The sequence below is a fragment of the Macaca fascicularis genome, chromosome X (assembly GCF_037993035.2).
Source record: "Macaca fascicularis isolate 582-1 chromosome X, T2T-MFA8v1.1".
In the NCBI taxonomy this organism is placed as follows: Eukaryota; Metazoa; Chordata; class Mammalia; order Primates; family Cercopithecidae; genus Macaca; species Macaca fascicularis.
The window spans coordinates 142,179,192-142,467,549 of record NC_088395.1 but is presented as its reverse complement, the minus strand read 5'-3'; the positions used below and the strand labels follow the sequence as shown (position 1 = coordinate 142,467,549).

General features: G+C 42.1%; 3 protein-coding genes, 1 non-coding gene and 1 pseudogene across 22 annotated transcripts in view; 3 read left to right on the top strand and 2 right to left on the bottom strand.

Annotated features, from left to right (window-relative positions):
* Nucleotides 1-12,467, bottom strand: part of ADGRG4 (adhesion G protein-coupled receptor G4) — a 96,363-nt gene extending 83,896 nt beyond the window's left edge. The window contains exon 1 of the mRNA XM_015444345.4: nucleotides 11,877-12,467. Within this exon, the coding sequence (XP_015299831.4) occupies nucleotides 11,877-12,372 (496 nt within the window). The 5' untranslated portion in view covers nucleotides 12,373-12,467. The remainder of the gene's footprint in view (nucleotides 1-11,876) is intronic.
* A 17,194-nt stretch (nucleotides 12,468-29,661) lies between these two features.
* Nucleotides 29,662-34,358, top strand: LOC102118469 (serine/threonine-protein kinase 24-like; annotated as a pseudogene).
* Nucleotides 34,359-78,296: 43,938 nt separating this feature from the next.
* MAP7D3 (MAP7 domain containing 3) lies at nucleotides 78,297-113,756 on the top strand. Of its 6 annotated transcripts, none has more exons than XM_074029806.1 (19): nucleotides 78,297-78,563; nucleotides 83,849-83,947; nucleotides 84,050-84,133; nucleotides 85,409-85,572; nucleotides 88,934-89,051; nucleotides 89,740-89,844; nucleotides 93,954-94,049; nucleotides 98,157-98,785; nucleotides 99,361-99,488; nucleotides 99,732-99,937; nucleotides 101,521-101,656; nucleotides 102,853-103,000; nucleotides 104,243-104,347; nucleotides 105,372-105,425; nucleotides 107,788-107,881; nucleotides 109,258-109,456; nucleotides 110,548-110,626; nucleotides 110,720-110,817; nucleotides 112,042-113,756. In XM_074029806.1, exons 1-18 carry the CDS (start codon nucleotides 78,494-78,496, stop codon nucleotides 110,783-110,785), a joined length of 2,580 nt encoding a protein of 859 aa, XP_073885907.1. In that variant the 5' UTR covers nucleotides 78,297-78,493; the 3' UTR covers nucleotides 110,786-110,817; nucleotides 112,042-113,756. The 6 variants fall into 6 exon arrangements, with proteins under 6 accessions (XP_073885907.1, XP_015299393.3, XP_005594754.3 ...); XM_015443907.4 differs by having other exon boundaries at nucleotides 99,729-99,937; XM_005594697.5 differs by having other exon boundaries at nucleotides 98,061-98,785.
* Nucleotides 113,757-119,108: 5,352 nt separating this feature from the next.
* Nucleotides 119,109-190,278, bottom strand: FHL1 (four and a half LIM domains 1). Of its 14 annotated transcripts, none has more exons than XM_065538120.1 (8): nucleotides 190,152-190,278; nucleotides 160,821-160,894; nucleotides 123,909-124,090; nucleotides 123,300-123,474; nucleotides 122,529-122,698; nucleotides 121,847-122,033; nucleotides 121,030-121,229; nucleotides 119,109-120,586 (listed from the first exon to the last, which is right to left on the bottom strand). In XM_065538120.1, exons 3-8 carry the CDS (start codon nucleotides 124,062-124,064, stop codon nucleotides 120,503-120,505), a joined length of 972 nt encoding a protein of 323 aa, XP_065394192.1. In that variant the 5' UTR covers nucleotides 124,065-124,090; nucleotides 160,821-160,894; nucleotides 190,152-190,278; the 3' UTR covers nucleotides 119,109-120,502. The 14 variants fall into 14 exon arrangements, with proteins under 14 accessions (XP_065394192.1, XP_015299384.1, XP_005594743.1 ...); XM_015443898.3 differs by lacking the exon at nucleotides 190,152-190,278 and adding an exon at nucleotides 187,885-188,074; XM_005594686.5 differs by lacking the exon at nucleotides 190,152-190,278 and adding an exon at nucleotides 187,213-187,336.
* Nucleotides 190,279-200,484: 10,206 nt separating this feature from the next.
* On the top strand, nucleotides 200,485-200,588 carry LOC123571518 (small nucleolar RNA U13). The gene has a single exon (XR_006695670.1). It is a non-coding gene; the product is annotated as a small nucleolar RNA U13 (small nucleolar RNA).
* Nucleotides 200,589-288,358: the final 87,770 nt, after the last annotated feature.

Below are 288,358 nucleotides of genomic sequence, written 5' to 3'. Positions count from 1 at the left end.
CAGCTACTTGGGAAACTGAGACAGGAGGATTGCTTGAGCCCAGGAGTTTGAGGTTGCAGTGAGCTGTGATCATGCCACTGCACTCCATTTCTCTCCAGTCTGGATGACAGAGTGAGATCCCTTCTCAAAAAAAATCTGAACAGTGAGGAAGGTCAAAGGACCAAAATGGAAGTGAGGTTTCCATACTTCACTCAAACTGGTAAAATGTTGACAACAGTAGGCTACGGTAGGTCACATTTTCATATTGTAATACCAAGACCAACCACTAGGAAAACCATACAAAGAAAAACTCAAAACCCCATAAATAAATCAAGTATGCTCAAGTAACCCATAGGTTGCTGTTTACAAAAGAATATACTTCGAATATCATCATATAGGTAGGTTGAAAGTAGAAGAATGGAAAAATTATACCATGCAAGCAGTAAGTTTAAGGAAAGTAAAAATGGCTATAATAATATTCACTAGAGTACAGAGCAAGGAAAATTACTGGACTCAAGAAAAGACACTACATAATACTAAATGCATTGCTCCACCAGGAAGACATGGTGATCCTAAATGCATACATATCAAACAACAGAGTCTCAAAATACATGATGCACAACTGATGGAGCTGAAAGGAAAAATAGTAAATCCATAATTATAGTTAGGAATTTTAATACTCCTGTCTCAACAAGTGATAAAGCTACTAAACAGAAAATCAGCAAGTATATAGAAGTTCTGAACAACACAATCAACAGACTTTAGTTGACATAGAGCACTCCAGTCAACAGTGGCAGAATATATATATTTTTGAAGCACTCATGAAATATTCACCAACATAGACCATATACAGGGCCATAAAACAAACTTCATTTAAAAGAAGTGAATTTATAAGACTGCCCTCTCTGATTATTATGAAATCAAACTAGAAACCAATTACAGAAAGACCATAGAAAAGTTCTAAACAACACACTTCTGCATAACCCATGAATCAAAGAAGACATTTTAAGAAAAAATAAATGTAATACATTGAATTAAATAAAATTATTTTAATCAAATTAAATTTAATTTAAAAAATTTGGGAGATGCAACTAAAACAGTGCTGAGAAGGAAGATTATAGCACTAAATGCATACCTTTAAAAGGAGGAAAGATCTCAAAACAATAATCTCAGCTCCCACCTCAAGAGTCTAAAAAAAAATCCCAAGATAAATCCAAAGCAGGCAGAAGAAAAAATAATCAAGACCATAAAAGAACTCAATGAAATTAAAAATAAGAAAACAATAGAGAAAAATCAATGGAACAAAGATGATTTTTTAAAGTCAATAAAATTGATAAACCTATAGCAAGACTGATAAAAGTAAAAAAAGAAAAACACAAGTCAGTCACCAATATCATAAATGAAACAGAGAATATCACTACTTATTCTGCAGCAATTAAAAAGATAATAAGAGAGTATTATGAATAACTTTATGTTCACAAATTCAACAAGTTAGAAGAAATAGACAACTCCTCAAAACCCATAAATTACCAAAGCGCCATCAAGAGGAAATAGACAATATGAATAGCCCTATAGCTATTAACGAAATTGAACTAGTAATTTAAAAGCCTTCACAAAAGAATCTCCAGGCCCAGATGATTTCAATGGAGTTTACTGCCAAGGAAGAATTAACACCAATTTTATAGAATCTCTTCCAGAAAAGAGGAACAAACGCTTTCCAACACATTTTATGAGGCCAGTGTCATCCTGATACTGAAATCAGACAGAGACAGTAAAAAAAAGAAACTACAGACCAATATCTCTCCTGAAATTAAATACAAAAATCCTCAACAATATATGAGCAAACTAAATGAAACAATGTATAAAAATAATTATATACCACGACCAAGTGGGATCTATTCCAAATATGCAAAGCTGGCTAAACCTTTGAAAATCTATCAACATAACCCACAATATCAACAAGATAAAGAAGAAAAATCATATCAACTGATCCAAAAAAAGGCATTTGACAAAAACTCATATCCCTTCACAATACAATCTCTGGGCAAGTTAAGAATAGAGGGGATTTTTAGCAACATGGTAAAGGGCATCATCAAGAAACCTACAGCTAACATCGACTGTAATGGTGAAAGATTGAATGTTTTCCAGCTAAGATCAGGAACGAGGCGAGGATGTCCACTCTCACCAGTATGATTCAACGTGGTACTGGAAGTTAGAGGCACTCCAACAAGGCAAAAAAAAAAAAAAAAAAAAAATTTTTTTTGAAGACATTGCAGATTATGCAGTAGTCCAGATACAAAATCTCAAGGAATCTTCAAGAAAAAAAATTTATCAGAACTCATAAATGAGTTCAGAATACAAAATCAACACACAAAAAGCAATCACATTTCTATGTCCTAAAAATGAACACGCAGAAACTGAAATCAAAAGCACAATGCTATTTCACAATTGCTCCAGTGAAAATGAAATACTTAGGTATACACTTAAAGCATGTGTATGCTGAAAATCACAAAATGCTAATGAAAGAAATCAAGGAAAACCTTAAAAAATGGAGAGGCACGCTGTGTTCACGGACTGGAAGATTCGATATAGTAAAGACGTCAGTTCTCTTCAAATTGATATACAGATATAATCCAATTCCTGTCAATATTCCATCAAGGTTATATGCAAACAGACAAGCTTAGTCTAAAATTTTTATGGAAATGCACAATCCCTAAAATAACTAAACCAAATTTTGAAAAGAAGAATAAGGTTAGAGGAATCACTCTACCCAATATTAAGGCTTGATGTAAAGTTACAGCAATCAAGATAGTGTGGTATTGGCAGAGGGATAGATATATAGATGATTGGAACAGATAGAAAACTCAGAAACAGACACATATAAATATGCTCAACTGATTTTTGACAAAGGTACAAAATCAACTCAATAAAGCAAGGATAACCTTTTCAACAAATAATACTGAAGCAATCGGACATCAATAGACCAAAAAAAAAAAAAAAAAAAAAAAACAGAAAGAAAGAAAATGAACCTCAACCTACACCTCACACATCTTATGCAAAAATTGACTCAGAATGGACCACAGACTTAAATGTAAAGTACAAAGCTATGGAACATTTAGAAAAAATATAGGAGAAAATATTTGGGATCTAGGGCTAAGCAAGGAGTTCTTAAACTCGAACACCAAAAGCATGACTCATTAAAAAAATTAATTAATAAACTAGACTTTAACAAAATTAAAAGCTTTTGTTCTGTGAAAGCCCATATAAATGAATTTTTAGACTGAGTATGGTGACTTATGCTGCAATTCCAGCACTTTGGGAGGCCGAGGTAGGTGGATCATTTGAGGTCAGGAGTTCAAAACCAGCCTGGCCAGCATGGTGAAACCTCATCTCTACTCAAAATACAAAAATTATCCAGGCATGGTGGCATGTACCTGTAGTCCCAGCTACTCAGGAGGCTGAGGCACATGAAACACTTGAATCCAGGAGGTGGAGGTTGCAGTGAGCTGAGATCATGCCAGTGCACTACAGCCTGGGCGATGGAGCAAGACTCCGTCTCAAATAAATAAATAAATAAATAAATAAACAAACAAACAAATAAATAAATAAATAATTTTTTAAAATCTACAGACTAGGACATATTTGCAAAAGATATACCAAACAAAAAATAGAATATAATTTTTAACTTTTAAAACTCAACAATAAAATGAACAAACAATACAGTTTTTTAAAAAGGGCAAAAGACATGAACAGACATTTCACTGATGAAGACATGAAGATGACACATAAGCACAGGAAAAAATGTTCAATGTCATGAAGCATCAGGGAAATGCAAATTGAAAGCACAATAAGATATCACTACAAATTTACAAGAATGACTAAAATGAAAAACAGTGGCAACACCAAATGCTGGCAAAGATGCTGAGAAACTGATCCCTTATGCATTGTTGGTGGAATATGAAGTGATAGAGCTACTTTGTAAAACTGTAAAACAGTTTTGTAAAACAGTCTGACAGTTTGTAAACAGTCTGACAGTTTCTTATAAAGCTAAATGTGCAAACAGTTTGGAGGTTCCTCAAAAAACTAAAAATAGAACTACCATATGATCCAGCAATCCCACTTCTGGGTATATACCCAAAAGAGAGGAAATAAGTATTTCAAAGAGATATCTGCATTCGTATATTTATTGCAGCACTGTTCACAATGGCTAAGATTTGGAAGCAACCTAAGTGTCCATCAACAGATGAACAGATAAAAAATATGTGGTACATATACACAACGGAGTACTATTCAGCCACAAAAAATGAGATTCAGTCATTTGCAACGACATGGATGGAACTTGGAGTCATTATGTTGAGTGAAATAAGCCAGGCACAGAAAAACAAACATGGCATGTTCTCATTTGTTTGTGGGCTACAAAAATCAAAACAATTGAACTCATGGATATGGAGACTAGAAGGATGGTTACCAGAGGCTGGGAAGGGTAGAGGGGCCTTGGGGGAGGGGCAGGAGGGGATTAATGTGAACAAAAAAAAGTTAGAAAGAATAAGACCAACTGTTAGACTGCACAACAGGGTGACTATAGTCAATAATAATTTAATTGTACATTTAAAAATAACTAAAAGAGTATAATTGGATTGTTTATAACACAAAGGATAAATACTTGAGGGGATGGGTACTATGATATGATTATTTCACATTCCATGCCTGTGTCAAAACTTCTCATATACCACACAAATATGTACACCTAATATGTACCCACAGAGATTTAATTATTTTTTAAATTAAGAAAAATTCTAAACATGCAACTACCATACAGCCAAGCCATGGCATTTTTCCCAGAGAAATAAAAACTTACGTTCACACACACACCAAAAAAACCTGTACACAGATATCCATAGCAGGGTTATTTTTTATAACAGCAAAAAATTGGAATCAGTCCAAATGTCTTTCAACAGGTGAATAATTGAATAAACTGTAACATATCCATACCATGGAATACTACTCAGCAATGAAAATGAGTAAACTATTGACACACTCAACAACCCGGATGGCTCTTCAGAGAATTATGCTGAGTTAAAAAAAAAAAAGGCAATGCTATAAGTTTACACACTGTGTGATTCCATTTATATAATATTGTTGAAATGACACAATTTTAGAAATGGGGAACAGATTAGTGTTGTCACGGGTTAGGTATGAAGCGGGGTAGGGGAAAAGGGTGGGAAGGAAGTGGGTATGGTTATAAAAGGTCAGCATGAGGGATCCTACTAGTATTAGAACTGTTCAGCATCAGTATGCCAGTAGATACACAAGTTTACCCAGGTGATAAAATTGTATAGAACTTAATACACAGACATAAATGAATATAAGAAAAACTAGAGAAATCTGAATAGGATTGGTGGGTTGTATCAATGTCAATGTTCTGTTTGTTATACTATAGCTTTGCAAAATGTCACCATTAGAGGAAACTAGACAAAGTGTACAAGAATTTCCAACTGCATGTGAATCTACAATTATCTCTCAATAAAAAATTCAGTTAAGAAAAAGCAGATGCCTAGCCCAGGCAACACAGCAAGATCCCATCTCTACCAAAAAAATAAAATAAAATAAAATAAATGAATAAATAAATAAAAATTAGCCAGGTATGGCGGTACATGTCTGTAGTCCTAGCTACTCGGTGGGGCGGGCGGTGGGGGGCTGAAGCAGGGGGATGGTTCGAGCCTAGGAGGTCAAGGCTGCAGTGAGCTCTGATCGCACAGCTGCATTACATCCTGGGCGGCAGAGTGAGACCTTATCTCAAAAAAAAAAAAAAAAAAAAAAAATCAAATGCAACAGCCGGTACTGTGCTTGAGCAATGGCTGAATTTCCATCTATTCACATTGAACAGAAGCCGTGAGGTCAGGCCTCCATCTTTGGAGCGCTCACAAACATGATTTGCCATATTCACTTTGTTCCTGTTTGTGAACAAGTGATCACTTGCACAAATAATTTGCATAAGCCTTGCTGTCTCTGTATTTTAAAGTGGAGATAATCCATGCTAATTCACAGGGGTCTGTGGGCTTAATTGCCATTTGGTCTTTCACTCTACACAAAATTGTATTATTGTAATCATTGGGAGCTGGAGAACAGAGGTATAGAGTAGCTGAATATTTATGAGGCATTTTGTTGCAGATGTACCTGCCAACAGAATGTTAAGTAGAACATTTTCTAAGGTACCAAATTCTGGTTGTGATTTGGGTATATCACCTCATATTAAATCTACGTGTCGTTCTAGCCCACATATCACATCTGGTTTTTCTTTCAATCAGGACCTCTATAAATATGATTCAGCATGTTGATTAGATTTGTGAGAGATAATGGTGACCAGAAAATGCCACAGACAGATCTGCCTGTTGGGTAGAAAAAATATGAAATGAGTATCTTTAAGGTGAAAAGGAAACTTTTTTTTTTTCAAAGTGGTGTCTGCATTCAGTTTCCAGACAAAAGCATGAAAAACGAATGCTGCAATAGAGAGACAGGCTAGAGCCTCTATCTCTGGGTCTATAGGAGAATGTCATCCTGTGAAGGAGAATACAAATAAGAAGGCTTTGAGTGAACTACCAACAGCTCATGCTTACCTTTCGTGATGAGAAACAAGGGTAGCACAGAGATTTGATGTACGAGGACAAGACCAAATTGCCTTTTAGCTAGTAGAGCCCATCCCCATGGAACCTTTCCTATCAGAGCTGATAATTGGATAGAGGAATTAATAGTGAGCCGAACAAAAGCCTTTATAAAGGACATAGACCATATAATCCATCTCTGCATATTTTAAGAATAGTCAATTCATAAACTAATTCAAAGAAGCTGGAGCATTAGAACAATTAACAAACCTCAGCAAATCAATGACCCCACAGATATAGGGATGCTATGCTTTGATACAGTGTAGATTTCCCAGGATTAACTCAATTCAAGTTATTTCATTCTTTTCAATAGAAGGGATTTCTTAAATGTAGAACTAAGAGGAATTTAATCTGCATGTCTTTGGAAGACTCTCTTCACACATTCACAGGTCAAAAAAATTCCTTTGTTTGATCATGTGTCTGAGTTGAGATTAGGAAATTATGCTTGCCATACGTTGAGAGGAACTTTAGCTTGTGATAATTTATTTATGGTTGCTTCAAGATATTTCTGTCACCACCCATTACTTTTAAAAGCCCTGTAGACTTTTGTCATAGCTAGAAACAAGAAACAACTTAAAAGTCCTTCAAGCAGAGCTTGTTGAATAAATTATAGCATACCCCTTTTCTTTCATACTATTCAGCAGCCTCCCCCAAAAAGAATCAGATAGCTCTGTATTTTCTGATATGAAAATGCTTCCAAAAATATTATTAAATTTTAAAAAGATGCAGAAAAGGATGCATATAATGATGAACCCAACTGTGAAAAAGAAAAAAAATATTTACATGTAAATTCAAGTTTTACATTTTTTCTGCAAGGATATATAAGAAATTGTTAACAATCATTGCTTTTGGGGAGAGACACATCGAGTAAAAGACTGAAGTGAAAGGAGACTTTAGATTTATACTTTCATGTATTTTAAAATCTTTTACTGTATATATCTAGTAATTTTACTTTAAGAGATCAATTAATTTTTAATGAATAGTTACATTAATAAAATAACTAGTAAAAATGATAAATCTATTTAAATTGTAACAGCTTATAGGCTTTTACTGAGAAATTTTACCCTTAGGAACGTGTCCTATAAAATTGCAAACCTAAATGTACCAAGAGGTATATATGAGGAAATTTACCGTAGCATTATTTGTAATTGCAAAAAATTGAAAGCAACTTAAATGGCCATCAATGATGGGTTAAATAAATTATGTTACATGTAAATTATGTTACATGGAATATATGTGGCCCTAAAAACAGCTCTAAATATACTTATGTGTCTGTCCATGACAGTATTAAGTTAAAATAAATCAATTTGCAGAACAACATGTATGTATATATTATTTTTGATTTTAAAACTGTATACACTCATGCACATACATGCACACACTTATTATAAACCCACGGAAAAAAATTTTTTAATAGACACCTCTGTGAAGAGGATAGTGAAGGGTAGGTTTTACTTGATATTTCATATGCTTTTGTATTGTTTAAATATATTTTATTCACAAACACATGTATTACATTTGTAATTTTTAAAAATAAGGAAAAGATGCTTAAAAACTACTTGAAAGCAAAATTTCTAATGACTAGAAATTTCACTGCTATTATTTATCACCATGTTGTTTAATATTCCAAGACATTTCCAACTATAGTGAATACTTGTTTATTAAACCCAGGTAGGGTTCATGTTTTTCAGGCAATGTTCCCCAAAAGCCTTGTTCTCATGAATATATAAATATATATATATAATTTATGTGTAAATAGATTTATTGAGATTTGTAACCTAGCAATGTGCTCATTAAAACTTATTTTTTAAAGGTCATAATCCTTTTATGGGCCATAAATATTAATTTATTAGGCAAAAGCTGAAGCTAGACATGTTGTAATCACTCATATTTATTCATATATTGCCCCCTTTGTCCCAGATGTCATATGGCCAAAATCGAAATAGGTGAAATTCTATGGTATTTTACAGATACTTCAGTGGTGAGGCAGGCAATGACTGCAGCTAGTAGCCTAATTTCCCCAGGTGAATTATCAGACCAGCCATTACCTCCAAAGGAAGCTTCTAAGACATAGTAATATAGCATAACATTTTGGGGGCCACAGGCTCACTTGAGATAGTCCTGTATGGTGGGAAGTGAAAAGAACATGTGCTTTGCAACCAGACCAGTCTGTTCAAACCCCAGTTATACTACTTATTTGATTGGTGACATTAGGCAATTTACTCAACCTCTCTGAGCCCCTATTTCCTCCTCCATAAAATGCCTGGCACACGGTAAGAACTTAGTAAAAGGCACCAATTACCATAATATGTTAGCATGTGATGGAAACTATAGACTGCACCCTCTGAAAAAAAAAACTGCCCTGTATTTTTAGGGTGTTGTAATTTCAGGGGCTTTGTCAACTCCTTCAAGGCCATTCTGGCCCCCAGATTAGAAACTCCTGGTCCAAGGTTTGGAAAGAACACTCAAAGAGATCTGAATAGTAGAGGAACATTTACTACCTTTTTTGTTTGTTTGAGGTGATAATTTCCTTGTTTCTTATGTTAGATTGTGCATTATGCCCACCGTGATTCAATCAGACCCAGAGGATGGTCGTCCATTAAAAAGTGTATGAAAGAGACCGGGTGCAGTGGCTCACGCCTGTAATCCCAACACTCTGGGAGGGCGAGGCAGGCAGACCACTTGAGGTCAGGAGTTCAAGACCAGCCTGGCCAATATGGTGAAACCCTGTCTCTACTAAAAACACAAAAATTAGCCAGGCATGGTTGCACGTGCCTGTAGTCCCAGCTACTCGGGAGGCTTAGGTAGGAGAATCACTTGAACCCGGGAAGCAGAAGTTGCAGTGAGATGAGATGGCACCATTGCACTCCAGCCTGGGTGTTGCAGCAAGACTCTGTCTCAAAATAATAAATAAATAAATAAAAATAAAAATTTTTAAAAAGTGTACAAAAGAGCAAAATAAAAGAGGGTTGTCTAGTACTTTAACACAGCAGTTAGATTTAGCTATCTGCTCACAAAGTGGTAGGAAAACTCATGGCCATTAACTGGCCAGATTTGGTTTTAAAAGACCACTGCTGAGCACATGGATATAAGGCCATACTTCTGGTTCCTTAGATCAAAAATAAAATTACTTTAAACTGCTTTGGGTGAGCTGTTCAGGCTTAATCTACTAGTCTGTAGCTCAGTTTTGTAATCAGAGCCAGCTAGGAATATTCTCTTTTATTTTTACGGCCTCAGAAAAGAGAAAAACCAAATACCTTTGGGTAGTAGCACAAAGGAATAGCTTTCCTGTTCCTTTGCATTGGTCTAATCTCAGAGAAACAGAAATCCCCTGGAATGTGCCTCTGCTGTTAACTCAAACAGCATCCAGACTGTTGGTGAAAACATATGCCCTTAGTCTGAGAGAGCCCTTTTAGGCATGGATCTAGCCCCTATTCCTTTCCTAACAGCTTCCTCCTGGAAAGAAAAAAAACCCATAAGAACAGCCAATAACACTCCTTCAAGAATAAGTGAATATTTCGGGAAATGCAAAAAAATCTTGTCTTGATGCTATTATCCCATGCTGAAGACTGCTGCTGCTGATAGTGGAGAGGACTAGATTTGAGAGCAGAGTGGGATTATGTAGAGAAAAGCAATCTCATCCTTCCTTCCCCAAACTCGAGAGGAGACAAATACAGGTGCAATTCCAAGAAGCCAGTTTCCTTACAAGAACTTCATTCCAAACAGTTCTCCAATATCATAATTGCTCTCAGAAGAAAAAGTAAATTGGTTTATAAATATCATTCCCCACTAAAAGGAGCAGGGATGCCTTAGTAAAATGATGGCTCCTTGGGCTGAGCAGAAAATATACAAGAAGAGCCTGGAACATCTTGTTGTGCCAGAGAGTAAGAAAATGCTCAAAGAATGATGGGGAACGTGTCAAAAGGACACAAGAACCAGATTGAAGAACTCTCACTGACCAGCCCTGGACAAATTTGAACATCAAAATAAATGATAGTAACAGATTGCAACCCATTGAATAAAATAAGAATCTGTGAGTTCATGTTCAAATAAATAAACACATAAATAAGGTTGGGTGTGGTGGCTTACATCTGTTATCCCAGCACTTTGGGAGGCTGAGGCAGGAAAACCACTTGAGCCCACCCAGAAGTTAGAGGTTACAGTGAGCTATGATCATGCCACTTCACTCTAGCCTTGGCAACAGAGTGAGACCCTTTGTCTTAAATAAATAAACACATAACTATGGAAGAAGAAAAAGCTCCTTCTTACAGTAGAATGCCAATTAATAAATGTAAAAAAATGGAATTTTAAAAATCATTATTTTGCAAACATCATAGTGATTAGTGAATCAGGCAAGAATCATGAATAGATGTAAAACCTATTGGGTGAAATTATGTTAAGAAGGGGATATTTTACATAACCTCCAAATATCTCCCCAGAAATTACTCAACAATTAAAAAGGAAAAAATAATAACTTTATGGTAGAGAAATCTGACAGAGATCACTGAAATCATGTGATCAAAGTTATTATGAATAATGAGACAAATTGTCACCATGTGTCTACTGATGTGATGCACTGAGAAGAATATAACATCATTTCTGTGGTATTCTTACCAAAAATTCAAAGCCTGAATCTAATTATAAGGAACTATTAGACAAACATAAATTGAGAGACAAAATAACTGGACTGTATGCTAAAAATTTCTAGGTCATGAAGACAAGGAAAGGCAGAGAATCTATTCCAAAGTAGTCTAAAGAGACATGACAACTAAATGTAATGTGTGATCCTGAGTTGGATCCTGGGGCAAGCAAAAAATAGTTACAAAAGAAATTACTAGGATAATGAGCTAAATATGAATGTGAAATGTGAATTAGATATTAGTATTGTATCAACATCAAATTTTCTCATTTTGATCATTATAGAGTGGTTAAGTAAGAGAATTCCTTATTCTTAGGAAATACACACTGAGATATTTAGGGGTAAAAAAGAATTTTGCCTGCAACTTACTCTCAAATGACTTAGAAATAAGTAAGTGGTGTGTGTGTGTGTGTGTGTGTGTGTGTGTGTGTTCTTCTATCCTATTCTTCCAATCTTTCTATAAGTTTGAAATCTTATCAAAATAAAGATAAAATAAAACAGTATGTGCTCCTCATTAAAAAGTGATGACAAAACTAGCAACCTGGGGCCACTGCAACACTACCCTTGCTAAGGAAAAAAGTTGATAAGTTACTCACAGCAGCGCAGTGTCCTGTCAACAGTTGGGATGATCTTGTTGACAAGCCAAACGTCTTCTTCCCAACTAACTACATTTCCATCTAAACACTTCATAAACTCTTCGTTATCCAGGATGTGGTCCCAGAGTTGAAAGTAGTACAAGCTGCCAGGAAAGCTATGCATCATGCTTTTAACCTCGCTGCTCCCATTCTTGAGAAAGTGCCCTAGGAATAGAGTCCCATGAGGTGTCAGGTTGTGTGGTTGATCCGTTACTTCCAGTATCCTTTTTTTATTCAGGAAAAGTTCTAATCTGCCCTTCACACCATCCCATATCAAGCATATTGTATGCCATTGAAATGAAGCCAGGTGGTGACGGATAGAAAAAGTCTTTCCCAATTTGTATAGTATTAGCTGCTGATGGTCTCCTGCAAGTCCAAGGTCTATGTCTTCTCTGCCCAGGAGGGCGTTATTTGTAATATAGGAGAAGGCCATCCAATACCTTGAGTTGTCATCCATGAATACCAGATCAATGCATGCTGTGAATCGGCTGAGTTCAGGAATGGTATCTATCAGGCTTACATATGTGTCACCTCTTCCAAAAAAATCCAGCTTTTTTCCTTTTAATGAAAGTGTATCTGTCCAAATTTGGGGGAGGGGAAAGAGAAAACAAATGAAATTTCTGTTAAAAATTGTTTTATTGTATTTGGCAATATGGTCAAATCTGGATTATACAATATAATTATGAGTCAATACTGATCCAAATAAACAAAAATAGTAGATGTAAAAAATCATCTCTATTTGACATTAGCATGTGATTTTTGTTTTGGCAGAAGAGTTTCTTCCTAATTATATTTTGCCTGGACTAATATGAAAAGTTAGATTAGTGTTCCCAGAGCACATACCAGCTGGACAGCTTGGAGAGGCAGTAAGAAGTGTATGGCTAGTGAAAGGGTGGGGAAGAGGCCAACGAAAAGGCAGCTTGGAATTCAAATTTGCTACGCATAATCCTCACTCATATAATCAAAAGAGAGCTATTTCCGCCCACCTAACTGCCTTATTGTATTCAGGGTGCAACAGCAATTTGTTTCTCCAATGCCTTTTCCTGAGCCAAATGATCTAATTTATTCTGTCTCTGGGGACTGCTTCTCACTGAAAGGCACTGACAAAGGCCTGAAGAATGACCAGCTGGACGATACTGAAACTCTGGGACTTGTTTGTACTCGGGAATGGAAGACATGGCACTGCCCTGAGTGCATCCTGATGGCCTCCTTCTGTCTCCTCACCAAGGGCACTGCAGTGATTTCAAGATGGCCATAGACTCCAGTTACCATTGGCTCTGGAGTCAGACAGCCTGGGTTGAAATTCATGCCCTAACACTTATCAGCTGTGGAACTTTGAGCAAGTAACGTATCCTCCTGATACCTCAATGTTTGCTTCAGTAAAATGGAGATTTGGGGCCACAGCGTTGTATGCCCATTCAACTTTAAGGGCTGCCATTCACGTTATACTCTATGCCAGATAATAGCCTCTCCCTAATGACTTTACAAGATTATTTGAAGATTAAGTGAGATGATATATGCAAAACCTTGTCAAACATTGCTGAAGGACGTGTCCATTGGGTACAGTCTTTTGGTAAGTAATTTGGCAGTATCTATGAAACTTTACATTGGACATGCCCTTTGTCTCACAAGAAGCTACAGATGAGTGATGATACTATCACCACTACAAACCTTACACCCCCAGTCTACTAGGTAAATATCTGAGGATTATCTAATTATCAACCTAATTCCAGTGCCAGTACAGCCTAAGCCAGAAGATAAAGAGCTTTGTGGCAGAATTGGAATTGTAACCAGTCCCTGAATTAGAGTTGTAACGTTGGGACCACCACTCTAAAACAGTGACAGCCATAACAGAGCACTACAGAGGCTAGCAGGAAGTAAATACTTCCCTGCTTCTGGGAGATGCCGCCAAACGAAAGCTTCCAGATATTCTCTGACCATATAGTATTCTCTCCCTCCATTCCTCTAGTGGACATTCTCCAAAAGCAAACAATAACATACATATGCCTGCCCCCATACACACTCATATACATTTCACCTGCATCACACACTCCCATGTGCAGGAACTCATACTATCCACCTGCCAGGGAGTTATTTCTGAACTATCCAGTGATGAATGAGCAAATGCTTATTTCTGTCCCTGGCTTATGTGATTATATTACTTTATCATCTTTCGTGTGACTAATAAATCAAGAGTTGATCCCACAAGACAATAAGCGATCTGAAACCCAAATCTCAATTGTTGTTGGTTAACTGCCTTTCTGTTCAGCCCTCCGAAATGACGTCAAATACATTTAAGAACTGGTTTTATGGTGAGCATAAATCTCCAGGACTTAGTTGCACCTTAAAAGAAAATGTATCATAATCTCACGTGGTCTACAAGGGCCTCTCCTTTCTGCAGTATACTAATTTAGTTTTTGATTTTTTGTTTTAAGAGGGGGTCTCAGTCTCTTGCCCAGGTTGGAATGCAGTGGCATGAACTTGGTTCACTGCAGCCTTGACCTTCCAGGCTCAAGCAATCCTCCCACCTCAGCCTTCCAATTAGCTGGAACCACAGGTGCATGCTACCACGCCTGGCAAATTTTTAAATTCTTTTTAGAGACGATGTCTCATTATGTTGCCTAGGTTGGTCTGGTCTCGAACTCCTGGGCTCAAGCAATCCTCCCACCTCGGTCTCCCAAAGTGCTGGGATTACAAGTGTGAGACACCATACCCAGCCTGCAGTATACTAATTTAAAACCAGTTGCCAAAAGATGGGAAAAAGCAATTTACAAAAGCAGAAATATAAAGGCCAATACTATAAAAAGATGCCACCTTACTATTTTTAAGCACAAATTAAAACAATAAGGAGACACCATTTTTGCCTACTTGGTTGATAGAATTTTAGAAGACAGAATATCCAGCGTTGGCAAGCCTGTGGGAAAATGAGTCACTCTACACACTGCTAGTGGGATTGCCAATTAAGTATTTTTTTTCTGAAGGGCAATTTGCCATTATCTATGGCAATCTTAATTGTATATAATTGTGTGTATCCTTTGACCCAGCAATTTCATTTCTACCAATTCATTTTAGACAAATATACAGATAGACAAAGATGAGAGTACAATGATATTTATTGCAGCATTGTTTATAATCAAGAACAATTGACAAACCTGCATGTCTATCAATAAGTGACTATTTAGGAAAATTGCTACCTCTATACAATGGAATAGTGAAACAAACAAGATAGGCCTCTATAGTCATGGAGAGTTTTTCAAGGCTTACTATTGTGTGAAATGGGAGTTACATTAAGTGCAGGTGCAGTATTATCCTATTAAAAAGTGAAAGAAAAATATGCAGGTAGTATGTCCACAGAAAAAAGTCTGGAAGAGCACATATTAAACAGTTAAGAATGCTTATTTTTAGGTGTGAAATTTAGGGAAATTTTTTACTTCTTATGTTACTTATTTCAGCATATTTGCGTGTTTTAAAAAATCATGTATTACACTTATAATCAGAAAAATAAAGATGGATGGGTGGATGAATAGATAGATGAATGGATGGAGAGAGGTATGGATGAGTGGATAGGTAGACAGATGGAAGATGATAGATAGATAGATAGATAGATAGATAGATAGATAGATAGATAGATAGAGATAGATAGATAGATAGAATCACTGTGGCCTTACTTAAGATTCTGCAGATATAGGTAAATTCTGCTTAGACATAAACAGAAGTGTGGTGTAGTGCAGTCTAAAAAGCCAAATTTGAGTCCCAGTTCTGCCTCTTGCTAGCTGTGTGAACGTAGGTAACAGATGCCTGTGAAAGCTCTCAGCACAGTGTCTGGCACATAGAGAGCACTATATAAAAGTTAAATAAATAGCTCATATCACTTCTCCGTGCCTCATTCTTCCATAGCAAGATGGGAATAATAACTGCCTACCTCACAGGGCCATGGTAAAAGGTGATGCAATCATAACTAACATTTAGATTATGTGTGTGAGAATGTTTATAAACTGTGAAACCCCATGTTAATTTCAGTCGCAATGTTTGCCTAGGTCACTATTAGAAGCCTCTTCCTTCCTCCACAACCTCTTTTGCACCCTCACACGTGGAAGCCCACCTGAGCTGAACCCCACCGCAGCCTCTGGGCCTCTAGCAGGACTCCGAGGAGGCCAGACTGTGACAAGACGGAGAAGGGCTTTGCCCTTCTGTTTGGCCAGGCAAGCAGCGTTCTCTGCCGGGCCTCTCAAGGGCCTGCTTCAAAGGCCACTTGTGTCTTTGCATATGATTTCGCTATCCATTGCAGATGTCTGCTTAGATGCTGCCATCTGTTCCCTGGCAATTTTCAAGTCCAAATTGCATGATTGCTCCCCTGAAGCGTGTTCTCTCTTGATTTGGCTCCTCTGTGTCTCTTCGCCTCTATCCACTGTTTCCTTTTATTTTAAATGACATTTATTGTCTTCCTTACTTTTTTTTTTTAGGTGTTTTTTCCATTATAAAAGTGATAGTGTATATGTTTTCTTAAAGAAAAACTGAAAAGTATTAGAAAGTAAAAAGATGAAAACAAAGCCAGCCAGAGAGTCCCACCACCCAGAGATAATCACCATTAACATTTTGGTATATTTCCTCGGTTTTTTTCTGTGCACAGACTTTGCTTGTTTTTGTGAGGCTGAGATCATATTGTAAGGAAAATTGGGTCCCCTGCTTTTCTCACTCATAGCATAAGTGTTTTCCATGTTAGGAAAAACTCATCATAAATCTCACTTAAATTACTGTTACTGCCCTAGGAGTGCCAAGCACCATTTTATTTGTACTGGGAAATTTCATATAACATAAAATTTACCATTTTAACCATTTTAAAGTCTACAATTCAGTGGTATTTAGCATATTCATAATGTTGTACAACTATCACCATTATCTAATTCCAGAACATTTTCATCGTCCAAAAAGGAAACCCTGTACCCATTAAGCACTCACTCTCAATTTGCCCCTCCCCTCCAGCCCCTGGCAACCACTAATCTGCTTTTTGTCTCTGGATTTGCCTGTTCTGGACATTTTATATAAAGAGAGTTAGACAATATGTGTCCTTTCGTGTCTGGCTTCTTTCATTTAGCATAATGTTCATCCATGTTGTACCATGTATCAGTACTTCATCCTTTTCCACGGCTTAATAAGATTCCATTATATGGATATATCACATTCTGTTTATTGATTCACATTAATAGACATTTGGATTGTTTCTATCTTTTGGTTACTATGAATAGTGCTGCTATGAACATGCATGCCATTTATTTTGTTTGAACACATGTTTTCATTTATTTGGGGTATAAATGTAAGAGTAGAATTGCTAGGCTATATAGTAACTCTATGTTTCACTTATTGAGTAACAGTCAAACTGTTTTTCACAGCAGCTGTACCATTATATATTCCTACCAGCAATGTATGAGGGCTCCAATTTCTCCACATCTTAGCCAACACTTGTTGTTTTCCACTTATTATTGTTATTGTCATCCTAGAGATTATGGAGTAGTATCTCATTGTGGTTTTGATTTGTGTTTCCCTAATGGCTGATGACATTGAGCATTTTTTTAAATATGTTTGTTGCCATTTGCATAGACTCTTTGGAGAAATACATGTTCAAGTCTTTTGCTCATTTTTAGTTGGGTGGCTTGTCTTTTTCTCCTTGAGTTGTAAGCATTCTTCGTATATTCTGAATACTAGAACCTTATCAGATATATGACCTGCAAATATTTTCTCCCATTCTGTATTGTCTTTTCACTTTCTTGATAGTGTCTTTTGATGTGTAAAAGTTTTTAATTTTAATGAAATTCAAAGTATTGAATTTTTATTTTATTGCTCGTGCTTTTGGTGTAATTTCTTCTTTTTTTTTTCTTTTTTTCTTTTCTTTTTTTTTTTTTTTTTTTTTTTTTTGAGATAGAGTCTCACTCTGTCACCCAGGCTGGGGTGCAGTGGCGCAATCTTGGCTCACTGCAACCTCCGCCTCCTGGGTTCAAGCGATTCTCCTGCCTCAGCCTCCCGAGTAGCTGGGACTACAGGCACGTGCCACCACACCCGGATAATTTTTTGTATTTTTAGTAGAGACGGGGTTTCACCGTGTTAGCCAGGATGGTCTCAATCTCCTGACCTCATGATCCACCCGCCTTGGCCTCCCAAAGTGCTGGGATTACAGGCGTGAGACACCGCGCCCGGCCGCTTTTGGTGTCATTTCTAAGAATCCATTGCCAAACCAAAGGTTGTGAAGATTCTCCCTTATGCTTTCCTCTAAGAATGTTATAGTTTCAGTTCTTACATTTAAGTCTTTCATTCATTTAGAGTTAATTTTCATGTACAGTGTGAGATGGGGAGGCCCAACTTCATTGGCACAGAGTAGGTCCTTTGTAGCTGTTTACTGAATAAATAATTGTATCCTGTATTAGGGCACTGAGTTGGAGGCTAATGGGTGGGCAAATGGAGTGCTGTCCCTTGTGCAAAGGTATCAGGGATGAAGCATCTGGCATAGAATGAGAAGTTCTGAACTGTATACTGAACTCGTGCTCTGCCCTCTGTTTTAGGGAACTATTAGCAAAAGATCAAGGGAGACTTCTCTCTGCCTGTCAGACCCTAAAAGTAATAAATACATTCATTTTAAAAGTCAGTGAGTAAGGCCAGGTGTGGTGGCTCACACCTGTAATCCCAGCACTTTGGGAGGCAGAGGCGGGCGTATCACCTGAGTTCAGGAGTTTGAGACCAGCCTGGCCAACATGGCAAAACCCCATCTCTCCTAAAAATAAAAAAGTAGCCAGGTATGGTGGCAGACACCTTTAATCCCAGCTGCTTGGGAGGCTGAGGCAGGAGAATCACTTGAACCCAGGAGGCAGTGGTTGCAGTGAGCCGAGATCTCGCCACTGTACTCCAGCCTGGACAACAAGATCAAAACTCTGTCTCAAAAATAAATAACCAAATAAAATAAAAAGTCAGAGAGAAAAGATTTAAAACTCTAAGAGACAGACAATCTGAATGGTTTTTTCCAGGAAAAATCCCTTTGTTTTCTGCTTATGACAGCATTAAGTAACATCAGACATATCCTATACAGTTTTTTCTACCCTTTCTTAGAAGGCAAAGTTTCTCCTTAAAATGTTCAAGTGTTTCAAAGTTTGGGGGACTGTGATTCCAGGTCCACTGTCCTCTACTACCTTCAGGGAAAAGGACAAATGAGGTTCTTCCATGGTTAGGTACTCTGGGCATGATCTGGTCACTGTTTCTTCCCCATGAGGTAACCTACTTTCCTCTTTTTAATTCTAACCCAATGAGCTTGCCAGAGCATCAGTGTCTGTGTCATTAGTTTGCCAGGGCTGCCCTAACAACATACCACATACTGCGTGGTTTAAACAACAGAAATGTATCATCTCACAGTTATGGAGGCTAGAAGTCCAAGGTCAAGGTGTCAGCAGGGTTGGTTCCTTCTGAGAGCTGTGAGAGAGAATCTGTTCTATGCCTCTTTCCTAGTTTCTGGTGGTTTTGTGGCAATATTTGGTGTTATTTGGCCTGTAAGCACATGACCCCGATATCTGCCTTCATCTTTACATGGTGATATCCCTGTGTGCATATCTATGTCCACACTTTTTCTTCTTATAAAGATACCAATAATATTGGATTAGGGGCCCACTCTACTGCAGTATGACTTTATCTTAACTAATTATATCTTCAATAACCCTATTTCCAAAGAAGATCACATTCTGAGGTACTGAGGGTTAGGACTTCAACATATGAATGTTGGGAAGACACAACTTGACTCAACACTGTGTAAGGCTCAGAACCCAGCTAACCACCTGGTAATACCTATGAGAGCAAGGTGAGGAGGCAGAGCAGATTTGAGAAAAAGGGCCACCAGAGGCATCAGTTGTGTTTATACTTTGAAGAATCTGGCCACTCTGAGAGTGAGCATTCTACCAAGGCTACTCCATGCCTGCCTCATCTGGGAAGTGTCACTACCCACTCATAAAAGGGCAGGTGAGCAGATACTCACTTGAGCAGGGAGTCTTCTGGCTCTTAGAATCATAAGTCCTTGGAATTCAACATTCTGCAGCACTGAAAAACTTTGTAGACCAGGCCCTCGTCTAGCAGCCCCATGGCTGTCTGAGTAGATATAATCAATAGGCACCTGACACTGGGGAGCTCCATTACCCACATCACCGTGGCCATAGTGTGAACAACCACAGAGAATCAGAGTTACTATCTGCCACCCACCGCCCACACTTTCCACTGGTCTTGTAACCAGGCTAATCCTTAGACAAACCAGGCCTACCAGATATAGAAGTGTCCAACCCTGATCCTCATTTCTACCACCAATCGCCAGCCAGAGTTGTCCAACACATCCCTTCCTCTAGTACCTAGGCTGCTGACTCCGTATGTGGTCTGCCAAGAGTTCTTGGCATAGGAGACAGAGGAATTATCCTCACATAGGTAATGTGATTGTTCCTTCAAATCTTGGATTCAAGGCCCACGTCTCACCCAAAAAAAATAGATGTCCTTACTCATAAAGCCAGAAGCTCCCTGAAGAAATTTATTTACTCAACAGTGATGGTCATTGAGCATTGACTATGTGTCAGTGTTAGAGTGCAGTAATAGAGTAGACATAACACACAAGGTCCTTGACCTCGTCAGCTTACATTCCAGGGACTGATGCAGTCAATAAACAAGTAAAGGAAAAAACACAAATTACATACAGTACTCTGAAGGAAGTTGACAGGTTGATGAGTTAGTTAATGGTAAAAGCAGAGATGAGGGGAAAGGAAATGTCTACATTATATAGGATAGTTAAGAAAGGCCTCTCTGAGAGTCATTTTAGCTCAGTCCCAAGGGATGAAAAAAGAGACAGGATACATAAATGTGGAATAAGAGTGACCCAGACATGGGTAACAGTATGTGCAAAGGCCTTTTGGTGGGACTGTGCTTGGTGTGTTTATGGAATAGTAGGAAGCCAGTGTGTCTGGAGCAGAGGGAGAAAGAGGAAGCATGGTAGTAAGTGAAGTGCAAGAGGCAGTGGGAGATCAGATCATGTAGTGCTTTTTAGGTCTCATTAAAAAGTTTGAATTATATTCTAATTTTGATAGGAACTTATTGGCAAGTTTTGAGTAAAACAGTGGTATGATCTGACTTGATATATTAAAGGATCACTCTGGCTGCTGTGTGGAGAACAGACTGTAGTAGAGCAAGAGTGAAAGCAGGGAGACCATTAGGAGGCTACTGAAGTCAGCCAACAGAAAATGATGGTGGCTCAGCCCATGGCGGAGGCAGTTAAAATGGTTTAAAAAGAGAGAGAAGAAAAGAAAAGAAAGCAGTCAGATTTGGGACGTATTTTTGAGGTGGCATGAACAAGACTCAATGGATTAGATGTGGAGGGTGAGAGAAAGGGAAGAACGAAAGATGGCACCTAAGTTTGCATAAAGCTGTGTGCAGAGGAGCCATTTCCAGAAGAGGAAAGACTGCTAATTATTACCTGGCAGTGGAATTACAGGGCCCTCTACTGAGGTCTCTATGTTGTGATGCTAACAGCTCCCATAAGCCCTACCTTGATAGACCAACTCAAAAGTACCTAGGTAACAAAAATCCAAGCCAAGGATCCTAGAAGCCCATCCACCTCTGGGCAATGAACAACATGGGGAAAACAGTATTTCAGACCTACTTTTCAGCCTATGCAATTCCCTATCAATATTTTTACTGTTGATGAAGGAAATCTGTAAAACTTGCTAGCCTGAGACAGAGTATGGTGGTCAGTCACCCTCCTACATGACATGCTCAAACTCAAACGGGCTATCATATGAGCCTTTTTCATCTGTCCTATGCTGGACAAATGTGCTATGCCTGTGCCAACTCAAGGAAATATGTATCTGAAAAAATAAAAAAGAAAGAACATATGCTTCAGAGTCCAGAAGGCATAATTTCCCAGGTGAAATGCTTTGAGTATTGTTAGACAAAATATCTGTTTTTACACATGAAAAAATGCTTAATAGTCATAGGGAAATGCACATCAAAACCACAGTGGAGTATCACTTCATTTCCAATGGGATGGCTATGATCAAAAAGACAGACAATAGCAAGTGTTGACAAGGATGTGGAGAAATCAGAACCTTCATACACTGCTAGTGGGGATGTAAAATGATGCAGCCTCTTTGGAAAATGGTCTGCAAGCTCCTCAAAATGTTAATCATAAAGTTAAATATGACTCTGCAATTCCACTCCTAGGTATATTCACAAAATAAATGAAAGCATATGTCCACACAAAACTTGCACACAAATGTTCATACAGCATTATTCATAATAGTCAAAATGTAGAAACAACTCAAATGCCCATTAACTGGTGAATGGAAAAAAATATGAGGTATATCCATACCATTGAATATTGTTCAGCAATAAAAATAAATGAACTGCTGATGCATGTTCCACATGGATGAACCTTGAAAACATTGTGTAAAGTGGAAGAAGCCAGTCACAAAAGGCTGCATATTGTATGATTCCATTTATTTGAAATGTCCAGAATAGGCAAATTCATAGAGGCAGAAAAGAGATTACTGATTGCCAAGGCCTGGAGTGCTGTGGGAGGAACGGAGAGTATGGTATTTCTTTTGGGGGTTATAAAAATGTTCTGGAATTAGATAGTAGTGATGGTTGCACCACTGTAAATATACTGAAAACCATTGAATTGTATACTTTTAATGGGTGAATTCTATGGTGTGTAAATTATATTTCAATAAACGGGTTTATTTTATTTTGTTTTGTTTTGTTTTGTGTTGGGGACAGGGTTTCACTCCCGTTGCCCAGGCTGGAGTGCAATGACGCGATCTTGACTCACTGCAACCTCCACCTCCTGGGTTCAAACAATTCTTGTGCCTCAGTCTCCTGAGTAACTGGGATTACAGGTGCATGCCACCACGCCCGGCTCATTTTTGTATTTTTAGTAGAGACGGAGTTTTGTCATATTGCCAAGGCTGTCTCAAACTCCTGAGCTCAAGTGATCCACCTGCCTTGGCTTCCCAAAATGCTGGGATTACAGGCACCACACCCAGCCCAATAAAGCTGTTTAAAACAAATGTTTTTTCTCAAATGCCAGTCTCTACAACCTTCTAGAACAGTGCTGTCTAATAAAACTTTCTGTGATACGGAAATGTTCTGTATCTGCACTGCCTAATATGGTAGCAAAAAGCCACTTGTAGCTATTGAGCACTTAAAATCTGGCTTGTGTTCCTAAGAACTGAATTTTTAATTTAACTTAATTTTAATTAATTAAAACCTAGCCACATGTTGCAAGTAATTACCATATTGGACAACTCAACTCTTGAATTCATACAGAAATTTAGAGTTTCTACTCAAAGTTTATCCTCCACTTCTCCTTTCTCTTGGAATCAGTTTCTCAAGAAAAGATAGACGAGGCAGGGTGGCACACGCCTGTAATCCCAGCACTTTGGGAGGCTGAGGTGGGAGGATCACTTGAGCTCAGGAGTTCAAGACCAGTCCGGGCAACATAGCGAGATCCTGTGTCTATTTAAAATTTAAAAAATAAAATTTTTTAAAAAAAGAAAAGATAAGGCTTTTTCTGAACCCTGGCTACACAAACACCTTTCAGAAGAACTTCTTTACCTCTACACTCCTACTGTGTCCTGACTCCCCCAACCTAGTTTGTCTCTATAGCATAAAGACTGATTTTCTGACATGGCTCTGGGGCTATCCTGTGTCAAAAGGATTCCTGGTCAGGTTGTCTCTGCATATGTGACAACTCAGGAAAGTTCATTCCGGCCCAGATTGACTAATTGACTATCCAATATAGGAGAAAAAGTTACTGACTCTAGAGGCTAGGTGCCTCAAAAACCCAGCCTCCCACCTCAAGAATGTCACAAAACCCCAGTCTCCCAACTCAAGAATGCTCCAGAACACATGTTACACTCTTTCAGCCAGCAAAGCCTGTCCTACTCCACTTGAGATGTGAGTGTGTGTGTGTGTGTGCCTATGTGTGTGTGTGTGTGTGTGTGTGTGTGTGTGTGTGTATACATGGTATGAGCAAGACCTTAGGACAACTACTATAGCCCTATGTCTTCAACCCAAACCTATCCATACCCATTACATAGCCAATAGCCAGCACCATTAAGAGGAAAATCATGTTATGGACTGAATGTTTGTTTCCCCCTCCCCTTAAATCCTATGCTGAAGCCCCAACCTCTAATGTGTTGGTATTTGGAGGTGTGGCCTTTGGAAAGTAATTAGGTTTACATGAGGGCATGAAGGTGGAGCCCCTATGATGGGATTAGTGCCATTATAGAAGAGGAAGAAAGCAGAGCTCTCTCTCTGTCTCAGCCTTGTGAGGACACAGAGAGAAGGCAGCTGTCTACAAACTAGGAAGAGGGCCCTCACCAAGAATTGAATCATCTGGCACCTTGATCTTGAACCCTCAGCTTCCAGAACCATGAGAAATAAATGCCCATGGTTTAAACCATCCAATCTATGATATTTTGTTTTGGCAACCTGAGCAGACTAAGACAGAGCACTAGGAAACTGAGTCCCTTGTACAGCCTAAGTCCTAGGCCCTCTTCTCTCATTTATGCCTTATTTTTTATCTCCTGCTCCATTCTGCAACTATTCAGCTCTTGACCTCAGTCTTCATCTCTTCTTTCTGGCTCTGCTCTCACCCCATAGACTTTAATACAGATTTGGTTTCTCCTTCTCAACCCTTGATATTCTTCTATGGAGACAGTTTTGCTCCACACTCTGGCTCCTCCCAGTTAGAGCATCTCTGAGTCACCCTCTGCTTAATCTGGCCTTAATCTCTCCCCAATAATGACCCTCACAGTTGGGAGGCTGGTGACTCATCTGGAGCCTGAAGGGAACTGAACCTTAGTTATGCTGTTGTTTCCAAGGACAGGTTTGTTTTTTTTTTTTTTCCAAGAAGAAAGTAATGAATTTCTTGGTAATCAAAGAACAATTATAATTGAGTGTTTGAGAACCTACAAAAAAAAACTTGTTTGACTCATAAATTTGAGACTTAAACAGTCTGGAAAACCTCGTGACTGCTTTAAATTGACCTCTTCAGGTTGAGGACCTGCACATCTATCATAAGTTTCGCTGACCATTGCAAAAATTAGCCGGGCATGGTGGCAGACGCCTGTAATCTCAGCTACTCAGGAGGGTGAGGCAGGAGAATTGCTTGAATCTAGGAGGCAGAAGTTGCAGTGAGCCAAGATCGTGTCACTGCATTCCAGCCTGGGCAACAAAGCGAGGCTTTGTCTCGAAGTAACAATAATAATAATAATAATTTTCATTGACCAGTGATATTCCTCACAAACCCATGCAAACTTTTCAGTACCACACACTCTTCACTTTTTATTCCATGACTGCACTAGATTCCTATATTCCACTATTCTAGATTGCTCTATACCATGCCCTGTAGCCCTTCACAAAAACCCAATGGAGTTTGTGTCATATACCCCACCACCATACAGGTGTTGAAAGTTTTCATCATTTAAAATTGCATGAATTCATTAAATCAGCACATATGAACCAAGTGCCTAAACTATGTCAAGGCCTGTGTTGGATGCTTTGGATAAAGAAATTGGGAAAATACAGTTTCTTGCCCTTGAGGAAACAGGCAGAGGAAAAATAAATCAACTTCTTAGCAGGTAGGTCAGGCCAGATGACAAAGTTGCCACTGTACCCCGTAGGCCCCATTTCAATCTCTATTATAAGAAACATGGTTCCCCATCAGGCTCTGCATGCAGCAAGAAGCCAGTGTTTGCTCTTGATGGCGATGATGATTTGGTATTTTTGCAGATTAGCTCTTACACCTGAGGACCATTCAAATTAAACCCCAGGTCAATTTCATCAGGCATTGTCACTCACTGGCATTTATGACATTTTAGCTAAGTACTTATGTGCTAAATGAGCAAAGTTATCAACCGAATTTACTTAATATGGACAAGATTTCAGTTTACCAAGACCTTCTCCTGAAGTCTCTAAATTATCAGCTACTTGAGTGAATTGTCTTAATTATCTACTGCAAAATAGAGATAAATTATATTCATTCCTGTCATAGAGTCTAGGGAAGGTCTGGGTGCTTCCAGAATATATGCCCATTGCTTTATGAATCTGTTACCAGCTGTTTGCATGCCTCAGTTTCCCCATCTGTATTCTATGATTCTTGCCATGTGCATATAATGGAGATAGAAAGCTGGTATCACAATGCTTCAGACAGCTTTAAATAAAGCATTATGGAGGAGAGGAAACAGCCCAAAAGAAAACCCAAATCTTCTGTTACGTGTGCATTAGCTGCCAAATGGCATTTCAGAGTTGCTTTAAGAAATGTCAAAGGCAGTAGTCCAAGTTACTGCCTGCTTGAGGCCAGTTCTCTACCAGTAGTACAGAATACTGAATGAATGAATTCACTTACTGACACTTCAGCTTCTTCTGTAGCCATACTGACCGAAAGGTGACCATTAAGAGGCAGCCCAGCAAATCTCCATTGGTAGTATTTTTCAAATGGTTTATTTCTATAACCTACTATACATGAGACATTGAAAGAGATAATAAGAATATGTTTTCTTACCTGAGAGAAAGATAAAACTCGACATGAGAATCAATCCATAAAGCTTCTGATATATGATGCGCTCTTTCATTGTCTAAGTCTGTGTTTAAAAAGTCAAAAATATGCCCAGCTCAGATTCAGAAAAGACAATTTCTAAGTGTATGTGACCACACTTCTCCTTTGCATTCCACCTAAGGTTTTTTCCTATTGCTTAAAGTCATGTCAGCCAACCACATGATAGGCATTTACCTGAGATACCCAGCCTGGCTGAAACCTCACTGATGGATTTATCTATATACTAGCTCAACAAATTTTATTGAATCCCTTCTGTGTGCAGGACACTGTGTTGCTCCCTGGGAATACAGTGCTGAGAAGACAAGACACAGATATCTGCCATCATAGGACAGTTAGCCCTGTGGGGAGGAGAGACATTAAATGCATAATTACAAAATGTGAGGCCAGGAGTGGTGACTCACACCTGTAATCCCAGCACTTTGGGAGGCTGAAGCGGGTGGATCACCTGAAGTCAAGAGTTTGCGACCAGCCTGGCCAACATGGTGAAACACCATTTCTACTAAAAATACAAAAAAAAAAAAACAATAATTAGCCGGGCATAGTGGCGGGCACCTGTAATCCCAGCTACTCGGGAGGCTGAGGCAGGAGAATTGCTTGGACCCGGGAGGCGGAGGTTGCAGTGAGCCAAGATTGCACCACTGCACTCCAGCCTGGGCAACAAATGCAAAACTCTGTCTCAAAAACAAACAAACAAACAAACAAAAAACCAAAGTGTGATACTTTCAACCTTAATGCACAAACTTCAATTCAACTACTTGTAGTTGTAATGATCCTAAATTTCTTGAAGGACTGTTATGCAAGAAGACCTTGTTGACAAAAGTAACTCATCAAATCATTTGTATTTTTAAAGCAGATCCGTTTAGAGAAATCTAATCACCATTTCATTACACATTTACCCAGCTTCTCTCATTAATTAATTGTAACTATAGTGTCTTATGTGGAAAATGCACTGAAAACCCCCTTTTCTCCAAACAAAACGGTGTTAAAACTGCAAATCCTACTGAAACATGTTACAGAAAATTGGCGGTAGGGTGCTGATGGGCATTTCTGATTTTAAATAAAATACGCTTCTGAATGATTTACTACTGATTTGAACACTTCCTTTTCTATAGGATAATGCAACATATTGTATTTCTTTCTACCTCCAAGTGGGATTTAGAGTGAATAGACCCACTTTACATTTAATGTAACAGAAGCCAATTAGGAAGTCAAATGAATCTTGGGCTTGCTATGAACACCAGCCATTAATCAGGCTCTTCATATTTACCAAGGATTCTACTGCCATTCTCATTATAATAATAACGGAATTTGTATGAGTCGGATGGGTTTTCTAAACTATGAACTTAGAAGTAAGGGGGTGTCTAAATCTTTTATGACTTGCAAAATGAAATGCAGCTTAAATTTATAGTGCTATAAGAGGACTAGGCTGAGATTCAGTAACTGGCTGTGAGGCCATACATATTTCTCTTCCTTAATTTCCCTGGGCCTCAGTTTCCTTATCTGTAAAAATGGAGATAATAATCTGCCTATTTCCCAGAGCTGCTCTCGAAGAGGATCAAATGAGACGATGCTTCGAAGGCAATTTTCAAAGCATAAAGTGCTATAGAAATGGATATGATTGCTATCTATAAAATGGAATTTTCAGCAGCAAATAATCCAATTTATATTTTTCTTACATTTCCTCTAAACTTTTATAACAACTTCAAGGTATGTTTCAGAAACTTACCTGGTGCCCAATAAATAAATCATGGGACATTTACACAACAGAATACTATGCAACCATTAAAAGGAATAAAGGCCGGGCATGGTGGCTCATGCCTGTAACCACAGCACTTTCAAAGGCCCAGGCGGCCGGGTCACTTGAGACCAGGAGTTCGAAACCAGCCTGGGCAACATGGTGAAACCCTGTCTCTACTAAAAATACAAAATTAGTCGGGCATGGTGGCACATGCCTATAATTCTAGCTACTTGAGAGGCTGAGGTACGAGAATCACTTGAACCTGGGAGACAGACGATGCATTGAGCCGTGTTCACGCCACTGCACTCCAGCCGGGGTGACAGAGCGAGACTGTCTCCAAAAAAAAAGGAATAAGGTAAGTCTATATATAAGGCATGAAAATGTGGGTTGAAGAAAGGGGGTGGGGCTTGATAATTTTTCCATACTGTTCTGTACTGTTTGGTTATTTTACAAAGATTATAAATTAGTTACATAATTTTAAAAATCAAAGGACAGGAGAAAGGAAGAAAGCAAGAGAGAGGAAGGTAAGGAAGATAGGAAGGGTAGGAAAGAGACAGGAAGGAAAAATGGGAATTAAATGTTTCCTTTATACTTCCTATGATTGTGTACTGTTTGTTTTTACAATGAGCATACGTTACTTTCATAATTTTGAAAAAACATAAAAGGAAGGAAGGAGGAAAAGTAAAGAAAGAGGAAAAGAGAAAGAAAGGGTGAGGATTAAAGACCTGAATTTTATACCTCACACAATTTCAAGCAATTTGGTTATTTTATGATGCATATTTCTTAATTTTGTGGTTCAGAAAAATTTAAGGGAAAGAAGTGGGGGGAAGAGAGAAAGAAGGAAGGAAAGGAAAGAGGGAGGGAAGGAGGAAGGGAGCGAGAGAGACACTTACCTGAGAACTGGACTCTTTTAAGTTCCCAACCCCAAATGACCAGATCTTGCCTCTAAATTCCTAGGTTTGATGTGAAATGAAAGAAGCACAAAACAGGAGACTCATTTTCTGCTGTCCATGCCTCAGTCACCTTCTTTTCTGCATCAAACCAGCCTCTCTGCTCTTAGCTTTATGGGGCTTATTGATCCGGGTAGATCCTCTTTTTGTGGCTTGTAGCACGTCATGGGGCTGCTCTCCTGAGCATAAAATCAGCATGGGCAAAGTTCTCAGGTTATTACAACCCTGCAATAACCCATTAATTTGAGGGCTCTGACCCAGTTTTCACTAAAGATTATCTTCAGTTCCTAGTTGATTATTGCTTTAATTAAATTGGATATATTAAAAGGGTACTTGCTTACTTGACTAAGGCTCATTTCACTTTATTGAGAAAGTGGGGAGGAGGAGGGGTAGTGTTCAGAACTATGAGCAGAAAGCAGAGGCCAAGGAGGCATGAACTTGTTCACATCTTACTCCATCAGTAAGGTGAAGCCAGCTATTTACCCGCACTGGACATTCATTCTTCAAGTCACCTCGAAAGTAAATAGATTTACTGAACTGGCTTTATGTTCATCTCAAGAAGGGGATGTGGTTTTTGTCCCAGAAGGTGTCATTACAGCCCCTTAGGGGTGACAGAAATACCATCAAATCCCATGGAGGATTCAGAGATGATCCCTGTCAGCCTCTGAACTTCACAGGTGAGGCCCCTGAGGTTCCAAGGGTAGAATGACTCGTCCAAAGTCATAGAGCTTGTGAAAGGTAAAGCAGGAGCTAGAACCAAGGTGTTTTGACTACCAAACCAGTGCATTTTCCTCTTCATCTCATATCTTCAATGGAAAATTCAGTCTCATAGGAGGCTGAGTCGACCCAGCTTAAGGCCAGGATTCTTCACAGGGGAACAGAGAAGGAGGAGGTGTATTGGAATCATCCATGATTCACCCCAAAACCCACAAACTGTGATCAGTGTAGTGAATAAGAACCCAGGCTTTGTGGAAAGACAGGCTTGAGTTTGAGTCCCACCTGTGTGACTTGTAGCCAGTTCCCTAACATCTCTGGAGCCCCCAGTGTCTTCATTTGTAAAATACTGATCATGGAACTCACTTCATACTGCTGTGAATATTACATAACACACCGTATGTAAAGTGCTTGGGCCAGTGCCTAGCACCAGGTTCCAGCACCACGGCTCCTATCTAGGACTCTACTTCTTCTCCTTTCCAGTAGGCACAAGGCTTAGGTTTTGTGACCCATCCCCAACGTGGGGTCACACAGCCTACAAGAAGATGTAGAGCCATTACCAAGAAACATATTGACACTTCCCTGGCATGTGTTCATATTTCACACCATGCCTGCTCATTGATCTGTCTCCATCACAACACTAAGCTCTGGTAGGGCAAGAACTCCATGTTCTCCAGTGGTTCGCATGCTGTCTGGCACATAGAGGGTGCTCAATCAATACTTCATAAACTATACCTTTCTCCCCTACTAAAGTGTAAACTTCCTGAGGACAGGGAAACACATCTTGTTCTTTCTGTCCCCTGACCCAGGAGTTAGTACGGTGCCTGACACATAGTAGGTGCTTAATTAATGTTTGCTGAAATGAAGAAAATAATTTAGGGGAGAGTTATTCACATATACTTAGAGATGTCATCAAATATCTCTGGAAAAGGATCCTGGTAAGACTAGCTGCTTCTAGAGAGGGAAACTGAGGGGTTTTGGGTGGGAGGGAACCTCAGTTTTCACTGAACAGGCTTTTGTACTGTAAGAATTATAATCATCTGCATGTGTTATTTTTTTCAAAGAAAAGCACTGTATGTTTTATTAAAAATCCAACATAGCACAAATGAAATAACTGACTAGAAAATTAAATTGGGACTCTTTTGTCAGGAAAACATTTGTCACCTGGGAAGGCTTCAATGGGTATCTTTCATTCCCTGGAAGGTTATAAGGAGAATGTTGACCATCTGCTCTCCATATCTACAGAGAAGTAGGAAATTGACTGAAATCGCAGTGGGAGATGTAAGTTAGATATAAATAAGTCATTATTGACAATAGGAATTGATAAGCGCCAGAAAAGGCTATCACGGGATGTTATGAGCCATCCATGCCTGGAAACTCAAAGGCCTAGGTAGCCATATGGCTCTGCTGATTTACTTGTCCTCCCACAGAGAGGGCTGAGCTGATTGACTTGTTGCAGCTCTGTCCCTGTTTCTAACACTAAAAGACCCTTAATCTGTTGAAGGTCCAAGCTGTCTTCATTCCCTCTCCCTTTCCTGGTATGAGCATCCCACCAGGCCAATTGGTGGGGAATAGCAAGCCAGCTATTGAATTTGGAGCTTAACCGTAGAAACAGCAAAAGGGTCCAATGCTGGAGGAAAAATCATCTGTGCTGACAACTCCTTAAGAGATTTTGAAGGACAATTTTAATTATATTTGATTGCCAACTTAAAAACTACCACCCAACTATGAATGATTACCTGCTCGTTGTCATTCCCATGCATTCCTTTATACTTTCACTACATATGTGGGTATTCCTTAACAGTGTGTAGTATTATTTTGCATAGTGATACTACATGTTTTTAAACATCACATAAATTTGCCTGCCTGTCTGTCTGTCTGTCTTTCTTTCTTTCTTTCTTTCTTTCTTTCTTTCTTTCTTTCTTCTGTCTTTCCTTCGAGAAAGGGTCTGGCTGTTGCCCATGCTGGAATACATCGGCACAATCAAGGTTCACTGCAGCCTCTACCTCCCAGGCTCAAGCAATCCCCCCACCTCAGCCTCCAGAGTAGCTGGGACCATAGGCATCCACCACCACGCCTGGATAATGTTTGTATTTTTTGTAGAGATAGCATCTTACTATATTGCCCATATGGTCTCAAATTCCTGGCCTCAAGCAACCCTCTCACCTTGGCCTCCCAAAGTGCGAGAATAACAGATGTGAGCCACTGCAGCGGGCTCAGGCTTTTAAACATACTATAAAAGGGGTCATATCACAAGAGAGACAGGACACCACAGTAGCTAATAAAACAGACTCTGAAGCCAGACTACTTGGTTTTCCTAATGTCTCACTGCCTCAGTTTCCTCATCTGCAACATGGAAATGATGATGATGAGGAGGAGGAGGAGGAGTTAATGGTGGTGATGATATCCACCTCTATTATTTGTATAAAATCAATGAGATAATATATGTAAAGCACTTAAAACACTACCCGGTACATAATAAATGCTTTATTAAGTATTAGCTATTATTACCTATTCTTCTGCAACTTATATTTCAAGCATAACAGTATCCATACAGTCCGCAATCATTTGAGTGCCCACTGTGTACAGGCAACATTCTGAGATGCTAGGGATTCAGCAGCGAACAAAACAGATAACTCTATCTCCCCTCAAAAAGTTTCTGTTTTAAGGTTGGAACAGGTCAGATTAATAGATATGAGCCCAGTAGGCAGAGATTCTGCATTTAATGTTGCACCTGGGCGAGTTAGAAAAGGCTCTAGGCGGGCCCAGGCCTAGCAGCTCCAGCCCAGCAGCAGCTGCACTGGCGGCGGCAGTTTGCTCGAGGCCCTGCGCCCCCTGCAGCCCCTCCCCGGCGTGGTGCGGGGAGACGCCCGCCCACAGCTGAGCCCGGGGTGGCCTTTGACTCGAGCCGGCCCGGCCGCCCCAGGGCTGTGCGCGGCCCGCGGGCCTCGCGGCTCTCGCAGATCCGTGACCCGGCCGTCCTGTCCAGGAAGTGGTCGTCCTGAGCGCCACGGCTCACTCCCTGTGCAGTCGGGCCTGCCCGGCACACAGAAGCTAAAGGCAGATCCAGAAAGCCTTTTTGCAAAACTAGAGAACATTGGGAAAGGCTCCTTTGGCGAGGTGTTCAAAGGCATTGACAGTCGGACTCAGAAAGTGGTTGCCATAAACATCATTAATCTGAAAGAAGCTGAAGATGAGAGAGAGGACATTCAACAATAAATCACAGTGTTGAGTCAGTGTGACAGTCCATACGTAACCAAATATTATGGATACATGAAGGATGTATAAAGGATACAAAAGTATGGATAATAATGGAACATCCTGATAGAGGCTCCGCACTAGATCTGTTAGAACCTGGCCCGTTAGATGAAACCCAGATCGCTACTATATTAAGATAAATACTGAAAGGACTTGATTACCTCCATTGGGAGAAGAAAATCCATAGAGACATTAAAGCGGCCAGCGTCCTGCTGTCTGAGCACTGCGAGGTGAAGCTGGCGGACTTTGGCATGGCCGGCCAGCTGACAGACACCCAGATCAAAAGGAACACCTTCGTGGGCACCTGGTTCTAGATGGCATCCGAGGTCATCAAATAGTCGGCCTACGACTCAAAGGCAGACATCTGGTCCTTGGTCATAACAGCTATTTAACTTGCAAAAGGGGAACCACCTCATTCCAAGCTGCATCCCACGAAAGTTTTATTCCTCATTCCAAAGAACAACCTACCAATGTTGGAAGAAAACTACAGTAAACCCCTCAAGGAGTTTGTGGAGGCCTGTTTGAATAAGGAGCGGAGCTTTAGATCCACTGCTAAGGAGTTATTTAAGCACAAGTTTATACTACGCAATGCAAAGAAAACTTCCTACTTGACTGAGCTCATCGACAGGTATAAGAGATGGAAGGCAGAGCAGAGCCACGAAGACTCCAGCTCTAAGGATTCCAACTCGGAAACAGATGGCCAAGCCTCAGGGGGGCAGCGATTCTGGGGACTGGATCTTTACAATCTGAGAAAAATATCCCAAGAAGCTTGAGAATGGAGCTCTGTAGCCATCGGACGTAGACAGAAATAAGATGAAAGACATCCCAAAGAGGACTTTCTCTCAGTGTTTATCTACAATTATTTCTCCTCTGTTTGCAGAGTCGAAAGAGAAGAGCCAGGCGTGCGGAGGGAACTTGGGGTCCACTGAAAAGCTGCAAGGGGTCACCTACCTGGCGGAGGAGGCGTGTCCCGGCATCTCCGACACCATGGTGGCCCAGCTTGTGCAGCAGCTCCACAGATATTCTCTAAGTGGTGGAGAAACTTCATCCCACTGAAATTCCTTTGGCATTTGGGGTTTTGTTTTTCCTTTTTTTCTTCTTCATCCTCCTCCTTTTTAAAAGTCAACAAGAGCCTTCGCTGACTCCACTGAAGAGGTGCGCCACTGGGGGCCACACCAATGCCGGACTCCTGTCCAGGGACACACACAGTCCTCGCTGTGCCGCAGCCAGATGAAGTCTCCCACATGGGTGGGGAGGGTCAGCTCCTTCCAGCGATCATTTTATTTTATTACTTTTGTTTTTTAATTTTAACCATAGTGCACATATTCAAGGAAAGTGTCTTTAAAAACTAAAACAAACCCTGAAATGTATATTTGGGATCATGATAAGGCAACTAAAGACATGAAAACTCAAGTATCCTGCTTTAAGTTGATAACTTCCTGTGGGAGCTGGAGAATTTTCAGGAGGATGGGTGTACAGATTTGTATATAATGTCATTTTTGCAGAGACCATTTCAGTGTGCATAAGGAATCACTGTGTACAAACTGGCCAATTGCTTCTGTAGATAATGACAGTGGAGTAAATATTCGACAAGCCCAAAAAAAAAAATGTAAAGTCTCTAACAGTTTTGGGGTTTTTGTTTGTTTTGTGTTTCTCTTTAGTTTTGGTTCATAAAATTAAAACTAATTAACCAATTTTTAGAAGTTATGTTCTACTGGATGTAGACAGGCAATAAACAAACAAAAAAAAAATAGATAAAGCATATAACATATTAGAAGGTGAAAAAAAGCCATAGAGGAAAGCAAAGTGGGAAAGGGGTATAGGGATTTCTGGAAGGAGGGTGGGGAATGCATTTTTATTTTTATTTTCGCTCTGTGGCCCAAGCTGGAGTGCAGCGGCATAATCTCAGCTCATTGCAACCTCTGCCTCCCGGGTTCAAGTGATTTTCCTGCCTCAGTCTCCCGAGTAGCTGGGATTACAGGCATGCACCACTACACCTGGCTAATTTTTGTATTTTTTAATAGAGACGGGGTTTCACCATGTTGGCCTGGCTGGTCTTGAACTCCTGACCTCAGATGATCTACCCGCCTCATCCTCCCAAGGTGCTGGGATTACAGGCATGAGCCACTGCATCCAGCCGGGAATGTAATTTTAAATAGGGTGATCTGTGATGTCCTCACTGAAAAGTGACGTTTGAACAAAGACCTGAAGGAAATGAGGGAATAAGCCACGGGGATAGTTGAAGAAAGAGTGTTCTGGGCAGGAGGATATAACCTGAACTCTGCAGGGTGCTTGGAGCCTTTCTAAGGGCAGTATTGAGGTCAATGTGCCAGAAGCAGAGTGAAGAGGTGAGAGAGGTGATAAAAAGCCAAATAACACAGGGGCTTGCAGGCTGTTTTAAGAACTTTGGTTTTACTCTGGAGAACAGGGAGCCATTGCAGGGTTTTTAAAAACTTATTTTGAAATAGCATCAAACTTACAGAAGTGGTGTAAGAATAGTACAAAGAATTCTCATTTATCCTTCATCCAGATTCTGCAAATTGTTAACATTTTGCCACATTTGCCTTATTTATCCTTACATATATTTTTGAAGCATTTGAGTGTAAATTGGAGACATCCTGTCCCTTCATTCCAAATACTTCAGCAGGCATTTTCCTGAGAACAAGAGTAGTTTCTTACGTAACAACTAACAAAATAAGGAAATTTACATTAATGCATTACCACTTCATATACAGTCCACATTCATATTTAGACAGCTGTCTCACTAATGTCCTTTATTGCATGTTTCCCTCTGATCCAGAATCTAATGTAGATCCTGCTTTTAGTTGTCACAGTTTTTCAGTCTCCTTTAATCTAGAAATGTTCCTAAGCCTTTCTTTGACTTAAATAACACTGACATTTTTGAAGCATACAGGCTGGCTATTTTATAGAATATCCCTCAATTTGGGTTTGTCTAAGCTTTCCTCATCACTCAGGTTATACTTTTTTGGCAGCACAGAAGTGATGTTCCATCATTCTCAGTGCATCACGTCGGCACGTGCACGATGTCACTTTGTCCCATCATTGAGGATATTAACTTTGATTACTTGGTTAAGGTAATGTTGACCACATGTCTCCACTGTAAAGTTATTTTCCCATTTGCAATTTATAAGTGATTTGTGAAGAAATGCTTTAAGCCTGTGTAAATATCCTGTTCCTCCTCAAAACTTCAACCTGCTGGGCACAGTGGCTCACACCTACAATTCCAGCACTTTGGGAGGCTAAGATGGGTGGATCACTTAAGCTCGGGAGTTTGAAACCAGCCTAAGCAACATCATGAAACCTCATTTCTAGAAAAAATTAACCAGGTGTGGTGGCACACACCTGTGGCCCAGCTACTTGGGAGGCGAGGTAGGAGGATTGCTTGACCTGGGTTGTCAAGGCTGCAGTAAGCCAGGATCACGCCACTGCACTTCAGCCTAGGTGACAGCGAGACTCTGTGTCAAAAAAAAAAAAAAAAAAAAAAAAAAAAAAAAAAAACTTCAACCAATTGTTTTAGTATTCATTGTTAATTTTTACCTCATGGTTGTCAAATGGTGGTTTTCTACTCCACCATTTTTCTACATGTATTAGTCAGCTTTCTACTGAAAGGGAGAGTTTTTTCTTCTCTCATATTTATTCATTCATTCATTTTTATCAGTATGGACTCACGTATTTCTATTTTAATTAGTGAGTTACAATCTACTACTATTATTATGTTGATGTTGAATTTGTTCCAGATTTGTTTAATGGGAGCCCTTTCAAACTGGCTTCTGTGTCCTTTTGACATATATATACCTATGATTTTCTGAGCACTTTCTTACACTCTTGCACAAGATGTTCCATGTTGAATCTTGCATTTTTCCTTGCCTCATACCTAGAATCCACCATTTATCTAAGGACTCTGGTTCCTTTTAGAAGAAAATCATGTCTAGAAACCAAGATTTGAGTAAAGCCAGAGTTCTGAGCAAAAGAATAACATGATAAGACATGTTTTAAAAAGATCACTTAGGCTTCTATGCTAAAAATTGACTCTAAGGGGACAAAGGAAAAAGCAGGAAGATGTATCTGTGTTAACAGAGTAGATTTCTTTCTCTGCAATGCAAATCTGACCATGTGGCTTTTCCGTCAAAATTATTTGACAGATGATACCACTTATAAAGTTAAAACCCTGTGGCACTGCAAGAAAAGCTCTTCTGTGATCCGGTCCCTTTTGGACTTTCACCCTTCCTTTCTTCCTTTCTTTCTTTCTTCTTTTAAGATTGAGTCTCACTCTGTCACCCAGACTGGAGTGCAGTAGCACCATCTTGGCTCACTGCAACCTCCACCTCCCAGGTTCAAGCAATTCTTTGCAAATGCTGCTCCTTTTGCTTGCCCCCCAACCCCTTGACCACCTCATCCTTCGTGACTCAACACAATACTCTTTTTCCTTTGTAAAGCCTTCCTCGAACAATTCTCTCCATTTGCATCCCATCCCAGGTATAAATTATTATTCAGGTCACTGTGTTATTACACACTTCATCATGGAAACATACTGCCTCTCCTTCAGTCACCTTTCTGGAATCCTAGGAGAGAAAAAATTACCTTCCGAGGTTCTTTTTATCCTGATATATCAAGGATGATTGGTTCTGTTGGCATGAGGCCCAAGGAAGTTCTGATTCACTACAGCCTCGCCCCATAACACAAGTGAAACCCCAAGGCTGGAGGGCTGGAGTCCTTGACACAAAACAGGAGTAGCAGGGCTTCCAGGAGGGCAGAGGCCTGCTCAGATAACCCTGGAGATATGGGTAGGCCAGACTTCAAAGGCACATGGGACAGAGGGAAGAGAGAGGCAGGCTTGTCTGACTAGAAGACATAACTCAGTTGAGTTTTGAGACTTCTATAAGAACATTCACCTTCCCTGGCTGGGCGCGGTCCCATCACTTTGGGAGGCTGAGGCAGGCGGATCACCTGAGGTCGGGAGTTCGAGACCAACCTGGCCAAAACAGTGAAACTCTGTCTCTACGAAAAATTAAAAAAAAAAAAAACAGCTGGGCATGGTAGTGGGTGCCTATATTCCCAGCTGCTTGGGAGGCTAAGGCAGGAGAATCACTTTAACCCAGAAGGCAGAGGTTGCAGTGAACCAAGGTCACGCCACTGCCTGGGCAACAGAGCGAGAGTCTGTCTCAACAAAACAAAACAAACAAACAAAAAATAACATTATCCTTCCCTTAGTGACCTCCAAATCTTATCAAACCCAACAATAGACTTCTTCCTCTTGTTATCTGCCAGTGGACTAAGGTCATCCAAGTAGGTCACACCCTTCAAGGCAGCTAGAAAACTGTAAGGTGCCTTAAGTTAGTCCTCTTGAAGAGGTCTAGCTTTCTGAAACATTTCCTTCACTGTCTTGGAGACGAATCTGATTAGCAGCCCTTGGCACCCATCAAAGTTCTCTAGTGTCATTGCCCTCCAGCCAAAGACTACCAGGAACACACCTGTAGTTGAACAAGTTGGGCTTATTACTTGTTGCAACAGGGCAAAACACACACCATGGGGCACCTCAGTAAGAGGGAGTTAGAAAAGACATATTACAGGATTTGGGCTTTGGTTGGGTGATTCAGGAGGGTTTAAAGAAGCAAGGGTTCTGGCCGGGTGCAGTGGCTCATGCCTGTAATTCCAGCACTTTGGGAGGCTGAGGCCAGCGGATCACAAGGTGAGGAGTTTGAGACCAGCCTGGCCAACAGGATGAAACCATGTCTCTACTAAAAATACAAAAATTAGCCAGACATGGTAGTGCGTGCCTGTAGTCCCAGCTACTCAGGAGGCTGAGGCAGGAGAATCACTTGAACCCAGGAGGCAGAGGTTGTGGTGAGCCGAGATTATGCCACTGCACTCCAGCCTGGGCAACAGAACGAGACTCTGCCTCGGAAAAAAAAAAAAAAAAAAAAAAAAAGCAGCAGCAGCAGCAGCAGCAAGGGTTTGCTTTAGATTTAGTGCTGTCAGAAAGTGAGGACAAGTTTATCATTGGGTATATCCGAAAGTCCTACCTCTAGGGAGGGAAAACTGAGCAAGACTGAAGCGGTAATTGGAAAGGAAGCAGCAGTCACTCGTCTTATCAAGGAGAAGGAAATGTTTGGCATTTTGTGGTCTGCACAGTGATCTTGTTTTTGTCTGTGCTTAGACATAATTATGAAATGGCCTTGTTTTGTATTACTTTATCACGATCTTAGAGTCAACTTATCTGGCACTGATATTTTGTAAGATCCTTAATGTCCAATAGGAGAATAACTTGAGTCTAGCTTTGAGTGCCAGGCCAGCTTGTACCAATGCTGAGGCCTAGCTGTGAACATCTCACTAGTTCCCAGATGTGAGGGGCTGTTTCTTTCTGCTTCTTTTGGTCAAAGGCAGACAAAGTCAGGCTGCAGGATGTTACTCCATGATACCCAGATTTTCCCCATTGCTGATCAGGAGCTGGTTTAGAGAATGTAGTCTGTACTTGGACTGAGGTTAGTCCCTCCAGCTTGCTGCAGGATGAGTTGTTGCATTCTCTGATATGAAAATGGCTGTATGGTAAAAATTCAATATAAAAGGACTCTGGGAAGATAGTATCAGCAATCTTAATTGTAATTAAGAAAAGCAGCTATCAGAAATGGATATCGTGGCCAGGCGTGGTGGCTCACACCTGTAATCCCAGCACTTTGGGAGGCCGAGACAGGTCAATCACTTGAGGTCAGGAGTTTGAGATAAGACTAACCAACATGGCAAGACCTGTCTCCACTAAACATAAAAATAATAATAATAATAATAAATTAGCCAGGCGTGGTGGTGGGCTCCTGTAATCCCAGCTATTAGAGAGACTGAGGTAGGAGAATCCCTTGAACCCGGGAAGTGAAGGTTGCAGTGAGCCGAGATGGCGCCACTGCACTCCAGTCTAGGCAAAAGAGGGAGAGTCCGCCTTAAAATAAAATAAAATAAAATAAAATAAACATATCGATAAAAGGTCTCGAAGTTACGGACCTAGATTATGAAACCCAGGCAATGAAAATATATCCCAGTTTGCAACCAGGTCTATTTGAGACAACCAGATGGCTTTTTCTTTTAGCACACTCACAAACAGTTCTGCTTTCCCTGTAGTACTTACATAGGTGAAACGAGTAATATTTGCTACAACACAAACTCCCTCTTGGCTGGAAGAGGAAAGTAAGGGCTATGTGATTGCCCATGACAACTCTAGTTAATGAATTCTGAGTAGTTTCTTGGGCTTTCAGAGCAGGAGTGTGTCATTTATGACTTTTGCTAGTGTTAGAGACAAGTTTCAGACCACCATTCTAGTTGTATTACGCCCACTATGGGATTTGCAGTTTCCAGTGCAAGCATAAAGAGGGAATCCAGGTCAGGGGCGGTGGCTCACGCCTGTAATTCCAGTCCTTTGGTAGACCGAAGTGGGTGGATCACTTGAGGTCAGAAGTTCGAGATCTGCCTGGCCAACATGGAGAAACCCTGTCTCTACTAAAAATACAAAAATTAGCCAGGTGTGGTGGCTCATGCCTGTAATCCCAGCTACCTGGGAGGCTGAGGCAGGAGAATCGCTTGAACCCAGGAGGCAGAGGTTGCAGTGAGTTGAGATCGCACCACTGCACTCCAGACCGGGTGACACAGTGAGACTCAGTCTCAAAAAAAAAAAAAAAAAAAAAGGGAATCCATTATCCCCTTGGAAATTCTCTTCAATAACCTGTGTTTGCCTCAGTTTGGAGGCTTCTGGGTGTTCTCTGGGAGACACAGTCACAGAAAGGATGGTAGTTTTAAACCTTTAATGATTACCCTGAAAACACAGGATAAGGTGGTGTGTGGCAGGAGGTATAAGGTCTTCTTATATTAAAAAGGTATATAAGGAGATATATAAGCAGTAAGACCTGAGTGGAGCACAGATTATATTTGGAGTATAACTATCATTTACTGCAATAGAAGTGAGCCAATTTGTGGCTTCTGAGATAGACAAGTCCCTTTAGTATAATTTTAGTATAATTAAACAGCTCCTGCAAAGAAGGTTGAAGAGAACAAACTGATCATTGCACCCAGATATTCCCAATGTTAGTGTCCACTCCTGATTGACTACACCTTGCTGATAGGATTATAATGACTTCAGTAGAAGCATTTTGTTGATGTGAGGTCAGATCCAATTTTTACAAAACTAAAAATTGGGATTAATACTGTGAGGGAAACGAGTACCAGAAGAGACCTGTAAAAGGGAATCTACCTCCTGAAGTTTTTAAAGGAAGAGCTATTACATTTTTGTCAGCAGGATTAGGCAGGAGTGGGGGTGACATAAGTAGCAATCAGTTAACTTCAGAGCCATAGTTAAGGGAAAAAGTTAAGTGGTGGGAGACCATAAGGAGACAAAAATAATAGGATGCAGCCTGGGCAACAAAGTGAGACCCCATCTCTACAAATAATTTTTTAAAAATTAGCTGGGTGTGATGGCACACACCTGTGGTCCCATCTATTCAGGAGGCTGAGGCGGGAGGATTGCTTGAGCCCAGGAGGTCAAGGTTGCAGTGAGCCATGATTGCATCACTGCACTTCAGCCTGGGTGACACAGCAAGATCCCATCTCAAATAATAACAATAGTAATAATAATAGGATGAATAAGGGATCATTGCATTACTGTTCTAGAAGACGTCTAAGTAGAATAATAAGCAAAGTTAGTAGAAGAGTAAAGGAACTGAAAAGGGAGATGAAGAATCATAAAATTAATCTTGTTCGGTCATATTGGGTGGGAGCTACTCACCCTCTGAAGCCAGCAATTTCTGGAGGATTTTTTTTTTACTATTGTTACAATTTTCTCTTTTTTTTTTTTTTTTTTTTGAAACAGAGTCTTGCTCTGTCACCCAAGCTGGAGTGCAGTGGTGAGATCTAGGCTCACTGCAACCTCTGCCTCCCGGGTTCAAGCAATTCCCTGCCTCCGCCTCCCGAGTAGCTGGGATTACAGGTGCCTGCCACAAAGCCTGGCTAATTTTTGTATTTTTAGTAGAGATGGGGTTTCATCATCCTGGCTAGGCTGGTCTTGAACTCCTGACCTCATGATCCACCTGCCTCGGCCTCCAAGCATGAGCCACCACACCCAGCCAATTTCTGGAAGATTTCTAAGAATCCAAAGTTTAAGGTCTCCAGATGGAATGGATGTCCAGTAATCAGGATGAGACTATGCATACCCTTTGAACTGGGAAACATGAATTCAAGCACCAACACCTTGGAGTTTTACTGCTGTGTCAATTGTTAACAGTACCTGATAAGGTCCTCGCCTTCAAGGTTCAAGAGCAGTTTTTCTCTAGTGTCTTCTCCAGAAGACTAAACCTCCAGGTTGCAGATCATACAGAGGCTTGGTAATAGAGCTGAAGTTATGGTATGGGTCACTTACGTTAATTGGTCATGTCTACTTACAATCAAACAGACTCTAAGACTGAGGATGAAATTACCAAATACATAGGGTGGCTTGTTATTAATTCATTAGATAACTTGTGTGTCTGTCCCAGATGGGGGTGATCTTGTAGACATTAAAGCTAATCTAATACTTTAGGCCAAGTTTGTTCAGCCTCTGATCTGTGGGTTACATGTGGCCCAGGACAGCTTTGAATGCAGCTAATGTGGTTTGACTGTGTCCCCACCCAGATCTCATCTTGAATTCCCACATTCAAGATGAATGTGGGAACCAGATTCATCTTGGGAGGGACCCAGGGGGAGGTAATTGAATCATGAGAGCCAGTCTGTCCCATGCTGTTCTCTTGACAGTGAATAAGTCTCACGAGATCTGATGGTTTTATAAGGGGGATTTCCCTGCACGCATGCTCTCTCTTTGCCTGCTGTCATCCATGTAAGACATGACTGCTCCTCCTTGCCTTCCCCATGATTGTGAAGCCACCCCAGTAAGGCCACTAAACCTCTTTCTTTTGCAAATTGCCCAGTCTTGGGTATGTCTTTATCAGCAGCATGAAAACGGACTAATACAGAGGTCTAACACAAATTCATAAACTTTCTTAAAATAGTATGAGATTTTTTTGTGATTTTTTTTTAACTTATCAGCTATTGTTGGTGTCAGTGTGTTTTATATGTGGCCCTAGGCAGTTCTTCTTCCAATGTGGCACAGGGAAGCCAAAAGATTGGACACCCCTGCTTTAGGCCATGGAAGTTGTAGGGTTTCTGGAGCTTTGCTAGTTTTAGTTTTAGTTTTAGAATTGCATTAGTTCTCTTCTCTTTATGAGGCCTGTAGGCAATAAGAACAGTGCTGTTTCTGGGTAAAAGACAGAACTTTACAGAGCTCCTTAATAACAGTCCCAGTAAAAATTGAGTTCCCTGTCACTAAAGAGAGAAGATGGAATTCCCCAGGTTGGAAAAATGAGATCAAGATTTCATTTTTTGCTTTGGCAATGGCCTGTTATGGGTTGAATTGCATCCTTTCAAAATTTATATGTTGAAGCCTAATCCTAGTACCTGAGAATGTGACCTTATTTAGAGTTCTGGTCTTTGTAGAGGTAATTAGTTAAAATGAGGTCATTAGGGTGGTCCCTAATTCTTATAAAAAGTGGAAATTTGGGCACAAAGACAGGCACACATAAAGGGAAATTGATGTGAAGAAATGCAGAGGACAGCCATCTACAAGCCCAGGGTAGAGGGGCCTAGAACAGAAAGGACTAACCCTGCCAACACCTTGATTTCAGACTTCCATGCTCCAGAACTGCGAGGCAATTGATCTCCGTTGTTTAAACAAGTTCTCTCGAATAATCTGTGTTTGCGTCATTTTGAACACTTCTGAGCATCCTTCTCAAGGAGACATGAGCCACTTAAAGGATGGTAGTTTTATTTTTATTTTATTTTATTTTATTTTATTTTATTTTATTTTATTTTTTGAGATGGAGTCTCACTCTGTCGCCCAGGTGGGAGTGCAGAGGCATGATCTGGGCTCACTGCAACCTCCCATCCTGAGTTCAAGCAATTCTCCTGGCTCAGCCTCTGGAGTAGCTGGGATTATAGGCGTCCACCACCACGCCTGGCCAAGGATGGTAGTTTTAAAACTTCCCCCTCCCACCCTCCAGTTTGTGATGCTAGATTCTGGCAACCCTAGCAAACAAATACAGGACCATGGTTCTCTGACAGGAAAAGTTTAAACGCATTCTGAAAATAAACAATAACCAGGCATATGTATCAGCCCTTTGAGGGGACGTTTGTATGAAGTCCATCTGGAGGTGTTCAAAGGGCCATCAAGGCTTTGGTTCCTGTCTGTGCCCCATCTTTACAAGTTATGCAGGAACATGTTGTTAGCAGATAGGACATGTTTCAGAAACACCTTTGACAATACCCCTAAAATCACCCCACCAATATCAGTTTAATATTGTGGCCAACTTATCAACTTATCTCTCCTATTTTGTATAATGCCATGAAGAATTTTTGCTGAATTCTTTTTTTTTTTTTTTGAGACGGAGTCTCACTCTGTTACCAGGCGATCTCGGCTCACTGCAATCGCTCCAGGTTCGAGCGATTCTCCTGCCTCAGCCTCCTGATTAGCTGGTACTACACGTGCGTGCCACCAGGCCTGGCTAATGAATTCCATTTTTAATAGATTTGGTGCTGCCGGTTGGCCATCTTAAGATCTTCAATATTATTTTTGTGCAATGAGCCTTCAAAGATTTTTCCAAAATCTTTGTTTTCAAAATGAGGCCAATCTCTGACAGTTAACAACAATTTCATTGAATTCCTCCGAAGAGTCTCTTTTCTGAGTGGTTACAGGGCTAATTTTCTCGGTAAAAACTGCTTATTTAGTTTAGTAGTCAGCTAAGGTTTTATCACATGCTTCTGGGTCCTTGTGCTTTGAATGATGCTCCACTTTTACTATAGCAATTAAGTTAACAGCATCTGAAAACATCCAAGACTTCTTCAATTTGTCAATTGTTATAAGTGTTTCTGTCAAGGTCAGAAAACCTCTTGGTTTCAAGGTATTTTGAAGTCAGACTAACCTAAAACCATGTACTTAGTATCAGCATAAGTATTTATTCTTTTACTTTTTGCCAGTTAGTAAGTCTATGTAATCAATTAAACCATCTAAACTGACTTAATGTCTGTGAGAACTTTTCCTTTTAAGAGTTTTTTTTTTTTTCTTTTGAGACGGAGTCTTGCTCTGTCACCTAGGCTAGAGTGCAGTGGCACGATCTCAGCTCACTGCAACCTCCGCCTCCCAGGTTCAAACAATTCTCCTGCCTCAGCCTCCCAAGTAGCTGGAACTACAGGCACAGGCCAGCACGCCCAGTTAATTTTTGTATTTTAGTAGAGACGAGGTTTCACCATGTTGGCCAGGCTGGTCTGGAACTCCTGACCTCAAGTGGTCCACCTGCCTCAGCCTCCCAAAGTGCTGGGATTACAGGTGTGGGCCACCACACCCAACCTTAAAGGAAATTTAGGAGTGTGACAGCATATCCTATTTGACAATTTTTGGTCTTACTCTTTATGTGTGAACAATTAACAAACAAAATAAAATTAGCATTACCCAAGGGAGTCTCTAGAAGGTCTGTGCACTGTATGGATCATTTTTTGTTATTGTTTTTGTTTTTAAGAGGTAAGCAATTAAAGGGTTTTCCTTTTTCACGTTGAGGAAAAAAGGCTGGGTTTATAGAGTTGCAGCAATGGGCAGTGATGTGTGAAAGAGAAAGCAACAATGCTTTGTATGTTAGGTAAGGAGGTAAAAAGTGGTGGGTGTTGGCTGGGTGCAACGACTCATGCCTGTAATCCCAGCGCTTTGACAGGCCAAGGTAGAAGGATCACTTGAGGTCAGGAGTTTGAGACCAGCCTGGGCAATATAGTGAGATGCTGTCTCTACAGAAAACTAAAAATATTAGCCATTAATGGTGGCATGTGCCTAGAGTCCTAGCTACTCTGGAGGCTGAGGCAGGAGGATCGCTCATGCCCAGAAGTTTGAGGTTGCAGTGAGCTATGCACCACTGCACTCCAGCCTGGGTGACAGAGAAAGACCCTGCCTCTAAAAAAGAAATAAAAAACAAAAGTAGTGAGTATTTAAAAAAAAAAAAACACAAGAGTTTTCACAGCATGGAGAAACATCAACTTTAGTCAGAAATTAAACTAACTGAAGTCTTCACATGTTTTTCTATTGCTGTTACACCTCTTAAATAAGAGGGATATGTGTTGGCCACTGAGCCTAATGAAAGACCGAAATAAACAATAGGCCTCTAATGATTCCATGAAACAGAGGCAGTATTCCCTAGTTCCTGTTCAGACCTTTTGTGAACAAAAGGGTAAGTGAGTTTGTGAATCTAAAATCCTGGAAAAATTTTGTGGTGAACAATTATTGTATCAGTTTTTGTGCTTATACATGAACATGCTTCTTCTACTTTGTAAAGTATTCAATGACTGAAATATATTCATATACAACCTAGCTGTGCTCCACTTAATGTTATAGTTCAGACCAGGTCATAGTTGGTCGAGTAGGACACAATATTGTAGTGCAGGCGGGACCACAGAATAAATGCAAACTCACTCCCTGGGACAGCTCAGGCACTGAAGAAGAGTCTGATGAAAACATCAGAATCCCACATCTGTAGTTAGGCTCATTCCAGAAGATTACCACCCACTGACTAGGCAAGCAGCTACATCTCATGTCAATCAAGGCCCATAAGAAGCAGCAGGAAGAGAACAAGGTGATGGGAGATGCAGTCGATGGCACACATAGGACAAGCAGCAGGGTAGAGTCACCAAGCTAAGGCTTAAGGGTAGAACTCTCCAAGAAAGATGATTTCTTTACTATTGATTGTTTTTCCTCCAAAGAGAATTGGAGACAGCTTCCAAGGATTCATCCAATCCAATCCCAGCTACTCAGGAGGCTGAGGCAGGAGAATGGCGTAAACCCAGGAGGTGGAGCTTGCAGTGAGCTGAGATCGCGCCACTGCACTCCAGCCTGGGCGACAGAGCGAGACTCCGTCTCAAAAAACAACAACAACAACAAAAAACATATTTTAAATAAAGTTTTTTTTTTTTAAAAGGCAAAGGATAAAGTTACTAAGCAAGTAACCTAGTCCAGCAGTAAGACAAAGATCCAGCTTTGCCTCAGGGTCTCAATTCAGATTACCAGCAAAAGGGATCATTTAAACTAGGGGGTGATCCTGCCTGCTCCTGTCAAGCCAGGTCTACCACTCACTGCATCCCTCTTTTCCAGCTCCGACTCTCCAGATTGCCTGGTGATCTATTTTGTTTCCTTTTGTGTTTCCTTTTCTGTTTTGTTTTGTTCCGTTTTTTGAGACAGAGTCTCGCTCTGTCACCAAGGCCAGAGTGCAGGGCTCCATCTCGGCTCACTGTAACCTCCACCTCCTGGGTTCAAGTGATTCTCCTGCCTCAGCCTCCTGAGTAGCTGGGACTATAGGTGCGTGTCACCATGCCTGTCTAATTTTTGGTATTTTTAAGTAGAGATGGGGTTTCAGCAAGTTGGTCTGGCTGGTCTCAAACTCCTGACTTCAGGTGATTTGCCTACGTTGGCCTCCCAAAATGCTGGGATTACAGGTGTGAGCCACAGAGCCCTGTCTTCTTTTTCTGTTTTGAGTGTCTTTCTTTGCAGATTTCTGTAGCCAGAAGATCTCCATTCCACTCCCAGTGGCTCCAGTGTAAATTCCCCTTCCCCCTGGGGAAATGCACTAGCTTGTTTTGGGGGGCTTAGGGGTCTTTTTTCTTTTTCAGTTTTTTGTTGTTGTTGTTTTGTTTTCTTTGCCTTTTTTTTTTTTTTTTTTTTTTTTTTTTTTTTGCTTTTATTTGGAGGGAATGGGAGAAAGTGGGAACAGGGAAGTGGGAGGTGGATTTTGTTTATTTTTTTAACTCATTTCCAGGGGGTGGGAATTTCTTTTAATACGTGTCATGAATAAAGTTGTTTTTGAAAATAAAAAAAAAAACTAGAGGGTGAAAGAAGGCTTCAAAAATGATAATGGACCCAAATTTGAAAGGTAAGTGGCATTTGTCTGGGTGGAGATGAAGGAATCAACACCTCCGGTAGGGGAAGAACTGTAGTTCCTCCACTGAGGCCTGAGTAAAGTGCCTGGAACTGAAATGATGGGGAGGAGCCATGGTAGGTGAATGAGACTGGAGGGGAACAAGTGACAAATCTTACAAGGTCCTGAATGCCTGCTAAGGAGCTGGGTTGGGCTCCTTTGCAATCACTCAGCACTTCTCACAAGTTCTGAAGAATGGAAAACTTAATCAGAGATATGCCTTAGAAAAATATGCAGGATAATAGGGTAAATGATGTGTCTCAAGGTGACTACACATGAATGTCTAAGTCTGGGAAGAGGGGCAGGGATGAGTGTTTAACAAAAGTTACCAGGTTAATGTGATGTGAGGAGTCTGTGACACCACAAGACTAGGTGGGAACAGTTGGGGATGAGAGAGAGAAAATGGGATCAAGAGAGACTTTAGGGAACTCCTGGTGAAAACAGCCTTCTGTAGGGGCACTTCTGCCCTAAGGGAAGCTGTTCAGAGGGAGGCACACATTTCCTGACATTACTACTCACATGTTATCACAATATTCTCTCTAACTGGCTGAAACTACTACTCCCTCAATGACATCTCTGTCTCCACACACTGCACCATGCCCTGGGGGAAGGTCCTGAGATGATTGCAGAAGCCATTACTTATATTACTACTATATTACTATTCACATTTCAGCTCTCTAACTGGCTGAAGGGACCTATAGGAGGGAGAAGACATGATGCCTCCCCTGTGGAGCATCTAATTAAGGTTTCTCATTGGTGAAAGGTGGCCCAATGGCTGACTTCCTTCTTAATGACATCCTCCGTAACAGCAATCAATGTGCTGGCTTATCCCCCGGCACCTCACACGATAGGGTCAAGTCTTTTTTTTTTTTTTTTTTTTTTTTTTAACGAGGTAGCCCTAAAAGTAATTCTTTCTCCGTGACACCTTGACCTACACACACACCATTGTACCCAGGAAAAGGACATCAGAGGGTTTCAGAAGTCATCACTGACATTACTAATTACTTGTCTGCACAATGTGCTCTCTGAGTGACTGAAGGGATCGTCTGTAGGGAGGAGCCATGATGCTCCCACTGTGAAGCATTGATGTCCTCTTTACTGAGGTTTCCCATTAGTGGAAGATGGCCAATAGCCATCCTCCTGTTTGACCAAGGTTTTTTTCTGACTAGCCAATGTGCTTGATTTTTACCACAGAACTCTAGGTCATAGGGCAAGACCAGTAAAGCTAGAGGAGTGGCCTTATATGCCATCTGCACCTCCACACACTGCACTCACCTAAGAAAAGTACTTGAGAGGGTTGCAAAAGTGATCACTTCTATTACTAACACAATACTATTCACATTTCAGCACAATATTGTCAATGAAAGGCTAAGGGGACCCACTGGAGGGAGGAGCCACAATGCCTCCATTGTGAGGCATTGATGTCCCCTTTATTAAGATATTATATGGGGAGCACCATATTTTAAGGCCATCTCAATACTTTTTAGCGACCTGACCCTATGACTTGGGGTTCTGGGGTGGGAATTGAGCACACTGGCTGCTGGCACAGATGCCTTGGTTAAGTGGAAGTGCAGACACTGGACAGCTCTCACTAATGGGGAAACCTTAGTAGAGAGGATACCAATGCCTCACAATGGAGGCAGCATAGTTCTTCCCTCCTAAGAGTGCCTTCAGCTACGCAGAGAGCACCTTGTGCAGATGTGTGAATTGTCATGTTAAGAATGAGTTCTGCAACCATCTGATCTCCTTCCCCTAGGGTAGAGTGCAGGGTATGAATGTGGAGGTGTCATAGGGAAATGATTGCATTCTAGGGTCACCTCTATTCGTCTTAATGGCTCTATCCTATGATTTGGGGTCCTAGGGTGGTAACACAAGCACATTGGCTGCTGACACAGAGGCTATGATGAAGCAGGAGGGTTGCCATTGGCCAGCTTCCACCAATGGGAATCCTTAGTAGAGAGAAGAACATCAATGCCTCATAATAGAGGCATCATGGCTCCTCCCTCCAAAGGGTGTCTTCAGCCACTCAAAAAGTACTTTGTGATGACTTTTGAATAGTAATATATTGGTGCTGTAGTAGTGACAGTATTAGTAATAGAAATGATAAACTCTGCAACACTCTCAAGTCCTTCCCCTAGGAAGGACTTTGCAGTGTTTTGCGATGCAGATATCATACGGAGAGTACTACTTTCTGGGGCCACCCCATACCTTTGAATGGTCCAACCCTATGATTTGGAGTTCTGGGAGGGGGAAGTCAAGCACATTGTCTGCTTATATGGTGACCTTGGAAAAGTAGGAAGGCAACAATTGGCTAGCGTTCACCAATGAGAAATCTTAGTAGAGAGGACATCAATACCTCATAATGGAGATATCATGGCTCCTCCCTCCAGGCTCCCTTCAGCCACTCAGAGAGCACCTTTTGCAGATATTCTAATAATAATGCCAAGGATGAGTTCTGTAACCTTCTGATCTCCTCCTCCTTGGTAGAGTGCAGTGTATGAATGTAGAGGTGTCATGGGGGGAGCACTACTTTATAGGGCCAGCCCTATTGTTTTTAATGACCTGACACTATGATTTGGGGTTCTGGGGTGTTAAAGAAGCACATTGGCTACTGGTACAGAGGATGTCATTAAGAAGGGCAGCCATTGGCCCACCTTTCACCAATGGGAAGCTTTAGCTAGAGGGGACATTATGCCTCACAATAGAGACATCATGGCTCCTCCCTTCCTTGGGTCCCCTCAGCCTCTGAGAGAACCTTCTGCTGAAATGTAAATAATAATGTATTAGTAATACTACTAGTAATAGAAGTGACAACTTCTGGAGCCCTCTCAAGTTCTTCTCCTAAGGACATTTCAGCACAAGTTTCTGTCAGAGGCTGAGGGGGCCCAAGGAAGGGAAAAGCTATGATGTCTCCATTGTGAGCCAGAATATCGTCTCTAGCTAAAGCTTCCCATTGGTGGAAGGTGGGCCAATTTCTGCGGTCCTTCTTAATGACATCCTCTGTAACAGCACAAAGTGATTAACACCCCAGATTCCAAAATATAGGGTTGAACCATTAAAAGAAACATGGGTGGCCCTAGAAATTAGTGTTCTCTCCCTCCCATGACTTCTCTACATCCATACACTGCCCCGTTCCTAGGGGAAGGAGGTCAGGGGGTTGCAAAACTCATCCCTGACATTACTATTTACACATCTAAAGAACCTGTTCTCTGAGTAATTGAAGGGCCCCTTGGGAGAAAGGAGTCACGATGCCTCCATCATGAGGTCCTGACGTCCTCTCTACTAAGGTTGCCCATTAGTGGAGGCAGTCCAGTGGCTGCACTCCTATTTACTCAAAGCCACTGTATGACTAGCCAATGCGTTTGACTCCTAGAACCCCAAATCATAAGGTTGAACCTTTCAAAAGTATTAGGGGTGGCCCAGAAGTTAATGCTCCCCCTATGATATCTGCACTTCCACACATAGTACCCTCCCTAAGGGAAGGACTTTAGAGCGTTGCAGAGGCCATCATTTCTATTACCAATACTATTATTAATACATTACCTATATATTACTATTCACATTTCAGTGCAAGATTCTCTCTAACCAGTTGAGGGGATTCATGAGAGGGGATTCAATAGAGGCATCGATGGCTCCTCTAAGGTTTCATATTGGTAGAAGATGACCAATGGCAGCCCTCCTACTTAATCACAGTTTCTGTGTTAGCAATCAATGTGCTTGTTCACACCCCAGGACTCCAATCAATAGGGTAGAGCCATTAAGAGGAACAGGGTTGTTCCTAGAAAGTAAAACTCCCCACATGACACCTCCACATCCATACCCTGCCCTCTACCCAAGGGAAGGAGATCAGAGGGTTGCAGAACTCATTCTTAACATTACTATTCACATGTCTGCAGGAAGTGCTATCTGAGTGGCTAAAGGGACCTTTGGGAGGGAGGAGCCATGATGCCTCCACTGTGAGGCGTTGATGTCCTTGCTACTAAAGTTTCCCACTGGTGAAACTTGGTTAATGGCTGCCCTCCTACTTAATCACAGCCTCTATATCAGCAGTCAGCATGCTTGAATTTCACCAAAGTGCCTCATGTCATAGGGCACTAGAAGCAATAAGGGTTACCCTGGAAGATCTCTGCTTCCTCATACCACTTCTACTTTAACCCAATTATCCTGCCCTAGGGAAGGAGTTCAGTAGGTTGCAGAAGTCACCCCTGACTGCACTATTCACATGTCTGACCAAAGTCCTCTCTAATGGCTGAATGGGCCCATGGGTGGGAAGAGCCATGATGCTTGTATGGTGTTGACTGACCTCTCAATCTACAGATTCTCATTGGTGGAAGCTGGGCCAATGGCTAGCCTCCGACTTAATAGTAGTCTTCTCTCTCTGCCAACCACAGATGGGGTTTGTGTCAGATCTAAAGGTAAAAAGGTCTCTCTCCCATTACCACTCTCCAGAGTATACAAAAAGCATATATGAGTTTTTATGAAGAGATTATTTAAAAGCTCATAGTCTTGAGACATTAAGTGATGAATGTCACTTGAGTTTGTGGAGTAGGATAGACTATTTTACACAAAGTGGGAAAGATATTTTAAAATCTCTCAACCTGATTATAACCTGATTATATGTAAATGTATATAATATCTGGTCTATATTATTTATATGCTACATAAATATATAATAATGATCAATTAATTAATAATGATATTGTCAGTTAGCAAAAGTATGGGCCTTTTCCTGACCCCAGTTGAATCTTTTGAAACTGATTTTAATTTGCTTTTGGGATATATATATGAATTGGGCCATGGTTGCTATGGAGATCTCAAAGATCATCCAAACTTCTCTGTGGTTATGTCTGAAATGATGTCTTTGGGGAGATTCAAATTATGAGGATGAGGACTGTGGGTGTCTGCCTCTCAAGATGCCACTTGTTATCAGCTACCATCATCTACTAAACCAGAAAGACTCATAGATTCCCTATCTTAATAGATGATTACATTTCATAGTAGATCTTTTATCCTGTCAACCATCCTGAATAACATACCAAATTAATTTGGGGGCATAAATGGATGTGCTTTTTAGGAGAATTTGGCTCTATTTTCAGCTGTGAATTATGCATTAGTAAGAATTATTTGGACAGCATTCATCATCATTTCCGAAGTTAATGAAATTCCATTACACTTCAGTACATTTTCATTTTACCCAGTGGTAAATTAATTCTCCTTCCCTCTTTCTCTCTGTCTCTATCTCTCATTCCTCGTTTGCTTCGTTTACAGTAGTTACAGAGAGGGAAACATGGAGAGGCTTCATAACTAGAATAGGTTAAATAAGGGCCAGGAAAGACAGATGTTACTGATTCTGTCTATAATAATGATGTGTTCTGTAACTCAATGCCAAGATGAGCAAGAAAGGCTGCTTGTTTTCATAACTGCCACTGCTGTTTCCACTGCTCAAGAATTAAGGGCGGATTGGCACTGGGGGGCTTAGCTGGGCTATAACTTAGAAGCCTGGTCCCTCATCTCCTTGACACACTGCTCACACTTCTGAGGTTCTAGCAGGAGCAGCAGCACATACCACCCAGCCACGCTGCAGAATAGACTACTTGACTTGGGGAGTCTCCTTCAGCAAATGAGAAAGCCAACAGCTTTGCAAAGTTCAGCTTTGCCCCATTGAGGAGAAGCAAGCCTGGAGCTCTCCTCTGTGCTAGCTGTTTCTGTTCATTGGCCTGGTCCCACCCTAGTCATAGCCCAAGCTAATCCTGCTCCCACAGGTCTCCTGCCCAATAGGTAAATAAATCTTCTCTCCAGTTCCCTAGGAACAGACCAAAGTGCATCCTGGAAGTTACTTTGGCCCTGACCCCTCACAGGTGGCTCTGTATGTTTCTAGACTCTTCTTCTAGCTAACAGTGTAGTGGTTAAAAGGGAGTTCTCACTCTGAACACAGAGAAAGCAGGGTTTGGGTGCCTTGTACTACTGTGCGAACATTGCCAAGTTCTGTACCAACTTGAGCCCTGGTTTTCACAGCATAAAATGGAGATAACATCTCTCTCACAGACATACTACGAGGAGGAAATCAGATAACGTATGGGAAAGTACTGAGCACATGGACTGAAACTTAGTGAGTGGCAGTTATTACAATTGTTTCTAGTTCATTCTAATGCTATTTACTGATTGTTTTCTGATTCCCTCCTCCTTTTCTCTTCTATTTGCAGTTATGTGCAGCCTCCTGCCCACCCTCTGCAAAGTTCAGAGGGGTCATGGTAGCCACGAAAGTGTGGCTAGCCTTAAACACTCATTCTAATACCCTGGACTTCACAGTCTCAGCCAATCTAAGCATGCTGTTTGCTTCATTTCCCATTCCTCCAGTCACATAAGCATGCTCAGACACTTGTGTTTACATTGATTATTTAGAAGTTGGCATTGTGCCTATAGAAATTTGGGAAGGGTAGGACATTTTTACTCTCTTTAACTGTTTCATTCACCTCAGCAGTGAATCCCATCGGGCACTATGTTAGGCAAAAAAAAAAAAAAAAAAAAAAAAAAAAAGGAGTACCTGCTCCATTTCAGGTAGATTTCAGGGCCCCTCATTTGAATAGGCCCCTGTAAGTGCTGGGAGTCACAGAATGTTCTAGGTGGAAAGGGATGCAGATATCAAAGTCACCCCCAAGATGATGCAGGACTTGAGAAGACGGGGAAGATCATTTTCAGAGTGTTTAGTGGTTTCATTATACAAGTAATAGGTGACATGTTATATTATAAACCTTCTGCCTTTAGGCAGATTTGTGGGTTTTTTTTTTCTTTTTTTTTTTTTTTTTTTTAGAAAACTGAACTTTTGAATCCCTTATAGAGGAAAAAGTCTTCCAAATTCCGAAATACCAAACCATACAAAACAACTCTATTTCTATGGCTGGAAAAGTCCTCAATCAATCAATTCTGTCAGAGCAATTAGAAATGACCCCAGTCAGATGGATTGTTTTCTGGTTAATGGTATTTGGCCAAACTAACCGGAATGAAATCAACCAGATGGCAATCCCATTGATTTTACAAACATGGATCATTTTAGAGTCCAAAAAAATGGCCTTCCAATGAGCACTTCAGACATGTGATAACAACACAGACTCTTGCTTATATTAATATGTAGTAGCCATCACTTTAGATTACTTTTCATGTTGATTTAATTGCCCCGTGTATACAATATATGTTTATTCAGACTACTCAATACTCTTGATTTCAATTAACTCTAGACAAATCCCTCCCAGAGCAAAAGGCAGAGAGCCTAAGTTTATTTGCCTATATTAACCAAATTGACAGGTAGTCAGGCAAACACAACCATAGCAACATCTGTGTAGTAAGCTGCCCAGAGCTCCCAAGGCTGGAGAGTGATGCAAGTCATGTGGAGATAAGAGAGTACCTTGACTGTCATTTATAGTTGTCAGGGAACTGACAGAACTGGGGAGGTGCCCTACTCTTGCTGAAAGCAGAAGTCATTAATGAGGGAGAGTAATCAGTATTGATTATGAAAGGTACAGTAAATCTTATGACCATATGTATCCCCTTATCAGGAAATATTCTCCAGGAGTCACCAATCCTGGGAAATTCAGATGGTTGTGACTAATTTGGAGCACAGCAAATTTGTACATAAACTTATTAGCTAAAAAGCAGCATGATATAGTCATTGAATTAATCTGGGCACCAGAAGGCCAGGGTGTTGTCTTCACTCCACACTGTGTAACCTTAGGCAAGACCTTCCTTTCCTCTGCCCTCACTAGGTTCACCTGCAAAAGGAAATGTGTTACACTAAATGGCCACCAAGGTGTGTGTGTCTCTCTCTCTCTCTCTCTCACACACACACACACACAGTCTCTCTCTCTCTCTCACCCTCTTATTCTACAAATTCCTCTCTACTAGGAGAGATCTAAAGAAGTAATCAATTTCTTCAAATTGGAGAAAATGGATATTCTCTTACTAGTAGAAATTGTTCCCAGAAGTATCTAATTTTAATAGAAATAATATCAAATAAACTTCTCTCTTTAGACCAGGCTTCAGGCTGAGATCATGAACTTGTCTTTCTCCAGGGTTCTTTATTTTACTCTGGAATGACTTAGTCACCACACAACACGTGGCCACTACTGTTTTTAGCTACTAGCCCTGTCAGGACTTGCTTCTATAACACTTTTTTTTTTCTTTGAGATGAAGTCTCACTCTGTTGCCCAGGCTGGAGTGCAGTGGCACAATTTCGGCTCACTGCAATCTCTACCTCCCGGGTTCAAGGGATTCTCACTTGGAGATTCTCGGGCCTCAGCCTCCTGAGTAGCTGAGTTTACAGGCACCCGTTTCCACACCCCGCTAATTTTTGTATTTTTAGTAGAGACAGGGTTTCGCCATGTTGGCTAGGCTGGTCTCGAACTCCTGACCTCAAGTGATCCACCCGCCTCAGCCTTCCAAAGCCTTCCATATCTGCTGGGATTACAGACGTGAGCCACTGCGCCCAGCATATCACTTTTTTTTTTTAACTCTTGATGAGAAAAGCTCCCTTCTAGACAAGAGACCAAATTATTACACATTTTCATCCTACTTTCCTTGAAGACTTCACTTCTCATCAGAAATAAATGAGAGGTCCAAATACCCTGCGTCTTTGCCAGCGTTTCATGTGAACAGTTTTGTCTTTGTTTTAGTTGTAGCCATCCTAATAGGTATGCAGTGGTATCTCACTGTGGTTTAATTTGCATTTCCCGAATGACTAATGATGTTGAGCATCTTTTCCTGTGCTTATTTGCCAGCACTATGCTTGGCACATAATAAATGCTCCCTTCCAAGATTTTGGGTGGTTTCTACCCACTGCTTCCCAAATATATAATTTCAACAGGGGCCATCTAGAGACAAGGATTTTAAGTTGCAGTTGCGTGTTTGGGGAGAAAGGCATGGGGGAGCTAGAGAGAAGAGAAGTTCTCCTGAAACTTCTCACACAGCACACTGTGTAGTGACCACAGACTTCTGGTGGGAACAATTGTCCTAATTCTAGCTGGGTGTAGTGGCTCATGCCTATAATCCCAGCTACTCAGGAGGCTGAGACAGGAGGATTGTTTGAGGCCAGGAGTTTGAGACCAGCCTGAACAATATAGAGAGACCCTGTCTCTGCAAAATAACTTAAAAGACTACCTGGGCGTGGTGGCACACACTTGTAGTTCCAGCTAATCTAGAGGCTGAGGCGGGAGGATCACTTGTGCCTAGGAGTTTGAGGCTGCAGTGAGCTATTATTGCACCACTGCACTCCAGCCTGGGCGACAGAGTGACACCCTGTCTCAAAGTAAATAAATAAATAAACAAATAAATAAATAAATAATTTTTTAATTGCTCTAATTCTAAAAATTATTTTTAGTACTAGCTTCTCTGAATTACATATACAAATACACACACACGCACACACGCGCACATGATCAGAGGCAGCTTTTTTTAATTAAATAATTGTTTTTGAGTGAATTGTACAGTAAAGGCAGATAGCTAGATTGTAGGGGAGCTGTAGCAAGTTGCTGAAAACCTGCCCACATGTCCTGCATTATTACAGTTATGATTCATATAAAATGAAAACATTTACTATCCTTGCAATTTTCCCTTCACACTCTAAAATGAAGTCTCCATCATTTCTCATTTCTTTTGCTATTGTTTTGTTTTGTTTTGTTTTGTTTTGCTTTTTAATCACCAGCTTGATTCTCAAAGCCTGGAACTCGATTACAAAGTTCATTTTGACTTACCAAATATTTGCTGGGTACCTAAGACATGCCAAGCACTAGGCTAGAAAACATGGGAGAATTTCATGATAAATAAGACATTCTCTCAACTCCTGGAGGGGAACTTGTGGTCTATGTGCCCCTCAGGCTTGTTTCCGGAAACAGCTGAAAATTCTGCTTCTACTCCAGACTTAGTACATGGAGTCTAGGCATGAGGTGAGTCCTCTATTTTATTTTTTAAGAGACCTTTTCTCCTTTGATGACCCTCCAAACACAAAGCTTCCTTTAGTCTCCAACTCACTTCCTCTTTTTTAACAACATTCTCAGCTTGTGTTCAACTATTTCCTGTTCACATTTTCTAACTGCCCTGTTTATTATTCTCTGCCTTAAGAAAAACCATAGAGTAAAAACATAAAATATTATACTTGATTTAGCATATATTATCTGCCTAAGGAACCAAAAAAAAAAAAAGTCAAAATAGGGTCGTGAGAGGTCTAGGCACAGTGGCTCATGCCTGTAATCCCAGCACTTTGGGAGGCCACGGTGGGTGGATTACTTGACGCCAAGAGTTCAAGACCAGCCTGGCTAACATGGTGAAACCCTGTCTCTACTAAAAATACAGAAAAAAAAAAAAAAAAAAAAGATTAGCCGGGTGTGGTGGTACATGCCTATAACCCCAGCTGTTTGGGAGGCTGAAGCAGGAGAATTGCTTGAACCCAGGAGGCAGAGTTTGCAGTGAGCCGAGATCGTGCCACTGCACTCCAGTCTGGGCAATAGAGCGAGACTCTGTATCAAAAAAAAAAAGGGGGGGGGGCAGTGAGAGCAAGAATAAAATCATTGTAGTGCATATCCTGTTCATATTACATAGATATAGAACAGATGATAGATGAATACATACATACACACATACATACATAGATTCTTGTTTAAGGAACCTCTTCATCTAAATTGGTAATTCAATGAGAGGAAGAGGGGATTGTATTTGACAAATGCTAGAAGGAAGTCCATTTATTTCAGTGAATAATTCTGTGCATGCTTGTTTATTACTGAAGAGAATTTTGTGTGTGAGAAAGGAAGGTTTGAATTACTTAACTACATAGTCAATTCTTAATTATCCATGTTAATAGAAGTGATTACTCTGATCATCTGAAACAACAGATAATCAAAAATTCTTCCCCTTAATTAGTCACCTATCCTCCTACAGTTTGTCTCCCTCTCTACAAAGAGGGAGTCTGTCTCCCACCCAGCAAACAATTTTCTGTACATTAGGGAAAATGTTTTCCAGAGGTAATCTCTCCCCCTACAGGCAACTAGCCTACCAAGCGATCCATCAGTTTCCTGAGGAGAGGCTGTAATCCTGGAATGCCTATGTGTTAATTTACAACAAAGTCTAGGGATGGTAAGGACGGAATCTCTTCCTAGAGTTAGAAATATACATGTCCACTAATTAGAGGATATACTCACCTCCTGCCTCCTGGTATTAGTGCATCTCAGAAGCCAAACCTTCAGGGAGGAAGTGGTATAGAGCAGTGATTAAGAGCCGAGATGATCAGGGAGAGCTATGTGACCTTGGGCAAACTGCTTTCTGAGCCTCAACTTACTCAGCTATAAAATAGGGGTCATAATAATTATGACTTCATTGAGCTATTGTCAGATATATGAGACAACTACTGAAAAGCCCCTAACACAATGAATGCCCTTGGTGATATCAGCTATTATTATCATCATTATTGTTTTTACTAAGGTTGTTGACAGTGCAAAGAGTCATTCCAGGCCGGGCACAGTGGCTCAAGCCTGTAATCCCAGCACTTTGGGAGGCCGAGGCAGGCAGATCACTTGAGGCCAGGAGTTTGAGACCAGCCTGGCCAATATGGTGAAAACCCATCCCTACTAAAAATGTTTTAAAAAATTAGCTGGGTATGGTGTCATGCACCTGTAATCCCAGCTACTTGGGAAGCTGAGGCATGAGCCTCTCGCTTGAACCCGGGAGGCAGAGGAGGTTGCAGTGAGCCGTAATTGTGCCACTGCACTCCAGCCTGGGCGACAGAGCCAGAATCTGTCTCAAAAAAAAAAAAAAAAAAAAAAAAAGAATCATTGCAAGAATGTGGGCCATCCAAACTAGGAGCTGTGAGTTTGCTGCAAATGATTAACAATAATAATAATAATAATGGCACAAGTATACATATGTAACAAACCTGCACGTTATGCACATGTACCCTAGAACTTAAAGTATAATAATAATAAATAAATTTTAAAAATAATAATAATAATAATGAAATATTTTGATTTTTAAAAATACATTCTAGTAGATTCAAGTTATCCTGCAATAAGCTTTGCTTCTCACCTCACTTCTGATATTCTTTCCTGATAGCAGAGGAAACCATAAGATTAGATCTGGTGCACTGGGAGCCCTGGGCACTCTCTGATGGGTGGGAATGTATTTGATGAAGATTGAGATCTGTTGACTTGGGGGCCTTTATACTCAGCCTGACCTCTATGAGTCCTGATGAGAGATTCCTTCCCTCATCCTGGTAGAGAGCATCTTCTAGTGCCTGACGCTCCCATCAGCTTCAGTTTCTCCAGGTTTCCAGCCAGACCACCCATCTCTCCCTACCAGAACGACTTGGCTTCCTTTATATGTGTTCATATCATTGATGGTATCTCCTAATCTTGCTCCAGACTGAAGGTGATTTTGCAAATATCTAATCTCATCCATTCCGGATGGATTTGATCAGACCACGTTTCAGAGTTCTGAGACTAGTCTCCTGTCAGTCTTGCCTATGTTAACTATCTTTGTGAAATGGTCAAATCCGTTTTTTTTCTGTGCTATGACCCGAGCTGCCTTAGAAATTCTCTGATGATGGTTCCTTCCTGCTCAGACTTAGGGTTCTGGGATTCCAGCTGGGAGAGGAAGAGGATCAGTAGGAAAGGACACAGAGTAAGCAGATGTTTGGAGGAAACCAAAAACTTCCTACTTAGCACTTTAAAGACCTCCTACTTAAAGACCTCCTCTTTAATAACTCCTACTTAACACTGCCCAGAGTAGCTCTTCTCCTGATCCCATTTTTCTCAAAGGAAGAGATATTGGCTTGCAGATACCGAAGCAAACGTTTCAAATTTAACGTATTAGCGAAATCTCATAAGTTATTAATATTTGGTAAACTGGATGATTTCTGGTCTTTTTCCCTGGGCCTCCACAGAAGGACCTGACCTTGCATGATAGCCATCTTCCTTTTACTCGCTAGGTGGCAGCAACACTCAGTTTTGCCAAATAGGAAAAAAAGGTCCTTATTGTCATTTCTGTGATGATCTCTGTCATCTGTATCTTTGATTTGGGAGCACCTCGATGTTTTGTATTTCTATTTTTATTTTGATGGACAACTAAAGTTTAATTCCAGTTACAAGTAATCACAAACAACTGTACAGATTTCAGAAAAAGGAATTGAATGTAAAACCAGGAAACAACCAGCACAGTAACTGATGAATGGATGATGAAATAGAACTGGAATGACTTGTCCAAAGTCATACAGGTAGTTAGTAGAAGAGTGAGAACTAGAAATCTGTCTCAACTGTCAACCCCAATCTCTTGCCCGTTTTTTTCTTTTGGAAGGTGAATACACCCAATAGTTTCATGGAGTAACTATGGACCCTGGAGCAGATTCGTTAACCTCTCTAGGCCTCGAGTTCTTTGTCTGTAATATGGGGACAATGATACTAGCTACCTCATAGGATTTTATGAGAATTAAATGAGACTATGCCTGCAAGGGGCAGGGAGGCATGTCATACTCAGGCAGGTGTGTCACACACAGGCATGGGCAGCATACACAGGGACGCCTGATGGCATTTTGGACCACAGCTTTCTTTGAGAGAGTCTCATACAACACCCCTCCGCCCACAGTTTGCCTTCTTTTTTCTACATACAGGACAGTGCGTGCATTTTTAACAAACACATTTAAGCTATATTCCAAAAATAAGAAATGAGAAAGGGGGACTGATGTCCAATGAGAGGATGTTCAAGGTCTCTTTCAATGTTAACAGTCTCTGAATGCAATGTGTCTAACTCCAGGTTTCTCTCTTAGCAGAGGAAGTGGGAGAGAAAGTGCCTCCATCAGTTGCTATCACATTGCCTCAATAGCCCACCTACAACAAAGACCTGAGGTAGAATAGTCAGCTTTCCCTGATTATTCTCTGAGTATTCTAGGACAGTCTCTGAGTACCACACCTGGTACTCTGGCTCCCTTAAAATATACACAAGACCATCATGAACAGAAACATCAATACAAGTGAGTCTCATACAAGTAATCATTGCATTTGCAAATATCATAGTGTAACCATAATCAGGGACCCACTTCTCAGAAATCTTTTCTTTTTTTTTTTTTTTTTTTTTTTTTTTTGAGACAGAGTTTCACTCTGGCACCCAGGCTGGAATACAGTGGTGCCATCTCAGCTTACTGCAAACTCCATCTCCCAGGTTGAAGTAATTATTCCACCTCAGCCTCCCAAGTAGCTGAGACTACAGGTGTGCGCCACCAGGGCAAGCTAATTTTTGTATTTTTAGTGGAGATGGGATTTTGCCATCTTGGCCAGGCTGTTCTCAGACTCCTGACCTCAAGTGATCCACGCGCCTTGGCCTCCCAAAGTGCTGAGATTACAGGTGTGAGCCACCACGCCCAGCCATCAGAAATTATTCTTAGGACCGAAGCTACTGAGTATCTCCAGAAAGCCTAGGGCTGAGCCAGGTTATGTGGCTGGTAGAGTCCTATAGAATCACTGAAGCTAAATTAAATCCAAGTGATCTCAATGCCTTGCAGTTACAAAGTGCCTACATTATTTGTGCAATGTTTTGTTCGTTTTTTACAAGGCACTTTGGGAGTATTTTTAATCTCATTTGATCCTTAAAACAGCACTAGTGTGGCAGGTTGTAAGTCACCATCTCATAAATAAGGAGACTATAACAGGCAGAACAAGATCAAGTACAAAGGCCTTCAAATCAGACAGACTTGAGTTCATATCATAGCTCTGGTACTTCCCAACTGTGTGACTCTGAGCAAGTTAAATGATCTTTCTAAGCCTCAATTTCCTCCTCTGCAAAAAGGGGCTAATAGAGTTCACTCCAGGGGTTGTTCTGAGGGTTAAATAAGATAGTGAATGGAGGCAAAGGGACTTGATATTTTTTAAATTACTTATTATTATTAAATCATTGACAATTTGTAACAGAAGTCAGGACAGGCACCCCAAATCCAGTTTGCTAAATGTTCAAATTCAAGGATATGGATTCACAGATCCAGAGTCAGACTTTTCTTGCTCAAAGAAAAAAAAAGATGGTCTTTTCTTATTAGCTGATCTTTGATACCAAAATCACCTTTTTGTCCTCAAATTTGTGAATCTCCAATGTTGGATCTGGCGAAGTACTTTTCATATTTCTACTTCCATGTGTGGCTTTTGTAAGATTTTGCCTAGTATTGATATGCAGAAACTGTCCTGTTGCGGATCAGCATGGTCATTTCTGCTCCAAGATTCTGTACAGAAAGAGGAAGTTAGAAAAAGGCCAGGAAGGCCAGGCACGGTGGCTCATGCCTGTAATCCTAACACTTTGGGAGGCCGAGGCGGGCGTATCACCTGAGGTCAGGGGTTCAAGACCAGGCTGGCCAACATGGTGAAACCCCGTGTCTACTAAAAATACAAAAATTAGCCGGGTGTGGTGGCGTGTGCCCGTAATCCCAGCTACCTGGGAGGCTGAGGCATGATCCTCTCTGCTCAACCCAGGAGGCAGAGGCTGCAGTGACCCGAGATCGCACACTGCACTTCAGCCTGGGCAACAGAGCAAGACTTCGCAAAAAAAAAAAAAAAAAAAAGACAGAAAGAAAAGGCCAGGAAAGCACCAAGCACCAACAGTGCAGAAGACAGGGTGGGGTAAGTAGGGGTGGGGAAGGAAGTTTCAGCCAAGAATTCTCAAGTTCCTTTTCTATGCCTGGAGAGAAGAGTTAAACCACGTTTTTTTCCCAATAGTGTAGTCTCGATGGGGTGCAGTGGCTCAGGCCTGTAATCCCAGAGCTTTAGGGGGCTGAATCAGGAGAATCGCTTGAGGCCAGGAGTTCAAGGCTGCAGTGAGCTATGACTGTGCCACTGCACCTCCAGCCTGGGCAGCAGAGACCCTGTCTTTTAAAAATAAAAAATAATATTGTCTCCCCATCACTGAAGACATGCAGACGCACTGAACTGGTGGTACTTCTCTGGAGAGCAATTTGGTTTGAAAGCTCTTTATACCTCTGCCCCCATTGCTGAAACCACATTCCGAAGAAAGAATCCCCAAAGGAATGAGGGGATGGAGGGTGAAAAACTGCGTAAGGTCATTGCAAGCCCAGCTATTTATAATGGTGAAAAACTGGAAACAATCCAAATGTTCAATAATGGTAGAGTGTCTAAAAAATGTAGTCTATCGACCAGGTAGAATGCTATTTAGGCATTAAAGTGGAAAGTATGCAGGCTGTGTTAAGTGAAAAAGGCAGATCACAACGTGGTATGGACATAAACATTACAACTATGTAAACCTAAGATATGTAGACATTAATATAAAGGAAAGAGGCCAGGCATGGTGGCTCATGCCTATAATCCCAGCACTTTGGGATGCTGAGGCCAGCAGATCACCTGAGGTCAGGAGTTCCAGACCAGCCTGGCCAACATGGTGAAACCTCGTCTCTACTAAAAATACAAAAATTAGCCAGGCAAGGCGGCAGGGGCCTGTAATCCCAGCTACTTGGGAGGCTGAGGCAGGAGAATCACTTGAACCCACGAGACAGGGCTTGCAGTGAGCTGAGCTTGCGCCACTACACTCCAGCCTGGGAGATAAGAACGAGACTCCGTCTCAAAAATATATATGTAAAGGAAAGAAAACATGTGTAGTGTAGGGAACAAGCTACTGTGCATGCTGCTTTATAAACATTATCTCATTTAATTCTCATAGCAACTAATCATTTTGTTCTTTTTTTTTTTTTTTTTTTGGTACAAGTTCTTGCCCTGTCACCCAGGCTGGAGTTCAGTGGCACGATCTCCGCTCACTGCAACCTCCACCTCCCAGGCTCAAGTGATTGTCCTGCCTTAGCCTTTGAGTAGCTGGGACTACCAGACATGTACCACAGCACCTGGCTAATTTTTTTTTTTTTTTTTTTTTTTTTTTTTTTGTAGAGGCTGGGTTTAACCATGTTGCCCAATCTGGTCTCGAACTCCTGAGCTCTGGTGATCCACCCACCTTGACCTCCCAAAGTGCTGGGATTACAGACGTGAGCCACCATGCCCGGCCACCATTTTGTTCATTTTTATACACACACACACACACACACACACACACACACACACACACATACACACACACACAAAGCTGCTGGGGGCCAGCCGCGGTGTCTCACGCCTGTAATCCCAGCACTTTGGAAGGCTGAGGCAGGCGGATTGCTTGACGTCTGGAGTTCGAGACCAGCCTGGCCAATATGGTGAAACCCCATCTCTACTAAAAATACAAAAACTACTCTGGCGTGCTGCTGCGCGCCTATAGTCCCAGCTACTCAGGAGGCTGAGGCAGAAGAATCACTTGAACCTGGGAGGTGGAGGTTGCAGTGGGCCGAGATCACGCTACTGCACTCCAGCTAGGGTGACAGAGTGAGATGCCATCAAAAAAAAAAAAAAAACCCGCTGGGATTATAATTTGCATTGTGAAAAATTGGACTTAAAACGGGTGGCTCTGGCTCTGGCCAGGCATGGTAGCTCATGCCTGTGATCCCAGCACTTTCGGAGTCCGAGGCGGGTGGATCACTTGACATCGGGAGTTCGAGACCAGACTGGCCAACATGGTGAAACCCTGTCTCTATTAAAAAATTAAAAATTTAGCTAGGCATGGTGGCAGGCGCCTGTAATCCCAACTACTCAGGAGGCTGAGGCAGGAGAATCACTTGAATCCGGGAGACAGAGGTTTCAATGAGCCGAGATCTCACCACTGCATTCCAGCCAGGGCGACAGAGTGAGACTCCATCTCAACAAAAATAGATACATAAAACAAAACAAAATAAAATAAAATAAAATAAAATGAGTGGCTCTGCCATTTACAAGATGTGTGACTTTGGACAAGTCACTTTCTAAATTGCTTCCTTCATAAAATGAGGAGGAAGCTAATTAAATGTTAAATCTGAGTGTCTCTGAGCTATCAAATGTGTCATAATTTTAGTTTGTATGTCTCTGATGTTCCTGAGAATCACAGTTTAAAATGCCTACCATGAAGTGAGTGTCCATTAACATGTTTTGAAAAGTGTGGTGCAAGGCCCAGTGCAATGGCTCATGCCTGTAATCCCAGCATTTTGGGAGGCTGAGGTGGGTGGATCACCTGAGGTCAGGAGTTCCAGATCAGCTTGATCAACATGGTGAAATCTCATCTCTACAAAAAATACAAAAGATTAGCCGGGAATGGTGGCGGGCACCTGGGATTAGCTACTTGAGAGGCTGAGGCACGAGAATTACTTGAACCCAGGAGGTGGAGGTTGCAGTGAGCTGAGATCGGGCCATTGCCTGCGCGACAAGAGTGAAACTCCGTCTCAAAAAAAAGAAAGAAAAGTATGGTGCAAAATGCCACCAGAGAAAAAGATAACTGACTTTCCTATCTTAAAGCAATACACAATTCAAAATATTCTATTAATGTCATTCATATTTTCATAAATTTTGGTGACTGGAATAAAAGTGCTTCCTTTCTACCATACCCAGAGAATTGGCAGAGATGGAGGTTGCAGTGGGGGGGATAACATACCCAGAAAGAATTGGAAACTATGCACAGACAGTTTAAGTGAAAAATGTGGAAATTCTGGCTTGAACCAGCATTGTTTTCAACTAGCTTTCAAATAACTTTGTCATCTAGGAGCTTTCCCGCAACCACAAGCTGTCCTTCTGAAGTGGGGGAAGGAGGAATGTGTTAAGCCACGTGATCGGGGTTAACCCCTCCTGAACCTGACGCTCTTCAAGGCCCACGTGCCTCCCTCTTTGCCATAAACTGCCATGACTCTGGTCTTCTGACTTGGATTCTCATGAGATGCTGCTTCAGTTTTTGCCTTACTTTTTGTTCAGTTTTTTTTTTTTTTTTTTTTTTTTTGAGACACAGTCTCGCTCTGTCACCCAGGCTAGAGTGCAGGGGCACCATCTTGGCTCACTGCAGCCTCCGCCTCCTGGGTTCAAGTGACTCTCCTGCCTCAGCCTCCTGAGTAACTGGGGTTACAGGCATGCGCCACCACATCTGGCTAATTTTTGTATTTTTAGTAGAGACGGGGTTTCACCATGTTGCCCAGGCTGGTCTCAAACTCCTAGCCTCAAGCAATCTGCCTGCTCGAACTCCCAAAGTGCTGGGATTACTGGCATGAGCCACCGTGCCCGGCCTGCCTTACTCTTGATAGATGTTTTCTCTTCTTGCAAGATCGCTCTTCCAGTAAGGCTGTTTCCACTTGTAAGAAATGAGAGGAGAGTTCAAGCACTGTAGTGGCTGCAGTCTGTTGAGACTATATTTGTTCCTGCCTTCTGGCTTCTCCCATCAGGAGACAAGCTTGAGGGAGGGGGAGGTGAGTCTGCAACTGGACAACATTTTACCGGCACCTCAAGGGAATAGACCCTGCCTTGTCCCCTTCTGAAACAGGCTTTCTCCCCCGCCACAGCTGAGGAAAGTAGAAGGGGCAGGGTAGGAACACAAAGGGTACTGACATTCTGTAAAGCTCCAGCATTCTGGTCTTTAAAAAGACTTCGAGTATATGAATGAGTCCTGTGTTCGTTTCTCCCCAAACAAGCATCTTTGTTGGATAGTTACACACAATTATTATTCTTTGCCTAAAAAAACTTGATCTCGTTTCTAACTGCAAATCCCCTCTGCCAGCATTTGGGTTGCAAAATGCTTTGTTTTCTTGGCCTCCTGTCTTTAGTCTCTACATCACCTGGTGAAACATTCCCAGCCCTCTGTTCACAAATGAGGACTTTTAGGGTAAATGTGAAGAGAGAAGAGAAAGAAAAGGCTTTCCGGTAACTTTTGAGTCGGGACAGGATCAGGAAGCATGGAATTATCTATTGCAGTCTGAGCTATGTGGTATGTATATTATTATCATTATTAATAGTAACAGCATTTGAGGGGATAATTCTACTGATTTCATAGCTTTTTTTTTTTTTTTTTTTTTGTGAGGCAGGGTGTCACTCTGTCCCCTAGGCTGGAGTGATGCAGTGGTACAATCATGGTTCATTGCAGCCTCGACTTCCTGGGCTCAAGCTATCCTCCTGCCTCATTTTTTGATTTTTTGTAGAGATGAAGTCTCACTATGTTGCCCAGGCTGGTCTCGAACTCCTAGGTTCAAGCCATCTGCCAGTCTTGGCCTCCCAAAGTGCTGGGATTACAGGCGTGAGCCACTGCGCCCGGCCTCATAGCATTATTGTCAGGAATAAGTGAGGCTGAGATGTAAATAAAGTGTATGACTCAGTGCCTGGCACACAGTAAATTCCTCCAAGCTATTAGCTATTATTACTACTAACAATCATTTTTTATTGAGTTTGTACTGTACATTGGGCACTGTGTCTGATCTTTTATATCAACTGATCTGAATAACAATGGGACAGTTATAAGGAATTGTCATTATGCTCATTGTACAGATGAGAAAACTGAGGCTCAAGGTCACAAAGTCCTTAAGTGGCAGAACCGGGACCCAGGCCCAGATGTGTTCAGTTCCAAAGCCCCTCACCACACTGCAGTGGATAAAGGACACTTTCAGGGGCTTCACAAGTTAGCCAGTCAGTTACTCTCCTCACCAGTCTGTTACTAAACTATGAATGCTAATATAATGACAGCATTTCTCCCTGAACCAATTTTCTTTAAATGCCATTTCCTCCTTCTCTAAAAAGACTGAACACATCCCTGACTCACATTTGAACAAAGTCATGTCATATTTCAGATTTTCCTTTCCCTGCAGTCAGCCCTATGGCAATTACACAGGCCCAGGGCCAAATTCCAGCTCAGAGTAGAGGATGGGTGAATACCATAGGCTAAGAAAATAGCATGAGACCAACTAACAGAGGTCCCCCAAGTGCTGTCTTATCCTGCTATTTCCCGGGAGGCTGTGGATTAAGATATAAATGAGACATATGGAGATGGTAAAAAGCATATGTCAGGCATGCTGTGGTCCATGTTCCTGTCAAGCACACACACTGGGTCATTTTTAATATGAAAACACCACCAAGCAGGCTACCCAAATATTTCTACAGAACCAAAATTGAAGTCAGTACTTTATTTCTCACACCTCCCTTCTTACATCAGCCTTTTCTGCAGTATCCCGGAATTAGGTGCACATACCTCTGCCCTGCCCCCAGCAAAAGGAGAGAGAAAGAAAAGAACTGGTTAGTACCAAAAACCCAAACAGTTCCTCCTGGGTATGTTTCAGTTGAATTAATTATCCCCAGGCATAACAATAAATGTCATGATCAACAACAAAATTTATCGAACACAAACCTTCTACACAGTATTGAAGAAGGGCATTGTGGTAAAATGCCGTCAGCATCCCTGCTGCACCTCCCTGTTGGTGATGTGTTCCCCACCTCCCTGTATTGTGATGCGCTTCCCTGCCTTGTCCTAAGCTCTGAGGACAACACGTAAAAGAACTCGCCATTCGAGAAATAGCCTTTTCTTCCATGAAGCCACTCAGGTACACTAGAGCTTGGCCATTTCCCCCATTCCCATCCTCACTCCCAGATTCAGATGGAAATTTAACGTGGCTGCTCATTTGGCCTTTGGCATAGGCTCCCAGGCGCCATTTTTAGTGGCCCTCTCTTCCTCTGACTCCTCCTACTGATGGAAAGCTTGTGAGCTCTGGGGTCAGATTATCCTGAATTTGAATCATGCCTTGGTGAGGTGGGGAAAGAGCAAAGATCAAAGCAGAGGCCCTTGTAGGCTCAGGAGACGTCCTGGTTTCACTGGTGCAGAAAAGAGTTCCTGGGAGAAAGTAGTGAGGAATGAGTCTGGAACAGCAGGTAAGGGCCAATTCACAGGAACCTTTACAAAGAGAACAAGTTGTTAAATAGTACATCTTTCAAAACTTTGCAACATCTCCATTTAATTCCCTCCTATCCCCTTTTCAGTTTCATTGGGAGGATATAGGCCAAATTCCAGCTGGATTACATAATGGTTCCCAGTGTTGGATCAGCAATTCTCACTTTTTTTTTCCTCCCAAAAGATTGTTTAGGCAGCCTTTCACGTGTGCGTAGAGCAAAGAACATTCATTAGATAGGGTGTCAGGAGACTTCGGTTCCAGCCACAGGAAGTTGAGTCAACACCTCTCTCTGAGCCTCAGAGGAAAGTAAAAGGACTAAAGCAGGTGGCCTTGACAGTTATTCCTAGTTCTGACATCCTTGATATGTTCTCAACAGTAACATCTGGAAACTAAAGAAAAGCAAAATCCAAGTGTATGGGTCTTTCATGAGAGCAGAGGAAAATGGTCTATTTACCCATTGGCCTCAGGGATAACCTGCACTTTTTCTCTTCTCCTCATCTACCTCAAGTCTCTTCCTGAATACTCTCCTTGTGGGCCTTGAAGTGTTGGCTGTTGGGTTAACCTGAGCCTTAGAACTTTTACTCTGTTTTTGCCGAGTCCTTCACCTGACCTGCATGCAAGGATGATGGGAATCCATTGGCAAAACTTGCTTTGGCTCTTGGCTACCCATGCGTGCATGCTGATAGACCCACATGCCCTGGAGACTGTGCACACAGGTCCTTTTATATTCTCAGGCCCTTTTTCTCCCAAAGTACACATTCTTTAAATAGGGCTGTGAGCCGGCCATGAAAAAAACAATGAGGTTTACAGTGAAGGCTTTCAGCTACACAACTGTATCAGCCCATTGACAACTGAGTTTTGCAAAGGGACATTCTCTCAAGAAGAACCAGAGCAATAACAGATTTTTAACCATTGAAAATGGCTTCAGGTTGAGTCTCAAAGTGTTTATAATCTGAGACTTTAGAACACCATGTAGCCCCAGGTAGGACTTGATGATTAATGAAGTACAATACATAAGTATGGATGAGATTCCTCCCATCCACAGAGCTTCCAGATGTCTAGATCAACACTCAAAGCAACAAACCATGTCCTCTGCCACAGAGATATCTGAGTTTGCAGCATGAAAAAGTGGGTGCTGAGTGCAGTGGATGAGGGGACATGGTCTACTCTGAATCTGACCAATTTTCCTTGGGAAACATCTCTCCCAGTTTATAGGAGAAGATTTTCTTCTGTGGCTCACTTTCTGTGTGTGATCTGGATGTTTTTACTTCTCCCTCATTCATCTAGCTAGCTCATTTTAAAATGTAGTTGGCTTTGTGTGTGTACTGTCCTTTGTGAGGAAAAGAGATAGAAAATCATGTATGCAGTGCGTTGCATCAGACTCTGTCACAGGGCACTGTGATATGAAATGCCATCAGGCATCCCTGCTGCATCTCCCTATAGGTGACATACACCACCACTCCCACCTGTCTGTATTGTGATGCGCTTCCCTGCCTTGTCATGCTTGCTGGTAACGTCATGGTGATACCTTGGCTTTCAATGTACTCCAGGGCAATGTACACAATACTAGATCTGTATTAGAATCTCTAATATTTCCCATTATCAAAGTGTAATGGTATTAAATATTCAGCTGTAATTGTCATCACAGAAGACATTATTCAGTATACTTTCTTAGGAATGGATGTCATACAAATAATACTTATAGAATCAGAAACTCTGGGAATGGGGCCCAGAAATCTATGTTAACTCCCATGTTCTTCTCATTTGTTCCTATCTGGATTTTACCAATTTTTACCTCTATTAGAAATTCCAAAACGTCTTTAAAGGGCATCCCTTGATACTTCCTGCTTTTTGGCATCCTCTGAAGCTTCCCTTATATTGCAGGCCTGTATTTGGAATGAGGAGGCACAGCCCATGTTTGCTGTACTTTATTTGAAGTCAAGAAAAAAAATGAGGACATTTTCTTGCCCTTTAATAATTTTAAGTCTAGACCTTTTCAACACTGGGGTGGCCATCCAAAATATTTTCATTTCTTCCTCCTTCAGTACCCAGGGGGCTTCTAGTACTCTCTTTCATTCATTCAATAAATATTCTTTACAGGATACACAGCATGATAAATGTGGCACATCTTCCTTTACACATGCATTTTGAAATCAGTCCCATGTACTCAGCATTTATTGACTCTTCTGAGCCTTTCTAGAAGGAAGCCTGTTTAAAAGGAGTCATATCTATCTCTGTTGCAAGATATACATTAAACACCCATTTTTTTATCTGTATAACTTTAAGGGGTACAAGTGCAGTTTTGTTTTATGGATATGTTGTGTAGTGGTGAAGTGTGTGGGCTTTTATTGTAACCATCAACTAAACACCCATTTTCAATGCTTTCTTCTTCAATAGTTTGAGTCGATTTCATTAGAGGCTTAAGAGACAGCTGTACCAACACTCAGGTTAGGAGATGTAGTTGTGGGAGACCTTACCAATTAGAAAGTGTAACTTTCAAAAGGCTCCGTAGCCAGAGTGTGAGGACTGGATCAAGGAAGAAGTGGAAGACAAGGGTGAGGAATTAATAGTGTCTGAGGGCTTGTCAACCGGAAATTGGGAGGAGCCAGGCGCAGTGACTCACACCTGTAATCCCAGCAACTTGGGAGGGCAAGGCAGGTGGATCATTTGAGGTTAGGAGTTTGAGACCAGCCTGGGCAACATGGTGAAACCCCATCTCTACGAAAAACACACACACACACACACACACAAAATTAGCTGGTTGTGGTGGCACGCCTGTAGTCCCAGCTACTCAGGAGGCTGAGGCAGGACAATCGCTTGAACTCAGGAGGTGCAGGTTGCAGTGAGCCACGATTGCACCACTGCACTCCAGTCTGGGCGACAGAGCGAGACTCCATCTCAGAAAAATAAAGGAAAAAGAAATTGGGAGGCCCAGTGGAAGGAGGATGAGCTCTGGCGTCAGATATATGTGGGCTTGAATCTTGACTCTGCAACTTCCTAGCTGCGCTAACCGTGGGCAGGTTAGTTAACCTCCCTGGGCCTGCTTCCTCATCTGTAAAATGAGGATGGGTATAGAAGCGAGCTCATAAAGTTTTGGTGAAGATTACATGAAATAATCCACGTCTACCCTTTCGCACTGGGCCTCCCATTGAGTAGGCAATCGGCAAATGATGGCTCTTACTATCAACCAGGAAGTTTCCTCGGCTTATCTACTACTCCAAGCAGATTGCCCCCACCGCCACACCTTTCCTCTCTGAGGTTTGTCTACATTCCTACTTTGGAGGGAAATGGCAGTGGGAGCCTCTCTTTCCTCTCCTCAGATGTTGACTGCCCCCTCCCTGGTGAGCTCAGGCAATGAAAATCAACCCCTCCACCCCAGGGAAGACCTAAAAGGAGATGGTACAGAGCTGCCTGCAGAAATTAGACAGCGGGGTCACCCTGGTCCTCTGTGCCACAGGAAGGAGGGGTACTGAAGTGTCAGTTGCGGGGGGCAGTGCTTCAGCGGGAATTCCAGAGCTGAGAAGGCTGCCATCAACCAAGTGAGACATGACCAGGCCCTGAGGCAAGTCTGTAACTTAGGAGGGAAGAAAGCGCAGATGTGGGAAAAGGAAGGAAAATGTGAGTCGATTTGGCAAGAGATGAGTCCAGAAGGAAACATCACTCTTTCCGGGCATCACAGTCAAACTACAACAGATGCAGGACAAGAGTAAGCGATGAGAGGAGAAAGAACACAAAACCAGAGCCTTGTCTCAACTGTGTATGTGACAAGGAATCTAACAGGTCGTTCAGGATGGAGAGAAAAAGCCATCGCATGGCTGGTAAGCTTAAAACTCATAGTACAGGGCTGCGGTGGCGGCAGTTTGCATGCAAATTTGCTAGATTGGTAAGCTCACTAAATGTTTATTATATGTAAATTCAATTTTTAAAAAAACTTCATCTTTTAATAGAAACAAATGTGGCAATTTCTAGACCTATTATGACTGGGTTTCTGAATGTTTTTCCCAAGGGTGTAAAGTTTAAGGGGAAAAAATAGCCTAGAAGGAAGAAAAAGCGAGCAGGATTCCAGTTCTCTGCTCGCTGGGGAACACATGCTTTCCAAATACGGGGAGGAGAGGAGAGGAAAGCTGCCGCCTGGGTTCTTTCCCAGTTCTGAGTCTGTTTTGGCTACAGAATACACTCCACTTTCCCCAAGCTGACAGCTTTCAGTTCCAATATTTTTTTCTCAGAAATGTACATTCTCATGGGAGCTCCTTGGTGAGCTTCTGCAGCCCCAAAGAAACATCTAAAGGGACCCTGATATAAGTCATTAGTTTAGAGTCAATGAGATTGGGGGCCCTAGAGGGCAGGATTCCTTCCGTATGTATTTGTCCCCACACTGCTAGTCACAGAATAGGTGGTTAATAAAAGATAGATTGAATAATTTACCTACTAAATGAATGCTAAATCTCACAGTAATATACCAATGATGTTAGAGAGAAAGAAGTTATATCTATAGATTAAAAGGCATATCAAATAATGCAATGTATGGACCTTGTTTGAATTTTTATGCAACGATTTTTTAAATGAGGCAATTTGGAAATTTGAACACTGCCCTGCACCATGTTTTTTCTTTTTTTTTCTTTTCTTCCTTCCTTTCTTCCTTCTTTCTTTCTTTCTCTTTTCTTTTCTTTTTTTTTTTTTTGAGACAGAGTTTTGCTCTTGTTGCCCAGGCTGGAGTGCAGTGGCACAATCTCGGCTTACCACAACCTCCGCCTCCCGGGTTCAAGTGATTCTCCTGCCTCAGCCTCCAGAGTACCTAGGATTATAGGCACGTGCCACCATGCCCAGCTAATGTTTGTATTTATTTAGTAGAGACAGGGTTTCACCATGTTGGCAAGGCTGGTCTAGGACTCCTCACCTCAGGTGATCTGCTCGCATTGGCCTTCCAAAGTGCTGGGATTACAGGTATGAGCCACCGCACTCAGCCTTTTTTTTTTTTTTCTTTTAATGTCATCATTTAAAAATAGATTTTACATTAAGATCCAGATTTCCAGTTTATTCTGAAAAATGGGAATATCTGGCCACAAATGGGCCCATCTCCCCACTCAGCGACCGTGGGCTGGAATTAAGGCGTGGTTACTTGCTTTTGGAGGTGGTTCCCACAGTCCCCATCTCAGGCCCAGAATAAGTGCTAATTCTTCCACAAAGACTTATCTGATCACTCTAAACAGGACTGATTTCTCATCCCTTTTAGCCCTTGGAACCCGTTTCAGTTACTCACCTAAATCCTACTCATGCCACCTGTATATGGTTATTTCTGGATGTCTTATCTCCCCTCTTCCTCCTACACCCTGGCTAGACTGAGGCCTTTAGAGGCTCTAAACACTGAAAAGACTAGTAGGGTGCCTCCCCATGTGTAATTCCCAATCAAATTTTATTTTTCAAAGTGACAATGTTTACAAATAAGTTGAAGACAAACTTCTAGATTGAAAAAAACTTGGCTGGGCACAGTGGCTCACGTCTGTAATCCCAGCACTCTAGGATGCCAAGGAGGGTGGATCATTTGACCTCAGGAATTGGAGACTAGACTGGGCAACATGGCAAAACCCCATCTCTACTAAAAATACAAAAATTAGCCGGGCATGGGGGTGCAGGTCTGTAATCCCTGCTACTCGGGAGGCTGAGGCAGGAGAATCGCTTGAATCTAGGCGGCAGAGGTTGCAGTGAGCCAGGATTGCACTACTGCACTCCGGTCTAGGTGACAGAGTGTGACTCCATCTCAAAAAATAAAGAAAAAATTATCTAACTTCTTATTTTGAAAAACCTCAAATCTTTACCCCTACATTCTTCAACATTTATGTCTTTTTGTGTGTGTGTGAGATGAAGTCTTGTTCTGTCTCCCAGGCTTGGAGTGCAGTAGGCAATCTCAGCTCACTGCAACCTCCGCCTCCTGGGTTCAAGCAATTCTCTTGCCTTAGCCTCCCGAGTTGCTGGAATTATAGGCATGCACCATCACATTCAGGTAATTTTTGGGTTTTTGTCTTGTGTTTTTATTTTTTTGTAGAGATGGGGTTTCGCCATGTTGGGCCAGGCTGGTCTGGAACTCCTGAGCTCAAGTGATGTGCCGGCCTCAGCCTCCCAAAGTGCTGGGATTACAGGCGTGACTATTTATTTCTTAAGAAGAAGTGCATTTTCCTAGGTGACTACAACATCATTCCCATACCCAAGAAATTTCACCTTGATACAATATCATGTACCATACAGTTCATTCAAATTTTCTAATTGTGCCAGTAATGTATGCCTTTTAAAGCTTCTTTTGAAAATTAGGGTTCTAATCAAGGATCATTCATTGCATGTGGTCTCTTTAGCCTCCTGTGATCTGGAACACTTCTCTGATTTTTGTTGTTAGTCTTTCATGACACTAATATTTTGAAGCATTGGGGCCAGTTTTGTAGACTATATCAGTCTCTACCTCTGTCTGAAGGTTTCTTCATTATTAGATATGGGTTCAACATTTTTGCAAGAAACTACAAAGCTGATGTGTTTTGCTAAATTTTCTGTTTGTGGAGTTCCAGATAAGGTCATGAAAGCTGAACTTGCATTTGTGCATGTGTGTTTTGTGGGCACCCTAATCATATGTGTGTCGTATTAATAAACATGGATGGCTACCATCCTGGATATCATGCAAAGCATTAATCTCTGTATTTACTTAGAAGCAGAGCTTCGGAAGTTATAATGCCAAACTGTTTATTTTCCCCACTAGGTTTTTTTTTTTTTTTTTTTTTTTCCCTTCAAGACAGAGTCTCCCTCTGTTGCCCAGGCTGGAGTGCAGTGGCAGCTCTCGGCTCACTGCAACCTCCACCTCCTGGGTTCAAGTGATTCTCCTGCCTCAGCCTCCCAAGTAGCTGGGGTTACAGGGGCCTGCCACAACGCCCGGCTAATTTTTGCATTTTTAGTAGAGATGGGGTTTCCCCATGTTGGCCAGGCTGATCTTGAACTCCTGACTTCAGGTGATCCACCCACCTCGGCCTCCCGAAGTGCTGAGATTACAGGTGTGAGCCACCGTGCCTGGCCCCCAACTTGTATTAACCCACATCATCGCAAACATTTATTGACCACATTTTAATTTTTGTTAAATCTGTAGGCGCAACATAACATAATGTCTTTTTTTTTTTCATCTTTTATTTTTGTTTTTCTTTTTTTTTTTTTGAGACAGAGTCTCGCTCTGTCACCCAGGCTGGAGTGCAGTGGCGCTACACGGCTCACTGCAAACTCCATCTCCCGGGTTCAAACGATTCTCCTGCCTCAAACTCCCGAGTAGCTGGAATTACAGGTGCCCGCCACCATGCCCGGCTAATTTTTGTATTTTTAGTAGAGACGGGGTTTCACCATGTTGGCCAGGCTGGTCTCGAACTCCTGACCTCAAATGATCCACCCGCCTCATTCGCCCAAAATGCTAGGATTACAGGCATGAGCCACCATGCCTGCCCCTATATTACATATTATATTACATATATTATATATTAATATATGTAACATATACTATCATTGCTAACATATGTAATATATGCTATTATTAGCTTCTTCCATTTTATAGCTCCTATGTCATCTGAAGACTCAGTGGGCTCGCCAAAGTGCCCATCTCACAAGTGGTCCTGCCCCATTTTGGGATCTCCTGCACCACACTTAATGGCCCCAACCATAAACTGGGTCCCTACAACTGTGTCACCACGCACACACTCACAACAGTGGTGACTCCACCTCATAAAGGCAAGCGCCCAGGAAGTGAGGTCTGCCCCTTAAAGGAGCCTCGGGCCAATTACGGCTTTCCTTGTGAATGGGAAAAACATTCTGCAACCTGGTAGAGTCTCTCCCAAAATCCGGAGAGATTGACGCCAATAAGTCCTCTGCCTCTCTTTAAAAACTCACAAACATCTTAAAGATATTTCACCCAACTTTGAGACCTATGTATCATGATTTATTGCGCAACAGTTTAGGGAAGTCCACTCATGATGGGGCCCCTAGCACCTCAGAGCAACCCTGCCACTCTCAACCTCTCCTTGGGCCTCTTCCCCCAACTTGGGTCTTTCTTTGTGTAGTGTTTCAAGGACTAGTAAACTCACGATACAAGTGCACCCAGGAGGCACGCCGTAAATGCTCTTTAAATGAATGAATGAATGACGAAGAAATGTTACTGCGTTGCTAGGTAAAGGTGAAGAAAGGAATGTTGGGGGCCAAGCTGGGTGCTGATTGGCTAGTCCCCACAATGCAGTAGGGGCAGAGCACGGAACGTAGGAGAGGGTTTCTTTAGACCAGGCAGTCGCTGCCCAGCCGGTCAGGACGTGGGACGCAAGGGGCAATCCTGCCTGGTTCGCAGGTCCGAGGCGGGCGCGGTGGCCCTTTGGGCCCCGCCCCGCCCCGCCTACCGGCAGCCAGGCCAAGGCCCAAGCGGAGGTCGCGCCGACGCCTGCGCAATGTATGCGGAGAGCCACCACCGCCTCCGGTCCCGACTCCGATGATGGCGGACGGCGCCGCCGCTGGCGCTGGCGGCAGCACATCTTTGAGAGAGCTGCGGGCACGGATGGGTGAGCGGGCGGGCGGCTCCCGAGGGTGGTTCGGGCCCGCGTGGGAGGTGGTGCTCCCGCAGCCCCCGGGCCGTCGGAGCGGCGCAGCGGGGGCCACAAAACTTTTCCCTGGAGTCGCCTCGTGCTATCCGGTCCTCCCCTCACCCCCGCCGGAGTGCCCTGGGACGGGACAGGGAGTAGCCTTGGGCCGGGGGTGGGGGGTTGAAATGGTCTGCCGACGCCGCGAGCCGCCTGAGTCCCGCCGCCAACGGTCGAACTGCCGCTGCCAACGGTCTAAGCCCCGCGGACGCGGCGCGAGGGAACTCACAGGCTCTGCTTCGACGGGTGGGGCGGGGGCGGCTGGAACCCGGACCCCGCGGACCGCCCCGAGCCCCGTCTGCCCTTGGGGGGCGGCGGCCGCCCGCGCAGCCGCCCCAACGAACGCGCAGCTGCCTGGGATGTGCGGGCGCCCGCGGGGACTCCGCGCGCCGGCGCCGCCTCCGTGGCCAGGCAGCCTTTCCAGGCACGGAAAATTTGAGTTATCCCCCAGCCCGGGTCGTGGCGAGTTTAGGCGCTTTTACTGTCGCAGTCCTTGCCTCTCCCAAAGGCTTACCTCCTGCACCCTCCCAGTCAAGGTTCAGGGAAGAAGCTGGGTGAGGGTGGGGATACTTAAAAGTTGATTTAAAAGTTGGGATGCAACTTGGCTCTTTGCATCTCCTGGTTTGCCTGCTGTAGCACATGACTTAGACAAGATGTCATCTTCCGTGGGACATCTTGCAGTCCCTAGGCTGAACTGAACGAGAATGAGCACTTCAGAGTGCTTTTTCCTCAACGGGTCCCATCGCCAAAAAGTTTTTCCCTCCTCGAAAACCGTTAATCTTACACAATTTGACAGCGCATTGCTTGGTCCAGGAGACGGCTCCACTACCTGAGAGAGGATTTCTTCCTTGCAGGAGGTTGCCTTTAGCCTGTTAGACTAGTTCCCTCTGCTATGAGCGCGAATAAAACGATTTTATTACTTTTAATTGAATTTGTTAGGGTTTTTTTTTTTTTTTTTTTGCATTTGCAATTAAAAAGTTAGATTGTTTACGACTGGGAAGCTGTATGTCACTTGAGAAGACTTTGAATCAGCTCTCCAAAGACTGTGTCAGAAGCATGTACTACATACACTTTCACCATTCATCAGGGAGGAAAGATTCTTCCTTCCGTGTCTAAACTTATGGTTCACCTAGAAAGAGAGTCTCCAATAAATTGTGTTGCTTATTGGTACCCGTGGCTCTCAGACACTGGTTTAGTTCAATGATTTAGATTAACCAGCATTACTCCAATATGGTGAAGAAGTTGTGAGCCGGATAAACCCCTAAAAACAATTGTGTATCAGATGTTGGAAAGTGTTTTAAAATTATATATGGGACAGATACTTGAATTCACAGCATTTCAAACCAAAAACTTAACAGCCACGTAGAAGTCTTAACCTAGAACCCTGGTTTAAATCCTTGCTGCCCACTTCATGTTAGGAATTGGAAATATCGCACGTTAGACTTTTTTCACAGAGCACCAACTTGACCAGAACTGCCCTTTAGATCTCAGCGTTTTCCTGAAAGGGTCAAGGAGAAGATGTTTTTGCTAAAATGTTGTTTTCATCTTCTGCTGGGAGCCTGTCAGCAAGAGTTAAAACTGTCTTGAATACATAACATATAAATGCACAGCACAGTCAAAATACATTTATTTTATACTTTTGTGTATGCATTCAACAGATACATGTGTATATATATATATGTGTGTTACATATAAAGTGTAAATATATATTTGTCAAGTGATGTTTTCTGTGCATAGCACTGTGCTGTTGTAACATACCGAATATTTATTTTAACAAAACACATGTTTATATTTTTATGCAGAATTGTTTTAAAATAAAAATTAATTTGAATATTTCAACCAGATGAGCGTAAGAAACTTGCCACTGACATATCACCTTTCCCTTCTTGTTTTTCTAAATTCACCAGTGTTTCTCAGTTTAGAATAACTTATTCAAAGAATAATTTCTACCAATGCAGAAAAAGTTACTGAAATTGACAGCCAGATTATCATAGAATTTTAGAGTTGGAGAAACCTTAAGATTATCTTGTCAGGCATCCAGAGTCCCAGCTGTAAAACCCTGGGGGCACTTCTACCACTTGAATGGGCACTCTCATGAGGAGCTTAATATTTTTCCAAGTAGCCATTCCATTGTAGACAGCTCTAAATTGTAGAAAATTGTCTCCAATTTTGTCTTCAAGACAGCTATCTTTGGTTTGAACTTGGAGGTCTTCTGAAAGTCTCAGCCCTATGACTTTGGCTTTTGCTATTTGAGGCAAAATTCTGTGAATCTGCCTGATTTTTATGGTTCGCTGATGGCAGATTTCTTTTCCTGTTATTTTTTCTTAATATTTCAAAATAAAGTTGCTTTGAAATTTACAGTTAAATCAAGTTCTGGCTTCACCACTTACTACTTGTGTGAATTGGGAAAGTTATGTTTAGCTTCAGTTTCCTCAACTGTTAAAAAAAAAAATTGGGGAAAATAATTATGTTCACTTTATAGGATTGTTGTAAGAATTACATGCAGTAGGCCAGGCGCAGTGGCTCACGCCTGTAATCCCAGCACTTTGGGAGGCGAGACGGGCGGATCACGAGGTCAGGAGATCGAGACCATCCTGGCTAACATGGTGAAACCCCGTCTCTACTAAAAAAAACACAAAACATTAGCCGGGTGTGGTGGCAGGCGCCTGTAGTCGCAGCTACTTGGGAGGCTGAGGCAGGAGAATGGCATGAACCCAGGAGGCGGAGCTTGCAGTGAGCCGAGATGCACCACTGCACTCTAGCCTGGGTGAAAGAGTAAGACTCTCTCAAAAAAAAAAAAAAAAAAAAAATTTACATGAAGTAATACAAATGAGCTTTGTAAATGGTGACATGATATACAATATGTGTTATGGACATTTTTAGAAAAGTTCCATAAATACAGATTAAGATTCATAATTCAGTTTTAGTAATAAACTACACATTTTCTTATTTAATCTCTGGACAAAATATAGCTTTTACTTTAATTTTGGATTTAGAATTAGTATAAGGACTACAGAAATACCTTGCTGTTACTTTTAACTGAATATTAAGTAAATTCCCTCATTCATTTAAATGCATGTTGATTAAATTCTTCCATTCAATGGAGTTGAATAAAATGTTGACTTTAATATATCCAGACATAAAGGTGTTATCCCATTTTCTGGACATTTTAAATAATTTTTAAACCCTGTCCTTTCTGTTAATGTATTTCTTACCAGTAGGAATTTGAATACAAAGGTCTAAAAATCAGATTTGATACTACTACTACATTAACCTTTATATGATTTGGTTCATTATTCTCACCACAGCTACTTCTAAGGTCATTTCTGTTTAATAAGATTTTTAATTAGCCTGGTAAAAATGTACTTTTTTTGAGACAGGGTCTCTCTCTGTCGCCCAGGCTGGAGTGCAGTGGGATGCTAAAGGCTCACTGCAGCCTCAAACTCTTGGGCTCAGCCTCCTGAGTAGCTGAGACTACAGGTGTGCACCACCACACCCAGCTAATTTTTGTATTTTTATAGAGATGGGGATTTGCCATGTTGCCCAGGCTGGTTCCAAACTCCTGACCTCAAGTGATCCACTTGCCTTGGCCTCCCAAAGTGCTGGGATTACGTGCATTAGCCACCACTCTGGGCCAAAAATGTAGATTTTGAGAGAAATTATCAGCTAAATAATGTCAAATACAGACTATCCTTAGGACTTCTAAACAGGAGAACTGAATGTGTAAAAACAATACTACAAGTACTTTATTGTTTTCTCTGTGCTCACATAAAAATGTTGCAAGTGGGTATATAGGAGTGTCTATAGACTAAGAATTTTTGTTAATATACTAGTGCTCAAATTCAGAAAATTGTGGTCCATGGAATTGCCAGTAGTTAAATTATTAAGGAAGCTGAGAAGAGTCTCGTCTTCAAATTAGGCTAGGTCATATATTATCTGGGCTGTTCAGCCCCTGGGGTTAAAAAAAAAAAAAAATGGTGATCCTTATGGCAGCAATTGTGATGTCACTTTCAAGGTTATGCTGTAAAATAACTCCCTCAGTGGCAATTAACACCTCAGAGTTCATTCATTTTATAAGTCCAAGGACAGCCCCTCTATTCCCTCAGTTACTTTAACTGCCCATCTTCAACCGTTATATTTTTCTTAATACATAGAAACCAGACTTGTATGCAGCATCACAGGGGCTTACCTCCTGTGCATTTCTACAAGGGAAGAAGAGTTAGTTTTCATACTCTTTTTGAAGATGCTCAGTATTGTGGGGCATTTTAGATATAGCCATATGTGGAATTAAAGGGTTCAGGGATTCCCCTATAATAACTCATGTGTGTCATCCTGGAATTTTAGTTTTCTTGCTTTTCCTCATACTGTGCTTTCCTAATCTTACACTTCACCCTTATCGAAGTTTATCACTTTTCTGCCTGTTTACACGTTTGTTTGCACCTTGTACAGTTTATATTTGTTTGCTTGACATCTACCTAGAATGATACCATCTCATTGGAGATTACTTTTTCTAAAAGCCTATTTATTTCTCCACCTTCAATATGCATCAGAATAGAGCTTTTAACAACTGTAGATGCCTGGGCCCCACACCAAGAGACTGGTGGTGGGGAGCGGGCAGGCAGGCATTGCTGATTTTCTAAAAGTGAGTTAGGTGATTCCAGTGTGCAATCAGGGTAGAAAGTCCCTGATTTAGGTAATTTATAAGTGTACTCCTTAACATTGGTTGGGCCTGATCTTTCACTGAGTATTTCACTGTTAACACTTTGCTTCCCGATTCAGATCCATAAATTCTTAACCTGTTATCTTCTGAATTTCCAATTTATGGTGAAGCTTAGTTTTTCCAATTCCTTGCCAGCTCAGTTTTTCTAACACTTGGTGTAATGTTTCGTTTGAGACATTTTTGAGATCTATTAATCATTGGCTCCTACTCATCCACAAGCTTATGCTGCCACCGCCACTAACAACTCAATTATCTTTATGTCTGCAAATACCCTGGCCCATCTTAGTAAACCCTTAAAATCTTTGTTAAAGTATTGTTGAAGATCATAGGTGTTCAATATATCTTTGTTGTTGACCCAGATGAAATCAGTCATGATTTATAGAAGTGATCCTATCCTTTATCATCAAATACAACTGGCCGTGATTTGCTGACTCCTGTGTTAGCTATTCGTATTCTTAACATCTAATTCCTTATCTCTGTATTTTAGTTGCTGCAGCAAACGAGATTGCTAAGGAAAGGAGGAAGCAAGGTGTGGTTAATCATGTTGCAACCCATTCCTCAAATATAAGATCAACATTTAAACCAGGTATAATTTCTCTGATGCTTTGATAGATGTCAAAGTGTCATGTCTTTAAAATTTGATATCCTATTAATATCTAACTATATTCTGTTTTTTTTTTTTTTTTAGTAATCGATGGATCCATGCTTAAAAATGACATAAAACAAAGATTAGCAAGAGAGCGCAGAGAGGAGAAAAGGAGACAGCAAGACGGTATATTTTAGACCTTTTTTCAAAAATCAAAATGAATTTTATGTTGTTATATATTGCAAAGTGTTTTTAACTTACTCCTCCTAATTTGTTTATATGATAGAGTATAATTTTTATATTACGTATTATTTTGGATTAAATCTTTTTACTAAATCAGGTAAAGAAGACCCATGAAAATTCTTTGATTAAGTTGTTTAATTTTTGGAGGAGTAGTGTATCTTAGCTTTGATTTTCTGAAAACTAAGGTCTGGAAATTTCTTCAATATTTGTAAAAACAATCAGAATGAGATTTCAGTAAAAGTGATTCTTTTTTTTTTTTTTTTTTTTTTTTTGAGACGGAGTCTCACTTTGTCACCCAGGCTGGAGTGTAGTGGCGCAATCTCGATTCACTGCAACCTCTGCCTCCCAGGTTCATGCCATTCTCCTGCCTCAGCCTCCCAAGTAGCTGGGACTACAGGCAGCTGCCACCACGCCCGGCTAATTTTTTTTATTTTTATTAGAGATGGGGTTTCACCATGTTAGCCAGGATGGTCTCGATCTCCTGACCTCGTGATCCACCTGCCTCGGCCTCCCAAAGTGCTGGGATTACAGGCGTGAGCCACCACACCTGGCCAGTAAAAGTGATTCTAAAACTGAAAATAAATTGCCAATAATCCTAATATAGATAAGATGAAAAGCATGTTACCAAGTTGTAAAAAGATTATCCTTTTAGATCCTAATTTATACAGAGTCACACTTCAGAAGCATTTAGTGAGGGAAAATTTGAATATAGAAAAAATTGTGCTCTCCTATAATGTGGTATATGGTTGAGTCCATTAATGTAAAACTGGCATGTTTAATATGGTCTGTATAGATGAGGACTTTGAAAGAAGTTTCCTAGTAGAAGGGAACAAAACATATATCCTGTCCATGTGGTTTTTAAAAATTAGTATTTTAATGTACAGCATATTAATATGGTAGGGTTTGACTTTAGCTCAAATCAGCAGAAATATCACATGAAAGAAAATATTTTTTCTTAATTTGGAATTGTAGTTTGGACAGGATAAGAGTCATTTGGCATAGACAATCCAGTTCTCCAGAGTTAAATGAATACTCAGTGAAAATGGTTCTTCAGTGGCTACCTCTGTTCACTTTTATAATAAATCTTTAGTTACTAGCACAGGTTGTGTTAAGAAAGGGAATGAGATATGTTAACTTTTTCCTTCTGTGTGTGTGATGTGGAAAACCTAAATATTTTCTTGGCTCTTACACCTTGAAAATGTATTTGGAATATTTCAGCCAATAAAGAAACACAACTACTTGAAAAAGAAAGAAAGACCAAGCTCCAATATGAAAAACAGATGGAGGAAAGACAGAGAAAGCTGAAGGAACGAAAAGAGAAAGAAGAACAACGGAGAATAGCCGCAGAAGAAAAAAGACACCAGAAGGATGAAGCACAAAAGGTACGTAATTTTACAGCCTATACATGAGAAGATAATCTGTGTTGCCTGAGTCTGGAATATTGTTTTCTCAGGCCTTCTCTGCCTTACTGGCCCTGTAGAAAGGGAACCAATCCCAGCTCTTTCTTCTTCGTTTCCCCTTCCCCTCAGCATTATATAGGCTCTTACTCATGTCCTGATAAGATCCCAGGAGCTTAGATCCACTAGCCTAGGGAATGGGGAGCGTTCCAAATCCAGGAACAAAACCCCGTCCACCTTCAGGACTTGCACATGAGGTACCTGTGGCCTGGGCTTTGTTCTGAGTGGCTCTGTTTACTACCAAAAAGCATTCACTGTTGTCTCATTGCCTGCAGAATAAGGGCAGACCCCACTGTCTGACCCTCCCTGACATGCCCTCATCTGACCGATTTCTCACAACTCCTTTAAGAGTGTGACTCCCGAGCCAAATCAGGGCACTCGCTCTCCCTTTCAGCTTCCCTGGCTCCCTGTGGTGCACACTCACACTCTCTCCCTCTCTACCCTCTGTCCCCATGTTCCTCACATTCCCTTTCCTGACAGGGCCCCTCTGGATGTGTGGTTCAGAGTCAGCATTCTTGCTTTTGTTTTGTGGCACTGCCCCTCTCGTTTCCTTGCTGGATTCTCTTTTGGTGTCCTTGGCACTCTGTTGGGATGAGTCCGTGGCTTTGTTATGCCCTCTCCTTTTCACTTCTGTACCTCTTCAGTTTGTCTTTTGTGGTACTGGGCATCTGGCTACCTGTCTCATTCTGTATGATTCTGACACCTAATTTTTCTCTTGTAGGTCATTTCACTACTTGACTTGGAGTATGCTTGACTCCTTCTGAATCTAGCGTGGTCTCTGTGACACCGTTCTCTATCTTCCTGGCATTCTCTCTTTCTCTTTATTCCAGGGATTTTTTTTTTTCTCTCTGAGACAGAGCCTCACTCTGTCGCCCAGGCTGGAGTGCAGTGACATGATCTTGGCTCACTGCAACCTCTGGCCCCCAGGTTCAAGCAGTTCTCCTGCCTCAGCCTCCCAAGTAGCTGGGATTACAGGCGCCCACCACCACGCCTGGCTAATTTTCATATTTTTAGTAGAGATGGGGTTTCACTATCTTGGCCAGGCTGGTCTTGAACTCCTGACCTCGTGATGCACCCTCCTTGACCTCCCAAAGTGCTGGGATTACAGGCGTGAGTCACCCTGCCCAGCCCATTACAGGGATTCTTAAGTGTCCCTAAATAAACCTTAGTCTATCTTTTGGTCTCTGTCTGACTCTGGCCTTTTTCTGCCTGAGGCAGCTCGCTTTTCTTTTTTCTGTCTTTGTCTTAGCTTCTGTCTGTTTTTCCCCATCTTTATATCCTCTGCCTGCCTTTCTCTCAGTGTGTTGTATTTTTATTTCCCTCTCTTATTTTCTGTCGCTCTAATATTTACGTTTTTTTTTTTCTCTCCTTTTCTCTTTGGTTCCATTTCTCCCATGAAGCTTCCTCTTGTCTTTCTCTGCGGTGCTCAGTTTCCTCCCTCATCCATACCGTTGCTCTTCTACGTGCTTCCTCTCCAGCCCTGCACCCGATCTGGAGAGCTTCCTGATTCTAGGACACTTCTTATACCACCTCTTCCCCGTCCATGGTGTACTGTGTCTCTATCTCTCTCTTTCTGAACCTTTTTCTGTGGTTGTTTATGTTCTGTTTCATGCTCTAGTATTTGGTAGACTCTCATTCAGAATTCCTGTCACTTCCCATCATCCTCTGTGAAACATCTCTTATTTTACTTATCTGTAGTGAAGAGATGAAGGCCAGAGAGAGAGAGAGAGAGAGAGAGAGAGAGAGAGAGAATGAACTAAGTAAAGATAAACCAAGAAAGAACCAAGAACTAAGTAAAGAACCAAAGAAAGTGAAATATAAACTGTGTGTAGAGTGAGTGGGAGTCCATGGAGGAGAGAGACAAGTCACAGGGACTGAGACCAAAAAATAAAGACTATCTTAGAGAAAGAGGAAGCTGCCAGAGAGAACACAGAGAAGAGAAGAGAATGCAGCAGAATGACACTACAGACAGAAAGGGAGCCACGGACATGGCAGGAGAAGGGGCAAAAGAAAACCCCAGATAGCTAGTGCAGGGGAGTCCCAGACAGAACAGGGGACATGGGACACTGGAAGCAGGCTACATATAGCAAAAGAGAGGGATTCTGGAGAGCAGAAAAAAAACCCATACTCAGTGGTGCTGAGGTGTATATGAAATGGGATAGGAACTTCCACGTGAGCCCTGGGTGGCCATAGTGTGAGAAGGGATCTGGAAGAGAGCACAGTAGGTAATGCATTTGGAAACGGTGGAATAGAATCAGAAATAGTTTAATAATACAAAGTTAATCTTTGTTTTTAGTCTATTATAGTTTCAGGGTTTCTCAGTAATTCAGAACAACTGCCTTTCTGTTAGAAAATACAGTTTTCAAATGTTGCCATTATATCAACTTTAAGAATTGCAGTTGCTCTTCTTCTCAGAAGATACGGCTCCTCTCCATTTTCCTAGTACATTTATCTTTGCCCTTGGTAGAAACAGTAGAGGCTTTGTAAGAATGGCGTTTGCTGTGAAACGGTTGTTGTTAGGGAAAAATAGAAGACCTTTGGTCCTAAAAGTTGATTTGCTTACCTGAGTTCATGCTATGGTACAGTACAAGGATGAGAAATATTTGAGAGAAGAGCTCATTTCTGGAAGTGGAGTTGTTTTGCTACAGTATGGCATTTGCTTTGTATAGCTGTTGTCTTAATCAGTTTAAGTTAAAGTTGAGGTCAAGACAAATATATTGATTGTCTTTTTTGAAACTTTATTTTTATTAGTTAACACCAGAATTTAAGCTGTTACAGATGTGAGTATAATAGATGATTCTGGTATAAATTTAACTTTCATGTGTGCTGATTTTTCCCCTGCCTCCTTCCACAAAGAATTTAAGATAACTTAAAAATACATACCACACCAGATGATAAAATAAATGGTTGGGGGAATCAAGCAGAGGGGAAAATTAAGGTAGGCAAATAAAACATAAGGTATGATTAGCATACACAAAAGTACACCAATCAGTCTTTGCACAGTTGCTAGAAAGAGGCTACACATTTGGCTCTAAGTTTCCTAATCATATAAACAAAGAGGAAAGCGTGGTCATTTTCTCAATGCAGGGTCCATAAGATAAAAAAAAAAATGAGTTATTTAGGAGAAGCACTGGTACTGATAGATAGCTGAGACATATCGCCAATTATCTTAAACTTTTACCTGAGACAGAAATTTGGTTATGGTTTATTTTATAAGCTACAGATCAAAATTATACTGACTAATATAATGAATATGTAAAAATATGTTGGCATTTATTTTAAATAGGAAAAATTTACAGCCATTCTTTATCGTACTTTGGAACGGAGGAGACTTGCTGACGATTATCAGCAAAAAAGATGGTCATGGGGAGGCTCTGCAATGGCGAATTCTGAGAGCAAAACTGGTAATTAATACACCTGTTAAATTTTAAGTTTGTTTATGTTCTTATTTAAATATTGGCTATGAGTAGAAGCTTGCATTTACAGCAAGGTTTTAGTGTTTGTATCCTAAACAAAAATACTGTACGTAGTAAACTTAAATTTGTATCATATGCCATTGCAAAGGAAACAGGTGAAATGTTATAGTAGATTTTAATTAGCTCAATATACCTAAAATCTTATTTAAACTTATAATCAGCAGAAAAATGATGACTAATGAGTAAGCTTTACGCAGCTTATCGAATGCATATTTTTAAAAATAAGTCTACCTTGTCTACTATTGATTCAGTGTAAATTTTCTTATATGCACATAATTCTACACAATTTCAGAAAACAAAAGTAAAATTTATATAGTTTAGAAGGATTGGCCAGTTGCCGTGGCTCAAGCCTGTAGTCCCAACACTTTGAGAGGCCAAGGCAGGCAGATCACTTGAGGTCAAGAGTTTGAGACGAGCCTGGCCAACATGGTGAAGCCCCGTCTCAATTAAAAAAAAAAAAAAAAAAAAAAATTGATTGACTGGCAGTGAATATTGTGAGCTTGAGTAATGTAAGTCTGTGCTCCATAGAACTACATCATGAAAACTCATTTTGTTTCAGTTAATGATGCTTTCCTCCTTGAAATATGATTACAGTAAGTATTATGTCTTTTCTCAGCCAATAAACGATCTGCATCTACTGAAAAACTTGAACAGGGAGCTTCTGCTTTAATCAGACAAATGCCTTTGTCATCTGCAAGCCTTCAAAATTCCGTTGCCAAAAGTAAGTAGTTATTTCATGTATTCTACTGAATTTCTATTTAATGAAATCAGTTATTTATATTTTTACAGTACCACCTATTTAGATTGTGGAACATTTAGGTTTATTTCAAAAGAGTCCCATGTTACTTTACAGCAGAGGGAGAGAGTTAGTTATACTTTTTTTTTTTTTTTTTTGAGACAGAGTCTCGCTCTATTGCCCAGGCTGGAGTGCAGTGGCATGATCTTGGCTCACTGCAACCTCTGCCTCATGGGTCATGGGCTCAAGCGATTCTCATGCCTCAGCCTCCCAAGTAGCTGGGATTACAGACATGCATCACCATGCCCAGCTACCTTTTGTACTTTTGGTAGAGACGGGGTTCCACCATGTTGGCCAGGCTGGTCTCAAACTCCTGACCTCAAGTGATCCACCCACCTGAGCCTCCCAAAGTGCTGGGATTACAGGCGTGAGCCACCATGCCCGGCCTTGTATTTTCATCAATATACTTGTTTCATGATGTTTGTGTTAATCATATCAGATGGGATTATTGGACCTCAGTAGCTGAAACTGAAACATATTTTGGTCAAAAGACATTGCCATTAAGTGGCATAATTATTTATTTGAAAATCAGTTCATATTCTACCAGCCTATAAGTGAAATTGTGTTTTCTACAGACTGGTTAGACTAGTTATTCAATTTCCATTAAGTATTGTGAATATTACCTCATTTTAGAAAAATAATAGCATATATATAGCAGTGGACAGGTTGATCTGCATTACATATGTCATATTTGTTATTCACAATTATCTTAGAAAATTGACAGACAAATATAATTGCCTTCCTTGTTTTATAATTAAGACTCCAAGAAATTCAGTGATTTCTACTCTAACATCCTTTTCTATGGTTTATATTTTGGTCATTTGATAGATGGATCATGATATTTAAATTGTACCTTTCATTTATAAGTCAGTGTTTTCCCCCAAAAGCAAATAAAGTGATAATGATGTTTAATGATAGACGTATTGCCAAGCTCCACTTTACTACTCTTCCTAATGGCAACACAGAGTTGTTTCAAATACAGTGAAGTTGTCTACTATGAATAATTCAAATATCTTTTTGTTTCTGGTATGTACCCTTTTAATTAGTGTTCCTTATTAAAAGAAAAATCTATATCCAAGTGTGTGTCAATAACCATGTCTGGCTTGTAGCACATGGTGCCTCTCACTGATAATTGAAATGGATTAGGCAACCGTACCCATCAATCCAAAAAAAAGGATCCCTTTTCTTTCCAGAGGAGAAAAAGGAGTGTTCTTGAGAGGAAAAAGAGAGAACAAATTCCACATCATTCCTTTAAACTTAGCCATTAAAAAAGATGAGGAAGGATGGCTTTTGTGCCTTGTGAATTGAATAAGGCGTAATTATAGTTTGAATTTTAAAATGTTTGTTTTGCATTATTAGGTGTCTCGACGATTTTTGAGCAATGCTGATTGCTGTAAAATTCCAGTACAGCAAAAGATTTTGGATACCATTTAAAGTGTAATTAATTGTAGCAGTAGTTAACCTTATGGAAAAGATTTCCATTTTTGCCTAAAACAATATAGTTTTTAATATGTTGAAAAGGATTTCGAGGGGGAAAGGATTTCTGTTCAAACTTACATTGTGTTATTTGTACTTTTAGGACTCTTAAAATTTCAATGATGAGCTTGAGAGGTCTTTTATTTTATTGTCAGTCTGAGTATATCACATTTTCTCTTGTATTGGTCTGAGAAAAGTTCATCCACTTACCACCTCCACCCTCAATGTGCTTTCCCAAAGCATTTTTATGTATAGTCTGGGTTCATTCATAGATTAATATGGGAAGATTTTCTCTGGCACCTTGCTTATAATATGGTAAAATTAATTTATTATTCACCAACTAAATCCTTTAGAAAAATTAGATAACATTAATTGCAGTGCCATGTTTATGTACTTTCATTTTAATATATCTTAATTGTTCCACAAGCATTGACTCTGTTTTACTATCTAATTGCTTTCAGGAATTAGCAAAGATTTATCTCATAGACATTTATTACATATTTAATATAATGAGCAAAAGCCTTATTAGTGAGACAGGTCAAGAGAAGGGACAGATTATGACTTCAGGATAATAATTAGTTAAATTGTACTGTGACGGAGCAATTCCAAATAAAACTTTTAAAATGATTTCTTTATTAACTTTTATTACAAGAAGGTATGTGTGGAAGACACTTTGTGAAATAACTTGCTTAAAGGTACAGTATGTTGCACACTCTGAAATAATGAATGCTATAATTAATGATTTCTAAGAAATAAAATCCATATTGGCAATGTCTTACCTTTAAATTGAAATGAAACCTGGTCAATTCAGAGAGATCAACATTTTAAACTCAAATGAAGTTAATAATGTAACCTGTAATATTTTAAATAACTATTTTAAATCTGGGTTGATTCAAGTAGTCTACTTTTTTCTACTCATTGCTGATTCATAATAACTGCTCACACCATTTTGTCATTTTTTGCAGTATGCTAATGAAAGGTACTGACTTTAATCACATGATCGAACCACCTCTGTGGTTCATGCTGCTCAATCATGTTATTAATTCAAGGAATTTTCAGATGATGCTGTGTTGTCAACATGTACTTTAGTTTACAAATCCCCGAAAAATAAATTATTATTATTATTATTTTTTTTGAGACGGAGTCTTGCTCTATCGCCCGGGCTGGAGTGCAGTGGCGGGATCTCAGCTCACTGCAAGCTCCGCCTCCCGGGTTTAGGCCATTCTCCTGCCTCAGCCTTCGGAGTAGCTGGGACTACAGGCGCCCGCCGCCTCGCCCAGCTAGTTTTTTTATTTTTAGTAGAGACGGGGTTTCACCGGGTTAGCCAGGATGGTCTCGATCTCCTGACCTCGTGATCCGCCCGTCTGGGCCTCCCAAAGTGCTGAGATTACAGGCTTGAGCCACCGCGCCCAGCCGAGAAATTATTTTTTAAACAGACATTTCAGCCGGGCGCGGTGGCTCACGCCTGTAATCCCAGCACTTTGGGAGGCCGAGACGGGTGGATCACGAGGTCAGGAGATCGAGACCATCCTGGCTAACCCGGGGAAACCCGGTCTCTACTAAAAAAGTACAAAAAATTAGCCAGGCGAGGTGGCGGCGCCTGTAGTCCCAGCTACTCGGGAGGCTGAGGCAGGAGAATGGCGTGAACCCGGGAGGCAGAGCTTGCAGTGAGCTGAGATCTGGCCACTGCACTCCAGGCTGGGCGACAGAGCCAGACTCCGTCTCAAAAACAAAAAAAAAAAAAACAAAAAAAAACAGACATTTCTCAGTATTCTGAGCTAGAATATCTCAAGTGAAATGAAAGTGTCTACACAGAAGCAGATTATTTCTCCTTGGGTTGCTTAAATCGTGGCATCTATACCAATTGTTAATATTCATTTTTATTTTAAAAATACTAGTTATAACTATTTAACTTGTAAGGTCCAGGACCCGAGCCTCTGAAAGCCATTTTTTGGCCATGATGCTACAGCTATCAATAACTTTATACCTGATATCAAAAGAATGGCTCTGTAGGGTAAAACACTGACAGTCTGTTCAAGCCTACACGTTGATACATGTGTAACTCAGATAATTCATTTTCTTTATGTTAAGAGCAAATATCTTTATTTAAATGATACCGGAGCTTCATGTTTTCTTCATTTTATTATATTGGTGTGTGCACGTGTGTGTGTGTGTACATGTGTGTATACATATATATCTTTTTAAAATATATGCATATATAACAAAAATACTAGTTATAACTGAAGTATAAATTGCTTTTAAGTATTAGGCATCATGTCTAAAGGGTTGTATGTTTGTAATTTGGGAACTTTGATGTCAGATAGTATCAGACATTTTACCTCTTAATTTTTACCATTTTCTAAATAATTTTTTTTTTTCATTTCAGATAAAGAATAAACTTGTTTTAAGTTTGGGGATATAGAATCTCTGCATAATATTTGAAATTAAATCTTATAAGCAAGGTAGAGAACATAAAAAATGTTTGAAAAAGGAGTGTCTCACTCCTGAGATAATTAGTAGTTTATGAAAACTAATATTCTTTTGTACTTGCTCTCTAGGGAAAACAGACAAGGAGAGAAGCTCATCTTTAAATAGAAGAGATAGTAACCTACATTCGTCTACTGATAAAGAACAAGCAGAAAGGAAGCCACGTGGTTAGTTGCTTCTAAATACAAATTTTAAATAGTTTTTTAAAAGAGGTATTTTATGTCAACATTGAATTGCTTGAAAAATCATTCCCAAAATTGGAAGCCAAAATACTCCTTCTTAAACTAAAAAATGTGCTTTGGTGCCATGCTTATTTGGCTAAAGCCAGAAAAATCTGTCTTTAAATGAACTATATAATTCCTGGCATCATCTGACAAGGGGTGGATAATGCAGCTGAGGAAGTAAATCACAGAATATTGGTATAGATAGGTGTGTACTGGAGGATTTGATTCACTTCCAGTATTTCATTAATTTGGATTTGGAAGTTGAAATACCTGGCCACATTTCGAACTTGAAAGCTTTGCCCTTGCTTCATAACATTACCCACATACGTCCTTTGTGCATATTTTCACTGCTGATTATTCACAAAATTTCACAGTGATTACTAAAGCATTTCTTTATATAAAGTAGTTTCTTTTCTTTCTTTCTTTTTTTTTTTTTGAAATAGAGTCTCGCTCTGTTGTCCGGGCTGGAGGGCAGTGGCACCATCTCAGCTCACTGCAACCTCCACCTCCCGGGTTCAAGCGATTCTCCTGCCTCAGCTTCCCGAGTAGCTGGGATTATAGGCGCCTGCCACCGCGCCTGGCTAATTTTTGTATTTTTAGTAGAAGTGGGGTTTTGCCATGTTGGTCAGGCTGGTCTTGAACTCCTGATCTCAGGTGATCCACCCATCTCGGCCTCCCAAAGTGCTGGGATTACAGCTGTGAGCCACCGTGACTGGCCATAAAGTTTCTTTTTAACACCTTTCCCTAGCATTTTCCTTTCACGTGTATTTGTTGCTTTTTGTTTGATACCAAACCATTCCTTTATAGAAGACTCTCCACTTAATTGATTCAGGTCAAATCCTGTTAGAACAAATGTCATTGACACAGGGATCTTTATGAACATGAAGATTTATTGGAGCAAGATATTTACAACAAAATTTACTTTTAACAAAAGTGTTTACTCACCTCCTTGGAGCCTTTGGCAGTGAACTTGAGCATTATGATTTTCAGTACTGTCTATCTGTAGGAATCCTTGTAAAAGTTGTTTTGCCGTGTGCAACTTGATTTCCTCAAGTGTGAGTTCCTCCATAAACTTCATACAGTGGGGAATGACTCTGTTTGAAATGTTACCTAGATTCTTTCCTTAGAGTTATTTTGGTATGTATGCTGTGGCCTTTCTTCTTTTATTCTGAGAATCTCTTCCTTGACAGTGCAGTCCAGTCAGATGACAGTGTTCAATCCTGGTATGTTTTGTGTTGCCGGGAAAGGTGCTGTTGAGAGCAGTTTGCATTGCTCTTTCTTGCTTTGCGTTTGTGAGACCTCCAATGGAATCCTTTGGATTTGTTTGCATTATATAGCTCGTTGCTCATATATCAGTTCTCAAGAGAATGATTTCATCAGTTGTCTGTTCAGCCCAACAAAAGCATCATTAGCCAGAAGCAGAAGTGCTGCTTCATTATCCAGTCCTGGAAAAGATGTTCCAGGTAACAGGTATATGGTGGAAAGCCAGGAGTTGTTGAGTGTTTGCATTTCAAAGCAGGCTTCATTACTGAATTTGTTGCATTTAGGCATCCAAATAGTTTGAATCAATAGTTATCATATTAGTGATTTTACCCAGCATTTGATGTTGCATATTTATTTTATGACTTCTAACATGATAGGGCAGTTATGTGGGAGACAGGTAATTTGTGGGATGAGATAGCTAACTTTGGAGGTGGTTGTTAAATTTTAAAGCTCTATGGGTTTTAAAAATATAGAAAACCTTCACTCATATCAAGGGAGAAAGTTTCCTACTCTACCTTCCTTTTTTCCCCTAAAATATGGAAGAATAGCATAGAGCCACCCTTCAGCTTTTAGTTAGAGACCTAAAGATTGTTCTTAACATGAAACATCTTCAGGGTTGTGTGGACTTTCATTTATAGTTTACATATAGTATTAGACTTGCCTTTGGATAGCTAGACCCCCCCCCCAATAATGGAAAGGGCTAATGCATTGTTCCTATGATTTTTTTCTCTTTTTTCCCCTCCACTTTTTCCTTTACAGTGTATATCCCACTCCCTTTGCTTTTTCTCTGTTAGTATTCATATGATTAGTAAAATGCATCTAAATGCTATTACAGACTTTCTTGTACTGCAGTCTTATTTCTTTTGTTCTAATTCCTGACTTTTTTGTGCCCAATTATATGTATGTCAGGTTATTTTCTGCCAGTCTCCCTTTCCCACCGAATCTATGGTAAGATATTTCTATTACCACCATCCAAAAAACCTCAATATTTTGTCTTAAAAGTTTATAGCTAATAAAAATCCAGTTATACTATATTTTCTGCAGCACAAACTGTTGGTGTAATGTGACCGTTTAGGCATACGTAGATATGTAAATAAAATGCTTTCTCCACTAAAAATGAGGGACTAAAAGATAACATTTAATTTCGCTAAAGATTTTATTCATAAGTAGTCAATCTTTGGTAATTTGGTCTATTTTAATTATTTGATAAGATTAGGTGAAAATTTGCCACCCATACTTAAAGATGAGGTGGCAGATAAATTTAACCAGGTCTTTTTTTTTTTTTTTTTAATTTAATTTACCAGGTCTTAAGCCACCTCCAAATACCTTTTGAAAAATATTTAATTAGGCCAGGCGTGGTATCTCATGCCTGTAATGCCAGCACTTTGGGAGGCTGAGGCAGGTGGATCACCTGAGGTCAAGAGTTCAAGACCAGCCTGGCAACATGGTGAAACCCCGTCTCTACTAAAAATACAAAATTTTCCGGGTGTGGTGGCACATGTCTGTAATCCCAGCTACTTGGGAGGCTGAGACAGGAGAATCGCTTGAACCTGGGAGGCGGAGGTTGCAGTGAGCCAAGATTGCGCCACTGCACTCCAGCCTGGGTGATAGAGCGAGACTCCATCTCAAAAAAAAAAAAAAAAAAATTAATCGTATAAGCAATAAATATTTCGTGTAGAAGAAGTTTTTAATCTAATCCCCCATTATCCCAGTGCTCACTGGTAACTTCATATTTTTCTTTGCATTTTCTTTTTCACAAAATGAAATAACCTGTTTTCCATCTCCTATGTCCAAAATATTGCATATTATTACTCTTAGTGACTGCCTTAATATGGCCCACATTTCCTTTGGAACATTTGGATGGTATTTTCAATTTTTTCAATATTATAAACAGTAGTAATTAGCAACCTTATACAAGCATTTTTATGTATTTATGTAATTTTTTTTTCCTAAGGGTAAACCTAGAATTAGAATTGCTCGAACAAACAGTATGTACTTTTTATGCTCCCCAGGGAAAATATACACATCTATACTCCCACCAGTGGTGATGAGGTTCTAAACATTGGTATTAATCACTTTCTTCCATCTTACCTGGCACCAAATATTACCATTTTTGTCAATTTGATAGGAAACATAAACTTAGATTGTTAAACGTGGAAGGGACCTTAGAGATCCAACCCACTCTGATTAATGTCTTATTACAGTTTTTAGTGTGGGCGAGAAAATGCTCTTTCTTACATTCTATTCTAAAACATTAAAATATGGAGTGTCTTACATAATCACCTATAATGGTAAGATCTCTAGCCCTGGTGAAGATGTTTAGATTACTTTTAGAAAGGGTTGAAGACCTTGTGCTTTTTTGTGAAAATTATTCTGAAATATAGTATGATTAAAATAGAAACAGCTTATTGCAAACATCAACTTTGGAGAAGCATCTTATTTTCATCTGTAATAGACTATTGCCTTTACAACGACTGTTGTTAATGTTGCTTCTGAAGTACTGACTTTGTGATGGTTCTGTCCTGTGTCTGTCATCCATTTCACTGAACTTCTCCTGTGTTGTGTGTAATCCCTGTGCTTTCCTAATAAACAATCTCTTTTCTCTGTTCCTGTTCTTATACTGTGTACATGGTGCATCCTTTTCTTGTCAGATTTCTAACTTAGGGAATTTCATTCTCTGTCCTCATTCAGTTACAGGTGTCACCAATTATGTAATGCGGTATGTCACTGTACCCTTGCGTAAATGTACTAGTGACGAATTGAGGGCTGTTATGTTTCCCATGTCAGCAATGAAAATACCTCCTCAAACAAAAGTAGAAGAGGCTCCCTTGGAGAAAGTAGAGACACCTCCCAAGGCAAGTGTGGATGCACCCCACCAGGTGAATGTGGAAGTATTCTGCAACACAAGCATGGAAGCATCCCCCAAGGCAAGTGTGGGCATGGCCGCTGAGGTGAGCACGGACTCATCCCCTGTGGCGAGTGTGGATGTGTCACCTGTGGTGAGCACATATGATTCTGAGATGAGCACAGACGCATCCCCCGAGTTGAGCATAGACACACCCCTGAAGGTATACCTGGAAACAATTCCCAAGGTGAGCATAGAAGCATCCCCGGAGGTGAGCCTGGAAGCACTCCCAGAGGTGAGTGTAGAGGCAGCCCCAGAGGCAAGTGTGGAATCACCCCCAGAGGCGAGCCTGGAAGCACCGTCAGAAGTGAGCATGGAAGCAGCCCTAGAGGGGAGCTTGGAAGCACCTCCCAAGGGAAGTGCAGAAGGTGCCCCCAAGGAGAGTGTGAAAGGGTCACCCAAAGAGATCATGGAGGCTTCTCCTGAGGCAATGGTGAAAGCATCCTCCAAGACATCCCTTGAAGCAAGCATGAAAGCATCTCCCAAGGCAAAAGCGAGAGACGCTCCAAAGGTTTGTCAAGTGCCTGTTATTGACAAATTTTCTATTAAAATATGTATATTTTGTTGTATAGTTCAAAATAGGTCAGATTTTACAACATAACCGGCATATTATTTACAGTATTCTGCAATATAATTAATAAAATAGGTTAACTCACTTAAGCTAGGAATTTAAAATTCTCTGATGTCCATTGTACCACTTTTCCTCCAAAGCTGAAATATTAGTGAGTTTTTATTAGAAGGGAGAAAATGTAAGTTTATATGAACTGTGTTTCTAAACTCTGAAGAAATGTTTTTTGAGAAATGTTTTAAACCCTGAATTAGGATTTGGAAATTGAGTTTGGTTTTGAAGGATAGTATTTCTTTTAAACCTGTTATTTCTGTGATCTCCTGGAATTGTGTAATGTAAATTGTTAGTCCAGAAGCAAATATCAATGTCCTGATTCTCATGCTCTAAAAGAAAATTGCAGTTTAAAGAATTCTAATTGTGTTTTATTCGGAATGTTTTTCTCTTAAAAAAAAAAAAAAAAAAGCCAGCTACAGTAAAAGAATTGTTAGTAATTTACTATCTTGTGTTTACCTGTTCAGAAATCAGACATGGAAAAACAGGCCTTAACCCTTATTGCCAAGAAGCGTCTATCATCATACACTGAGTGTTATAAATGGTCATCATCTCCTGCAAATGTCTGTGGTCTGCCATCTCCCATCAGCACTAAGTAAGCAGCTTATTTGCAACTGTTCCTGATAGGCATTTTACTAGAACAAATTCCGTGTCAATGTTTGATGAGTGAAATAGTATGCATGGTAACACAAATGTAAAGGGGAAAAAGCCTGTAAAAAGGGATTTACTGTTCAGAAAATTTCCCCGATTATAATGTCACCTCATAATATCATCTTAAATTTTACGAAATTGTACACTGAAAATTAATTAGCAAATGTGTATTACTTTTTCTCAGCAGGCAAATCCAAAAGAACCGCCCTCCATCACCATTACCACTTATTTCAAAACAGTCACCACCGACTTCTTTTCCTTATAAAATGATGCCTATTCAACACACCATGTCTGTGCAAAGTGCATCAAGTACTGTCAAAAAGAAAAAAGAAACAGTTTCTAAAACCACTAACAGATGTGAGGCTTTGAGCCAGAGGCATATGATCTATGAAGGTAAGTTCTTGCACTAAGAAGTTTATCTTTAGCAACACAGAAAATCTTACTGTATTCTGGGAAAGGTTCACTTCATTTTATTCCCCAATTGAGAGAACTTTAGGGAATTATTTTCCTTTTAGATAAAGAGAATCTAACCAATCTCTGGTACATTGGAATGTATCCTCTCTGTTTGTTTGTCCTTGCCAAAGCTTTCTTCTCACCCCTTTGTTTTGAAAAATCCATTTTTGGAACTGCTTTTAAAAGCATAAGTCTAGCCAGGCATGGTAGCTCACGCCTGTAATCCCAGCACTTTGGGAGGCTGAGGTGAGAGGATTGCTTGAGCCCAGGAGTTTGAGACCAGCCCAGGCAATATAGGAGAGAGACCCCTGTTTCTACAGGAAAAAAAAAAAAGCCTGATGTGGAAAGGGTAGGCTGTATATTCTGTTAGGGGATTGAGGATAAGAGTAAGCCATATTATACTATAACTGCCTAGCTTAAGGTGGTACACATCTGTAGTCCCAGCTAGTAGGGAGGCTGAGGTGGGAGGATTGCCTGAGACCAGGAGGTGGAGGCTGCAGTGAGCCGTGATAGTGCCTCTCCACTCCAGTCTGGATGAGAGAGCGAGATCCTGTATCAAAAAAAAGCACAGGTCGGATGAGAGGTTTGGTCTAGGTGATTCCTAAGATCTCTTCTAGTTCTGATAGTGATGGTTCTTGGAGAGAGCATATCCACTCGTGGATGAGCAGGTTTTTCCCAAGATTTACGTTCGTTTCTATATATAGGCCATAATGTGGTGTCCCTTGATTTGTGTAGTATTCCTGAAAGTGCCATATTGCTATTTTGCCCGTCACATGCATTCTTAATACCCATGGACATTACTTAATTTCAAAAACACACTGGGGAATTTTGCTTTTTTAGGGAATTCCACAGTGAATTTTTTTGGTAACAGAAAAAATCTTTTAATTATAGATTACTCATTCCTGATATGTCTTCTCATTTTCATATGTGATTTATTTAAAATAAATTAGTTATATAGACCAAAATATTATAATATGCCTCCGTGTACTCACCTTATTTTACTGATCGTCTTGGTTTTGTTATCTACAGTTAGCTACTCTATGATCAACCAAATGTACACACTATTATCAAGGTTTAGCTAAATAGTAATTATATAGTAAAAATGATGGACAAATCTCAAAATGTATGCCAGATGTATTTTTGTTTGAGTATTGAAGATACTTGTACCCTTCATTTGGACCAAGCGTAAGCTTGTCTTCCTCTATATTCAGTATTTCTTACTCTTTTCCCATGGGATTAGTTGATTCAGTTATCTCAAAACCACTAAAAGGAAAGTAGAAGTACATTATTCCATTTTGGAACAAGTAGGTGTTAAAAAGAAAATGCTACAGCTATTGTTGGGGGTGCAGTTTGAACAAAATCTGTTACATAATCACCTGTAGTTTGCTTGTGATTTATAAATTTTGGACTATGCACATATATATATATATATTTTAATGTTTTGGATTGTGTTGCACTTCTTTGTTGGAGTGAGAGATGATTAGCTCTCTAAACTAACTGTTGCACATATTTATTTAAACTAGAGTCTGGTAATAAGAGTACTGCAGGTATTATGAATGCCGAGGCGGCAACAAAAATTTTGACAGAATTACGCCGCCTTGCTCGTGAACAAAAAGAAAAAGAGGAAGAAGAAAGACAACGGGAAGAAATGCAGGGAAGGTCAGCACAAAGTCTTCCTTCCTATACTATAAATCTTGAGTAGGGCCCAAATTTTTGAAAGTCAAAATTTTACCCTCAAGTTATAAATTCTCAAGGAACAATTGACTTCAGTGAGGATCAGAAGTGCCTCATTGCCTGTATAGGAAGCATTTCAAGCCCTTGTAAATGGCTAAGCTAAGGACCCTGGTGTGTGGATAAATGGCACAGTCCTTTTTAGCCTCCATACATCACGTGCCATTAAGGTGTGCTAGGAGGATGCACAGAGACCAAACTCACATTCAGGATTTGAACTCTCAGCACCAGAGTGGTATATAAGAACCTATCTGTTTGTGTTCACTAGTGTCAGCCCTTTATTTTAAAAGACTTGTAATGTCAGGATTTTTAAACCTGAAAATTATACTTACGTTACGTTTTACTTTTCCTGTGATCTTTGTGACACCTGTATCCCATCAGGCCAGTGAGTCATTGCTAGAAGGATTTCCTTTGTAGGCAGCAAATCTCCTGTACAGTTGTGTACATTCAAATTCTAGCAAAGGTTTCTTGCTCCTCCATCTTGAGGCCTATTTTATGTCGGGCCTTGTAATGTAAACCTCTGTCCACTGGCTGCAGGGAATAACAACAGTACTGACTTTGCTTTTAAGTATTTAGTGTTATTTGAAATAATCATACATTTTCCATATGCTTACATGGGCCTGGGAAAAAGAAGGGAATATTATGAATTACAAAAAAAACTCTAACTCAAAGAATATTATTCATCGCTTCATATAAACAGAGCTGATTTAGCATTTGAAAGTGCTGAATACTAGGGAGCCACCAGACTCTGCTCTAAATTATCTCTGTAATCCCCACGAGAGATTGGGTGTGAGCAAGTGTAAATAAGGCCTTTTAGGGGATGTCGTGTCTCAAAGACAGTTAAGGAATGATTTCCTCTCACGTATGTGTGTTTTTTAATAAGCAAAGTTATCTATTACTTGATTGAAATATTTTTCTGCTCCCGAGGGCTAGTTTTTCTCTTTAAAAAGGGTGGAATTGTGTAATTGCTATATAGTAACAACACAGAAGATGTAGTGACTCTGGTGTAGATATAAATTGTATTACTATACATAGGAAGTTTCACTGTAAAAACTCACATACTACTGCAAGCTGAATATGGTAGCAATCAAGATGAACACTAACAATTATTTAAATACTCTCAGGGTCATTAAGAAATCAAAAGACGTGGCAAAGGAAGCAGTTGGAGGCCAAGCAGAAGACCTCTTGAAACTCAAAGATGGGCAGCGACCAAAGGAGACTAAAAAGAAGAAAGGATGGCTGGATCAGGAAGACCAGGAAGCACCACTGCAGGTTTGCTGGCTTGACACTTTATCAGGAGATAAGAACCAGATTATAAAGTTCAGATGGAACCCAAAGCAAAAATCTCTGTCTCTGAGAAAGAAGACATGAGCAGATTCTCTGGCTGCCTTTTTTTTTTTTTTTTGAGACGGAGTTTTACTCTTCTCAGCCAGGCTGGAGTGCAATGGCGCTGTCTTGGCTCACTGCAACCTCTGCCTCCCAGGTTTAAGCCATTCTCCTGCCTCAGCCTCCCAAGTAGCTGGGATTACAGGCGTCTGACACCACGCTCAGCTCATTTTTGTATTTTTGGTAGAGATGGGGTTTTACCATGTTGGCCAGGCTGGTCTTGAACTCCTGACCTCAGGTGATCCACCTGCCTCAGCTTCCCAAAGTGCTGGGATTACAGGTGTGAGCCACTGCGCCCAACCTCTGGCTGCATTTTTATGTTATAGTCTCTATTACCCAGTACCACTGCAAGCCATTGTCAGTCACCCTCAGAAAACCATAGAATGTTTTCCTAGTGAAATAAGCAGAAAACAGCAAATTCTGTAGTCCTTAATTTGAAATCCAAATTGCTTAAACAGATTCAACATCCTACATTGGTTTCCCCCATCTTGCATTCTGTGGTACCACATACAACTCCATCAACTGGACCTTATACCCCTGTGACAGATAAGATAAACCATAAATACTTCTACAAGTTTAAAATCATTAACTGATAAGAATGTCTCATCTATCTAAAGTCAAATTATTGGGTAAATAAATGCCCAAACTGAACTCAGATTATACTGTTTGAATTATTACCATAGCCCAATTTATATTCCCAGTTTTTAGTGTATCATTCACCAGCATTGGTCATGTTTTATATATGATTGTTTATGCTTGCATTTCTCAGGAAGGTGCCTTCAAGAATTCTCTCAGTGCTTTTGAGAAATGTCAGGCTGTTCACTCCTGTTACTGTGTTAATGGATAGCTTCACAGTCACATACTTTGAATTAGGATGGTATGATGTTCATAACGATGACCCTGTGGTCCTGAATCCTCAAGACAACATTTAGCCTAGCTTTGTGCATTCTAACTAGTGCTTTGAAAAGTGACAGTCCACAAATACCATAATATAGGACCCCTCATCCAAAAGGTTGCACTCTTTTGTTATGCTAGATAACATTTTACCATTGAAATTTTTAAACTAGAGTTCTCTGATGTCACTCAGGTATCTTGAGATTAAATGATATTTTTATACAAATTTCCTAGAAAGGGGACGCCAACATAAAAGCTCAAGAGGAAGCTGACAAACGCAAGAAAGAACACGAGAGAATTATGTTACAAAATTTACAAGAACGGTTAGAAAGGAAAAAGGTACTCACTGTCTGTTTGGGGGGACTTGATTCTGTGTTTTAAACAGTGTTGGGCACCTGATATCAGCATGTTTTTAAGAATCACAAATCTGATATATGCTAGCTCCTGGTGGCTTTTCCACTCGATTCTCTTCTTTATCCAAGGATCTGACCTCTCCTACATAGAAGGCTGTCCTCTTACTGATCATGCCTCCCACTCATGGACCCTTGGTGGCCATTACAGTGATGCCTCACTATATCAAACCTCTGGTAACAAAACTCCTCTGAGCAGAAGGACTCCAGTCATGGTAGGGGTTGGTGGAAGTTAAGACTTTCTTCTAAACTGGCTGGAAATTGCAGCAACTACATGGGAAGAAGCAGAAACTGCAAGCCTCTTTGAGAGGCCAAGGTGCAGGCTGTTTTTAAGGTAGGGCCACATGTGAGCTCATCTGGCAGCCCTGGTCCAGGCTGAGTTGCTGCAAGGCCTATCTGGTAGTAGGTTGGTCACCTTGAGGGGACCAGGGAGCTGCAACTCTCCTCACTGCAGGGAAAGAAGTGTGCACAGGAGAGAGAATTCCTGTCCTTCCCTAGAAGTATATTTCTCCTCCACCTCCCATCTTCTCTCTTCATTAACACAATAACAGTGTGGCATCATTGAGGTGTATTATTTTCATTAACATTGGCTTCAGGAATCAACTGAAGACTAAAGACTAAAATTATGTTAAAAGCTCTAATTGGTTTGCAATAATATATGCTTAGCCTAAGTAATGAATTTCTGCATATGCAAAATTAGGAGTGAGATGTTGTCATTTGGATGTTTGTGTTATAACAAATACGGCAGTCATTCAGGGCATTTTATAGCTGAAACTGGGATTGGGATAGGAAACTCAACTGCCACCATAAGCCTTTTGTTGGTAATATTTGTGGTTTTGGAGCAATCACTGCCATTGTCCACCTCTGTGAAATGGGGATAATCAACTCCTTTAGGATAACTGTTTGGTTTCTCAACTGTTTTCATGTTTGAATTTTTCTTTCCCTTTAAATAGAGAATAGAAGAAATTATGAAGCGGACGAGAAAGACAGATGTGAATGCCTCAAAGGTAGTCCCCATGCTCCTACTAGCAGTGTATAAGAATGCCTCTTGTTTCACATTATTGCCGAGTTTTTCACTTTACCCAATCTGGTGGTAATGAAATAAAGTATTACATTTGCATTTCCCTGATTATTAACAAGGTTGACCATGTTTTCATATCTTTAGTTAGCTCTCATGTTTTCTTTTGTGTGAAATGTTTTTTTTCGATCTTTTGCCCAAGACTTTTGGGTTGATTTGTCTCATTTGTAGTTCTTTAAATGTTATAGATACTGCTTCTTTTTTGGTTATGTGTTGCAGATATCTTCCCCCAGTTTACAGCTTATCTTTCTTTTTCTTTTTTTCTTTTTCTGTTTGTATACAATGTGTAATGATCAAATCACGATAATTAGCAAATCCATCACCTCAGATGCTGATCATTTTTCTCTTCTCTTTTTTTTTTTTTTTTTTTTTTTGAGACAGAGTCCCGCCCTGTCACCCAGGCTAGAGTGTAGTGGTGTGATCTCAGCTCACTGCAACCTCCACCTCCTGGGTTCAAGTGATTCTCCTGCCTTAACCTCCTGAGTAGCTGGGATTACAGGGGTGCGCCGCCATGCCTGGCTATTTTTGTATTACTAGTAGAGACAGGGTGACAGGGTTTCACCATGTTGGCCACACTGGTCTCGAACTCCTGACCTCAGGCGATCCACCCGCCTTAGCCTCCCAAAGTGCTGGGATTACAGGTGTGAGCCACCATGCCCAGCCAGCTTATCTTTTCTTAATGTTGTCCTCTTCTGGATAGAAGCTTCTGATTTTTTGTTTTTTCTTTTTTTTTTTTTTTTTTTTTTTGAAATAGTCTTACTCTGTCACCCAGGCAGGAGCACAGTGGTGCAGTCGTGGCTCACTGCAACCTGCACCTCCCAAGGTCAAGTGACCCACCCATCTCACCCTTCCAAGTAGCTGAGACTACAGGTGCACGCCACCACACCTGGCTAATTTTTTATTTTTTTTGTAGAAACAGGATTTTGCTGTTTCTAAAACTCCTGGGCTCAAGCAGTCCACCCGCTTCAGCCTCCCAAAGTGCTGGGATTTCATGCTTGAGCCACCATGCCCTGCATTCTGATTTTAATATTGTTGAATCGACCAGTATTTTCTGATGACTAATGAAGTCAAGCACCTTTTCATAAATGCTTACTGGCCTGTTGGAGATTCACTTTGGTGAAGTACCTTTTCAAGTCATTTGCCCGTTTTCCTATTTTGTCACCTGCCTTTTTCTGATTGAATTGTAGGCATTTTTATCTACACTGGTTAGGAGTCCTTTGGAGATATGTATATATATTGCAGGTATCTTCTTCCATGCCATAGTTTGCCTCACACTCTCCTAATGTCTGTTGATGAACCAGACGTAAGTTCTTCATTTTGACAAGCTTAAATTTATCATTTTTTTCCCTTATAGTGAGTGTTTTTGTGGTCTGTTTCATAATTATTTACCTACCCCAATGTCATGTCTTTTGATGGAGCACATGTAGTCAAGGCCTTTTTCCTCCAGATTCTGTGCTTTTTACATTCTGTGCTATAAGACTGATATTTTGTCTGTTTGCAATTACCCAGTTGTGGTCATTTACATTAAGTGACATGAGAATTTAGAGTAGAAATGTCATTTCCAAAAAGTGCTGGGAGTCATCATGTCAAAGTTCATTCAACTCATTAGGAGTTTTGCCTCAAGCAGCAACCTAAGGCTGGGTGCAGTGGCTCACATCTGTAATCCCAGCACTTTAGGAGGCCAAGGCAAGAGGAGCTCTTCAGCCCAGGAGCTCAAGACCAACCTGGACAACATAGTGTGAGAACTTGTCTCTATAAAAAAAAATTAAAAATTAGCCAGGTGTGGTGGCATGCGTCTGTAGTCCCAGCTGCTTGGGAGGCTGAGACAGGAGGATCACTTGAGTCCCGAAGTTTGAGGCTGCAATGAGCTATGATCGTGCCACTGCACTCCATCTTGGGCAACAGAGTGAGACTTTGTCCCCCCACCAAAAAAAAAAAAAAAACAGCAGTCAAAAACATTTTAGCTATTCACTGACTAGTCCCATCCCGCCTTAGTTAAGGTTCTGAGCAGGCAGAGAACAAATGCCAACACAAAGCTATAGTCCCTTGGCTCCTGCCCAGGGAAATCTTTCATTCTTGAGTGTCTTCCTAGCCAAAAGACACAGCTACGGGCACCTGTCCCTATCCTCTGTAGATTCTTGGGGCCAGTTAAAAGAGGTTAGATTTTTTTACCTTTTTGTTGAAATGACAAAAGTTAGCCATCAATCCAGCTTTGAAGCAGACTTCGTTGACATTCTAAACCAGGATGATTGAATATTAGTCATAATCAAGATTTCCTTTTTTAATCATAGGTCACAGAAACATCCAGCCATGACATATATGAAGAGGCTGAGGCTGACAACGAAGAAAGCGACAAGGACTCATTGAATGAAATGTTTCCATCAGGTTAGTCACAATTTAGGAGCTAGACTGCTTAGGTTCATATCCAGGGGCTCCTCTGCTTTTGAGCTGTGTGGCTTTGGGCAGGTCACTTAACCTTTCTGTGCTGAGTTTTTCCCATCTGAAAAAGGGGAAGCCAATGTCCTTTTCCTAGAGTGGATATGAGATTTCAGTGAGGTAAATCCATGTAATGCTAAAATCAGTGTCTGACACATAAACTCTCAATAAATAACAGCTGCTGCTGCTTATTATTTTAAAGATCATGCTAATAGACTGTAGACAGCAGCTCTTTCTCAGTTGAATGTGAGGATTGCCAGCATTTCAGAGCTCAACTCCTCAAGGCATCCATGATTGACCACAGGTGGAATTCCACTTTCCACTTCATTAAGAAAAATTGAATGCTTTCTCAAATGTCTGGACTCCCTTACAAGTAGGAACCACTTTGTAGTAACAGTAATTGCCATTTGAGAAAACATTATTTGTCCATATTTTTCCCGCCAGTGGATATTGAACAGGAAAGTCAGGTCCTCTACTAGGTGCTGGGAATGAAGGGGTGAAAAGACAAGGCCTGAGCTTGAAGGAGCTATAGCCAGTGGGAAGACAAACGTATGAGCAAACCATAATACTGCCACAAGATGATTGGGTTGAAAGAAGTTTGGTGAAAATACAATGAGAACATAGCAGTAAGAGCCCCTCAGTCTGCCTTAGGGCATTGAGGAAAGCCGAAGGTAGGAGGTAACATTAGAGGTAAGATGAGGCCGAGCGGTGGCTCACGCCTATAATCCCAGCACTTTGGGAGGCCAAGGTGGGCGGATCACGAGGCCAGGAGATCAAGACCATCCTGGCTAACAGGATGAAATCCCGTCTCTACTAAAAATACAAAAAATTAGCCAGGCGTGGTGGCGGGCGCCTGTAGTCCCAGCTGCTTGGGAAGCTGAGGCAGGAGAATGGTGTGAACCTGGGAGGCGGAACTTGCAGTGAGTGAAGATCGTGCCTCTGTCCCAAGAAAAAAAAAAAATTAGAGGTAAGACGAAATGCATAAACAGAATTGGCTAGGTGAGTGATCAGGGGAGGGGCGAGAATCTGGAGCAGTCTTATCTCTGGTTGTTATTCTTTCCTAGCAAAGGAAAAAGGACAGATTCCTTAATGGTAGCCTCTTGGTGCCTCGAGGGCAGGGTGAGTGTGTGTGCTGAGCAGTGGCCCGAGACATGGCTCGGGAAACTCTGTGACTGCTGGGCCTGCCTCCCGGGAGTACTGCTGCTTGACTCTTCCCGCCTTCAGGCAGGCGATACCCACTCCTCATCCCATCAGGATCACAGGCTTCACTTTTTCTTGAATTCGTTATTGAAACTCCATATTTAATTGTGTTATTTTTTTTCTAGCCATTCTAAATGGCACAGGCTCACCTCCCAAATTTAAAATACCGTTCAACAATGCCAAGAAAATGACACACAAGCTGGTATTTCTAGAAGACGGTTCCAGCCAGGTCCGTAAAGAGCCAAAAACATATTTTAATGGTGATTTGAAAAACTTCAGACAAAAAAGCATGAAAGACACTTCAACACAGGAAGTAGTTTCAAGGTGAGTCACTTAGTCAGCTTATCTAAATAAACTTGGCAGGATTATGATTGACATTCTTAGAATGCTAAATAATATGATCTCTTGTGCTCTTAGTTTTTACCAAACACCATGTCACGTATTTGACTTAACAGAAATAAACTCATCCCCACAACAGCCTTGCTAAGTAAAGATCATCATCCCCATTTATAAAGACAAGGAGACTGAGGTACAGAGAGGGTAGGGGCTTTATTTGCCCAATATCCTGCTATTAAAGGGCAGAGCCCAAATTCAATTCCAGATACATCTGGCCCCAAACTTTACTTTCGTTCACATTGGTTAATGTTATCTCATGAAGTTGGGCAAGAAGACATTTGTGGAGTGATTGCAATATACCAGGCATTTTATATTACCTATTTCAATTATCAACACAACTCTGAGTGTGACAGTAATATCCTCATTTTATTATTTTTTTATTTTATTTTATTTTTTTAAGAGATGAGGTTTCACCAGATTGGCCAGGCTGGTCTTGAACCTCTTGGGCTCAAGTGATCTGCCCACCTTGGCCTCCCAGAGTGCTGGGATTACAGGCATAAGCCACCACGCCCGGCCATAATATGCTCATTTTCAGTGTAAGGAAACAAGGTCAGAAGTTAGGTCAGGAGAGCAGGAACTGATTCATGGAAAGGAATGCTACATGGGCAATTGCCTGAGAAGACATTCACCTGCAAGGCCCACAGGAACAGGAGTCTGCTGAGAGGTGTGATGATGTGGAAGGAGCACTAGAGCTAGAGGACCCGTACCAGTTCTGTTACTACACCTCACTGGCCCATCCTTGACCAATCTAAGGGAGGGACAGGGTTTCTGGAGTCCTGCGTGCTTAGCTGCTCCTACTCCTGGTGCTTCCGTGGGACCTAGGGCTTTCTGGAATACAGTTTGAAAATCAGTGTGTCCTGTGATCTCTAGGGTTCCTTTCAGTCATCCTGTTCTATGATTCTGAAATGTTTTTTAATTCCAAGGCATTTCTTAGAAGTTAATCAAAAGACAAAGCTGCTTTTAGGCCAGAGCCTTGGTTTGGGAATAATTGGGATTCTAACCAAACTGTCTCTTTCCAGACCATCTTCCAAAAGAATGACCAGTCACACAACAAAAACCAGAAAGGCAGATGAAACCAACACCACCAGCAGATCCTCTGTTAGTATGAATTATGAGGAGCAGTGTATCTATGACAAGATCACCAACATTGTAAGTCGCAGAACTATCTTTGTCACATTTTTCTCCTGACAGGCACAAACAAAATCTGAAGGATTCCATGACATCTCGCCAAAGTCCCCAGACACCTTTAGACGATAAGAGAAGAAGCAAACCTGTTTCTCCTCATTAGGGTAAGGCCTCATCTCATCCACCTTTTTCTTGAAAGGCAGTTGACCCCAAACCCCACTCCCCTCCTTCTAGCTGTTCCAGGGCAATCTTTGCACCATATAGCTTTGGAAGGGAAGAAGACAATTGTGGGTCTGCAGGAATGATGTGAGAGTCTTCCATTAAGTTGGTTTTGAGAGAATAGAGAGTAGATGACTTGATTCTAATTTTTATGTCCCACATTTCATGCCAGATATAAAAAATAAGTTTTGGCCAGGTGCAGTGGCTTACACCTGTAATCCCAGCACTTTGGGAGGCCAAGGCAGGCAGATCACTTGAGGTCAGGAGTTTCAGACCAGACTGGCCAACATGATGAAACCCCATCTCGGCCGGGCGTGGTGGCTCAAGCCTGTAATCCCAGCACTTTGGGAGGCCAAGACGGGTGGATCACGAGGTCAGGAGATCGAGACCATCCTGGCTAACACGGTGAAACCCCATCTCTACTAAAAAATACAAAAAACTAGCCAGGCGAGGTGGCGGGCGCCTGTAGTCCCAGCTACTCGGGAGGCTGAGGCAGGAGAATGGCGTGAATCCGGGAGGCGGAGCTTGCAGTGAGCCGAGTTCTGGCCACTGCACTCCAGCCTGGGCGACAGAGTGAGACTCCGTCTCAAAAAAAAAAAAAAAAAAAAACCCCATCTCTACTAAAAATACAAAAATTAGCCGGGTGTGATAATGCATGCCTGTAATCCCGACTACTTTGGAGGCCGAGGCAGGAGAATCACTTGAACCCAGGAGGCAGAGGTTGCAGTGAGCTGAGATTGTGCCACTGCACTCTAGCACTGTAGCCTGGGTGACAGAACAAGACTCTGTCTCAAAAAAAAAAAAAAATGTTCTTTTCAAACTTGCATCCCAGACTCCTCTGAGCTCCTGGTCTGCTGGTTGCTTGGCAAGCACACAGACAGCTGATTAGGGCAGAAGATTAGGGAAGTCTTCAGAATAAGCCTCAACCTGTGTTTCCAAAACCAGAAGCCTCTTGTTTTTCTTTCCTTGAGAAGTTCTCTTTGAAATTGAGAAGCACCTTGGGCCTGGTTGGGGACTGGGGAAGTGAAGGACATCTATAGGACCAGTGTGTCAGCAACTCCAGAGGGGCTGCTGAGGGTCCTGGGCATGTACCCTGAAGGGAGGCCAGGGACAAGTTGCTGTGAGACTAGCATCTTCTCTACTAATCTTTCTTTTATTTTTCCCTCTAGTCAGATATATAAACCTTACTCAGCCTGGGAGATGAATACATCTTCCACTCTGGATAACTCAACTCCTGGGCCCATCAGTCCTCAAATTTTTCTGCTTCTGACTTGAACCTGGTAAAGGAAGTAACACCGAAAAATTGAAAGAAACTGTCAAAAGATCACCTTGATGTATATCTCAGAATATGTTAAAAATCATGTTGTTCTCTTGTGTCTAAGCAAGAGCTCTAAGTAAAGAGTTGTTTTTGTTTTCTTTGGAAAATCACCATTGTCTCTTATTCTTGTGTTGTCCTACCAATGTGTTTGCTGGAGCGAGTGCATCAAGGATGCTTTCCTGAAAGTGTAATTGTGGAGTTTCTAGAAGAATATGATTGCAGAACTAATTCTCTTTCAGTTTATATTTGAAATCTTAAAGTAATGCTTTTTCTTTTTCTTTCTCTTTTACTTTTTTTTTTTTTTTTTTTTTTTTTTTTGAGACGGAGTCCTGCCCTGTCGCCCAGGCTGCAGTGCAGTGGCACAATCTCAGCTCACTGCACCCTCCGCCTCCTGGTCTCAAGCAATTCTCCTGTCTCAGCCTCCCCAGTAGCTGGGATTACAGGCATGTGCCACCACACCTGGCTAATTTTTTGTATTTTAGTAGAGATGGGGTTTTACCATGCTCACCAGGCTGGTCTTGAACCCCTGGCCTCAAGTGATCCACCTGTCTTGGCCTCCCAAAGTGTTGGGATTACAGGTGTGAGCCACTGGGCCCAGCCAAGTAATGATTTTTCTGTGTACCAGTGACAATTTTGACAGCTAAAACCTCACAGTTGAACTTGTAGAGAACATAATAGATTATGCAAGGGCCGCAGGATCACTCACAAGAGCTGTGTCAGATTGTTTCTAATATAAAAATACCAAAGGTTGCAAAATCCAATAAATTGTATTTTACCATGATATATGTATATTTTTAACTCTACCCATTTGTGCCAGTGAGTACACAGGCACCAATAGCCTCAAATGCTGGGAGTCCTGTAAAGCCCCATCTTGGAACAGTCAGCACCTTTCATGCTCTTGTCAGTGTTTCCTTTTGAAGAACATATTGGTGTTTATCTACAGAAACATATATTATTTTCATTGTGTACATAAAGGAGTACATGGCTCTTGTCCCATGGGGTATGTTTAATTCCTCGAAATGTTTAATGTTTAAAGTATTTTTCGGCCTGTACTCTCCAGTTCTGTCGTTGAGTATATACTCAGGCTTGAGATATAACCAAATTTTGCTTGCCTTTCTCTAGCCACTGGCTGCCAGTGAGTCCGCGTGATGGGCACACAGAAATGCACACAGATGTACATACACGTATGTATGCACACACAGTATTATGATTCCATAAAATTCAAATGCAGATTAATTCTAATAATGAGTTTTCAGTGTTGAATTGCAAATAGTCCGAAGCAGGCCAGTGTTCCTTCTGGCTGCCAGTCCAGGATTAGTAAAAGGAGGTAATTCTTTCAGATTCCCTGGTTCTTTGCCACTCAGAGTATTGTACTTTTGATATAGAATAGAGAAAGTTACCTTTGGTTTAAAAACTATTTTTATAAACTAGGTCTTTCATGTATAACACAGAGACAATCATCCTAACAAAAGAGTTTGTTATTTTTCTGCACAAATATCATGTGTTGAAATACCGTTACAGTTCCATATAAATGTGTGCTATATAAAATAAACTTTGCAGATAAAACAAGGGTTTTTTCATTATAATACTCAAAAAAGTGTACTGGTGGTGGTACAAAGGCAACACCAATTGTTGGCCAAGCTACGAACACAAGCAGCCAGCAAATTCAATGAACAGGAATCGAATTCTCTGATTTCCCTCTTCATCCAGTTGGTGATTTGGCAGAGTTCCACTTCTGGAATAGAAAGACGTGAGTTTGTTTGTTTGTTTGTTTGTTTGTTTTAGAGACAAGGTCTCACTCTGTGGCCAAGGCTGGAGTGCAGTGGCACAATCATAGCTAATTGCAGCCTCAAACTCTGAGGTTCATAGTCCTCCCACCTCAGCCTCCTGAGTAGCTGGGACCACAGTCATGGCACCATACCTGGCTTCTCTCTCTCTCTCTCTCTCTCTCTCTCTCTCTCTCTCTCTCTCTCTCTCTCTGTCGTCTTCCTTTTTTTTTTTTTGAGACGGAGTCTTGCCCTGTCACCCAGGCTGATCTTGAACTCCTGGCCTCAAGTGATCTTCCTGCCTCAGCCTCCAAAAGTGCTGGGATTACAGGCATGAGCCACCACACCCAGCCTAGATGTGAGTTTTCAAGCTCTGGTTGTCTTCCTGCAATTATTTCAGTGCTTGTTACTCTTCCCTGTGATGGTTCTCTTGTGTAAGTTGAGGCTTATTACTACAGTATCTTTTGAATTTTTTTTTTTAATTTCTTGTTTTTTTCTTGCCCTGTTTTATAGGGCTGATCTTGCTTTTTTTATCCTAATAAAAATCGTATAACCTAAAAGTAACCATTTTAAAGTGGATATTCACAAGGCTGTGCAGCTATCCAATACCACTATCTAGTTCTGCAGCATTTTCATCACCCTGAAAAGAAAATCTGTACCCTTTAAGCGGTTACTCCCCTTTCCCTCCTCCCCTCGCCCCTTTAATTCTCACATTTGGTGCTCACCTTGGATGAGGAAAACCCTCTTGCTTTGAAAAGTCTGGGCGTGCATGCTCAGGTGGTTAATTGTGCTCTTTTATATACTCATCTCTTGACATCACTGTTACTGTGAATGGCAAAACAAATATTCTGATCTGCCTGTGAGTGTTTAGTTTCCAATTTTAAATCATGCTTTACTCCAGCAGTCCCCAACCTTTTTGGCACCAGGAACTGGTTTTGTGGAAGACAATTTTTCCATGAACCTTTGGTGGGGATGGTGCGGTGGTTTTAGGATGATTCAAGTGCATTTCTGTTCTTACATTGTAATATATAATAAAGTAATTATACAACTCACCATAACGTAGAATCAGTGGGAACCCTGAGCTTGTTTTCCTGCAACTAGACGGTCCCATCTGGGGATGATGGGAGACAGTGACATCATCAGACATTAGAATCTCATGAGGAGCGCACAACCTAGATCCCCCACATGCGTGGTTCACAATAGGGTTCTCACTTCTATGAGAATCTAATGCCGCTACTGCTCTGACAGGAGGCTGAGCTCAGGCGGCAATGCAAGTGATGGGGAGCCACTGTAAATACAGATGAAGATTTGCTCTCCTGCCACTCAACTCCTGCTCTGTGACCCAGTTCCTAACAGGTCACAGACCAGCACCAGTCCGTGGCCCGAAGGTTGGGGACCTCTGCTTTACTAGGTTTTGTTTTTGATAAGGCAAGGTCCTTGCTTATCCCCAGTCTTTGGGGTCTGGTGCTTATGAGAATGATGGTAGCCATTCCCCCACTGAACATGCTAGAGCATTCTATATACTTTTGAATCAGCACAAACTAGGCACATCCTATTCCTGTCAAACATATCACCTCCCTGTGTCTCATCTGAGCTGGAAACTCTTCACTGCCAAGTTTGGCGCCAGGTCCTGTTGATCCAGCCATTGAAACTGTCTACCAGGATGTTCCTGTTTACAAGGCCAAGGTGATGGACATTGACCTAGCCTTCCCCTCGCGCATTGCTGCCTTGCATTTCCCATCCTGGTGTCCTCTACCCGGAGGGACAGACCCCTGGCCTCTACCAGCAGATTCTGCAGATCAGCGCATTTTCTATGCCTGTGTCATTGTAGACACTGCATGTGGAATGAAGTTTTTTAACTGCTCCAATCCCTCAAAACCACAAGAATGCAGTGTGAAATACCATAAAGAATGCCAGACAGGCCCCTGAAGACCTGAACCCAGCTGAGAGGGCTGCTAGCTCACGTGTGACATTATGCACGTTGTTGCTCTACTCTGATCCCTGTTCCTTGTCTGTCAAATGATGGGGCTGTGCTACAATCTCTGCAGCCTTTTCAGTTTTGAGACTCCACTGTTCTCAAACACCTGTAACTCCTTGGAGCCAGAGCCAGAGGGATCAGGAGGCATAAAACAGCAGCTAGGGCCAAGAAGCCAGAGCGCGGAGGCGGACTATCATGCATGACATTTTATCATGTCGGGGCAATTCCGTCATCTTCAGTGACCCCACCCCTCCAGTGCCTGGCCAGCCTGGTTGGTCGAAACAGGCCCCAAAACAGCCTCCTTGCCTTTGGTCCCCTCACCACTCCAGTTACAGTGTTTCCAGATGGGTCCTAGGTACCCATCTGATTCTAATTTCCCCAAATGTGTTGTAATCATTGCAGTTAGGTTTACATGTGCAATATGCCAGGTACTTGATAGGCATTTTCTTTTTTGTTTGTTTGTTTTGTTTTTTTGAGACAGAGTCTCACTCTGTTTCCCAGGCTGGAATGCAGTGGCGTGATCTCGACTCACTGCAACCTCCGCCTCCCAGGTTTAAGCGATTCATCCACCTCAGCCTCCTGAGTAGCTGGGACTACAGGCACACGCCACAACACTTGGTTGATTTGTGTATTTTTAGTAGAGACAGGGTTTCACCATGTTGGCCAGGCTGGTCTCGAACTCCTGACCTCAGGTGATCTGCCCGCCTCAGCCTCCCAAAGTGCTGGGATTACAGGCGTGAGCCACTGCGCCCAGCCAGGCATTTTCAGTGCTCACAACAACTTTATGAGGTGTAGGTACTCATTTATGCCTATGAGGACACTGAAATTTGTGGAGAGCAGCATTTGTTCCAGGTCACACAGCTGGAAAGAGGCAGAGCTGATATTCAAACCCAAGTTTGTCCCTCAAGCCAACACCCCACACTGCTTTGGGAGTGAACATAGTGTCTTGAGGCTTGCAGGGTAGGTCACAGACACCAGAGCAGTGTCTTTGGTGCTGGGGATGAAATATTTGTTGGCATTTACTGGGTGCCAGTCCCCTCACTAAGCACTTGTATTATGTCCCCAACATGGGATTCTGCAAAGTAGAAATTTTAGGTCTCACAGGTGAAGGATCAAGCTCAGAGAGGTTCACTTGCCCAAGGTCTCATGACTACAAAGTGGCAGAGCAGCCAGGATTTGAACCCTGGTAGCCTGGTGCCAGAGCCCACCCTGTTAATCACAAGTAGAGAGGTTCTTGATATTCTGATCCCATTCATTATGAGGGAGAAAATGTTTCTCTGCTGACAAACTGTTAAGTGGAAATTTACCCTCATTTCTCCTGAGCCTTATGTCACTTAAAATCACGTATTCAACAAACAAATGCCTTCTAAGTACTGAGCACTGTGCATGACGGTTTTATTGTGATGTGTCTTATTTTTACGACAATTTAGTGTCATGAGTGATATGCTAGAGGTGTGTCTAGGGTGTGGCTTGTCACTTATTAGCTGTGTAACCTTAGGCAAACTTCTTAACCTCTCTGTTTTCTCATCTGGGAAATGGGAGTGATGGTGCGTGTCGGCTCTGATGTGTGTAGGTGCTTCACAAGTTGCTGAAGTGTGAAGGACAGGCAGGCATCACAAAGCAAGCAATGGCTAGAAGCTGACTCCTGATAGACCTCAGTCTCCTGGGTGAGGAAGGTGGTGGAGGTGGTCTTGGGACTTTGGGCCAAGTGGCAGAGTGGTGGGACTGGGAATTTTAGGCCAGGGTGCTTTTCCTCAGCAGAGCTCGAGCCATCCACTCAGGTCTTGCAGGCCAAGCAGGCTAGAAGGGCAAAGGGTAACAGGAGTGAGGAGGGAAATGAAATGCAGACCATAGAATCTAGGCAGATGGGGAGGGGCGTTAGGGTGGGAAGGGGCTGAGAAGGAGGGTGGACTGAGGACTGGAGGGCAAGGAACTGTCACAGTGAAGAAGAGTTCCAGAATGGGAAAGAGCACGTGGGTAGGCAGGGGAGCCTGTGTCTGGATGCTGAAGGCCCAGGGCTCAGCCGAAGTGGATCGAGAGCATAAGCCGGGGCCAAAGCCCTTCATGAAGGCAGGTGGGGTCCCCTCTCCCGGTGGGGCTCCTTTCCTTGCTGTAGCCTCAGGAACTCAGCCCACTCCTTTGGGAGCAGTGAGGGCAGCCACTTCCCATCCCGACCCAGCTTCATGTCCCTGGGGCCCCACATGACTAGACAGACTTCATTGGTTTCAAGGTTTTCAGTCAATTTCTGCAAGGAAACACACACAAGCAGATGTGCCAGATTCCTAAAAGTGCTCACAGTTTCTTGCTGACAGGTTGTTCCCTTCTCAGAAGGCAAACATTAGCACCAAACGGCTTCTGCCCTTTGCTTTTATTACCCTCAGCATGAGGCCCAGTTAAGACTAACACCTCCTCCTCCCACCCAGTTCTGCTTATAGGGGCCCTTATGGTCTGAAGCCCCTTCCACCGGGAGGAGAGTGCAGCAGACACCTGTTGCATGGGGCCTCTTGTGCTGTGCCGTAAGGGCCACGTGGGTGTAGACAGGTTGGATGACCCAAGAACACAAGAGGTGAAGAAAAGACACTAGTGTGTGGTGCTAGTCTAGAAGCAGTGGCAACTGGGGAGGCTCAATGCCGGGCCAACCCCTGCCTCTGCCCACAGCATCCCTGCATGTTCCCCCTAACTGAAGTGCATGGGTCCAAATGGGCAGCCTCCTTACTGAGCCACATCCACAAGAAGGAGCGAGGGTGTCATTCGGCTGGCAGGTGGAGGCAGCCACAGTTGAGATGGTCACGTTCAACCCGGACCCCGGGTTCCAGAGGGCACAAGGGGGAAGGCATAGCGAGGTAGCACCCAACAAACAGGGACCAAGATGGCTACTCAGTGCCATGCTTCATCGGGGATTCCTTCCCTAATTCCCTGGTCACATCAAACCAATTCATCCTTTTTCAGGGATGTGAAAATCTGGGAAATACTATTTTAGGTCAGAGTGGTTTCAGTTTTTATGTATTTGTCAATCAAATGTGGTTTTTACAGGTTTGTTTGTAATTCCTATGTTCCGTGCACCTGCACTGAACTGAGTATATCCTGGAAGGAAAATAAGTCATTTGGGTTTCTGGATTAGGAGTATCATCTTATAGCGAGTCCACCAGGCAGAATGAAAAGACAGGAGACGGGTTATTCATATGCTGCTTTATTTCTGTAAGGATACACTGAAACGTTAGATGATAATAGCTAATGACAGAATGTAGAAATGAGGCATCAGCTTCTCTAACCACTCCTACAAGAATGTTAGTATGTATTGTCATTACATGTTTACTTTTGATATTGTCTCATTATACTATGTCATATAATAATGTAGAATACAGTAAGTAGGTGATCCTGCATTTCAGGTAAGCGGTAGGTGGAAATCCAGATTTCCTCTTGAGGAAAAGTCCTAGGAATCACAAGAGAAGGGACGTTGCAGTCCTCATTAACACATGGACAAAGAGCAGACAACTACTACTTTACAAGGGATTCAACTCGTCACTGTTGTGAAATGTCATATCCATGTTGATGGCAGCCCTGGCGCCTGCTCAACTCCCCCTCTAGAGTTTTGCGGTTACTTCTGTAGGATGAATTTCAACACTGCAGGAATATCTGAGGGGGCTAAAATATTTTCATGCAAGTTTCCAAACCCATAAACTATTTTGCTATCAATTAAAAATGTTAATTAAAAACAATAAAAAGGACAGCAGGGTTAGTTTTGTTAAGCTTCCAGAAGTATTCATTGTGACAATGTTCCTCTGAAACAGGCTCGTTTTCTCAGGTCTGTCTACACTTCCCAAATCACCTGCATGTTCCATGCTTTAAAGTAGGAACGCTCAGAAAACATGCCACACAGGGAAACCAAACGTTAGTACGGGGAAAGGTCAGTTTAGAATTACAGCTAAGTTCAAATGTTAATTTTCTGGAAATTCGTGTTAGTCATTTGAAAGCACAAAAGAACAGAAGGAAGGGCAGAGTTCTGATGAGGAAGTTAAACCATGCATGTCAGTAAGTTCTTTTCCTGCTCACAGAAGAGGGTGAGCAGTGAGTTGGAGCAGCCGCTGCAACTCTTGCATGTCGTGTGTCTACACGGTGGGTCCCAGCTGAGGCACAAGAGGCACCTCAGTGGGGGCTTTATCTCCTATGCTTCTTGCTTACATCACTAAGTGGCTAAATGATTAGCACTTCTCTGCTCTATGAGAAACATGCAGAAGAGTCAATCTACCTAAGTTTTCAATTTTAAATTGCAGTCAGACAGAAATTCACTTTGCTGCAGGGTTGCTTTTTACTAAATGCTAATATGATCACTGTGTGCCCTTATTTGAGTAATACTGTAAAATGGGAGAAAAGACGGAAGGAGAACTTTAAAGAGGGGAAGGACCACTCTTCCCCTATTGATGGTATAGGGCAGAAAGTAAGGACACAAAGAACGAGATTCAAATGCCATTTTACAGGACAGGAGCCCCTGTCAGTTTACAGCTTTTTGGCACAGTCGGGGCAATACACTTGCTCCTGGTGGAAAACAAAGCGCTTGTTGGCCAGATTCACGGAGCATTTTTTGCAGTGGAAGCAGTAGTCGTGCCAGGATTGTCCTTCATAGGCCACCACACTGGAGCCTTTACCAAACCCTGGGGAAAAAAAAGAAAAAAAAAAAAAAAAGAAAGAAAGAAAACAAGAAAAACAGCTGAATGAATACAGGTGAGGAAGCCACGATTCAGAGAGATAAAATGACGACCTGCCCCACTCACAGACTGACAAGCACGCAAGAGCCAGTGTCTGCCTGGCTCCCAGACCCCCTCCTCCACTCCATCGTGCACAGTCCCCCACGCCGCCATTGTCCCCCATGCCGCCGCAACCCTGCTATGGCTCTCAAAGACCTGAGAAGATGCCGGAGCCCGGCCAAGGGCTTCCCTGATGTAACGACCCCACACGTTCCCATGCCACCGCGCTATTGCCCTGTGACGCGCACCGACCTCCCAGCATAACCAGTTTCTTTGATTTAGGTCAGGGCCATGACATCAAAGTGGCCACCAGGAGGCAAACTTGGGCTGTTCGTAGGGTGTGCACTTACCGGGCCTCGAGGAGCTGCTAAGCTTCGATTTTTTCTATAAAGAACCACCACCCACGAGGGACAAGTCCTCTCTCCACCCGGATGCCTGCCCCGGAGGTTGGCGCTGGGAAACAGGGTGAGAGGCAAGCGTTTCCCGTGGCACACTGGGGGCTTCCTAGCTTTAGAGACTGGGTGGCTCACTCTTGACACAGTCCTTTTCCCTGAGGATGGCAAAAGTCTTCTCAAATGTACATTTCAAGGCTCCCCGGGAAGATGGGAAAATTGGAGGCAAGGGAAAGGGCCCAGGGCACGTGGATCGCGGCCGCGAGATGAGGAATGAAGTGATTAGCTTTGCTGATCGCAAAAACAAATAAACAGCAAACCAAAAAACAAAACAAAAAAAAAGAAACCCTGCCAACAGGCATCTCTGAACTAGCCTTCAAATATGGGGTATGACAATCCCAGATTATCACTCTTCGGCCTCCCTTCCCCCTTTCCCTTCCCCACCTCCCCCACCCCCCTTCTTTCTACCCTCCTCCCACCCCTCCCTGCAGAATCCCCCTGCAAAGTGGCAGTGCCTGCCGGTGTTGGCCGGCAGGTGTCAGGCTTGTGAACTTCCGGCATTGTTAGTCAACAGTCAGGAAGTGTTGTGTATTGCAAAGGCTAACCTGGCCTGGGGACGAATCCAAACTCTTGGGGGGCCTTTGGGACCACAATAGCAGGGGAGAAGGGCATACTCTGGGGGCCTTTGTGGATGAAACCGACGACAGGAAAATGAGAGATGGTTACCATGCGCAAAACCTAGCCTGGCAGACTTAGCAAGGACTCTTTAGCCTACCAGTGATGGGGTTCTTGCATCCAGCACACTTCTTGGCCACAAAGTTCTTGTAGCAATCCACGCAGTAATACTGGTCCTCCACAGCGGTGAAACGCTGCCCAGCCAGCTTCTTAGAGCAGGTAACACACACAAAGCAATCGGCATGCCAGGGCTGATCCTGGTAAGTGATTCCTCCAGATGTGATGGCCTAGACCAGGGAGTGTAGCACCGGATTCAGATTCAACAACCATTTTGTTGAATGCCTACTGCGTGCCAGGCACTGTGCTGGGCGCTTTGGTATACAATATCTCATTTAATCTCCACAACGGCCATGGGAGGCAGGGGCTATTATTATCCCCACTTTACAGATGAAGACACCAAGGCTCGGAGAAAGTGAGCCCCTATGTGAGGTTACACAACCCCTTAGTGGTGGAGGCAGGCCTCTGGAGCCAGGGCTGCCCAGCTTAGCATGCCGTACGGGCTACCCACACCACCGGGCTGAGGATGCATACCGACAGCCCAAGACTTGGCTTCGGCACTGCTTCCTAATCCACGATCTCCTCATCTGTAAAACGGGAATAATAATTCCTACGTCACAGGGCTGTCATGAGGATGGAATGGGATAGTGTGTGTGGAAGTGCTCTGCAAACTGTCAAACACTTCTAGAAACAACGGTCAATGCAGAACTCCCTTGAAAGCATACCTTGTTGCACTTCACGCAATGCTTGGCAAACTTGGTCTCATGGCAAGTCACGCAGTAGAAGTCCTCCCCTTTAGGGAAGAAGCTTCCAGTCCCGATGACTTGCTTGCAGTTACTACAGGTGAAGCAGTCTTTGTGCCAGACGGTCCCCTTGTACTCCACGTTTTGATCTCCTGCAGGGGGAAGCAATTGGATAGCCCCACTGACAGGCTCTGCAGGGGGCTGCATCCACTCAGCTCCCCTCCCCAGGCCCTCCAGAGGTGAGGGGATGCAGGCCCTGCAGTTACTGGCCTCACACCTCCAACTAACCTACCTGTGTTCTACTTATGCTTGTGCCAACCCAGGATTTCTGTCATGGGTGGGGACCCCAGCATTATTGTTTTAGGATCCGGTGCCTGAATGCCCCACTCCCCCACCTCTATACCCTGCGTGCACTTAGACATTAAATCAGGGACTACATGGCCCAGAATGACACCCTGAGGAAGAAGCATGCTTTCATCACTTACTACGCCCAAATGAGAAAGCGCTACATACTGTTCACTTCATTCTCTTGCCACAGGCTGTTCTCGCCAGTGTTCTTTAGTCTCCGAGTGTGTGCGTGTGTGCGAGCATATATGTGTACGCATATATACGTGTATGTATATGTGTACATATATATGCTAATATCTCAAAGCAGCTCAGAGCAACGTTAGCCCCACCGTGTTAAGCAAGCCCACATCACGTCTGCCCTCAGGGCCTCCTCCCTGGGAACCCGGGGTGGGAAGGAGGCAGTACCTGCCACAATGGCCTTGAAGCACCCCTTGCACTTGGGGGAGTCCTCCCGAGTGGTGCACTTGTTGCACAGGATCTTGTTGTCCTTGGCCACAAAGGTCTCATTGGCCAAGGGGTGAAGGCACTTGGCACAGCGGAAGCAGGTGTCGTGCCAGAAGCGGTTCTTATAGTGCACCTCCTGGAAACCAAGCAGACAGGGTGGGCCACATGAGGGGTGCTGGGGGTGGCAGCAGGAGCCCTCCCATAAGGCTGATTTCCCTGGGACTGACCACCGAGATGACACAGTCCCTTACACCTAGGGACTGCCCCACAGTGACTGTTCTTATGAGTGATAGGAGGGACGCTGAGATGAGGATAAAAATCTCACAATTCTTGAAATATTTAGAATGCAATCAGAAGAGCTGGCAATGGCCTTGTCACCCATCCAGTCAAGCCCCACATTAAACAGCTTGGGCCACTGTGGCCTGGGGAGTGGAGGAGGCTTCCTTGAGGCCTCAAGGTGGCTGCAGTGATGCTGGGAAATCCTAACGGCCAGCTGCTGCTGCCATGATTGTGGGTAAAGGACACTCTGAAGCCCAGCCCTTCCCACTGGCACGTGGGGATGCCCATTACCTTGGAGTCCGCACCGATGGGCTTGCGGCATTCCACACAGGTGTTGGCACAGAACTTGTCAAAGCATTTCAGGCAGCAGTGGTGGCCATCCTTTTGCACATACTTCTTCCCCTGCAAGGGGTCCCTGCAGTAGTGGCAGTCAAACTTCTCCGCCATGGTGCCCACCTTATAGCTGGAGGGACCTGCGGGGGCAAGCAGGCAGGACAAATGACCACTGGAAATGCCCCAGCACCCTGAGCAGTGGCTCCCAGAGGCACCTGCGCAATGCTACCTTGGAGTTCATGGGTCTGGGGACCAGGACCCAGCTTTCCCTTCAGCCCAGCTGACGACCAGGCACCAAGACAACAGATACTTCACTGTGATTCCAGGAACAAAAGTGCCCCGCGGGGCCAGAAGGCCGATGGCTAGTGATTCCCTTGGGGAGATGATAGAAGCCCCTGCTCAGATATACCAACTGTGCTGATTCACAAAAGACACGGAGCGGGGCAAGTGGAACAGAGCCTGTGTTGGCCGAGTCACCGGATAGGGGACAGGATGCTGGGAGGTATAGGCTGAGCAGTCCTATCGTGCTATTGAGCAGTGACCCAATGGAGTGGAGGGGGTGTGATGGGGCAGGCAAGAAGCAGTTGTTTTATACAAAGGAAGAGTGTGGGGCAGAGGCTCAAAGGGGTACAGAAAAGCAGGAGCCCCGCCTGCAGGCAGCAGCTTCTCTAAGACCACCATGTGGTCATCAAGAAGCCTCTCGGCCCGCTTTCAGCTCTTCCTCCGTCACTTTTTAGGGAGGGTAGTATCCTCTGGAGGCCTCCCGTTCCTCCTATCTATAACATTCTATTCATCAGAATAGAAACTGACAGCTCATTCTATACCACACCAGGCACCTAAGCAATCCTTGTTAATTTGTTTAACGTGTTTAAATTTACTTGCAATCTAGCAGAAAAGTGTTAAATCCCTGAATAGATCCTAAAGAGTTTTGTCCAAGACAGTTTACTGACTTTTGAGGGCAGAGCAATATAGCGCAAGAGAGGACTTACATAAACGGCACTGTCAATTGGCACAGGCAAGTTTGGCAACCTTGAATTATTTGTCATAGTCACGGGTGGCTTTGTGACCAAAATCAAACCCCCGCTTGAGTCAAGCAAGTGAGAATCAATATGCTCACAGAAGTGTAACCAGTAGTACCATTTGGGATATTTGCTGTCTTAAAAATTATAATCTTAAAATAGAGTCTGGAAAAAATTATTCCAAGAATCCCTTCCACTCCCTCCGTATGAACAGCCCATTTTCCCTCCCTGGTCCCCTCCCTGGCTGTGGCCCTAGACAACACGCCTGCAATCCCAAGCATTACTGAAGCACTCTGCGGCTCCCTTTGCCAAGGCATTTCCTATAGAATCCTGCCACCAAAAAGGTACCAAATATGAGTTTCTATTAGCTTTCAACTTCTTTAAACACATGCTAATTTGTTCCTCTCCCCCTGAAAAAGAAATTTACACGGGTAAATAGATAGCAATTATTTCATTTGCACAGGAAACACGAGAATTGAGACTATTTTCTAAAACTATCCACAAACATGGTTATTGTGCTAGCAAACATCCAGTGTAATTTAGAGAGAAAGAATGAGAGAAAATAAATGAGCAGTTGCCCGGTACTCACCGCAGCTCTTCTACTAACTGAAAGCCCCAAACTCTCACTTTGGGTTCCATTCCCAGGTTTTTTTTTTTATACAAACACATGTCCAAGTTATTTGGATCCTGTTGCCATGAGCAACCAAACAGCAGAGAGTGAGCTAAGGAAACCACACCCTGGGTTTGAGAAGCCGCCTGGGCAAAGGCTGTTGAACTCTCACTCAGAACCAAGCCTCCAAACAAAGGAAATCAGGCCACTGGACAAGCCACAGGGCCTTCTGCCTCCTGCTGACACACAGACCCCCCTCATCTCCAAGGAGCTGGCGGATGAAGCAGATGAGTGACATTCTTGTGCGAGGACAGTTGCTTAGGACAGTTGTGTCACAATTAAGAGACTTAGCAAGACCAGAGAATGGTTCTTACTTGAACTTTTCTATAAAAAGCAAACTGTGATGTTCCTTTATATAATGGGTTAGAAACAAAAACTAGAAACGCAATGGACACAGGGTCTATCTCCTTGAACTATGTACTGTTTAGGTAAGGCAGCTTTTAAACTGCTTTTAGCCTCTGTGTCTATAGAGAAAAGTACCTGTCACAGTGACAGCATATGGAAAATCACTCTCCTTAATCCATTCTTGCTGGTCTTTCCAGTATCACATAGAAGCCTCGTCTTAGCTTTGCCATACTGATAATATTGTGCCGTCAACAAAGACTTGCTTTCTTGTTAAGGGCTGAGTTGAGTTGAAAAACCAAATAAATCTCCAGTAACAGCAAGTGGCAAGAAATAAATTATCAGTTGCTCCTAAATGCCACTTGGCAGGAAAACAGAATTTGTAAGATTAGATAGCACTGGCTTCCTGCATGGCTAGTAACCATTGCTGGTTTAGCCTTTCAGAGACTATCTTCTGGACCATATTTGAAAATCCCTCATTCTCTCTTACCAAGGTCTCTCTATTTAGTATACAACTTTGAACCTACTCGTTTTAGTATCACTTGCTTTTGATACCTTTATCAGCAGAAATTGATTCCAAATATTTCTACGTTAAAGTACTATATAAAGTTCCACCTAAGGTGAGTCAAACCTCTTAGTATTTGAGTCCTAGCTTTATGGCAAAAAATATAGGTTAACTAGTATCATACACAAAAGAAAAAACACTAGAAAACACAATGAATGCCATTTAGAAGTAGACGTTTTGAAGAGAAGAAAGACTGTATTATGGTTCAGAGTACCTGAGAGATCTTACCTGCCATGTTTTTCACACTTTAAAACCACACACTTTCAGAACTTTCATATTACCAGTGCAAAGTTCTTCATCGTTTAGTCTCATAGTTCTAGAACATGACTTGCTCAGAGTTCTAAGCATCCAGATGATAAAATAATCCACGACTCACCAGTGAAGACAGAAGTAACAAAGGGTGTTGAAAATGTCAGACAACGAAGTCACTGGCCACTGTATCATTCCTATAGTACATGGTCTTAAACCAAGCCAAAGGAAAATGAAATAAATCAACCCCCAGTTAACAGGATCCATAAGAAGAGTTTCATCTCTTGGTATTTTTGAATCCTAGCTTTAGGCAAGATTTTTTCACTCTGTAGTTTGAAAACTCTAGGGTCATCTTCCACCTTAGATTCCCCACCATTGTATACTTTAACCTACAGTCTGTATCCAGATGGAGAATCATTTCAAAGGGCATATTCTTTTAGAATTGATTTCTACAATTCACTTGAGTCCTTTTAATGTGTGTGGAAACAATTAGTCAAGATAAAATAGGCACTTCTAGGAATGTTGGACTTGTTGCGTAATAGGTAAACAGGCTAGAAATACTTAAAGTATGTTAACAATGTCCATGTCAAATTCATGAACTTTCGTACTTGTTTTGCAATAAATCAAATTAAGTGGAATTCTGGGCAACCCGAATTAGCTTACGTCATGTACTTCTATTATGATTATTTGTTACAAAACGATTTCAAACCCTCATGCACGCAGTGCACTCAGGATGAAGTTGGAGGAGATACTGATCACATCACAATTTTGTATAAAATAGGAATGATGTGCTGATGTGCACAAGACCAAAACCACTCTAAAAAGTCAGCTTATAAATGACAATGCTGAGACACATATGCAAAGATCCTGAGTGTGGGCCCCCTAAGAGTCTGAGCTACTGTCAAGCTTTGACTTCATGAGGAGAGAAAAGCTCGCACTTTCTTTTCTTTTTTTTTTTTTTTGAGACGGAGTCTCGCTCTGTCACCAGGCTGGAGTGCAGTGGCACAATCTCGGCTCACTGTAACCTCTGCCTCCTGGGTTCAAGTGATTCTCCTGCCTCAGCCTCCTGAGTAGCTGGAACTACAGGCAAGTGCCACCACACCCAGCTAATTTTTGTATTTTCAGTAGAGACGGCGTTTCACCATGTTGGCCAGGATGGTCTCAATCTCCTGACCTCGTGATCCACCCGCCTTGGCCTCCCAAAGTGCATTTACAGGCATGAGCCACCGCACCCGGCCCAGCATGCACTTTCTTTTTTGTTAGGAATGAGAGAATAGGGAAAAATAAAGATAACATTTTACCTCTTTGTTGTTGTTGTTGTTGTTGAGACAGGGTCTCACTCTGTCACCCAGGCTGAAGTGCAGTGGTGTAGTCTTGGCTCACTGCAACCTCCACCTCCTGGGTTTAAGCAATTCTCCTACCTTAGCTTCCTGAGTAGCTAGGACTATAGGTGAATGCCACCACACCTGGCTAATTTTTGTATTTTTAGTAGAGACAGGGTTTCGCCATGTCAGCCAGGCTGGTCTCGAACTCCTGACCTCAAGTGATCTGCCCACCTTGGCCTCCCAAACTGTTGGGATTGCAGGCGTGAGCCACTATGCCCGGCCAGCATTTTACCTCTTCTTTTGGGCTCTCTTTAACCTTACAGAATTACATGTACTTAGGCATTTATCTCTTAGGGAATAATTTTTTATCCCCTTAGCTGTTTCTAAGTACATGAAATGTGAAGGCTTTTAATCTTCGAAAACTTCTAGATACGTTTGCCTTGACCTATTGCTGTTATCTGGGAATGGGCGTGTCAGCCATCACTGAATGAAACATTTGCTACGTATCATCACAATGCTTCTTCCCTTACCACCTGTCTTTGTGGAGGGCATGTTTGGGCAGCCCTTGGGCAGCTCTTTGACTAATTTTAATGTCTCGGTGTAGCCCTCATCTGTACATAGTAGGGATGCTAGAGTAGGTATTAGATATGAGCAAGGCAAGAGAGGGCGCCCCCTGAACCAGGAATGTCAGGCAGCCATCAGGTGAAGGTCAGATGGTTGTTAAACTATCTCGCTCTAAAACAATAATTGGTTGCAGCTGGCACGAAGGAAACACGGTCCCTAACAGACAGAAACACCTGAAACTGATGATCAGCCGCGTCCCCATGAGATCTAAGGAGTTGGGTGAGTGGGCTCAAGCATGTGCACTAAGAGGCAAAATGGCGGCATTTAACTGGTGTAAGACCTACGTCTGGGAATGCTCCACTGCTAAGGGAAAAAAATCACTTAAAGTAAGCATGCACACAACTTCAGTAAACACCACGCGCATGCGGCGCTTCCCAAGTGCTGGAGGGCCACTGGGCATGCAGACAGCCCACCCCAAGGGAAGAATTAGGAGAGAAGTAATATAACACCCAAATCATGCCAACATATAAAAGCCCAGGTCAAAGGTCAAACCACGCACTTGACTCTCTCAAGTAGCCTGCTTGGTCATCTTCCAAGTGTACTTTACTTTCATTCCTGCTCTAAAACTTTTTTTTTTTTTGAGATGGAGTCTCACTCTGTCACCCAGGCTGGAGTGCAATGGTGTGATCGATCTCTGTTCACTGCGACTTCCGCCTCCCAGGTTCAAGCAATTCTCCTGCCTCAGCCTCCCAAGTAGCTGGGATTACAGGCATGCACCACTAGGCCTCGCTAATTTTTGTATTTTTAGTAGAGACATGGTTTCACAATGTTGACCAGGCTGGTCTCCAACTCCCGACCTCAAGTGATCCACCCGCCTCAGCCTCCCAAAGTGCCGGCATTACAGGCATGAGCCACCGTGCCCGGCCTCCTGCTCTAAAACTTTTTAATACTTTCACTCCTGCTCTAAAAGTTGCCTTGGCTTCTCCCTCTGCCTTGTGCTTCCTTGAGGAGGCAAGAACTGAGGTTGCTACAGACCCACACAGATTCCCCGCTGCTAACATACTTTGGTACCGAGTGACTTGGATACATTCCTTAGTGCTAACAAGTGAGGTTTCTCTATCACAAAAAGTTCTGCTCATACACTAGGGGCCCCAGTACCTAATCCAGGGCCTTGTATACAGAAATCCCTCAGTATATGCCTGCTGATTCACAGATGGAGATAAGTTACCACAACTAAGTTTCTAAAACTTCGGTATGTGGACAGTCACTGAAAGTGGCTTCTAATCCAATTATGTGAGCCTCCATTTTGTCCATACGAAGCCTGTTTCAGGACCACACTGATTTCCTTTCTGTAAGGACTTCTCTTCTTTGTTGGGCCTATTCTCCTCTGCTTTCATGAACTGAAGAACCTAATGCAATATGACATGCTATTTCCTGATTTTAAAAATCATCTTATATGACGTGTAAGGTGCTGAAGTCTAACCTACACTTTAGGGTAACATAAATATCCCCTCATTTTCTAAGACAGAAAGCATTAAATAATTTAATTTTAAAAATTAATTAAATTAAAAAGTTTTTACAAGCTTAGAATGCAGTTAGAAATGTGGCTGGGTGACAGAATTTTAGATATTTATTCCAAAAGGGTAGCCTGACTTTCTATGCCTGCTTCAAAAGACACATCATTTTTTCACTTAATAAACAAGCTTCCTTTTTCAGAAAATTCCTGAACTACATCCAACATGCTGAGAGGTGCCTAAATAAACCTCAGTATCTTAATTAAAAGTTTTGGCTTTCGATTTAATCATGTACACATACGAGTAATACAACATTACAACATTTGTTTTTTTCTTTTTTTACTATAAACCTCTCATTAAAGAAGATTTGATTTGTATTTAATAAATCTTGCTCGTGTTTTGACATGTATTTTCTCATGTATTTCTTCCTAGTGTTCATTTTCTCCCTCATGCCTGAGTTGATCAAACTATGAGTGTTTAAGGAGAACGTGAATATCATCAGTAGGTAGCATTTTTCTATGTGCTTTCTGTGAAGGGTGTAATGTACAGTGTAAACAATGAACAACAACCCAAATGGAAAAAAATCAGGTTATTTCAGATCTGTTCATCACTAAATCCAACATACCAGTACATTAGTGACTCCACACATAAACACTGGCTTCTAAAGAAAGGGTATAATGCTTTCCTCAGAACATTCAACAAATGGAGCGAAGCCTTAGCCGATGAATAGGACACTTGTGTAGCAGACATGCTAATGCACCTGGAGGTGTCGTCAGACATTTGGGAATAAAGACCTAAGGAGCTGCAATGAGACGGAGCTCATGAGTCACGGCTGAAAAGTAGTGTTTCATACAATTTCATACACAAATCAGAAAGTGTTTTTTCCCTTGAAAACAGAACGTGTACAGAATGATTCAATGTTATTAGCAACTTCACTGGTATGCTGCATTTAGAAAAAAACAAATCTTTTTTGGGTCACTGATGTATAACTAATGCCATTTTAGATTATATCAGGTGTCAGGAGGGTTCGATATAGATTATTAAAAGAAAAATTACGTGCCACTGAACTTCCTGCAGTCCAGATTCAATTCTAGTACCATTTTGTCTGTATATGAAGATTTTTCATAATGTTGCACAGATTATGTGCAACGCAGCCCCTCTTTCATATGGGAAAAAAAGCATTTCTGACCCAGCTGCAAAAGAGCATGTGTTTTTAGTTTCTCCAGCTGTGGTAAAGTAGTAGGCAGTCATTTGGTGGTCATTAAAAGTACAAAATGTTCAGTTTCACCCTCACCCAAATCTTCTGAATTTTAAGAAGCCAATCCAGTTGGATTACTCTCCTCTCATCCTACCCTCTCATTTTCCATCCCTGCCCCGAGAAAAGACTGGCGGGCTTGTGCAGCCCACTAAGTAGTGGCTGGTGAAGGGAATCGATGGCTGTGTAATATGTCAAGTGACCTGATCCCCCTCCATACCCCGATCCTGGTCTTCGACTTGAAAGGCCAAAGGCTAAAGAAATTGAATCTACATAATTTTGCAGACTGAAAGTCTTCAATGTCAAGAGTATACTTTTTTTGTCCTTGAAATGTCCTCTCAGTATATGGATAGTCACTAAAAATGAATTTGGATCCAATTATCCTAGCTTCTATTTTGCCCATACTGAGCCCGTTTCAGGGCAACACTGATTTTCTATGAGGACTTCTCTCTCTCATGGGCCGATTCTTCTCTGCTTTCATGAACCTATTAACCTAATGCAATACAAAATGCAATTTCCTGAATTCAAAAATCATCTAAAAGGTATAAATAATTGGTCTCATTTAGCCACTCTTATAGTTTCATGAGACGTCCTGAAAAAGGTAAAAATATAGTGGTAACATGTTTATTTAGTTATTATAGCCTCCAGACTTACGTACACAAGAACGACATAAGAATTTGGTGCAATTTAAAACCCAAGGTTGGGTATGCTATAAACTTTCGGTCACTACTTAAACTTTTAAACTTTCTGTCACTATTCTGTCAATTAGTAAACAAAATGAAGACTTATTCTACCAGGTAACAAGCATTTAAGGTTCATCAGGACAACTAGTACAGCTGACTAGTTTGCCTACACCCAGAGAATGTGTATCTTGGCTGATAACCACAATCTCAAGCATTTGGTACCATGTTTGTGAAACAGCTCCTGAGGGTTGGGGGGGGGAAAAAAACAGACAACTTTTGAACACTTGGGAACAGGGAAGACATTACATATTAATTCATTAAGGTAGGGAATTCCATTGCAGCATATTTACTTTAAAACCCCAAAAAGAGAAATTTCCTAAAGTATTTCCATTGTTTAAATATTGACAGGCAGCGAGTTTTAAAAAAATGATTTTTCAAGAAAAAAAAATAGATAATGACTTTGTCCCTTAATCTGAAAGCTGGGAGACAGGACGAAGTGCCTTCTTTATACCTAACTGTCTGACTTTACCAGCTCCAAGAAAGGGAACCATTACTTAGGCAGAGGGCCACAGGGCCACAGCCACCCTCCTGGCTTCAAATAACTGGACTTTTGTCCCCTCAGCCCCTAGTTCATAGATTCCTTGTCGATGGCCAAAGGGCTTCCTTAATTGTAAGGTTACAAAACCAGAAGAAAATGCTCATGGCCCAAGGAGTCCAAAATGTGCCCCTTTTTCTGCTAAAAACAATTAATAACATACTTATCATATCAAAACAAACATAGCTGTTACTTTGGGAAGATTTAAAACATTGTCAGCAAAAGGGAGAACATGTGCTAGGTCATTATGCACTTTCTTAGTTACAAATGTTCCTCCTTCCGGCTCCACATTCGATATACCTTCTCCAAACACCTTGGATGTAAAGTACTGTCAAGATGAAGAATTGTATCTTATAAAAAGGAAGCCAAAAATTCCTAACCAGAAAAACCTTTCCTCACACAATCTCTTATAGTTTCATGAGACGTCCTGAAAAAGGTAAAAACATAGTGGTAACATGTTTATTTCCTTCTTTTTAAAATAAGCCACTCAAACTGCTCGTTGTACTTGAACAATATTTTGTCTTTGAAATAGCATGAAAGGCAAAGGCAAAACAGAAACAAGCTATAATTTATTTACTATTCAGACAAGACTAAAATCATTTCATCAAAAACCATCTTTTAGCCAAATGACGGATTCACTGCCCTAACAAAACTGTGCTCAATATAAGATAAAGAGCATGAAGTTTTTACCTGAGTGTCTATGGGAAGCCATGGCTCAGAGACCAAGTTCAGGAGCAGCACCTAGACCAGTCTTCCCTCAACCCCAGCTGATAAGGCTGTGGCTCATTTGTGAACATACATTTAAGGGGAAGCGGCTAACACAAAAATAACCGAGAGCAGATGTCCCACCCCTCCCCAGAGATCACAACCTTAATCCCACTAGAAAATTCTTAACCATTTTAGGTGATCCAAGGGAGAAGAATAGGACCCAGTAAAAATACCAAACGCTACATATAAATACCTGCGGGGCTACTCAGCATCCAAATTAGCTCCAGAGCCAGAGAGGCCACATAGAAAGTCATCCCTGTACCGGAATAAAATTTGGACTCGGCTCTGGCATAGCTTAACGCTGAGCCAACCTTATTAATCCACTTTATATGCCTCAAGAGCTTGCATTTGGCCCTATAAATAATACATTTTTGTGCTGTTAATGATAAAAGTAACTCTAAGAGATAGACTTATGTTACCAGTGTAACTCAAGGAGATTAGACACTATGAATATAGAGATTAAGGGGATTATAGATGTTGTCACTCAATGTCCTCCTTGGAATGTTCCAGAGATCAGCAGATTACTGTACCGGAAAGGGGAGCGATCCTAATCTCCCCACCTCCTTAACGGCGGAGAGCACAGAACAAGATGGGGAGACTATGCCTAACCCTACCACAGACACAATGAAGACATTTTGTCTCACAAACTCAACCTCTTGCTTTTCAGCGTCAGGGACAATAAAAGGAAAAATATGAATGAAAATGAAGACATCAACCTAACATGTTATAATAGCTCAACAGACCATCAGACGGCTGGAGGCTGGTCATTAGGAGCACAGTCTAGGAAAAGAAAGCCCCTAAGTCCCTCCAGGACCTTCTTCCATATTCCTTCTCTGGCCTTACCCTCAGCCTCCTTTCCCTCACTCCCACCTCCCTGGCCTCCTCACTGTCCCTTGTGCCCAGAGTCATGGTTGTTCCTTTCCCTACTTCAAGTCTGCTGGTATTCCACTGATTTCTCTCCTTGTTGTCTGATCTCCTGCTCTGCTCCATGAAGGCAGGGATTTAGTACTGGAGCTCACTGCAGTGGCCCCAGAGCCTAGAACACTGCCCAGCTCCCAGGAGGCTCTCAGTAACTATTCCTTGAAAGAATGAACTAAATAACTGAAAAGTCCATCAAGCCTCCAAAACACAGTCCCACCTGCAATCCTGAAAGTGGTTTTGGCCACTCAACTTCAAGGAAGGCAGCTGACCTTCACGCTGGTACAGACACCTTTATAGCCACTGTCTTGTTTAACAGTGCATGCCACTGGTTTTGACCCTATTCACACATCTCCCCTACCAGGTTGAGGGCCAGGGCAGTGCTTTGCTGGTCTTCATGTTCCTAAAGCACAGAGTAGGACAGCAGTAAATGCTCCATGAAAATGAATGAATGAGTTCCCCAATTCTTATGATCTTCAAATGTTTAAGGAAAAATTATTCTAAAAGACAGCTGACATCAGTAACTCCCAGTTAGCTAGAAAATGACACAATAAAAGCCAGGTTGTTACGAGCAAATTTATTACATGTTAGAGAAAAAAAAATAAGCCTGGGAAAAGAAGAGAAGCTACACTGTGCTCTTGCTCCACGCCTTTCTAGTCTCTTTCTCATCCAGCCTGATTAAATTATGGTGCACAGATTAGCCAGTTGTAACAACACCACACCCCTAAAATAAACTGAAACTTTTCACCTAGAGGAAATTCTCTTACTTTATTAGATGATTAACCTTAATGAACCCTGAATTTTTTATTTTAGCAAGGTATATTTTTAGGAAGAGCCCATGTATGTTGAAATACCTCTCTTGCAGCGCTGTGAACAATAGGCTTGGTATGCCTAATACTTTCCTTTAGGAAGTCAATTCCTGTTTCAAGCTATGCATCAGGAAGTGTCTTCTTTTAGCAAGTATGGTAGTTCTTTAGGTTTCTTATCATTTTGAAAAGCGACAACAGAATATGGATAGATAGCTTTATGAAAGTATCAAAAAACAAATCTATTTTGCCTAAAATACAAGAGAAAATTCAAAGACAAGAGAATCACTTTTTGACCACCATGAATTAGTCAACTATGACCAGCCAGGATGGGCTGGGAGCTTGGGCCTCCAACAATAGCATTTATTCCAGTTATTTCCATTTCCATCAACCAGGTAACTCTGCCTTCCTAAAAACTTCATGAAGCATGACTACTACCTGCTCTGACATCTGGCCCTACTGCAGATGTCCTCAAGCCACAGAATTAGACCTTTCACAAAACCAAGACAGAAACGACCCTTTGCATGATGAGAAACAATTTCTTAGGAAGAATAGTTGGTAACTTTGTCCTGTCTTCGATCAGTGGCTCGGAACCCTTGCTGGTTATTTCACAGGTACCTGGAGTCATGGGTTTCATTGGCATCTGAGTCAATCTTGTTACACATTAACAGTATGATGTTTAATAATATCTTTAAGAATCACTGTACTGTTTACAAAGCACCTTTACATACTATTGATGGAGCTGGCTGGTGTTTGGGAGCAACTCTCCTTGGTGTATGATGGTTACATTTCAGGCCTTCTAAGTCTCACACTCTAGCAGTATCAGAACGACTTTTTCAGTGAGTGCTAGGTATCAAACTACCTAAGTTTCCCTTCCATGTGATCCTCTGCAAATCATTTACTTCAGGGTTTATCTACACATCCTTATGGTCCTATCTGCACATGCATTATGACCTATTGTTGGGTTAACCTGTAGATAATATCACCCCAGCCACTGCTTTATTGTATATGACAAGCACTTATTGGACAGATGCCCTACTATGTGGTGCAAGATATTTTGCTGGTCACAAAGAATAAAATAAAGTCCTTACTTTCAAGTGTAACAAGATAAATATACAAATGACTACCATGCAAGGCAGAGCCTTACAAGTATTACAAGAAAGGTATAAAGTGTTACTGAGATTTATCACAGGGAGAGATCACATCTGGTTTGGAGATCAGAAAAGACTTGATGGATGTTATGGCATTTGACCTGGTCCCTGAAGAATAATTAAGACTTTGGCATGCGGACAAGGGGGAGGGAGGATTCCAAGAAAATGGTACCATGTCACCTGAGGTATGAGAAAAACACAGGACGTGTTCAAGAAGCAGGATGCAGCTGGGGGGTTTGGGGTGTGACAGAAACACAGTATAAGGAAGTAGTGAGACCGAAAGCTAGAGAAGAGGGAAAGTCACACGCGGAGGACCTTTCTGCAACTGGTGCAAGGGAAGAATGAGATGAAGTCATCTCAGAGAGGAGAGGAGGCAGGGAGACAGCACAGGGTACTTCTATTATCCACTGAGATGCAAGGAAAGACTGAAAGAATGACAGGCAGAGGCAATGAGCATGGAAAGGAAAAACTAGATGTAAGGGACACTGTGACAGGGCTCTACAAGGACTGAAAGAAGGGGAAGGAGCCAAGGATCTCTCTGAGGTTGTGACTCCGGGTGACTGGGAAAATAATGGGGAATATGGGAGGCAGAGCTGGTGTAGGGAAGAGTGGCACTTTATTTTAGACTTCACAATGAGCTTCTTCTGAGATGTCAAAAATGAACCCCCTTCAATGGGATCCCAGTTATCAAGGAGCGAGAGAGAACAGTAAGATTACAGTAGAATCACGTTTGTGGGATTTCTCACACTGCAATCTAATCCTAGCCTCTCTACCTCAGAAACACCACTGGGAGGATCAAACTTCAAAAGTTCAAAGTGGTGCAACCGAAGAATCAAACACGGCAAATTCAGTGACCCACTTGGCCCACATTGCAGGACTTCCTCATTCACAGCTTGACTTGTGGTCACCTTTCTCCCTTTACTAGATTTTTCTTTTCCTGAAGAAATTTCCAAATTCAGACAATTACTGGCCATTAGTCATGGCCAGGGGCAAGAGGCTGACAACAAACTGTAATGGAGTCTTTGTGGATTTATCCGTGGTTTCGTGTCCATTTGTTTTTTTACATTACTCTTCTTTCCCTCATATCTACTACTAATAAATTAATAGACTGCAAGTTTTTTTTCTCAATATAATTTTGTCAGGCTACTTAATCCCTCTGCCAACAATTTCTCCTGAGTGAGTCCAACTGCAAGATTAAGGCAACTAGTCATGCACTATGATATGATGTGATTCAATGTTGAGCTCTCCGGAGTATTTCTTGTCCTATGTACTCTTGCCAGAAAAAAGCCCAGGACAGCTTCAGCCATCTCATGTTCCCGTCAATCTTTAAGGTGGGAAGAGTACTTTTTCCTACTGACAAGTCCAATTTTGCAAAGTCACTGCTTAAATGTCACAATTCATGGCATACCCGCCAGAGAGTAAAATGAAGGAGCACCCCTGGAACCCCAAGAGGGGGGATTTGGTCATGTAAGGTCCTAATGAAAACAAACCTGAAATTCGGCCTCCCCAAAGGGTCTCTGAATCTCAGAGAAAAGGAAAAGGTGAGTATGAAAGGAGAAGACCTGTAACAAATGAGGTAACATACATGAAATAAAGGACACTGTAAACAGCAAAGCACCTGGAAAATGCTAATTAACTCAATTGAAGACCTGTTCATTTCACAGTTGACCAGGGCTTCGAAGTTTCCTTATAATATTCACAGAGAGATTAAGAAGCATGAGCCACAGCCCCTGTCCTTTGATTTTTGGTAATGTCATGATCAGTAACAGTTTTAAATGTCTCTTGTCCCCAAAGTCTCTTCCCTTCCTGTGTTACTACCAGACTTTTACCAAGAGGTAGGAACTATCCCAACCACATCCTACAGATACTTTTATGGGCCTAAAACCAGAAATCACTACCAGGAAAACACCGAACAAATGACTTTCAGAGCATGCCTAGGATGATATTTTTCAAAAAAAAGAAGCAGCAAAAAAGTAAAAGAAGAAAATAGAAACCAGAAAATGTTTTAGAAAGAAATATATAACATAAATCAGAATCTCAAATCAAAGGAAAATAAATGTTTTAGGAAACTGAGAAGCTGGTAAGGATAAATCCTTGTCACATTTTAGATGTTAAAATTCTCTTCCAGTTTATTTCTACCACCTACTTGTGATATATCTGTTTTATTTCCATGTTGCCATGTACCATGACTCAAAACACCCTTTCAACCATGCTAAGTCCTGGCATTCACCAAGCCCACCTTTTATGAACATTTCAAGCCTCTGATAAATGCTTGAGGGCTAAACATTCCATGACCCTATTCTATAATTTACCCAGCTGGTTAATATCCATAACAGGAAAGAAGAGCAAATCAAATAAGCTTTCATCCATACCTTTATTCTTAATGCTGATAACTGAGATCGACTGCCTTGTTCAGGGATGTTATCATAATAATTCATGAGCTCTGCTTCCTTGTGTGAAACATCAAGGCTAGTAACATACAATCTATCTATATTTACCAAAAAATTATAATTAAAACATTACTTTATTATGCATTGGTGTCTTCAAACCCCAAATAGAAGATAGCCCTAGAATTCAGGGTAAAGGTTGAAAAGACTCATGAGTGGTTCTCTGGGGTTTGGTCAGTAGAACATCTGAACCTAACATGGTGCACAGAAGTGGAAGCGTGAACATAGCAGGAGGAAAGAGACCAAGCCGTGACCTGGATGTCACTCAGGAAGTCTATATTTTGTTAGGCAACAGCATTGTCTATTTTGATAGCAGGGGAAATCCAGATTTCCAGAGGACTGAAAGTACATAAAGTGAAAGCTCACTTGGCTCCCATCTGCCAAGTTTCCCCGAAGGCCATCATTTGACTGCCTGAGCAGTGTCTTGATTCAGATTCAATGCAGGAGTAATTACAGGTGGACAGAGGAGAGCAGTGGCCCACAGTGATTTGTATCTGAGAGAGCAAATAATAACTTTCTGTGGAAAGAGCTCTTCTGTTGTGCCAGGACAGGCACTGTTTTGTGAAAACTCAGCTGCAGAACCAGAGTGATTTTGTTGGTGTGTGGTCTGCCATTAGATTACCACCCTCCATGGCAGCTTGTCTTCCCTGTTTTTCAACCTGTGCATGGTGAGGACAGACTATAGGCTCCTCCACAAGTTGGAGAGGCTTGGCGGACCTAAAGAAAAGTGAGCCAGGTCCGAGGGTGTCTCCAGCTTCAAAAAGATCGCATGGGCCGGGCGCGGTGGCTCAAGCCTGTAATCCTAGCACTTTGGGAGGCCGAGGCGGGCGGATCACAAGGTCAGGAGATCGAGACCACAGTGAAACCCCGTCTCTACTAAAAATACAAAAAATTAGCCGGGCGCGGTGGCGGGCGCCTGTAGTCCCAGCTACTCAGGAGGCTGAGGCAGGAGAATGGCCGGAACCCGGGAGGCGGAGCTTGCAGTGAGCCGAGATCGCGCCACTGCACTCCAGCCTGGGCAACAGCGTGAGACTCCGTCTCAAAAAAAAAAAAAAAAAAAAAAAAAAAAAAAAAGATCGCATGATAGAGTTGGAAATGGTCTTAGATACCACCTAATCCAATCATCTCATTTTATAGATGGAAAAGCTGAGACCCAGAGATGGAGAGATGACCTGCTTCCCTGAGTTAACAGCTGCTCCAGGTCTAGAAGCTGAGTGTCTGGACTCCGAAGGCACTATTCCTTGTACCATATTAGCAAGGGATCTTTACACATGACAATGTAAACCTTAGGAATGCTATGTACGGTAAATGGGGCTTGTTATCCCTTGACTTTATATTCATCAACAGAGGTTAATCTGGGTCACATATCCTGAGACTAAGGGACAGTTGTGTGTGTAGGTGACACATTTTGCAGATTCTCTCACGCAAGGGTCCAGTCAAGTTATCTCCGCCACAGTTATGGTTAATGCTGGAGTCTCTTAGCCTACTCTTTGCTCAATTAAACTCTATTAGACTTAAAAAGAAAAATAAAGTTCACGGATAAACTTTGGCTAACTTGGAAGCAGTAGTTGACGCAGAGCTGAGAGAGATATGGACTAGGTTGGATGGGGAAGCAGAGGCTCCACCTAAAACAGCTGACACTTAAGGAATAAGAGTGAGTGATTTCAAAGCCTTTGAAGTCAAACAACAAGTTCACCATGCCAGGCAGCAAGTACATGAAACAGAACGACAGGAACACAAAGTCCAGAAAGGAGAACGCAAGGAGAGTCTGCAGCTAGAGGAGCAGAAGCCACCAAAGAACATGTACTTGGAAAGATCACACCCCATTCACCTCACATCCCCACCCCTCTGGCTCATTTCCAATCAGTGTGATAATTAACACGAACAAACATGGGAAGTATGTACCTGACTGGTATAAATAAGACCAGATTATCTGAGGTACAGAAAATGAAACAAGGAGTGGTTGTCCTATTGTGTTCAATGAAATCCAGGTAAAATGGTTTAGACTGGACCATAACTATTTTTGAAGGCTTCCATGAAAGAAATTTAAGGCTTAACTTTATATGAGATTGGTTGAATAATTAACATGGTTAGTTCCAAGACAAATAATAGGAAATTTGCCCTGAGATAGTATCAGTATATTTATTTTATAATGATTCAAGAGAATATAGTGCAGTGGCTAAGAGCATAGACTGAAGCCAGAATATCTAGACTTGAATCCTGCCTCTACCACTTACTGGTTGTATGACATTGGCAAGTTTCACTTAACTTCTCTGTGACTAAATTGCCCATCTATAAAATGGGGATGATAATAGTACCTATGTAAGAGGGTCATTGTGAGAAATAAAGCAGTAAATATTTGTAACATTTAGAACAGTGGCTGGCACACAGTAAGCACTATATATTATTATTAATTCAACTACACGCTAAAAATGTGGCTGATCCAAGCAGCAGATTCCTACAAATAGAATTTATCAAGTTTACTAACTCACGGGTGATATGTGGAAAAGAGATAAGAGCTCAGGATGTTGGCCAAGAGCCCAGCTGCAAGGACCATGGGCCTGAGAATGACTGGGGCAGCAGAGAGCAAACCTCAGAGACTCAGAGGAATTGGCCTCTAGCAGCTTGACAGCCCAGTGGAGACAGTCTGTGGATTCAACATGGGTCAGGAGGGTTTATGAACAGATGATGGAGACCTGGGGAGAACAAATCTCTCCTCTGTTGATCCTCTAATGAAATAAATACCCAATAGGTCTAGGTCACCTGCCCAGTCTTGAGCTGCGGAGGGTCTTCCCTACATCTTCCCTGCCAGGAAAGGGCCCAGTTAGCCCAATGGATAATTAGACCTTTTCTGGCTAGAGTCAATAAACTTTCCAACACAACAAATAAGGGTTTACTTTATGAGCACTAATTCATCAGGCAGGCCACCCTTGCTTCACATCTCTGAGCTTAAGTTGGCTATAAAGGCCAACAATGAAAAGAGGCTACCTATATGCAGCTCCAGCCAGAATGCAGATTAGGATCGTATTACATGAGTTAATTCTGAATAAATGCCAAGGACATGGATCTGAAAGACCCTGTCTCATCAAGCCACTTACAGAAAGGACTCTACAGCTCAGGAGATGAGGTTGTTCGTGCTGAGACATAGTTTGGGTGAGTACAGCAATGCCCAAGGTCCCAGGGTGGCAGAACCAAACTATGCACCATCTACCCAACTCTTGACCAAAAATATGTTGTGATCAATCCCCTGTACCCACCCCAAGACGAACTCCGGCTAAAGCATCTAGAGTTGGGATGACTGTAAGAAGACTATTATCTGACCATTGTGTAGACAGACCATTGCTGTACGTCCACAATGACTGAGCACCTCACATTCCCACCCAAAAGAAACCCCAGACCTCTTAGCTGTCACTCTCCATGCATGAACAGTGACTAGGATCTTAGAGGCTATATTTTCAGGTCCCCAGATCTCATCCCAGAGACCGGAAGCTAATCTCCTCCTATCACAATAGGGTCCCTAAACCCTGTGCCTCAGCTCACCGCAGGAGAACACGAGGAAGGGAACAGGGGCATATCAGCCTAAGGAGGCAGGGACAGCTCTGGGATGAGCTGTGAGGAGAGAAAGGGTACACTGGTCCCAAAGATTCTCTGAGGCTCCATACCTCCTCTCCTACTGGCACAGCCTGGGCAAGGCCTGCAGCTACAACATCTCAATTCCAGATAATCACACATTCTTTCTTCAGTTATTTCACCCAAAATTTTATCAATCAGGGTTTCATTTGGGTTAACAATCTTCACTTATAAAATGAAATAATCCCAGGTGAGCGTAAGTGAGGGTAGCTAAAGAACATGAAGTTCTTTGTCATTATAGAGATAATATGTAAAATATTTTAGAATAAAAACATTTCTTAGGTGAAAACTTTAGTTGTTCATTGTTTTATATGTTCACAGTGATTCTTTAAGTTTCCATGTTCATGACTTCAAGTTGTTTTGCTACATTATCTTATTTATTGAGATATAATTTACACGCCTGTGCTTTGGGAGGCCAAGGTAGAAGGATCGTTTGAGGCCAGGAGTTCAAGACTAGCCTGGGCAACATAGTGAGACGCCCTTCTCTAAGTAAAATTTAAAATAAACAATTTATATATCATAAAATTCACCTTTATAAAGTGTACAATTCAGCTGTTTTTAGTATATTCATAACGTATATCAATCATTACCACCATCCGATTCTACATTTTCATCACTCCCGAAGAAATCCTGGACCTCTTAACCATCACTCTGCATACCCCACCCCACCCCACCCCCTGGGAAACACTAACCTACTTTCTGTCTTTATGGATGTGCCACTTCTGGCAATGGAATCATACAATATATGGCCTTCTGTGGCTGATTTCTTTCACTTAGCATAATGCTTCCATAAAAATGGAATCACACAATATGCAGCTTTTTGTGGCAGATTTCTTTCCCTTAGTATAATGTTTTCAAGGTTCAACCATGCTATGGCATGCATCAGTATTTCAGTTCTCTTTATGGCTGAATAGTAGTCCATTGTATAGATACACCACATATCATTCAACCATTCATCAGGTAATGGACATTTGGGTTATTTCCACTTTTTAGCCACTATGAATAATACTGCTATGAACGTTCTTTTTTTGCATAGGTTTATTTCCAAAGATGTATTTTTGAAGAGCTATGAAAGAATACATAGTGAAAAGTCTTCCTCCCCCTACCTATCCCCAGACATCTACTTCCCCCTCTCCATTGATAACCAATGATACCAGTGTCTTCTTTATGCTTCTGGAGATACCGGGCTTATAAAAGACAGGCAGCAATATATATTTTTTGTTTTTCCTCTTTTTTTAAAAACAAACATAAATAGTGGTATACTATACATACTCTTCTGCACCTTGCTTTTTCTATTTATTCTATTGCTAGTTCCATTTATTTATATTCAGAGAATTTTCCTTGTCAGTACGTAAAGAGCTTCTACTTTTTGAACACGTACATAGTATCCAATTGTGAAGCTATACCACAATTAACTTAATCAGTCTCTTATTGACAAATATTTATCACAAGGATGTAAGAAAAAAATACATTTATTTATTTATTTATTTATTTATTTTTTAAGATGGAGTCTCACTCTGTCGCCCAGGCTGGAGTGCAATGGTGCTATCTCAGCTCATTGCAACCTCTGCCTCCCGGGGTCAAGCGATTCTCCTGCCTCAGCCTCCTGAGTAGCTGGGACTAAAGGTGCGTGCCACCATGCCTGGTTAATTTTTGTATTTTTAGTAGAGACAAGAGCTTCACCATGTTGGCCAGGCTGCTCTCGAACTCCTGATCTCAAGTGATTCACCCGCCTCAGCCTCCCAAAGTGCTGAGAGTACAGGTGTGAGCCACTGATCCCAGCCTTGAAATATATACATTTTTTTAAAGATAGGATGAACCAACTAAAAACAGCAGTTAGTTTAATCAGATTGCTTTCTTCTAACCCCCAAAAGAGATCAGTCACACTAAAGGAATGGGAGTTTTGATTTACAAGAAAGGGAGAGAGTAAAAGGAAAGAGGTGAAAAGATCTAGAGTGGATCAGGGAGCACCCACCAAAGTTTACTGAAATGGCACATTGTTTTTGTTCATGCAGAGAGGATGCCATCTGGAAATCCCACGCCAGCTATGCGAAGGTTACCCTCAGCTAATCAGCCACCCAGAGAGGAAGTGGCTTTTGATTCCAAATCCATGCTCTTTGCACCAAAACCCACGATGCCTTGCCAATGAACTAAAAAACAGTAAACTCAGCAAAATGCTGATACTGACAATGCACACAACATATCCTCACGCAGTGCCATACCATGATAGATTAGTGGCAATGGAGAGTATACTTCTCAAAATTAAAGAGGCACCTTAGTGTTCATTAAGTCTTCAGGCTGAAATGTTATAAAGTACATATAGTATTTGAGTTTCAAATGTTCATGTTGTCTTCCTTATCTATTTTAAAAAATGAAAGGTGGCTTCTCAGCTGGGGATTATAATGGAGCAAGCTGAGCTGGGCACAAGCCCTTCTGGACGATTAGACTGGCAACATGTCACTGATGCATACCACCAGGGAAGTGCACAGCTCTGAGTCATAAGTCTGACCTTAAAACTGCATGCTGGGAAAACAAAACACCATCCACGTTTGTTATATAAATCTGTCATGGATTTTTCAACTCTGTCTGCATCAGAGTTTTAAATTAACCCTGTCATTGTTTCTTCCTTAAAGTAGAAGAGTAGCTTGATGTCTGTAGCCTCAAAGGTCAGTCTTTTCTGAAATGGGCACTTGTTTTCTTAAAGGTCACATAACTAATTGAAGCCAGGTGACCCATGTTCTACAACTATTTGTCACTGATTTCCTAACTTAGATTGCACCTCCCTGTCTTTACAGATAAACAAGAAAAAGAAATGTCACCAGCACCCCCACTCCATTATCAGTGAACATTTTAAAAAACTAACTTTGGACTTCAGAAAAGGGGTTGATGTTTATAAAGCAGCTTAATAGATGCAGACCGTTTTAAAATTAAGTATACTGGCAGCTATCTTTGTTAGATGTTTAAACAGGGATCCCCAGCTACGTCATGGCAATTCAGTGTGGCAAACCAGGAGTATTATAAGAATTGCAAGACCTAATTAATCTTAATTCCCTTCAAACTGTCTACTCATTTAATACCATAAGTAAATGCTAAAGCCTATATAAATTATCATACTGGAACAGGAAATGTACAGAGAAGAGATTAATTCAGGAACTGTGAAAAAGGATACTGATTTTAAAACACTTTCAGCAAATTTAAAAATCAATTTAAAAATTAACGTCATCAAATTAACTTAACAGTATTTTTATACCGTTAAATTTTATACTGTTAAAATTTTAAATTGATTTTAAGCTTTCAATTAATGAAAATAACAGTAAATGTTTTTAACTTTATTGTGTTGTAGCCCAAGGAAAGCACACCAGACTTAGAATCAAAAATCTCAAATGCAATCTCTGATTCTGCTGAATTGCTTACAAGCCAAGTTAATTTTTCTTCCTCATCTATGAAATGGGAATATTAATATCTGTCTTGCTTTCCCTATTGAATTGTTTTAGGAACGAAATTAAATAATATATGTCCAAGTACTATACAAACTTTAATATAACATAATATGGTCATAAAAGAAATACATATAAAAATCAGGCTTTGTACCCAAGTAGGTAATGTCTTTTGATTTTTCAAGTATACTTAATTTTTCATATGATTCACTCAACTTTCACAATAAACACACACACATTTATCATATACTATAAAATCTAGTGGCAGGTCATTGTGAAAAGACAGGCAATCCCCATGATAGGAATTCCCTCTCTTTCATATCAGCCTAAACCTTCAATGATACAGAGTTTACAAAATACTAATATGGGTATTTTAGTTTTACTTAAAGTCTAGCTATTTAATCCTCTTGTATTTAGTTAATATTTAATTATTTGAAAAGGCACAAGTAGCTGGGAATAAGTGTATAATAAGCAAGCTCCATAAAATCTTGCTTCTTTGCTTTGATCTAAAAATCAAAAGCATAGTCCTCTGACTATCTGTACAGGGTATTTTTAGTTGCTTTAAGTAACTGACATGGTTTATCCTCCGCTCCTCACAAAGAAAATAACTTGGAACGCCCTCAACAAAAGAAAAGAAAAAATTAAGCCAAGGTTAGTTATAAGACTTTTATTTGGGAAAAATTAAAATGAGGAACACTTTTTATTTCTGTTGTTTAAAGGGCTGGAGATTTAGTAACAACTTGAAGAAGTGAGTTAATCCCTTTGTAACACAGCCAGGATAGGGTTTATTTTCCTACTGTTATGGTGGTAACTTAGAACACACAGGAAAACAATATCAAATATCAATTCCCTCCAGAGTTGCAACTTTCTAAATGTAGTAATCAGTAATTTGTCAAGATTATCATTCAGCATACAAATACTTTCTATATAATTTGAACTTCCATGCCACCTTTTATATCAAGTCCTCAAACGCTACCAAATACAAACCTGGTACCGTTTTCATAAAATAAGACTACAGGTGTTAAAGACGAATAAACTGAGACATTAAAGAGATTAAGTGTCTTGCTTTAAGGGGGTGGGAGGAGGCAAGGTCAAACTAAGAATAGAAGCTCAAGTACTATCACCTGTCCTAAGCATAAATCTAAAAAACTTTCCACTTTCCTACTAGCCATAAATACATAGTCCCATCAATTTTCATGTATTTTAAACATACATTTTGCAGGAAGAAAACCTTCCAAACTGATTTGTGGAAATACCATTTAATTAAGGGTGGTACTGAGTGTATGAACTACAGAATATAAAGTATTCATACATGAAACTTTTTTTCAAATTAATCTGATTTGAAAGCTTAATGTTAATGTCTAAACACTAATAATACATAAACTTGAGCTATAACGGAAACTAGATATAGTTTTAAACTTAACTATTCACTATATACAGTAAATCAGTTTTATTATGGGTGATTATGAAACAATCACAGGACAAGTCTGTCACTTTCCAAGATCAAAGAGCAAGTCAGGGGTAGAGAAATCAAAAACGTTGCAACCTAATAGTCTCTTCCAAGACCAAAGTTCATGTTATTCCATTGTGCCAAGGAGTTTTAATGGGTTTTAAAGGGTCATGTGTGTGTCTGAAAGGTTTGGCAAATTTCTTACAACTCTCCATATATAATTTCTTTTTAATTCACGTTCTACACTGACATGACGCGTTTAAATATATCTAATCACCAGGTTTCCCACCCACATCCCCCAACTAATCCCTGCCCAAAATATTTTCTGTCCTCTTTTTCTTTCTTTCTTTTTTTTTTTTTTTTTTTTTTTTGAGACAGTCTCGCTCTGTCGCCCAGGCTGGAGTGCAGTGGTACAATCTTGGCTCACTGCAATCTCTGCCTCCTGAGTTCAAGCGATTCTTCTGCCTCAGCTTCCTGAGTAGCTGGGATTACAGGCACCCACCACCACGCTCAGCTAATTTTTGTATTTTTAGTAGAGACAGGGTTTTGCCATCTTGGCTAGGTTGCTCTCGAACTTCTGACCTCAGGTGATCTACCCACCTCGGCCTCCCAAATCACACCTGGGATTACAGGCGTGAGCCACCGCGCTCAGCCTCTTTGTTCTTATACATTAAATTTTCATACACCGTCTGAAGATTGAGAACACAGCAGAAATCTGTTTCTTACCAAGCAACAGCAGCTGGAACTGAAGTGGAAAGTACAGGATTTGCCCCTATAGGGAAGTGAGAAAAACTGCTTGGAAATGATTTTAAGGGATCTCCTGCCAGCTAACTCAAGAGTGCTAGTGAAGACTTCCAGAAGGAAACATACCCAGTCAAACCCCTGGCCAAGAGAGAGTGTTTGCACACAATTCTGGGGACTGAGAATAAAGGGAACAACACAGCTTTGCAAGAATGTAGGGTGTGCTTTCCACATAAATAGGGGCAAAACTATACAGGAGAACCTTTCATCTCCATACCATTCTCTCTGTCCAAATTGTAACAAGAGTGTTTTCTTAAAAAAAAAAAAAATTATTAATTTGCACTTAACACCTTGACACCAGGGTTTGGAATCAGACCCTGCATAGATCAACTTAGTCCTCAGTTAACTGTTCCTCTGCCTTCCAAATGCAATCGATTCTATGGGCGTAACCAACATTCTATGCCTATAACACTTTTCAACATGATCTTGCCTCTCTATAAGAACAGGAAGTTACTTGGCTCCTGCCTGGGATGAAAATAAAATTTACAAGTGTATCCCCTCTTTTTTAGGGGTCAGCAATGTCTGAGTCACAAAAAAGTTCCAATTTAAAAATTAGCTAGTATTTTTTTTTTTCCAACTCCATGCCAGGATTCCAGAATACCTGTTACTTTTAAAATAAGGCTCCTAAATTTTTTCCCAGCAAAACTGGGGCATTTATTTTATACCTTCTTTCACAGCATTCTATAGCAATTTAGTCACATTTGTGTACTGTTCAAAAAGCTAGACTTCAAGTGTATAAAATATTATGAAGTTAACTGGTGAAATCTGCTACATTCACTTTGAAATGCACCCAAAAATAATACAGACTGATGGATAGAGGGATGGACAGATACGTGATAAAACAGGTAGAATAAAATGCTGTTAATGGCAGCCTCTTGATGATGGGGATAAAGGTGGCCACTGCAAAGTCATTTCAACTTTGAAGATCTTAATAAATGTTAGGGGAAAATAAAATATACATCAGCAAAACCTTTAAAAATTGACTGCAGCTATGCACAAGCAGGTACTGGCTTCCAAAATGTTTTTCAAACTATGGGCACAGAATGTGGTACAGTCTGGAATGAAAAACACCAAAGTTGAGTACCATAGCCTCCAAATGAAAGAAATCTGCCAAACCCATTTTAAGGTTTTTTTAAGGCATTATTAAAGAAGCCCTGAACATCACATCTCACAATGAAGTGCAATATTGCACACATACGTTTTCAGACTAGGTTGAGCAGTTTAGGCCAGAAGAGAGACCTTTTTGAAGGTTCCCTAATCCATTTACACAGGCCCATCTGAAGGATGACACTGTAGCCAGTCGCCTGCATCCTAACCATCTCTCTCCTTTTATGGTAGTTTCAAGTTTAAAGCAGATACTCGTCTGTTTGCAGATTCCTAAAGGTACTAGGAAAAAAAAATCTAAATATAACAGATGGATAAGTGCTCATGGTAACTGGAAACCAAAACGTAACTCCAGCTTTTGCAGGCCAATGCCTTAACACCCATGGCTTTAGTGTAATGGTCCTGCTGTGGACCTTTTGTCTTTATTCCCACATAGAAATACTACCCCGACTTTGATGGATGACAGATAAGTGTTAGTCAAAACTTTATTTTAGGTTGACATTAATAACCTTTACTTATTTTAAAGTCAATCAGGGCCAGGTGCGGTGGCTCACGCCTGTAATCCCAGCACTTTGGGAGGCCAAGGCGGGTGGATCACCTGAAGTCAGAAGTTCACAACCAGCCTGGCCAACATGGCAAAACCCCGTCTCTACTAAAAAAACAAAAATTAGCCAGGCATAGTGGTGAGCACCTGTAATTCCAGCTACTCAGGAAGCTGACGCAGGAGAATCGCTTCAACCTGAAAGGCAGAGGTTGCAGTGAGACGAGATCACACCATTACACTACAGCCTGGGCGAGAGAGCGAGACTCCGTCTCAAAAAAATAATAAAATAAAATAAAAATGTCAATCAGTATGTATTCTCCAGGATGTTAAAATTTTCTATGAAACACAGTCAAGTGTTTTTGTTAGGTTTTCTTATTAGTGTTTTTTAAAATAGTTCAATATACTTGCCAAAGTATAATTCAAATGTTAGTAAAACCTCTGAGACATTTCTATGAATTCTAGGGTTCCATGGAATATAATATGAAAACCACTAGACTGGAAGGATTCTATTTGCACTCTTAGTGTTTATTCAATCCATGACCTTTAGGTCATATAAACAGCCACCAAACCCTCTCTCGAATTCATATGTGAAAGTGGTATCATGCTGGTAACTTCCTGATCTGAATCTCTTCCCCACTCCTTATACCCAATTCTATCCTCCCTTTATAGTAGCTAACTCTAACCTTTTGCCCTACTATTCTCAACCCCAATTCTTTGAATTCATTCATATCCACAACCCCTCAACTGCATTTCCTAGGCTGCCTTTCCAAGTTTCAACAATACAAATAATGTGACCATATAATGAAGCGGGGAAGGGACAGCAATACGTATGTGTCCGTATACTTGCTGGTAGTTACAAACAAAGAGAAACTTCCAGGGTCTGAAAACTCAGCATATTGCACATTCGAGTTATTACCTCTTCTTAGCCACCACCAAAATAAACATCAGGATCTCAACAAATCTGAAAGCAGCTCTAAGAAAGTCAAAATTGAAACCACATAATGATAAAGCTGAAGTGTTTAGGGGTAAAGCATACAGATGCCTTCAGCGTACTCTGAAATACATCCAAAAATTAAGATGGATTAATGGTAGGAATAGGAGCGTTCACTGTATAATTTCAACTTTTCTGTTTGAAAAACTTGCTGATAACATGCCAGGAAAAAATAATGTCATGCTACAATGCGGGAAGAGGGACTGTTCTATTCAAGGATATCCTCCAACAATTCAGGAATACGGATATTAGAACAGGGATCCTAAGACAGTCCTGTGTAATACCACGGTAATGCTATGGTTTGTACTTTACACAATGCCTTTTATTCAATTAACTATATCTCTAGTAAGTACCTACTAAGTCTCTGGCACTAAATAATAAATGATACAAAGGACATAAGAGGAAACATCAGGCTTCTTGCTCTTCAGAAGCTTCCAGTTTCCTGGAGAAAGCAGAGTACAATTTAAGACAGTAACTCCGACCAAATCCTTTACTCTTTGTGCCTTACATTGCCCCAGTCAGGAAAATGGAAAACACCCATGAGAGGACCAAAAGTCAGGTCAAGATCCTATGTGAAGTCTATGAGAACTGACAGTTCAAAGGGCAGAGTTGGGAACATAAGGGATAGGCTAAAAATACTGGAGCACGTTGTACTGTTTTCCAGTTCAAACCTGTCCCATGAGCCCAATGCAAAGGGTGGAACTCACCCTCTCCAATTAGTTTCCATTTGAACCACTGTAGGGAGCAAAAGACACTCTGGATTATAAATCCCTTTGCCTGTGCACACTGACAATTATATACACAAACTCTCACCACTACCGATAGGAAAAGTTCTCCCGGTCCTGGGAAAGAAACATACAGCGTACCTTATCTAAATTATGAATTTTTAGCCCTAAAGACTGTGTACAGAAATGGTCCTATCAGCTGGGCACAGTGGCTCATGCTTCTAATCCCAGCACTTTGGGAGGCCGAGGCTGGTGGATCACTTGAAGTCAGGAGTTCGAGACCAGCCTGTCCAACATGGTGAAACCCTGTCTCTATTACAAATACCAAAAAATTATCCAGGCCTGGTGGCACAAGCGTATAGTCCCAGCTAATCGGGAGGCTGAGGCACAAGAACCACTTGAACTCAGGAGCAAGAGGTTGCAGTGAGGCAAGATAGCATCATTGCACTCCAGCCTGGTCAACAGAGTGAGACTATGTCTCAAAAAAGAAAAAAAAGAAAGAAAGAAAAGAAAAGAAAAGAAAGAAAGAAAAAGAAAAAGAAATGGTCCTATCACATATGGTTTAAGAGATGTCCACAGACTCACAAAGACCACAAACCATTGTTTTTCTGCTTTTCTACTTAGGTGAAGAACTGTTCTTTGGTTTGGATTTTTTTGTTTTTTTCTTGTTTTTTTGACAGAGTCTCACTCTGTCACCCAGGTTGGAGTGCAGTGGTGCAATCTCTGCACTCTGCACCCTCTTCCTCCCGGGATCAAGCGATTCTCATGCCTCAGTCTTCTGAGTAACTGGGACTACAGGCATGCGCCACTGCACCCAGCCCAAGAACTGTTAAAGAAGTTAATTACTTATCCAATAATTAGGTATCCTTCAGTGAGAGATGCTCTGCAAAGCACAAAGCTTATCTGGCTGGTAAGATAGAACAATGAGACTACTATTCTAAATACATTTTTATATATCTCCTCCTTTTTATTTTAAATTGATCCCTACAGCTGTTCAAGCAAAACTGAAATATCAATAATGAAATACATAAATTATAACAATTATTAGCACAGTTCACCACACTGGGCTTTCACCATGTGATATAAGGTTGATATAATGATGATGATGACAATGATAATGATAAAAGTGCCATTCTTTCTCAAGAATTATTAAGCACATCAGGCCTTGACATTGTGATTTCCATAAAAGCTTTGACCCCAGCTATGCTTATTGTACTGATCATAATAAAATTTGTACGATTTAGCTATGACCTTAATCTAACAAATATTCTACGTCCACGGTTATAACACAAGTGAGTCAAGGTTTCAAACTCAGAAATTAAGGAGCATCCAACATTCATCTTCCAAGCATGGTTCTCTCTTACAAGTGAGCATCTGTTGTTGGCTTCTCAAATCTTTGCCTATTAATAGAAGAGTTGATGATGGACAAAATCGTAAAACAACTTCCATATGCACTGAACTTTTATGATGTTCAAAAACCTTACTAAGTAATCACAAGTTCCTATTGGGCTTGAACTAAACTTGATGACAGATCTGAACTCTAATATCTTATACTTGGGGAGTAAGGACAGAAGAGCACTTCTGTCACTTCCCTTGCCTCAGTCTCTGTGCAATACTTGATAATTAATCATTTACTGACTCCTTTGTTTAGGGGTTTCAAAGAAAATTCACATGTGAGCTTATTCTTAGAGAAGCTGCAAAGACCTGTAAACGGATGAATAAATTAGTAAATTCTTAAAACTGGAATGTTTTTGTAAGTCTCAAAGCACCATACAGGAGAAGAGAAAAAATTTTAAAGGCCCATTTGAACCAGTTGAAGTCCAAGACTCTACCTACCTTAAAGTTTGACTCTACCTACCTTAGAGATCAGATATCTATGTCCTCATTTCACATCAGTTGTGTAGATGGAACACTAGATTTGAACTTAACTGTCCAAATCTGACTTCTTCCATGAGAATCCTGGTCAAACCCAATCTTTATTGTGGACTTCCATGGCACAATTTAATATACTTGAGCTCTAAAATATGGTTCAAACATTTATATGTGTGCAAATTTATAATCCTGTAATGGGTAAAGGAGATACTTTTACAAAATGAAAACATAATGTCCAATCAACGGTTCCATTGATTTGGTATTCTGACAAAAGGTTCTCTTTACAGGCAGTTCATTCACGTTAACTAAATAATACTTTATTTCACTAAAAAGAAAAGTATTTCCTTGAGATATTGTGTGTGTGTGTGTGTGTGTGTGTGTGTGTGTGTGTGTGTGTGTATTTCTGCATGACTTCTTAGCTTTCTTTACAACCACAGTGGGTACTCTGGTTGAAGACTGTGTAAGAATCAAAGACTAGAGATTCCACTTTTCGAGAGTCCAGTTAGGACCCCTTTTGTAAGTGAGACAGTTTCTCTCCTCAAGTGAAAATGAATTCTTTCTAAATCAGAGGCTGGGAAAAGTTAGGAGATGTTACAAGAGGTCAGAACTAAGTCCATTAAATCCCAGACCCAGATTTAGTCGCCATAGAGACAAGGGAGATAAATAAACCAGTAACCTTAACAAATGTGCTGCACCTTTGCCAGACATATCTCTAACTTACCATTATTTTTACTTAAGTATCTTTCAGTCCAAACATAACCGACTCTGAAGACTACAAAACCAAACAGAACTAGGCCCAAAAGAAATACGAACACTCACTGAAGCAAAGGGCAGGCAAAAGAGTCGAAAGCCATCCCCCACCCTTAGTAATGTGCTCTCCGTTCCCCTTGAAAAACTATTGCAACATGAAGCTCCAGAGGCAATGACATATGGGGAAAATATGTGGTGCCAAAGCCAGAAGAAACCATGTCAAAAAAGAAAAACAGACATGAAGTAACTGACCTAATTAGAAGAAAAAAGTGTACTTACAGCAGAGAAACAAGTATATCTGAAACAGGGAATACAGCTGAAGGTGAGGGGGACTGCTGTAAGGAGGCTCATGACCTTAAAGTGAATTTTTGTTGCTTATCTAAAAGAAATCAGAAGATGAAACGGGCATTGCTCTTGAGCTACAGCTCCATTAAGATGTTCGTTAAGTGAACACTGGACCTTTAAACATGACGATCCATTCCCTGCCTGGAACTGCTACACATTCATTAAAAGCTCTGAAACAAATATTTATACTTGGTGTCATGTGGTATACCAAGATGCCTCTACCAACCACCAAATATGGAAGAAAGAGAAATGGGGGCTCTGGATGATGAAACACAACAAGCGAGAAGGAACTAGAGCATTGGAACCCCATGTTTAGACTCTGGACAGGAGTCCTCATGTTTCCTGGTCACTTACTAAGCACCTACTCTGTGATAGATTAGAATATCCGGCTTGTGATACGGAGGTAAGCACATAAAAGTGGAAGATTCTCAACATCTAAGAGAGCATATACTTATAGCAAAATGTACAAACAACATCACAACATGAATATAACTCCAAATAAAGTGATACTTACATTTTTTCCTTGTGCCTTCTAGTTCTTGTCCACAGGTACATATCACTTTGCATGTTACAATCACAGCATATATACAATTTTGCATCCTGCATTTCTTAGTAAGACCGTATTATACAAATTCTTTCATATTGCTAACGTAAGCGTGAAAATTATAATTTTTAAGATCCATGAAATTCCACTGCATAGATGTATCATAATCTGTTCAATCAAAACTATTTGTTGAATATATGAACTTTTTTTTTCACATTAGACATTTAAATTCTTTTTGTCCTCACAAATAACACTGTGATGAACCACTATAACATACAGCTTTTTTTCTTTTCTTAGAATAATTTGTTTCTTAGAACACATTTGCCAAAGTATGATTATTAGATTAAAGGGTACCAATCTTTGTGCCTTTAGGCATATATTGCCAAACAATGTTCCAAAAGGCTTTGTACCAACTTACATTGCTACCAGCAGTGAATAAGCGCATATCCATTTCAAGTTAACCATATTAACATTGGGTTTTCTTTTTGTACTTCTGCTAACTTAGTAGAGGTGTGCCTTGTTGACGTTTAAATATGCTTATTTTTGCATACCAGTGAGGCTGAATGTTTTCCATGCATTTCTTTACATTGTGACATAACGTTGAGTGTCTTTTACCAATCTATCGGTTGGATAATTCATTCAGTCAACAGTTACGAAGCACCGACAGCGTGCTAGGCCTGTGCGCGCTTTTCTTACAATCTGTATGAGCTCTGTGCATGATATAGAAATTAGGTATCTTGTCATATGTGCCACAAATTTTTCCTGGTGTGCTTTTTCATTTTAATTATACTTTTTCACTATAGGACTGTATATATTTGAAACTGTTGATTTCTTTCTTTCCAACTTTTTAAAATCATTTTGTAGCTTACAAGGTTATCATATATCCAGGGATTTGATAATTATCCTGTTTTCTGTGGTCTAATTTATAAGTTTGCTAACAGCCCCATATTTTCCTAAATTTTCTAAAATTAAAAGCTCTAATCCCTACATTTCATGATTCTTGAGCATATCTAGCTTTTTTTTTTTTTTTTTAACCAGAGGCACTTAATTTAAAACAAATTTTAAAATCAGAGTTAGATTTATCTTTTCCATGTGCTATACTGTATTGAAAATAATTGATTTTTCACCTCCTCTGCTCCAACTCGAAGTAGATCCAGATTTATCTGGGAAGATTCAACCCAAAATACCCTGGTCCATATCTCTTTTTCTTTCTCAGGCCAGAGAAAAGTGAATGTTCTAAACATTAGCACCATCACTGCCTGACTCATTTTTCTTAGAACGTTGCTACTCAAGGAGAGGCAGGTCCTCAGATCAGCAGTGGTACAACCTGGCGCTTGTTGGAAATGCAGAATCTCAGGCCTTACTCTTGACCTGCTGCATCAGAATCTGCACATTAAAGTGTGAGAAGCACCAAAGTAGACTATAGGAATCCTCCAGAATAAAATAAAACACCCATACCTGTTGATGCTCCTTCTCTTAATCAGGTACCATCATCAGAAAGTATCCTTCCTCTGAAATGTTTGCCCTCAACCCTTTTAAAGCACCTCCTTAATATGACTGTCACCCTATGTCATGCCCCTGAAAATTAGCAAGCTGGTATTTTGAGAAAAAGGATGACCTTAAGTTTGCAACCTCAGTTTTATCTAGACCTGCGGTTGAAAACTCACATGTCTATAGGGGTTAAACATTCAGATAATGGCAACCAACCCTTGTCCTTAGTGTCAAGGAGACTACAGAGACTGCCGGAGACTGTGGCAAACTTCAGAGTTCATGCTTTAGCTAGATAAACTGCAGCCGGCCAGGCGCGGTGGCTCACGCCTGTAATCCTAGCACTTTGGGAGGCCGAGGCAGGCGGATCACAAGGTCAGGAGATCGAGACCATCCTGGCTAACATGGTGAAACCCCGTCTCTACTAAAAATACAAAAAATTAGCTGGGCGTGGTGGTAGGCGCCTGTAGTCCCAGCTACTTGGGAGGCTAAGGCAGGAGAATGGCATGAACCTGGGAGGCGGAGCTTGCAGTAAGTGGAGATCACGCCACTGCGCTCCATCCTGGGTGACAGAGCAAGACTCCATCTCAAAAAAAAAAAAAAAAAAAAGAAAAGAAAAGAAAACAGCAGCCATTTGGCTCCAGCCTAGTGTAGCCAAACAGGAGTGAGGGCTCAATATTGCCAGATCTTCTGATATTTCAAGAGAAGCTGAAAAATTTGGACTTCAAAAAATATGAAATCTTTCAATTTTTAAATGCTAGCAATTAAAATTTTAAAAGAACACCTCTGTGTGCCAGATCCAGTCCACCAGTTTGAGACCTTGGCTCTAAACTGATTATTTCCAAATTCTCTAAGTCTGTGTAACCCATCTGTGCTGATTTTCCTTCTTATTGCTGGTGCACCAAAAAGAGAGGCTATATCAATACAAATGGCACAAATCAAATCACTTTGACTACTGTATTTTAAAATTTTGTGTTTTGTGAATATTAAAAAACTGCCAAATCAATAATGAAAATGACCATATGTCAGTGATACAAATATCTCCTACATGTGAAATACATGTTTAATTAACAGTATTGTCACTACTACGGTACAAATACTCAAATTTAGCCCAGTTCACGTATGTGTTAAGAATTATGTGTTCAAGCTTGTGTTCCAAATAATTCTGTAAACTAAAAGGCAGCCAAATGGAATAATTCTAAGTTTCTGAATAATAAAATTTATGATAAATACTGTACTAAAAGGGGAAGCACCATCATTTAAAAGAACAAAATAGGCCGGGTGTGGTGGCTCACACCTGTAATCCCAGCACTTTGGGAGGACGAGGCGGGCGGATCCCTTGAGGTCAGGAGTTCAAGATCGGCTTGGCCAACATGGTGAAACCCCGTCTCCACTAAAAATACTAAAATTAGCTAGGCGTTGTCGCACGCATCTATAATCCCAGCTATTGGGAGGCTGAGGCTGAGGCAGGAGAATCGCTTGAACCTGGGAGGCACAGATTGCAGTGAGCCGAGATCACGCCACTGCACTCCAGCTGGGTGACAGAGTGAGACTTCATCTCAAAAATAAATAAATAAATAAATAAACAAGATATCCTCACGTGGAAACAGCAAAGCCCATTTTACTAAACTGTTCAATTATTCCAAACAAACATTTTAAAAATAGAGTGTGAAATGCAGTTTACATTTATTTTCATTTTAGGGCCTTCGGGTCCCAGGGACAGCTGCATCCATGGCAATTACTGAATACTTTATTTGCACATGCTTACATGGAAGTGGCATAAATCATAGGCTCAAAAAGCAGAGTAGAGACGGGGACTTGGAACTGTACCCCTGCATCCATACCTGTCTACTGAATACTGGGCAATGTAATCGAGAAAAGCAAAGCCATTTTCGGTTTCCTCGTCTGCAAAAGGGAAAATAATCTAGGCATGTCCCACCCTTAAAGAATATCAAACCCAAAATGTATTTTTTGTTGTTTTTGTGCTCACCACTACATTCCTGCCCTCGCCCATAGTAGGGCTGAAAGAATGAATGAATAAAAGAAAGGAAGAAAGAACACAAGATGCAATTGTGTAATCTTACATATTTCTGGTACAGGGAAACAGAATTTAACAGATTTGACTGGGCGCAGTGGCTCACGCCTGTAATCCCAGCACTTTGGGAGGCCGAGGCGGGCGGACTGCTTGAGGCCAGGAGTTTGAGACCAGCTTAGCCAACATGATGAAACCCTGTCTCTACTAAAATTACAAAAATTAGCCAGGCATGGTGGTGTAGAGACGCCTGTAATCCCAGGTATTTGGGAGGCTGACGCAGGAGAATTGCTTGAACCTGAGGGATGGAGGTTGCACTGAGCCGGATCGCACCACTGCACTACAGCCTGAGCGACAGAGCAAGACTCCAAAAAATAAAAAATAAATTAAAAAAAAAAAACAGAATTTAACAGATTCTATTCAACTGACACACCTGAGAAACTCGCTGCTCTAAAAAAAAAACCCAAGGACACCAAGTTTTGGTCAACATAAAGATGTCACTGGGGTGTGCTTGATACCATAAAACCACTTGAAATGTGTGCTTGAAAAACTTCGATTTAAATGTTCCATTTTAAGAATACAGCCCTTGTACACATGGTTTCTATCAAAGTTTTCTGCCGATAAAGCTGATCGAATTTGCAGATTGCAATGGAATTACTAGGGGCAAACAATGCATGTGAATAGCCAGGTCTCACCTAGCTGGCATTTCCAGCTGACGAGAGGATGTCTTCATATCTCCTTAAAGAATCTTTATATCTTTCTATCTCCCTTCTTTATATCTCCTTAAAGAATCTAGCCTCTTTTATGTGGGAAAATAAAAATAAGAACTGGGAAAGGGCACAGTGTTTAAATCTCTGCTCTTTCAATAGGGTTCACCCTCAGAGGAGGCTGATAAGAGAGTCACAGCCTCCTACTTGAGCCAAAGCAGATTGTTGGTTTTCTCTATTGGGGTTAGATCTGTAGATTTGTATTTTTTGAAGATGGGTTTCTATCATTTTTTTTTAAGCTTGAAAACAACCATTACAGGTAAAGGCTATGAATGAGAGCTATGGCAGGATTTAGACCCAAAAATGAAGATTCCACCTCCAGCAGCAGAGGGAAGCTGATGAAAGCTTTTATCACTGAGCCTGCTTCAAGCCCCAGGGCCTTGGAAGGACTTACAACTACCACCATAATTAATGAAATGGATAAAATTCAGGTTTAGCATTTCTAAAAGTTTGTCCTATGCTTTTTACTATTTAAGGTTTAATACATTTAGGTATTTGAAGAGATATTTTAAAACCTGGGGGGAATTCTGCAGCAAGTAGACATAACAAAGGCAATTCTTGTCACCTGGTGAGCGTGTACCCTAACTGAAATCTAGGTATCTACACTGACCATGTGGCTGCGTGCAGGGGTGGGCAGGGTGAAGGTGAAGGCAAAAACGCAGCAACCTTTTGAGGGATGAAATGGCACATCCTGACAGGTACAGTGCTGGCAAAGGTTACATCCCCTCTTTTGAGTGCACGGAGACCGGGGCACAAAAAATGAGGAACCATCCCTGTATTGTGCCTGGATGAGCCTTCTCTTAGATGCCTTCCTTTCATTATTTTCAAAGGTCAATGTCCCTCTCTCAAAGAGAAAACTGAGGAACCCTGAGTCATCACAGAGTATAAACAAGTCACTGTGGCTAAATGAAGAGGACAGAGAATGCTTATCCAATATAAGCATTGGAAGGTCTTACTCAACCTGGTTTCCCACAGGTTGTTCTGAACTTGAGGGCATATCAGAAGAAAATCTCCTGGACCCTATTAATGTCACCCAGCAGAAGCACTCTTTGGCCTTCTATCACCAGATTTTGCAGTGCCAGTCCTGTATCCTGGCTCCTTCCACCCACGGAGAAAGATTCCTAATAGCAGATCAGGTCAACCTAACCTCCTGGCTGGCAGCAGAAGTCTCCTCCATCCCATCCCAGTATTTGCTCCATGTAGCTTTCCTGCTCCCTACTGTTCATGCAGCGACATTAGCAGATCTTTATTTTCAAGCAGACCTTCAAATAGTTCTGTTGTGCCTGGCAAATTCCCTTTTCATATGCCCAGGTTGAAAGCAAATGAGATTTTCCCTTGAAAAGACATTCTCCCCGAGAGCTAATATTTAGGGTAAGCAGTGACATTGGTTGGGTCAATTAAAATGAACCTTCTGAAACCTCCTGTACAAATAAGGCCCTTTGTACAATGCTGCCCTTAATACCACAACTTGGAAGGTTGGAGATCAGTGTGAGAATTTGTGGCAATTACTAAAACTTACCTCACGCTGAATGTGTGGCAGATAGGATGTATTCAGCAAGGGCTGGATACGGTTGAGAACAACTTCCAAGGCGCCTAAGTTAGGAGAAAAAATGAGAATCAAGAGGCAAAGTTACCTTTTAGAAACAAAGTTCTGAATTCTAAAAAAATAAAAGTCAACTTTCTTTGAAATGGCTCATGGTAACACATTCTACTTTGTATTGACAACCCTTAGAGTTAAAGGAAAACTGCCAAGATGTTCTGCATATTTCTCCAAATGTCTGTTTATCATATAACATGAGCACTGGCAGTGGATCTGGCTCCCTCATTATCAAGCTGTATTAGCTCAAACACTCAGCATTGTTAGGGGAGTGAGCTCATGGCCTATTTCAGTTTTAAATTAACATTTGGCAATCACCCGGGTAATCAAAACAAATGACTCAGTCGTTTAGAATAGATTTATTAGTTGAGCCTTTTTTTTCCTCTCTCTCTCTCTCTTTTAACATCTTTAGAATATTTTGCCACAGGAGGGCTCTGATCCAGCCAGAATGTAGAGCACAAGTCACCAGAGGAATATTTAGAGGGGTTGCCATGGAGACGAGGTGCCCTGTGACCGCTGAAGTTATCTCCAATCAACAGCGGGATTAGGATGCAGACTAGCGGGCAGGCTCATCCCAGGGCCAGGGTTCTGCAGCACTAGGCAACAGGGGTGCCCTGTGCCTTTCCCATCCCTGACACAAATATGGCCCGCTACGACACGCTGCCCTCCCCAAGCTTGTGCAACCTCCCCACAGGCCCAATCACATCACTACCTTCCGCCCCCAACCCCACGATTTTTATTCAGAAAGGACTGGCTGGGGCAAAGGAGAAAGGGAGTGTGATCATTATATTATGCCAAAAGTGTGAAATCCTAGAATTCATACCAAATGCCGCTTTTAGATCAACTATGAAAATGTATATGAGCGAATGAAATCTGAGGAAAACACAGTGCCCTGGGCGGGGGACCAGGTCTGTTTTTTCACTGCTCTATCCCCACACCCAGGTCAGTGCCTGGAAGACAGGAAGCTCTCAAGAAGTATCGATGGAAACAGGGCAAAAATAAACCCAGGATTACAACCAGGTGTGTAACCACCCCTCCCACCCCACCCTCCAACCACTTCCAGGCTGATCTTCACACAGGCAGTGGTTATAGATGGAAAAATCGTTAATGTGCTGGTAAATAAACAGCTGAGACAGTTGGTTCACTAGGCTAAAGGGTTCATCTGTTTAGAGATCCTGACGATGATTGTCAGGATCAGCGTCAGGAAGACAGGGCTGAAGACAGTGCTTCCCAACTCAAAATGGATAAATCTGCTGACTATAGGGACAGAGTTCTTGTCTGTCAGGCCAAAAGCCTGGAGGAAGGCAAATGTTGTGCTCATGGTTAAGCACTAACATTTGAAAGCAAATGTTTTAAAGTGACTTAATTCAAAGGAACACTTTCTAGTTTTCCTCCCACCTGTACTTAAGTAGAGACAATATTTCCATATTCTATCATATGAATCTGGATTGTTTCATGTTAGCTTTTGTTTGTCCTGAAAAATGTTAAGTATCTTGGTGGCAGGAACAAAAATCATTATTTCATTTCTATCTCCCGGTACTTAGCATGGTATGTTTACACAAAAGGTTTTACTCCATCTCATCTCCCATCACTACACTCCACTCATATAGAACTCACTGTTTCTAGAAGATTCCACATCCTCTCATGCAGCTGCAGAAGGAATGCAGCATGGCACAGCTATTCCCAGCAGGGGCACCAGAGTCAGACTGCCTGAGCTCAAATACTGGCTCTGCCTCATATTACCTGTCCAGCCTCTATGAGCATCATAATGGCCACCTACCTCACAGAGGTACGGAGGTACATCCATGTAAAGCATTTAGCAGTGCCGCCCCCAGACAAGCTACCCATTGAATGTTAAATACATACTTATTGCTGTTATCATAGCAGGCAAAGAGTCAAACTGTAACCAAACATGGACAATGATTTCACATGCCACCACAAACGCTTGACACCAAACATACCTCTCTTTTGATTTAATCCAACTGAAGCTTCAAACCTGAATCTGTCACACACTAGCCTCATCATATTTCATCTTACTCACCCTTCTGGAATTGATTTCTCCTAGAGATGGGTACAATTCATACTGATTCTACTTGATGGAATCTGGTTCTCTTTTTCAAGAACCAGAAACATTTCCTTCCTAAGATTCCCACCTTGCCAATGCCTTCCCTGTCATCTCTCTGTCTGTTCCTCACCTCTGCACATTCCAGCTGGGAAGGGTTACAGGTGGGGAAGGGACAGGGAAAGTGTCTTCCAGTAACCAGATTGGAACCCTGGCTATTCTTTGCAGAAAACATTGTCGTATTCTGTCATATGAATCTGGATTGGTTCATGTTAGGTTTTGTTAGTCCTGTAAGATGTTAGTTAAGTATCTTGGTGGCAGGGACAAAAAAAAAAATCTCTCATTTTGGCTGGGTGTGGTGGCTCCCACCTGTAATCCCAGCACTTTGGGAGGCTGAGGTGGGTGGATCACGAGGTCAGGACATCAAGACCATCCTGGCCAACATGGTGAAACCCTGTATCTACGTAAAAAATACAAAACTTAGCCAGGCATGGAGGCGTGCACCTGTAGTCCCAGGTACTCAGGAGGCTGAGGCATAGGTTGCGGTGAGCCGAGACCACGCCACTGCACCCCAGCCTGAGTGACAGAGCAAGACTCCATCTCAAAAACAAACAAAAAGTCTCTCATTTTCACTTCTATCTCCCAGTACTTAGCATGGTATGTTTACACAAAAGGCTTTACTCCATCTCATCTCCCATCACCACACTCCACTCATATAGAACTCTCTGTTTCTAGAAGATTCCACACCCTTTTATGCAGCTGCGGAAGGAATGCAGCATGGCACAGCTGTTCACAGCAGGGGCACCAGAGTCAGACTGCCTGAGCTCAAATACTGGCTCCGCCTCATATTACCTGTCCAGCCTCTACCAGCATCATAATGGCCACCTACCTCATAGAGGTACGGAGGTACCTCCATGTAAAGCATTTAGCAGTGCCTCCCTCACACAAGGTACCCATTGAATATTAAATACATACTTATTACTGTTATCATAGCAGGCAAAGAGTCAAACTGTTATCAAACGTGGACAATGATTTCACATGCTGCCACAAACACTTGACACCAAATATACCTCTTTCGATTCAATCTAACTGAAGCTTCAAACCTGAATCTGTCACACACTAGCCTCATCATATTTCATCTTACTCACCCTTCTGGAATTGATTTCTCCTAGAGATGGGTACAATTCATACCGATTCTACTTGAGGGAATCTGGTTCTCTTTTTCAAGAACCAGAATCACTTCCTTCCTAAGATTCCCACCTTGCCAATGGCTTCCCTGCCATCTCTCTCTCTGTTCCTCACCTCTGCACATTCCAGCTGGGAAGGGTTACAGGTGGGGAAGGGACAGGGAAAGTGTCTTCTAGTAACCAGACTGGGACCCTGGCTATTCTTTCCAGAAGACATTGTCATATTCTATCATATGAATCTGGATTGGTTCATGTTAGGTTTTGTTAGTCCTGTAAGATGTTAAGTATCTTGGTGGCAGGGACAAAAAAAAAATCTCTTATTTTGGCTGGCTGTGGTGGCTCGCACCTGTAATCCCAGCACTTTGGGAGGCTGAGATGGGTGGATCACGAGGTCAGGAGATCAAGACCATCCTGGCCAACATGGTGAAACCCCTTCTCTACTGAAAAAACACAAAAATTAGCCTGGCATGGTGGTGTGCACCTGTAGTCCCAGGTACTCTGGAGGCTGAGGCAGGAGAATTGCTTGAACCTGGGAGGTAGAGGTTGCGGTGAGCCGAGATCGTGCCACTGCACTCCAGCCTGATCGACAAAGCAAGACTCCATCTCAAAAACAAACAAAAAGTATCTCATTTCATTTCTATCTCCCAGTACTTAGCATGGTACGTTTACACAAAAGACTTTACTCCATCTCATCGTCCACCACCACACTCCACTCCTATAGAACTCACTGTTTCTAGAAGATTCCACACCCTTTCATGCAGCTGTGGAAGGAATGCAGCATGGCACAGCTGTTCACAGCAGGGGCACCAGAGTCAGACTGCCTGAGCTCAAATACTGGCTCTGCCTCACATTACCTGTCCAGCCTCTATGAGCATCATAATGGTCACCTACCTCATAGAGGTAAGGAGGTACCTCCATGTAAAGCATTTAGCAGTGCCTGCCCCACACAAGGTACTCATTGAATGTTAAATACATACTTATTACTGTCATTATAGCAGGCAGAGAGTCAAACTGTTATCAAACGTGGACAATGATTTCACATGCTGCCACAAACGCTTGACAGCAAATACACCTCTCTTTCCATTCAATCCAACTGAAGCTTCAAACCTGAATCTCTCACATACTAGCCTTATCATATTTCATCTTACTCACCCTTCTGGAATTGATTTTTCCTAGAGATGGGTACAATTCATACCAATTCTACTTGAGGGAATCTGGTTCTCTTTTTCAAGAACCAGAATCACTTCCTTCCTAAGATTCCCACCTTGCCAATGGCTTCCCTGTCATCTCTCTGTGTGTTCCTCACCTCTACACGTTCCAGCTGGGAAGGGTTACAGGTGGGGAAGGGACAGGGAAAGTGTCTTCTGTAACCAGATTGGGATCCTGGCTATTCTTTGCAGAAAACATTGTCGTATTCTATCATATGAATCTGGATTGGTTCATGTTAGGTTTTCTTAGTCCTGTAAGATGTTAAGTATCGTGGTGGCAGGGACAAAAAAAAAATCTCTCATTTTGGCTGGGTGTGGTGGCTCACACCTGTAATCCCAGCACTTTGGGAGGCTGAGGTGGGTGGATCACAAGGTCAGGAGATCAAGACAATCCTGGCCAACATGGTGAAACCCCTTCTCTACTGAAAAAATACAAAAATTAGCCAGGCATGGTGGCGTGCACCTGTAGTCCCAGGTACTCAGGAGGCTGAGACAGGAGAATTCCTTGAACCTGGGAGGCAGAGGTTGCCGTAAGCCGAGATCGTGCCACTGCACACCAGCCTGAGCAACAAAGCAAGACTCCATCTCAAAAAAAAAAAAAAAAAAAGTCTCCCATTTTCACTTCTATCTCCCAGTACTTAGCACGGTACGTTTACACAAAAGGCTTTACTCCATCTCATCTCCCATCACCACACTCCACTCATAGAACTCACTGTTTCTAGAAGATTCCACACCCTTTTATGCAGCTGCGGAAGGAATGCAGCATGGCACAGCTGTTCACAGCAGGGGCACCAGAGTCAGACTGCCTGAGCTCAAATACTGGCTCCGCCTCATATTACCTGTCCAGCCTCTACCAGCATCATAATGGCCACCTACCTCATAGAGGTAAGGAGGTACGTCCATGTAAAGCATTTAGCAGTGCCTGCCCCACACAAGGTACCCATTGAATATTAAATACATACTTATTACTGTTATCATAGCAGGCAAAGAGTCAAACTGTTATCAAACATGGACAATGATTTCACATGCCACCACAAACGCTTGACACCAAATATACCTCTCTTTCCATTCAATCCAACTGAAGCTTCAAACCTGAATCTGTCACACACTAGCCTCATCATATTTCATCTTACTCACCCTTCTGGAATTGATTTCTCCTAGAGATGGGTACAATTCATACCGATTCTACTTGATGGAATTTGGTTCTCTTTTTCAAGAACCAGAATCACTTCCTTCCTAAGATTCCCACCTTGCCAATGGCTTCCCTGTCATCTCTCTGTCTGTTCCTCACCTCTGCACATTCCAGCTGGGAAGGGTTACAGGTGGGGAAGGGACAGGGAAAGTGTCTTCTAGTAACCAGACTGGGACCCTGGCTATTCTTTGCAGAAAACATTGTCGTATTCTGTCATATGAATCTGGATTGGTTCATGTTAGGTTTTGTTAGTCCTGTAAGATGTTAGTTAAGTATTTTGGTGGCAGGGACAAAAATTCTCTCATTTTGGCTGGGTGTGGTGGCTCACACCTGTAATCTCAGCACTTTGGGAGGCTGAGATAGGTGGATCACAAGGTCAGGACATCAAGACCATCCTGGCCAACATGGTGACACCCCGTCTCTACTGAAAAAATACAAAAATTAGCCGGGCACGGAGGCGTGCGCCTGTAGTCCCAGGTACTCAGGAGGCTGAGGCAGGAGAATTCCTTGAGCCTGGAAGGCGGAAGCTGTGGTGCATGGAGATTGTGCCACTGCACTCCAGCCTGAGTGACAGAGCAAGACTCCATCCCAAAAAAAAAAAAAAAAAAAAAGTATCTCATTTCATTTCTATCTCCCAGTACTTAGCATGGTATGTTTACACAAAAGGCTTTACTCCATCTCATCTCCCATCACCACACTCCACTCATAGAGAACTCACTGTTTCTAGAAGATTCCACACCTTTTCCTGCAGTTGGAGGAGGAATGCAGCATGGCACAGCTGTTCACAGCAGGGGCACCAGAGTCAGACTGCCTGAGCTCAAATACTGGCTCCGCCTCATATTACCTGTCCAGCCTCTACCAGCATCATAATGGCCACCTACCTCATAGAGGTAAGGAGGTACGTCCATGTAAAGCATTTAGCAGTGCCTCCCCCACACAAGGTACCCATTGAATATTAAATACATACTTATTACTGTTATTATAGCAGGCAAGGAGTCAAACTGCTATCAAACGTGGACAATGATTTCACATGCTGCCACAAACGCTTGACACCAAATAGACCTCTCTTTCGATTTAATCCAGCTGAAGCTTCAAACTTGAATCTGTCACACACTAGCCTTATCTATCATATTTCATCTTACTCACCCTTCTGGAATTGATTTTTCCTAGAGATGGGTACAATTCATACTGATTCTACTTGATGGAATCTGGTTCTCTTTTTCAAGAACCAGAATCACTTCCTTCCTAAGATTCCCACCTTTCCAATGGCTTCCCTGCCATCTCTCTGTCTGCTCCTCACCTCTACACGTTCCAGCTTGGAAGGGCTAGAGGTGGGGAAGGGACAGGGAAAGTGTCGTCTAGTAACCAGACCAAACCCTGGCTATCCTTTCCAGAAAGTCCTTGCATTTCATGCTCTCTGACACCCTCGAGAGGGCAGAAGAAAGAAAGGCCCAAAGGCTGAGGAGGCAAAGCTCTCACATGGGATCCAACTCAGGCCCATGCTGGAGCAGTCTTCCTTCCATAGTTCATGGTTTCACCACCCAGAATTAGTCCACAAAGAAGGAGAAATATTGGCAGTCAGATCTGAACTGCCTTTGTATCTCCATTTCACTTTATCGTCTGTACTAGCATGTCCCACTTAACATTAGGTGGGGTCGTGAGGCTGAAGACACTTGTGCTGGGTATATTTGTGTGTGCTTTTCAATCTGCAGCGTGTAACTGTGTCTCTGACCAGAACATCATGTAAATTATGTTGACAATATTGTGCAAGGTAAAGAAAAAAAACAAAACAGCACCCAAACACACTGGGTAAGATGACAGCAAAATAATCCAAAATAAAGCTCAAACACTTTAGGGTTAGTCATGCTTTCAAAGAGATCATGATAATCGTATCCCACCGTGACAGAATTAATAAGTGAAAATAGACAAACCTCTTATATTATTCCAGAAGAAGCCAAGTGTTACTTTTTAGTGACATTTAACACATACAATCACTCTCCTTCAGGTTTAGCAAAAGTATTGTGGTCATGGACACTGCGGACCCTTATCACTACTGACAACCAAGCTTCAGTGATCCCCACATCACCAATCAATTGGATGAATTACGTGGAAAAGAAAATCTAGTGACAACAGCTGTTTGAATGAACTAAAAGAAGAGTCGAATCAATCAAAAGAGACGATCCCCCACAGACTCATTGTCTCCTCTCAATTCTTTGAATGTGATTGTCATGGTAACGACTCCTTAATCACGTCCTTCAGAATATTCTCTCCTACCCAAGAAATCAAAGAACAGTGAATTCCAAACATCTTCTTAATTAGGTACACTTGTGATGGTACTGGGCGGCACAGACTTCTCATTTACCTCACTTTTATTCAAATACTTATGCTACCATAAAGGTCAGAAACAGTGGCATGTGCACCATTAAAAACACATTTTAAATGTTTGCCATAAAAGGCAATAATAAATACAACTGAGATAGCCACTGGCTCATTTTCTTTAACAAAAGAACTGGTAAACTGGCTCTCATTCGGCAAAATACTTTATTGAAAATAAGCAGTACAGATTAAATATGCCTCATTTTTAATAATTCCAACACAATCAAGATCCACAACATAATCAAATCTTTAACAGTATATTCATGTAATAAACAAGCAAAAACTAGAAGGATATTACCAGTTATAGAAATACAATAAAGTCCAGTTTTGTGTCCTTATATTTAGTATAGAGTATTATCTGGTGATATATTCTATACTCTGTCTGGAAGATCATTTGCTCTACATATTTCTATATTTATTTTATATGACATAATCATAATATTCCTCACAATTTGGAAAGACAGGAATTATCCTTATCCAGTTTGGGAAAAGATGGGTTATATTTTTAAAAGTTATCTACTAGATATAATAAAAATTTCAAGTTGTGATTAGTCCAGATTTTTCTGCAGATTTTTGCACTTCCTTCAAAAACTAAAGTGCACACATTTACCAAAGTTGGAGTAGTGAGTCATTTTTAACTCTGCATAGGAATATATGCAACCCTTTAAAATACTGAGTCTGCTTTCATAGATTTTCAAATTAGTAAATAAAAAGTGTCTTTCCTTCCAGATGTGGCATGACTAGAAACAAACAAAAGGCCCCACCATGCCCTAAATAGATATCAAGGAGCTCTTTCTGTGAGCCATTTCTGGATGCAAATTTAAATAATTTTTGGTCATAAAGGAAGAATAAGTATATTGGGGAAAAACACAAAGGGACAAATATATATATATTTTTAACTGGAATATTAAAGCCTTAAGAATACTTATGAATAAAAAGGCCATCAAAAATAGAATAGAGGCAAGCAGCAGTGGTGCATGCCTGGAATCCCAGCACTTCGGGAGGTCGAGACCAGCCTGGCCAACATGGTGAAGCCCCATCTCTAGTAAAAATACAAAAATGAGCCAGACATAGTGGTGCGCACCTGTTAATTCCAGCTACTTGGGAGGCCGAGACATGAGAATCACTTGAACCCAGGAGGCAGAGGTTGCAGTGAGCTGGGATTGCACCACTGCACTACAGCCTGGGTAACAGAGCAAGACTGGGTCTCAAAAGAAAAAAAAAAAAATAGAGGCAACTACAGTTATCAAGCACAAAGAACAAATTGGAACAAAGCAGAAACACAAGTCAAATGACAAAATCTAGCAAGAAAAATGGAGCAGCAAATATTTGCTAAAGTCAAAGTAAAACCTTGAAATTCTTGTCCTTTGCCCTAATGTTCAATGGTATTTTTGTTTTGTTTTAAAAATGTGAAGACTGATGTCCTCTCAATGACTATTACAGCAGCTCCCAAATAAAACAAATGATAAAATAAAAACTTACTTAATTGACTGATAGGCTTGAATTACTCATTGCCAAGTTGACAACTTTCCCACAACTCCAAGCATTCTTTCCTTTAAAGAAAAACAACATTTTTTCCCTCTGACATGATGACCATGAGTAGCTTTTGAGGTGACTATAATTCTGTATAGAATAACTTGCTGTGGATCACCTCCGCATTATAACTCCTAAATCAAAGCAACAAAAAACAAAGAATTGTACAGATCCATACATGACAATTTTGCCAGATGCATTTAGAGAGCACTGGCCCTCCCATAAGTCTGAGAGGAACTCCTGAACCAAAGACATTCTAACACTGCTGTCACCCCAGCGACCATCACCAAACCCTGCCCATTTTTCCTGCAAAAGAGCCTTCATACATTTTCTTCCTTATAATTTCATTTCTATGGTCCTAATTGGGCCCATTATCACTTCACACCAGACTATTTCATCAGTTTCTTAACTATTGGTATGCCCTCTTCTTCATATAGCTAGCGTCAGAATCATCTCTCAAATGTTCCACCTCGAATGTATCACTCCCATTGCCAAAAACCTTTCTCCATTGTAATCTAAAGGCCAAGTTTCTTAGAGTGAAATTCAAGCCTCTGGCTTTGGCTGACTCCCTGCATCTGAGGTTCATTGCCGCTACAGAATGACAGAAGTCTTGGCTCATGCCACTTTCCCCTACGCCAGTGATTCTCAAACTTGGCTGCACCTGGGGAGCCAAAGTAACTAGTGATGCCTGGGTGCCTGCTACGGTTTTTAATGTGTCCAAGATTCAGGTGTTGAATCTTAATGGCCAATGTGATGGTATTGACAGGTGGGGCCTTTAAGAGGTGGGGTGATTAAACTGCGAGGGCTCCTACCTCGTGGATGGGATTAAAGCTTAAAGAGAGCCTTTGACTCTCTTGCCCTTCTGCCTTCCGCCACATGAGGGCAGGGCGTTCCTCCCCTCTGGAGGCTGGAGCAGTAAAGTGTCATCTTGGAAGCAGAGAATAGCCCTTACCAATCGAACCTGTTTGCACCTTGACCTTGGACTTTCCAGTCTCCAGAACCGTGAGAAATAGATTTCTGTTCTTTATAAGGTACCCAGTCTCAGATATTCTATTATAGCAGCACAAAATCAGTGCCCCACCCCCAACAAAGTTCCCCTAGATGAATCTATTGTATGGCAGAAGCTGAGAATCACTGCCCCAAATTCCTATAGCTTGTAATTGTCAGACTTTATTGTGCCTCAAAAATCTCCTGAGAGAGGACTTTGTTAGGACACAGATGGCTGGGCCCCATCCCCAGTGTTTCTGATTCCCTAGATCTGGAGTGGGGCCCATGAAAGTTGCATTTCTTTTTTTTTTTTTTTTTTTTTTTTTTGTTGAGACGGAGTCTCACTCTGTCGCCCGGGCTGGAGTGCAGTGGCTGGATCTCAGCTCACTGCAAGCTCCGCCTCCCGGGTTTACGCCATTCTCCTGCCTCAGCCTCCCGTGTAGCTGGGACTACAGGCGCCCGCCACCTCGCCCGGCTAATTTTTTGTATTTTTAGTAGAGACGGGGTTTCACCGTGTTAGCCAGGATGGTCTCGATCTCCTGACCTCGTGATCCGCCCGTCTCGGCCTCCCAAAGTGCTAGGATTACAGGCTTGAGCCACCGCGCCCGGCGAAAGTTGCATTTCTAACAAGCTCCCAGGTGATAGCTCACTGCAGCCTCCTGGGCTCATGTGATCCTCCACCCTCAGCCTCCTGAATAACAGGGACTACAAACACACATCACCTTACCAGGCTAATTTTTTGTATTTTTTGTAGAGACAGAGTCTCACCACGTTGCCCAGGCTGGTCTGGAACTCCTGGGCTCAAGCTTCCGTTTTCCAGAATCTCTTCCACATTTATGAATCAATCCACAGAATATCTTAGAGATGATCTCGTTCATTTGCCTTTTTATAAACTGAGACCCAGAGTGGGGAGATGATTTGCCCAAGGGTTCCAATGCTTAGTGGCAGAACTTGGGCTAGGATTCAAAACTCCTGACTCCCTCTCCACACCCTACACAGTTCAAAACTCTTTCCACCACATCCTTCATGTGTCTTTAACAGTTTCTCCAATTAGAATGGGTGTTCTTTGCTTGAAGAGATCGCTAGTATTTTGAGAAAAGGTCTCTCTCTGTCGCCCAGGCTGGAGGGGAGTGGCACAATCTCAGCTAACTGCCACCTCCATCTCCTAGGTTCAAGTGATCCTCCTGCCTCAGCCTCCCAAGTAGCTGGGACCACAGGCAGATGCCACCATGCCCAGCTAATTTTTGTATTTTTAGTAGAGATGGGGTTTCACCATATTGTCCAGGCTGGTCTCAAAGTCCTGACCTCAAGTGATCCACCCGCCTCGGCCTCCCAAAGTGCTAGGATTACAGGCGTGAGCCACCACGCCCGGCCTTGAAGAGATCACTGTTGTTTTAAGGCTCCCCACAGCATCTAGCAAACCTAGCCAAGTGCCTTCTCCTTAGAGTAAGCGCTCGATAAATATTTTTTATTTCATCTTACTAAGTACTCAGCCCCATACTTTTCCTAAATTGTCATTGGCACTCCATGAACTGTTTCCTTACACCTCAGCAACTGGGCAGCTCTGCTCCCATCAACTAGCCCTGGAGCAAATCCTTCACATCAGCATGCATGCTGCCATTAACTGCTATGGGGATAATCATAAATACATAAGGAAAATTTAGGGGGGTTTTAAAGTCGCAGGAATGATAATTAAGTGTGTAAGGTGACAAAATTCAACTTTCAAATTGTATGTCAGAAAACATTTACGAAATACCCTAAGTCTCATTTAATACCGAACAAACCACTGCAGCAGTAACAATCTGGCAGTCCAAGAATTATAAAGTATGTTGCTCCGGTACTTTGAATACTTCAGCCAATTATTTTCATGCTGAGAACCTCCTGGTTCCTTAACAGAAAATTCAAAGGTAGCTGGATTAAGGGTAAAGAGAAAACAGAGGGAGGGGAAGATGAAGAGGAGCCAATAGGTGGCAAGCAGCAGGTGGGTGAGCAGCAAGGGGGCAAAAGGATGCTGTCACATGCCTGTCCCACAAGCCACTGCCACTACACCTCCTCAGTCCTTCCAGATACTTACAGTAGTTAGGGAGCATGACTATGCTAGGCCTAATGACTAACCCAGCCTGTCTATACCTGGGAAACAAACATATTATGATTGGGTTAGATGGTGACTTTTGCCATTTTTCCAATCAACAGGAATTGCAGTAAAGTCATGTCAGCTGCAGGATTTGGTATCGATTGTGAAGCTGACTGAAAGAAATCCAGTGGCAGTGCCACCATTTGGCTCACTACTGGCATCAAGTGACCAGTTAGCCTGGCCACTGAACTGGAATCCCAGCTTCCATCATGAAATGGGACTTGAGGAAGAAGTTATTTTTATCCTCTTTCTCCCCTTCCTCATCAAAATCTGCTTCTAACAGGTGGTACCGCATATATAGTCAATTCAGGCAACCAATGAAATTAAGAAAAATAAAACTTTGTCTAACAATAGATGTAACAAAGAGTATACCTGATAGATCTGTACACAAAGAATTATTTCCAATATACAAAATAAAGTTTAATAAGCTAAACAAGCCAGGAGTTTGAGACCAGCCTGAACAATATAGCGAGACCCTGCCTCTACAAAACTAAAACATTAGATAGGTGTGGTGATGCACACCTGTAGTCCCAGCTACGCAGGAGGCTGAGGCAGAGGGATTACTTGTGCCCAGGAGGTCAAGGCTGCAGTGAGCCACGATCGTCACTGTGCTCCAGCCTGTGTAACAGAGCAAGACAGAGTTTCAAAAAAAAAAAAAAAACTAAACAGAGGAACTCTATAACCAACTCTTCCCTTTATTGGTATCTTTCAGCTAATCACACGAACTATGAGATTTTTCACCCCAGGTCTTATCACAGACCTGACAGACAACCACTTCTTTAAGATACACAGTGCTTGAGTTATGGCTCCCATTTGCCTTCTAATCCTTAATGGCTTCTCAGTCCTTTTTCTTTCCCTTTGCAGTTGCAATGCCCCTCTCAGACCTGATCCTCCCCTCAGCCCCACTACCACTTACCACAGAATGTTCTGTTCTCACAGCCAACTCAGGAAAGCAATGCGTACTTGTAATTGCCCATCATAGTTACCCAGGTCCAATATAAAGAAACTATTTACATTAATGACTATAAAAACTGAATGTTTTCACACACGTTTACTGTAGAGCTGGCCATATTGAGTAAGTGCATGGAAGTTCGGGCATTGGGTCTACGCTCCTACAAGCCATGCAATAACAGCCTTTGGCCCAAAGCAATTGAACTCTGACCTGGATATTGGCTTGGAGTTGGCATAAGCTCACCAACTGTCCCTGTTGCTAATGATACCACAAATGCAAGGGTCAAAAAGGGCCCACTGGGTTGTAGGGCAGGGGATTTGCAAAATCTGGGACTCCACTGCAAAGATGGCATGATGTTTCAAGGGTGGCATGTGAAGTCCCAACCCAGTGCTCCCACTGACCTATCTACTGACTATTGTGCAACTAGACATAGCATTGGAGGTACTGGGCAGCTCTCCTGGAACCTCATACTTCCCCTTTTCAGGGGCTCATGCCACAGGTTACATCACTCAACAAGAAACACACCTCTTATTTCACTCATTCTGAAAAACAAACACTGGAATTTATTTATTTATTTATTTATTTAAAACAGGGTCTCACTCTGTCTCCCAGGCTGGAGTGCAGTGGCGCGATCTCGGTTCACTGCAACCTCTGCCTACCGGGTTTAAGTGATTCTCCCACCTCAACCACCCGAATAGCTGGGAATACAGGCACATGCCACCACACCCGGCTAATTTTTGTATTTTTAGTAGAGACGGGATTTCATCATGTTGGCCAGGCTGGTCTCAAACTCCTGGCCTTCAGTGATTCACCCACCTCGGCCTCCCAGATTGCTGGGATTACAGGCATGAGCCTTTTAATTAGTAGACTATTTTTTGAGCAGTTTTAGGTTTACAGAAAAACTAAGTAGGAAGTACTGAGTTTCTGTATGCCTCCTTAGCATCCATCTCCCAGTTTCCCCTATTATTAAAATCTTGTATTGATGTGGTACATTTGTCCCAATTGATAGGCCAACGTTAATACATTATAATGAACTAAAGTGTAGGGTTTACATTAGGGTTCATTCATTACGTTGTGCATTTTATGGGTTTTGACAAATGTTGAAGGGGTTCTTTATTATCTTTATGGCCCATTCTGAAAAACAATAAATCACCTTATCTCAGGACAATTTTAATTGCTTTACAGTTATCAAAGGAAGTTTCCTAGGAATATTATAATGTAAACTATTCACTTATTTTTAATGATTCATGGTTTCAAAGACGGTCCATAACACAGCCCAGCAAGTATATTCAACTTTGATTATCCAAAAACCATCCTTTCACAACTCTCCAATCTCCAGTACAGCTCAAAACTGGAAAGGTGTGTGAAGAAGTGTTGGATCACAGGAGAAACAGCCTCCAAGATGCTATCTGACACTTTGGAATTAGTCTGCTGCCCTCTCAGTCTGGAGATGTTTATAAAAATGGCTTTCTTGTGAGAAAGCAGAGCAGTGCAAGAGAAGTGGCATCAGGATATGGGAAAGACACGGAGGAGGAAAATCAGGGAAGGAAAAAAAAAATAGGGCAAAAACAGTAGAAATCTAGAGTGGCAAGAGGAGACTAGACGCATGCCAAAATAACAGCAACAGAACAGAGAGCCAGCGAGATAGTTTTTGACACTTGGATTTTTCTAGAAGTTGACAAACGAAGGGGCAAACTGCATCTCAATGCTGTAGCCTTTAAATTGCCCAATAATTATTAGTTCAATTAAATATATCAATGAGAATAATAACAGCATATGAAAAGCTTGCTTTTCACCTAAGTTTATAAAGATAGTACACCTTCCATGCACAAAAAATTCCCTCTGAAGCCTTCAAATATTTTGGAATCCTCAAGGGATAGGGTTATTAATACATAGTAATTTTATACAGAAACATATATACACACACTAGCTGGAGGGATGGATGGATGGATGATTAGATAGGTAGACAGAGAGACAGATAGATACATATAAAATCTTTATTCTCAGTCTTCATTTGTACTTTACATATAAGTACGAAGCAAAATTCAAATTTTATTTTTCCGGGTCTTGAGGGATTTGACATCTCACTGTAACTACTTGAGAAGAACAAACACTGCTTTTCTGTCTATTAGAATTGTTTTTCTCTTGGCTGTAATTTCTCTTCAATTCAAGCACATAGTGAAACTATTTACTAAATAGCTTATTTGCAGAGGATCAGGGAAAGATTCTAGGAAATCAATACCTAGAATTTCTCTGTAATATTATTTTAAACATAGAGAACACAATTGCATTTTGGACGTAAATATAGGCTTTTTATAGAGGAAGGTCCACAAACTTTCAAATCTGAGTTTTGGAAGTGGCTCTCACACAGAAGCATAACAGGGGATGTCTGGGAAAAGGGGCAGGGGGAAGAATGTTACTGGAAAAGCAGCAAGGGTAAACTTGTGGAGGTGATAAAAACATTCTACATCCTGATTGGGGCAGTGGTTTCATGGGTATATACATCTGTCTCAACTCATCAAATTGGAGGCTTTAATTGGACGCCGGTTTTTGTACCTAAATCATGCTCCGTAAAGTTGATATTTTAAAAGTGACTTTAACAAAGGCCATCTGCTATAAGATGCAAGTATAAACTTTCACCTCCTCCTATTAGTTTGGCTGCTTGGTTTCTTTCTTTAGTGTGATTACCTGTGCTTAGTGCATTGGAAAATTCCTTCCTTAAAGAGGCAGACCTTCTGTGGCCTAGAAGGGACTGGGTCTAGGGTTTGAAAACTTGTGTTGACCCTGGCATCTGAAGGTGTGGAATCTTTGACAAACAACTTAACGTGCCTCTTTAGCCTCTAGAAGCTATGTGGCTGAGGACTTTATCTTCTCATTGTTGTAGGTGAAATGACGATCATTTACAGGGTAGTTGCTAGAACGTGTTGAAAAACAAATTTTGTTAAGTCAAATGTCTAAATCCACTGCTCTGGCTTAGTGATATAAATATTTTTGGACCGATAATTTGCATGTCTGCCTGTGTGTGTGTGTGTGTGTGTGTGTGTGTGTGTGTGTGTGTGTGTATTCTTTAGTCTCTGAGAAACCTTGGGGGAAATCTTTTACTTCAGTCCACCTGGCCACCTGAAGGTGCAGGTGATTGATTATGTCTGTAGGCAGACTTGCAATCAGCTTCCCAAACAAGAATGATGCATAAAACTAGACCTGGCAGAGTGCACTGAAAAACCAATCCTTAATGTCTCATAAATCATACATTTCAAATCTGACAAAAATCAAACAGCCTTATCCACACTCTAAAACTAAAAGTGAGTGACAAGACTTATAAATTAATCAAGTATAGAAATTTAGTTTTGTGCCATCCTTGTCAAAACAATCTTGCCAATAAAGCCTCTGCATTCCCAGCTATCATTTCCTTAGTACTAAAAAGGAAATTTAAAACCTTGTGACTATTACAAATTCTTGTTATTAGAAAGTCTACAGAACAGCTCACGCCTGTAATCCCAGCACTTTGGGAAGCAGAGGAGGGTGGATCGCCTGACGTCAGGAGTTTGACATCAGCCTGGCCAACATGGTGAAACCCCGTCACTACCAAAAATACAAAAATTAGCTGGGCGTGGTGGTGGGTGCCTGTAGTCCCGGCTACTTGGGAGGCTGAGGCAGGAGAATCACTTGAACCCGGAGGCGGAGGTTGTAGTGAGCCATTATTGCACCATTGCACTCCAGCCTGGGCAACAAGAGTGAAACTCCGTCTCAAAAAAAAAAAAAAAAAAAAAAAAAAGTCTATGGAATATTTAATGTCTTGCAATAGGAATAACATCCAGAGAGTTTTTATGTGGGCAAATAGAAACAGTAAAATGCTGACAAGACATATTATTTTGATTGTTATTTTCTTTTTCTAGGTTTCAATGCATTTCAAAAACAGTCCACGGGTATTTTCTATCTGTGCCTTTTATATCTACAGTAGTTCAAAAATGAGGCACAAATAAATCTCAGTGGTTTAAATACACAGGAAAATCCATTTTCAGAAGAGAAATACAGTGTACTACAGGAAGCAGTGGAGAGCTGGTCACTTACTGACAATGTACATATCCATTAGCAGGCAATAATAAGGAACAGGAGCAAAAGCTACTATGTCTTGCAAGAGGAATAACATCCAGAGAGATTTTATGTGGGCAAAGAGAATATCAATTCTAGAAGCAGTAAAATGCTGACAGCAGATACTTATTATTTTGATTGTTATTTTCTTTTTCTAGGTTTCACTGCATTTCAAAAACAGTCCACAAGTATTTCCTATTGTGTGTTTTTTATCTATAGTAGTTCAAAAATGAGGCACAAGTAAATCTCAGTGGTTTAAATACAGAGGAACATCCATTTTCAGAAGAGAAATACAGTGTATTACAGGAAGCTAGGGAGAGTCGGTCACTTACTGACAATATACATATCCATTAGCAGGCAATAACAAGGAACAGGAGCAAAAAAAAAAAAAAAAAACTACTTAAACATACACCCCTAGGCAAGAGTACAATTCTCTCACTTGTTCAAATAGTAAGCCCTCGGCAATAGGTATCCATACTCATTATTTCATGTAGCCTTAGCATTTGCTGGAACCCTGGCTGTAAAGAAGGGATGATTTTGTGTTCACAAGTTTACATGTATACATAGCCTATAACTCTGTACATATTTTGTTTAATCCTATTCTGTCAATGACATTTCTGTATAGAGTGACAACTCCTCTTCTCACTCCACATCTGCCCTGGAGATCAGCTTCCCTGTCCAGCCTAAGCTGAAAAACAGCCCTGGCCCAGCCTAGGGTGGGGTAATTTAAACAATGGTAAATGGGGACAAGGGCAAGATGCAGTGGCAGATGAATGTGATAGAAGGATATGGATCCATGGAGAGCCTGGAAAAAGGTAAGTGGGTGCAGTCAGGTGGACTGAAAAAAGAGTCACCCTGAGAGTGAAACAGACACGAAGAGTGACCCTCACAGCTACAGAAAGAAATGAAATGGGGCAGGAGAAAAGGGAGAAGAAAGCGAAATAACTTATTTTTTTAAGAATGCCAGATTAAGGCTGGGCGTGGTGGCTCACACCTATAATCCCAGCACTTTGGGAGGCCGAGGTAGGTGGATCACCTGCGGTCAGGAGTTTGAGACCAGCCTAGCCAACATGGTAAAGACCCATCTCTACTAAACATACAAACATTAGCCAGGTGTGGTGGCATGTGCCTGTAATCCCAGCTACTAGGGAGGCTGAGGCAAGAGAATCACTTGAACCCGAAAGGTGGAGGTTGCAGTGAGCTGAGAGAGCGCCACTGCACTCAGCCTGGGCGACACAGCAAGACTCCATCTAAAAAAAAAAAAGAAAAAAAAAAAAAGGATGCCAGATTAAATCAACAATTTCATGTATGTGTGCGCAGTTTAATGATACCACACTGCACACATTTACTACAATTTAACTTTTGACCTTAGTTTGGAAGCAGATGCAATCTTTAAAATCTCTATCCCACAATTTCAACAGATATCTCCCTTTATAAAGGAAAAAAAAATACTTTCATGGAGCAAAAGCCCTAATTGTGATTTTCCAGGCTACCATGTCTAAAGACTCTTTTAATGTCATCTTTCATTTTTGTACCTATAGGCATACTTCATATATGCCTTGGCACTAGCCCCATAGGCTAGGGGAAATTAAACTGAGAGTTAGACCCATTCAAGAGGTTCCCCATCACTAAATATTCAATTACAATAAAGCAAATAACATGAAAAATTCCTGTACTGCCCACAACTGTTTGGAACATATTCTGAAATTAGGAAGTATTATACTCGGCCTTTTAGTATCCTTTATAGTATACTCCCACCAGAAGAGCTTGTTCTTTTGAGGGTCAGGCCATGAAAAAGTTCTTGACTGGGAGAAATCTTTAGGAAATAAAAAATTACCTACCTATGAAGACAACCTAAAAGTTCAAGCTGGAACTCTGATGTTAGCACATTAGATGCTTGACCCCTTTGAGCCTCAGTTTCCTCATCTGTAAAATAATGAGAGGTGGGTACTGACAGCCTCTTTTAGCATTGAAACTCGATCATTCAAGTTGGAAGAGGAGAAATTTAAAGGAGCTATCCTTAAGCTTCTTTAAATAGCTGTCAGGAAGATGCTATAGCATAGTTCTCCAACTGCCTGTCAGCTTTCCCTTTTCATGGGTTATGACCGTGACTTCTATCTAGAGATGTAGCAGTCATTCAGAAAATCTTCTAGTCATTTAAAAAAAAATAACACACTATATAAGTTGGAGGTTTTGCAATGGGCTTGAATCCACCATTTTTAGAAAGTACTGCATTTTTAAAGGACATACAAAATATTGTCATTAATTTATGGGTGGTGAATTATGACTGATTTTGGTTTTCTTCTTGAAGCTTTTCTGTATTTTCTGCATTTTCCTACAATAAAATGTACCATTCTTACTGACAAATTTGATTTTCAAAAGGATCATTCATTCTTGCAAGTTCCATCAGATCGCTCAAGTCTACTCTAGAATGAATCAGTGGGTGATGGGACAAATCAGATGGTATCACCATGCATGTCTATACACAGTGGTTGATTCCCCAAGTGGCTGATTGCTGTAGTAGAATCAGGACATTATTATTATAATCAGAATCTATGACTCACGGTTCTATGTGGAAATCAAAACATGCATTTTATCTAAATAACATTTTTTCCAGCATCCTGGCCCTTGAGAATCATGGTTAAAATTCCTTTCCAACTGAAGTAAATGAAATGAAACATGCAGTCCTTTTCCTGCACCCCCCCACCCCCCAAAAAATGCTTTTCAGATAAAATGATTGTGATTGGGCTATTTTTTAAATGTTTCCTCTTTTTGTGCTCTGAAACAAAACACATTAAAACTTAAAATAAATATTTAGTTGTCAAAACAAAACAACCCCATATGAAAAACACAAGAATGAATTTGATGCCATGTATTATAAAAACATCTTCCATAGCAAGCACAAATGTTTAAATTGTGTAAAAAGAAGACAAAAACCAAATGTTGTCACTCCTGTGTTCTACAGGACAGCCCTAAGAAAGGTGGAAGGTGAGCTACTGAAAGGTTAAGCACAGACTTCCATAACTTCCAGATTCATGGTTATCAAAGCACAGCTTGGAAAATTCAGGTAAGACAGAAAATGAAGTTGGACAAAATGACAATCACTGTTTCAATTTGAGTAGATCTCTAGAACAAATTCCATGTAGAATTCAATTCTCATCAGCTGAGGAAGGTACAGCAATTCACCTCTCCATTCTCTACCTGAATATAATCCAACGTCTACTACACGTTACCTCTCAAATTACTTTTTTTTTTTTTTGAGATGGAGTCTAGCTCTACAGAGCCCAGGCTGGAATGCAGTGGTGCTATCTCGGCTCACTGCAACCTCCGACTCCTGGGTTCCAGCAATTCTTCCTGCCTCAGCCTCCCGAGTAGCTGGGATTACAGGCACCCGCTACCACGCCTGGCTAATTTTTGTGTTTTAGCCGTGACGGGGTTTCACCATGTTGGCCAGGCTGGTCTTGAACTCCTGACCTCAGGTGATCTGCCCAGCTCAGCCTCCCAAAGTGCTGGGATTACAGGTGTGAGCCACCACACTCTGCCTGAAATTACTTTTTACCCAGGGCCTACCTTCCTTTCTCCAAGAGGCTCAACTTACTTCCAACTTTTAGAGTAAGCTGCAAAAAGTGGCTTGGTTGTGGGACATCATTTCAAATCCCAGCCCTGCTGCTTATTAGTTGTGCAATCTTAGACAAGTTACCTAACAAATATATCCCAATCTCATCTGTAAAATGTGCATCATAACTGCAGAGTTGCTGTGAGGATCAAATTAGACAATGGGTGTATATTTAATTTGCATGCTTCCTGAAATTTTAGTAGGTGTTCAATTAATGTTGGTTCTCTTTTCCCCTACTCCTTGTCACTTACTCCAAGTATGATCACATTTAGCATTCATGGTTTTAATTACTCTCAGGCAAGCCCAATGGTATATAGGACATATAGTAATTTTGATTTTGTTAAGATTTTGAATGATGCATGCCGAAAGAGAGATAATGCATAGTTGTGCTTAAAACCATGAACTTCAAAGGAGTAATAATCTTAATCTTGATTTCTACTTCTAACCTTGACGAGCTGTGAGGCCCCAGGCAAGTTCCCTTACCTCTCTGAGTGTGGTTCCTCATTTACAAAATGAAGAGAATATATAATGTATACAAGTCCTCTGGCACAGAGTAAGTGCCATAAATGGTAGCTGTTATTTTCTTTAATTCTTCAGGTTGGTATGCAGGAACTAGTCACTTTTATTTATTTATTTTATTTTTTTAAGACAGGGTCTTACTCTGTCACCCAGGCTGGAGTACAGTGGTGCAATCTCAGCTCACAGCAACCTCCAATTCCTGGGCTCAAGCGATTCTCTTGCCTCAGCCTCCCAAGTAGCTGGGACTACCGGCGCACACCACCACACCCGGCTAATTTTCTGTATTTTTAGTAGAGACAGGGTTTTGCCATGTTGGCCAGATTGGTCTCGAACTCCTGGACTCAAGTGATCTGCTTGCCTCAGCCTCCCAAAGTACTGGGATTACAGGCGTGAACCACAGCACCTGGCTGGAACTAGTCATTTTTGAGACTAATAAAGTGAGCTCTGCCAACTACTCAGTCACCTCAAGACGCTGTTATTGTTCTCTACTCTCCCAGAATTATGTTCTGCTACATTTTGTAGAGGAAATTACATCAACCTCAGCATTACTGACATTTCAGGCTGGATATTTGCTGCCGGGCACTGCCCTATGCGCTGTTGGATATTTAAGCAGCATCCCTGCCTCTACCAACTGAATGCCGGTAGAGTGCCCTTGAGAATGGCAAAATTTGGCAAAAATTGTTGAGTGACCCCTGGGGGGGGGGGCAAAAGCGCCCTGACTGAAAACCACCAGTGTGGCACTATCCACACAGAGGGGGTTTCTCCAGGCACTCAGGAAGTAGCCCTCTAGAAGGTCAAAGATATATTTGAGCTACTATATTTGAGCTACTATTTAGGACTATCCACTCTTCTGGGCTCCATCATGCATTATTATCCATAAGTCAAAGTTGACCCCAGAAAAATATTTTGGGGAGGCCCAATTTGCCATCAGAGATGCATTAAGTCACAGGAAGGGATGCTGGCCTTCCACTTCTCCCTACTCTATACAGTAATACAAAGCTGAATGTAAACATCAAGAAATCAGCTATGTCTTATTTACTTTATTTTTTTAAAAAAGAAAAGGCCATAGACCCTAATATGACTTATAAACAATACGATTTCCCAAAATGAAAAAATTTAAAAAAAAAACATGTCTTAGTTGAGAAAGCAAGGTACAGTTTATGCAGTGAATAAGTGACTGGAAAGAAACGCCCCCACCGTTTGCATGGTTGTATAGAAGGTTGCTATGTGTATCTCCAAAAAACTCCAGACAATTCTTGATTATTCACAACAGATTCACTATCTATTTTTCATTTTCAAAACTGCACCAGAAAGGCAGAAGCCATTTCTTATCAACCAAATATCTCCACATCTAGCATGGAGCCTCCAACAGAGGAGGGAACTCGGCAAATGTTTGTTGAATAAACGAACAGTCATATATTCTGCTTAATTAAGTACACCATTGACCAAAAAAGAACCTTTCTCTGCTCTTCTCCCACAGGAGCTAAAAGATCTTTTAAGAGAAAATAATTACAGTCTCCTCCCTTTTACCCCAAATCCAAACAACTAGATAGTTCAATTAACAAAAAAAGTTCAGTAGGCAAAAGTTGGGGAAAGCAGCCAAATAGATAAGGCCTCAAGTTCAAGCAAGCAGGAACATTTGGTTCAACTCCCATAAGGTTATAAAAGCCAACGTTGCTGGCACCGGGGGGGGGGGGGGGGGGGGGGGGGGGGGGGGGGGGGAGGCATGGGGAAGAAGGGAACTAGGAGGTGGAGAGTGGAAAAACAGGGTTCAGTCACAGGAAATTACCTTCCATGCCTTCAACAAACTTTTCTAATGCTCAGACTTTAGAGGTGAGGGTTAATTTCTTATATGAAAACTTGATTTACAAATTTTCAAATGCATTATCAGCAAAATCTTTAAGAACATCTAGCAAGAGAATCTGATCCGACTTCTGTTAATTCCTGAAATGTCTTTCATGTCCTCGGGGGCAACAGATTCTCAAAAAGCCAGGTAAAAAATATGCCATTTACACCTTTTGTCCAGAGAGAAACTTAAAGCCCACTTCCTATCAACATGCTTCTCTCTGTAAAAGATTTTTACCACTTTCTGCATTCTACTCCTCAGAGAAAAACACGTTAGGCTTAAATTTTACTATAAAAATATGCTATTTTTTCTATTGTTATTTGGGCACAGAGTGAATACCATATTAACATTATAATACAGTAGTGTAAATAAATGCATTTTTGTTGATCTTTGTAACTAAAAATCTATTTCCTCTTAAACATTTCCAGTTTGACACTTCCAGGAAAAAAAAAAAAATAATTACTTTGTTTTAGCGGTCCATTCATTTAATATATATTAAATTACCTCCAATGCACTAGTATTATACAGGAGGAATTTTGTCAATTTAAATCTTACACAATGTTTCTTAGTTTCACTCAAAAATCTAGACTTGGTTGAAAAAAATATTTTCCTTTTCTGAAAATTAAATATGGGAATGGTACCCTAGAATTTCAAAAACCATATATGGTTACAGAATCTATATGATAGTCTTAGACTATGTACTTATTGTGAGGTGGTTTGCACAAATCATGGCCTATCTGACCAATTTCCTGTTGCATAAAGATTATATTGGCCCTTAAAAATGTTAAATAAGCATTTTTAAAGACTGAAGGTAAACACTTGATTGGAACCTTATGTAACCAAAAATGGGAAAACACTATAGTCTCACCACATAAAAGGCAAATGCCTGCTCAATACGTATTCTTCTTAAGCAAATATGAACATGAGTTTGTAAACGCAAAGCTACCATCCCAGAAGCCCTTGCTTCTTCAGTGTAAGGATCCGGAGGTCCTGGTTCTTGGAGATGAGCTGGGGCGGCAAAGGCTTTACAAAATTCCAGGGGGGCCCATAATTTAAACTTGTGCTATTCTGCAAATGTTCACATTTCCAAGGAACACCGTAACATTTACATTAAAACTGTCTTAATCAAGATGACGGAAAAAATTATTCCTGCTGTTCTATAAGCTTGCCATAGATTTGATAACCCAGACAAGAATTACAAGCAATTACAAGATGATGGCTCCAATTAGGAAAACTGGATCTATTCCAAATCCAAATCAAAGGGGGCTCGGATAATCCCGAAGGGATAATTTAAATGAATACAAGGGGACTTCCAGCAAATACATACGCTTATTCTACTATTTCTACTCTTCTGAAAACCAAGCGAAATGCTACAAGGATGTTATCTCCTGCCCTTCAGGAATTCAAAATCCAAACCTGGCATACCATTAATAAGCCTCGTCCTTTTATTTTCCCAAGGGGTCTCCCTAGCATGGGGTGTTTATTGTAAAGGGCAATCAAAACAAACCTGAAAAACTCGCACATTCCCAAATGCAGAAAATAATATAGCGCTCACCACGAACGACACAACAGTGACTTAGCCTTGATGATTTTTTAACCTTTACCTAGTCCTGGACGGCTAAGAGCAGAGAGGAAAGGAAGAGAAACTTCGAAAGCAGAAATCTCTCTCCCAGAGCCTAGAACAGACGGCACCTTGTAAGGATTTCACGCTTTTTGAGACGGGAAAGGTCACGCCCTGCAGTTTTGAAAACCCACCTTCTAAGGCTCAACCCCCGTGATAGAACCTTCCTCGTGCTTCTCTAGATTCCACGCTGGAGCTGAAATACCCCCTCCCCACCCCCACTCGCCAAACCCGCGCCATCCCCCTTGGACAGAAGAACCACAGCCGGCCCTCCCCCTCCCTCCTTAGTCTGTACCCCACCCCCATCCTCCAACCACCCCGCAAGCATCCGCGTCAGGAAAACCCAGGCGGGCCCCCTCACCTCTACTCCTCATCGCCACCCCAGCCATCCTCGTTAAGCAAAGCAAAGCAGGTCTCCCACCTCCCCCCTCCACGATCCCCGCCATCCTTGATGGGAAAACCAAGGGAGTCGACCCACCGCTTCATCCTCACCCGCTCCCCACAGCCCCTGCTAGCTATCCTGGCTGAAAAAACCAAGAGGTGTCCCCACCTCGCCGCACCCCCCACTGCCCGCCATCCTTGGTGACAAAACCAGGGCCCCCCCCTTCACTCCCTTCTCGCTCCCCACCATCCCCGGCACAGGAAAACATGGAGAGCCCCCATTTCACTCCCAATACCCCACCTCCACCCCAGTGCCTCCTAGTCCCCATCGAGGCGAAAACCCAGGGGAGGCCGAGGCACACACAAGGGGGGACCTCGCAGTCCCTCGTCCCGCACCCCGCAGCCCGGGACGCCCCCGGCCCCCGGCCTCAGCGAGGCCGCCGAGGCCGCAGGTACCCAGCCCTGGAAGGCCGAGCAGCCGGGACCGCAGGGACCAGCCCAGAGCGGCGGCGGCGGCGGGGCAGGAGGGCAGCCGCTCCCCCGGGACCCAAGACGCGGGCGGGCGGGAGGCACACACGCGCGCACAAGCGGAGAGAAAGCGGGCTTACTGCGTGGGGATGCTCGCCCGCGCAGCTGTCTCGGCGGCGGCGGCCACTGCCTGCACCGAGGCCGAGGCGCGGCGGTGGCGGCGGCGGCTGCGGACTGAGCCCCCTCCGCCGGCGGCTGCGGACTGAGCCCCCTCCGCCGGCGGCTGCGGACTGAGCCCCCTCCGCCGGGCGGTGGATGTAGGGCGCGGGAGGGGCGCGAGGGGAGGGGTGCGCGCGGGGGAGGCGGGGAGGGAAGGAGGGGAGGGAGCAGGAGCGCGGGGGCGGGCGCGGCTAGCCCGGGGCGGGGCGCAGCGCGCGCCGGGCCGGGTTCTGCCCACTGCACGGAAGCTGTGTGCGGGGCGCGCGCGCGGGAGGCGGCCGGACGGGCGCGGGGAGGGGGGCGGCTCGCCACGCACTCTGCGCGCCCACGAGTCCCCGCCACTGGAGAGGCCCAGGCGCGCGGAGAGGGTGGCTGCGGGGACGCGGTGGCAGGCTCTTTCCCGAGGGCCGGCTCGGATCCGAAGGCCGGGAGGAGGGCGGGCCGGGGGCGCCTCGGGCCCCCTCCCTCGCCCAGCGGGCCTTAGAGGCCGGTGGGAGTCACGAGTCACTGCGGGCAGCCGGGGCTGGGGAGGTGGGAGCAACAAAGACAGCCAAGTGAGGGTGGTGTCTCGCCTCACTGGGGGTCTCGCTAACCTGCGCACTCCCTGAAAAGCGGCCCCGGTTCGGGGCGCACGCCGTTTCGGCCCGCGACTTCGAAACCCGGTGGCTCGGAGCGGCGCAGAAAGGCCCGACGACCCCTCCCCCTTAGTAACAAGCCGGAGGGAGCTAAAGAAGCCCCATCCATAATCCTAATGCCACCATCCAGAGCGTTTTAGCGTCACTCAGAAAGCACCGATGGCAAAGCGGCGCGTGGCGTCTCTTTCACTCAGCATTCAGTTTACTGAGCCCTCGCCATGTGCCAAGCTCAGTGCCGGGCGCTGGTGATAACAGCGTCGTCTGCAGACAGTACCCACCCTGCCCTGGGAGCTTATAATCTACTGGGGGAGACAGACAATAAAGAAGTGAGAAAATAATCAAATTTGGATAAAGCCTGTATAGGAAAAGTGCAAATAGTGTGATTAGGAAAGGAGGAGGTGACATTTAAGCTGAACCCTGAAAGCTACGAAAGAGCCAGGAAAAAGTTTTCCAGAAAGCAAGCCAGAAGGAGGGACCAAATCTTGATGCTTTGCAATCAAAAGGTAGTGATCATGATTGGCGCCAGGAGAGCTGGGGAGAGTACCAGAAAGTAAGGCTGGACAGGTTGGCAGGGACTAGATCGTGGATTGCATGCTTGTCCATGGGCAGGTGCAGTCCATGGGCAGGCCACTTCATTCCAGAATCAATGGGAGGGCATTGAATGAGTGGCTTAACCCCAAGGCGTGACGTGGTCTGACTTGCATTTCTTTTAACTGAGCTTTTGTCTTTTGGGATGATTGTAGATTCACATGCATTTGTAAGAAATAATACAGAGAGATCTGGTGTCCCCCTTGCCCTATTTCCCCCAATGCAAAACTACACTATAAGATAACTAGAATGTTGACATTAGTACAATCTACCAATCTTATTTTGATTTCTCCAGTTTTACTTCGTGTGTGTGTGTGTGTATGTGTGTGTGTATGTGCGTACGCGTCTGGTATGTGTGTGTTTAGGTCTATACAATTTTATCACGTGTGGCCTCTTTCCATTACCGTGATCAATGCATAAAACAGTTTCATCATTGCAACGACCTTACCTGTTGTACTATAATTATAAAATAGCAATAACCATCTCCTCAGTTCCCCAAGTCTTTCACCATTGGCAACCACGAATCCATCCTCCATTTCTGTAAGTTTGATATTTGGAGAATGTTTTGTAAATGAATCATACAATATTCATTTTGTATGAGAATGGTTCAGAACAGATTAAAAATTGAAATAGGGAGATTAGTTAGGAGGCTTTCTCAATAGTTTCTATCAAAGCTGATGGTGGTTTAGATTAGGGTGGTGCTAGTGGAGGGAAGTGGAGGGATTTGATGAAACAGGGTTGCAGAGGGAATTGGAGTTGAAGTAGAGACAGCATAGGGTAGACAACTGTTTTGAGACTTTCCAATGTAAAGGGGAAGAACAATGGAGCAGAACTGGAGGAGCGAGTAGGGACAAGAAAAGATTCTCTTCTCTCTTTGTGATTTGAGAGATGAGAGCCTGTTGGTCAACAGTTTAGGGATAATCAGTAGAGCGGTTGGTAAGGCAAAGGAGTATAAAGTTCCCTGCCTAGGTGAGATGGAATAAGGGCTGGATTCATGGGAAGAATTGGCCCTCGATCTGCTGAAAGTCATTCTTCACTGTACAGAAGACCATGGAGGTAGATGATGATGGCAGGAGCGGGTGTAGGGGTGGTGTGGTATACATAGATCCAGCAAATAGATCCTCATGATTCCTATTTGACCCATGTCTCACAAACTGGCTAGTGGTCTCCCTTACCAGAGAACCAGCAACGTAAGCCCTTACAAAGTCCCCTTCTCTGCCCCTGGCACCAGGGGCCTGGGCTTCCTCTTTTCCCCTTCTAAGCCCTCAGAAGCACTGAAGTTTGGTCCTTCTAGATGGCAAGAGAAGTGCCGCTACACTGCCTAGGAGAAGAGGAAGCCAATCTGCCCCCACTCCATCAGAGAAAGGCATTGAACAATTAGCTTGGCCACAGACAACTCCCCACCCCATACCAGCCCTGTGCCCAGCCCAAAAGAAACAGCCAAGAGGCACCCATGATGGAAGGCTCTGGACAGAGGACCCTCTTTCAGGGAAACTTCTGGCTATTCTTTGGCATTCAATCAGTGTTAGTTGTGATTCATTCTTCTCAAGACTCCTTCCTTTCTCCCTCTTCCTTTATTCATTCTTCCTTCTTGTTTTTCCCACTTGTCACTACCCCCATCTCTGCTCCATTCCTACCTTCTTGCTTCCTTCCTTCCTGCCTCCTCCACTTCTTTCCTCACTTCCTCGCTTGTGCAGACATTGGTGATGCTCTTACTAGATACAAGGCATGTCCTGCCTCCCACATTGCCCCAGCTTAGTCTGCACCCAAGGCCAGCCCAGTCTGCCTCTTAACACTTCACCTCCTTGAGACAGACTCAAATTATGTGGGTCATGGAAACACATCGTTCCAATGAAAGCATGTCAGGGACTGTAGTTTGTGTTGCAGAACAAGCAAAACGAATAAAAAGAAAGGGGTTGCCCAAATTGTGAACTTGTGTGCTACCTTTTGGTAATGTTTTCAGTGTTAAGAAGTAAAAAGAAATTAAATAGACTAAAAGCAGGTAGTGTGATCTCAGATCTGATCTTTTGGATTTCTATTTAGTAAGGAACAGGGTGCGAGGAAAATGGCCTTCAATTTCAATAGAATTTAAAGCACCCTTGGAAGGAAATATGGAGCATTTATCAGCACACAAAGTAATCAAGTCCTTTACATTCTCTTCAAAAAGTACCATTAGAACTAATAATTCTAAGTTATTGAAAATGTATTATGTAATGGACAGTTTGTATATATCATTTTATTTACTCTTATATGAGATACTTTACAGATGAGGAAACTGAGACTTAAGCAACTTTGGAACCAGGATTTAAAACCAAGCAGCATAGTTCCAGAGCCCACAATCCAAACCTGTATACTCTGCTTCCAAAACAATGAAAGTAAGAGTGTTCATCACTTTTATTACAGTCATCCAAAGTGGCTGCTTCTTTCAGGTAAGTGATTTTTCCCCCAAAGTGGTGCTCATCTGACTTTGTCAATGGAACCCACAGGGAAGCACTGACTCCATTTCATGATCATCCCTTGTCCTGTCAATAGTGGAGCCCAAAACAACTCTCAGAGAACACATCTACTTCTCCAGCCAACCTTACCTCCTGCCTCTCCCCAAGTAGGCTGTTAGTCTGGGATCTAGAAGGATCTCCAAAAACATCCTGTGCATTCCCCTCTTGAAACCTTAGTTACTGCAGTAACTAAGTAACCTTCTGCCTAGAAAAGTTTCAACAACTTCCTGTAGGTCCAAGGCTGAACTCTCCCCGGCCTGCCCCCACCCTGATCTATCCCCCCCCCCCCCACACACACACACACCATTACCTGTCTGGATTAATGGCACACCACCCACCCGTGGCCAAAGTAAAAGCTTCTATTACTTTTGACTCAGTCTTTTTCACATCCCATAGGTCATCAAGCCCTAGAAATTCTATTTCTGAAATAGTGAAACCTCACCGTCCCTTTCAAGCCGTTCCTGACCAACTCAGGCAGAATCCAGTTCTCCTGTGGCATTTGGTTCATGCTGATAGCACAGCAGGTAATCATGACATACCTGGTCATTTCATGTGTCTATTTTCCCCGGCAGATCATAAGCTCCTTGAGGGCACACAATGTATTTTCCTTGTTTATACTTCCAGTTTCTTGGAACATGGTAAGCATTAAATTATAGTAGTGTTGTTTTGTTGTTGTTGTTGTTGTTGTTGTTGTTTTGAGATGGAGTTTCACTCTTTTGCCCAGGCTGGAGTGAAGTGGTGTGATCCCTGCTCACTGCAAGCTCCGCCCGCCGGGTTTAAGTGATTCTTCTGCCTCAGCCTCCTGAGTAGCTGAGATTACAGGAGCCCACCACTACGCCTGGCTAATTTTTTGTATTTTTAGTAGAGATGGGGTTTCGCCATTTTGAAAACTCATTATGGTAAAATATAAACATATACATAATAGAGAAAATAATGTAATGAACTTCTATGCACCCAACACCCAACTTCAGAAATTATCAACACATGATCTATTTTGTTTTAATTGTAGTTATCCTACCAATTCCCTCCAATACACATACACTGGATTGTTTTAAATCAACTGCAAAACATCGTATCATTCCATCCAGAAATACTTCAGTGTATGTGGCTAAAAGATAAAGATGCTTTTCTCCTTTTTATAACATAAGAACAATATCATCATCACACCCAGGAACAGTTACTGAAAATTTCTTAATACCAAAAAATACCCAGTCAGGATTCTGAATTCTCCAGATGTCTCCCAAACGTTGTTTTTACAGTTCATTTATTTCAAGCAGGATATTTTTTGTGACATATAAAATTCATATGAAATTCACATTTCAGTGTCAATAAATAAAGTGTTATTGGAACACAAGTACATTCATTTGTTTACATATTATCTGTGGTTACTTCCTCAGTACAATAGTACAACAGAGTAGTTGTGACAGAGATCATATGGCCCACGAAGTCGAAAATACTGGTTTTTCTTCTGTGAAGAACCAGTATTGTTGACCCTGATATAAACAATTTCTATTTTGGCGACCTGGTAATCTCTTTAATGATAAGCATCTTTCCATGTCAAGAAATAATCTTTTTTTTAACTATTATTTTTAATTGACACATAATCATTGTGCATCTTTATGGGGTACAGTGTGATATTTCAATATATGTATACAATGTGTAATGATCAAATCAGGATAATTAGCATGCCCATCACTTCAAACGCTGATCTCTGTGTGTGTGTGTGTGTGTGTGTGTGTGTGTGTGTGTGTGTGTGTGTGTGTTTGAGACGGAGTGCCCAGGCTGGAGTGCAGTGGCGCAATCTCAGCTCACTGCAACCTCTGCCTCCTGGATTCAAGCGATTCTCTTGCCTCAACCTCCCTAGTAACTGGGATTACAGGCACACACCACCATGCCTGGCTAATTATTTTGTATTTTCAGCAGACGTGGGGTTTCTCCATGTTGGCCAGGTTGGTCTCGAACTCCTGACCTCAGGTGATCTGCCCGCCTTGGCCTCCCAAAGTGGTGGGATTACAGGTGTGAGCTACTGCGCCCAGCCTGATCATTTCTTTGTGTTGGGAATACTCAGATGGGCTCTTCTAGCTTTTTGAAAATATACAATAATTGTTAACGATAGTCACCCTACAGTGCCATACAACACCAGAACTTATTCCTCCCATCTAGCTGTAACATTGTTTGCATTAACAGTCTTCTCACTACTACCTTTCCCCTTACCCTTCCCAGCCTCTAGTAACCACTATTCTACTCTGTACTTAAATGAGATTAACGTTTTTAACTTCCACATATGAGTCAGAATATGGAGTATTTGTCTTTCTGTTCCTGGCTTATTTCGCTTAACATAATGTCCTCCAAGCTCATAATGTTGCTGTGAATTACAGGGTTTCATTCTTTTTTTATGGCTGAATAGTACTCCATTTGTGTGTGTGTGTGTGTGTGTGTGTGTGTGTGTGTGTATCACATTTTCCTTATCCATTCATCTGTTGATGGACACAGGTTGACTCTTTATTGTGACTGTTGTGAATAGTGCTGCAATAAAACTTGAGAGTACACATGTCTCTTTGACATATTGATTTCGTTTCCTTTGGATATATACCCAGTAGTGGGATTTCTGGATTATAGGCTAGTTCTATTTTTAGCTTTTTGAGGAACTTCTATACTGTTCTCCATAATAGTTGTACTAATTTACATTCCCACCAACCATCTACAATAGTTCAGTTTTCTCTGCATCCTTCCCAGAATTTGTTATTTTTGTCCTTTTGATAATAGCCATTCTAACTGGCATGAGGAGACATCTCATTGTGCCAGCCACAAATTTTAAAGGCTCATTTATTACATTTGGTTGCTATGTCTCTGATTAATGGTTCTTGGGTGAACAGATGGATGGGTGAATGAATTCTGCCTTCTTTCACCTATTTCTACCACAGTTCAAATTTTACCTGTTTTACAAATATCTGTCTATCTGATGTTGGAACCTGCTCAAACCCTTCTGTCTCTCTCTCTTTTTCTTTTCTTTTTTTTTTTTTTTTTTTTTTTTTGATACAGGGTCTCACTCTGTCACCCAGTTGGAGTTCAGTGGCACGATCTTGGCTCACTACAATCTCAGCCTCCCGGGCTCAAGTGATCCTCCCACCTCAGCCTCCTGAATAGCTGGGACCAGAGGCATGCACCACCATGCCTCACTTCTCTCTCTTTTTCTGTAGCACGTATCATAATTGTTTCTTGCCCTTATTACGTTTAATCTTATATTAAAGATTTTATGAAGGCAGCTTTTATCTCTCATGTAAAGTTTTCAACTCCTTGAGAGTAAGTAAATGCTTACTCACTACTGTGTGTTAAAACTGCAATTACTTTTGCACCAACCTAGTAACCTAGTGGCACCAAGCGCAGGGCCTTACTCATATTAGTCAACCAAATACATTATTTCTAAACAGAATGGAGTTAATAATTAAGACCAACATTCATAACATCCTTTATCTCCCTCAGGTATAGTCTAAGCACCATGAGCCTTGGAATCCTGCAAACATGGGTTCAAGTCTAAGCTTGGCCTCGGTTGGTGGTGTGGCCCAGAGTAAGTTATAAACTCAGGTGTGTTCAAACATTTTTGCTCACGTGCTTCCTAAAATAATTTTGAAAACCTGTGTGCCCCCACACCATTCAGTTTAGAAATAATTTATGTGGTTGCCTAATATGAGAAAGGCCCTGTGCTTGGTGCCACTAGATACACAGTAGTGAGTGAGACATTTTACTTACCTTACCATTCACGTTATAAGCTGGTATCTAAACTTTTTCATCCCATGTTTAAATAGTTACAAAACGAAGTTATTTTGGGCATATAGTATATATGGACATTCTAAAATGATTACATCACTTTTTAATTCTATTCAATTAGATTTAAATAGAGTAGTTGTTTCATACCCACCATTAGCCATCTAAATATTATACATGATTAACTTCATTAACAGTTGGAAATTTTACATTGCTCCTTTTTTCTCCTTTAAGTCATATCTCCTTCACTTCTTTCACAGAATTTTGTACTAATGTAATATATTTTACACATGTAAGTCTGTTTTTCATCACTCTTTATACATCTCTGCAATGCAAATATGTACATAAATTACATTTTAAAAATTCTTTCACCATAAAGTTCTACGTGTTTAAAAAATGTTTTCTAGGGGGTGGAATATAAAAAAGTTTTCTGGATAGAGTTATCTTTAGTACACAATTAATCAAAATAACTTAAATATGTAACAAGATTTGAAAAATGGTTTAAATGTACAATGTAAACTTTTTTGGAAATGTAGTTCTTAGAGATGGATGAAGCTTTTTCAATTAGTTCATGCCATTTGTGGATAAATATTGCTTATGGTTAGAATGAGACAGGGCTCTGTATCAGTTTTATTTTGACTTTTTACATGTTTTGAAAATATTAAGGCTAAGAAGCTTTGTTTACATAAATAAGTAGAAGGACGTTTCTCACAGTGTTACCATACAAACCTTTGGATTTCTTCTGAGTTATATAACCGAAATCCCATCCCATCATGAATCTATCATCAAAAATTAGTTTTAATGATTTATTGGTTGACAATTCCATTAGATCCTTCAGAAATTTTTTTGAAGACAAAGAATTGGAAACCACCGTGTTGCAAAAGGTCTTGTTATGCAGCGTTCAGGGTCACTCATTTTTCCACAACAACACCCTTATTTTGGCTTCTCCCTTTGTTTGGCACAGGGAGGTTTATATCCCCTGGGGCAATACGTCAAAGTCAGATTAGTGATGGTGAAAGGGGTTGTCTTTCTTTTGTAAAATGGGAGAAGGGCTGTTGAGAAAAAGGAGGTGGAAAAGGAGAATCCACCTGCCTCAGACACAGCTTTCTCAGGCAGATCAGTTTTTAAAAGTTGAGGGTCTAGAAATTGATTTCTTCACAACTGACTGTGCCCACGGATTCCTGGAAATTCTTCATGTATCCCCAGTGTTATGTATACCCCAGTATGACTTAATTTACCTCATCTCAGTTTCTACATCTGCAATTCAGGGCTAGCATTATCTAAGTCACAGGATTATTGTGAGAATGAAATTAAATTACATAACACATGTAATGAACCTAGCACAACATCAGACAGATAGTAGGTGTTCAGAAAATGTTAGATTCTTTCTCCACCTTTCCATCTTGACATTCCCATTTTTACACAAGTACGATGGATTATCTTTAGCTTTTTTTTTTTTTTTTCGGTGACAGTCTCACTCTGTCGTCCAGGCTGGAGTGCAGAGGTGTGATCTCCGCTCACTGCAAGCTCCACCTCCTGGTTTCACGCCATTATCCTGCCTCAGCCTCCCGAGTAGCTGGGACTAGAGGCGCCCACCACCACGCCCGGCTAATTTTTTGTACTTTTAGTAGAGACAGGGTTTCACCGTGTTAGCCAGGATTGTCTCAACTTCCTGACCTCATGATCTGCTTGCCTCGGCCTCCCAAAGTGCTGGGATTACAGGCATGAGCCACTGTGTCCGGCCTATCTTTAGCTTTTTTATAATCTTTAAAAAAAGGTTATGTGATTAGGCCAGGATTACATATGAAATTAATAAATGTGGGCTGTAAATCTAATCAGCACACTTCCCCATATATTTTTAAGGCTTTCAGATTTTTTTTTTTTAATTGAAGTCTCGCTCTGTTGCCCAGGCTAGAGTGCCATGGCTTGATCTCCGCTCACTGCAACCTCTGCCTCCCGGGTTCAAGCGATTCTCCTGCCTCAGCCCCTCTAGTAGGTGGGATTACAGGTGCCCGACACCACGCTTGGCTAATTTTTATATTTTAATAGAGACAGCATTTCACCATGTTGACCAGGCTGGTCACGAACTCCTGACCTCAGGCAATCTGCCCCCTTCAGCCTCCCAAAGTGCTGGGATTACAGGCGTGAGCCACCGCACCTGGCCCAGACATTTCTTAAAAAGCAATGTACAAATATAATATAAAACTCATGCTCCCACTACCCAGAATTCACAATTATTAAGAGTTTATATTTACTTTGTCTCTCTGTTTTTTTTTTTTTTTCAGACTTGGTCCATGAGAAGTTTTGTTTTCTTTTGTTTTGTTTTGTTGTTGTTGTTTTTACTTTCTTTCTCTTTTGGGAAGTAAAAGAATTGAATATTGCAGATAAAATATTTAATATTGTCCACTGTCTGCAGTCCTATCCCCTTCTTTCTCCTGAGTCAACCACTGTTCTGAGTTGGTTTTGTTTCATGATTTCATATTTAATGTACACTAGTGGTACCATTAGTCTATATCATTCTGCAGTTTTGTTTGTCTGTTTGACTCAACCTTCTGGCTTTATTCTTTTGGGTGTTTGTTTGTTTGTTTGTTTGTTTTGTTGTTGTTGTTGTTTGAGACGAGGCCTTGCTCAGTTGCCCAGGCTAGAGTGCAGTGGCACGATTTTAGCTCACTGCAGCCTCCACCTCCCAGACTCAAATGATACTCCTGCCTCAGCCTCCCAAGTAGCTGGGATTACAGGAGTGCACCACCATCCCCAGCTAATTATTATATTTTTGTAGAGATGGGATTTTGCCTTGTTGGCCAGGCTGGTCTCGAACAACTGACCTCAAGTGATCCACCCCACTCACCTCCCAAAGTTCTGGGATTACAGGTGCAAGCCACTGTGCTCAGCTTTATTCTTTATTCATGTCTTCTCCCTGCCACCCCAGTCATTTTAGAAGTCATGCATTCTATTTATATCATACACTCCGAATGTAATCACTATCTCCATCCTTCTCCCAAACAAGGCAATTTCTCCCATCCCACCCCCAACTCTAATGTTTTTGTTCTCTGCGATTTTAGTTCCAGTTTGGTTTTTTGTTTTTTGTTTTTTGTTTTTTTTTGCTTTCTTTTGTTTCGAGACAGTCTCTCTCAGTCACCCAGGCTGGAGTGTAGTGGCACCATCACGGCTCACTCTGCAGCCTTGACTTCCTGGGCCCAAGTGATCCTCCTGCCTCAACCTCCCAAATGGCTGGAACTACAGGCACTCACCACTACACTTGGCTAACTTTTTAATATTTTGTAGAGACAGGGTCTCACTATGTTGCCCAGACTGGTCTCAAACTCCTGGCCTCAGGCAATCTTCCTGCCTTGGCCTCCCAAAGTGCTGGGATTAAAGGTGTGAGGCACTGTGCCTGGCACATATAATTCTTTTAATTTCTGTAAGGTCAGTAATAATACACTTTCTTCTTTTATTTCTAATTTTAGTAATTTGAGTACTCTATTTTTTTTTTGGTCGTCGTAACTGAAGGATTGTCAATTTTGTTGATATTTTCAAAGAAACAACTTTTGTTGATTTTACTGTATTTTCTATTCTTTATCCAACTTTTTTCTTTCTTTCCAATGGATTTCTTATTGCAGGCTCCTGTTTCATAATCATTATTATTATTTTATGTATTCTATTTTGTATTTTTTTATCTCTGGAAAATTGTTTTTGTTTGTGCTTTTGTTTTTTGTCAACTTTTATTTTGAAATATTTCAAACCTTCAGAAACATTGCAAGAATAACATAATAAAAACCTATATACCCTTTACCTACATTTATCAATTGTTGATATTTTTCACATTTGCTTTATTTGTGTGTATGTCGATATCTATCTATCGATGAGCTATTTGATAGTTGTAGTTGTGGATGATATGACACTTCACCCCTAAATACTTCATGTATCTCTTAAAAACAAAGGCATATGCCTACATAACCACAGTATAATAATCATACTTGGAAAATTTGACATTGATATAATATCAAGTTTACATCCATAATCAAATATTCGCAGTTGTTCCAATAATATACTTCATAGCATTTTAAAATCCAGAATGTAATCAAGGATTGGCCAGGCACAGTGGCTCATGCCTGTAATCCCAGCACTTTGGGAGGCTAAGGCAGGAGGATTGCTTGAGCCCAAAAGTTTGAGACCAGCCTGGTCAACATGACAAAAACTCATCTCTACAAAAATTTTAAAAATTAGCTGAATGTGGTGGTGCACACCTGTGGTCCTAACTACTCAGAAGGCTGAGGCAGGAGGTTCCCTTGAACTAAGAATTTGAGGCATCAGTGAAAAAAGAAAAAAAAAGAACCAAACATCACACTGTTGTCAAGTCTCTTTAGCCTTCTCTGATCTAGAATATTTCCAAGCTGTTTTTTGGGGATGAGGTGGTTCTTGTGATATTGACATTTTGAAGAGCTCAGGTTAGTTTTTGTTTGTTTGTTTGTTTTGTTTTGTTTTGTTTTCACCCAGAATGTCCCTCAATTTGGATTTGTGACCGTTCCCATTTTTGGCAGGAATACAACAGAAGTGGTGTCGTGTTCTTCTTAGTGCACCACATCAGAGGGCGCATAATGCCAGCTTGTCCCATTATTGTTAATGTGAGGTTTGATCACTGAGTTGAGGTGGTTTCTATCAGACTTCTCCATCATAAGAGTTTCTTTTAGCCTTAGAATTAAAAGGCAATCTGTGAAGTAATTATATGGAAGGGAGGCAGGGAAGTGCTGGGAAGGGAAGGGCGTGGTCCCTGTGGTCCCTGTGTCCACAGACCTAGGTGAGGACTGGCATATCTGTTTTCCTGCCTAAATATTGCATTTCCCAAGACCACCCTGGCCTGCCACGCCCCCATCCTGTGCCTATAAAAACCCCGAGACCCTAACAGACAGGCACACAAGTGGCTGGACTTTGAAAGGAACACATCGGCAGAAGAAGACACAAAGTGACTGGATGTTGAGAGGACGTGGAGGGGAGCACGCCAGTGGAAGAGCACACGACAGACGCTGGCACGCCGGCAGGCCATCAACTGGTGGAATGACGTGGAGTTTGGTCAGGGTGGTTGGAGGAGAACCCAGGCCACTGAACAGCTTGACTCCAGGGGAAAACCTTCTCCCTTCTGGCTCCCCCATCTGCTGAGAGCTACTTCCACTCAATAAAACCTTGCACTCATTCTCCAAGCTCACACGTGATCCGATTCTTCGGGTACACCAAGGCAAGAAAGCCCAGGATACAGAGATCCCTCTGTCCTTGTGATGAGGAAGGGGGTCTAATTAGGCTAACACAAGTCGCCTATAGATGGCAAACTAAAAGAGCATCCTGTAACACACTCACTGGGGCTTCAGGAGCTGTAAACATTCACTGTTAGCGACTGCCGTGGGGTCGGAGCCCCACAACCTGCCCATCTGCATGCTCCCCTAGAAGTTCGAGCAGTGAGGCACGGAAGAAGCGAGCCACACTTCCATTGCATGCCCTGTGAGGGGGATAAGGAAACTTTTCCCATTTCAACAACATTTTGAGAGGGTGTAAATATTCTATTTCTCAATATGTTTTCAACTGATAGTTTCAGCATTCATTGATGATTTTTACTTGAATCAGTTAGCTATGGTGGTTATAAAATAATGCTTTTCTATTTTTGTCATTTATCTTACATTTATTAGTTGGATTTCTCCTATAAAGAAGAGCTTTTTCAATCCTTTTATAGTTCATGAGCGTGAAGACTGGGTGTTCATGCACATGTGTGAAATGTGCCACCCTTGAACCTTGTTATGATGTTGGCATCTTACCCATTTGGCCTGAAAAAAAAAAGAAAAAAGATCTTTCTCTTCTTCCCTATCCTTTTTTGAACTTTTTTCTTCAGTATCAATATGGACTCATGAATTCTTTTTTTTCCTTTCTTTTTTTTTTTTTGAGACAGAGTCTCGCTCTGTCGCCCAGGCTGGAGGGCAGTGGCACGATCTTAGCTCACTGCAACCTCCACCTCCTGGATTCAAGCGATTCTTCAGCCTCAGCCTCCCAAACATCTGGGACTACAGGCGCGTGCCACCATGCCTGGCTAATTTTTGTATTTTTAGTAAAGACAGGGTTTCACCGTATTAGCCAGGCTGGTCTCAAACTCCTGACCTTGTGATCCGCCCACCTCAGCCTCCCAAAGTGCTGGGATTACAGGCATCAGCCACCACGCCTGGCCGAATTCTTTATTCAATATGTTACAATCCATTCCTGTCCTTATTCATTTTGATGCTCAAATTGTCCCAAATTTGGCTAGTGGGGGCCCCTTCTAGCTGGCTCCTGTATCTTTATTTATTTATTTACTTATTTATTTATTTTATATATTTATTTTTGAGACACGGTCTCACTCTGTTGCCCAGACTGGAGAACAGTGGCACGATCTTGGCTCATTGCAACCTCTTCCTCCCTGGTTCAAGTAATTCTTGTGCCTCAGCCTCCAGAGTAGCTGGGATTACAGGTGGGCGCCACCACACCTTGCTCATTTTTGTATTTTTAGTAGAGACAGAATTTCGCCATGTGGGCCAGGCTGGTCTCGAACTCCTGGCCTCAAGTGATCCACCTCTCTTGGCCTCCCAAAGTGCTGGGATTATAGGCATGAGCCACCACACTCAGCCTCCTGTATCTTTTTTACATGAGCCTATCAATTTTCGAGTATTCCTTGCTTCCTCACATTACCAGATGTTCCAGACTCACTTTGTTCTTCCTTTGCCCTCGACATGGAATCAGTCACTTCTCCAAGGAGATCTACTTCCTTTGAGTGGGAACAGTGTTTTAGACATGAACATGTGCTACCCAGATCATCCTTTAAGAAAGAACTTGAAGCTGAGCATGGTGGTACATGCCTATGGACCCAACTACTTGAGAGACTGAGGTGGGAGGATCACTTGAGTCCTTGAGTCCTGGAGATCATGCCTGCAGTGAAATATGATTGTGCCAGTGCACTCCAGTCTGGATGACCTAGTGAGACTCCATCTCTAAACAACAACAACAAAGTTAAATTAAATTTTAAGTAGAAAGGACTTGCTGCCTATCTATCGGGAGTGTGGTCAGCGGGCAGCCTCCAGCTGTCTGCTCCTTCGATGTCTGCCTCATTTGCAAAACACTTTCACTTAGGTGCATGCCCTTCCTGGGGCCACCTACATCTAGTGACTGAGACAGAAGTAAAAGGTCTGGCTTTTCAGCCCTATTTGGGACACTACTGGGACAAAATACTTGTACCAGAACGCCCCGCTGGGTTGGTTGAGGTCTGCAACACAGTTCATCTTCTTTCACTTCTCAGTCCTGCTTCCTTCGGTCCTTCCATAGGTATACATTGGTTGATCTCTAGTAAACATCTTGTACTTTGTACTCCATCACAGCTTCTGTTTCCAGAGATCCCCCGACCTGAGGCAAGTGGTATTCAGAATATAGTAGGCCCCCTAAAACCAACCCATACTTTTTTTTTTTTCATAAACAGAGAAATTGACAGACACTTCTCATCTCAAAGCTTGAAACTTTTTTTTTTTTTTTTTTTTTTTTTTTTTTTTTGAGTCAGAGCTTCACTCTTCAGCCCAGGCTGAAATGCAGTGGCGTGATCTTGGCTCACTGCAACTTTTGCCTCCCGAGTTCGAGTGATTCTCCTTCCTTAGCATCCTGAGTAGCTGGGACTACAGACACCTGCCACCATGCCCAGCTAATTTTGTATTTTTAGTTGAAATGGGATTTCACCATGTTGCTCAGGCTGGTCTTGAACTCCTGACCTCAGGTGATCCACCTACGTTGGCCTCCCAAAGTGCTGAGGTTATAGGCATGAGCTACCACGCCCGGCCAAGCTTGAAATTTGTATTTGTTTTACCTGAGTTCTTTCTTCAGGAAAGTACTGTCAGGCCTCTCAAAAAAAAAAAAAAAAGAAAGAAAAAGAGGATCAACTTTGGGAGGCTCAGGTAGGCAGATCACTTGAGTCAAGGAGTTTAAGACAGCCTGGGCAACCTAGCGAAACCATGTTTCTATTTAAAATACAATAAATTAGCCAGGTGTGGTGATGCACGCCTGTAGTCCCAGCTACTCATGGGGGCTGAGGTGGGAGGATAGCTTGAGCCTGGGAGGTGGAGGCTGCAATGAGCTATGATACTGCCATTGCACTCCAGCCTAGGTAACAGAATGAGACCCTGTCTCAAAACAAAGTATCAAAGAACCGAAACTCACCGCATCACCACATGGAGACAATGAGATGTTGGACCCCTTATTCATCATGATTGCTTCCTCACCCCTCCCTAGTTTCTGTTTTCTTACTCATTGTTACATTTCTTCCCTGCTGTATAAACCCCTAGTTTTTGTTGGTCTGGGAGATGGATTTGAGACTGAGCTCTCATCTCCTCAACTGCAGCACCCAATTAAAGCCTTCTTCCTTGGCAGTAATCATCATCTCAGTGATTGGCTCTCTGTGCGGTGAGCAGCAGGACCTAGACCAAACCCCTGGTGTTTCCGTAACATTCCCTTATCCTCAGGGGCTACATTCCAAGACTTCCAGTGGATGCCTGAAACCACAGATAGTACCAAAACCTATACACACTTTGTCATTCAATCTGATAATAGGCACAGGCAGGTAGTGACCACAGCATGAACATCCTGGACAAAGGGATGATTCATGTCCTGGGAGGGATAAAGCAGGACTGTGCAAGATTTCATCATGCCACTCAGAACAATTTAAAGTTTATGATTTGTTTATTTCTGGAATTTTCCATTTAATATTTTTGGGCTGTGGTTGATTGTGGGTAACTGACACCACAAAAAATGAAACCACAGATAAGGGAGGACTACTGTACAAGAACTAGGTGCTGTGTGCTCACCGCCATTGGGATGTCATTGATTCTAGGCCCTTTTACTAGACAGACATACATTTTAAAATCATGAGGCTGGCCGGGCGCGGTGGCTCACGCCTGTAATTCTAGCACTTTGGGAGGCCAAGTCGGGTGGATCACAGGTCAGGAGTTCAAGACCAGCATGACCAACATGGTGAAACCCCGTCTCTACTAAAGAATACAAAAATTAGCTGGGTGTGGTGGCACATGCCTGTAATCCCAGCTACTCGGGAGGCTGAGGCAGGAGAATCGCTTGAACCCAGGAAATAGAGGTTGCAGTGAGCAGAGATCATGCCACTGCACTCCAGCCTGGGTGACACAGTGAGACTCAGTCTCAAAATAAATAAATAAATAAATAGATAGAATTATTAGTTCATACTAGTAGCTGTATTCCAGTCCAACATCACATGGTTCTTCCACTCCCTCCCCCGTAACATAACTTGTATTTCCCCTTTCCCACAGTGAGATTCCCTACTCCCAGTGTATTTATGCATTTTTCAGCATATTTACTCATTTGCTGAGTCCAATGATACACAAAATGCTTCAGAATTGCTACAGCAGCAGTGTTGATATCAATAATAAACCACTAACAAATGTTCAAGGTTGCTTTGCCATTATTTTTATCTATATAATATATCTTACTGAGTGTGCACAATGAGATTGCTGTGTCAAAAGTTAGTGGACTAATTCTTTTTATTCTACTGCATAGTTACATCTTCACTGTGATATGCAGTTATGTTATTTGTTTATATTGCATTTTTGTTTTTTCTCATATTCAGTTTTATTTTTGAATATGTAAAATATTAATGTAATTAAAAGACAAAATATACACAAATATACTCAGATAAGTGCCATTGCTTTCTTTCACATCCCATTTCCACCCATTCCTTTTAGGTCATCAACTTCTTTAATATCTGCAAAATACATTTTGCAGATATTAGCTACTTTCTTATACAAAAGGTAGAATACTATATATAATATTTCACATCTTGTAAACACAAGATTTAAATTAAATTAAATTAAATTTTAACTTTAATTTAAAATTTGGAGATTTTTTTAAATTTTTATTTTTATTGAGATTGAGTTTCGCTCTTTTCGCCTAGGTTGGAGTGCAATAGCATGATCTTGGCTCACTGCAACCTCTGCCTCCTGGGTTCAAGTGATTCTCCTGCCTCAGCCTCCCGAGTAGCTGGGATTACAGGCGCCCGCCACCATGCCCAGCTAATGTTTGTATTTTTAGTAGAGACAGGGTTTCACCATGTTGTCCAGGCTGGTCTCGAACTCCTGACCTCAGGTGATCCACCTGCCTCGGCCTCCCAAAGTGCTGGGATTACAGGCATGAGCCTCTGTGGCTGGCCAAATTTGGAGATTTTAAACATGCTTGCTTGAAAGTCCTTTTTAGGTTATTCCGTTATTTTCATATCCTCAGATATTGGGTCTATCTGGCCACTTTTTGTGGTGCCCAACTTCCCCATAGATGTTATCGTTTTGTTTGGGAGCTTATTTTCTATTTTCTTTTGCATGCCCATCCCCATGGAGGTGGTTTTCTCAGTTCTCCCAGTCCTGGCTCCTTGAGTTAGCAAAAGCTCAGATCAAGGCTTCTTCCTGTAAGATGTAGCAGTTCCAATGCCCATACTTACATGGCACAAACCAGGCATAGGTCTTATGTTAGCTTGAGTTTTCTGCCTCAGCTGCTGCTTCAGACAAGCAGGAAGATTCTGGTCCAGTCCTAGTGGGTAGGCAGACCAGGAGGGAAGCACGGCTGTAAACCTTGCTTTCACACAGAGATCCTGGTGCCAGCCTCCTACCACATACTGGGCAAGTTTGGCCGCATTTCTCCATGGACTTGAAGCCCTATCCTAGACTGCTCCTAGCTCAACACTCTAGTTTGTCTCTGTTCTGGACTGTGACAATTTTCAGTTTTCCTCTCACAGTTGATGGTCATGTACTTTTAAATATCTTCAAGACCTTCTAGATCATTCCTATGTGTTTGAAATAATATGGGGAGAATTAGATATATGCTTACTTCACCATCTTGATGTGAAACTATTTATCATGTATTCAACAAATATTTATTGGAACTCACTATGTGGCAAGCACTGGCCCAGTTTCTTGGAATACCAAAATAAACTAAAGAAATTATCATAGCTGATCAAAGCTCAAACTTCTTTCTCTTTATGCTTTGTTTATTAAGAATGTGCAATTTACCTTCATAATACAACAAAACCTTTAAAATACATTAGGATTGAGGCAGGGCGCAGTGGCTCCAGCTTATAATCCTAGCACCTTGGGAGGCTGTGGCAGGCAGATCACCTGAGATCAGGAGTTCGAGACCAGCCTGGCCAACATGGTGGAACTCCATCTCTACTAAAAATGCAAAAAAAAATTAGCCAGGCACCCAGGCGCAGTGGCTCACACCTGTAATCCCAGCACTTTGGGAGGCCAAGGTTGGCGGATCACGAGGTCAGGAGATGGAGACCATCCTGGTCAACATGGTGAAACCCCATCTCCAGTAAAATAAAAAAAAAAAAAAATAGCCGGGCATAGAGGCACATGCCTGTAGTCCCAGCTACTTGGGAGGCTAAGGCAGGAGAATCACTTGAACCCCGGAAGTGGAGGTTGCAGTGAGCTGAGATCATACCATTGCACTCCTGCCTGGCCACAGAGCAAGACTACATCAAAAAAAAAAAAAAAAAAGAAAAAATTAGCCAGGTGTGGTGGCATGCACCTGTAGTCCCAGCTACTCAGGAGACTGAGGCATGAGAATGGCTTGAATCCGGGAGGCAGAGGTTGCAGTGAGCCGAGCTCATGCCACAGCGCTCCACCCTGGGTGACAGAGCGAGACATCACCTCAAAAAAAATTATATATATATATATATATATATATATATAGAGAGAGAGAGAGAGAGAGAGAGAGAGAGAGAGAGAGAGAGAGAGAGATTGCTAGGCTATCTTGAAGGGGTGTCCATCTTGCCTACTTCTTCCTCCCTGCCACCTATACCTGGATATACATTCTCAACATAAAACAATCTTAAGAAAATAAAAGCTCACTCTGAAGAGAAAGCTTTTCTTTCATTCTTCTAATCCTTCCCATCAATTGCACTGATGACACCCTCTGAGTCCTTAAATGCTAAAGTAGACCACATGAAACTGCTTCTGGAAAAAAACTCCACCACCTACTCAATACTCTACTACTCCCTGGGACCTCTTTTAGCGGAGATGGGAGCCTTGACTGTTTTAACGGTAAATTATTTTAAAGAATTCACTTGTGAGGATGAATTCTGGTTTCCGGGCAGACCTCTTAGGCTGCCACCCTCCTGGCATTTTACCTTTGACAAACGTGTACTTAGACGGTGCATGACATTTTTCCCAATTATCTTGTTTTATATCTTTTTTTCCTCCTCTGGAAATGCTAAAATTAAATGCATTTTTAGTATCTGGTTCAATGCTGAGACAAAAGGCCTCCTCTGCTCTTTGATATTTAACAGGCTGATGTGCTGACTAACTCTGCAGCAGCGTTCTCTATTAGTTCAGTTGCTAAATATAGAAGTGGACATGGTGTCTGATAAAAGTAAGTTAATTAAACATTCCTTCTCATCCATTAATATTTCGGTTGTTCACTATTTAAGCACAAACAATATTATAGAAAAAGCAACTCAAAATAAAAGTGCATATACATATTCAGAATATTTAAATGTAATACTCAACCATATTTTCTGTGAATTCAGAAGTGAAGCTCAAGTATGAAATTTTTTTTTTTTTTCAAAATGAGATCACACACATCATAGGCTAATGTTCCCTTTTTTAGAACTATGGGAGCTGAAGGAGGCTAGAAACCCACTGAGGAAGAGGCAGTTTAGACTTCGGACGTTTTTTCTGTTTGGGGTTAAATCATGATATTATGATTATTTTGATCTCTTTGGGGTTAAATCATTCTATGGTAATTATTTTCTTTGTCTAGATTATCACATTCAGACTTGTCCCCTATAGGCTTATGGTGAAAATACGCACAGATCCTCTCAGCCTAAGTTATGCTTAGAGTTGGCTGAATATTAACAGCAGTTGAATTCTGAAGAGTTAGATGATTTATGTTGTTCATTGATTAATGGGCTTGGCAAAATTGAACAAAAATGGAAGAAAATGAATTCGTGACTTGTTTTCTAGACTGGAATGATTTAGGAGTGAGAGCCGTGCTTGGTCGAGATTAGGCCTATATTTGGGAATCGCGTAAGAAGTGCTTCTCTATAAAGCTTGTTAAGAAAACAGCATGAAGTAGAAGACAGCGACTGAAATTACTAACACTGTCTCTTTTCTGTCCCCCTGCAAAAATAATTTTCAGCTCAAATAGCACACTGCTAATTGCTACAAATGCAATGCAAATGTAAATAGTCTTAATTCTGTGCTTTTTAAAACAAGACAGCAATAAAGAAATAAATAACAATAACTAGTGTTTGTTGATGTGCCTGGCAGTGTTTTAACTGGTTTTCATGTATGATCTCATGTAATCATTACAGTAACCTTATGGATGAGATACTATTTTATCCTACTTTATACATGAGAAAAGTGAAGTGGTCGGGGGGTGAAGCAACTTACCAAAGGTCACTCAGTTCTTAAAAGGAGTTACCAGTATTTAAACCCAGGAACTATATTACTACATTATGCTAGAATAGACACACTTATTTTCATGTATGTGTTCCTGACCCCACTGTACATACCTTTTTCTTTTATCTTTTCTCTCTCTCTCTCTCTCTCTCTCTCTCTCTCTCTCTCTCCCCTCCCCACTTCCCCCCACTCCTCTCTCTCTCTTTCTTTTTGAGACAGAATCTTGCTCTGTTGCCCAGGCTGGAGTGCAATGGCACGATCTTGGCTCACTGCAATCTTCGCCTCCTGGGTTCAAGCAATTCTCCTGCTTCAGCCTCCCAAGTAGCTGGGATTACAGGCGCCCACCACCATGCCCGGCTAATTTTTTGTGTTTTTAGTAGAGAGAGGGTTTTGCCATGTTGCTCAGGCTGGCCTCGAACTCCTGACCTCAGGTGATCCACCCACCTTGGCCTCCCAAAGTGCTGGGAATTACAGGTGTGAGCCACCGCACCTGGCCCACTGTACATACATCTTTTAGAGATGTTGGATCATAACTTGCCATTGAGGTGCATAATAATTATTTGGGGGCAATTTTTTTCTCCATAGATCAGCAAGATTCCCTTCTCCCTGCCACTTTGTATACGTCAGTGAATGGAAGGTTCAGAACTCTAACAGAGATTGCAGCCTAGAGGAGTTCTCGGCTGTTCATTGATTAATGAGCTTGGCAAAATTGAACAAAAATGGAAGATAACGATCCACACTGGTTTCTCTGACATCTCTTGGGAAGTTTCTGCCTTAACTGCTGATCTGTTTCAAAGGTCTGAGCAGATTCCAGAGGTGTGCACACACACACGCACATGCACACACATGTGTGCAAACACGCGCACGTGCGCACACACACACACCCCCCATTCAGAACCCACAGTTCTCTGAGGGCCAGGCAATAGGCTCGTCCACAGCCAAGTACTGGGGCCTCACCTGCTCACTGCTGCTTCTCTCAGGGGAGACCTGTTTGTATCTCGTATACTCAAGAGGATGGATGCCGTTGACACTAGTGACATCCAATGACAACTTCTTTCTCATTTGAGTCACTGAGTCAAAGGCTTGCTCTCTTGTGCACAGAGGTGTTACAAAGTTCTCAAGACATCATGTAAGATGGAAACACTATAGAACTCCTGGTGCTTGCTTCCATTGTCCTTGTTTTATCCTAAGGAAACTGTCTCTTGCAAATGAGGCATTCCTAAGCTTTGCCGTTCCAGGTCCTCCTAGTGCCAGCCTACTTCCAGAGGATACTTAGGGTCCCTGACCCAATTATCAACTAGTCAATGCATTAGTAAGTGTGTATTTACTTATTCCTATATGCCTAGCACTATGCAGTCTGCTATGGAAGACTCAGAAGAGACACAGTTAGCCTTCCATATCTGTGAATTCTGCATCCGTGGATTCAACCAACCACGAATGGATTTTTTTTTTTTTTAAGACAGGGTCTTGCTCTATCTCCCAGGCTGGAGTGCAGTGGCGTGATCTCAGCTCACTGCAACCTCCACCCAGACTCAAGTGATCCTCCTGTTACCGGTAGAGGGTCTTGACCATAAGTTGTCCAGGTTCTTTGCATTTTGAACAAAAAATTGGACAAAACGCACAGCAAAGCAAGGAAAGAATGAAGCAACAAAAGAATGAAAACAGGGATTTATTGAAAATGGAAGTGCACTCTACAGTGTGGGAGCCAGCCAAGCAGTGGCTCAAGCGTCCAGATACAGAACCCTCTTGTGTTTGAATACCCCCTAGAGGTTTCCCATTGGCCACTTGGTGCTCACCTCATGTACATGAAGTGGTAGCCTGCAATCCTGAGTGAAGTTACAAAGGTCACATTCCTGTACAAACGTCTGATTGGTTGCAAAAAGCAACCAATCAGAGGTACTTTAAATTTCTCATCTGCCCATGCAGAAAAGGTGAGGGTTTGCAAAGGGAGTCGCCTCTGGTCCTTTTGTTACTTAGGCATGGAAACTTAGGGTTTTCTTTTCAATTTAGATCTAGGAAGTTGACGTGAAACAGCCCTAGGTTTCTGCCTCCAGACCCTATTCTCCTGCTGCACTCCCACCTCAGCTTCATGAGTAACTGGGACCACAGGTGGGTGCCACCACTCCTGGCTAATTTATTTATTCTGGGACATGGTTTCACTCTGTTGTTGGGGTCTATTTCTGTATGGGGAAATAGACCCCAACCCCAGCTCACTGTCACATTGTCCTGTTTTTACACCTTCGGAGTGCCTGTAACTATCAGAAATGATCTTCTTTGTTTACTTACCATCTCTTTCTCCCACTAGCATGTAAGTGGCGCAAGGGATTTTTGTCCTTTTTGTTCACTGTGCTATCCCAAGTGCCCAGAACAGCACCTGGCAACTAGTAAGCACTCAAACCAATATTTAATGAATGAACAGATGATTAAGGACTAACTTACTTGTGACCCAGATATATAAATAAATCATAGCAGTTTGTAAGAAGAGGAGAGAAACAAAAGAAAGACAAGAAAGAAAATTTTGAAGAGGAGATCAGATATAAACTGGGAGATAGAGTAAAACAATGAGGATTCAGAACACATTTTATTGTTTTTCTAGGTATAATCAGTCTGATTTGCTGTGGCTTTTTTGGATCCTCTGTCAGTTTGTTACATTTTAAAAGCCTAACTACATCAATGGGGGTGCCATTCAAGCAAGAAAGTCCTTTGAAAATGTAGAATAATTAGCCCTCCTCTAACTTTGTCTGTTTTATAAATAATACTCTTGGCATTATTAAGAAATTGACAACTAGACCGGACAAGGTGGCTTATGCTTGTAATCCCAGCACTGAGAGGCTGAAGCGGGTGGATGGCTTGAGCCCAGGAGTTCGCGACCAGCCTTGGTAACAGGGAGAAATGAAACTCTTTTGCTACCAAAAAAAAAAAAAAAAATTACTACACATGCCTGCAGTCCCAGCTACTCAGGAGGCTGAAGTGGGAGGATCACCTGAGCCTGGGGAGGTCAAGGCTGCAGTGAGCTGTAACAGCACCACTGCACTCCAGCCTAGGCAACAGAGTGAGACCCTATCTCTAAATAAATAAATAAATAAATAAATAAATAAATAAATATTAAAAAAAAAAAAGAAAAGAAAAGAAACAGTAATTGACAACTAATTAGCTGTTTACTAGCTTTGGGCAGTAATAATTTTTCCAAACTTCAGTCTCAAAACCTCAGAAGGGGATTATGTTAGCTTAGGAGTTACAGATGCAAAGGGCCCCCCAGGGTCAGCAGGTCATGCAACTGATGGAAGTGAGCCTACAGGAGGACCCCGAGAAACTGGATGGAGTGCACATGCCCCCAATATGTGCCATGCTGCAGTGTAGCCCTGAGATGGCCAGGTTTACCCACTTTTTCAAGAAAATACAGAAATCCAGATTTTTATGACTTGTAAATGTTGGCAACTAATTTAAATAGTTTTGAAATACCACCAGGGCCAAGTAAAACATGTCTACAGGCTGAACTTGGCTCACAGACCCCTGTCCTGGATTTCTAAGGTTCTTTCCAATTTCTCAAATGCCTCCCATCTATGAAATTTCTTTTTAAAAGTTGATACAAAATCTGGGTAAACATTCTAAAACCCTGACTAGCATAAAAACCTTTTTTAAGATAAAAAATATTGTTTCAAGTAAAATAAATTTTCACTGTATACTTGATTTCTGGCCAATAACATACTAGATATTTTGATTAAGTTGTTTATTATTTAATTAGGCATAAAGCAAGGAGAACCAGCAATTCAAAGAGAGAAGACTATGCTAAGTGTTATGTCTTAAGGGAAAAATAGAGAAGAGGAGGGACTGACTTCTCTAGGTGAGGAGTTGGTGTGAATTTATGTCTACTGCAAAAAACAAAACTCATCCAGAACATTAACTGCAGAGTCCAGATCTTGGTCCTTGAGAAAATTTTAATCTGATTGGATCTGATTTTCAGTTCATTAAAGAAAACGGGACGTTTAATGCTAACACACAGGAATTTTCCACGTTTTTAGAGAAAGAACTATAATTATGGAAATACCCAGTCACCCAAGGAGCATATTAAATACTTTAACTATTAACAGACAGGTTTCTGGAACAACCAAAGTAAACAGTTTCACATTAACTTTTCTTAGATACGATGGTATTGGCTTAGAATTTTTATGATAATCTTAAATCCATTAGTGAGGTCAATTGTTTCCACATTACCAAAACATACTAATGGGATAATTTTTTAAAGCCTTGTTACTATGCTGGACATTGTAAAACACTGGAAGCCCTGAAAAAACAACCTAAAAATATATATTAACCACCTTTGATTTTAAACTTTGATTGATCATGGTGATTTTTTTGTATCTTATCCAAACTGTTATAGTAACAATCTGAAAATAAAATTAAGAAAATACTTCAGTTTACAATAGTATCAAAAAGAGTAAATTATTTAGAAATAAATTTAACAGGCCGGGCGCGGTGGCTCAAGCCTGTAATCCCAGCACTTTGGGAGGCCGAGACGGGCGGATCACGAGGTCAGGAGATCAAGACCATCCTGGCTAACACAGTGAAACCCCGTCTCTACTAAAAAATGCAAAAAAAACTAGCCGGGCGGGTTGGCGGGTGCCTGTAGTCCCAGCTACTCGGGAGGCTGAGGTAGGAGAATGGCGTAAACCCGGGAGGCGGAGCTTGCAGTGAGCTGAGATCCGGCCACTGCACTCCAGCCTGGGCGTCAGAGCAAGACTCCGTCTCAAAAAAAAAAAAAAAAAGAAAGAAATTTAACAAAAGAGATGCAAAACTTCTATTCTGAAAAGTACAAAACATCCTGCAAAGAAACTAAAGAAGACCTAAATAAATGGCAAGATGTTCCATGTTCATGGAGCAAAAGATTTAATATTGTTAAGATGCCAATATTCCCCAAACTGATTCATAATTTAATACAATCCCTATCAAAATTCCAATAGCAGTTTTTGCAGAAATGGCAAAGCCAATCCTCAAATTCATTTGGGATTACGAGGGGCCCTGAATAGCCAAAACAATATTGAAAAGGAAAAATAAAGTTGGAGGACTCATGCTTCCAAATATCAAAACTTACCACAAAGCTACAGTAATCAAAACAGTGTGCTATTGGAATAAGGACAGACATATAGAACAGTGGAATAGTATTGAGAGTCAAAAAATGAACCAATAAGTCTATGATCAACTGATTTCAACGTGGATGCCAAGTCCATTCAATGGGGAAAGAAAGAATAACCTCTTCAGCAAATGCTGTGATACCTAGATCTCCACGTGCAAAAGGAATGAAGTACTAATACAAGCTACAACATGGATGAACCTTGAAAACGTTATGCTAAGCGAAAGAAGCCAGTCATTAAAAACTTACATATTTATGGGTCCATTTATGTGAAATGACCAGCTAAGCTAATTTGTAGATACAGAAAGTAGATTATTGTTTGCCTAGGGCTAGAGAGTTGGTAGGACATAGGGAATACCTACTAATGGCTACCGGGTTTCTTTTGGGGTGATGAAAATGTTCAAAATTGATTTTGGTGATGGATGAACAATTCTATGAATACTAAAAACCATTGAACTGTATGTTGTTTGTTTGTTTATTTATTTATTTATTGAAGAGTCTCACTCTGTCACCCAGGCTGGAGTACAGTAGCATGATCATAATTCACTGCAGCTTCAAACTCCTGAGCTCAAGCAATCCTCCCACCTCAACCTCCCGAGTAGCTGGAGCCTCCACAGGTGTGTACCACCATGCCTGGCTAATTTTGTTGACTTTTTAGAGATGGGGTCTCGCTGTGTTGCCCAGGATAGTCTTGATCTCTTGGGCTCAAGTGATTCCCCCGCCTTGGTCTCCCAAAGTTCAGGGTGTCAGACATGAGCTGCCGCTCCTGGCCTAACTGTACCTTTTAAATAGGTGAATTGTCTGGTATTTGAATGATATCTCAAGAAAGCTGTTAAAATGTGATGGTATTCTTCCACACTTACAGAAATATAAGATGTATTTATTTCACAGGCATTGGTAGAGTACCTACTATATGCCATGCACTGTGCTAGGTGCCATTGGAGCCCAAACAAAATTTTATATCACTACTGTCTCAGAGTTTATAGTACAGTTGTGTGTATCAATAACTGGAAAACATGGAAGAAAGCCAAGACTGAACCCAAGGAGGCACCAAAAGTTATGATGAGAATAAAGTCAGTTCTTAATGGAGGAAGTACCTTTTGGGGCTTTGGAGGGTAGCGGGACTTTGACAGGTACAGGTTGGTGAGAAAGGCAATTCTAGCTGTGTGAGGTGGTTAGGGCAGGATGGGGTGGCAATGCACAGGAAGAGCAATGGAAGTGAGATGCACCTATTGTGTTTAGGAAGTGTCAAGTACCCTAGTTGGCCCGGAGGTAATAACTGAAGTGTAGTAACCCCCTAAAGCAGTGCAGGTAGGTTAGGCCGTATCCTAGAGGGCATTGAATGCCATGCTAAAAAGTTTGGACTTATCTCACTAGGCAAGAGATAAATAGGAAGGCTTCTGAGCAGAGAGGTTACATGAGCAGAGCTGTGCTTTAGACAACACCCTCATCCCCTACCCACCCTACCTTCACTCCCACCCTCTCCCTGAATCACATGGTGCTCATTATACATCTCCTCAAATGAGACATCTGAGTACATGAATTTGAGAGGCTCATGAATTGAAGACACCAGGCACAGAAGAGGCTGAAATGCCAACACAATAGGGATTGAGAGAAGATCTTAAAACCCTCCAGAGAATCAGTCACACAACATACAAAGGAGAATCCGAACAGTATCAGGCTTCTCAAGAGCAACGCTATATGCTACAAGATAACTGAACAATGCTATAAAAATGTGAGAGAAAATCATCTTCAACACAGAATTCCATTCCCAACTACAGTACTCATCAAGTGTGAGGTTAAAGACCTTTTCACAAATGCAAGAGATCAGAAACTTTCTCTCTTGTGCATCCTACTTAGAGACTACTGGAGGATATGCTCTAGCAAAACAAGGGAATAAAACAAGTCTAGAGAACAATTGGGGTTCAGGAAACTGGACCCAACCTAGGAGAGTGGCATGGGACAGGATCAGGATGGCAAGTGTGCGTGTGCAACAGACCTAGAGAGCAAGCAGTCGAGATTCGCACAGGAAGATGCTAGGCCCTAGAAAGGTCATGTCTGGGCCGGACAATGTGGCTCACACCTGTAATCCCAGTACTTTGGGAGGCCGAGGGGGGCTAATCACAAGGTCAGGAGTTTGAGACCAGTCTGACAAACATGGTGAAACCCCGTTTCTACTAAAAATACAAAAATTAGCTGGGCATGGTGGCATGCACCCGTAATACCAGCTGCTCGGGGGTCTGAGGCGGGAGAATTGCTTGAACCTGGGAGGCAGAGGTTGCAGTGAGCTGAGATCGTGCCACTGCACTCCAGCCTGAGCGACAGAGTGAGACTTCAACTAAAAAAAAAAAAAAAAAAAAAAACAGAAAGGTTGTGTCTGAAGAAGCAAAGGGGGACTTGAGAGAATATGGAGAAGCTATAAAGAATTTATGATAAGTGGATGATAGATAAACTAAACTAAACTAAAGGTAATTAGAGGTTCCAGGAAAAAAACATATATGACAAGAAAAGAGGCCGAGGCCGGCAGATCACGAGGTCAGGAGTTTGAGACCAGCTTGACCAACATGGTAAAACCCCGTTTCCACTAAAATTACAAAAAAAATTAGCTGGGCATAGTGGCATGTGCCTGTAACCCCAGCTTCCTGGGAGGCTGAGACAGGAGAATTGCTTGAACCCAGCAGGCAGAGGTTGCAGTGAGCCGAGATTGTGACACTGCACTCCAGCCTAGGCAATAGAGCAAGACTCGTCTCGGAAAAAATAAAGAAAAGAAAAGAAAAGAAAAATAAGCATAGTATATTACTTGACGGCTCCACAATAAGTGTTGTCAACATAGTTGTAATAGTGTAAATACTTGTTTTATTTTAAAACACAATACAAATATATAGTGAAAGATTGGTAGATCTTCATCTCTCTAGTGCCCTTCTAACATAACAAGAAGTCAATAGATAGTGTCTGAAATGGATGAATCTAGAAACAGCAATAAAATCATACTGTAAAGGAATGTGGTCATAATTACGATTAAAAAACAGCTAGAAATATTTAAGTGGTTGCTTTTGTGGAGCAGAACTAGGGTATGGTAAAGGGTGGGTGGGGGATTGTGGTTTGTCTTTCTTTCTTTCTTTCTTTCTTTTTTTTCTTGAAACAGAGTTTCATTCTTGTCACCCAGGCTGGGGTGCCATGGCTCGATCTCAGCTCACTGCAACCTCTGCCTCCCAGGTTCAAGCGATTCTCCTGCCTCAGCCTCCCAAGTAGCTGGGATAACAGGCGCCTGTCACCGTGCCTGGCTAATTTTTTATTTTTAGTAGAGTCGGGGTTTCACCATGTTGTCCAGGCTGGTCTCGAACTCCTGACCTCAGGTAATCCGCCTGCCTCAGCCTCCCAAAGTGCTGGGATTACAGGTGTGAGCCATCATGCCCAGCCTGTGATTTTTCATTATATGACTTTCGATTCTGAATTATTTGTTTTGTATTATATAAATGTATTCTATTCATACATATTTTAAATCATGCAATTATTTAAAAAATCTAACTCTGGATGTGTTGCCAAGGTTGACCTGGAGAGGGTAGAAAAATAACTAGAAGAATAGTGTTATAGTCCTGATGAGATAATAAGGGTTTGAACTATCCACGAAGACCCTTTTCTGTTAAGAGTCTCATTAGAATGTAATCTCTTGGAGTAGAGACCTTGTCTATTTTGTTCACTGCTATATCCCCAGCATCTAGCACAATACCTGGTAGCTATAGAAGTTGGACAAATATTTGTTGAGTGAATGAGTGAATAAATCTTGATGTGTTTCTACAAGGCTAAATTGCATTTTTTTCTGATTCCTAAGGTGATGCTTATTAATAAAAAAAAATGCTTCCTTATATGGCAACAAAGTAATAGCCATGCCACTCTTGTCTCCACTTTCCCCAAACAAAACAGAATAGGGAGGGGGACCCGCTTCATCTCATGGGAAGCATGGTGATAGTTTCCTGAGGAGCACAAATAAAATCTGTAATGCTGATGTGTAGATTCCCAAGTACGTGGTTAGAGGGGATAGTAGGGAGGGCTTGTTTTATTTGGACCTGAGTGTTTAGTGTTTCCAAGATTCTATTCTTTAGCAAACAGGGCCCAATCCGATTCATAATTGAAAAACCATGATCTGAATATTTTTCATGCAAGGTGTTTTAGCAGAATTTTGTATAAAATCACCACAGGCTTAGGTGGAATTAGATAAACAGATACTTCAAGAGGCTAAGTGCCTGAGAAGTAACATGTCAAGTTGTACAACTGTCTGTAAGTAGTGTTAAGGGAGTTCTGCATTGAAATATTAGACAATAAGGCCGGGCGCGGTGGCTCAAGCCTGTAATCCCAGCACTTTGGGAGGCCGAGACGGGTGGATCACGAGGTCAGGAGATTGAGACCATCCTGGCTAACACGGTGAAACCCCGTCTCTACTAAAAAATACAAAAAACTAGCCGGGCGAGGTGGCGGGCGCCTGTAGTCCCAACTACTCGGGAGGCTGAGGCAGGAGAATGGCGTAAACCCGGGAGGCGGAGCTTGCAGTGAGCTGAGATCCGGCCACTGCACTCCAGCCTGGGCGACAGAGCGAGACTCCGTCTCAAAAAAAAAAAAAAGAAAAAAGAAAAGAAAAAAAAAAGAAATATTAGAAAATAAGAAAGAGAGGCCAGGTGCAGTGGTTCACACCTGTAATTCAAGCACTTTGGGAGGACGAGGTGGGAGAAACGTTTGAGCCTATGAGTTTGAGACCAGCCTGGGCAACATGGTGAGACCCTGTCTCAACAAAAAAATACAAAAATTAGCAGGTCATGGTGGCGCGCACCTGTGTAATGCCTGTAGTCAGATTGCTAAGCTCGGGAGGCGGAGTTTGCAGTGAGCCATGACGGTGCCCCTGCACTCCAGCCTAAACGACAGAGTGAGACCTCGTCTCAAAATAAAAAAGAAAGAAAGAAAATAACAAAGAGATGTTGGTTACCCTCTAGCTGAAAACAACGGAGTGTATATTTAGGCTGCAAGCCCACTTCGTGATTCCTATTGAAACTTTGAAGTTTGAACTTTCAAGCAGATGTTCTGCTGGTAAAGGACATAGCAAGTCAAGATTTTTACAATAAACCCCATCAGCTCAGCAATTGCTAGGATGATAGTAGACAAAATTAATTCATCCATGTGTAGTGGTTACACTCCCTAAACATTTAAGCTTAGGGTCTTACTACATTAGTATGGCACGATATCGTATCCATAAAATAAAAACCTATCTGTCAACTGCATGAAGACAAGCTACCAAGGCAAGAAGCCAGATGCAGGGGAGGAAGACCTGAATCATATCAGGAGAAATAGGATGCAAGGTGGAGACTCGATTTGGTTCCCATATCTCCCTCCCCTCTGGTCCACGTTGATTTCTCAATATCCCCAGCCAGATCCACTCTGCCACAACTCTCAGCAGCTGCTCCACCTCCGACAACACTCCTTCAAAATTGTGGACTCTACTACTTACCTCCGACTTGTAGCAGTTAACCCTGTTATTTCCTGCTAACCACTGGAATTTCTAAGCTAGTCAATGTAGCCTGTGTTATATGGTTTGGTTTCATTGCTACTTTTAAAATATGAAAAGGGGTTTGTTTGTTTGTTTGCTTGCTTGCTTGTTTTTTATTATTATACTTTAAGTTCTAGGGTACATGTGCACAACGTGCAGGTTTATTACATATGTACACATGTGCCATGTTGGTGTGCTGCACCCATCAACTCGTCAGCACCCATCAACTAGTCATTTACATCAGGTATAACTCCCAATGCCATCCCTCCCCTCTTCCCCCTCCCCACAATAGACCCCGGTGTGTGATGTTCCCCTTCCTGTGTCCAAGTGATCTCATTGTTCAATTCCCACCTATGAGTGAGAACATGCAGTGTTTGGCTTTCTGTTTTTGCGATTGTTTGCTGAGAATGATGGTTTCCAGCTGCATCCATGTCCCTACAAAGGACACGAACTCATCCTTCTTTATGGCTGCATAGTATTCCAAGGTGTATATGTGCCACATTTTCTTAATCCAGTCTGTCACTGATGGACATTTGGGTTGATTCCAAGTCTTTGCTATTGTGAATAGTGTCACAATAAACATACGTGTGCATGTGTCTTTATAGCAGCATGATTTATAATCCTTTGGGTATATATCCAGTAATGGGATGGCTGGGTCATATGGTATTTCTAGTTCTAGATCCTTGAGGAATCGCCATACTGTTTTCCACAATGGTTGAACTAGTTTACAACAGGGTAAAAGTGTTTCTATTTCTCCACATCCTCTCCAGCACCTGTTGTTTCCTGACTTCTTAATGATTGCCATTCTAACTGGTGTGAGATGGTATCTCATTGTGGTTTTGATGTGCATTTCTCTGATGGCCAGTGATGATGAGCATTTTTTCATGTGTCTGTTCCTGTATGAATGTCTTCTTTTGAGAAATGTCTCTTCATATCCTTTGCCCACTTTTTGATGGTTTTTTTTTTTCTTGTAAATTTGTTTGAGTTCTTTGTAGGTTCTGGATATTAGCCCTTTGTCAGATGAGTAGATTGCAAAAATTTTCTCCCATTCTGTAGGTTGCCTGTTCACTCTGATGGTAGTGTTTTTTGCTGTGCAGAAGCTCTTTGGTTTGATTAGATCCCATTTGTTAATTTTGGCTTTTTAAAATTAAGAGTTTGGAGAATACTAATAAATGAGAGGCCATTTGCCTTTTCACAGTGTACACAAGGCATAAAAAATGTTTCTCAATATTGCAGCTGCTAAGTAACACAGAGAGTTTTCCAGTCGCCTAAACATTTGCTTATGCACTTCTGCATTCCTACAATACCATTCAAAAGTTGTTCTGAAATCCTCCATGATTTAGATGCATAACAGGAATAGAAAGGTCATTTCTCCTTCATTCTTCTTCCTTTGGAACCATCAGCCAGTGCCACCGTAATTGTAGATTAAACAGTTAAAAGCAAGCGATTTCACTCAGGAAGAGGTGACCATGGTGCTTGCCCTAAATGTAAAAGCTAAGGCTTCATCATTGATCCAGTGTCAGGGCCTGGGCTGGGTGCTGGGGACATAGAAGTGAGCCAGGGAGACCTGGTTCTTGCCCTCATGTACCATCACAGTCTAGTAGGGAGAGCCAGGCCATAACCAAGAACTCAAAGAAAGCAGCTTTCAGGTTGTGATTAGAGCTATAGTGGAAACAAACAGGAGGGGATGGTAAGAGTCCCTGTGGAGGCACCACTATGGAGATTCAATATTCTTCATATGAGTAAGATAACCTTGCCCTGAGAAGGTTTCAGTCTAGTGAAGGAGGCAGAGTAAAAACAAGTAGACAAATAAACAATCTAATTGTGCGTTATGAGGAAAGAAACAAAGGGTGGTCAGAGAAGACCTCTCCCAGGAGGTGCTATGTCAGCTGAGGCCTCATGGATGAGAAGGGATTGCTTGAACCCAGAGCTGGACAAAGAACATTCCAAGCAGAGGGAACAAAGGAATCTAAGGTCTCTATGATGGGGAAAAGCCAGGCATTTCCAGAAAGGAGGCCGTGGTGGCCTGTGGAACAAGAGAGAAAACAGAAGGAGAAGAGGTTGGAGAGACAGACAACAGCCAGCTTCTTTGGGGTCTTCCAGCCCATGGTGAGCAGTGGAATTCTTATTCCAAGTGCACTGAGAAAATGGAAATGTTGCCTACCATCACCTATTGCTTGACCTTCTGTTCCAGAGTGTCTCTTTCTTGCTGGGCAGATGGGTACAGAGTGTCCATGAGAAATAAGTGTCTCAAAGCATAATAAATTAGCTTTGGCCTTACAAATTTCAAAAATATTTAATTGGATATTTACATACGGTCATTATCTGCACACCTATTCTCGGAGATTGTTATAGCCAAGTAACCTAGTAAGTCAAGTGGAGCCTGAGTTCATTCCCCCTTCACTCTCTCTAAAATGGTTAGCGGCAATGGTGTTTCCAACATGGAGTGGCACTTGTTATGTTCATACTGCCTTCCTCTGTTAACTAATAAGTAACCCAAGATAGTGGTTTGGTCGGTTACATACTGCCTCCTTCCAGAGAGGATGTGAAGTGGGTTACATCAACCTATGTAATGTAACAGGATAAAAAATAATCAATAGACAAAATTCATGACCAAGGGAAAATATAGGAAGGAAAATTAAGTGAAACAAAAAGTAAAGGTAAAACAGTGTGCTGGAATGCCATAAGTGAATTACAAAACTGCCTCTGGGCTTCCTGGTGAACAAAGAAAAGAAGGAAGCAAGATAGAGTTTCTCTTGTATATAAGATAAACCAGTCTGGGCACGGTGGCTCACACCTGTAATTCCAGCACTCTGGGAGGCCAAGGCAGGCGGATCGCAAGGTCAGGAGACCAAGGCCCACCTGGGTAACACGGTGAAACCCCCTCTCTACTAAAAATACAAAAAATTAGCCAGGCATGGTGGCACACGCCTGTAGTCCCAGCTACTCAGGAGGCTGAGAGAAGAAAATCTCTTGAACCCAGGAGGTGGAGCTTGCAGTGAGCTAAGATTGTGCCACTGCACTCCAGCCTGTGTGACAGAGCAAGACTTCGTCTCAAAATAAATAAATTAAATAAATAAATAAATAAATAATAAAATTAAAAAAGATAAACCATAGTTTTGCTCAGGAAGAGTGCAGATTTTCCTGGCATAGGAACCTGAGAGAAGTTTCTTTAGTGGGTTCTATTAGATTGGAGATATTGCGCTCAAATTGATCTATGCCTTTTTTCAAAAGCAGCTTTTGTGAAGTATATTTACACACCATCAACACCCATTTTAATGTACAAGTTCCTGTGTCTTCTTAAGGACTTCTACATGAGAACACCTCAGACGGTTCTGTAATTGGAGGGCAGAATTATTATCCTTCTTTCAGATAAAGGGATTCATATGAGTAATCATACTTTCTCCTAGCAAAAAGCTCTACAATTATTAGTATATTCCTTCTCATTGCTAATCTTACAGACTATAGTATTTCCATTTTATAAGATGGAGATCCTAAGGCTCAGGAAAGTTGAGCAATTTAGCTGAAGTCAGACAATTTAGCCAAGGCTAAACTTCAAAACTGGAATGTTACACAAGCCATATTCCTATTTCAATTGCTAAATATGTGTTGATTTTTCCTGTTTACAGATTGCTACTGCTGCATTGTGTTCATCTCACTCAATAGAAGTCCAGAAATGTGAAAGAGTTCCAGGAATTCAAACACTCTTAAGGCCCTATTTCAGATTGCTAAACACAGATTAAGTGTAAGTAATACACTCCAATACTAAAAATGAAGAAATAAGTTTTGCTTTTTTAACTTTTTGGATAAACATATGAAAAATTTATTTTGAGCCTTTAAAAAGTAGGCAGAACATTCCATCACGTTAGTTCAAAGATCAGTTTCTCAGAACTTTGCTGGTTGTTGGTTAATGACATATGGCCCAACAGGAATATTAATATATAGATAAATAGCTCACAAGCAGAATGTGAAATATTAAGGTATTATTGCAAAAGACTTTGCTGCTTTCCAGAAGTATATTAACAAGATAACATGAAGCCCAAAATATTTGTAAATTCATCCTCTTTGTTTATCCAGCATTTTCAAGCTTCTTGTGAAGTATCCTACAGAGCCAAGCAAGGATCTGACCATCCTGGAGCCGATTATCTTGGAGCAGAACATGTTTATGATTTCTTCAGACTCCATCCAGCACAGACCAAGGGCTGGAGAGGGACAGGAAGGCCAAAGGTGCCTGCTTGGATCATCTAAGAACCTAGCACAGTGCTGGGAACATAGTAGGTACTCAAATAATTGGATTTTAACCTGCAATAAATGGGATAGGGAAAGAGTTTTTACATTGCTTATTTTTTGTACGTTAAAAAAAAAAACCTTTGTATTGAGTGTAAGTGTAGAACTTGATGGATTTTTACAACCGGAACACACCTGTATTGCCAATTACCCACTTCCAGTGAAGGATTTTTTAACAAGGGAATGAAAAGAAATGGGTAAAATCTGCCCATGATCCTTGAGGAAGACATAGTAGAGTAGGGGAGACACACAGCAAATAAAACAATTACATTAAAATCAATGTGCTGAGTGCTCTAATAGAAGTGTGTACATGATACCTAGAGGCATGATGGAGGAAGTGGCTCGCTTTACCCTGATTGTTAGTGAAGTCTTCACAGAGGAAGGGACACTTGACATGGGTCTTAAAGGAAAAGAGTTTGCCAGGTGGAGAAGGATGGAGATACAACTTGGCATATGTAAAGAAAAGTGTGGGCAAAGGCAAGTGTGGGAGAGCTGGACAAAGATAGTGTGACCGGAACACTAGGGGCATGAACATTCCTTCATTGACCCACAGCTCTCTCCATCTGATACTTTTTTCTTGCTCCCTTCTTAGCCCAACTTCTCCAAAGAATTATCTACTCACACTGCCTCTTCCTCTTCACCTCCCATCCACTCTTCAACCCGCTCCAACCCATCTTCCAGACTCTCCACTTTATTGAACCTCTTGCTTCAATGTTGGCAAGTCCAAGGAACATTCTTCTGTCTTTATTTAGCTTCTCAGTGATATCCAAAAGTCAGTCATTCTCTCATTCTTAAGACAATCTTTTTTGTTTGTTTGCTTCTGTGATATCCCACATCCTCAAGCTTCTCCTGCAGTGTCTTTTACTTCCCCATTTCCTCTACTTATGCAAAGTAGAAATAAGATAATACATGAAAAGTGCTTAGAATAGGTCGTGGTAAATAGTAAACATTCAATAAATATTATCTGTTGTTATTTCTGGTCTCCTGGCAGCATTTTTTCATTTTTCCAGTCCTGCTATCAGTTTATTTTTATTTTAAGTTATTTCCCAATCTTTAAATGTTGTTATTCATCAGGGCTCATGTTTTAAATACCATCTATATATTCATGAATCACAAATTTATATCTTTAGCCTTTACTTGTTCACGGATCTTTTTTTTTTTTTTACCAGCAGCCAGAATATTCTTTTAGAAATTAGTAACAGAGCAAGGGTGTCCATTCTCATCACTTTTATCCAGCATCATACTGGAGGTTCTAGCCAGTGCAATAAAGCAAGAAAAATCAATAAAAGATACAGAAATTGGAAAAAAAGAAATAAAACTTTTCTTCAGATAACATAATTGTGTATAGAAAAAAAGCTAAGGAATCTACAAAAGAAATACTAGAACTAAGAAAATTAAGCAAGATTGAGATACAAGGTTGACATACAAAACGAATTGTATATTGGCAATGAAAAACTGGGAAAAGAAAATTTGAAACACATTATTATTTATAAAATTTTAAAAATTTCAAATACTCAGAAAAAATATAATGAGAGCAGTTCAAGATCTTTAGGCTGAAAAATAGAATACATTGCTGAAAGAAATTAAAGAAGGCCTAAATAAATGGAGAGATATATCATGTTGATGGATTGGAAGAATCAATACTGTTAGGATGTCAAACTCTTTTAAATTGATCTCTGGATTTCATGCAGTCCCATTTATAATCCCAGTCAATTTCTTTTATAGAAATTGACAAGCTGATTCTAAATTTATTTGAAAATGCAAAAGACCTAAACAAAACAAACTTGAAAAAGAAAAACTTTGGATGATTCACACTGCCTGTATTCAACACTTGCTCTAAAACTACTGTGTGGTACTGACATAAAGATAGGCAAATAGATTGATGGAACAGGATAGAGAGTCCAGTGATAACCCCATACAGGTTCTGCCTGGTAATTTTCAACAAAGGTGCAAAGACAATTCATTGGGGGAAATGATAGTCTGTTCATCAAATGGAGCTGGGAATAACTAGATATTCTAGATATTCTTTTTCTTTCTTCTTTTTTTTTTTTCTTTTTGAGACAGACTTTCACTCTTGTTGCCCAGGCTGGATGGTGCAATGGCGCATGATCTTAGCTCACTGCAAACTCTGCCTCTCAGATTCAAGCTATTCTCCTGCTTCAGCCTCCCAAGTAGCTGAGATTACAGGTGCCTGCCACCATGCCTGGCTAATTTGTTTTTGTATTTTTAGTAGAGACGTGGTTTCACCATGTTGTCCAGGCTGGTCTCAAACTCCTGACCTCAGGGGATCCACCTGCCTCGGCCTCCCAAAGTGCTAGGATTACAGGCGTGAGCCACCGCACCTGGCCACAGCTAGATATTCTTATGTAAGGAAAAGGAACTTTGACCCCCTAGTTCACTACTTAATTAAACATTACTTTTGGATGCATCATATGCCTAAAGGCAAAAGCTGAAACTCTAAAGCTTCTAAAATAATACGTAGTCAGTTATCTTCATGACATGGGATAGGCAATGGTTTCTTACATAAGACACAGAAAGCGCTAACCTTAAAAGGGAAAAAAATGATAAATGAACCAATTAAAATTAAACATTTCTCCTCATAAAATGACACCATTAAGAAAATGGATAGTCCAACCATTGTGGAAAGCAGTGTAGCAATTCTTCAAAGAGCTAAAAATAGAACTACCATTCCACTGAGCAATCCCGTTCCTGGGTATATACCCAAAGGAATATAAATCATCCTACCACAAAAACACATGCACACCAATGTTCATTGCAGCACTATTCACGATAGCAAAGACATGGAATCAACCTAAATGCCCATCAACGGTAGATTGGCTAAAGAAAATGTGGTACATATATGCCATAGAATATTGTGCAGCCATAAAAAAGAATGAGATCATGTCCTTTGCAGGAACGTGTAAGAAGCTGGAGGCCATTATCCTTAGCAAACTGATGCAGGAACAGAAAATCAAATATTGCATATTCTCACTTATAAGTGGGATCTAAATTATGATTAGATACACACACTGGGGTCTAATTGAGGGTGGAGGCTGGGAAGAGTGAGAGGATCAGGAAAAATAACTAATGGGTACTAGGCTTAGTACCTAGATATGAAATAATCTGTACAACAAACCCTTGTGACACGAGTTTACCTATATAACAAACCTGTACATGTACGCATGAACCTAAAACAAAAGTTTTTTTTTTAAAGAAAATTAACAGTCAAGCCACAAACTGGGAAAAAAATATTCACAATACATATAACTGACAAAGAACAAAATACAGAAACTTAATAGAAAAATAGACAAAAGACTTGAATAGACATTTTAGAAACGAAGATCTATGAAGGGACAATAAACACATGGAAAGTTTATCAGCATTATTAACTATCAGGTAAATACAAACTAAAACTGCAGTGAAATGCCATTTCATACCCTCTAGAATAGCTAAAATCAAAAAGACTGACAGCACAAAATATTAGCAAGGATGTGAAGTAATGGGAAACCTCACACATTGCTGATGGTAATGTAAGATGGTGAACCAGGCTGGGTGCGGTAGCTCACGCTTGTAATCCCAGCATTTTGGGAGGCCGAGACAGGCAGATCACATGAGGCCAGGAGTTCAAGACCAGCCTAGCCAACATGTTGAAACCACGTCTCTACTAAAAATACAAAAATTAGCCAGGCATGGTGGTTCACACCTGTAATCCCAGCTACCTGGGAGGTTGAGGAATGAGAATCGCTTGAGTCTGGGAGGCGAAGGTTGCAGTGAGCCAGGATCATGCCACTACACTCCTGGGAGACAAAGCCAGATCTTGTCTTTAAAAAAAATGGTGAACCACTTCGGAAAAGTGTTTAGCAAACTCTTGTTAGACATGTATCTACCTTTATGATCTAACCACCAACTTTAATCCTAGGCATTTATCCAAGATAAATATAAGCATATGTCCATGAAAAGACTCATACAAGAATCCTCATAGCAGCCCTATTCATATGGTCAAAAACTAGGGATGGAGGACCAAAGCATGCATACATCAGTAGGAGAAAGGAGAAATTGTAATAAATTAATACAATGGGATATTAGTCACCAGTATGAGGAACCAACTACTGTTACATACAACAACATGGATAAATCTCAAAAGCATGAACAAAAGAAAGCAGACATAGAAGTATACAATGTATGATTCTATTTATATGAAGTTCAAGAACAGACAAAAGTGATCTATAGCAGGAGTCCCCAACCCCTGGGCCATGGATTGGTACTGGTCTGAGCTCCACCTCCTGTCAGATCAGTGGCAGCATCAGATTCTCATAAGAGCGCAAATCCTATCGTGAACTGCACATGGGAGGGATCTAGGTTGCACACTCCTTATGAGAGCTGAATTCCTCTGAGAACATCCTCCCACCTTCTGTGGAAAAATTGTCTTCCAGGAAACCGACCCCTGGTGCCAAAAACGTTGAGGACCATGGATCTCTAGGATAGAAATCAGATCACTCTGTGTGGGGAAGGGGTGATTACCTGCAAAGGGACATGAAATTTTTTTCTGGAGTGATGGAAATGTTTGATGGCTTGATTTGGGTGTTGGTTACACAGGGGTATATAATTACCTAAACTCACTGAACTGAACACTTAAGATTTATGAATTTTTGTTATATATAAATTAAAATCCAATTAAAATTAAAAACATAAACCTCCAAAGCCTAGAACAACAACAACTAAAAGATCTCTAACTCCTTAATTGACATCACTACTTGGAAAATTAAATCAACATCTTAAATGGAACTCAGATATTGAGTGGTGGTCTCAAAATCCTTTGCCACCCATGAAGAAAATAAAATAAAGTCATTTGATAGACAGCAACTAATTTAGATAGGGTAATTAGGGAGCTGAGGGAAGAATATTCCAGACAGAGGGAAAACAAATGCAAAGACTAAGAAATGATTTTGGCGGTCAGGCACAGTAGCTTTCGCCTGTAATCCCAGCACTTTGGGAGGCCGAGGCAGGCGGATCATGAGGTCAGGAGATCAAGACCATCCTGGCTAACATGGTGAAACCCTGTCTCTACTAAAAATACAAAAAATTATCCGGGCGTGGTGGCAGGTGCCTGTAGTCCCAGCTACTTGGAGGCTGAGGCAGAAGAATGGTGTGAACCTGGGAGGCGGAGCTTGCAGTGAGCTGAGATCATGCCACTGCACTCCAGCCTGGGCGACAGAGTGAGAGTCCATCTCGAAAAAGGAAAGGAAAGGAGAGGAGAGGAGAGGAGAGGAGAGAAGAGGAGAGGAGAGGAGAGGAGAGGAAGAAAGGTAAGGGAAGGGAAAGAAGGAAGGGAGGAGGGAGGGAGGGAGGGAGGGAGGAAGGAAGGAAGGAAGGAAGAGAGAGAGAGAGAAAGAAAGAAAGAGAAAGAAAGAAAAAGAAAGAAAGAAAAAGAAAGAAAGAAAAAGAAAGAAAGAAAGAAAAAGAAAGAAAGAAAGAAAGAAAGAAAGAAAGAAAGAAAGAAAGAAAGAAAGAAAGAAAGAAAGAAAGAAAGAAAGAGAAAGAAAGAAAGAAAGGAGTTTGGCATGTGCGTGGAACTTAGTAAGCAAGAGAAAAGCAGTGGGTGATGGGAGATGATATCAAAGAGGTAGGGTCAGATCATGTAGGGCCATATTGGCTATAAAGAGGTTTTATTTTGAGTGTGATGAGAAGACACTGGAGGGGTTTCAACAGGTGTTTGACATGATCGCATTATAAAGGATTCCTCTGAGTGCTCTGTGGAGAATAGATCTGGAATTTGGAGGATGGGGAAGAGTGGAAGCAAAGTGGCTAGTCAGAACACGTGTTCAGCATGGAATACTATTAGGCCATTAAAAAGAATGAAATCATGTCTTTTCCAGCAACACGGATACAACTGGAGGCCATTATCCTAAGTCAATTAACACAGGAATGGAAAATCAAATACCACATGTTCTCATTTATAAGCGGGAGCTAAACATTGAACATAAAGATGGGAACAATGGGCACTGGAGACTCCAAAAGCGGGGAGGGAGGGAGGGAGGGCAAGGGATGAAAAACTGCCTATTGGGTGCTATACTCACTACCTGCATGGCAGGATCAATCACACTCCAGACCTCAGCATCACACAATATACCAATGCAACAAACCTGCACATGTACCCCCTGAATCTAAAATAAAAGTTGAAATTATAATTGTAAAAAAGATGTGTTGGTTATTCCCCTAAAGATTTTTACCCATTCTCCAATTTCATTCTATGCTCCCTTCTAACCCTAAAGGCTGATCTTTGTAGACAGCATTTCCAGGGATCCGTTGCTGGCTGGTTTTTGGTTGATTTTAGCCAATAGAGGCACTGGCAGGAGACCAGAAGGTGGAATAAGAGAGGTCAGGGTACTCCTTACACTCCCATATACCCCATTTCCTTCCTTCCTTACTTGGGTCCCAACTGTGACTGTGTTGCTGCAGCCATAGATCCTGTTGCTTGTTCCTGGTGTTTCACCATCTTTTGGTGTTTTGTTAACCCTATCCACATTTTGGCTAATAGTTGCATCATTAAACTCTCTTTGGTTAATCTCTTTGAAGTGTGCCATCTGTTTTACACTGGTGTCCTGAATAGCATAGGTGGCTGTTGCAGGCAAAAAGATGATGGTGGCTTGGATGACAGTGGTAGTGTTGCAGGTGGTAAGAAGAGGGGAGATTTGAGATACATTTTGGAGGTAGCAATCATCGGATATCTTTAAGGACTAAATATGGAGGATTGGGGAAAGAGAGAAATGGAGGGCAATCCCTTGGATTTGGGTTCAAGTGACTGGTAGTGCAGTTCAGTGAGGCAGGAAGTCTGAGGGAGATGTAAGCTTATAGGGGTGGAAATGGAGTAATCAAGAATTTGTTGTCAGCCAAAATCACTTTGAGTTGTTAATTAGACATCCAAGTGGGGATGTCATGAAGGCATGAAGACATAGGAGTCTGGTACTTAGTAGAGATGTTTGGCTAGAGACAGCAATTTGGGAACCACCAGTCTGTCCTAGTGTTTAAAGCCATGGGACAGGATGAGATCACCTGAGGAGAGAGTGTGTTGGGGAACCCCCATTGTGTGAGTTGTGAGGGGAGGCAGGGCCCATCATCTACTGAGGAAATCGAAAAGGCCAGATACTCGCCTTCCCCGACCTCTGGCAGCCTAGGCAAGGGCATGTGACCTAGGCTTAGCCACCCTGGGACCCTTATCCAGGACTTAGAATCTGGAGCCAGTGTTGCAAAGAAGCAAGAGATAGCTCCAAATTTGTTCTGATGGCAGCAGCTGCAGGATCCAGTGTTCATTGGCACCGATTATTGGCATGGTATCCATGACCAGTGCTGACGGTGCCAATGTCAGCATTCAGCATCCAGAGGGGATGGCAGGGCACCTAACCAGTCTGTTCCTGTGATGTTAGCTTGGCTAGGACTCTGACTCCTGAGATTCCCTCAGATAGATAGATAGATAGATAGATAGATAGATAGATAGATAGATCGATCGATCGATCTATATATATCTCCAGAGACGGCTCTGCCACCAGGCTGGAGTGCAGTGGCGTGATCTCGGCTCATGCAACCTCTGCCTCCTAGCTTCAAGCGATTCCCCTGCCTCAGCCGCCTGAGTGACTGGGACTACAGGCTGGAGCCACCACATCTGGCTAATTTTTGTATTTTTGGGTAGAGACCGGGTTTGATCATGTTGGCCAGGCTGGTCTCTAACTCCTGACCTCAAGTGATCCCTCCGCCTCGGCCTCCCATGGTGCTGGGATTACAGGTGTGAGCCACCCTGCCTGGCCTAACTTGTGGGTTTTCAAATAGGATAAAATCTCAGACCCTCACAGTTCTTAACACATACTTTTGTTACCAGTGGAGGGTGTCCAGGTTCTTGGCGTTTTGAACAAATAATTGGACAAAACGCACGAAGGAAGGAAAGAATGAAGCAACAAAAGCAGAGATTTACTGAAAACAAAAGTACACTTCACAGTGTGGCAGCAGGCCCGAGCCATGGCTCAAGGGCCAGAATACAGAATCTTCTCGGGTGCAAATACCCCCTAGAAGTTTCCCATTGGCTACTTGGTGCTCACCTCATTTAAATAGAATGGTGGCCTGCAATCAGAGATTAAAGTGAAATTATAAAGTTGCACTTTTATGCAAATGAAGACTTGGCTCACAATCAGAGGCTGAAGTACAGTTAGAAAGTTACACTCCTATATAAACGTCTGATTGGTTGCAAAAAGCAACCAATCAGAGATACTTTCAATTTCCCATCTGCCGTGCAGAAAAGGTGGGGGCTTGCAAAGGGAGTAGTCTCTGGTACTTTTGTTACTTAGGTTAGAAGGTTAGACTTTTCCTTTCTATTTAGTTCTAGGAAGTCAGCATGAAATGGCCTTTGGTTCCTTGCCTCCAGACCCTATTCTCCTGCCTCACTTTCAAATGTTTGAGCCAAAAAAATGTGTGCTTATGTATGTACACTAGATTATAAAATCAAGAGAACACAGATATGTGTGTATATATGTATGCATATATATATGTATGTGTGTATATATATGTGTGTGTATATACATATTTTTGAGATGGGATCTCACCCTGTCACCCAGGTTGGAATGCAGTGGCATGATCTCAGCTCACTGCAGCCTCTGCCTCCTGGCACCCGGGCTCAAAGGATTCTCCCACCTCCACCTCCTGAGTACATGGGACCGCCGGTGCACACCACCTTGCCCAGCTATTTTTTGTATTTTTGGTAGAGACAGGTTTTTGCCATGTTGCTCAGGCTAGTCTCAAACTCCTCAGCTCAAGCGATCCACCTGCCTCGGCCTTTCAAAGTGCTGGGATTACAGCTGTGAGCCACCAAACCCAGCCCATTCGCCATATCTTAAGCAACAGTTAGAGAAACCCCTGAATTCCTGATTTTAAGCTATGTATCCATAATGAAAGCAAGGATGCCTGTTGTCCTTAGTGGCTAGAAAAAAGAGCTGATGCTTCACTTTTCAAAACTTCTCAAGGTAATTCAATACCTCCCTTCTCTCCAGTGTGTTAAATGAAAGTCAACTGTTGACTTTGAGGAAACTTAAATAAATCATTGTAACAACTGGAGTCTCAATGTGCTTTGGCAAAAAAGAAAATACGTAGAATTACCCTACAGGGTTTTATTTTACATTTTATTGATTTTGAGCTGCATAAGGAGGCATCTGCTGGGGCTCCTGAAAAGAAACCAATTTTTTGTCTCCAGACAGCTCCAGATCCAAAGAGAAGGTCAGCTTCTCAGCTGTGGTGGGGACCCCACCCAGGAGAGTGTGCAGTCAGTTGGAACTCTGTTCACCAAAAAACAGGAAAGTCAGTAAATGGAGAAATAAGGCAATTTTTAAAAGATCAATACAGCTGAGGCTAAATCCTGTAGACCCCATCTTAATAACTCTCCCATATCTATAGCCTCATCTCCATCCCCATTTGGTCTTGGCCAATGACTCTCAAACTTTAATATGGGCACCAGTCACCTGGGGATCTTGTTATAATGCAGATTCAGACTTGGCAAGTGTGCAGTGAGGCCTGAAATTCTGCTTATTTAACATGATCTCAGGTGGTGCACTTCGAGTAGCCACTGCTGTAGCATAGCTTATGTAGATATTTGCAGAATATTTGCAGAACGTGGTCTGCAAATATGATCTCCTTGCCTCCAAGCTTGATCTTATTTTCAATTGATTCTTCACAGAGAAGACAGAAATGATTGATTTAGGGCCAGGCATGGTGGTTCACACCTGTAATCCCAACACTTTGGGAGGCCCAGCAGGTGGATCACTTGAAGTCAGGAGTTCTAGACCAAGCTGGCCAACATGGTGAAACTCCGTCTCTGCTAAAAATAAAAATAAAATGAAAATGAAAAAAAGGGGGAAACATTAGCCAGGTGTGGTCGCTTGTGCCTGTAGTCCAAGCTACTTCGGAGGATGAGGCAGGAGAATCACTTGAACCTGAGAAGCGGAGGTTGCAGTGAGCCGAGATCACACCACTGTACTCCAGCCTGGGCGATGGAGTGAGACTTCATCTCAAAAAAACAAAAAACGATTAAAATTATATAAAGATTTATTTAGGAGCTAATCCTGAATCCATAACATTTCCCTCACTCCTCTCCACTTAAAGTCCCTCAGTGGCTCCCACTGTTGCTAGAATACAATCCAGACCCCTTACTGCGGCCCCAAAGGCCTCTATGCCCATTAACCTCCAAAGGCCACTCTGCTCTCACAGCCCTGTGTCCTTGCAAGTCTTATTCTTTCATCTTCCATTGGACCTTCTCCCCTCCATCTGCCTGGTGAAGAGTCAGGCCTTCAATACTCTCTGGTAAGCCTTCTCTTTCCCTCCAGAGCTCCTCCTCCCTTCACAGAAGGAGGACCCCTTCCCTGTGTGTTCCTACTCTACCCTGAATATAGCTCTACCACCAATTTAATCAAACAGATTTTCAGTCATTTACATGGTTATCCCCTAGTACTAAATCATGAGCTCCTTGAGAGCACAGATTTCCTCTACTCCTTTCTTCCTCCCTCCCTGTCCTTTTTTCCCTCCCTCTCTCCTTCCTTCCTCTTCCTCCTTCCCTCTCTCCCTCCCTCTTCTTCCTTTCTTCCCTTCCCCCCTCCCTTCTCTTCCCTCCCTCTCTCCTTCCCTCTTCTTCCTCCTTCTCTCTCCCTCTCTCTTCTTCCTTTTCTTCCTGCCTTCCTCCCTTCCTTCCTTCTCTCCTTTCTTCCTTTCTCTCTCCCCTCGTTCCTCCCCTCCTTCCTCCTCTCTCTCCTCTTCCTTCCTCACTCCATCCCTCCCCTTCCTCCTTTTCCTTGCCTTTCCTCCTTCTCCTTGCCTTTCCTCCTTCTCCTTGCCTTTCCTCCTTCTCCTCCTTTCCCTTCCTTCCTGCCTCCTTCTTTCTCTCCCTCCCTCCATCTTTCTTTTTTTCCTTTCTGTCACTCTGAACTATCTAAAATTTCTGAAGCTTCTGGCATATAGGACTTTGCAGCACTGTTTTAATTTCCCTGGAATACCCTTTCCCCACTTTCTAGGCCTAAAAACTCCCACTCATTCTGCAGGATTCAACTCAGATGTGACTTGCTCTAAGAAATTTTCATTAACAATTCTTACCCCCACTCCACCCCCAAGTCAGACTAGGGATTCCCACAATGCCCGGTATAAAGCTCTCCTAGCACTGATCACACTGCTTTGCAATGGAATGTTTACTTCTCTACTCACCTGGACATTTATTTGTTCACTCAGAAAATACATGTTGAACACCTACAGTTCTAGGCACCAGGGATACAGCAGTTCACAAAACAGACAAAAAGCCCTGCTCTCTTGGAGCTTACATTCTAATGAAGGGGAGACATGTAATACACAGATACATATGTCAGGTGGCGATAATGCCTTTACATAAAAAATAAAGCAGATCAAGGCCATAGAGAAGGATGTGGAAGTATGCCATTTAGGGTGGTGAGGAAAGGCCTCTTGTCTAAGATGGTACATTTGGGCAGAAACCTGAGTGAAGTGAGGAAGCAAGCCATGAAGATATCTGAGAATATTCTAGACAGGGAACAGCAAGTGTGAAGGCCATGAAAATTGAGTGTATGGGACATTTTTGAGGACCAGCATGGAAGCCAGAAAGGCTGGAACTATGTGAGCCAGTGGGAAAGCGGTGAGAAGCATTGCTGAGCCTTAGAGGAGGACATAAAGGAGATCACAGGGCCAAGCACAGTGGCTCACACTTATCTACAATCCCAGCACTTTGGGAGGCCCAGGCAGGTGGATCGCTTGAGCCCAGCAGTTCGAGACCCACCTGGGCAACATGACAAAACCCCATCTCTACCAAAAATACAAAAATTAGCTGGGGGTGGGGGCACACCCCTGTGGTCGCAGCTACTCCGGAGGTAGAAGTGGGAGAACCATCTGAGCCCGGGAGCTCACGGCTACAGTGAGCCAAGATTCCACCACTGCACTCCAGCCTGGGCGACAGAGTGAGACTGGAAAAAAAAAAAAAAAATCAGGAGGTTTCACTTCTGTTCAGCACCTACTCATCATATAATAAAGTGTAGTGAATATCAAGAGCTGTCTTTTATGGCATTCCTTCCATGGGCCCATTATCTCTAATGCTTACAATAACCCCATAAGGGAGCTGTTGCTAACCTAACTGTACACACGAAGCAACTGAGCCTAAATGATTTGCCAAAGGACAGTCAGCCAGTAGGTGGTACAGGAGAGACTGGAACCTGGATGTGACTACAAAGCCTGTGCTATTTCTGCTATATTTCATCATGTATTCCTGTAATTAAAAACAGTATTGAAAAATTCCAGACTTTTACGGAAGGAGGATAAAATGAGACATTCTCATAACTTGAATGGTAAAACACACACACACACACACACACACACACACAAATCAAAAAAAGGTCAGTCAGTTCGATGGTTCATGTCTGTAATCCCAGCGCTTTGGGAAGCCGAGGCGCGTGGATCACTTGAACCCTAGAATTGGAAACCAGCCTGGGCAACATGGCAAAACCCTGTTTCCACACACACACAAAATAATAATAATAATAATAATACAAAAGTAGTCGGGCATGGCAGTGCACACCTGTAGTCCTAGCTACTTGGGAGGCTGAGGTGGGAGGAGCGCTTAAGCCTGGGAGTCAGAGGTTGCAGTAAGCAGAGTTTGTGCCACTGCACTCCAGCCTAGGTGACAGAGTGAGAACCTGTTTTAAAAAAAAAAAACAATTACTAAAATGACCAGGGTGTAGTGGCATGTGCCTGTAATCCCAGGCACTTGGGAGGCTGAGACAGGAGAATCACTTGAACTCAGAGTAGGAGGTTGCAGTAAACTGAGATTGGGGCACTGCACTCCAGCCTGGACGACAGAGTGAGACCCCATCTCAGAAAAAGAAAAAAAAATAAAGTCATCACTTTAAAAGTTTTAAGTACAAGAAATACCAAGGACTCCTGCAAACAAACATTCTTTCTTGGTGTTTTGTTTGTTTGTTTTTTGGCAGGTTCTCACTCTGTCACCCAGGCTGGAGTGCAATGGCACGATCTCGGCTCGCTGAAACCTCCACCTCCCAGGCTCAAGTGATTCTTCTCGTGCCTCAGCCTCCCGGGGACCACAGGGATGTGCCACCGTGCCTGGTTATTTGTTTATTTTTTATTTTTTGGTAGTGACAAAGTTTCACCATGTTGCCCAGGCTGGTCTTCAACTTCTGAACTCAAACAATCCACCCGCCTCTGCCTCCCAAAGTGCTGGGATTACAGGCATGAGTCACTGTGCCCGGCCAGAAATAAGAAAATTTACCTTAAAGTCAGTTAAAGAAGCTTATTGGTAGAGATAGATATAGATATAGATATAAATAGATATCTATCTCTTATTGGTTCTGTTTCTCTGAAGAACCCCAACTAATACATTACTTATACCACAAGTTGAGTAGCCCTTATCTAAAATTCTTGGGACAAGAAGTGTTTCGGATTTTGGATTTTTTAGATTCCTGGATATTTGCAGATACTTTAACCACCTGAGCATCCCTAATTTGAAAAGCTTACCTCCAAAATGCTCCAATGAGAATATCCTTTGAGCGTCATGTTAGCACTCAAAAGGTTTTAGATTTTGGAGTATTTCAGATTTGGGATTTTCAGATTAGGGACACTCAACCTGTATTTGATTTCCACAACAACTATGTGAGCATAGCAGAGCATGATATTGCATAGAGAAGCAAACAAAATCAGAAATCAGAGAAGTTAGCTGATTTACCTGGGATCACTCAGTTTTGTGTGTCAGATGCAGGCCTAGAACTCAGGCCTTTCTGATTCTTCATCCAGTACTCTCCCACTCTAGCAGGCTAGATCCCCTTGGGCAGATGTAGTTTCATTTGTGATGAATGTAATTAGGGCTGAACATCTCTTCAAGAAGCTGTGACCAGGGCAGTGGTCAAAACCCAAAAGGACTGTGGGAGCTGGCAGTGAACTAAATGATTGAGACCACCTTGAGGTGAAGCAGAGAGAGAGTGACGGAGCCTGTGCTGATCTAGAGAGTACATATCTTGCTTAAAGGTGTTTAAAATAAAAAATTGTTTTATACTCAACTATCCAAACAAAACATGTCTACTGGCCTCACACAGACCACAGATCACCTGTGTATGTCCTCTGATACTCTAACCATCTCAATGACAGATGATAAAATTGAAATTCAGAGAAGTCAAGTAATTTATTCAAGCTCAAACAGCTTGTTAATGACAGAGCTGAGACTAAAACTGAGCTCTGCTGACTCCCTGCCCAGTCCTCTTCCCATCCTCATCCACAGGCTGCAATTGCCCCTATGGTGCCCTGATAGGACTGCCACCCAGGACTGTGGCCCATAATCTCAGCTTTTACTATGCCTGTGGCCCCAAACTCCCTTGTTCCTCATAATAATTCCCCAGTCCTTCTCTCAGTTCCCTCTGGGCATTGTTTCATGTTTGGCCTAATCTGAAAAAAAGAATTGATATTAAGGTAGCAATGAGAGGCGATGGCTTAATGTAAATTAGTATAACCAGTTATATCAGTTAATATGTCAACTCAAAGATTAAATCCCTTTATTGCAAAGTCATTAGGGAAGTCATTAGAGAACATTATGACTAAGAGTTTGGGATTTGTAGTTACAGAGACCTGGTTTGAAATCCTGGTTGTGTGATTTGGGAAAGTTACTTATCCTCTCTGTGCCTTAGTTTCATTCTCTGAAAATGCATATAATACTAGCTTCTACCTTATAGCAATGGTCTGAGGATTAGAGAGAATGTATGCAGTTATTAGCATAGTATCTGGCATATAGTAATTAACCATAAATGATGAATTTTGAAAAAATCTTAGACAATAAAAAGGATGTCTCTCATTGTAAGCATTACTTGGCAGTCTGGACTGCTTCTGTGCTTTAGGTCTGGCTGGGGTTTAGAGAACAGAAAAGTGAGGAGGGAGGAAAAAATTCCTCTAGGTCTTTAATATTTTCTCCCAATTCGTAGGTTGCTTCTTCACTCTGTTAATGTTTCCTTTGCTGTGCAGAAGCTTTTTGGTTTGACGCAATCTCTCTCTCTCTCTCTCTCTCTCTCCAGGGTTCCACTCCTGTCGCCCAGGCTGGAGTGTGTCGGCACACTCTAGGCTCACTACAACCTCTGCCTCCCGGGCTCAAGCAATCCTGCCTCGGCCTCCCGAGTAGCTGGGACTACAGGCGCACACCAACACACCCAGCAAATTTTTGTATTTTTGGTAGAGATGGGGTTTCACCACATTGGCCAGGCTGTTCTGGAACTCCCGGCCTCAAGTGATCCTTCTCCCTCAGCCTCCCAAAGTTCTGGGATTATAGGCATGAGCCACCCCGGCATTATTATTATTATTATTATTATTATTATTATTGTTATTGTTATTATTAAGACAGAGTTTCACTTTGTTGCCCAGGCTGGAGTGCAGTGGCGTGATCACAGCTCACTGCAGCTTCAATCTCCCAGGCTCAAGCGTTCCTCCTACTTCAGCTTCCTGAGTAGCTGGGACTACAGGTGTGTGCCACCATGCCCGGTTAATGTTTGTATTTTTTGTAGAGACGGGGTTTCACTGTGTTGCCCAGGGCGGTCTGGAATTCCTGGACTCAAGTTATCCTTCCACCTCTACTTCATAAAGTATTGGGCTTCATGCAATTTCATTTATCTATTTCTGTTTTTGTTGCCTGAACTTTTGTAGTTAAATGCAAAAAAATTGTTGCCCAGACACATAAAATAAAAGTATTAAAAGTGTATAAAATTATGGCTGGGTGCAGTAGCTCATGCCTATAATCCCAGCACTTTGGGAGGCGAGGGTGGGTTTATCACTTGAGGCCAGGAGTTTGAGACCAGCCTGGCCAACATGGTGAAACCCTGTCTCTAGGAAAAAAAAAAAAGAAAAATGAGCCAGGCCCGGTGGTGCGCCCGTGCCTGTAATCCCAACTACTTGGGAGGCTGAGGCAGGAAAATAGCTTGAACCCGGGAGACAGAGGTTACAGTGACTCAAGATCATGCCACTACACTCCAGCCTGGGCGACAGAGCAAGACTCCGTCTCAAAACAAGAAAGGAGAGAGAGAGAAGAGAGAAGAGGAGAGGAGAGGAGAGGAGGAAAGAAAAAAGAAAGAGAGAGATGAAGAAAGAAAAGAAAGAAAGAAAGAAAAAGAAAGAAAGAAAGAAAGAAAGAAAGAAAGAAAGAAAGAAAGAAAGAAAAAGAAAGAGAGAGAAGGAAAGAGAGAAAGAAGGAAACAGAAAGAAAGAAACTGAAGGTGAAAGCTTGGAAGAGGTGGTTAAATATCTTGCATGACAGCATCAGTTTTCGAAAAGGCCCAGAAAGAAATCTGGCTTCCTGGTCCTATTAAGATGAAAGAGCCGGCCAGGCGCAGTGGCTCTCGACTGTCATCCCAGCACTTTGGGAGACAGAGGTGGGCAGATCGCTTGAGTCCAGGAGTTTCAGACCAGCCTGGCCAACATGGTGAAACCCCGTCTCTACTAAAAATACAAAAATTAGCCAGGCATGGTGGTGTGCACCTGTAATCATAATCACTTGGGAGGTTGAGGCAGGAGAACTGCTTGAACCTGGGAAGGAGGAGGTTGCAGGGAGATGAGATCACGCCACTGCACTTCAGCCTGGGTGACAGAGGGAGACTCCATTTAAAAAAAAAAAAAAAAGAAAGAAAGAAAAAAGAAAACCTAGGCCAGGCTCGGTGGCTCACACCTATAATCCCAGCACTTTGGGAGGCCAAGGTGGGTGGATCACGAGGTCAGGAGTTCAAGACCAGCCTGGCTAAGATGGTGAAACTTTGTCTCTACTTAAAAAAAAAAAAAAAAATTCAGACATGGTGGTGGGTGCCTGTAATCCCAGCTACTCAGGAGGGGGAGGCAAGCCTCCTGCTTGAACCCAGGAGGCGGATGTTGCAGTGAACTGAGATTGCACCACTGCACTCCAGCCTGGGTGACAGAGCGAGACTCTGTCAATAAATAAATAAATAAATAAATAAATAAATAAAGTGTATAAAACTATATACATACAGCCATGCATCGCATTAATGACCTTTCATTTAACCATAGACTTTTACATATAATGGTGGTCCCATAGACTATAACGGTGCAGAAAAATTCCTATCACCTAGTGTCGTGGTAGCACAATGCATTACGGACGTGTTTGTCGTAATGCTGCTGTAAAAGAAGCTACTGCGTTGCTTGTGGTATAAAAGTATAACAAATGCATTTCTGTACAGTACATAATTGGTAACAATTGTCAGCAGTGCACATGTGGGCAGACGGTTGAGCCAGACCACCCGAGAGCCGCTCGTGTCGCCCTGCCCACTTCCGTCTGCATCTGGAGCTCCCGGGCTGGGCCGTGGCGCGGCGCGTAGGGCTGTGGCGCGTTTTCTGGTGAACCAGAAGGCCTAGTCGAACTGCACCTCCGAGCAGGCCTTGTACCCGCTTCGTGCTGAGTATTCAGAAGTTGGTGAGTTGGGAGCGGTGCTCGAGCTGCTCGAGAGAAGGCGGGAGAGCTTGCGGGGTGTGAGGGCCGTGGGCCGTCCGGCCGAGCAGCATGAGTCAACAGCAGCCTGCAGGAAAGTTGACCAACCTGCCCATTAACCCGGCAGAGGAGACGGTTCGCCGCCGAGACGCCACCAATGCAGAGTACCCATCGCCATCAACAATAAGCATTAATTCCAAAGATGATGTACAACCTGAGTCTGAAAGAGAAACTGTAAATATGAAACCTCATAATAAGGCATCACTGGCTTGTACAACACGAAAATTTATAGATATTCTCAAATCAGCTCCTGGAGGTATTCTTAACTTAAGCCAGGTTGCAGCAAAACTGGCAGTGCACAGACGAAGAATATATGACATCGTCAGTGTCTTAGAAGGAGTCAAACTAATTAAAAAAATGCCTAAGAACCATATTCAGTGGATTGGACCTGATTTTAATTCTGGAGCAACACCCGAAGAAAAAAAGTTAGAAGAGGAACTTTCCAAATTATCAGCAACAGAAGATGCCTTGGATAAGCTAATTGGAGATTGTTCTCAGCAACTGTGTGAGTTAACAAATGACAAAGAATTGGGAAAACTAGCATATGTTACGCATGAAGACATTCACCACTTGGAACCTTTCCAGGAACAGACCATTTTTGTAGTTAGCGCGCCGGTAGAAATCACACTGGAAATTCCAGTTTCTGAAGACTCTTTCTTATTACATGTAAATAACACCAATGGACCTGGTGACGCCTGTTTGTGTCTATTGAAGAAAGATTACGAAGATAACTGCACGTCTGAGGGTGCCGGGACTTCATCTGAGGGTGCCGGGACTTCATCTGAGAGCACTGGGACTTCATCTGAGATCGGATGTACAGAACGCCCTGAAGAAGAAGAAAGTCCTCAGCAAAGTGAAAAATTGCTTGACATGAGCAACTGATAACATTTGGAAATTCAGGTATTGTTGAGGTTCTGGGGGAACATCCTCTGTGGAGAATTATACATCACATTTGATTCTTACAGCAATGGACATGGAGTGCTCTTGTTTTCTGTTAGTAGCAGCATTACCACCAGTATTATTTTTGAGTAATTCACGACTTAGATTCCTGAATAATTCTGGTTTGCACATTTGAAAACAACTCAATGTATAATTATGCACTGCTTTTTGTCATCGGAATAGACATCTTGCCTCCTGAAATAGCTTCATCACAAAGGATGTCATGAAAATGACAGTCAGGCCTGAAATGGACGGTTGTTTGAGGACTCTATCCTTTCCTTCAGGGATTATGTCATATATCACAAAAGAAATTGCCTTACACTGGTTCATGTTTGCAGTTACCGTTGTACATTGGATCCAAATGTGATGTCTTTGTATATATCTGTATAGAGCTTAGATTACTTATCCACTACTTTCAGGCAACACTTTTTGCCCTTGTACAGCCGAAATAGTGTGTATATTGGAAAGTGACAAATTATCTAATTTCTTTGGTATCTATCAATTATTAGAATACTCTGGATGAGGATTAGAGGAGAGTTTTTCCAAACTGCTACATGTAGAAGTATCGTAAATGTGCTGTACATTTACATTCATTCATTTAATTGAAGTGTTTTAATATAGTTCCTAATGCTAAAATTGGAGTCGGATACTTCTTGATTTTAAGCTGTCTACTAAATTGCTGTGTCTCAGCAGATTGATGGCATGCTCCAAGGCTTGGGGGCCAAGTATAGAAATGCTGTCAAATGATAGATTAATTCATTGTGAGACATAAATTCAATTGTGGGGAAAACTGGAAACTCAAGGTTTTTGTAAGCAGATTTTGTAATGTGTTTCTATATGCAGCCCAGCTCTTCAATCAAAGGGGTTTTACTTACAGTAAGTTCTACCATTCCTTCTCTCTAGCTCTAGTCCCACGTTTCCACATACCTAGCTATTTCCACCTCATTGCATAAGTCATTTACCACTCCGCCTCTGTTAACTCTGTGGTTTGCCATTGGACTATGAGCTCCTTGAGGGACTTTGTTGTAATTACTCTTACGTCCCAGCACCTTGCACAGTGCTTGTCCCATAAAAAATGCTCAATAATTTTTTTAAGAGATGAGGTCTTGCTCAGTTGCCCAGGCTGGAGTGCAGTGGCAGCCACTAACACCTGGGATCAAGCAATTATCCCACCTCAGTCTCCTGGATACCTGGGACTACAGGTGTACACTACCACACCCAGCTAATTTTGTTTTTTGTTTTTTGTTTTTTGTTTTTCCTGTAGAGAAGAGGTCTTGCTATGTTGCCCAGGCTGTTCTCAAACTCCTGCCTTCAAGCAGTCCTCCCACTTCAGCCTCCCAAAGTGCTGGGATTATAGGCACGAGCCACTGTGCCTAACTTAAATGTTTGAACAAAAACAAGATAGTAAATGACCATGTTACTGGTTTATATATTTACTATGCTATACTTTTTAGCATTACTTTGGAGTAGATTCCTTCTAGTATATAGAAAAAAGTTAATTGTAAAACAACCTCAGGCAGTTCCTGCAGGACATATTCCAGAAGAAAGCATTGTTATCACAGGAGATGACAGCTTCATGTTTATTGCCCCTGACGATCTTCCAGTGGGGAACAAGATGTGGTGGTGGAAGACTGTGTTATTGATGATCCTGACTGTGTATGCCTGATCTAATGTGTGTGTTTGTGTCTTAGGTTTAGCAAAAATGTTTAAAAGGTTAAAAAATATAGAGAAAAGCTTATAGAATGCGGATATAAAGAAAAACATATTTTTGTACATCTGTACAATGTTTGTATTTTAAGCAGTGTTATGAATAAAGTTTATAAAATGAAAACGTTACAGTATGCTAAAGTTAATTAATTAATTAATTAATTTTTGAGACAGAGTCTTGTTCTGTCACCCAGGCTGGAGTGCAGAGGTGCAATCATGCCTCACTGCTGCCTCAACCTCCTGGGCTCAAGTGATTCTTCCACCTCTGCCTCCCGAGTAGCTGGGACTACAGGCACATGCCTGTAGCTAATATTTGTATTTTTTGTACAGGCGGGGTTTTGCCATGTTGCCCAGGCCAGTCTTGAACTCCTGAGTTCAAGCAATCCGCCCACCTCAGCCTTGAAAAGTTCTGGGATTACTGGCATGAGCCACAATTTATTATTGAAGAAAGAACTTTTTTGTTTGTTTGTTTGTTTACAAATTTAGCATAGCCCAAGTATACAGTGTTTATAAAGTCTACAGTAGTGTACAGTAATGTCCTAGACCTTCACATTCACTCACCACCCATTCGCTGACTCACCCAGAGGAACTTCCAGTCCCGGATGTTCCATCTATGGTAAATACTCTATATTTCTTAGGTGTCTTAATACTTTTATTTCATCTTTTGTACCATATTTTGACTGTACATTTTCTATATTTAAATATGTTTAAATACACAAATATTTACCATATGTTCCAATTGCCTACAGTATTCAGTACAATAACATACTGTACAGGTTTTTAGCCTGGGAGGAATAGGCGATACCAAATAGCCTAGGTGTGTAGTACACTTACTTGTGTAAGTACACTCTATGATGTTCACACAATGACAACATTGCCTAATGATACATTTCTCAGAGCATATCCCTGTAACCACCCAATGAGTTCATTTTTCTCATTGCCCAGATAGAGCCAATTTATCAAGACAGGGAATTGTAATAGAGAAAGAGCTTAAGTCACACAGAGCCAACTGAACAGAAGACCAGAGTTTTATTATCACAGCCTCCCACAAAATTCAGAGGTTAGAATTTTTCAAGGATAGTTTGGCAGGCTGAGGAATGGGTGGTGCTTATTAGTTGGGGATGCAATCATAGGAGTGTGGAAAATGGTCCTCGTGTGTGCTGAGTCCACTTTTGGGTTGGGCCACAGGACCACTTGGTGGGTCTGGGTGGAGCCATTGGTTGTCGGAAATGAAAAACCTGAGAAGACATCTCAAAAGGACAATCTTGGGTTCTACGATAGTGATGTTATCTGTAGGAGTAATTGGGGAGGTTGTAAATCTTGTCATCTCAGGAAAAATGGGTGGTAATCGTTTATATCCACACTTTAGCAGAATTCAGTCTCCTCTCATCCTCCTAACCTGGTGGTCTTTCACTAGCTTTACAAAGGCAGTTTAGTTTTGGGGGAAGGGTTATTACCATTTAAAGTATATACTAAATTTTGACTGGGCGCAGTGGCTCACGCCCATAATCCCAGCACTTTGGGAGACTGAGGCAGGCAGATCACAAGGTCAAGAGATCGAGACCATCCTGGCCAACATGGTGAAACCCTGTCTCTACTAAAAGTACAAAAATTAGCTGGGCATGGTGGTACATGCCTGTAGTCCCAGCTACTCAGGAAGCTGAGGCAGGAGAATCACTTGAACCCAGGAGGTGGAGGTTGCAGTGAGCCAAGATTGCGCCACTGCACTCCACCCTGGGCAACAAGGTGAGACTCCATCTCTAAATAAATAAATAAATAAATAAATAAATAAATAAATAGTAAATTTCTCCCCAAGTTAGCTTGGTCAAAGCCCAGAGATGACTAAGGGCAGTTTAGATGTTAAAGGAAAATGGGGGTTGGTTAAATTAGATCTCTTTCACTGTCATAATCTTCTCACTGTTATAATTTTTGCAAAGGTGGTTTCATCCCCATCTTTACATGGCACATGACTACATTTATGTGTGTGTGTGTAAATCCCCTAAGTTAAATGGTGTTCCCAAACATTAATGTATATAGACACCATCACCAGATTATTTTTATGTAACCAAGAGCTTTTTTATATACTTTAAGTGTAAATGGGGTTACTGGCAGTGCTATTCTGTGGTGGACCAGGAATAAAAATCACAGAAGCAGAATAATCAAGGAATAGACAAATTAGAGCTAGTATGTAGAATTGGGAGTATTGGCCAGGAAACTGTGAAAGGCAGGACATAGACTAGGAATAAAGCACAAAAAGTGAAAGAAGGGTTAGTAAGCAGGGTAAACTACTTCTTTGTTTGTTAAGCTCAACATTTCTTATCAGTAACTGGAATGAAGACTAGAAATTGGGTCATGCATGGTGGCTCACGCCTGTAATCCCAGCACTTTGGGAGGCCGAGGTGGGCAGATCACTTGAAGCTAAGAGTTCGAGACCAGCCTGGTCAACATGGCGAAGCTCGTCTCTATTAAAAATACAAAAAAAAAAAAAAAAAAAACCAGAACTGGGGTTGGTGGTGCACGCCTGTAATCGCAGCTGCTCAGAAGGTTGAGGCACGAGAATTACTTGAACCTGGGAGGCGGAAGTTGAAGTGAGTCCAGATTGTGCCACTGCACTCCGGCCTGGACAACAGAGTGAGACTCCATCTCAAAAAAATAAAAGAAAAAGAAACTGAATGTGGAAGTGGCATAAAACTTGGAAGAGGTGGTTAAATACCTTGCATGACAGCATCAGTTTTCAAAAAGGCCCAGAAAGAAATCTGACTTCCTGGTCCTATCAAGATGAAAGAGCCAGCCAAGCACCGTGGCTTACGCCTGTAATCCTAGAACTCTGGGAGGCTGAGGTGGGTGGATCACTTAAGGTCAGGAGTTCGAGACCAGCCTAGCCAACATGATGAAACCCCGTCTCTACTAAAAATACAAAAGAATAAGTAAGCCAGGCATGGTGGCACGTGCTGCCTGTAGTCCCAGCTACTCAGGAGGCTGAGGCAGAAGAATCACTTGAACCTGGGAGGTGGAAGTTGGAGTGAGCCGAGATCACACCACTGCACTCCAGCCTGAGTGACAGAGCAAGACCGTATCTCAAAATAAATAAATAAACACATAAAAATACTGTCATATTAAAAGCACAACTATACTATAAAATAAAATTCAAATGAGACAACATGACTGTTGTTGTGAAGGGCGGTTCATGGCCGGAAAATAAACATTAAATCTTACCGCGAATTTCCTCATTTATACACTTAAATACCTCACACTTTTCAAAGGAAATGTATTCAAAAGACTTGGTACAGAATTGAATAAATTGAACCTCAACACTTAATTGTTTCAGGACATGAAATCCAAAACAACCTTCTGTAGTGGCCAATGATTGGCACTTGTGAGCATTTTTTATTTTATTTTATTTTTATTTTTTGAGACAGAGTCTTGCTCTGTTGCCCAGGCTGGAGTGCAGTGCACAATCTCGGCTCACTGCAACTTCCACCTCCCAGGTTCAAGCAATTCTCCTGCCTCAGTGTTCCGAGTAGCTGAGACTACAGGTGGCACCACCACACCCGGCTAACTTTTTGTATTTTTAGTAGAGATGGGGTTTCACCATGTTGGCCAGGCTGGTCTTCAACTCCTGACCTCAGGTGATTCACCACCTGGGCCTCTCAAAGTGCTGTGATTACAGGCCACTTGTGAGCATTTAGTGTCCTAAAACAAGCTCTCAGATAGATTATAAATGTGTGCATTTTTACACTGGAAATACCACAAAAGGGGCCAGGCACAGTGACTCACACCTGGAATCCCAGCACTTTGGGAGGCCAAGGCGGGTTGATCACCTGAGGCCAGAAGTTCCAGACCAGCCCGGCCAATATGGCGAATGGTGAAACTCCATCTCTACTAAAAATACAAAATGCAAACAAACAAGCAAACAAACAAAACAGCTAGGTGTGCACCTGTAATCCCAGCTACTCGGGAGGCTCCGGCACGAGAATCACTGGAACCCGGGAGGTGGAAGTTGCAGTGAGCGGAGATCGTGCCACTGTCACTACACTCTGGCCTGGGCAACAGAGCAAGACTCCTGTCTCAAAAAAAAAAAAAAAAAAAAAAAAGCCCTTCTTACAACTAAAAAAGTCTGGGCATAGCAGAACAAACAAACATATGAAGACTTTCCAAGGTGATGCTGTGGTCTGAAGGTTTGTGTCCTACTCAAATTCAAATGTTGAAATCCTAAACCCCCAAGATGATGACATTAGAAGGTGGGGCCTTTAGGAGGTGAACAGGTCATGAGGGTGGAGTCCTCATTAATAGAATTAGTGCCCTTACTAAAGTGGCCTGAAGATACGTGTTCCCCCATTCTACCATGTGAGGACATAGTGAGAAGGCACTGTCTATGAGCCAGAAAATGGGCCCTCATCAGACTCTAAATCTGCTGGCACCTAGATCTTGGACTTCCTAGCCTCCAGAACTGGGAGGAATACATTTCTATTGTTTATAAGACACTCAGTCTATGGTGTTTTGTTCTAACAGCTTGAACAAACTATGACAGGTGGAAAGAAGAAGGTTAACTTGGCAGGGAACTTGGGGCTTCAGGAACAACATGGTGCTGTGCTTTCTGGGTTTCCCTTTGGCCCCTTATATTTTCCAAACAGGGTGCCAGAGAAGCCTGAAAGTTGGAACCTCCAACAGGCACAGACCAAAAAAAAAAAAAAAGGCTCCAAGAAGAGCCTGCTCTCCCTACCCAAGGGATTAGGAAAAGGATGGCCCTAATGGAAGAGAAACTTTTTTAGATAATACCTGCCCTACTCCCGCTAAACACCAGTCTATGTGACTATCTTTATACCAACACCACACTGTATTGATTACCACAGCTATCTGGGAAGCCTTAATATTGGGTAGAATGATTCCTCCCACCTTATCCTTCTTCCTCAAAATTGTTTTAAGCTATTCAAGGTTCTTGCCCTTCCATTTCAATTTTAGAATACATCTGTCTAAATCCACAAAAACCTTATTGGGATACTGATAGGAATTATGTTAAATCTGTAGATCATTTGGGGGATAATTGACATCTTTACTATGCTGAGTCTTCCTATCCAAGACTCTTGTGTCTCTCCAGTCTTTTAAGTCATCTTTGATTATTTCCTTTCTTGTTTTGTTTTGTTTTTTTTTTCTTTTCTGCTGTTGTTGTTGTTGTTGTTTTGAGACAGATTTTCACTCTTGTTGCCCAGGCTGCCTCCCAGGTAGCTGGGATTACAGGCAAGTGCCACCACGCCCAGCTAGTTTCGTGTTTTTAGTAGAGATGGGGTTTCACCATGTTGGTCAGGCTGGTCTCAAACTCCTGATCTCAGGTGATCTGCCCACCTTGGCCTCCCAAAGTGCTGGGATTACAGGCGTGAGCCACCATGCCTGGCCATCTTTGATTTTTTTTCATCAGAATTTTGGAATCTTCTGCACACATGTCTTACACACGTTTTGTTAGATTTATATGTAAGGATTTTCTTTTGGGCAGCAATTTTAAATGGTATTGTGTTTTGAAATTCTTTTTCGGCCAGGCGCGGTGGCTCACGCCTGTAATCCCAGCACTTTGGGAGGCCGAGGCAGGTGGATCACGAGGTCAGGAGATCGAGACCATCCTGGCTAACACGGTGAAACCCCGTCTCTACCGAAAATACAAAAAATTAGCCAGGCGTGGTGGTGGGCGCCTGTAGTCCCAGCTACTCAGGAGGCTGAGGCAGGAGAATGGTGTGACTCCGGGAGGCGGAGTTTGCAGTGAGCCAAGATCTCGCTATTGCACTCCAGCCTGGGTGACAGAGCGAGACCCTGTCTCAAAAAAAAAAAAAAAAGAAAGAAAGAAATTTCCTTTTCTACATGTGCATTGCTGATATATAGAAAAGTGATTATTTTTTATTTTGTATTTTATTTTATTTATTGTTTGATTTTTGAGAGTGGGGAGTGCAGTGACATGATCTCCACTCACTGCAACCTCCACCGCCTCCCGAGTTCAAGAGATTCCTCTGCTTCAGCCTCCTGAGTAGCTGGGATTACAGGTGTGCGCTACCACACGTGGCTAATTTTTGTATTTTTAGTAGAGATGGGGTCTCAGCATGTTGGCCAGGCTCATCTCGAACTCCTGACCTCAAGTGATCTGCCCGCCCCAGCCTCCCAAAGTGCTGGGATTACAGGCGGGAGCCACCGTGCCTGGCCAGGTTTGCCATTACTTTTAATAAAAAAGCAATTACTTTTGCACCAACTTAATACCTGCTTGGTATCAAGTTGAGGAATTTTCTTTCTATTCCCATTTTTCTGAGAGGTTTTAAACCATAAATGGGTGTTAAATTTTGTCAAATACATTTACAGTGTCAATTGACATAATCATGATCATGTGATTTTTCTTTAGCCTGTTCATATAGTGAATTACATTGGTTGATTTTCAGACATTGAACCACCCTTGCAAAATGGGATTCAATTTCACTTGCTCATGGTATGTAATTATTTTTGTACATTGTTGAATTTTATTTGCTAATATTTTGTGAAGGATTTTTGTGTCTATCACGAACAATATTGATGTGTAGTGGGGTGTGTGTGTGTGTATGTGTGTGTACTATCTGTCTGTTTTGGTATCTGGTTAATATAAGCTAGCTAAAATGACAGGAAGTGTATTACCAGGGTTTGTCAGAGAAACAGAATAGGCATATTTAGATCATTTACATTAATATAACTATTGCTCTGTTATACTTTATTTGCTGTTTTATTATTTATTTTCTCCTTGTTCCCTCTATCTCTCATTCCTCTGTTTCTTTTTCCTGCTTACCTGTGAATCCCTTGAACATTTTTAAAAAGTAATTTTTGATTTATCTATATTTGTAAAATGAAGCCAGGTGCGGTGGCTCATGCCTGTAATCCCAGCACTTTGGGAGGCTGAGGTGGGTGGATGACCTGAGGTCAGGAGTTCGAGACCAACCTGGACAACATGTTGAAACATCATCTCTACTAAAAATCCAAAAATTAGCCAGGCATGGTGGCACAGGCCTGTAGTCTCAGCTACTCAGGAGGATGAGTCATGAGAATCACTTGAACCCAGGAGGCAGAGGTTGCAGTGAGCTGAGATTGCACCACTGCACTGTAGCCTGGATGACAGAGTGAGACCCTGCCCACCCCCCAGAAAAAGGAAAGAAAAGAAAAATGGGGAGGGTATAGTGTCTTGTCAATATTTTCTTTATAATGACATATGTATTCTCTAAGAAGATACAGGTTTTTCTACCATGCTCCTGACTTTCTTTTGAGCCCTTCCTGACAGAATCTTTAACATCTATATTTGTATCCATAGTCTATCCAAGGCAATGTAGGATTTTTCTATCATGCTCTTCAAAATTCTTCTAGCCTCTACCCATTGCCCAATTCCAAAGCCACTTCCACATACTTAGGTACTTGTTGCAGCAACACCCTATTTCTGATGCCAAAATTTGTATCAGTCAGGATTCAACCAGGGAAAAAGAACCAGTAGGAGATATATTTTAAGACTTATTGCAAGAAATTGGCTTATGCAATTGTGGAGTCTGGCTAGACAAAGACTGAAATCTGTAGGGAAGGCTGACAAAAAGGGCAGTCTGGAACTCTCAGGCATACGCTGAATCTGCTATCCATAGGCAAAATTTCTTCTTCTGAGAAGCCTCAGCTCTGCTCTTTTAAGGCTTTCCACCTGACAGAATCAAGCCCACCAAGATTATCTAGGATAATCTCTCATGCTTAAAGTCAACTGACTGTGGACTTTCACCATATCTACAAAGTACTTCCACAGCAACACCTAGATTGATGTTTGATTGAATAACTGAAAAGTATAGCCTAACCAAGGACATATAAAACAGCATCATAGAGTGTAAATTACCACAATCACTTTTTTTTTTTTTTTTTTGAGACAATGCCTAGCTCTGTCACCCAGGCTGGAGTGCAGTGGTGCGATCATGGCTCACTGCAACGTCTACCTCTCAGGCTTTGAGTCATCCTCCCACCTCAGCCTCCCAAGTAGCTGGGACTACATGCACGTGCCACCATGCCTGGCTAATTTTTGTATTTTTTGTAGAGATGGGGGTCTCACTTTGTTGCCTAGGTGGTCCCAAAGTCCTGAGCTCAAGTGATTCGCCCTCTTTAGCCCCCCGGATGCTGGGATTACAGGTGTGAGCCACTGTGCCTGGCCCACAATCGCTTTTTAAAATGTTTGACAATATATACTAAAGCTAAACATACATATACTCTATGATCCAGCAAGTGTCATTTCAGGTTTATACCTAACATAAATCCATGTATTGCCAAAAGATGTGTACAAGCATGTTCATTATAGCATTATTTATATTAGCCAGCAGTTGGAAACATCCACAATTTTCATCAAGGAGAATGGATAAACAAATTGCATTAGATTCATTTGGCCAGGTGCAGTTGCTCATGCCTGTAATGCTAGCACTTTGGGAGGCCAAGGCAGGAAGATGGCTTGAGCCCAGGAGGTTAAGACCAGCCTGGGCAACATAGTGAGACCCTGTCTCTACAAAAAATAAAAATAAATAAATTAGTCAGGTTTGGTGATACCCAGCTGTGGTCCCAGCTACTCGGGAAGCTGAGGTGGGAGGATTGCCTGAGCCCCAGAGGTGAAGGCTGCAGTGAGCCAAAATCGTGCCACTGCATTCCGGCCTAGGTGAGATAGTGACACTGTCTCAAAAATTTAAAAAAAAAAAATTTAAAAATAGATTCATTCAATGAACTACTACTTAGCAATAAAAAAGAGCAAACTATTGCTATCCGCAACAGTATGGATGAATCTCACAGACACAAAGACAAGCAACAAAAAAGCCATTCACAAATGAGTACATTCTGTATGATTCCATTTATACAAAGTTCAAAAACAGGCAAAACCAACCTTGGAAGGAGGCACAGGGGACTCTTTTTGATGCTGGTAATGTTCTGTTTCTTGATCTGAGTGGTGGTTTTATAAAAAATATGTGTGTTTGTGTGTGTGTGTGCTAAGCTATACACTTAAGACCTATGCACTTTACATAAGTTATACTTTAATAATTTTTTTTTAAAATCCAGACATGCAAGAAAAATATGTTGAAACCAATAAGATAATCTATAATGTCTAGTACTTTTAAAGTAGAGCATGAGAAAGACCTATTTGGCACCACAGAGAAAGACGTGGGGGCTTCAGTTGACCACAAGTTTTGTGTGAGTCAGCCATGTGACATGACAATTTTAAAAGTTCATGTAATTTAAGCTGCTTTAGCAGATGCAAAATCTCTTATATTTCATCTTGTTGGTTCCAGCCCATCATTTTCAAATCTCTTTGAATCCTAATTATTTCATGTAGGACAGAATGGGGTTGTTGAAAGAATTATTAACTAGGAAAATAAAGTAAAGCCTTCTGACTATCTTTCCAATATTCATTAGAATATTCGAATGTTAAATTCATAACAATTTTAATGTTGAGCAAAAGTCAATGAGTTATTTTCTTTTATTTAATTATTATTATTTTGGGACGGAGTCTCACTCCGTTGCCCAGGCGGGAGTGCAGTGGCGTGATCTCAGCTCACTGCAGCTTCTGCCTCCCAGGCTCAAGCAATTCTTGTGCCTCAGCCTCTCTAGTAGCTGGGACTACAGGCACCCGCCACCACACCCAGCTAATTTTTGTATTTTTTGTAGAGATAGGATTTCACCACGTTGGGCAGGCTGGTCTCAAACTCCTGGCCTCAAGTGATCCACCCATCTCGGCCTCCCAAAGTGCTGGAATTTCAGGCGTGAGTCACCTTGCCCAGCCCTTTTGTGGTATTTTCAGTGTAAAAATGCACACATTGATAATCTGTCTGAGAGCTTGTTTTAGGACACTAAACTCTCACAAGTGCCAATCACCAGCCACTACAGAAAGATTTTTGAGATTTCATATCCTGAAACAACTGAGTGTTGAGGTTCAATTTATTCATTTCTGCCCCAAGTTTTTTTGCATATATTTCCTTTGAAAAGCATGAGGTATTTCAGTGTATAAATGAATAAATTAACTGTAAAACAAAATGTTTTATTTTCTGTCAGTGAACAGTCCTTGGAAGTCATGTTTCCTCATTTGAATTTTATTTTACAGTATAGTTGTGCACTTAATATAATGGCATTTTATTTATTTATTTTGAGATAGGGTCTCACTCCATCACCCGGACTGGAGTGCAATGGCGTGATCTCAGCTCACTGCAGCCTCTGCCTCCCAAGTTCAAGGGATTCTCCTGCCTCAGCCTCCCGAGTAGCTGGGACTACAAGCATGTGCCTCCACGCCTGGTTAATTTTTGTATTTTTAGTAGAGACGGGGTTTTATCATGTCAACCATGCTGGTCTTGAACTCCCGACCTCAAGTGATCCGGCAGCCTCGACCTTCCAAAGTGCTGAGGTTACAGATGTGAGCCACTGCACCCGGCCAGTTATTTTCTTTATAACTGGACTTAGGTTTAGAGACCAGATGAAACACTACCCAAAAGTTTCTGACAAATTTAAAAGGATATATAAACCAAAAATTAAGATGGTAATGAGAAAGTTTACCTTGCTATATACAGGGGATCTTGAGATGAAAGTGTAGGAAGGAACATGGGAGGTTTTTTTAATTTTGAATATTGGAAGGGCTGACATATGGAAGAGAGCATATCTGTTCACTCTGGAGGGCAGAGCTCAACCTACAGGTAGATGTGATGGTGATGCCAACTTGAATTCTGTAATAAGAAGAAAACTCCTTGCAATCTCAGCTACTTAGGAGGCTAAGGCAAGATCACTAGAGCTCAGGAGATTGAAGCTGCAGTGAGCCATGATCACACCACTACACTCCAGCCTGGGCAACAGAGCAAGACACTGTTGCTAAAATAAGTTTTAAAAAATAAAATAAGGCTGGGCACAGTGGTTCACGCCTATAATACCAGCACTTTGGGAGGCTGGGGCAGGTGGATTGCTTGAACTCACGAGTTTGAAACTAGTCTGGGCAACATGGTGAAATAGCATCTCTACAAAAAAATACAAAAATTTGGCCAGGCACGGTGGCTCATGCCTGTGATCCCAGCTACTTGGGAGGCTGAGGAAGGAGGATCACTTGAGCCCAGAGGGCATACATTGCAGTGAGCCGAGGTTATACCACTGCACTCCAGCCAAGGCAACCGAGGGAGACCTCGTCTCATAAAAATAAGTAAATAAAAACAAAAATACAAAACTTAGCTGGGTGTGGTGGCACATGCCTGTAGTCCCAGCTAATCAGGAAGCTGAAGTGGGAAGACTGCTTGAGCCTGGGAGGCAGAGGTGGTAGTGAGCTGAGATCACGTCACTGCACTCGAGCCTGGGTGACAGAACAAGACCTTGTCTACAAAACAATAATAAGTAAATAGGCCAGGCGCAGTGACTCACACCTGTAATCCCAGCACTTAGGGAGGCCAAGGCAGGTGGATAACTTGAGGTCAGGTGTTTGAGATCAGCCAGGTCAACATGGTGAAACCCCGTCTCTACTAAAAAGAGAAAAGTTAGCTGGCGTGGTGGCAGGTGCCTGTAATCCCAGCTACTCAAGAGGCTGAGGCAGGAGAATCACTTGAACCCTGGAGGCGGAGGCTACAGTGAGCCGAGATTGCGCCACAGCACTCCAGCCTGAGAGAAGGAGTGAGACTCTGCACACCCCTACCCTCCAAAAATAATAAGGTAAGATAAAAAAAAAATCCTAATGCCTGAGATCCTGCACAAGATAGTTGGAATTTCAAAGATATTGAGAAAAGAAACATGCTGCTACCTATGTTCAATCATTACTCATTACTTTTTCTTTACAATCTCTTAAAAGTGGTCAGTGGGGCTGCCTGTAAACATTTTTTAACTAGAAATGGATGAGACATAGAAGGCAGGGGGCAAGGTTATTGCAACTTCCCCAAGATGCCTCCATAAAATTGAGCTAATACCAACTTCCAAGGTTGTATTTTCATAGGAAAGAGACCAGTTCCAAATGTTGTCTCGATTCTCCAGTCCATTTATGGGGCCTCCCATTTCAAAATCTTGCGTCCTTCAAGCAGCGTTAAAACGGGCCTTATTATGACCCCTTTAAAAACATCCTCTTCAACTGCACTCTCCTTGACCCTCCAAAACTGAAGTCCAGCTGTGTGAAAAACCCACCAAGTCTTTATGCTGAAGTGTTTTTGCTTAAAATGTATCTAATTTAGTGCTGTTGACATCAAAGATAAAGGAATATGCTAACAAATGATGGTCAATCTGACCCTGTCAAGAATGCAATGCTTGTTTTTATTATATGACTGCAAAAATAGTGTTACAAATATCTATGACTATTAGATACATCAAAGTTATTAAAATGCATTCTCTTACTAAAGCAGTGCACAAAATATGTAAACGAGTAAAGCTAAAAGCAAGCATATTTCATTTGCTTAAATAACACTAAGGAAGCTACCGAAGCAAAGCTGGGCTGGCAGGCAGCAGGGAGATAATTTCAGTGATGATACGACATGATAAATTGCCTCTGCTGTACACAATTTTCACTCCAGAAAAAACAATAATCTCCTACTCCCGTCACAATGTTCTTTCCCACTGATGCATTTGTCAGTTCTGTTATCTCTGAAGTCTGAGTAGGACCAAGTTCGTCCTTTGTGGCTGTACCTCCAAAGATGCACAGCCACTACAGCAAAATAAACCTCCAAAGCCTTGCCTGCCCTTGGATAGCTCCTAAAATGGAAATCTCATTATTTGGGTCCCACGTACATGTTTGCATTAAGAGTCTGGAGACACCCATAGAGTAATCATCTTTTGGCCAGGCCCAGTGGCTCACACCTGTAATCCCAGCACTTTGGGAGGCCAAGACAGGCAGATCACCTGAATTCAGGAGTTCGAGACCAGCCTGGCCAACACAGTGAAACCCCATCTCTACTAAAAATACCAAAAAAAAAAAAAAAAAAGCGAGGCATGGTGGTGCATGCCTATAATCCCAGCTACTCAGGAGACTGAGGCAGGAGGATCTCTTGAACCAGGGAGGCGGAGGTTGCAGTGAGGCGAGATCGTGCCACGGCACTCCAGCCTGGGTGACAAAAGTGAAACTCCGTCTCAAAAAAAGAATAATCATCTTTTGGGGCAAGGCACTTTGAGAGGAGGCAAGAACAGCTGTGACCCTGTAGAAGCTGGATTTGGCGTTCTGGCACTTACCAGAGGTGTGTGTGTATCTAGGAAATTCACTCAACTCTTCAGTTTCCTCATCTGTAAAATACGGACAATAGTCCACCTTCCTGGGGTTGTTATGAAAATGAAGTGATATCATGAATGTGAGTTGTCTAACTACACAGTTTGTGTCTGTTACTTGGTTACTGGTGTTGTTATTCAGTCATTTAACTAATATTTATTGGGCACCTTTTTGTGAAACACTGTTCTAGGTGCTGGGAATATAGCAGAGAAGAAAGTCACCAAAATCATTTAACAGGAGACCTTAAATCTACTGCGGGGTTGGCTCGGCACTTTGGGAGGCTGAGGTGGGAGGATCAGTTGAGCCCAGGAGTTCAAGACCAGCCTAGGCAACCTAGCGAGACCCTCATCTCTATTTTTGCATAATTCTTTAAAAAAAATGTTTTAAAATCTACTGAGGGAAAACAAACAACAAAAATGTCAAATGCATAGTTTGTCAGAAGATAATAATTGCTATAGAGAATAATGTAGCAGGGCAGGAGAATAAGGAATGCTGGGATTAGGGGTGGGAGGCAGTTTTGGATGGGTTGGTCACCTAAGATGGTGACAAGGGAGCTAAGACCTAATAGAAATGAATAAGTGAGCCAGGAGCCATGATGATACCTGGGGGAAGTGTGTTTCAGGCAGAGACAATAGCAACTCAAGAGCCCTGAAATAGAAGCATGCTGAGGAGGTGGTTCAGAACAGCAGGGAGGCCAGTATAGAGTGGTATGAATGAATTAATGAATGAGTGAATGACAGGGAGAGTAGCAGGGTCAGATCATGTAAGGCCTTGTAGGGCTTGGCATGTAGCAGGTGGAATAGGTATTATTATAACATGATCATCATCACCTAACTCATATTTAAAGAATCACCCTTTGCTGGGTTGAAAATAAACTGTAGAAGGGACAAGTGTGATAGAAGGGAGATCACTGAAATAACTAGATGAGAAGTGATGGTGGTTTGGATAAGAGTAATAGCAGTGGAGGCTGTAAGACATAGTCAGATTCTGGCTGTATTTTGAAGTTAGAGCCAACAGGCTTTCCTGATTTAGTAGATGTGGGGTGTGAATGAGAGAGGACAGAGTCCAAGATGATTCTAAGGTTTTGGTGCCTGAGCAACTGGAGGGATAAGATTGTCATAATCTGTGATGAAGGCTATACAGGCGGAGCAGGTTCTAGGAGATCAGCAGCTAGTTTTGAAACATGTTAAGTTTGGGGTGTCTATTAGATATCCATGGGGACAGATTTAGATAGGCAGTTGGGTATCCAAATCTAGAGTTTAAGGGGAGAAGTCATGCTGGCGTTATCACTGTGTGGATTGTATGTAAATCCATAGAGCTGAATGAGATCACCAAGGACTAAGGATAGATAAAAAGGAAAAGGGATTGAGCTCTGGAGCATTCCAATGTTAAGAAGTGAAGGAGAAGAATAGGCAAATCCATACAGATGCAAAGTAGATTCATAATTGTCAGGGGCCCAGCAGTAGGGATGGAGAGTGATTGCTAATGCATAAAGGGTTACTTTTTGGCGTGATGACAATGTTTTAGAATTAGTGGTGATGATTGCACAACTCTGTGAGCATACAAAAAAAACCACTTAATTGTACACTATGAAAGGTTACATTTTATGGTATGTGATTTATATCTCATTTAGAAAAAATAAGTCAGGCAGAAGAGCAGAAATCAACAAAGGAGATAGACAAGGAGATGGGAAGAAAACCAGTTCTAGATTATCCTAGAAAGAAAGTGAAAAAACAAATGTTGCAAAAGGAGTGTGTCAAATGCTGTTGACACTTCACCTAAGTTGAGGATGAAGGGCTATATCATTGGATTGAACATCATGAGGATCATCGATGACCTTGACAAGAGCCATTTAGGTGGAATGGTGAAGGGTGAAAGCCTGCCTGTAGTGAGATGGGGAAAAAATCTCACTATTGGAGGGTGCTAAGGACAAGCATTATTATTATTATTATTATTATTATTATGGAGACAGGATCACACTCTGTCACCTTGGCTGCAGTGCAGTGGTATAATCTCGACTCACTGCAACTCCCCCTCTCTGGGGCTCAAGTGAACCTCCTGCCTCAGCCTCCCAAGTAGCTGGGACTACAGGTGTGTACCACCATGCCCAGCTGATTTTTGTATTTTTAGTAGAGATGGGGTTTCATCATGTTGGCCAGGCTGGTCTCAAACTCCTAACCTCAAGAGATCTTCCTGCCTCAGCCTCCCAAAGTGCTGGGATTACAGGCATGAGCCACTGCGCCCAGCCCCAGCTCATTATTTTTAAAAACTGGTAAGTAAAGGGAAGAAATCAAGCATCTTTCCTGCCTTTTTATAGAAACATACAGTAGGTGAGGGGACATTTCTTTTTATAGAAGTATTCCAGCTAATAAATGAAGGTGAGATGACAGAATTCTAGTATCACCACTTTGCAACCCCCAGTGGAGCACCAACAGCTGCTAACATCACACAGAGACATTATGACAACTCTGCACCTCCTAATGGAAGGACACACCACCACCAATGAAGTGATCATGCCAAAAAAATAAACCCAAATCTGGTTAAGCTTCTAGATCCAACCAGCAACATACAGGAAATTCAAACAACGGAAGAGTATGTTAAATGACACCACAGGGATGCAGTAGTAAACTCCAGACTGTGGAACCTTCTATAGGATAAACAGCCAGTTTTTTCAACAAATACATTTTAAGGGGAAAAAAAGAGGCCAGGCACAGTGGCTCACGCCTGTAATCCCAACACTTGGGGAGGCCAAGGTGGGTGGATCACCTGAGGTCAGGAGTTCGAGACCAGCCTGACCAACATAGTGAAATCCTGTCTCTACTAAAAATACAAGAATTAGCTGGGCATGGTGGTGGGCACCTGTAATCCCAGCTACTCTGGAGGCTGAGACAGGAGAATCACTTGAACCTGGGAGGCAGAGGTTGCAGGGAGTCGAGATCGTGCCACTGCACTCCAGCCTGGGGGACAGAGTGAGACTCTGTCTCAAAAAAAAAAAAAAAAGAGGGATGGCGGGAGAACTTACAGATTAAGAGACACATATCAAGTAATTGCAATGTGTGGACCTTATTTGGAACCAAATTTAAACAAACTTAAAAAAATTGTGATATCATGAGGCTATTATAAATGTGAAGAGGATGTCAAAGATATATTTTACAGATGTATACTGATTACATTGTAGTTAAGATTATATAATATATGGGACTTCCTTCAAAACAATTTATGAGGGAAATGGGTAAGGGAACAGATGAAAAAATGTTCACCATGGCAAGATCATTTTTGAAGTTGACTGATGGGTACCTGGAGATTGATCATACTATTCCTTCTACTCTCTTCTCCACTTTTATGTATGTTTGAAATTCTCCACAATAAAAATTTTAAATATGTGAAGTTAATATGCCAGAATATTCACAGTCATTAGTCCTGGATAATGGGAACGTAAGTATGATGTAACTTTCTGTAGTTTTCTGTATTTTTACAATTTTTCACAAAACTCCAACAACTATACATTTTCAAATGCAATAGAAAAATCTTAATGTATGGCCTTATACTTTTCTGTACCTATGGTGTCCAGACATTTTTGCTGATACAACTGGAATTCTCATTGTAGAACTTAAGAAGTCTTATAAATCTCATGGAGTTACATTTCTTAAGAATTCTTGAGATCAGATTTTTCAGAGGTGCTGAGTACAGGGGACTTTATTGATTGTACATGACAAGGTGAGGATCTCTAGGCCCCCCCCCCATTTTTCAGGGGGTCTGGCATGAAAATCGTGTTAAGGAGGGGAGATCCCAGTTTGGTGGGGGACTGAGTGCGGCAGGAACTCCCCAACAGCTGAGAGTCCAGCCTGTCTCTTCCTGTCATGCTCTTGCTGGGGCTGGCAGTCTGGGGGTTCTTACACCTTGGAGGCTATGTGAACCATGAGGTCCACCACCCTGTTGCTGCAGCCAAATTCATTGTCATAGCAGGAAATGAGTTTGACAAAGTGGTCATTCAAGGTGACGCCAGCCCCAGCATCAAAAGTAGAATATTGAGTGTTGCTGTTGAAGTCAAAGGATACAACCTAGTGCTTCAGTGTAGCCCAGGATGACCTTGAGGGGGCCCTCCTGAAGGCAGGTGAAGATGCCTGCCTCACCACTTTCTTGATGTCAACATATTTGCCAGGTCTTCCCAGAAGGCAGGTCAGGTGATGATCTTGACCAGGGGGCTAAGCATCTTGTGGTGCAGGAGGCATTGCTGATGATCTTGAGGCTGTTTGGGTACTTCTCATGGTTTATGCCCATCACAAACTTGGGACCATCAGCAAAGGGGGCAGAGATGATGACCCTTTTGGCTCCCCCCGCCCCCACAAATGAGTCCTAGCCTTCCCCATGGGAGTGAAGACAACAATGGACTCCACAGCATAATCAATGCCGGAATCACCCCATTTGATTTTGGTAGGATCTCGCTCCTGAAAGATGGCGATGGGATTTCCATTGATAACAAACTTCCCATTCTCAGCCTTGAGTGTGCCATGGAACTTGCCATAGGTGGAATCAGAAGGGAACATGTAGACCATGTAGTTGAGGTCAATGACAGGGTCATCAATGATGACAACATACACTTGGCCAGAGTTAAAAGCAGCCCTGGTGACCAGGAACCCAATACAGCCAACTCGTTTACTCTGACCTTCATTTTCAGTGGCAGCAGCAGATGTAGTTGTTATGGTTGTCATTGTGAGGAAGGAAACAAATAGAACTCTATTAAGAATGCAAATGTCAGACAGGCATGGTGGCTCACACCTGTAGTCCCAGCACTTTGGGAGGCTGAGGAGAGGGAACACGAGGTCAGGAGTTCAAGACCAGCCTGGCCAATATAGTGAAACCCCATCTCTACTAAAAATACAAAAGTTAGCCGGGCATGGTGGCGGGTGCCTGTAATTCCAGGTACTTGGGAGGCTGAGGCAGGAGAATTGCTTGAACCCAGGAGGCAGCGGTTGTAGTGAGCAGAGATCGTGGCATTGCACTCCAGCCTGGGCAACAAGAGCAAAACTCCATCTCAGAAAAAAAAAAAAAAAAAAAAGAAAAGAAAAGAAAAAGAAAAAGAAAAAAGAATGCAAATGTCTTCCCTACAGAGAGGTCTTCTCTGCCATCCTGGTTAAAGGAGCCCTTCTCACACTCTGTCTCTCCCCTGCCCTATCACTACTCATCCTATTACCCTGTTTTATTTTCTTGAATGCATTCATTTCTGTCAGGAAAATGGCATGTTTATTTATTGTTTTCCTTATCTGTCTCTTCCACTAGATTGTAAACTCCAGGAATTTGCCTTTTTCAATGCTTCATTCTCAGGGCCCATATGGTGCACTTAACAGTAGCCAGTTGAAAACAATGAAAAAAAGAATGATGGAGTTTTATCATGCGTGTGCTGGATTCCTAGCGCACAGGAGGACTCCTTATGGGAACTTTGGAAAGTTGAGGGAATGGAACGCATTTAGGAAAGAGTGTACCTGTGTCAAGTAGGAGCGTGTTAGGTGTTACATGTTGATTGAATATAAAATTATCTGGAGTGACTTCTGCTCAGCCCATTGAGGATCTAATCTTAGTTTCCAGGCAAAGAACCTGTTAGCAGGCCTTTCTGTGTGATACAGTGCATGCTACCCTTATCCTCTCCATACTTCTTTTTAGATTTTGTTTCTTAGCGATTCATCTTAGATTAATAGCCACGAGAAGCTGTCACTCATTTATGTATCAATTTCTGGGCCGGGCGTGGTGGCTCACACCTGTAATTCTAGCACTTTGGGAGGCCGAGGCAGGTGGATCACTTGAGGTCAGGAGTTCAAAACCAACCTGGCCAATGTGGTGAAACCCTGTCTCTACTAAAAATACAAAAAATTAGCCTGACGTGGTGGCAGGAGCCTGTAATCCCAGCTCCTCGCGAGGTTGAGGCAGGAGAATCACTTGAACCCGGGAGGTGGAGGCTGCAGTGAGCCAAGATCCTGCCACTGCACTCCAGCCTAGGCAGCAAGGTGAGACTCTGTCTAAAATAAAATAAAATAATTTCTGAACAGAAGGACTCCTAATTAAGAGGAAGAGCAAGTAGTTGATCTGAAGAAGAGTGCTGTGGTGGGGGTTGTATAGAGTCACATGAGGCCACTAAGGGACCTGGGAACACAGGATGTATCAATCTGTTTTCATGCTGCTGGAAACTTCTCTTTTTAAAACCGTCGGATCTCATGAGACTTACTTGCTATCATGAGAACAGCACGGGAAAGACCTGCTACCATGATTCAATTACCTCCCACCAGGTCCCTCCCACAACACATGGGAATTCAAGATGAGATTTGGGTGGGGACACAGCCAAACCATATCACAGGGTATTGGGAGAGCTGGGAAAGGAGGATAGGGATGAGATGTAAGAGCACGCCAAAGACAAAATTATTTTGTTGTCAAATTTAGCCCAAATAAAGAAGAGGGATTCCATCCCTTCTTCCCCTAGTCTTGCCCTGTCTCCTTTATTCAGCTATACTGCTGGATGCCTGTCTGGTTCCCAAACTTTAAGGTTTTTAGTCTCTAAATTCAGTAGTGTTGGACAAGTGCTCTGATATCTGCAGAGGCAGGACAAAGGTTGAAGGAGTCGTCTGCTAGGAGGTGGAAAGGACAATCAAAGTTTAGTAGTCTGAGCTGGCCCTGGAAGAGCAAGTAGGAGCTCTTCAGCCAGACTAAGTTAGAGAAGGGCGGCATTCTGGGCAGAAGGAATATTGTATATAAAGAATTAGAGTCAGGAAACAGTAGGGGTCTTTGAAGAACTACAGATTGTGTTGTAAGTGAATGACACGTAAGGTTTGTAATGGGTGAATGATAATCATTGATGAATGGCAGATGGCATTGACAACTAGGCAGGGCCAGAGTCTGTAGGATCTTACATGTCTTGCAATAAGTTTTAACTTCGTCCTTGGAACCCGGTTGGGGCTCCCCCCACCCCGATTCCTCGTGACAGGAAAATATGTAGTATTGTGCATTGTAAGATTGCACAACCTTGCTAGTGAGAGGCCTGCTAAACGTTGTTTAATCCAGTTCAATTTATGTAGGGGATGTTTTTGAAATTTTTTGTTTAATTTTGAAGGTACTCTTTTACCAGTTTGAGAAATGCTACTGCAGACAATAGGAAGCTACTGAACTTTTAGGAAGAGAGAGAAATGATCATATCTGGTTGCACATAGACTTGAATGAGCGAGACTAGGACTCAGGACGTGAATCAAGGAAAAGCCAATGGAAATACGGCATGGTGAGGTAGATTTGAGAAGGGTAGTAATGATAAGCTTTAGTGGCCAGTTGGACATAGAAGGTGTGAGATAGGACGAGGTCTAGGGTGACTTCTAAATTCCTGGCATGGCCTTTTAGGCAAATCATACTCATTAAAGGAGTAGAGGGAATTGGTGGAATTCCCCAATTCCAGAGGGAATTGCCCCAACATGTAGGCTAGTGTAATGTGTGTGAACTGCAGCTCAGCAGAATTGTGGGAGGTAAAATGGGCATTTGTGGGCCATCTTAAGAACCTAGACACTATTTTCCTGATGAAAAAGAAGTGTATTTCAATTGCTTTTGGAGCAATAACTGGTTTTTATTTTATTTTATTTACTGGGATGTTGATAAGAATTATGTCAAATCTGTAGATCATTTGGGGGATAATTGACATCTTTACTATGCTGAGTCTTCCTATCCAAGATTCTTGTGTCTCTCCAGTCTTTTAAGTCATCTTTGATTTTTTTGTTTTGTTTTGTTTCTTTGTTTTTTTGAGACGGAGTTTCGCTCTTATTGCCCAGGATGGAGTGCAGTGGCGCAATCTTGGCTCACTACAACCTCCACCTCCTGGGTTCAAGCAATTCTCCTGTCTCAGCCTCCCTAGTAGCTGGGACTACAGTCGTACTCCACCACGCCCGGCTAACAATTTTTGTATTTTTAGTAGAAACAGGGGTTCACCATATTGGTTAGGCTGGTCTCGAACTTCTGACCTCAGGTGATCCACCTGCCTTGGCAAAGTGCTGGGATTACAGACATGAGCCACCGAGTCCAGCCAAGAACTGTTTTTTAAATGAATTTTTGGAAAATAGCCCCTTGAAAGACTGTGCTGCCTACATGTCATTCCTTAATTTGTTGGTAAGGCTTTTCAATGTCAAGTCACTCCCGTGCTGGACTTTCTGGGGAAAATGAAAAATACTAATCTTGGTTAAGTGAAGATTATCTTTCCATGTTTTTGAAAGGCAGTATTGGTTGAAAACTGGTAAGTAAAAACTGGTAAGCAGAGTAGATAACCTGTAAAAGTGTTTTGTAACCTAAATATTCCTTTACAGAGGTCAGTTACTATTGTGGTTGTTATAGTACCTAAATACATTGATTTAAAAATATATGTATATATATATATATACACACACACACACACACACATACATATATAGGACCTACAGCAGGGCAGGAGGATGGCAACCATAGGCTGCACCCCAACCTGCAAATGTTGCTGCTCCACTTTTTCACATCCCATGCCCTTCTCCGCTTTTTTATATCAGGCTTCCTTGCCCCCTCACCTCTTCTGAAATAGATCTTGTCAAGGACACTAATGGCTTCCCTGTAGCCAATGCAACAGTCATTCTACTGTCTTCATCTGAAGACTCAGCAGTAGCATTAGACACATGAACAGCTTCTTCCTCCTTGAAACAGTCTTTCCTCTCATCTGCTTCAAATAAACAACTTCTGGGTTTTCCTCCATCTCACTGGCTACTCTTCCTTCTCCACTTGACCTCGAAATGCGGTGACCTCTAAATGCGCCTGCTTCTCTTAGCATTCCTCTCCATTCCCGTGGCCTTGACTGTCACAGCTCTCATCTCTGGACTAACAGTTCTTCCTATGTCAGAACACTCCCCTGTATTTCCATCTGCCTGCTGGACATCTCCTCAAACTCAAAATGTCCCGAGCACAGCTCTCATCTTGCCTCCATCTCCTCACCATATATCATACTCTGTCTCTGCCATCTCTTTATTATTGTTGTTGTTGTTGTTGAGATGGGGTCTTGCTCTGTCACCCAGGCTGGAGTGCAGTAGCACCATTATAGCTCACCGCAGCCTCAAACTCCTGGGCTTAGGCGATCCTCCTGCCTCAGCCTCCCCAGTAGCTGGGACCACAGGAATGCACCACAGTGCTCACCTTCTGCCATCTCTTTAAATAGCACCAGCCGATATCTACTTGCTCCAGCCAAAAGCCTCAGGGGCATCACTGACTCCTCTTTCAACTTCACTCACCTCCATATACAACTCCCTCATCAAGCCCTGTCAGTCTTACCTTCTATATGTCTCATGAATCTGTCCACTTATCTTCATCTCCATCCACCACTCTGGCCAAACCAACATCCTCTCTTACCTGAGTGCATGAACTTGTCTCCTAACTGATCTTCTTGCCTCCAGTCTTCCTCCCCTATAGTCCACTCTCCCCTTAGCAATCAGAGCCATGGTCTTTTCTTTTTCTATCTTTCTGTGTGTGTGTGTGTGTGTGTGTGTGTGTGTGTGTGTGTGTGTGATGGAGTCTCACTCTCTCACCCAGGCTGGAGTGCAGTGGCACAATCTCGGCTCACTGCAACCTCTGCCTCCCAGGTTCAAGTGATTCTCCTGCGTCAGTCTCCTGAGTACCTGGAACTACAGGCACGTGCCACTATGCCTGGCTAATTTTTGTATTTTATTTTTGGTAGAGACAGGGTTTCGCCATTTTGGCCAAGCTGGTCTCGAACTCCTGACCTCAGGTGATCCACCTGCCTTCGCCTCCCAAAGCGTTGGGATTACTGGCGTGAGCCACTGCGCCCGGTCGAGCCATGGTCTTTTCAAAACATAATTTGGATCCTGCCTCTCTCCAACTTAACACTGTTTAATGGTTTCTCCATTATTGTCAGAACCAGAATCCCAAACCCATAACATGCCAGTGTGTGCTCTCCAGTCTCATCTCCCATAACCCCTCCCCTTTCCTGAGCTTCTGTGAGCATTTCTTGGTTCCTCAGATATGTGCTGCACTGTGAGTAGTGGCCCTTCACACTTGTGGTCCCTTCTGCTTAGACAGGGGAGCACTTTTCCCTCCACACATCCTCTCCCAGTTGACCTGGCTAACTTCTACTCATTTTAAATGCCTCTTCCTCCAAGAAGCCTTCTGTGACCCTTACACTCAGCCTTCAGAACCTTTACTCTATGTTTCCAGAGCTTTCTGTCTGTTTTTCCTGTCATAGCATTGATCTAACTGCATTGTAACTGCCTATCTATCTGTCTGTCTTCCCAACTAAATTATTAGCTCTGGAGGGAAGGGACGTCTTCTCTCTTTTTGTAAAAATTTAATTTTATTATTATTAGTTTTAGAAAGGTGGTCTCACTCCATTGCCCAGGCTGGAGTGCAGTAGGGTGATTATAGCTCACTGCAGCCTCCAATTACTGGGCTCAAGTGATCCTCCCACCTCAGCCTCCTTAGTAGCTGGGGCTACAGCTGTGAGCCATCATACCAAGCTAATTTTTTAATTTTTTTTTTGGAGATTGGGTCTCTCTATGTTGCCCAGGCTGGTCTCAAACTCTTGGCCTCATGCAATCCTCCCACCTTACTCTCCCCCGTAGCTGGAATTACTTCTTCTTTTTTGTTCCCCTGTACATGTCAGGTCTAGCTCATAGCAGGCTCTTTCCATCAGCTCATCCTTATACCTGGAATAGTCCTCACCCTCACCTTTGAAAGTCTGGCTACTTATCCTTCAGATTGCTGTTTGAGGTCCTCTGCTCATGGATGTTGTCCTGACCATGCTATCTGAGCTAACCACCCAGTCACTCTATCACATCACTCTACTTTCATTCTCTGTGTTGCATTTGCCACTCTTGGGTCTTTTCCATGTTTGTGTGTTTCCTTTTTGTTTGTTTGTTGGCTGTTTTCCCCAATAGGAATATACACACCATAGGAACAGGGCCTTTGTCTGATTTTGCCCCACGTTGTCACACAGCATCTAGGCAAATGCTTGGAATGTGATAGGATGAGTGTTGGATGAATACATGTTGGATAAGTTGAATGAATGAGCTAATAGTGAATGATCGGTCAATCAAACAACCAAAGGTAACCCTCAGAGGAGAGCAGCAATCCTCAAGTGGAAATGGTAAACCAAGTGAGGAGCCTGTACTGCCCCAGCTGGGATCTAAGATAAGTCATCAGATGTTCCCTAGGGGTGGTCTACACTCTCCCAGCATGCATCGCCTCTGGCACTCATTAAAGGAGGACACTAGGGAAGGTTCTTTTTCTACGTTTCCAAATGGGGCAGACTCTTGATATAGGAAGAAAAAACAAATTGCCCCCCATGGCAGGCTGAAGGGAGAGGCTGGCAGACGGCAGCTTTTTAGAACTTTGGGTGGGTGCTGGAGACTGCTTAATCGGTGACAGGTAAGACCTGGGACACAGAGATCACATGGACACACGGACACTCATGAAGAACAGTAGACCATTGGCTAATAATAGAACCCAGGGCAAAGCTGAGCTATCTGGAGGTCTAATGGTCCTTTTGAACAATCTCGGCTTTTCTGGAAGGCAGTGAGGAGGAATGTGGGCTAAGAGTCCCTGCATTCCATCTCTGCCCGGCCTTGAGCTATCTTCAAACAACTCCCCAACCTCCCCAAGAGAGAACAAAGAGCCATCATTCCACCTCCAGAAGCTTTGCCCACCGGAACGTGTCCAACCTACTAAACAGGGCTCCTTACCCCTGTGAATACTAAGAAGTAAACCGAAACAGAGCCCTTGCCAAGATAACTTCTCCCTCTCTCAGCATCAAAACTGAGGTCCTGTGCTTTCCAGTAAACAGTTCTGAAATTACCTGCTTTCCTTTTTTAAAATTGTAAGCCAAAAAGCTCTCTAGCAAAGAGTCCCTCCCCCATCCCTCTTTTTGGTGGCAAGCCATGCCAGTTTGGCCATCTCCCAAGGACCAGTGATGCCAGGCATTTTATGAACAAAGCACAAGTTCCTTCAGATGCTGGCTGATTGATGGAAGTCCTGTGGGGTTCGACCCTTGGAGGATTCACAGACAAATTACTTGATTATTAAGTACTACCAGAACAGATATTAAGCTCAAAATAAAAAAAAAAAAAAACACTTCAAAGTCCCACTTGCTTGCTATTTACATCTGAGCAAGTCCCCCCAGAGTCCTGCATCTCAGACTCTGGCAGCACAGAAATCAGTGAAGCAACTGTGAGCTCATAAAACTTAAGACATTTCGTGTGGGAGACAGTGGCTCTGGATGCAAAGGAGGGGAGGAAAAGAAGTAAGAAATGACCAAAAAAAAACTAAAAAGCAACTTGTTATCTTTTTACTTCAGGAGTGACCACACCAATACCCCCATTGCAGAATGGGCTTAAGGAAAATGAGAAAGCAAAAATGTGGAGCAATAAGTAGACATTTCATGGTTTTCTAAACCCACCAAACTCCACACTGCCTCCACCCCAGCAGTCCAGAGCACACTGTGGTCCATGATATGAGCGGAACCAGTGAATGCTGACATGCCCATCCACAGCATACCACATTCCAGCTCCCAGGGTACTCTTTCCCATCCAAACTTGACTATGATAAATGGAACTGAGCAGAGGGCTTCCTCAACCCTCAGCTCATGCCATTATTAGCCAAATGGGTACAATTTACCATGCCATAGCAAAATCCACTGACAGCAGCTGGGAAGAGATGGGAAAAGACAAGACAGATGGTAAAGTCGTTTGAAGTATGGATATAGTCCCTAAATAGAGAGGAGAGCCACACGCTGAGCATTTCATTCTGTAAGACATAAAATGGCCCAAAGGCTGAAAACATGCACTACAATTCCAAAAGGAGTTTCCAAAGTCTAACTTTGACTCTGAAGTCCTTGGGTGAGGCTACCTTGCCTCTGAAGACATCGTATGTTGAGCGCTTTTAAAGGAACTAACCTCAGAACATGCAACCAATTCCTTGGAATGTCCTTAGTGCTGAATTTGTTATTGTTTGAAAAAATAAGCCAACATTGATCCATGGCAACTAGGCAGATGTTCCAATAAGGCTGCACTGCTTTGGGTCCAAAAAGAAGGTGAAGTGGATTTTCTCAGGTGTCATATCACTTGGCTCTGAAGAGTACCCCCTGCAATGTCTAGCACACTGGCAGCCACATTGGAATAAGTGTGCAATTTCGTTTTTCTTATTTTTTTCTTTTTTCTTTTTTTTTTTTAGACAGGAGTCTTGCTCTATCACCCAGGCTGGAGTGCAGTGGCGTGATCTCAGCTCACTGCAACCTCTGCCTCCCGGATTCAAGTGATTCTCCTGCCTCAGCCTCCCAAGAAGCTGGGATTACAGGTGCATGCCACTACGACCAGCTAATTTTTGTATTTTTAGTACAGACGGGGTTTCACCATGTTGGCCAGGATGGTCTCGAACTCCTGATCTCAGGTGATCCACCTGCCTCAGCCTCCAAAAGTGCTGAGATTATAGGCATGAGCCACCACGCCCAGCCTAAGTACTCAATTTCTTTAGGGAACTTCTTGGAGAGGCAACACATTTAATAAATGTGCAAGTTCTGATGACATTTAATAAACACAAAAGCCCCAATATGCTTGTTAAAAATCAACCTTTACCTTTTTTGTTGTATCAGGTGTTTGAGGAGGAGGGGAAAGGAATGGGCAGTGGTACTCAAGTCATAGAATGAGAGCACGCCAAATCTACATGCCCTTTTCCTATAGGGTGTAGGAGGAGAGAACTTCAGCACAGGATTCAGCAAACTTTTTCTGTAAGGGCCAGATAGTAAAAATTTTCAGCTTTGCCGCCATATGGGGTCTGTTACATAACTTGACTCTGGTATTGTGGTGCAAAAGCAATCTTAGACAATACTCAAACAAATGAGCATGGCTGAATGCCAATAAAACTTTATTTGCAAAATCAGTCGGGAATGGATTTGCTCTGTGGGCCAGATTTGGTCTGCAGTTCCTAGTCTGCCAACCCCTGCTCTTGTGCAAAGCAGACACTCATTTGCAGACTTCTTGTTTGACATCTCCAAACAACTTGCTGAAAGGTAAAGGGGCAAGCAGAGGTCCCTGGGCTCCCATAATCACTTCTCTTCAACCATTCTCGGTTGAATCCCATGATGTCATTCTGAAATGCAGTGGGTCATTGACAGGGTCACATTACTCAGAGAAAAACAGGATGTTTGACACCTAAAATATTCAGAACAAGCCCAGAGTTCATCTCTGCAAAAATGCTCTTATATAACGGGAAACAAGAAGAAAGGGAAAGCGGCAACAGGAGGCTGGGAGGGGAAACCGCTCATGGAGAAGACGCACTGGGCTGGGCTCTGACGGCAGGCCTGCTGCCTGGAGAGTACATCTCTGCTTGCAGCTGTCACTTCAGTGGACAGATGACTTCATTTCAGCTCCCCCTCAATAAAGGGGCAATAATCTCTCACTTGGGAGAAATACCATATGGCAGATGCTTTGGAAAGTTGTAAGAAAACAGTATAAAGTACTTAGGGGGAAAAAGCCACTTCCAAAAGCATAAAATTTGTTTAAAAAGGGATCAGGCAGTGTCTTTGAAATACCATAGCTTCCTAGAAGATGAAGTCGAAACCTATGGGATTAGGTAACAAGAGGGGCATTATCCAGGCAAGTTAACAGAGAAATCTCCTTTCTTGTATTTACATACCTTTGGTGTGGCTCAAATCCTAAACACTTATTCCCAAAACTTGCCCTGAACTGCCCTTGCTGAAATCTCAATGTCCACCACTCTCCACCTTGTACTTCAGGCTCAAAAATAACAGAAGTCCTCTCATTCCCCAAAGGCCCAGCGGCATGAAGCCTCTGGCATGTGGCTTTGTGTCTCTGCGCCTTTGGTCATGCAGGCTTCTTGTCCTGGAAGGGCCCTTCTGGTTCTTCAAAATTCAGCCTCCCTTGGCTGTTTCCTGGGCCTCCCAAGTGTGTTCAGCACCCCCTCTTCTGTGCTACCTTGCGATCTTATACATATTTATTTCATTGTACTTAGTACATCGTCGAGTCATTTATTTGATTATATGACTTATTTCCTCCACTAGACCCTGAGCTCCTTGCTATCTGATTTGTCTCTGGATTCCCAAAACCTAGGTAGTGCTGGGCTTATGAGAAGAGCTCCATCAACATTTGCAGAATTTGGTGTCCAATAGTGGGGGGAGCCTCACTTGCTCAGCTGATCTCCTTTGGACCAGAGCTATATTTTCCAGGGCAAGCCTAGGTTAGGGTTCCATTCTGAGGTCTCTAGAACAAAATCCCCAATAACCTTGGGTTCCTCAGTGTGGGGCTCTGGTCAACTGAGTTGCTGGCGCAGTTCTTTCATTAACTCTCTTAACTCAAATGTCTGCACCAAGATTTCCAATCCAATTACCAAGAGCCTCCCAGCCAGCACCTTCTTATCCTTCAGGCCTCATCTTAAATGTCTTCTGAGAGACTGTTCCTGATTTCCCAGTCTCGAGTAGCTCTCCCCATTACTGTCTTGGCTTACCACGCGACTTGGCATTTAGTAAGCATCAATAAATACCTGTTGAAAGAGTGAGTGAAGGCATTTTGCAAGGTTTGAGTAAGCTAACGCCCATGGAATGCCTCAGACACATTCATTGCCTATAGACACACAGTAAATGTTTCCTTTATCAACATCTCTTCAGACACACTAATCCCAGGAAGCAACTAGGATAATGAAGCGACATCTCCCCCATTCCAGCGCTTACAAAAATGCTTCCTTCCACCTACAGACAAATATAAAGGGAGAAGAATTCCAAAAGGAAGGCAGTTGTCATCTTTGACATACAAATAAAACATGTTCAGAGTGGACAGCATTTATGTTCCCTTAAAGTGTGGCAAAAGCCAAGTTCCCCACAGCTTGAGCAAACAGGAAGACAAGAAATGTTCACACATAACCTTAAAAGTGGATCCAACCATGCTGCAGAGTGAGGCAAGCCTGGCTTAGGAGATTATGCCCATATAAGGCCCCACAAGCAGCTCCCAGTGGAGCCTGAGATAATTTGGCACCTCTCAGCAAAGACCAACAAGATTTGCCTTCAGGGCTTTGTTCACAAATAACCCCAAGTCTGCTGTCTACATTCTCATCTAAACATTTGATGAAAAACCTAATACCACCCTAAACATTTCAGCCTCAAAGACTCTGAAGGAAGTGCTGGAAATAACTCAAAGGCCGCCATCATCTGAAATGCTCACTCAAAGCTCCCTGGTGGTCTTTCTGAGTTGCTGAGGAAGAGCTGGGATAGGGAGGCAGGGCTCTGGGGACCACCTAAGCTCAGAGATGGGCTGAGATGTGTTTCCTTTTCTGTCAGTGACCTACTAAGCCAGGGATTGGCAAGCTCCCCTTGTAAAGGGCTAGATAGTAAGCATTTTTCACTTTGCGGGCCATAGGTCCATCACCACTGCCCTACTCTACCACTGTAGTGAAAAAGCCTTAGGCAAGACATGAATGAATGGGCATGGCTGTGTTCCAATAAAATTTTATTGATGGTCACTGAAATGTGAATTTCATATAATTTTCACGTGTCACAAAATACATTTTTGATTTTTTACAACCACTTAAAAATACAAAAACCAGTCTTAGCTCTCAGGCAGTACAAAAACGGCCAATGGGCTTGACTTGACCTGTGGGCTACAGCTAGCTAATCCCTGCAGCGGGCAGTAATGTACAGTAATGTGTAGTAACCAGCAGAGAACACAGCCTCAGGCCCTTGGGCTCACTTGGATTTTGCAAGTTTACTTCTGCTACTTTCTGGCTATGTAACTTTCAGCAAGTCAGTAAAATCTCTGAGCCTCAGCTTCCCCATCTGTCTGGACCTCCCTGCCACTGCTGGAATGAGCATTCAAAGAGAGAAGCTATCAAAAGCACTCATGATGGTGCTTGGCACACATAAATACTCTGTAGATGTTAGCTACTGTTATCTGAAGTTCCCTTTGATTAGAGCTGGCATTCTCCCTTCTGATATCCCTAGTGCCTAGCACACTATGTGGCACACAGTAGACACTCATGAATCTTGGCTGAATAAATGAATGAATGAATAGATGCGTGAATAAAATCCCATTGAAATGCAGCAACTGACACTTTCACTCTCTAGCTGCCCAGGTTGTCGACTTGTAGCCTCCATCACTTCCAGTTTTAGTTTTGGCCCAGTGTTGTTGGGTCAGCACTGGGGACAAGTGGTTGGGGTTGCACTTGGTACAACTTCAGATGTGCACATACTAGGTGCTCAATAATTGCTTGATGAATGAATTAATAGACATCTATTGCCCAAGTGAAGCAATAACTTCAAGTATTTTAAGTTCAAAAAGAGAGATCCCCCTCCTTTGCACCCAGTCCTAGGGCTCATGATGTTGGGGAAGTGGTGATTAGGATGAGGGGACCTCCCTGAAAGTCTGCCCCAGGGAGGCAGAAGGTAATTGTCCAGCACTGCATGTTGGTCTTCTCCTGCTTTCTTCAGCTAGTCCCACAGAGGGACACTGGCCTGCCCACCACCTGCCTCTCTAGGAGACCAAGCTCTTGTACAAACAAACTGTTCAGGGCTTTTTAGAGCCAAATTTCTATCTGCGTATGCATTCTCATCCAGAGGGCCATTGCTCCAGCTGCTAAGGTAAAAGGGGGGTTAGCCAGTGATTTGGGCCCATGTGCTTCACGGGGGGAAGCCATTTATTTTTGTGTAAACAGCATATGGTGCTCATCTACCCCTCACAAGGAGGCTGTGGGAATTCCTGGCACACGAATAATTTTAAGTTTCAAAGTTTTTCTAGGGTCCTTAAAAAAAGAAAAAAGCTGCAGAAAACATGGAAAGGGAAATCATCTTGAGTTGGACACAGCAGCCCCTGAACCATGAAGAGCATCACTTGCAGATCAGAGGCTCCAGCAAAGCTCTCCCTGGAGAAAAGGCCCTGCAAGCCCAAGCCAGGCCAATGGGGGTTGATTTCCCACTCCCAGAAACAGCGCAGGAATCAATGAGTGTGCTGTGATCCGGAGCTGACTGCCGGGAAGCCTTGGCCTTGGGCGATGCTAGGCAGGAGGCCGTGGGCTACATGAGCACTGACAAGACCCTTAAGGCTTCCAACTTTCCTCTGGAGGAAGGCTTGACTTGGCTCCCACTACAAGTTCTGTCAACCACATCAGAGCAGTTTCACAAAAGCCACTCAGAAAATGGAAAATGTTAAAGACATTTGTGGGAACCAAGAAGGAGCCAGACACAAGTATGGCATCATTTTCCCCACCACCCAAGGAGCCACCATCCCAAGTCTTGAAGAAGCACAAAGGGAAGTCGAGGTCCTCATGCCTGCTGAGCAGGCCCCCGGTAGTCTACACCTCGGAGCCTGCTTTGGGCCTTGAGACTTCAGTCTGCTTTGAGCCAACTGTGGCACCAGCCATTTCTTATGATTCATCATAGTAATAATCTCCATGGCAGCTACCATTGACAGGGTTTTCACTGTAGGCCAGGCACTGTGCTAAGTAGCTGTGTGATCTTGGGCCTTCGCTGAACCTCTCTGAGCCCCAGTTCCTTCCTTATCGGTAAGAAAGGGGATAGCAATGGCACTCAGCTCAGAGAGTTGTTTTGTGGATTCGACGAGGCAATGCTTATAAAGGGCTTAACCCTGTGCCTGATCCAGATTAGGTGCTTCAACAAGAGACAACTGCTATTATTATTACATGCGGGAAATAGCCGATGATTCAGATCAAAGGGGAAAATGACAACGGCCTTAATTCTGTTGTTGTACTTCTCCCTCTCCTCACCTTCTTCTTTCTCAACTTACCCTGTTTTTTGTTGTTGTTGTTGTTTGTTTGTTTGTTTGTTTGTTTTGAGACTGAGTTTCACTCTTGTTGTCCAGGCTGGAGTGCAATGGCAGGATCTCGGCTCACTGCAACCTCCTCCTCCCAGGTTCAAGCCATTCTCCTGCCTCAGCCTCCTGAGTAGCTAGGATTACAAGCACCTGCCACCATACCTGGCTAATTATTTTTTGTATTTTTAGTAGAGAGGAGGTTTCACCTTGTTGGCCAGGCTGGTCTCGAACTCTGGACCTCAGGTGGGACACCCACCTCGGCCTCCCAAAGTGCTAGGATTACAGGTGTGAGCTTACCCTGGTCTTAAACACAGACTTTCTATTCTCTCTCAGCCCTGTGAAGTGCAGGGAGGGCAAGAGCTTGCACGGCCATGGAGAAGCGCACATGAGCCACTCACAGGTTTGTGTGCCTACCAAAGGCAACTCCAAGCAGATCGCCTCTTCTTTCTCCTTGCCAGGTCCGTTTTTGGCACTTTACATCTCCCAGCCAATACAGGTTTGGTCGGCTCCACAGAGCAGCGCATGAGGCATGCCACAGCAACATGAGAAGTAGCTAGTTGGCTGTTTTACCAGGTTGTGTAGCTGTGAGTCAAAAAAAAATGCCAAAACATTTGAAAGCAGAATTCACCCCTTCTGTGACAGCCACCAGAGTAATGCTTAAAAAGGTATTTTTCCCTCTTCTGTGGGTAAAGCAGAAGAGAAAAAAATAAGTGGCAGTCACCAGTCCAGTAAAGGTAATGTTTGATCTTGGTTTGTTCATTCATTCGCTCCTTTGTTCATCCCTCACATTCTTGGTAGGTTCCTGTATCTATCTACTCTTTGCTCAGTAGTATGCCTAACACTGGGGGAAATCAGACGATTGAGACAAGGGTGTCTGAGCCTACGGCTTACTGTCTAGTGGGGGAGATGGATAAAATAAATGAACAATTCTAATGTAGTAAGAGGATTTCTCTGCAGCTGAGGAGCACAGGGCACTGTCAGTCCCCAGAGGAACCAGCATCGAACTCAACCTGGGAATGTGTTCGTTTCAGTTCGCGAAAAAGCCAGCATCCAAATGGAAAAGATGGCCAGGAGCGGTGGCTGGCGCCTGTAATCCCTGCAGTTTGGGAGACCAAGGCAGGAGGATTACTTGAGTCCAAGAGTTTGAAACCAGCCTGAGAAATGTAGCAAGACCCCTTGCCTACAAAACAATTTTAAAAAAATAAAAGATGGTCTTTGCTTAAAACAAGTGAATGCAAGCAGCCTGGGAAACCAAATGCAGAGGCCAGTGAGCCTCCAAAGGCAGCCTGGAAAGTTATTCCTTTGCATCTTGTTCTGTGCCTGTTTCTTTTCTATCCCTCAGCCCCTTGATTAGGCTCTTGCCTTTCACCCTCAAGAAAGAGTTAATCCTATATACAGTAAGAATTTCAATTTTCCAAAGTTTCTGAATGTGTGAGTGCCTATGCATATAGATTAAAAAGACTAGAAGAAACCTCACTAAAATGTTAACAATGGTTATCTTTGGGCAACATTTTCGTGTCTCATTTCCTAAATATTTTAATTTTTTCCACAATGAACATGTATTATTTTTATAATCTGAAAACAATGTTATTAATTTCAAAAGTGAGGGTCTACAAAAAACTATGTGCTGTATGCTTCTGTTTATATGACATTCTGGAAAAAGCAAAACTACAAGGACAGGAAATATGTCAGTGGTTGTCAGAAGCCCAGGGTGGGGGAAGGGGTTAACTACAAATGGGCACAGGGGAAGTTTTTGAAGAGATGAACCCGATCCGACTCAGTTGTGGTGACAGTTACATGTCTGTGTTTTTCTTTATTCTTTTTTTTTTTTTTTTTTTTTTGAGATGGAGTTTCACTCTTGTTGCCCAGGCTGGAGTGCAATGTTGTGATCTCAGTTCACTTCAGCTCACTCCAGCCTCCGCCTCCTGGGTTCAAGCCATTCTCCTGCCTCAGCCTCCTGAATTGCTGGGATTACAGGCTCCTACCACCACGCCTGGCTAATTTTTTGTATTTTCAGTAAAGACGGGATTTCACCATTTTGGCCAGGCTGGTCTCGAACTCCTGGCCTCAGGGGATCCACCGGCCTCGGCCTTCCAAAGTGCTGGGATTACAGGCGTGAGCCACCACACTGGGCCGTCTGTGTTTTTCGAAGCTCGCAGAGCTATATGCTAAAGGATAAATTTTATGGCATATAAATCATACTTCAATAAGCCAGAGGTTTTGCTTGTTTGTTTGTTTGTCTGTCTGTCTGTTTTGAGACAGAATCTCACTCTGTCACCCAGGCTGGAGTGCGGTGGTGTGATGTCAGCTCACTGCAACCTCCACTTGCCGGATTCAAGCGATTCTCCTACCTCAGTCTCCCGAGTAGCTGGGATTACAGGCATGTGCCACCAGGCCTGACTAATTTTTATATTTTTAGTAGAGACGGGGTTTCTTCATGTTGGCCAGGTTGGTCTCAAACTCCTGACCTCAGGTGACCTGCCCGCCTTTGTCTCCCAAAGTGCTGGGATTACAGGTGTGAGCCACCGCGCTTTGCCGATGAGCCAGAGTTTTTCGAAAAAGTGAGTTTAGATTATTTTTCCACTTCTGCCATTTCTGGAGAATCTGATGGACCCAGGAAGATAATGAAATGTTTGAAGTGTATGATCTTAGAAAGATTACAAAAACAGACAAGGGAAATTTTCTTATTCCTGTCAGTTCTCTTAAAGTTTAGCCTTAGATGGCTGGGACTTGAGTTTTGTTTTCCTGTTCTTTGCTCCTTTTTTTAAAGTCACTTGAGACCAGAATTTATGTGAAAAACATAGTTTTTTTTTTTTTTGGTATCTAATGAGGTGACTTTAGAATGATTTCAAGTATATTATTTACAACTGGAGTGCTATCTTTATGAAACATTTATATCTGTGACAACACCTAATAAAACTTTTTATTGGAAACATTGTTTGTATGGTTAGAACAGACTGTCAAAATAATCCCCCTAGGACCAGATACATCACAAACTGATCATTTACCCTGTTGTTCTTGCCGGTATCATATTTAAATTCAATCTCATGGGGACTAGAGAAAAGGGCAAGCCGATGACATCATTTTCTTTATAAAGATTGGGGTTTTCATTTACTACAAGGGGCACGATATAAAGACTATCTTAGAGTAAGAAACTACATTGGCCACAAGCTGGAAATTTCTGTCCTGAACTACCCAGCTAGATACTGTTATTTGAATTCAGTCATGTCATTAAAATATCTAAGACCTGGTTTGTGTTTTATTTGATATAGAATTGGATCATTGTCTATAAGTACAGACGCTGAATGCTGTATAATTGGAGTGGTATCTGAAGCTATCTTTTTTTTTTTTTTTTTTTTTTTTTTTTTTGAGACAGAGTTTCGTTCTTGTTGCCCGGGCTGGAGTGCAATGGCACAATCTTGGCTCACTGCAACCAACCTCCACCTCCCAGGTTCAAGCGATTCTCCCCCCTCAGCCTCCCTAATAAGCCTGGCTAATTTTTGTATTTTTAGTAGAGATTTGGTTTTGCCATGTTGGCCAGGCTGGTCTCAAACTCCTGACCTCAGGTGATCAACCTGCCTCGGCCTCCCAAAGTGCTGGGATTATGGGCGTGAGCCACCAGCCTGAAGTTACCCTTTCGCTTCTTCCTTAGCCTAACAACAAGAGAAAGTTCTATAATATACCAGTGTTATGGAAAGGAAGTGGCAGCGGGCTCAGCACCGATAGAAGCAGTATGCCAAGTACTTTTGTTTTTAATTTACCTTGTAAGTTCTTCTGTTCATCCTTAGAAGTGACTCCAAATCCGTGGTACAGAAACTACATGCACAGATGCTGCTTGTTCAAATAAAATCAGTGGAGAAATCCGAGAAATACCAAAAAATATCTAATAATAAGCTATTGATCCTGCTAAAGGGCGTAATGAAAAGATGGCATGAAGTTCTCTACAAAATAAAATGGCCATTTTGATCTATTACATTTACAAACTAGAAATGCTGAGCTCTAAAACTACATATCTAATAAATGCTGAACTCTAAAACCATCTAATGACAAGGCTGTCTTCACCACTAGACTGTGAGCTCCTTGGGGTAGGCAGCATGCCTGATGTACCTCTGACTTTCTAGATCAGACAGAAGGAATGAAGGAAGAATTAGTAGAATCAAGTCTTTGGTTTCCTATGAAACAGAGTTTGGAATTGCACTACTGACATCCCCACCAATGGGTCAGAAAGAACAGAGCTCAGCGTAATAAGACCAGAGCTGTGGGCTCCATCGTTACACAGAACAGCCAGCTTTGTCCTGGACTGCCTTTGTAGGTGAAGGCGAGGTTCTGCATGTAATGTATGTGTTTTAGGTCAGCATATCACTCCTACAGTTTCTGGGTGAAGAAATAAATTCCTGCTGAGGAAGGAATGTAATTGGGGTTTAACACAAGCAATTTTAGGAGAGACCTCTAGGTATCAGGACCAACACTATATTTCTTTAAAAAAAAAAAAAATGACACCTCTTTGTCCATCATCTTTCTCTCAAGGTAGTTCTGAAGTGACTTTTCCCAGCCACTCTGAAGGCAATGAGGACTTCATTTTGGAAACATTGGCTGAGTGTACTGGTGACTCACACCTCAGATGAATTAATAAAAGTTGAGAAAACAAAAACCAGATGTTTCCTTCATCTTAACATAGGCCCCCAAGCTTTCTTTTTTCAGTTATACTGTCACTTGCTGATTTCCTTCTAGTGAGGCAAAGCCCAATATTTTCAAAGTTTGCATCCATGCCTATTGGATGACCTCCATCCCAACAGTTGCTATTTGGTTCAAACTTCCATAAAGACAGCAGGTCAGGCACGGACTGTTTCAGCAAGCACACAGTGTTTGAGAACAGCATACCAGTGGGCTTGGACACTAGATTGGATTTGCTTGAGAACTCTCGCAACAGCTTCTGAGGAAAAGCAAAAAGCGAAGCAGTCTCTTAGCTTGCATGTGAACCCCCACAGAACCAGAAAGGGACTGGCCAACTAGCCGTGGCTTCCTTTCCACATCCAGTATTCATTCCTTGGCCCTTGACCTTTCTGGAAAATGCTAAAAACTGCGTTTTAGAGAGCCCGCAACATATATTTTTATTCTTGTGGCCAGACTGGAGGTGGATACACTGAAATCCAGAGTGATGTACATTTAAAAGTTTCCTAATAACACCACCCATCATTCCCTGAGAACTTCTGTAGCTTTCTGTTTTTAATAAGGAGGGAAAATAATTTATTTTTTCCTCCATCCATTGTACTTTGGTTAAAGCAATTATTTTTCCCCAGACACCACCCATAGCAAAAAGCTCCAGATGTTTTTAGGTTATAATGAGAGAATGGATGGTAAACCCTGGTGTTTTTCAAACTTGTATCCTTTCCCAGACTTTTTGTTTGGGGCCCTTAGCCTTCCTCTCCCTCCCTCTTTTCTTAATTGGGCTCCACCTTCCCTTACCTAAGTGATCCAGAAACAAATTTAGATTTGTGCTTTGGCCACTACATCTCTCAATCTCTTGGTCCTAATAGGTATCTTCTAAAATTGTGGTTCCCACCACTCCATCCACTGATTTGCCCAATCCAGGTTGCCGGTAATCGCTGTAAACTGTCCCCCTCGCCTATTCACTATGGTTAGTCTCCAAATCAACACCAGCCAGATGTCTCTTGCATCTGTCCCCTCCTTTCGACCCCTACTGTATTTCTCTACTTAGGCCACCATTCTCTCTCACCTGACCAAGTCCTCTAACGATCATCTCTGTGTCCACTCTTACCCATCTCCAAATAATTCATCCTTCTCACCGTAGCCACAGTAAGCAATCTTTCTAAAACCCCTGTATGATCATGTCTTCCATACACTGCCACTCCCTGGTAACATATTAAGCATGGTGGCCTGGGAAAAATCCTTACACCGGCGAGTAATGTGAAAGTGCTAGTTAAAGCTAGGTTAGGCTGGGTGCAGTGGCTCAAGCCTGTAATCCCAACCCTTGGGGAGGCTGAGGCAGGTGGATTGCTTGAGACCAGGAGTTTGAGACCAGACTGGACAACATAGCGAGACCCTGTCTTGATAAAAAATTTAAAAAATTAGCCACACATTGTGGCACATGTCTGTAATAACAGCTACTTGGGAGGCTGAGGTGGGAGGATTACTTGAGCACTGGAGGTTGAGGCTGCAGTGAGCCTTGATCGTGGCACTGCACTCCAGCCTGGGCTACAGAACAAGACCCTGTCTTATTTGTTTGTTTGTTTGTTTGTTTATTTATTTTTGGAGACAGAGTCTCACTCTGTTGCCCAGGCTGGAGTACAGTGGCACTATCTCAGCTCATTGCAACCTCTACTTCTCAGATTCAAGTGATTCTCCTGCCTCAGCCTCCTGAGTAGCTGGGATTACAGGCATTTGCTACCATGCCCGGCTAGTTTTTGTATTTTTGGTAGAGATGGGGTTTCACCAGGTTGGTCAGGCTGGTCTCGAACTCCTGACCTCAAGTGATCTGCCCACCTCCACCTCCCAAAGTGCTGGGATTACAGGCATGGGCCACCGCACCCAGCTGCTGTCTCAAAAAAAAAAAAAAAAAAAGAGGCTAGGTGAGGTGGCTCATGGCTGGGTGAGGTGGCTCATGTCTGTAATTCCAGCACTTTGGGAGGTCGAGGTGGGTGGATCACTTGAGGCCAGGAGTTTGAGACCAGCCTGACCAACATGGCAAAACCCCATCTCTACTAAAAATATAAAAATTAGCAAGACGCAGTGGCGCACTCCTGTAATCCCAGCTACTCTGGAGGCAGAGGCAGGAGAATCGCTTGAACTCAGGAGGTGGAGGTTGCAGTGAGTCAAGATTGTGCCACTGCACTCAAGCCTGGGCAACAGAGTGAGACTCCATCTCAAAAAAAAAAAAAAAAAAAAAAAGAGCTAGGTTAATGTTAATGTCAGACAAATGGCAGGACCTTCTCCAGCCTGGCATTTGTCACCTGGACTCTTCTCCATCTTGGCTCCTATTGCACCGCACCGAGGTTATCTGTATACCTGCTAGTCTCCCCCACCAGACTGTGAAGTCTGGGTCTTGCTCAGTTCAGTATCTGCAGCACTACACACAGTGCCTGGCACAGAGCAGAACTCAGAATAAAATAGCATCAGAGACAACAGTCTCTCCCTCAAAGGCAGTGGGTTAGTTTCCTATTGCTGCCATAACAAAATACTGCAAACTTAGTGGCTTAAGACCGGGGTCCCCATCCCCTAAGCCACAGACCAGTACCGGTACCATTGCTTGCATTACTGCCTGAGCTCTGCCTCCTGTCAGATCAGCAGTGGCATTAGATTCTTCTAGGAGGACAAACCTTATTGTGAACTGTGCATGCAAGCGATCTAGGTTGTGAGCCCATTATGAGAATTTAAGACCTGATGATCTGTCACTGTCTCCCATCACCCCCAGATGGGACCGTCTAGTTGCAGGAAAACAAGCTCAGGGCTCTCACTGATTCTACATTACAGTGAGTTGTATAATTACTTCATTATCCATCACAATGTAATAATAATAGAAATTAAGTGCGCAATAAATAATGCACTTGAATCATCCCATAAGCATCCCCCCTTCTCCCCACCACACATCCGTGGAAAAATTGTCTTCCATGAAATCAGTCCCTGGTCCCAAAAAGGTTGGGGATCACTGGCTTAAGACAACAATCACTTTTCCCTGATGGTTCTGTAGGTCAGAAGTCTGACGAGGATCCCACTGGACTAAAATCAAGGGGACAGTGGGGCTGTGTTTGTTCTGGAGGCTCTAGGGGAGAATCCTTTTTTTTTTTTTTTTTTTTTTTTTCTTTCCTTTTCCAGCTTCTAGAGGCCACCTTCCTCCATCTTTAAAGCCAGCAATCTGAGCCGGGCGCAGTGGCTCACGCCTGTAATCCCAGCACTTTGGGAGGCCGAGGCGGGTGGATTGCCTGAGGTCAGGAGTTCGAGTCCAGCCTGGCCAACATGATGAAACCCCGTTTCTACTAAAAATACAAAAATGAGCTGGGCATGGTGGCGTGCAGCTGTAGTCCCAGCTACTAGGGAAGCTGAGGCAGGAGGATCTTGAACCCTGGAAGTGGAGGTTGCAGTGAGCCAAGATCGTGCCACTGTACTCCAGCCTGGGAGACAGAGTGAGATTCCATCTCAAAACAACAACAACAAAAAAAACAAAGCCAGTAACGTAGATGCTTCTCGCTGACCCTGCTTCGGTCATCACGTCTCTTTGACCATAGCCAGGAAAGGCTCTCCCACTTTAAGGGGATTGGGCTCCCCCTGGATAATCCAGGATAAACTCCCACCTCAAGGTCATCTAATTAGCAACCTTAATTCCATCAACATCCTTAATTCTCTTTGTCATGTAACTGAACATATTCACAGCTTTCAGGGATTAGGGTGTGGATATTTTGGGTGGACCATTACTCTGCCCACCATAGGCAGCAGCAGGTGAGGAACCTGAATTTCATACAGCACCCCCCTTCTAATGCTTTTCACACAACGGCAATGCTCTTACTTAATTGGCTGCATTTGTTTTTCAATTGAAACTATGATTTTGTCACCTCTGTGTTCCCAGTGCCTGGCCCAGGTCTCAGCCCAGGTGAGGTGCTCAGTGTCTATTGACTGGATATTAGTAAGCAAAATATTGATTGACTGTAGTGTTTAAATATCAACCTCTTCGTTCCCCTCAGCAAATGAAACTTTGATTGTTGAGTTTCAAAAAAGTGTTTAAAAACCAATTTTGTAGCACAATCGGGGTGTCCAATTGCCATTATCTTGTTTTCTCACATGAAACCAACTCTACAATTGAAAAAACAGGCAACTTCTATTATCTGACAGAAGTCTTCCAGATTTTTTCTGGTGAAAAAACAGCTCACATGCTTTTTGCCTAGTACACATGGGAACACAGCTGTATAAGAAATTCAAGTGAACAACAACAAAAAATCATGCAATGAAGACTCGTGACTCCCAGAGCAACCAAAAATTGAATACTTCTCAAGCAATTTTTGTAGGATTTGTATTTAAACACACAGTGAACTACTTCAAAATTCCAACGAATCTGGAGAAATTAAACCCTGTTTCCAAGAAGTGCTCAGAGAGCTTTCAATACATTTTTTCATCACTGAAACAGAAGTGACTGGCAAAACTAAGCTGTGTCTCTTTAGCAGGACCCAGTGCCTACCAGACAGCAGCAAGTGGGAAGTGAGCCAACCTGGTGTCCAACGGACACGTAGGACAGGAGTCCTCTCCTCAAGCTGCAACTGCAGTACAGGTTCATGGTAAAGGAAAGGGTTCTTGGCCGGGGGCGGTGGCTCATGCCTGTAATCCCAGCACTTTGGGAGGCCGAACAGGGTGGATCACCTGAGGTCAGGAGTTCGAGACCAGCCTGGCCAACATGGTGAAACTCTGTCTACTAAAAATACAAAAATTAGCTGGGTGTGGTGGCAGGCACCTGTAATCTCAGCTACTCAGGAGGCTGCAGCAGAATTGCTGGAACCTGGGAGGTGGAGGTTGCAGTGAGCCGAGACCATTGCACTCCAGCCCGGGTGAGACTCCATCTCAAAAAAACAAAACAAAACAAAACAAAAAAAGGAAAGGGTTCTTTCACTGGGCAGAATTGGCCAGAAATTGTCAGGTCTCATGGAGTTCAGGCTTCAGCCATGACAACCCCAACTAAGCCAGTTCTCAGAATTCAGTCTTTACCATGGTAACTACTTGGGGCACCTCCAAATTGCTGAACTGGAGATTCCAAAGGAAAGCAGCCCAAAGTAGCTGCGTGGTCTGCAAAGACTTTTCCATATTTTATTCAAATAGCACCTCATCAGCAAACCTTACCGAATATTCAATCTCGGTTTCGAGAGTGTTCTTAATCCCAGTCAAAACATTTCAATGTACATCACTTCATCTGATCCCCCGCAACAGGCCTGGCAGTGACTTGGGGCTGAAACCAGTATCCAGTACCTACCACAGTGCTTGGCACATGGTAATAGCTCAGTGAACTGCCATCATTTTGTAAAGGAAGAGACAGGCGCAGGCAGGTTGAAGTGGCTTCCTAAAAGTGCCTAGCGGCAGGCGGGGCTAGGACTCAGGCCTCCTGACTGTTACCCTGTTGCTTCTCTTATTCCACCACCCTGGACTTCAAAATCCAGCTCCATAAAGGTCAGGAGAGCATTACACTCCTTTTCAACAAACATGCACTGAGCATCTACCCTAAACCAGACCTTTTCACCACTCTTCCACTATTCTCTGCCTGGTTGGCTCTTTCGGGTCTTGGTTTTAATGTTACCCCTTAAGCAAGACCTCCTGACTGCCCCTCCTACACCCACCCCACCTCTGCACACCCATCACCCTCTATCTCATTTCCTATTTGTCACTTATCCCAACTTGAATGATTTTGTGTGTATGTTGACTTACGGTCTGCCTTCCCCGACTGGAATGTAAGCTCTATGAGGGCAGGGCACTATTGGTCCAGACTTTCTGTGGACAGTCCACGCACTGTAATATGAGCACGTGAGGCGACCACTGTAACAAAGCCAGTATGTGCTTAGGTGTGTTCATAAAAGAATAATGGACTTCTGGCAGACGTCCTGAAGACAGAAAGGGAATGGAGTTGTTTAGTATGGGGACAAAAAGACTCAGGGAAGACATACCAGCTCCTTTCAAATGTCTGAAGGTGGCAACACAAAAGCAGGGAGTGAACTCGCCCTAAGAGATCCAGTGGGACAGAGGTGAGGGAGAGGATGCTGCGGGGGCAGATTTTGGTCCAAGATGCTCCCCGCTATGCTTATGTAATTGTTGGATACTTACTGTCTTCCCTACTAACCTGTAAGTGCCGCAAGGGTGGCCTGTGTCTATGGTATTCCTCACTGTATGTAAACAGGATAGCACAGCACGTGGTGTGTTTGTCACTCAATAACATTTTGACTGAATAAAGGTCGGGTGGAATATCAGTGTTCGCGCTGCCTGGAATGATCCTTGTCCTCACCCTGCTTCACATGGCTGACCCTTGACTTGCTCGAGATCTAAATGTCACTTTATCAGGACAATCTTCCCCAGTCCCCTTACCACCAGATTACAGTACCCTCTCATAGTGTCCTGCATTTTAAAAAAAATTTTTTTGAGACAGGTTCTTGCTCTGTTGCTCAGCCTGGAATGCAGTGGTGTGATCACCGCTCACTGGGGCTTTGACCTCCTGGGCTCAAGCAATCCTCTTTCCTCAACCTCCTGGGTTGAGTGTCTGGGACTATAGGCAGGTGCACAACATCACATCCAGCTAGCACTTACATTTTGTTGTTGTTGTTTTTTTTTTTGACGGAGTCTTGCTCTGTCACCAGTTTGGAGTGCAGTGGTGTAATCTCAGCTCAGTGCAACCTCTGCCTCCCGAGTAGCTGGGACTACAGGCGCACACCACCATGCCCAGCTAATTTTTGTATTTTTAGTAGAGGCTGGGTTTCACCATGTTGTCCAGGATGGTCTCGATCTCTTGACCTCATGATCCACCTGCCTTGGCCTCCCAAAATGCTGGAATTACAGGCCTGAGCCACCGCGCCCAGCCATGATTCTTTTATTTGTTGATTACTTAAGAAAGATATTGGCTGGGTGTGGTGGCTCATGCCTGTAATCCCAGCCCTTTGGGAGGCCGAGGCGGGTGGATCGCCTGAGGTCAGGAGTTCGAGACCAGTCTGGCCAGCGTAGTGAAACCCCGTCTCTACTAAAAATACAAAAATTAGCCCGGCATGGTGGTGGGTGCCTGTAATCCTAGCTACTCGGGAGGCTGAAGCAGGAGAATCGCTTGAACCCGAGAGGCAGAGGTTGCAGTGACCCGAGAACATACCATTGCACTCCAGCCTGGGCGACAAGAGCGAAATGAGTGAAACTCTGTCTCAAAAACAAAACAAAACAAAACAAGATAACCCGCCCCCACTAGAAGACAAGAAGGCAATCAGTCTTTCCTGCTGCATGAATGATTCCTAAGAACTCCATGAGATTGTTACATCTCCCGTAGAATACTCTCCATGAGAACTGGGATTGTTTAGTTATTTGCTGCTATCTCCACTGTGTGTGGCACAAAGTAAGCACTCAGATATTTCTTGAATGAATTAACTTTACAGCTGAGAAAACTAAAAGGCTCAGTGAAGTAAGTGGTCAACATTATACAATAAGCAAGCAGCAGTGCCTGGGTTTGAACCCAGGTCTGTGTCACTCCAGAGCCTGGGCTTTTTCTACTATGCTTAACTGTGGGGATGCAAAGCCATTGTTCAGGACTGCAAACTCCGCTATAAAATCCGGGCCCCTTGGTGATAATGTTGGGAGTTAGAGCATGAAGAAATGCTGCTAGGCAGGCTGCTTGCCCATAGGCCCAACAAGACACTGGAGGGCCCTTTGCTATGAATGCGAGGACCCTCCCAACCAGGTAACGCATGCCTGACAGCCAAGAGCACAGCAGCAAGTGGAGGGACAGAGCTGAGACTTCATGCTCTAGCCTGGCCTGATGACAAGCAGGTTGGGGGCAGCAGGCTAGAAAGCAATTCTGCAATTCCCTTCATCCTTCTGGTTACACTCAGGATGAATCAGCAGAGCCTGCCTTTGGGGCCAGCAGAGTAGTAAGCATCTGGGCTTTGGAGCCAGACTTGAGTCCTGGCTCTGCCACTTAACTTGCTGTGTGACTTCTCTGCACCTCAGTCTCATCTGTATACTGAGGATGATAGAATGTGCCCTCAACGCATGATTGAATTATAGATTTAAAAATGCCTTGTATACACATGACCAGTACCTAAGAAGGGCTCAAAAATGAGAACTATTATCATTTCCAATTTACTTTCAAGCCTCACACTACATCATCTGTGTGGCATACGTCCTGTCACGGACTCTCATCTCATTATACTCCTGCATTGGGTCAGGTTAACAACTGTACCT

What these genes read in the sequence shown, in the direction of transcription:
- MAP7D3 (XM_015443905.4), top strand. Translation starts at nt 78,494, where the DNA reads ATGATGGCGGACGGCGCCGCCGCTGGCGCTGGCGGCAGCACATCTTTG. An exon ending in GAATTCTGAGAGCAAAACTG is followed by an intron (nt 89,052 to 89,739) that starts GTAATTAATACA and finishes GTCTTTTCTCAG; the next exon opens with CCAATAAACGATCTGCATCT. An exon ending in TCAAAATTCCGTTGCCAAAA is followed by an intron (nt 89,845 to 93,953) that starts GTAAGTAGTTAT and finishes CTTGCTCTCTAG; the next exon opens with GGAAAACAGACAAGGAGAGA.
- FHL1 (XM_005594685.4), bottom strand. Translation starts at nt 133,443, where the DNA reads ATGGCTTCCCATAGACACTCAG. An exon ending in CCATCGGTGCGGACTCCAAG is followed by an intron (nt 123,475 to 123,908) that starts GTAATGGGCATC and finishes CTTGGTTTCCAG; the next exon opens with GAGGTGCACTATAAGAACCG. An exon ending in TAGCAGCTCCTCGAGGCCCG is followed by an intron (nt 120,587 to 121,029) that starts GTAAGTGCACAC and finishes TTTTTTCCCCAG; the next exon opens with GGTTTGGTAAAGGCTCCAGT.